Source organism: Narcine bancroftii, chromosome 4 (genome assembly GCF_036971445.1).
Source record: "Narcine bancroftii isolate sNarBan1 chromosome 4, sNarBan1.hap1, whole genome shotgun sequence".
Classification (NCBI taxonomy): Eukaryota; Metazoa; Chordata; class Chondrichthyes; order Torpediniformes; family Narcinidae; genus Narcine; species Narcine bancroftii.
The window spans coordinates 242,724,549-243,010,297 of NC_091472.1; the positions used below are offsets into that span (position 1 = coordinate 242,724,549).

General features: G+C 43.1%; 2 protein-coding genes and 1 long non-coding RNA gene across 11 annotated transcripts; 1 reads left to right on the forward strand and 2 right to left on the reverse strand.

Moving 5' to 3' along the window:
• Positions 1–18,322: 18,322 nt before the first annotated feature.
• Positions 18,323–184,073, reverse strand: LOC138761791 (SPATS2-like protein). 3 transcript variants are annotated; one of them, XM_069934526.1, is made up of 13 exons: positions 183,922–184,073; positions 155,440–155,539; positions 135,740–135,820; positions 132,796–132,904; positions 128,161–128,210; positions 127,811–128,066; positions 124,917–125,105; positions 116,457–116,592; positions 68,077–68,135; positions 46,985–47,094; positions 44,386–44,488; positions 41,575–41,771; positions 18,323–19,045 (listed from the first exon to the last, which is right to left on the reverse strand). In XM_069934526.1, the coding sequence occupies exons 3-13, from the start codon at positions 135,776–135,778 to the stop codon at positions 18,644–18,646; spliced, it is 1,650 nt and encodes a 549-aa protein (XP_069790627.1). In that variant the 5' UTR covers positions 135,779–135,820; positions 155,440–155,539; positions 183,922–184,073; the 3' UTR covers positions 18,323–18,643. The 3 variants fall into 3 exon arrangements, with proteins under 3 accessions (XP_069790627.1, XP_069790625.1, XP_069790626.1); XM_069934524.1 differs by having other exon boundaries at positions 116,457–116,595; positions 183,922–184,072; XM_069934525.1 differs by lacking the exon at positions 155,440–155,539 and having other exon boundaries at positions 116,457–116,595; positions 183,922–184,072.
• Positions 69,054–72,945, reverse strand: LOC138761793 (uncharacterized). The gene is made up of 3 exons (XR_011356513.1): positions 72,660–72,945; positions 71,608–71,739; positions 69,054–69,499 (listed from the first exon to the last, which is right to left on the reverse strand). It is a non-coding gene; the product is annotated as an uncharacterized lncRNA (long non-coding RNA).
• Positions 73,022–112,840, forward strand: LOC138761792 (uncharacterized). Of its 7 annotated transcripts, XM_069934529.1 has the most exons (6): positions 73,022–73,263; positions 79,272–79,466; positions 89,250–90,326; positions 99,465–99,866; positions 100,699–100,871; positions 112,652–112,840. In XM_069934529.1, the coding sequence occupies exons 3-4, from the start codon at positions 89,725–89,727 to the stop codon at positions 99,535–99,537; spliced, it is 675 nt and encodes a 224-aa protein (XP_069790630.1). In that variant the 5' UTR covers positions 73,022–73,263; positions 79,272–79,466; positions 89,250–89,724; the 3' UTR covers positions 99,538–99,866; positions 100,699–100,871; positions 112,652–112,840. The 7 variants fall into 7 exon arrangements, 4 of the variants coding, with proteins under 4 accessions (XP_069790630.1, XP_069790628.1, XP_069790631.1 ...); XM_069934527.1 differs by lacking the exon at positions 112,652–112,840 and having other exon boundaries at positions 100,699–102,597; XR_011356510.1 differs by lacking the exons at positions 89,250–90,326; positions 112,652–112,840 and having other exon boundaries at positions 100,699–102,597.
• Positions 184,074–285,749: the final 101,676 nt, after the last annotated feature.

The following is a 285,749-nucleotide window of genomic DNA, read 5'->3' on the forward strand; positions in this document are numbered from 1 at the left end:
GAACAACATTTGCTATCCACCAATCCATCAGCACCTCACCCATGGCTAAGGACATTTTAAATACCTCTGCTCGGGCCCCTGCAATTTCTGTACAAGCCTCCTCAAAATAAGAGGGAATATCTTCTCAGGCACTGGAAATTCATCCACCAATTTTTGTCTCAAGACAGCAAGCAACTCTTCTTAGGATCCATCACTGCTGTTTTGCCTCACTTCTATAGATTCTGTGTCCAACTCCTGAATAAGTACAGATGCTAAAAATCCATTTAAGATCTCCCCATTTATTTTGGTTCTATGCACAGATTGCAATCCCTTTGCACTTAATATATCTATAGAAACCCATGGAATTTACCTTCACCTTGTCTATCAGAGTCACCTTGTACCTTCTTTTTGCCCTCCTGATTTCCTTAAGTGTTATCTTGAATATTTTGTACTCCTGAAACACCCCTTTTATTCCTTGCTGTCTAAACCTGTCATGCACCTCCTTCTTCATAATCAGGGCTTGAATGTCTCTTGAAAACCAAAGTTCTCAAAACTTCTTGTTCTTATTTTTAATTCTGACAGGAACATCCAACCTCTGTATTCTCAAAATTTTATCTCTGAAGGCTTGCCAAGTATACCTTTGCCCAAAAGCAACCTGTCCCAATCCACACTTGCCAGATCATTTCTGATACCATCAGAATGAGCCTTTGTCTAATTTAGAATCTCAACCCAAAGACCAGAACTATCCTTTCTATAATTATCTTAAAACCAATGACATTATGGTCATTAATGTGATGTTTCTTTTATTGTAATAAAGTAATGGGTTCTTTTATAACAACTGTACTTTTATTAGCTATAGTACTCACACATAACCTCATGGAGGCATCCATTTTGAATCTGCTCCTGGATGCAACAAACTTGTCTCCAACTTCTTCTAGTGGTCAGAAGAATAACTAGCACTCTATCCTTGAGATGTTTAATCTAACAACATAATACACTAATACTGTATTTATTTCAATTTAAAGTTCAACACAAATGCAAATACAAACATCAGCAGCACAGATTTTTAAAGTGGGAAGTTCTTTTTTCTTTTAAAGATTCAATCTGTCAGGTGCTTTCATAACGCGTGTGGATCTTTTTAACACAGGTGCTTGTGTCAGCTCTGCTGATACACTACGGGCAGACTGGATCCTCTGCATGTCTGTTCCTGCAGTACCTCTTGTGTTTTCAGCAGGCTCTTTCGATCCCTTCTCTGCATTTGACCATCCTCTGTTCTGACCATGTAGATTTTTGGATTTACTTCCTTCAGAACAGAAGCCTTTTTGTCCCAGGTGTTAGAATCTCCGAGTCTCACTGTGTCATGTTGTGCCAGTGTCCTTAAGATTCTTGCTGACTTGTCATAGTTTGCTTTTTGTTTCCATTAGAGACACTTTTGTTTCCATTTGATATCTTCAACATCTCTGTTCTTGTTTGGGTCTGTAGAGTGGGGAAGTGTGGTTCATACTCTATGTCCCATCAGAAGTTCAGTGGGTGACGTGCTACGTTCAAGTGGCAAAGCTCTGCAGCTCAGTAGAGCTAGATATGAATCTGAACCATTGTCTTGAGCTTTCTTGAGAAACTGTTTAACTACGTGAACTCTTTTCTCTGCTTTACCATCTGACTATGGATGCAGAGGACAAAGTCATATATTGAAAATCATAATCTTCTGCAAAGTTCTGGAATTCTCTTCAGCTGTAGCATGGTCCATTGTCACTGTAGACAATTTGAGGAATTCCATGTTTTGAAGAGATTGACTTCATAGATTTGATCACACAAACAGCAGTGCAATCAATGCAGCAGTGCTCGGAAGCAGTGTAATCTCCAGATAGTTCAATAGATAGTCAATAATGAGCAAGTAATTCTTTCCATCCATGTGGAACAGATCAGTCCCAACTTTCGGCTGTGGATCTGCTGGTATGTCAGTTATTATCATTGATTTCTTTGCCTGCTTTGCATGATGTTTCAAACAGCTGGAAACCATCCTGTCAAAGTCAGCATTTATCTCTGGTCACTAAACAGCAGTTCTGGCCTCCTCTTGCATTTTTCCATTCCAAGGTGCCCCTCGCGCAGCCTTTTCAGCATCTCTTGTCACAGTGATTGAGGAAAGACAATTCTGCTCTGTCTGAATAGAAACCCATTGACAACACTCAGTTCAGTTCTGATGTTGTAGTATGGCTGACATTCACTTCTAAGCCATTCTACATTCAAATTCTTGACGACCTTCTGTAGAACTATAGCCTTTTTTGTTTCAGCTGCGATCTGCTTGGATTTCATGTTAGATATGGGAAGAGATTCAGTGATCAGATTCACATCTGTTTCTATGGAACTCTCATTGCATGTTTCACTCTGCATCGTTGCCCTGGATAACACATCAGCTATAATTTTCCCTGGTGTATACACCAATTCAAAGTCAAAACATTAGAACTTCATCATCAGTCTTTGGATTCTCAGTGACATTTTACTTTTTCTTGATTATCACTATTAGTGGGTTGTGGTCTGTTTCTGCCACAAATGTTGGTAGACCTTGCACATAACTGTGGAATTTATTGAGTCCATAAACTAGACCCAGACACTCTCTCTATTTGCACTTATCAACTTCAGATGTTGTCATCATCCTTGATGTGTATGCTACTGGCCTCCAATCTTCTCCCATAGCCTGAATTAGTACAGCACCTATTCCATCTTTTTTTTTAAGTGTCTGTAGATATTTTTGTCCTTTTGGATGCGTCAAATAACATCAAAAGCACTTGTTCTGTAGTAGGAATGGTTATCTGTTCATTTGACTTCACATTTGTCCTGTAACAACTTCCTTAGGTACATTGTTTTGGAAGACAGGTTTGATATGAATTTACCAATGAAATTGATCATTCCCAGCAATCTTATTATGACTTTTTTGTCAGTGGGTTTGGGCATCTCTAAAATTGCTTTCACCTTGCTCTTGTCTGGCTCCACACCTGCCTCTGACAGTTTATCTTACAGAAAGGTGATTTCCTTCACACCAAACTGACATTTTACTTTGTTTAACTTTCATCTATAATCTGAATGTGTTGTAGCACTTTGATGAGCCTCTCAATGTGTTGTTCTTGTGTGGATCCCCATAGGATCATATCATCCATGTACACACATACCCATTTATCCCTTCTATGATGTGGAAATTCCAAAAGGCATCCTCAGACAGGAGTATTGGCCAAATGGTGTATTAAATGGACAGTATTTTGATCTATATTTGTGCAGTTTTATTTGCCAGAAACCCTGGGATGCACCCAAATTAGTGAAAAACTTTGCACTTATAATTTCATCCCTGGTTGGAATCTGATAATGTTCCCTCTTTATTTTGGCATTCAAGTCACCAATTTTTTTGACTCACACCATTGAATTCACCCATTCTGTGGGCTCCTCCGCTTTCTTTATGACCCCTAGTGCCGACATTTGGTCAAGTTCCTACTTGAGCTTTTCTTTTAGTGGTGCTGGAACCCACCTTGGGGCCTAAACTACTGGCTGTGCATCCTCCTTTAACTGTATCTTATAGGTGAATGGTAGAATTCCAAACCCCTTGAAGATGTTGGGAAATTGATCCAATATTTCCTCTATGCTGTTCCATGCATTGTTGCTGTTAATGGGGTGCACCCTCAGCAGTGAACAGGAATTCACTGACTGTGTGTAGTTTAGATGGCTTGCCTATCTTTTGGCTCTTTCCCCACCTACCCCAGTATAAACCTTGGTTTTCACGCCTTACCTCAGATTCAGCTGAGAACTATTGTATATACCAACCATTAATATTAAGCTATTAAAAGCATATTTGTGCTCCTCTCAAGTCTCTGAGTGTAATCAGTAGCGTTACAATTTTAATAGCTTATTCTTTGAAGCAGGATTGAAGCCCTGTTGAATCCAGGCATGCTCCAGATCTACCCTCTGGCCCCAGAGGCACTGAAGAAATTTGCTTACTAGTTGGAGTGCTTCCAGTCTTCCCTTCAACTCTGATAGTCTCCAAAGGTCTGCACTTCTCTCTTGAGTCGGTCCCAAGGGGTTTGCTGTCATCAGGGACTGTGCAACTTATGAGGTTGCCATAGAAGGCTTGAAGGCCCGCTACAGGAGGACTCAGAACAACGTGCTGGTGAGACACCAGCTCTCTCAACGTCAGCACCGGGGAGTTGCTGGATGACTATGTCCTTGAACTGTGGACCCTGATTAGAAAGGGCCACTATGAAGTGGCCACAGCCAGGTGAGAGAGGAAGAACATATCCGGGATATCCTCGTGGCAGGAGTGAGGACGAGGCATGTGAGGCAGCAACTGCTGGAGTTGGGGAAGAAGGACTTAGCCAGCACCCTGGAGCTGGCAAAAGCACTCGAACAGACCCATCTAGGAGGTGGCGACCTCACATGTGAAAGCGACACCTTTTCAGAAGACCAGGCCTATGTGGTGCTGGCGGCCCCTGCAGCTTCAACACCGACTGCTGCGACCATGCGCAACGGGGATGCTACTTCTGTGGGGAGCCCTGTGCCTGATGTCCCATGAAAGACGTCGTGTGTTCAGGATGTAGTAAGAGGGGGCACTGGGTGAAAGTCTGCTGGGCCAAGGGGAACCCAAAGAGGGTGACCGTGTGTGTGACCCCCGAATCGGCATATGACCTGGGCCCAAGACCCGAAGTGTCAGCCCCGGCCTCTCATGTGGTTATTGTCACCATCTTGCCTTGTGGCAAGACCTGCCACCAGAAATGAAGCATCATGGGAAGCAATGGCTGCTATCTTGCTGTGCCTCGTCATTGACGCCATTTTGTCCACCCTCAGATCAAGATGAAAGGGTTGACATCAATATGGGGAGCAATGTGGTTTCTGGAGCTGGAGCTGTGGTCGTTCTTGATCAGGCAAGACCTCACCGATTGAACAACTCGACAATGGGGGTGAGGGTAAATAGACGCTTGACTGATTGTTTGGTAGGCACTGGCTCCACTGAGAGCTTTATAAACTCTGCAACTGCTCTGCAGAACAACTTAGAAGTGTATCTGATGGACTATCATATTTACCTAACATTGTACTCACACTCTGCAACTATCCAGGGGTATTGTACAGTACATCTAACTGTAAAAAGGTGGGGGGGGGGAGGAGTTCTGTATGTTCTGATTGTATGTACTGAAGGATTTGTATGCTTCTGTGTTACTGGGCCTGGACTTCTTGTGTCACCTTAAAAGCGTGACCATGGAGTACTCTGGCCCACTTCCACCAATCACGGTGCAGAACGGAAGGTCCAAAAAGCTGGACGCCACATGCAGTCTCTCCACACTAAACATTGATCTCCCCCTCCCACTGTTTCCGAACCTGACCCCCAATAGCCACAAAGAGCAGGCAATACAGTGCAGGGGACTGGGAATTTATTAGAGTCAAGATGCAATGGCTGCTCAAAGAAAATATCATTGAGCCTAGCAATAGCCCATGGAGAGCCCAGGTGGTGTTTGTGAAAGGGGGAGAAAAGTCCAGGCTAGTGATTGAGTATAGCCAAATAATAAATCTCTTCACATTCCTGGACACACACCCACTCCCTCGAATTTCGGATATGGTAAACAAAATTACGCAATATCGAGTCTATTCAACCATTGACCTGAAAGCTACATACCATCAGTTACCAATCCATTCTGAGGACAGACTCTACACAGCATTTGAGGCAGACAAACGGCTCTATCAGTTCCAGAGGGTCCCTTTTGGTATCACAAATGGGATCTTGGATCTCCAGAGACAGATGGGCAGAATGGTCAACAAATACGAGTTAAGGGCCACCTTCCTTATCTCGATACACTCTGGAAGACCACGATGCCAACTGTCTTGGGTAAACTTATACTTCTCATTTTGTTCATTTTAGATTGGTTACAGTGTTTGAGCTACCGAAAGAAAATAGACACACACCGAGAGCAGTTCAGTTTATACAAATGTTTATTACAAATTCAAAAGCTGAATTCAGACTACAATATGCAAGCCCTTCCCAACTATACTTATCAACGCTTGGACTGGACCCAACTGCCGAAGTGAGGCAACGGCGCCGGTAGCAGCTTCTCCACCTCCCCCGACCGGGACGTTGGCTGGACTCTAGAAGTTCTTCTTCTTGCTGAGAGATGTTGCCACCTCTTGGAGAGTCTCAAACTTCAGCAGTGGGACCATGGCTTATATTACCCAAAAACTGCTTACCCAAGCACCTATTCCCAGCACAGTAAGAAAGATAAGCGAGCAAGCTAGCATGCTTAGGCTTCTATCGAATAACATAATTTTCAGATTATCACTTTGAATACAATGGTTTATTTTGCATCAAGGCTAGGCCTCTGACAGTCTGTGACCAAAACAAGCAGGAAGATTAAATGTTCTTGGTACACAGATGTCCTTTCGTCAGATAACAGCATCTCTGGCTCCTCGGTGGAATTTAGCTTATGTCTGCTGATTCTAAAAACAAGCAGGTTCTCAGCCTTGCAGAAGCAAAGGCTGCAAAAGTAAAAAAAACATGGTTTGAATCTTTCATCTGAAGACTATTGTGTCTACTGACCATTGATTGTAAGCTATTAAAAGCGTGTTTGTGTTCCTCTCAAGTCTCTGGGTCCAATCAGTTGCATTACACCCTCTTCACTAGTCTTAATTTTTCACATGCTTTGTTACCAAGCAGTGATTCATGTCCATCTGGGCCAATTGTGAATGTGAGGTGGTGTTCTTTATCTTTCACCATGAGCTTACATGCACCTTTTGTGTCAATTCGCTGTCCTCTGCAGGCTTTGAGCTGTACAGGATTTGCATGGATGTATGGATTTATCTTCAATACCCTGATGTTGCGCTCACAGATCAAATTGTCCTTTGCCGTCTCCAGCTTGAAAGGAATATTTGTTCCATTTGTACGCAATGACATAGTCCACTTACTCTGCTCAACTTTGTTCATGCTTGGCTGTTCAGGGCCTTATTGTCTTCCTGCATTGCCATGCCAATGAAGAGTGCCAGCTGAGTTAACAACCCTCTGGAGATTTTCCTTCACCTGAGATTTAGTGCCGCCATACCAGACAGTGATGCAACCAGCCAGAAAGCTCTGCATGGTACCCATGTAGATGTTTTTGAGAGTCTTCAGTGACGTACCAAATCTCCCCAGTCGCCTCACAAACTCTAGCTGTTGGTGAGCCTTCTTCGTGATTATATCAACATGGAGGCATCAGGACAGATCAGGAATTTGAAGTTCTTGATCCTCTCCATGACTGAGCCCTCGATGAGGACTGGGTCGTGTTCCCCCGTCTTTCTCATGAAGTCCACAATCAGCTCCTTGGTTTTGCTAACATTGAGCGCAAGATTGTTGCTGTGACACCTCTCAACTAGCTGATCTATAATATATTAGGATATTTCTAAAAGACTGAAAAATGGGAAAAGAACTTCGGATGTTTCCATGATAATAATGGGACAAAAGTGAGAAAGGATCGCATATTTATTTATTTATTCTAAGTACAACTTTGTACATAAGCTTTCAAATCCAGAAGCTGCAAATTCGAAGATAAATGCAATATTATAGTGTGAAAAATATAGAATCTCAGCCAGTTTATTCACTAAAATCTACAAGGAAACAACTATCATTTTCTATGTTCATGAATAATTGAACATTATAATAATATAACGAGACCTGGAGAGTGAGTAAAACCATAATGTCAGTTAATTGTGCAATTAAAAAAATTGTTGCCCTAAAATATTAATACACCATTTTTCCAAAGAAAATTAATCAAATGTATACCATCCAATAATATAATTTAAACTTTTCATTGTATTCATAATCCTCTGAGAACTTGCCTCTCTCTTTGTAAACATGATGAGTCCTTTAACCCTGGTTTTCTTTTCCTGCAAATCTGCCATTTAATTAGCTAGCTGATTGGATACAAAATTGGCTTGGTGGTAGGAGATGGTGGAAAGTCAGAGGTTTGGTTCTGGAGCTCACGTGCCGATGGTTTGGACTGGACTCTGTGTGACTGCGGGGGCTGAGGCAGCAAATCTACGGACACTCGGTGACTCCGGGGGGACTCGCTTTTTGCTTCTTTCTCTCTGACTGCGGGTGACGCTTAGGTAATTCCTGCTGGTGGTGAAGTCTTCCTTGCAGCAGGCAAAAAGAAATTTCATGTAATACAACATTGTTTTATTACTAAGATAATAAATTGAATCTTGAAATGTGTGCCATTGTGATTGGATTGGATGAGAATAAGGGTGGCATGTTCAGTATGTTTGCAGGTGACACTAAATATGTGATATAGTGAATAGTGAAGAAGCTTATCTCAGACTACAATGGGATTTAGATCACCTGGGCAAACAAATTGAGGAATGACACATAGAGTTCAATTCTGATGATTTCAAGGAGTTGTATTTTCTTAGTCCAATCAAGGCAGGACATTTCACAGCAAATGGTAGGGCCCTGGAGTTTGTTAAAGAACAGAGTTTTTGGTATACAGGTACACAGTTCCTTGAAAGTGGTAACAGAGGTAGATAGAGTGGTGAAGAAGATATTTGGCTTGCTTGCCTTCTTCAGGACACTGAATATATAATTGGGTCATTGTGTTGGAGCCATTCAGTATGTTGGCGAGGCCACATTTGCAATACTCTGTATTTCTGGTTGCCTGGTTACAAGAAGGATCTTAGTGAAGCGGAAAGGGTGCAACAAAGGTTCACAAGGATGTTGCCAGGACTGGAAAGCTTGAGATAAAATGCATCATCCCTCTGACTCTCAGGAGCGATAATGATCGGGGAAATATGAACTGCTAGTACAGGTTGCTAAATAGGTTGAAACCTGGCCCACATTCATTGGAATTGGCTCTGATTGGGAGAAGCATTCCTCATGGTTATTTTTCCCTTGACATTCTTTTACTTTCAAGTATTTCTCTTCAAGTTTTCAGTAGGTCAATGTTACGTTCTAAAATAAAATAGAAAGAAAGTGGGGCGCCCTAGTGCTGTCTTTCATGTGGTTTTCGATAGTTTTAAGTCATGAATTGATTGCTTCTCTCATGTCCACATTATAAACTAGTAAATTGCATTGGTCATCTGTGCTTTTGCACTGATGTAAGGAGACCACTGTGACTGCAGAGGTGATGCGAATCATTGCTGACATTTACTGGGAAAGTGAATGATGAAAAATTCGATACAGTGTGATGTAATTAACTCAAGTTCAGTGATGCTGTTATGATGGAAGAATCAGTCTTCAGAAAAGATACAATGTCTCTTGGATTTCTATTTGTGGAGCTGCTAAATGGCCGGAACCTGATTCAGATTGAACATAATGGCTTGAGGAAGTATCTACCATCAGGAAGGAGGGACAGGAGCATAAAAATCAGGACTGCCAGCCTGGTTTCTTCCTGCAGGCTTTGAGAATGGTGAAAATTATCACAATTATATATATGTTCTTTCTTTGGCTTGGCTTCGCAGACGAAGATTTATGGAGGGGTATGTCCACGTCTGCTGCAGGCTCGTTGGTGACTGACAAGTCCGATGCGGGACAGGCAGGCACGGTTGCAAGGGAAAATTGGTGGGTTGGGGTTGGGTGTTGGGTTTTTTCCTCCTTTGTCTTTTGTCAGTGAGGTGGGCGCTGCAGTCTTCTTCAAAGGCTGCCCGCCGAACTGTGAGGCGCCAAGATGCACGGTTGAGGCGATATCAGCCCACTGGTGGTGGTCAATGTGGCAGGCACCAAGAGATTTCTTTAAGCAGTCCTTGTACCTCTTCTTTGGTGCACCTCTGTCTCGGTGGCCAGTGGAGAGCTCGCCATAGAACACGATCTTGGGAAGGCGATGGTCCTCCATTCTGGAGACGTGAGTTCTCTGAACCCTTCTCCATTGACAACGGCGTGAAGCAAGGCTGCGTCCTTGCACCATCCCTCTTTACTATCTTCTTCAGCATGATGCTGAAACAAGGCATGAAAGACCTCAACAATGAAGACGCTGTTTACATCCGGTACCGCATGGATGGCAGTCTCTTCAATCTGAGGCGCCTGCAAGCTCACACCAAGACACAAGAGCAACTTGTCCATGAACTATATATATGTATATATACAGTAAAATCCCTGTTTGGAGGGTGGGGGGGGAGGTGGGTGAGGTATGGGCCTGATGTCCTGCTCACCCAGGGAAAGTGAACGCATAATAGATCGTCTCTCCTTTCTCGGTGTAGTGATCACCACGTGGCCACTGTCTGGCTTGCCAGGCACGAGTCACTGCAAATGGCCTCTACTACAGTATTGCACTGTAGCAACACCTTCTCGAGGTGTTCCCCATTTTTACTGAGTTTTCTACGTTATGGCGCGTCCGGCTGTATAACTGAATGTGTGGGCTGGGCTCAATAGCCTTGGTTGGCAGCCAGGCTAAGAGAAGGACAACTCTGATTTCAAACCCAGGCAGATAGGGCTTGTTAGCTTCATCAGGCCATCCATCTAGAAGAAGGACACTCTGATGTAACACCTGTGACCCGAGGACATGACTGTCATGGTCCCAGCATGCTAGGCCGTGGCAGATAAACCCCAGGTGGAAAAGGTGAGGCACTGCATTCCGCCTAAAAATAACCTATTGTTCAGGCTAGAAGTACGTGCCCATATCTACGATCCTTCCTAAATCTTCATTCACAAAGTCAAGCCATAAGATGAGAAAATCCCACTGATCCGGAATTCAAGCAACTGGCAAAACACACAGAAAATAAATAGGCAAAAAAATATGAAAGTTTAAAATTGGCTCTACAAGCAACTAGCAAATTCACATATCTGGCATCCACCAATCCCTGTAGGTGCCAGATATCCCGGGCTGTATTTATTTAAAATTATATCTTTATGTACATGTGTGAATTGTGTTCTGTCTATTGTATGTGCGTGGCCTGAAGTCCAGAGAATCACTGTTTCATCGGATTGTAGATATAGAGTCAGATGATGATAATCTTCAACTTGATTGTACTGTTTTGTAGAAATGATGTAAAGAGTCTGGCTTGTGGACAGTATTTTTATCCATGGTGGAGCAAGAGAGGCTGAAAGCCCTGATAGCTCAGTCACATGCACTAGAAACCATCCAAAATCTCACAAATTTCAAAAGGCAAAGCAGAGATAAAGGGCCAAGGAGCCACTGCACTGATGAGAAATAATAGATGCAAAAGCCACAAGATGGGATGTGTTAAAGAAAATGAGTACAAATGATCATTGAGCTATGATACGATGATATTTTGGAAACAATGTTGAATAATGGGATATTTTTCTCTGGGAGTTTCAATTGATACTGTGAAATACAGACTTAAAGTGTAATCATTAGACAAGTATTGTTAAAGTAACTTGTGGAAGATTGTCAAATGTGGAGGGAATTTTCAGCTGATCTTTATCAGGCAGAGACTATCAAATTGTTACATCCAGTTTGTATTGCGGTCTGGTAGATTACATGATTACAAAACTGATCTAACATTAGCTAAATGTACACAATATGTTTGTGCTTCTTCCCATAAGTAACTGTAGAAATTTATATTGCATGTAAACTGTTAATTAATTTAAAAAATGAAATGGAGATAGTTACTGTTGTTCTGGCATTGTTATTTTATGAGGGAAAACCAAATTTGTGTTTACTGTTTGTCACCTGCTGAATGCAATGTGGTCTGATCTTCTACACATTTTTTCCATCAGGCACTGTGAGTTGTCTGAGCCATCAGTAAGGAGGGTTTGATTACACGTTCTGTCCTGTTTATTTGTTTACCGAACAGCTGCACAGAGAATTTGAAGATATTGCACAGCACCCCATCTTCTGCCCTATGAATTTTCATTCAATTACATGGAGCACAAGCAGGAACGTGAATGGCCTGATTTAGTTTTCTTCATACTTGGAAATTTACTAATGAACACTTGTTAGTTTATGAAAGATGCCTCATCATACATTTCCATTAAATATCATCCGCAAAATGCTGAAATTTAATTCCATCTCAATTCGTTCAGGATATATATTTGATGGGGCTATTTGTAGAAGTTCAGTAGCACAATCCTCTTTCCTCACAAAATCTTCCTTTGTCGTCTGAACCTTGTACTGCTTCAATGTTTAGAAATACACGGCAGTAGCTGCCACTGTCATCTTTCATTCTTTGACCTCCAGTAAGTTATTTGGCCCAGTTTTGACTCCACTGAGCTATTCCACAAGTACTTTCAGCCTATAAAACAGCAATAATTTGTTTTCTTCTTAAACCAGAAATCCCCGTCAGTTTATGAGAACAAGCAAGGAAGTGAAATTTCCTAACAATCCAGTTCTGAGGCCTGGCAGTATACGCAGGCTGTGGTCTCCCTCTGCTGTTCTGCAACTATCACTGCAAATTGGACCTTGCTCACAGAACAAGTGCTGTCATTAATCCATAAGAGAGACTGTAAGGATGTCCACATCACTTACATCATGCATGATACTGATGACAATTGTACTGACCACTGTTTAATCTCCTATATTGCCATGGTGGGGATCTCAGTTGAGAAAGATAATCTATTCAGCTCTTTAGGCTGAACATGGTTGCAAATACTTCAGCAGTTGTTTTGCTTGCAAGGCACATTCATTTTGCACTGCTCGACTGAAATGCACAAATTTGCAAATATACCCATATTACTGCTTGAAAATGATTAGTTAATTTTTAATAACAGGTAAATCCAGTCAAATTGGTGAATGGTCAGATTGCTTACAGGATTCATTGAGAAAGAGACAGAGTTCAGCTTCAGATTTACCTATTAGCTGGTTAATTTTCAACTTCCAAACCTCCAAGAGCTCAGAATATTGATTACAGAGAAAAAATGTAAATACAGTAAATCAGGAATAATACCTGATTAATGACCATCCTTTTACTTTCCTTGTAAGGTGCAGATGAACCTGCATTACATTTAAAGCATTTATTGTTTTGTTTTCATAAAATTGATGTTTCATGACAGATGGCACTAGATCAACCAAAGTCTCACCTGTGTTCAATATCACATTTAATGCACTAAATGTGTTTGTTAACTGGCAAACATTTCAGCTCCGTTGCTATATTCCAGAGCAGTGTATATTTCTTGAATGTACTAAAGGCACATGTTGGGTTGATATTGTTCCCGACTGGACTACGAGATTTTTAGAACAAGAAGCATTCAAGAACAATGAAAATATGGGCAGCCAGCAGTTGGGGTGATAGCAATGCTGTTGATGAGTTACAGCAGTGGTTTTCAAACTGTCCTCCAAAACTCTCATTCCATCTTAAGCAACCCCTATGCCATAGGTGCTCTGTGATTAGGAAGGGATTGCTTAAGGTGGGATGTGAGTGGAAAGGGAAGGTTGAGAACCATTCCTTTAGACCTAATTGTTACTGAAATATCTTGCCTGAGAAAAATCGTCATTGGCCCATTTCCTTTGGAGTTATGAATCCGTGCACATAACGAGTCAATTAGGTACGATTAAAACAGTGGTTTTCAAACTTTTTTTTCCACTCACATCCCACCTTAAGCAATCCCTTACTAATCACGGAGCACTTATGGCATAGGGATTGTTTAAGGTGGAATGTGAGTTTCGGAGGGCAGTTTGAAAACCACTGAGTTACAGCATCAATACCGGCATTAGTGATGTAAATGTTTCAGTCAACATCCAATTAATGTAGAAACTTCAACACGTGTGTTTCAAACATTAACTTAATGGATCTTCACTTTCCTAAAGCACATTATTTAGTCTAAAAACAATTCAACATCTTCAGCATCAACAAGTCAATAAAAGCAAACGCTTGCATTTGTGCTCAAATTCATTGTTACTGCAGAGTTGAAAGTATGTCATTGCCCACAAAAACTGAAGAGATTTCTTTAATCTTCTTGAAATGGGAATCAGCAATAAAAATTTTCATTATAATTCTCAAACATCTTTCTATTGGATTTTCTGGATGACTTTAAATGAATAATCTTGTTACCAAATTCAGCAAAAGGAGAATGATCTCTCTATACATTTTTGTGTTTGATGCCATGCCTCATTGTAGCATCAGTAATACATTCCCTTAAGGATGTTTAAATGTAAACATAGAGCACAGCAACAAGCCATTTTAGTCCATAACCCTGTGCTGCCCAATTACAACCAACTGACCTCCAATTATTGAATGGTGGGAAGAAAGTGGAGCACTCAGAGGAAACATGGGGAGAATGAAAAACTCCTTGCAGACTGCGTGGGGTTTAAACCCCAGTCCCGATTACTGGCTCTGTAATAGTTTTGTGCTAACCTCACGATGCTAAGCGTGCCACCCTGTTTACAATGATCAAAAATTGAACCATGAAATGGTGGAATCAATATTTACGAATGATTTTGAATTAATGATTAAATATAATTATGGATCTTGTTTGGTTCTCTGTTTAAAAAATACTTATTCAGTAGTGTGATTGAATTGCAAAATATGAGGAAGAAAAGAATGGTGTTGTAATATTCTAAGGTAACTTTGCACTTTCTTCTCCATTCTCCAAGCTTTAACATTTGCCAGCAACAACATGTATGTGGTGATATGTTTCCTCCATTGTATATAGTTATCATATATGGAGCTGGCCCGCCCACAGATGACTCATACCCTATGACTCCTCCCCTGTGGTCCTGGGCCATAAACCCCTTTCCCTTGCTGCCATTCCTATCCTGGGATCTGGGCCAGCAAGGTTCTTCTGTGTATTAATGCCTACAATGTATTATATGTTACTTACACATGGTGACACATAGACAATTGCAGATGCTGGAATCTGGAGCCAAAAAAAAATCTGCTGGAGGGACTCAGACTTGATTAAGGATTTCCTGCCCAAAATGTCAACCATCCTTTTTCTCTCAGTGGTGCTGTTTGATCTGTGAGTTCTTCCAGCAGATTGTTTTGTTTTAAATTTACACTTGGTACCTGAATGCTCCATCACAAAATTGTGCTTTTGCATGCGAAGGCAAAAGTGAGTTTAAAAAGTGGCCTGCATTGTCCAGCATAACCGTTGCCAAATTCAGGGTTCCATGTGAAGTTGGGAGCTTTGATGCTGGGTGAGTCAATGGCTTGCACCTGGCCCTTTGTGATCCACCACTGGTCTTCTCAGGGACATAGGCAACACTGGGGAGGTTCCTTACCACTTCGCTGCTGGGCTGGAGGAGGTGCAATGAGTGTTTCTCCAATCAATTAAGTGGAAGAGATTGGTGTAAAGGACCGAATTATTTAGATTTCAATAATCATTTGAAACTTTGAAGTTCATTCTGTTTTTACTTTTTATCTAACTGTAATTGTTTTTACCACTTCTGAAATGTAGACTTCGATGCTTCTAACTTATGTAGTTATCATTTATTTCTGGTGTTGCGTTTGGTCCCTCTGTGAAATCCTTGCAAGCATTCATGGACCATTACAGCATAATATAGGCCTTCAGCCCAGGATGTGCTGACCTATATAAACCTGCTGGACGATCTAAACCTTCTCCACCTCACACCTATAACCCTCTATATTTCTTACATCCTAAGAGCTTTTAAATGTCCCTGACATCTCCCCTAAACACTCCTCTCACCTTAAACAAATGTCCTCTTTACCCCAGGAAAAAGGTGCAGTCTATCCACACTATCGATGTCTTTCATTATCTTGTAGACCTCTATTAAGTCACCTCTCATTCTTTGATTAAGAAGAAAAAACCCTAACTCATAAGACAAGTTCTCAAATTCTGGCAACATCCTGGTAAACCTCCTCCGCACACTCTTCAAAGCTTCCCCATCCTTCCTGTAATGAGGCAACCAGAACTGAACCCAATATTCCAAGTGTGGTCCAACCAGTGTTTTATAGAGCTTGTGGATAAACTATCCTTACTGGGAGTCAACACCCCTCTCCGCAACTGGATTCTGGACTTCCTGAAGGAAGGACCACAGCCAGCCTGGGTTGGCAGCAAAACGTCGAGCCCCATCACACTGAGCCCTGGTGTACCTCAGGGATGTGTGTTCAGCTCACTATTGTTCATGCTGCTGACTCATGACTGAATCATCATATTTGTAGATGGTGCAACAGTCATCAGCATCAATGAGGAGTGAGGAGGTTCCAAGACTAAAAATGGTGTGAGAGGAACAAATTGGTTCTCAACATAGAGATGATTGTGGACTTCGGGATGAAAGTCGACCATTCTCCACTACACATCAACGGTTCTGTCACAGAGAAAGTGGAGAGCACGTAGTTCCTTAGGTTGTGTAGAAGGCACAACTTATCCTGAACTCAGAACACCCCTTCAATAGTCTACGCTTCCTGCCCCCATCTTGATAACCTTTTATAGAAGTACAACCGCTGCATCATTACGTGGTATGGTAACTGCAAAGAGTCAGACCAGAAGACTATGTAGAGGATCATTAAAACAGCTGAGAGGATTCTCTTTCCTTTTTGGGCAACATTTACTGGGAGTTTTGACTAAATAGAGCTCAAAGAATTATAGAAGACCTTTTCTATCCAGTGCACAGTATCTTCAACCCACTGTCATTAAGAAGGTACAAGAGCATTAAAATCTGGGAAGTTGCTTCTTAATACAGGTTGGTAAACTGATGAAGGGTTTTCTGTAATGGTAAATTATCCAAATATTTATATATATTTATTTTGATTATTTATGTGATCTTTATGTACTGTGTATTGGGTGTTTTTGAATGTGCACCATGGAGTGGGGAGACACTTCTGTTGGATTGCACATCTATAATCAGATGATAATAAACTTGAACATTACCTCAGGGTCAATGATGGCTAATGACTTCACGGCTTCCTTTTCCGGCAAGGATTTTGCCTGACTGCACACCTCTGGCCTACCTTTCCCCACAAGCAACCGAGGGGGAATGGCTGCACGAGCATGGAATTATTTCAGAACTCCATGAGAGGAGTGAGCAGCTCTGGAACGGCCATGAATTTTAACCTAATCTTTTGGCAGTAGCAGGGGGTGATATTACTCACTGCTGACTTCAAATGAAGTTGCCTGGATGCTGCAGCAATTTCCACATTCAGATCTCCTCTTAGATTGTGATGCTGAAGGAAATCTATTCACAGGAACCTCTGGCCTCCCACAATAGTGATAGTGTTAATATGGCTAATCATATGGACAAACTCTCAACTACAAGAAACTAGGATCAAAAAAGCATAATATTTTCGACATATTATGAGGTAGGAAATCAAGATTGGATGATCCACAATGTTAAAATGGAACCTGAAATATTAATCAATAAATCCTTTACAAATTAAACATATAAATTCCATTATATTTCTGTGAATTCTCAGCTGCATGGATTAATTGGTTTTTATATAATTCATAATTAAGGTTAGGTACAGAAATATAAGCACACTTAAAATTCATACCACAAAGCATAATAGTTCATAGCAAGGATAGATTACAAGTTCATCAAGTTCTCATCAGATCACTCATTTCTGGGGACTAAATTGGTAATTCAAAAAGGAGAGTTTTGTGGAGGAGCTGTGAAACATTGGCATGAACATCAACATCTCAGTGCATTTTTATACTCTAGAATTTGCTGTCAGGCTTACAGTATAAAGGCATAAAAAGAAATGGGGAACAGGAACATAAGTAAGAGATAGTTCATTCATTATTGTATTAAATGGTGTTGAAAGCTCAAAGACACAAACGGTCGACTCCTGCTCTACTTTTTCATGCTTCAATGACAGCCAGATCTGCCAGCTTCACAGTTCTTACAGCCATAAAATCTGAGCAAGAAGATTTCCCTGAAGAAATTTTCTTTTTGTATTTATCAGGCTTTGTTTCATATTGATGCTGGCCATCCATATCATAGAGCAACTTACGTTCCGATTCAATGCACATAATCTCAATACCTTCAAGTCAGTAGCTAACATTGCAGTCTTCACGATGCTATTGTAGATGTATTGTAGATGCTGTGATGTGTGGAAGTGTAAATAAAAAGGTCTGTTTATCCCTTGCCGTACCCTTTATAACAGGCATAGCGCAGAACTATTATTCTCATCTCTGAAATCTTTGCAATTACCTAAAGGATGTGCACATTATCAAACAATGTTCTCAATAGATATTTATTTGAACAACGCAATTACCAGAGTGCTTGGTCTTTGCATTTTTTATCAAGTTTCAAAGGAGAATGGGTTGATGAGATATTTTACCAACTGCTCAATGAATCAGCTTCGTTGTCCTGGTTCAAGAATGGCCTGTTAGATATTATTAAGAATAAATCTAGTGAAATGATTATTTTGTTAAAGATCCAATATTTATCAAAGGAAGATGCTTAAAACCTAATTTGTTGCTTCACAAACAGCATTATCTTCAAAAGAGATAACATAGCATCATCTATTCTTCAGGAACGGACTGGACATTAAATCATTGAGGTTTTATGATTTTATTTATTGATATACAGCCCTTTTACGCTCTAACTCACAACACATGACCCCCACTTCCATCCCCCAACAAGTCGGCCTAAAGGAAAGCCTCTTGTCAGACCATCAATGATATCAGTAAAATAGTTCACCTTCAATGTTTCAACATTATAATTTCTAGCAACGTTAAAAAGTTTGCTTTAGAAATGCAAAATGTAACTAATTTCAACAAAAAAAATGCTAATTTTCATTTCCAATTTAATGATCAAAATTGTATGAAGGCAAGTCACAAAAGAACTTGCACTAGAAAAAATGGAATTCAATTAAATTAGGCTACTACAGTCATTCCATTAGGTATGGCTAATACTTTGGTCTCAACAGATGTCTCTTGTTTTATCGGATATGACCTATACTGAGAAACTCGGTTGCTGAGGACTGCAGACACAGTGGTATTTAGTTCAGGGGGTCTCGATTGCGAGTTGATTTTAGTTGGAGAAACAGTACCATTTGAATCTGGTGTTAGCAGCTTGCCTGCATCACGAGTTGGTCCCTGATGCCCAGATTTTCTGTTCTGGGGCTGGCTTTCATGGCCTTCCCGTGGATGCCCCTTTTTGCTTCGATTCCTACCATCATCAGATTTTCCAGGAAAACTGCTTCCGCTGAGTCTTTGACCTTGTGCTCGAGGATAGAAGCCTCGTCTTTGATTAAATGGACCATTACGTTGGTTATTCTTTAAGAATGAGAGAAAAACAGGCACAGTAATCAATGCAAAATTAAAAGGCAAACAGGTTTCTTATTCAATTGGCAAAATTGGCACAAATGGTTCATAAGGGTATAAAACAAAATGAATCGTCTGGTGTGAATTTGTGAAACTATTAGGTCTGATTAGCTTTGGGTGGAAAGTGGGCATTCCTATTGGAACCTGATGAAACTGGGACCTTTTAATATGCTTGTTTTTATACAGAATAATAAGCCTGCTGAAGTGTTTTGAAAGATTGGTATTGAAGCATATCAGCTCCTGTCTGAGCGATGACAAGGATAAGTTCCTGTTTACCTATCATACCAACAGGTCGACGGTGAATGCTATCTCAGTGGCTGTACAGAAAGCCCTGGAACTCCTGGACAGTAAGGATGCATTCACCAGGATGCTCTTTATCGATTACAGTTCGGCATCAACATCATCATCCCCTCAAAACTGATCAGCAAACTGCAGTATCTGGGGCTCAACACCCCACTTCATAAGTGGATCATGGGTTGCCTCACCTCCAGACCACAATCAGTGCGGATTGGCAAGAACATCTCCTCCACAATCTCCATCAGTACCAGAGTATCACAGGGCTATGTTTGTAGCCCCCTGCTCTACTCACTGCATGGCTCAGTACAACAATAGCACAGTCTACAAATTTGATGACGATACCATGGTAGTGGATTGCATAAAGAAAGATGATGAGTCAGCATGTGAGAGATAAGTAAAACTGATATAAAAATATGAAGATGAGGAAACTAGTATAGATATATGTGTAATAAAAAAAGCCAGTATGAATAAGATAACGATAGATAATAGATAATAGAATGTAGGAGTAAAGTTAGTTTGGATAAGATAAGGGTCTTCTAGCCTTAGACAGAATTAGCAAGTTCTGCATATAAGAAGATTGTGGCCCTGAGAGTCGGGAAGGTGTGAATTAAAACAAAGGCAGGTTTGTGAATAAGGACAAAGACATGATGGGACACCGAATACCCCCTGGTCCTCCAAGTTCACAGAAACAGCAGGTAGGCAGACAGGATTGCCTAATGCCAAACTCATCCAGGAGGCAGAAGAATGTAAGGGGGAGGGTACTTCTATACTGAAATCAACTGTATAAAAGTTGGGTGAGCCCCAGTGTGTGTGTGTATTCCCAGGGTAAGGGGAAGCACCCAACTTTGCATTGTTGTACAATAAATGTTCTTTGTTCTCAATTTTTGTCTCGAGCAAATTCTGTGAAGGTACTTCTGTTTCTCACAAATGGGGGCTCGTCCGGGATCCCACTCCCTCCACTGACAGAGTGCCCGACGACGAGGGTAGGTGCACCCCAGCTGATTCAGCTGGACTCACGGACGACGGGTGACTGGTCAGTGGATGAAGCGAGTGATATCCGAGAAGAGGCATTGAGAACAAATGACGGGAGGACATTAAGGAAGCGCGCTAGGAATAGCTACTGGATCCCGGTAAGAGGAATTTTACTTACCTGTTAGTATGGGAGGTGTGAGTAGCAAGGGAAATAGTCCTAAGGAAGGACGGGACAATCAGGTAACTAAGCAAAGTCCGTTAGGATTAATGCTATCTGATTGGGTTGCGGGAAAAACCCGTGGGAAAGACGAACAGACCATGGTCAGGTATTGCTGTCTGGAATGGGTTAAAAGTCCGATAAAAGGGAGTTCGGTATATTGGCCAAAGTTCGGATCCGAGGATGACTGGATGTGTCAGGCATTGAACATCTGGCTCTATCAAAACCAAAGAGATAATATTGAGAGCAGGGAATATGCAGCCTGCTGGCTCAGTGAATCGGCTGATCAGCTGGTTTTGAATGAAAAGGAATGTAAGGACAAGAAGGATGAGGAACCTTTTGTCCCTGAAACACAGGGATGGGATGTGTTACATTCCCTTCCTCCACCTTATGCTCCTCCTATGCCGGCTCCTATCTTTACCCTCTCTCCTATGCTCTACCCTTCAGCACCTTCCCCTCCTCCCCCACAGCTAAAGAAAGGAGAAGAAAGTAGGGGTGGTATGATGACCTGTTCACAAAGTACTAGATTACCACCTCAATTGACAAGAGAGGGAGGAGACTTTGATTCAAAACAGTGTGAGACCCTCCGGGAGGGAAGGGCAGAACCTTTTGATTCATTTCCTGGAGAGTAGGAATCTAGACATTATAAAGGAGAGGATAAGCCAGAAATTAACTGGATGAGACCTTTACGGGAAGTTCCCATGGGAGGGGGTCTCGGTTTTGTAAATGTGCCCCTGACTAGTACGGAGGTGTGTAATTTTAAGAGAGAATGCCCAATAAACAGAAAGGAAAGGCTAAGATTTTGATGCAGGCAGTCAAGGAAGTCGTGGAGGGACAGCAAGGAAAGGGTAGGGGCTGTGTGCCAGCTCCTGGACATTGGGAGGAGCTCCGGGAGTGGGAGAGTAGAGACCAGAGCAGGGGCAAGGGTAGAGGGGAATTCTGGGGACGATGACTGTTCCCGGGACCTCGTGGTAATCCCGGTAGGAATTGGGAAACAGAAGCATTAGTTTGCTACCATTGTAAAAGGAGGGACATTTTAAGAGAGAATGCCCAATGCGAGCCAGGGAGACGCGATCTTACGCACTGATGTGTTGGAATATAGGGGTTAATTAATCATAGAAAATATGTAGAATATATGCTTATGTACTATTCAGTTTGTATACATGAATCCAGTACTATGTAACAATTTAATATTTACCTCATGGTGAAGGGAAAGAGTAATGTAAGTAAGGGGCAGCCACAGTATGTAGCAAAGTTGGCTGATTCCAGTAGGTTTAGAATTGCCTGCTCCCCAAATACAAAAGAGAGGATATGTATGAAACAATTTAGTAAGAAGGTTAAGGCAAAAAGAAGGTGTTGATTAGCACAAACAAAAAAGAATCTGACAGAGACTGTCAGAAACAAAGAGAATGGAATCAGTAAGAAGCTAAGACAGAAGGAGGTGTTTAGTAGAACAGAAGAATATGGCCAGATGAGAACAAAGAAATAATTAGAAATATCTGGTTATGAATTGATTTCTGATCAAAACAACAGGATATTCTGACCTTGAGGATTAAGATGGGAGCTCTACGCCCCAGATAACTGCAGAGCAGGAAATTACTTGTGATAAATCTTATGCAAAAAATCTAGCAAAGAAAGCCAACTTTTGTTCTGTATAAGGTTGAGGTATATAAACTATAGAGACTGGACAGTAGAGGTCAGTCTTGGGGAATAGCTGACTGTGCAGGTGACCTATGAACTAACGACTGAACCAGAGCTCTGTTAAGCTTTATTCTTATGCTGTGTAATAAACTGATTCTCCTATCACTTCATTTAACGAACACGCTGGACTCAGACGACACATAGACTAAATTAAGGGTAGGTGTAAGGTAAAACATCATGAGATGGGAATGTGTAAGGAGTTACCCTGTGCGGGGCTGTAACAAGATGTGAATGCATCCTTGTACTTACAAGATAAGAGAGACATTGATGGATTGAGAGGCAGGAAGCTAGCAGGGAAAGGATAGCAACAGTTTTAGTCATTGGACAAGTAATGATATGATGATGTTCTAAGCACGTATCCAAGGGTATAAAAAATCACCATTTTGCTGATAACGGCAGAATGCATTCTCCGACTAACATTGTTAGTCGCAAGTGTTACAATCCGGTAATAAAGAACAAAGAACCCTGATTTCGACTCAGTCTGGTGTTTGTCTCACTCATTCATGAACAAAGCAGACCTAACAATTTGGTGACCCCGACGTGATGGGTGAGTGAACACTGGACGACGGTTTCTGTTTTTTCTGACAATCATCTCAGCCGGCTGATAAAAAGGTCCAGAGAAGCCTGTTTTAACAAAATTCTCTTTTTTTTTTAAAATCTTTATGATTGTCAGTAAGAACTGGAGATCGGACAAATTAGACGACCACAATTGAAGGTCGCATGCCAGGATTGTAACACGTAAGTGATTACAGACAAGATAAAAGTCCTTAAGGTGTTTGAATGACATTTATTAAGTGCTTCGCAAGAAACTACTAGAGTTTAAAAGTCTTTATTGTGTCGTTGCAAAGTCCAACAGAGTGAGAAGGTGGTCTATAAACAATTGAGGACCTGAGTTTTCTGCCCTAAACTGGTTATTAAGAGGAGAAATCTCCCACGTGAAGGTTGGGCTTTGAAAGAAAACAAAGGTTCAGGCTTATTGGCCTCAATTGTATCTGAGAGACTGACTTATAAATGTCCGGTAGGTATGATAATGTCTGTACACTTGAGAAGTTAAGAATTTATTTCCCCAATTCGCCGTGGTGGAATACCACAGCAGACACTAGAGACCTTGAGACAACAAAAAAAGTACTCAGGGACGCCTGCCTGGTGAACAAGAACGACGACAGAAGGCTGCGACAGCTGTGTCCGGATCAGGTAGGAGATATTAATGAAAAAGTTGATAAACTCCTAAGAGACACCCGGTTTATTCGAAATACTTTTGATAAGTTAAATGAGGGTATTCCCAACATCACCAAGGAGATAAAGTTACGTAAATTCATAGATTGGTACAGGGAAACAGGACAAAAGTATAGCCCAAATATTTGGTTTTCTAGTTGTAATTTAACTTTCAGACCCCTTTGGGAAAACAGAGAGTGGAAAACGAGCAATCAGAGTATACAGGACAGTCTGAAGTCAATTGGAAGTCAATTGTTCCTTTAAAAGATATTAGTCATCCAGCTTGCAAGGAGACATTTTTAAAAGCAATTTTCGTTGACATAGATCCCCTAAACGGACAAAAACCTAAATTAAAACAGGCATTAGAAAGCGGTCCTGCAGCTATGGCTGTACAGTTGCCTGCTAAGACTTTTGACCAAGTTATTAAGGAAATTAATCAGGAATTAGAGGAGCGAAATACCAGTAATGCGGCATTGGAAAAACAAAAAATGCTCTGAAAATGTGTAGACCGCTGGAGGAAGAGGGGTTGGTTACCCGGGGGCACTGAGATGTTCCTGACAGGTGAGGGAAACAAAATTTTAAAACGTAGAGGCTTAGATAAGCTGGAAGAAACAAAACACAGAAGGGAAAGGAAAAGTGCCTGTTTCCAGTTTCCAGCCACGAAGTGTCCGGGTTTGCTCTCTCCCTCCCTCCTTTCACCCTCCCCCCTCTCTCTTCTCTCCCCCTCTCTCTCTTCTCCCCCCCCTCCCCAGGTTGGGCAGGGCAGAGAAATACAATTTGGTTTTAATTTTGTGCCCACAATTCCAGCTCCGCATCAAATGGGATCCTGTTTTATCCTCTCTCCCTCCCTCTTTCCCGCACCCCCACCATTGCGGGATCAGGGCAGACATTGTGGGCTGACGTGTAGCTCACTCGAGGTGGGAGGGAAGGAAGGAGTGATAGTTCCCAGTGGTGGGAGACCCAATCTGATCCAGACCAGTGATCACAGGATGAGAACCTTTTAAAACCTTTGAAACGAAAGTGTTAATCTGAAGACTTTTCTCCCAGTGGGGCCAGTGCAAGGCATTTTCTCTCTCTATCTCTTGTGCTCTGTGTATCTGCCTCTCTATCTCTTTCTCTCGCTATGCTCTCTCTCTCTCTCTCTCTCTCTCATAGTCTCTGGATGTATGTGATGTCATGTATGTACTCTGACAATAAATCATTTATAAGTGAGTCTTATACAATTATACAAACGGGACACAGAACACAAAATCTTTAATCGCGAGTCAGCAAAAAAGAGGGTGAGAGACAAGGAGATGCAGTACCGCGATGTCCTAGCTATATTCGAAGAATTTGGTCTCCCTGATAACCCACCTATTATGGCCCCTGTAGAAATAGCTTGTAGACCCCCGCCCTATGCATATGTGGAGTCACAAGGTGCCCCTGGCACCCCAGATGGGATACTGGAGTCACGTCCCTTATATCCAGATATTGAGACACTGGGGTGTGACAAGAACCTCGGGAATAGGGACACATCAGACGAGGTACAGGCCCCTTTAATAAAAATAGAAGGGGGAGTAATAGATGTGGAGACCCTTCTGGAGTCCAAGAAAATAGAAAAGGAGTTAGAGATACAGAAATGGAACATGAAAAAGGTTCAGGATAACATTAAAAACTTAAACAGAGATATTAATGTGCTGGGGCAGATCAGTGAGGATCAAAAAGAATTAATGGTAGGTGTATTGAAGGAAGTGGAAAAGATAACTACAACACTGTCAGGAGAAATTAAAGCTGAAGGAATGGTAATAGGAGTAAAGGACGAAAAGTGTAGTACAGATGAGGAAACGAGATACGATCCACCATGGGAGGAAAGTAAAAGGAAAAGACTCGGGAGGGAGAAAAATAGACATGCCTACCTGGACATAGTTAGGACAAAAGAGAAAGATGTGAAACAACTAAACTATGGCCGAAAAGATTATCTTAGAGATGAACGTGACCAATATACCTTTGACCCTGAGACATTGGAAGCTGATAGGGACAGTGACAGTGACGAAGAAGAGTCAGAACAAGGTGGGATAAATAAATGCATGCCAAGAGTAAAGAAGGAGCAGAAATCCCCAAAATTGAGATATCAATGCCCATTACTGATCACGGGACGGGGAACTCAAAAATATGTACCCTGGTCACGAATGGACTTAGAGAGTTTAATGAAAAAACTACCTCCGTTGAGTAATGGGGCTAGTCCATGGATTTCTTGATTTGAGCGAGAAACCTGCCAAGAACAATTAGCACTCGCAGATGTCAGAACTATCATGATAAAATTAAAGGCAGAAGGGGCCCTGAAGCAAATAGAGAGAATTGTAAGAAGCAGTAAATTGGGGGATGAAATAGAATTTAACCCACTTCGGAATAAATTTTGGGAAGCACTTAGAGAAACATTTCCTACACCCTATAGTTTGGATGCCTTGGTAACCCTTCAACTAAAGGAAGGAGAGACTGCACACGAGTATTTCACTCGAGCATGGGACTTATGGGAAACAGGGACTGGAGAAAGACCCGACCACAGCCCCTTAGGAAGGGCTCACTTTCGTAATGGGATAATAAACGGACTACCTGCTACGGTTCAAGCAAAATTAAGGGACATTGTGGGATTAGAGACAATGTCAGAGGATTTGTGGAAAAGACACCTGACACATGCAATCAAACGACATCGTCAATCAGAGCATGCTAAGTCAGAAAGTGCGTCCCAGAAGGAGGTGGACAAGACAACCGATAAATTGGTGAGAGCCATAGAACATATAGGGGTTAAATTAGTGGCCCAACAGATAGTCCCACAGGTCATGGGGCCAGTGATAAATCCGGGACCCCAAGTAAGAAATGGTTGGGAAAGACAGCTAGGTACAATGTATAGAGGGGAACATGCAGTATGCTGGTACTGCCAAAATCCTGGACACTACCAGCGGAACTGTCCGGAGGCTGGGAGAGCAAGGGGAAAAAGATTACCCTCTATTAGAGGCTATCGAGGAAGAGGAGGAAACTTAAGAGGACAAGCAAGGGGTAGGGGTGGACACATTGATGGGCCCCAGAGAATCGGGGGGTGGCAGAGTGATCAACAAGTCCAGGCACCTCAGTGTAATGACTATATTGAGGAAGGTGCTGAATTTGATTATTGAAGGTGCCCTGGAGAATCAAAAATCACGCCTCCCTGGGAGCCACCAAAAATTTGGGGGACGGTAAATGGAGAAAAAATTGAATTTATGGTTGACACAGGGGCAGCAGTTACGACAGTGATTAAAAAACCCCCAGGGAGCACATTTTCGGGCAAAACATTATCTACAATAGGATTCTCCGGGATAAGGGAAACACAGCCCTATACAGATAACATCGACATGACATTTGGACGACAAAGGGTTAAAACGCCTGTCCTGGTTGTGCCAAGTTGCCCCATTAATTTATTAGCAAGGGACATTCTTACCAAACTAGGAATAACCATACAATGTTCTGAGAAGGGCCTTCGGTTAACATACCCAGGGGATACAATAAGAAGGGGAGGACAGTTTATAGTAATGACCCCATCTAACGCTTCAGAAGACTCTGTGGAGGTTAGTATTTTCTGGAGTCGGCTACTGTATGATGAACCAGGCCCAGGGCTGATTAAACAGTTTTTTGAGTGGAGGGCCAGTATTCCTCGGTATGGGGATTACCATTATCCACTAGATCCTATGCATGTTACATTAAACTACACCATCCACCCGGACCAGGAATATGAGGAGAGGTGGGACTCTCTAAAAGAAGGGAAGACAGAAACGATACATTGTCCATTTATCTTTGTAGGTAAGGAGGGAATAGCTGCTATGGTTGTCATGACAGAAGAACAAATGGAGTGGTTCTGCTTAGGAGTAGAAAGTGTGCCTCATGTGACCTTGGGTATTGCCAAAGATCATCACGCTCGACAGCTGGGTCCGATGGTAAAGGAAGCGATAGGGTGTGAATACAGGCAGACAGAAATCCCGGGATATTCCACCTCGGAGGGAGGAAAATTTGTCAGACTGAATATTGAAGATGGGAATGTGTAAGGAGTTACCCTGTGCGGGGCTGTAACAAGATGTGAATGCATCCTTGTACTTACAAGATAAGAGAGACATTGATGGATTGAGAGGCAGGAAGCTAGCAGGGAAAGGATAGCAACAGTTTTAGTCATTGGACAAGTAATGATATGATGATGTTCTAAGCACATATCCAAGGGTATAAAAAATCACCATTTTGCTGATAACGGCAGAATGCATTCTCCGACTAACATTGTTAGTCGCAAGTGTTACAATCCGGTAATAAAGAACAAAGAACCCTGATTTCGACTCAGTCTGGTGTTTGTCTCACTCATTCATGAACAAAGCAGACCTAACATAGGGTAAAGCCAGAGTCCGACAGATGGAAGCAGATTATGAATAGGGGGGGTCACAGTTCTCAGTCAATACACACCGTGGGGCTGCACGGAGAACCATTGGTAAATTTAAGCATAGGACCCCACAGAGACAAGATGGTATTTTTAGTTGATTCCGGGGCAGCCGGGTCTAGTATTTTACATCAACCCAAGGGTGTTAGGATAGAAGCGACAGTGATAGTTTCGGGAGTAGGAGGAAGAGATTTTATGGTCCCTGTATTAAGGGATGTAAGAATACAAATGGGAGAAAAGATAATAACAAAGGATATTTTACTAGTTCCCCAAGCTGGAGTTTGTTTGTTAGGACGAGATTTACAGGACCAATTGGCTATCGGCACCAGACCACAGGAAAAATCGGGTATCGGGGTTCAATTGTATGTATTAAGCAAGGAAGATCGAGAACTAATAAATCCTGGAGTATGGGCAGAAAGAGGCAATAGAGGAGTGTTAGATATTCCTCCCCTGCAAGTTACTCTAAAAGATCCTGAGCAAGTAATTAGACGAAAGCAGTATCCAATTCTGATGGCTGGCCGAAAGGGGCTGCAGCCAGTAATTGACCAGTTGGTGAAAGATGGTATACTCGAACCTTGTATGTCACCTTTTAATACCCCAATTTTACCTGTCCAAAAACCAGACGGTTCCTATCGATTAGTGGAAGACTTGAGAGAGCTGAACAAAATTATTCTCATCCGTCACCCGGTTGTACCTAATCCCTATACAATAATGGGTAAAATCGATCCCCATAGTAAATGGTTTAGTGTGATTGACCTCAAAGATGCTTTCTGGACCTGTCCGTTAGCAACAGAGAGCAGAGACATGTTTGCCTTTGAATGGGAAAATCCTTTTACTGGACGCAAGAATCAATACCGGTGGACGGTCCTTCCCCAGGGCTTTACAGAATCATCAAATTTATTCGGCCAGGTCTTAGAACAAATATTAGATGAGACTCCTCGGAGAGAGAATTGTCCGTTGATACAATATGTTGATGATTTGTTAATTACGGGAAAAACGTACGAATTAGTTAAACAGTATACTGTTGAACTTTTGAATTTTCTGGAGAATAAAGGTCTCAGGGTGAGCGAATCCAAATTACAATTTGTTCAATCAGAAGTTAAATACTTAGGTCATCTGGTAAGTCAGGGAACTAGGAAAATAAATCCAGAGAGGATACGTGGTATTCTACACATCCCACCTCCCAAGAATGCCCAATAACTTAGGAAATTCCTTGGTTTAGTGGAATACTGTAGAATCTGGATTGAAAATTATTCTAGCCTGGTCAGATTTCTCTATGATAAACTAACGATTCTAGGGGGTGAAGCTGTTGTCTGGACAGAGGAAGAGATTAAAGATTTTAACTTGGTGAAACAGCGCCTTATTAGTGCCCCAGTGTTGGCTTTACCCAACCTAAATAAGCCATTTGACCTATATACCAATGCGAAAGGAGGTGTAGCCACCGGAGTACTAACACAAGAGAGGGCAGGCTGTAGACAGCCAGTTGCTTTTCTGTCAAAAGTTTTAGACCCTGTTTGTCGTGGTTGGCCAGAGTGTGTGCCATCGTAGCCACTGCTATTTTAGTTGAGGAAGGACGAAAGATTACGTTTGGTGCCCCGATGATAGTTCACACCCCTCACACAGTCCGCAATATTCTCTTCCAACGTGCTGGAAGGTGGCTCGCAGACTCTAGAATTTAAAAATATGAAGCGATCCTAATGGATAGGGATGATTTGACCCTGATTACGAATAAACACATTCCAGCAGCTTTCTTGGTTTCTCCAAATTCTGACAATACCATAAATGAGTTAGAGCATGTATGTTTAGAGGTAATAGATTTACAGACCAAAATTAGAGAGGATTTAAGCGATGAACCTTTACAGGAGGGTGAAAGGTGGTTTATTGATGGATCTTCCCGTTGCATTGATGGCACTCGCTATAGCGGGTATAGTGTGGTGGATGGGAAAGAAGGAGTGGTGATTGAAGCCAGTCGCCTTCCCGGTCATTGGTCAGCACAATCTTGTGAATTATATGCCCTCTGTAGAGCTCTCCAGGGTCTAGAGAACAAGATGGGCATGATCTACACAGACTCAAAGTACGCTTTTGGTGTAGTGCACACCTTTGGGAAGATTTGGAAAGAGCGGGGAATGATAACTGGAAAAGGACAAAAGTTGATCCATGAAAACTTAACTGTCCAATCTCTAGATGCTCTTACATTACCTGAGGAAATAGCTGTAGTTCATGTACGAAGCCATCAAAGTGGTGACAGTCCTGAAGCACAGGGGAACAGACAGGCAGATGCAGCTGCCAAACAGGCTGCGCTCACGGAGAAAATAGACGTGCAGCTGTTACTGCCCACCCCTGGAGTATCCTATTCATTCTATTAAACCTGGTGATTGGGAATATGTAAAAGCATGGCAAGATCACCAACTAAAATCTGTCTGGGATGGCCCCTATTGTGTACTTTTGATTACAGACACTGCCGTGCGAACAAAAGGGATGGAGCCACATCCAATGAATTAAACGAGCTGCTGAACCACAGACTAACGACATTGATAATCCACCCTCCACCTGGAGTGCAGTCCTTCATCCTTCTGATCTGAAAGTTACACTACGCCGGGAAAAAGTGCTGTAATGTTGTTTTTACCATTTGCTGTTTTGTTTACTTATTGGTTCCCAATTTTTGGGAAATCACCAAATTGCTCACAATGTATTAAGTCCTCCTGGAATAGGGGCAGCAGAGGTGACAATTATTTACCTTTAGAATATAGACAGGGCACAGATATAAAGTATAGTCATAGTGGGGTATGAGTTAATATAGGATCCCAACATGGACCAGGGGAACAGAACGGCTCTAGAGGAGTAGATTTGATTTGTATTTTGGCCTCTACAGGTATTAAAAAGAGGAGTTTTAAAGGGATAGCACAAAGGAGATGGTGGGACAATGACAGACAGAATGTTAGTCAGGATTGTACATGTAGCAGAAATAGAGTGAATACATATGCTAATGTTCACAGACAGGCTGCAACTCACAGGTTCAGTGATACTTATGCTAATGTTCGCAGACAAGCTGCAACACACAGGTTAAGTGACAAGAAACACCCCTCCCCAACTCGGTCTCCTGTAAATCATCCTTTGGGTCATACAGACATTCTGAATGTTAAGAACCACCACTGTAAGGGGAGTTCCAGTTGTAAACGACGTAAGCTGCTCCAGAACACCACAGCTGCTTGGCATTTAAATCGTTTAATCAGACTCCAGCCTTGGAGATCATCACCGAACAGACAGTGATGGCCCTGAATTTATGGGCTGAAGAAAGACGACAGATACGAGCCACAGTTCAACAAAACCGCCTGACTCTCGATTACTCGTTGGCTGCTGAAGGCAATGTTTGTGAAAGACAGGTTAATGACAATGCTCACAACGGTCAGGCGGTTAAAGACACTTCTTCAGGAGTTCGAAAATATTCCCATGCCCAGGTTCAGACTTGGCAACCTTGGTCCGGTGTGGGATGGACTAGACTTTTTATTGGTAACTGGAGTCTGATACCCACAGCCCTTATAGCAGCTGGACTCGCTATTCTGGCCATTATGGTGCTCCCCTGCCTAAAGACTTGTGTGCAGTATTTAATTCAACGGATCCCTCGTCAGAACACTATAACCCAAAGGATGTATGTTTCCCTAATTCTGTCTGATGATGCTGAGACTGCAGTTCGTTTACTGACCAGCTGGGAAAAAGACCAAGTTTACAAGTAAAACATTCTAGTTGAGAAGTCACGAAGCGTAGCTAAAAGAAAAGTGAGGATTGTGAGATAAGTAAAACTGATATAAAAATATGAAGATGAGGAAACTAGTGTAGATATATGTGTAATAAATAAAGCCAGTATGAATAAGATAAGGATAGATAATAGAATGTATGAGTAAGATAAGGGTCTTCTAGCCTTAGACAGAATTAGCAAGCCCTGAGATCCAGGAAGGTGTGAATTAGTACAAAGGCAGGTTTGTGAATAAGGACAATGACATGATGGGACCGACAGGATACCCCCTGGTCCTCCAAGTTCACAGAAACAGCAGGTAGGCAGACAGGATTGCCTAATGCCAAACTCATCCAGGAGGCAGAAGAATGTAAGGGGGAGGGTACTTCTATACTGAAATCAACTGTATAAAAGTTGGGTGAGCCCCAGTGTGTGTGTGTATTCCCAGGGTAAGGGGAAACACCCAACTTTGCATTGTTGTACAATAAATGTTCTTTGTTCTCAATTTTTGTCTCGAGCAAATTCTGTGAAGGTACTTCTGTTTCTCACAAGCATAAGGAGGAAGATCGAAAACTTGGCTGAATGGTGCACCAACCTTGCACTCAATGTCAACAAAGGAGCTGATTGTTGACTTCAGGAAGAGAAAGCCAGAGGTATACAATCCAGTAATCATTGGGGGATCAGAGGTGGAGAGGGTGAGAAAATTTCAGTTCTTGGGATTCACTATCTCGGAGATTCTTTCCTGGTATCGTGAAGAACGTGCATCAGTGCCTCAGGAGTTTGTGGAGGTTTGGTTTGACACCAGAAACCCTGGCAAATTTCTATAGATGTGTGATGGAAAATGTACTGACTGGCTGAATCACGGTCTGGTTTGGGAACACCAATACCCCTGAAGGTTTAGCCTTGCAAAAGGTGGTGGACACAGCCTAGGACATCACAAGCAAAACCCTACCCACTGTTGAGAACATCTACAAGGAATGCTGCTGTTGGAGAACAGTAGCAATCATCAAGGATCCATACTACCCTGCACCTGCTCTAATCTTGCTGCTGCCATCAGGATAGAGGTATAGGTGCCACAAGACTCACACCACCAGGTTCAGGAACAGTTGCTATCCCTCCACCATCAGACTCCTCAACAACAAACTCAATCAGGGAGTCAATTCAAGACTCTTACTTGTGCACTTATTTGATTTTTAAAAATTCTCTCTATTGCAGTCACTTGGTTTACATTTGTTATCCATTAACAGTGCTACAAAATAATACAATTATAGAATAAAATATATCGTAAGGGGTAAGGTTAGATTTTGGGGGGGGGGGTGGGGGTTAGGTATTAGTTTAGGTACACTTCACAAACAGACATCTCAGTAACATTTCACAAAAGACATCTCATTTGTAATGCGAGAGTTATGCCTAAGCATAGACTTCATGTCTGTCAGTGTCTTTACAGAAACCATGAAGAGTGCCTATGAAGACTTCACAAGTAGGTGTAAATGGGACTGATGTTGTCAAATTGAAATGGACTATTGTCTTTAAAGGAACGGATGACAAAGGCTCAGAAACTGATACATCTTTTGCTATTAAAACTGGTGCCAGCTTGAAGTCTGAGGTTCTAAGAGGGGTCATGTGCTTTTGCAGAGAGAGAGAGAGAGAGAGAGAGAGAGAGAGATTATGGCAGGAGTTGGAAACTGCAAGTTTTGCAGACCTGTTGCAAGACCCCATTTGAAGATGGGTTTTGAGTTCTATGTTCAGCCTATTCTAAACCCTTGTAGTCAATTACACTATTGGAAGGCTGTGATTGCATTTAAGAGGTGCAGAGGAGATTCACCAGATTGGAGCATTTAGTTCTGAGGAGAGACTGAATAGGGAATATTTGTTACCCTTGGAATAGAGGAAGTTTGGGGGGGGGGGGGGGAGGGAGAGCTGCATACAAAACTATGTCCCTATTTCAGAAACTTCTTGTGATTTTTCTTTTATTGTAATAAAGAAACCAGGGTTCTATAAAAACAGCTATTCTTTATTAGCCAAAGAACTCATGACCATGTGGTGGCATCCATCTTAAATCCAAATGAAGTTGCCACAAACTAGACTATGATTCCCTCTAGTTGTCAGGAGGATCACTAGCATTATCATTACATCCCCTTTCCTTGAGATTTTTAATCTAACAACATACACACTAATACAGTATTCATTTCAATTTAAAGTTCAACACAAATGTAAACATAACATCAGCAGCACACTTTTTAAGTAGGTAGTTCTTTTTCTTTTAGAGATTCAGTCTGTCAGATACTTTGATAATGCGTGTGGATCTTCTTAACACAGGTGCTTGTGCCGGCTCTGCTGGTCCACTACTGTCTAGCACTGGTGATGTTTCCTCTGTTGCTGTGCAGGCTGGATCTTCTGCATTTGTCTTTTCTTGCAGTGTCTCTTGCATTTTCAGCAGGCTCTTTTGATTCCTCCTCAGTATTTGACCATCCTCTGTTCTGACAGTGTAGGATCTTGGATTTACTTCCTCCAGAGCAGTGGCCTTTTTGTCCCAAGTGTTGGAATCTCTCACTCTCACTGTGCCATGTTGTGCCAGTGGTCCTAAGCATCTTGCTGACCTGTCATAATTTGATTTTTGTCTCTATTGCAGATGCATTTGTTTTCATTTGACATCTCTGTTCTTGTTTTGGTCTGCAGAGTAGGGAAATGTGGTGCCTAGTCTAAGTTCCATCAAAAGCTCAGCAGGTGACATGCCATGTTCAAGTGGTGAAGCTCTGTAACTCAATAGAGCTATGTATGGATTTGAGCCACTGTCTAGTGCTTTCTTGAGCAACTGTTTAACTATGTGAATTCCTTTCTCTGTTTTACAGTTTGACTATGGATGCAGAGGACTTGAAGTCTCATGTAAAAATCATAATCTTCTGCAAAGTTCTGGAATTCTCTACAACTGCCACATGGTCCATTGTCACTGTAGACAATTTGAGGAATTCATGTCTTGCAAATATTGATTTCATAGATTTAATCACACAAGCAGCAGACATGTTAGGAAGCAGCAAAATCTCCAGATAGTTCAATAGATAGTCAATAATTAGCAAGTAATTCTTTCCATCCATGTGGAACAGATCAGTCCCAACTTTCTGCCATGGTTCTGCTGGTACATCAGTTATTATTATTGGTTCCTTTGTCTGCTTTGCATGATGTTTCAAACAGGTCTCACAGCTTGAAACCATCCTGTCAATGTCAGCATTTATTCCTGGCCAATAAACAGCAGTTCTGGCCCCCACACCTTGCACTTTACAGCATCTCTTGTCATGGTGCTTGAGAAATGACAATTCTGCTCTGTCTGAGTAGAAGCCAATTGACAACACTCAGCTCAGCTCTAATGTTGTAGTGTGGCTGACATTCACTTCTAGGCCATCCTTCATGCAGTTTCTTGATGACCTTCTGTAGAACTGTGGCTTTTTCTGTTTCAAATGCAATCTTCTTGGATTTCATGTCAGATATGAGAAGAGATTCAGTTATCAGGTTCACGTGGACATCCATTTCTGTCTCTGTGGAACTCTCACTAACAATGCTTCACTTTGCATTGTTACCCTGGATAACGCATCAGCTAATACATTAGGTTTCCCTGGTGTGTACACCCTCTTGAATCTGCATAAGTTTTCACATACTTTGTCACCAAGCAGTGATTCATGTCCATTTGGGACTACCGCAAACCTGAGGTGGGGCTCTTTATCTTTAACTTTTTCTTTGAGTTTACTTGTACCTTTCATGTCGATGCTCTGTCCATTGTAGGGTTTGAACTGTACAGGATTTGCATGGATGTATGACTTTATCTTCATTGCCCTGATATCATGCTCACAGATCGAATTAACCTGTGTCCAGCTTGAAAGAAATATTTGTTCCATTTGTATGTAATGACACAGTCCACTTATCTTGCTCAATTCTGTTCATACTTGGCTGTACAGTGTTTATCAGTTTATAATCTTCCTGGACTACCATCACAACAAAGAGTGCATCACTGAGAGCAGTTTCTTCTACAGTGTTTTATAGTGTGCACGGTTTCACTTCCATTTTGATTCCCAATGGAAAAACATTGCTTTGCATAATGATGCTGCCCTTTGCACTTATTATAAACTTTTCCATAAGATGGGCATTGTTTTGGTGCATGTTGAGTGCCACATTGTTTGAAATTGAATGTCTCTCCATCTTTCGGTTTCCTATATCCACTTTTTGTTTGTGTGTGGACACACAGTGCGGCTACAACTATGCCTTCATTTTGATTGGCTTTTGACTGAACATTTCTGCGTGCTGCAGAACCAATTCACTGGCATGGCACATCTTCACAGCTCCAGCTAAGGTAAGCTCTGTCTTTCACATCAACCTCACTATCATTTTCTTATCAATAATCCCAAACATAAATTGATCACGGATCATTGAATCTTGCAGCAATCCAAAATTGCATGTTCTTGCTTTTAAGTCCATTAAAAAAACATCAAAGCTCTCTCCCTGCAGTTGCTTGCATGAGTGAAACAAGTACTTCTCGAATGTTTCATTTTTCTTTAGTGAACAGCGTTCATCAAACATCTCGATAACCTTGATGAATTTATCCTGGTCTCCTGCCTCAGGAAAAACAAATGTGTTTAAAACCTCTAGTGCTTGATGTACCACCATGGTAAGTAGCAGTGCAATCATCCATACATCTGGTTTGGTATAGTGTCCAATGACTTGTAGGTACAGCATGAATCTTTGTTTGAACAACCTCCAATTGTGGTTGACATTTCCAGTCCAATTTACAGTGTCAGGTCACTTTACGCTTTCCATATCTCTGCTTATAACAAACGATACACACTCCTGGTGTTTCTTCCACTCCTGCTACCGTGTGATGTTTCTTTTATTATAATAAAGAAACTTGGGCTCTTTTAAAACAACTATATTTATTAGTTAAAGAACTCATGACTGTGTGGAGACACCCATCTTGAATCGAACTAAAGCTGCCACAAACTAGTCTCTGACTCTCTCTAGTGGTCAAGGGGATCACTATTACGCTATCATTACAGTTCTAAAGGAGAGTATAGGTTTAGGATGAGGAGTGTTGGAATCTAGGGGTTAAAACATTATGAAAGAAATGATTAATTAATAATTTTATATTGACTGCATGGTTCAGGGAATGTGATGAAGTGGCAATCACAGCATGGAGCAAAGTTGGCTGAGCAAAATGGTCTGCTCCCAAATACAGGGAGAGGAAATGCATAAAACGATTTAGGAGGAATGCTCAACTGAAGGAGGTGGTGAGTAGCACAGGAGACACAGGCCAGACCAGAACAAAAAATGGCCTGCAAGAAACAAAGGGAATGGAAAACCAGTCTAGGAGGAAGATGAAGGCAGGAGGAGGTGTTAAAGAGAACAGCAGAAATTGGCCAGACAGGAACAGAATGGTGATTAGAAATATCTGGGGATGAATTAATTTCTGATCAAAACAACAGGATAGTCTGGCCTGGAGGATTAAGATGGGAGTGTTACACCCCAGATATCTGCAAAACAGGAGATGACTTGTGATAACCCTTATGCAAAAAGATCTAGCAAAGGAAGACAACTTTTGTTCTGTATGATAATGAAATCTAGCAAAGGAAGCCAACTTTTGTTCTGTATGATAAGGTTGATCTATATAAACTGAGCCAACTGGACAATAGGGGTCAGTCTTGGGGAATAGCTCACTGTGCAGGTGACCTATGAACTAACGACTGACCCAGAGCTCTGTTAAGTTTTATTCTTGTGCTGTGTAATAAACTGACTGTTGAACCGAATACCTTCTCCTATCACTTCATTCAAAGAACACGCTGGACTCAGACCACACATAGACTAAATTAAGAGTAAGGTAAAGCCAGAGTCCGACAGGAGTAAGAAGTTCAGAAAGAATCTGGGGTAGAACCGTTTCACCCAGAGAATGGCTGGAATCCAGAAGGTACTGATGGGTGGGAGTAGGCAGGTTCTCTCACAGAATTCAAGAAGATTCTATGGAAGCACAATGCATGGAAGCAATGGACCAAGCACTTGTGAATGGGATTAGCATTGGTAGGTACTTGATAGTTGACATGTGGGCCAAGGGGACTTCTTCTTTGCTGAATAACCATGATTATCTGGCCCCTTATTTCTCTCTCTGCTGTGAAATCCTGTTTGCACAATACATGGTTGTCCAATCTTTGAATAAGGGACCTAGATTTGGTACAGCCTTTGTAAAAGAATCACCAATGCCTTCAGGTCTTTCTTATCCAATGAATATAATACAGTAAAATCTTCATTATCCAGAATTCAAACAACCAGCAGCTTCAAGCAACTGGCAAAAAAAATTCCAGAAAATAAATTGGTAAAAATATGAAGGTTTTAAATTGGCGCCCCCTAGCAGTCAGTTTGCCAAAAGTAACCAGCCTTATCTGGCATCCACCAATCCCCATAAGTACCAGACACTGGAGGTTTTTACTGTAATAATTATTAAAGGCAATGGAATCTGTAGTTGTGCAATCACTGAATCTTATGTTACAAGATTGAGTTTTTATTGACATTTCCTTTATTTGGATTAATTTTAAAAACTAAATAGTGAAAAAGGTGACATTCTGGAAAGACAAGGCCAAATAAGCTAAAAGGCTCTTTTCATTTAAGTTTAGTCTTTAATTTGAGTGACTTCAAATGTATTTTGAGTTCACAAGATCACAAGACAAAGGAACACTAGGCCCATCGAGTTTGTTCTGTAAATCTACACAAAGTTACACTAGTTCCAGTTTCCAGCCTTTTCCCCATATCCCTTGATCTTTAATAGGAGATTGCTTAGAAATTTCTTGATGAAGCTGAGATTGATATCACTCTGGAATTGAAAACTGGTTGAAGGCGAATAATTTTGGGGATTTCTGGGAATCTCTGTGCCTGTCAGAGATCAAAGTCCTGGCTTTTTAAGCTGGGATTTTTGTGGCCTCTACTTCCACAAAGCTCCCAACTCCTCAGATAATGCTCACTGAATTAATCTTCGGCCATAGTTTTTAACCCTATTGAATTATAGCAGTTTTTATTTCCACTTAGATTCACTTGCCTTGATTCTCTGGAACTTTGCAATTTAAAAGGCCAACACTGAACGCCTCTCCAAAATTTGTAATCTATTGCAAATATAATTACAACCTCATGTATGTGCCTGGGCTGCCTTGCCCCTGATAGTAAGGGTCTTGGCCACCTTAGCTTCCCAGACACATGGTCCCTCCAGGCTGCTGAAGTTGATCTTGGACACATATTACAGACTGCTGCTCACTGCTCTATTAGGGAGATCAGACATACTCAAGGTGAGGACATTTCATCTATTTATCTTGCACTTCACAAGAGGATTGCAGGGTTCCCCTCGGTACATGCATTTATGGGCTGAACTCATGTTAATTTTTAGAGACTGACCGGCAGCTTTCTGCCACAGTTGATTGGTTGTGTCGATGGATGGTCTTGATGGCTCCCTTGCACAAAGAATCTCCTCAATAGCTTGCCCAAGGTATCTTTGAACTCCTGGTGTCAGTCCTCCACTACTCCCACCATCATCATTACATACAGTAAAACTCTTGGTATCCAGCATCTATGGGGATTGATTGTTTAGTTGCTTGATCGATTAGTTGCTTGAGACTGCATGCTGAGTGAATGGAGAACTAATGACAAGGAGTGCTAATTTTATACTTTACTCATTTATTTTGTGCAGTTTTTTTTGCCAGTTGCCTGAGGTTGCCGGTTGCTTGAACTCTGGGTAAGAGGGATTTTACTGAATTGTTATCATAGCATCCATTAATTTAGTAGCAACATTCACTCTAGATAGAGGGCTGCAAATGATACATCACTGTAACAGCTTGCTGCAGGGACTTCATTTGCTGAGCTAAATGCTGGAACCTGTGAGAACTTCTAAAATATCAACAGAGTTATTTTTCTTTGGCTTGGCTTCGCGGAAAAAGATTTATTGAGGAGTAATATCCACGTCAGCTGCAGGCTCATTTGTGGCTGACAAGTCCGATGCAGGATAGGCAGACATGGTTGCCGCGGTTGCAAGGTAAAATTGGTTGGTTGGGGTTGGGTTTTTCCTCCTTTGTCTTTTGTCAGTGAGGTGGGCTCTGCGGTCTTCTTCAAAGGAGGTTGCTGCCTGCCGAACTGTGAGGTGCCAAGATGCACGGTTTGAGGCGATATCAGCCCACTGGCGGTGGTCAATGTGGCAGGCACCAAGAGATTTCTTTAGGCAGTCCTTGTACCTCTTCTTTGGTGCACCTCTGTCTCGGTGGCCAGTGGAGAGCTCGCCATATAACACGATCTTGGGAAGGCGATGGTCCTTCATTCTGGAGACGTGACCTACCCAGCGCAGTTGGATCTTCAGCAGCGTGGATTTGATGCTGTCGGCATCTGCCATCTCGAGTACTTCGATGTTGGAGATGAAGTCGCTCCAATGAACGTTGAGGATGGAGCGGAGACAACGCTGGTGGAAGTGTTCTAGGAGCCGTAGGTGATGCCGGTAGAGGACCCATGATTCGGAGCCGAACAGGAGTGTGGGTATGACAACGGCTCCGTATACGCTAATCTTTGTGAGGTTTCTCAGTTGGTTGTTTTTCCAGACTCTTTTGTGTAGTCTTCCAAAGGCGCTATTTACCTTGGCGAGTCTGTTATCTATCTCGTTGTCAATCCTTGCATCCGATGAAATGGTGCAGCCGAGATAGGTAAACTGGTTGACCGTTTTGAGTTTTGTGTGCCCGATGGAGTTGTGGGAGGGCTGGTAGTCATGGTGGGAAGCTGGCTGATGGAGGACCTCAGTTTTCTTCAGGCTGACTTCCAGGCCAAACATTTTGGCAGTTTCCGCAAAACAGGACGTCAAGCACTGAAGAGCTGGCTCTGAATGGGCAGTACAGGACTGAAAATGACACAAATTCAAGGCAAATTTTATTGCCACTGAAAATAAGTGAAGATTTGAATAATTATGGAAGATTAACAAACAGCATTACAATGAACCAGAATGTCGCTTTAACACCTTCAAAAAAAACTGGAAAGAAATATCTGCTCTGGTTTTTATACTAGGTTTACTAAATTCAGACATGGAGACTGTGACCTTCACAGCAATAATGTGAAGAAAGTGATTCTGAGCAAACTGGTGGACTGTCACACTGAAAACTGAGTGGGACCTGATGTACTTCACCCTCAGGTTGTAAATAAAGTGCCTAATGGGATAGTTGATGACCTGGTTATGTTTTTTCAAAATTTACTAAAGTTATGGAAGATTTTTGTTAAATTGCAAATGAACCTCATTTATGCAAAAGGAAGAAAGAAAACTGGAAAATAAAGGTTGCCTACCTGAACATCTGCCTTTGGGAAAGTATTTGAAGCTGTTTTTGAAGGTATTACAGCAGAGCAGTTAGAAAAAAAAATCAAGGTGATCAGACAAATTGAACTCATATTCAACCAAGTTATTGGAGTTCTTTGAAATGTGTTGTAGAAACAGAGAGGACAAGATATTGCATATGCTGATATCAGGAGCCAAGAGCAATCTGCTTAGGAACTTAATAGGTCAAGCAGCATCAGTGGGGAGAGGGGGAGGAGGAATGGTGGGAAAGGAGGAGTTTTGACCTGAAACACCAACAATTCCTTTTCCCCCCACTGATACCTCTCCACCTGCTGAGTTCCCCCAGATTGTTCTTTGCTCAAAAATAATATGGCAGTACTTCAGTTAGATAGTGTGCATTCATGGGAAAACATCTGGAGTACTGTAGGCAGTATTTTTCTCTTAACAAAGTGCATTGGAAGCTTTCGGAAAAGACTTTCAGGACAGAATGCCATAAAGAGTGGCTTGCATTATGAGATTTCCTTTAGAATCACGCCTATTGATTTTCTTGCATTGACAAATAACAATAATAGTGTCAATGCGCTCTTCTTACCTGTCTGTTTGCAGGTACCTTCTGAATGTTTAAATTGTCCTTGGAATGCATCACTTTGTGGCTAATGGATGACAAGGCACTGAGGGAGCTTGGCAACGAAGGGGTGTTGATGGAATCACCTTGAGGACTTTGACGAAATGAAGTCAATGAGGAGATGCATTGTGATCTTGTGGAGTAGTTATTCTTTGGATGTGAAACTGCATTGAAAAAGATAATTTGAAGACAACATCCAGTCAGGTTTCAATTTGGAGATAGAGGCTGAAATCTCAAATCTTGCTGAGGATACACAACTGGTTTACTCCATTTACCATAATATCACAACTGTTGTAAGAGATTAGAAATAACAAATTTATTCCAGTCCACTTTTACACACAGTTTAATTATGTGTCACAGAAATACATTGACAAATCAACAACCAAGGCCACAAATGGATCTTGTTTCCTTATCAGGTATATTTTGCATATCTTCTGCATTTCCTTCCTCCTTCTACATATACTAACCTTCATAACTGACATGGTGCCAGCTTCAACATCAATCCTTGGGAATGAACTTTACAATTCAATGTAAAGAGGTTCCCCTTCCTGAACTAAACTTCATCTACTATGTCTGATTTCTTGTGACAATCCTTGGCCACTTTAAATAGCTTAGCCTGGATATTGTTCCACGATGAAAAAAGAGAATCATGTCACAGATGCATCATAGATCAACACGTTTCCTTTGAGGGACTGATGTAAAATTCTCATTCATACAGTATGAGGGTTGAGGCCTTACATCCTAAATGGATGAAAATCCTTTCCTTTGTACACTACCCCAGAGTACATAGTAGATGATAGGGAGGTCACAGATGACCAAGGATGCATGAGTGAGTGGGAGTTGGTGAGAGATTTAAGGAATTAGGACCTTAAGTTTGAGCCAGGGAATCAGTGATGATTATGGGTGGCTCATTAACATAGTTAGTAAGCTTTTATATTAAATTGGGAGGAGGATGGACAGCAGTTTACAGATATAAAAAGGAGTGAGGTGCATAAAGGATTGAAAGGTTGGATGTCAGTCGTAATGATAGTGATCATCTGTGGAATGCAACGAGCAAGGCCTTAAGAATTATAATTCCTGCTGGATTATACTTGGCTGCCAGCAGGGGGCTGGCACAGAGCAGGACTGCAGTATGAGAGATCTTTAACTGCTGCAGCCTCATGGCATGCCTCATGGGCTTCTTTCAACAACTTTAAAGTAAAGAACCTTTTCCTTCATCCATGTATTGTCTAATTGAATTCACAAATATGAATACAAGATGAAACATCAGTAGGGGGTGAGCAGGGATCATTCTTATTTTACAATGACCCTCAGTTTCTCCATTAAGTTTATCACATCAAAGTCAGAGGTGATGTATTTTGAAAAAGGAATGGATAGGCAATAAAGATTTAATGGAACATTTCCAAAGAATGTACAGGGACAGAAGGATTTAAGAAGCAGTGCGACTTCACGTGCTTTTAATATAACAGAATGCATTGGGAAAGTAGAGAGCAAAACATTGGGACCTTGTCCTTACTGACAGAGATTCTGCTTCCAAAAGCAGGTTATGAGGAGCATTTATACATTTCCAGTTACACAAAAATTAGAGCGTTGCTTCTAGTTCTGCTCAAAATATTTTGAACTGGGTTATTTTTCCCAGCAAAGGAGGTTTGAAGGGAGATTTGATGAAAGTACAGAGGTTTAGATAAGGTAGAAAAAGTAAACCTATTCCTATTAGTTGATTGTACAAGTACAAAATATTTGGACAAAAGATGGAGAGGGGATATGAGGACGAACATCTTTTCACAGTAAAGAGAGATGACCTGTTGTGTGTAGAGGAAATGTAGTTTCCCTGTCTGTCTGGAATGTGTGTATTGCTTGAGGTCATGTGCCCTGCCTGTCTGAAACTTATTCGGGAGTCACATCACCCTGTCAGTCAAGGTTGGACTCTGGCCACCCATTACTGCACACCTTCCCATTGGCTAATTCAAATTGCTTAGGGTCATTATTGGCTAGAAGCACAGATTACCACTGCATATAGTACCAGCACACCACACATTCTTTCTTTATGCCTCGTGGTCCAAGCCCTAGACACCGCACCATGCCAGGTTTCTACTGTGGAATATCGCTGGAAGGGTGACGGGTAAGATATGCACTACACTAAAACTAAGCCATAGTATTGTGATGGATTAATACTTGCAATAGAGCCGCACCCCCATTGATCAGGGAACCAGAAGCATGTGTCAGAGTCCATGTTTATAGTGTTCGAGGAGGGTCAAATTTTGATTTACCACTGTCGGAGTCCACTGATGTCCGAGGTCAATGTCTATATCGTCACTTAAGCGAAACAGGGTGTTCAGTGTGTAAGTGTGGTCGAATATAGGTTTACCATTGTCGGAATCCAACTGATGTCTGAGGTGAATGTCGGTATCGTCACTTACATGAATTAGTAATTGAGTACTGTTTAACATTCTCCATTTGTTTCATGTATGTTAATAAAAGTTATATGTGATTGTAACACTTGTGTCCAGACTCGTCTCTCTGTGAATCCACCCAACTTGATATAGTGGTCTTCTCAACACACCTGTGTACATGGGTTGTGGGATTTTTTTTTTTGCAGCCTAACCAATGCCATGCTTTTTTATGTTCTTTCAATTTGAATTCACCAAATCCCTGGTATTCCACAACAGGGGATTTAATTGGCTCATTTAGAGAAATATCTTTTGTTTGCAATAAGTTTAAATCTTTACTATATTCAAATCATCTGTTCGCTATTTATTCAACTCTGGAAATCCTCACCTTCTCCAAACAGCTGAATTTGAGATTGCAGGCTACTGATGTCACCAGTGAATCGTGCTGACTTGCCCAGATCCTCATCGTATTTACGTTCACTGACAAATTGCTATTTGAAAAAAAAATAAAAACTCGATTGAAACTCAAAATGTTGGTAGTGCACAGGATCACAAATCAAAATATCTAAAATCTGACCTTTAAAGCAATGCTACAGCTCCAATCTTAAATGCTCCCCTACAATACTTGCTGCTGCTCTACAACATTATGTTACAGCTCCACAATGATGCATCTTTCTAATCTAGACTGGCCTTTTTATATCATTCAGAAACAACCTCTCAAGTTTCTAAATTCTATCCAAGACAGGGCTATTCAAGATGGGCTATTACTTTTGGTCTCATCAGTAAACTTGCCTTGTCAAGACCTAAAAATAAATAAAAGGAGCTGTCAACAATGGAACAAAGAGTACTACATAGATGTATATTATGGTTAGTTATTGCATTGTTCCCTTCTATTACACAGGACTATATATACTGTGCTATATTTATATTGCTGCACCAATTGTTTGAAGTTTGCATAACAAACCATTACAGTGAAACCCCGATTTTACGCACTCCAATAACGCAAATTCAGATATAATGCAATGAGTTATTGGACTTGGGCTTCAGGCTCCCAGCAGGAGCAGGGACCTTGGGCTCCCAGCAGGAGCGAGGACCTTGGGCTCCCAGATTGACTTAAAATGCAAACAGAGAAACTGGGATGTTACAAGTAAAGAAGAAACGGAAATGATGTAGGGATGCAAATTAAACAATGAAACCCCGATTTAGCATGACCTCACTTCTTTCGCGATTAAATTTTATGGACCCCCAATGATTGATTTTTATATCCGGGTTTCACAATTAATCACCTGGTCCTTCATGAGAACTTTCTCACTTATTATTATTATTTTAATCATGCAGAAAAACATCTTTTGTGAATAAAGAGAGACAACTCCCACCTGGAAGTGTGCGAGCCATCTGAACCATGTACTTTCATATAGAACACAGTACATTATGGCACAGTGCAGGCCCTTCAGCCCTCAATGTTGTGCTGACATATAGATTACTACCAAAAAATATGCCAACATCTTTCAGTTTTTCCATGTAGTCTCACTTGACAGAAATATGATCCCTCAGGATAAAACAACTTCTCAAGTTCTGTGCACCAGCAAAAACTTGTCACAAGTAATGTGATGGGCCCTGAACTTCAACAGCCATTAAATAACTTGTGCAGCAATGCTTAAAAGATATACATCATGATTTAAAAGTGTAAAACACCCATTTATCACCAGGAGAGAATTTTCACCCTTTCAAAAAGGATGCAAAATGGGTGAATTTCTGTGTCATAGTTTTGGATTCAGAGCTAGAGTTCAGTAACTAAGGTGCTCCATTGAACCACACCTCTTTTTTGAAGGTATGAAATTGTCCCAATTTCGCAGGATGAAGGTGGTAGATTAGGATTGTTTGGGGATTTGTGGAGCTTTTCACATTCGCAGTTCCAATATCTTTTCTTAAAACTTCCCTTTCCCAAAGTGGCCTTCAACAACTTGGCTTTATTTTACTCAAGAGACTGGAGTGAAACATGGAAGATTACACACGCCGTAAGGAAAGATGGGGTGGGAGAGTGGGGGGCCAATGGAAGTTGGTGTTAATGCTATGCAGTTGGAGGGTACCCAGAGGCAAGATGGGGTGTTGTTCCTCCAATTTGTGAGTGGTCTCAGTCTGGCAGTGCATGACACTGTGGATAGACATGAAGGGTGGGGAATTGAAATTGAATCTTGTTCTACAAAATTTTCCATCTGTCTTTCCTGCCACCCCTCCACTCCATCATATTCTGATCTGGAAATTTTAATCCCCAGGTCTTTCTGCATCTAATGACCAAGGCAGATGGCAGACATTCCATTGATTAAACAAGTGGTTCTCAACTTTTTACTTTCCACTCACATACCATTTAAGTAATCCCTATGGCATAGGTGCTCTGTGATTACTAAGAGATTACTTAGTGGTATGTGAGTGGAAAGAAAAAGGTTGAGAACCACTGGATTAAACCTTCAGACTCTAATACAATGCAAGGTTTCTGACAAATTTTGCCATCGCATTGGATCCTGTCATGTCATCAGCATAACCTTGGGTTGGAGACACCCAAAAAAATCATATTTTCATACTTCCTTATAAAATTGGAGACCCTTCAGCCCACAGCAATCTGATCAATCCACTCCTTCACATTTTTAAGGAATGGGGAGAAGTCTGTTGAGAAGATAAAGTTAAACAAGAAAATCTGCATAATCTGGGGTCAAGTGCAATACACAAATGTGCTGGAGAAATTTATCAGGTCACGCAGCATCCATAGGAAGTAAAAGGTAACCAAAGTTTGGGGCCTGGACCCTTCATCTGGGCCCTTCCCTGACAAAAGGTCCAGGCCTGAAACATTGGTTACTATTTACTTCAGCAGGACCTGCTGAGTTTCTCCAGCACATTTGTGTATTGAACAGATAAAGTTCTCAAAGCATTTGGCTCAGCAAGGTATACGTTTGCTACTCAACTCTATGGGACCTCTTTTAAGCACTAACCTTAATCTCAGCTCTAAGTTCAGCAAGCTGGGATTCGGACATTTGGATGGCCATATCTGTCAATCTCTTAAGTTCCTCAGCCCTCCTCAGTCTTGCTTCCAGGATCTCCACTGAGAAACAAAGCATAATAATAACATGAATTAAGCAGCATCTTTGGATCTTGAGTGGTTTATAATAGTCTGAAACATTCAAAAATGTTTTCATTCTTGCATCAAGACCCTTCTACTAATTGAAAACTGATTATAATTGGAGTTTCAGATCCGGGAGATAAGGTTCACCATTGGAACAGACACTAGGCTCTGTGGTTGCAGAGGTTGCAGGAGTGCAGGAAGTGAATCACCCTCCTTCCCTCAAGTTTATTTTCCATTCTCCGAATCTGTTTGATTGAGGAGATGCTCTGCTGATTTACCTCTTGAATGGGTTGTCATACCTCGTCATCCCTCAATACGGCTGTATCAGCTCATACAAACTTTGCTTTGAACTGAACAGCTCACACTCATGTCTAACTGATGCCAGATGCCACTGGATGCCTTGTTGCCACAAAAGCATTATTTTGGTAGCTGGATTCTTGACTCAACACATTTCTTCTGTTCTACAAAATAAACTGGTGATGACAACTAGGTAGTTGAAAAAAACTTATGATGACAAGTTAGATTCCAAGAATGATTTAAATGGAGCTTGCATCTGTGGCACAGTTAGTTTAGCAGTTAGCGCAAGGTTATTACAGTGGCAGTGACCTGGGTACGAATCCCCTGCTGACAGTTAAACATGTAAGGAATTTGTATGGGTGGATTTCCTCTGGGTGCTCTGGTTTCATCTGACATTTCAAAGATGTAATGGGGTTAGAAGGTTAATTGGTCACAAGTGTATTTGGGTAGGAAGGGCCTGTTACTGCGCTGTATCTCTAATGCCGATGATGCCTTGGGTAAAGTGCCCTATACAACCTTGGAAATTGAAAACAAAACAAACTGCAGACATTGAAAATCTGAAATAAATGCAGAAATGGCTGAAAACACTCAACCTCATAGGGATCGCAAAGAAATTAATGCTTCAGCTGAAGAACAAAAGGTTATTGAGCTTGAGATAGGAAGGGGTTAAAAGCCAGTGAGAGTAAAAGCTAGATTTTGCAGCATTCTAGTAAGGCAGGCAAGTCAATTCAAAAGGACCAATTAGCACGATGACTAACTATAGGAATTTATTCTGAATCAGTCAATGGGCAGGTCTGACAAGTGGCTGTCAATCTTATGTAGCATTGGAATTTGTATTTAGTAGCAATTGCATTGGGTAAGAGTGTATTGTGTGAACTTTTGATTGGGCCAAATGTAACCCGACCCTTGTGTAAACTGAACAAAGGCAAGCTGTGAAACACGAGGTCAGTCTCTGCCAGCCTTTATAGAGAGAGCATCTTTGTGAGGCCTTGTGCAGATAACTCATAATTCTGCAGAATAAAATAGTCTGACTGGGACGAAAGTTTGGGTAACGTCATTTCGTGAAATCCACTGAAAGAACCAGAATCCACAAGCTGAAACACAATTTGATTTTTTTTTCCCCCACAAATGTCTGCTTCATGGTTCCAGTGATTCTTAATTGTTTCAGAATTATTGTGGATCTTTAACATCTATTTTACAATTTAGGTGTAAATTTCATAATTGTGGCGAACATTTCAATAAACATTGAATTTTATGTGGAGATATATCGGAATGGATAGAGTTTTGGCTTGAAACATCGGCCATTCATTTTCTTCCACTGACATTCCTCTACCTGCAGAGTTCCTCTAGCAGATTGTGTTTGACTGAGTTTTGCCTGATTGAACATCATGTTTGATATTTTATTTAATATTTAGAATTTGACATTGTATTTATTAATGGAATGTTATTATCTGAGATTTCATGGTTCAACCCACAATAACTGGGATTTCTTCCATTTTTTCAGATTTTGATTGGTAAAAATATTAATATGGAGAGAGGAAATGAAATAAAATTGCAAAATTGTAAACACGTCACCTGTGGTGTGTAGGTTCTTGTGAATAGAAACAAAAGCTTTTTTTTCAACTCTGTTTTAGAATGCATTCTGATTTCAAATTACTATAGCCGCACGCTACTCAAAATAAGACACACTCACAGTGTAGTCAGGTTAAGCTCTGAGTTTTATTAGGGTCAGGCCCAACTCTTATACTTGCTCTGTTCCCGTCGTGCCCCCCCCAACTTGGCTGATGTCACAATATGCATAACAAAAGCGGGTTTCCCACATGTGGGTACTTTCCTGCATAACAATACTCTTCTTCCCCATGCATTGTCCCTGTCTGTTGGCTGTGCCATTTTGGGGTCGTTGGGCTTTAAGCTGCCTTGCCCTTCACCCACCAGTTCAATTGTTGGGACTAATGTCGCTGTGCGGGCTGCTGGCCTTTGGTAGTGCACGCTTCCCAGAGTTCTGGTTTGATGGCCACCACGGCAGGCTACTACATGACACCCCCCCTAGAACTGGCAGTATGTCCTTGTTATCCAGAGGCAAAGTCTCTGCAGCCATCGGTGGCCTGCCTCTTCGTCGTGGTGCTAGTGTCTCGACTGAATGCACCGGGCCCAGTTGCGTTGATGCAGCTGGGCACCCCACAGGCTGGCAAGATCAGACCACAGACTGGAGGTGAACTGGGCCCCTCTGTCGGATGTGATGTGGGACAGTAACCTGAACCACGCCTTCCCTGGTGCATGAAGTTGTGGACGTGTCTGCCAATGGGACTGCTTCTGGTCAGCTGGTGAAGTGGTTGACCATCATGAACAGATAACAGAAATCCTGGGATACCAAAAAGGGTCCTATTATATCCATGTGGATGTGGTCGAACCTTTGTTCTGCGGACTCGAAGTGCTGAGGTGGGGTCTTGGTGTGCTGCTGTACCTTGGCTGTTTGGCACTGCATGCACACCTTCACCCACCCACTGACTTGTTTCTGCAATCCATGCCACATGTATTTACTGGCCACCAGCTGAACTGTGTCCTGATGGATAAGTGAGCCAATCTGTGGATGGAATTGAAAACCTGTCATCGCCAAGCCGCCGGGACAACGGGTCTGACCTGACCGGTGGCCACGTCGTACAGGAGGTGGTATTGCCTGTGCCAATTGCGATGTCTTGGAGCTGCAGTTCCGATATGGCAATCCTGTATTGGGGCATCTCCTCGTCCTTCTGCTGCATCTCCGCCAGTGCCACAAAGTCCACTCCCCTTAATAGAGCATGGATACTTTGCCTGGACAGTGTGTTGGCCACCACACTGTCCTTTCCAGAGATGTGCCTTACATCTGTGGTGTACTCCGAGATGCAAGACAGGTGTTGTTGCTGGCAGGCTGACCAAGGGTCCAAGATCTTAGCCAAGGCGAAGGTCAGGGGCTTGTGATCTGTGAATGTTGTTGAGGACCTGCCCTCTAGGAAGTACCTGAAGTGACAGATGGCTAAGTACAGTGCCAGTAGCTCTCTGTCAAAAGCGCTGTACTTCAGTTCGGAGCCTGCAGATGTTTGATGAAGAAAGCCAGTGGCTGCTAACTTCCTTCGAACTGCTGCTCCAGAACTCCGCTGATCACCATCCTTGAGGCATCCACCGTCAAGACCGCTGCAGCATCTAACCTGGGATGTGCCAAGAGAGGGGAGTCCACCAGGGCTTCCTTAGCCTTAACGAAGGCCTCCGCTAACTCCTCTTCCCAGGTGATGTCCTTCGCCTTGCCTGCCATCTCCAGGCAAACAAGGGCCACATGATCCGGGCAGCTGAGGTAGAAACCTGTAATAGAAATTGATCATCCCCACGAATTCCTGTAGTCCCTTGGTCATTTTGGATCTGGGGAACTTCCGGATGGCCTCCACTTTACTGGGTATTGGTGTGGCTTCTGCCCTGGTTATCCTGGGGCCCAGGAAGTCAATGGCCTCCAATCAGAACTGGCATTCAGCTGGGTTGATTGTCGGGTCGAACTCACTCAGTCAGGTATAGAGGTTGTGGAGGTGCACCATATGCTCCTGTTGATTCCTGCTTGCCACCAGGATGTCATCCAGGTCTTAGCCTACTGGGCCCATGAATCACTAGAAGGTCTGTGCGGCGTTCTTTAGCCCGAACGACATTAGGAGGAATTTGAAGAGGCTGAACAGGATGATGATGGCGGCCTTGGGGATATCATTGGGGAGTACCGGGATCTGATGATATCCCGCAGGAGGTCCACCTTGGAGAAGATCTTTGGCCCGCTCAGGTTAGCTGCGAAGTCCTGGATGTGCAGCAAGAGATACCAATCTGGTGTTGTGGCCTAATTGAGCCAGGGGTAGTTGCCACATTGTCCCTAGCCCTCAGTTGCTTTGGGTACCATGTGCAAGGGATAAGCCTATGGGCTGTCCGACCACCGAACGATGCCGAGCTCCTCCAGCTTCTTGAATTCCACCTTCACCAGCTGGAGCTTTTCCACAGGAAGGCATCTTGCCTTTGCATGGAGCGGCGGCCCCTGGGTCGATGTGGTGCTGTACTCCAATGTCGGGGCATCCCATGGTGAATTGGGGGGGTGAACATTGCAGGGAACTCAGCCAGGACCCTGGCATACTCATTGTCCAATCTCTGGTGGAGTGCTGGGAGCCTGGCGTTTTTGAGGGGGAAGGTTTGGAAAGTCTTTGTGTGGCCAGTGTAAACATCCATGAGAAGAGGCTGCCTCCCAACTACAGTTAGACCTTGCGGGTACCATAGGTCCAAATTGTGCTTTTGTGGCAGCCCTCAGGATGCCTATTCCTGGTGGCCTGTCCCGATGGGGGCAGGACACTGACCTCTGCTTCTGTGACCACGAGGAAGTGTCATCTGAGTGGCGGTCCTAAACATACAGGAGGATGTCTTGGAGGCAGGCTGTCATGGCCTTTAGTGACAGCTGGCCCTTGGCGTTTCCCTGAAACATGCACGGCAGCCTGCACCGGCGGGCTCCGGCACCCATCTCTGGTGGTAGAAACACCACTGTTCATCTGGATCACTTCCTCTGAGGTACTGCTGTTCTCTTGGCGGCTCTGCATGGGTTTAGCTGCTGGGTTTCGTGACGAGCCCCACGGACACCAAGCACTCTCTCTTCTGTTTCCACAGAGTGTCCACTCGTGCTATGACTTTCCAGGGTACTCTGAAATCTGCGTCAGCCAGGAGCATTTGGATGTCCTCGGACAGTTGCTCTAGGAAAGCTCCAGGTCTCATTTTTGCCCAGGAGGGGCAGCATCTAATTCATGAGGGTTAACAGGGACCTGTCCCCTAGCCCGTCCAGGTAGAGCAGACATGCCCCTCTCTCACGCCATGAAAGCTTCAAGGTCTCGGTCAGCAAGTCCTTGAAAGCGGTGTATGCGCCTTCCTATGGGTGCTCCTGGATGAAGTTAGCCACCTGGCCTGCTGAGTCCTGGTCGAGGGCACTCACCACATGGTAGTACCGGGTGGATTCTGCTGTGATCTGCCAGATCTGGAACTTTGCCTCAGCCTGGTCAAACCACACGCTTTGCTGATATATCCAGAAGGTTGGCAGTTTGAGAGCATCCGTGTTGACTGCTGCCTGTTCACTCATTGCTAGTTTAGATGCCATCTAAACTGTCGGGGTCATCAATTGTAACCATGCGCTTCTTGAAAGAAGACACACATAATGTGGTCAGGTTAAGCTCTGAGTTTTATTAGGGCTCAGGCCTGTCTTTTAATCTTGGACTGTTCCCGCCGTGGCCCCCCTTGGCTGATGTCATAACATGCATAACAAAAGTGGGTTTCCTGTGTGTGGGTACTTCCCTGTATAACAATTACCTTGTTCTTTTGGCTGCGCAGCAAGACCAACACCATTTTGGGGTCACTGGCCTTTAAGCTGCCCTTGCCATTCGGGCTGCTGGCCTTTGGTTGTGCTTGCTATCTGGAGCGCTGGCTCAATTGCTGCAACAGCGGGCCGCCACATAACGTCAATTTCTCAGCAGATATGATTATGGAAAGAGTTCAAACAGTAATAAGGCCCACATATGTCAGTAATTTATCACCACAGCTGGAATATATTGGCAGATACATGCACAAATCAGGCAATTTGGAATTCCTAAGTCAGTATGGAATGTAAAAAAAAGTGCCAAAATAAGCCACAACCTCATTCAAAGCCTCTTTAACCATAATGTTTTAAGTCTTTATTGTGATAGCTCAGTGGTTAGAGCACTGGTCTTGTAACGAGGGGTCATGAGTTCAATCCTCACTGGGGCCTCATTTCTGTGAGGGTAAAGTGGCGACTCTCTGTCTTCCTTACGTAGACAACAAAGTTAAAGAATTTTATGTATGCTACAATTTAAATGTAGTCTTACGTGACAATAATGGACCCTTTACCTAATGTGAAATTGTATTTTGAGCATTCATTGTCTTAATTTATTTTCTTGCAAATCTCCATTTGTTGAAGTAAGGACTTTTTTCCTTTCATCTACTGGTAAGTTATGTTCAACTAATTTCCATTTATTTCTTTGGGATATTTTGAAACTGAATTTATTTACAAGACCATTGTGTAGAATTACTTGATTATCAGCCAGCACGTAAATCTGTTTCCTGCCTGAAGGGAGTTCCTTGCAGAAGATAATGGGAGAGTAGAATGTTCATGGAAATCTGCAGTACTGAGGGGAAAATAAAAAAACTTTAACAGTGTCTATTAAGAATTGTGTGAACCCTTCTAAGCACATCACTATAACTAAACCCCGACGCAACTTTAAAAATTTCTAAGAACACTGCTGTGTGATGTGACTTTGCATCTCATTAGCATGATACAGTGATTTATTTAACCAGGAGCCGAATCCTCTTGGTGTTTGCAAAGTAGCAACATACAAAGTGATGCAAGAACTCAGCGGGTCAGGTAGCATCTGTGAAATTCATCTACAGTCTTCTTCTTCTTTGGCTTGGCTTCGCGGACGAAGATTTATGGAGGGGGTAAAATGTCCACGTCAGCTGCAGGCTCGTTTGTGGCTGACAAGTCCGATGCGGGACAGGCAGACACGATTGCAGCGAAAAATTGGTTGGTTGGGGTTGGGTGTTGGGTTTTTCCTTCTTTGCCTTTTGTCAGTGAGGTGGGCTCTGCGGTCTTCTTCAAAGGAGGTTGCTGCCCGCCAAACTGTGAGGTGCCAAGATGCACGGTTTGAGGCGATATCAGCCCACTGGCGGTGGTCAATGTGGCAGGCACCAAGAGATTTCTTTAGGCAGTCTTTGTACCTCTTCTTTGGTGCACCTCTGTCACGGTGGCCAGTGGAGAGCTCGCCATATAACACGATCTTGGGAAGGCGATGGTCCTCCATTCTGGAGACGTGACCCACCCAGCGCAGCTGGATCTTCAGCAGCGTGGACTCGATGCTGTCGACCTCAGCCATCTCGAGTACTTTGATGTTAGGGATGAAAGCGCTCCAATGAATGTTGAGGATGGAGCGGAGACAACGCTGGTGGAAGCGTTCTAGGAGCCGTAGGTGATGCCGGTAGAGGACCCATGATTCAGAGCCGAACAGGAGTGTGGGTATGACAATGGCTCTGTATACGCTTATCTTTGTGAGGTTTTTCAGTTGGTTGTTTTTCCAGACTCTTTTGTGTAGTCTTCCAAAGGCGTACAGTACAGTACATGTACAGTAGCCTTTGGTGAACTAGGAAAGTAATAGTGAGAATTGAAACAAACAATAAGCAATTCAGACTCTTTTTATCTCTATTGCAACTCCTAAATTTTCTCTTCGTCTATTCAACACAGACATACTCAGCGTTTGCCACAGCTGGTAAACAAGAAAATCTGCAGATGCTGGAATCCAGTGCAGTACACAAATGTGCTGGAGAAACTCAATAGGACCCCCAGCATCCAATGAAATTAAAAACAGTCCACACTTTGGACCCGAGCCCTTCCTCAGGAGTGTGGAAAATCAGAGGTCAAGTGTAACACACAAATATGCTAGAGTAACCCAGCAGACCACGCAGCATGCAGAGGAAGGAAAGGGTGAAGTCAGATACCTGACGAAGGGCCCAGGTTCAAAATGTTGGTTACTCATTTTACTTCCCATGGATCAGCTGAGTTTCTCCACCACATTGCATTGGATTTCCCAACCACATTCCGTGTTCTCTTTCCATATATACTCATCCATCCATCTGTCACCACCCAGTCTCTGCCCCACCTCCTGTTGTAAAGTTGCATACTGGAATCTTTTTCTCCCTTAGTTTCCTTTTCCAACCCTCTTTCCCATATGGTTCCATTTACCATCATCCCTCTCCCCACTGAGTTCCACCCATCGCCCACCAGCCTCTGGCCCATCCCTGCCTCTCCCACCTGGTTCCTTTTACTCATCCCCTTCCACATCTGAATAAAAAGATGAGGAGAAGGGGGTTAGTGGGAAGAACTCAAGCTGTCAGGTGGATAAAAATAGGTGGTTATTACCTTTTACCTTTTAGCCTGTGGTCCTTCCCTTCCCTTTTCATTCGTGGAACTAGATGGGAATGGGATAAAGGGCAGGTGGAAACAGGCGGGAGAGACAGTTGGAAAACTAAACAAAGGGAGAAAAAAGGAGTAGGCGAATGGGTGAGTGTGTGTGGGAAGAGAATGCAGGAAATGTAGTTGCCTGAAATTGGGAAATTCAAACCAATACACAAATGCACTGGAGAAACTGTGCTGAGGGTGGCACAGTCCAACAGTATTATAGCACCAACAACCTGAATTCAAATCCAGTGCTGTCTGTAAGAAGTTTGAATGTTCTCCCTGTGTCTGCGTGGGCTTCCTCTGGGTGCTCTGGTTTCCTCCCACCATTCAAAAATGTACCAGGGTTGTAGGCCAATTGGGAGGCACGGGCTCATGGGCCAAAAGGGCCTGTTACCGTGTTGTATGTTTAAAATAGTGGTTCTCAACATTTTTTTTTTCACTCACATACCACTTTAAGTATTCCCTATGTCATAGGTGCTAGGTAAGGGATTGCTTAATGTGGTATGTGGGTGGAAAGAAAAAGGTTGAAAACCACTGTTTTAATCATATCTAACTGACTTATGTGTTCCGTTTCATAACACCAAAGGAAATGAGCCAATGACAATTTTTCTCAAGCAAAATATTTCAGTAACAATTGGGTCTAGAGCAGTGATTCTCAACCTTCCCTTCCCACTCACATCTCACCTTAAGCAATCCCTTACTAATCACAGAGCACCAATGGCACAGGGATTACTTAAAGTGGGATGTGAGTGGAAAGAAAAAGGTTGAGAACCACTGGTCAAAAATAACAGCAGATCACGCAGCATCCATGGGAAGTACGGCTAATCAATGTTTTGGACTTGGGCCCTTCGTCAGTTATCTGACTTTCACTGGACGCTGTGTAATCTGCTGAGTTTCTTCAGCACATTTCTGTATTGCACTTGACCTCACCATCTGTAAGCTTTCTTGTTTGACTTGGGAAATTCAATCTTCATGCCAATGGGTTGCAAATAACCTAAATGCAATACAATTTGGGTCCTTCCGATTTGCATGTAGCCTCTCTGCAGCTGTGGAGAAGGACAAGTACAAAGATGTTGGTGTGGTATTGGAAAGGAGAATTAAAATGATATGCAATGGAAGCTAGAAATGGCCATTGCAGATTGTTTACTGCATCTAGCCCTCATAATGTCATCTCTTGTACAACTGTGCATAGATGAAGTGACTGTTTTGCAGAAGGCCTGTACCCTGTCCAGTTGCTTGTCTCTCCTTCCCATTGCTGCCTGTTGTAAGGTAAAACATCATGAGATGGGAATGTGTAAGGAGTTACCCTGTGCAGGGCTGTAACAAGAAGGGGAGGTGTCCTTGTACTCCTGTTAGGTAAAACATCATGAGATGGGAATGTGTAAGGAGTTACCCTGTACAGGGCTGTAACAAGATGTGAATGCATCCTTGTACTTACAAGATAAGAGAGACATTGATGGATTGAGAGGCAGGAAGCTAGCAGGGAAAGGATAGCAACAGTTTTAGTCATTGGACAAGTAATGATATGATGATGTTCTAAGCATGTATCCAAGGGTATAAAAAATCACCATTTTGCTGATAACGGCAGAATGCATTCTCCGACTAACATCGTTAGTCGCAAGTGTTACAATCCGGTAATAAAGAACAAAGAACCCTGGTTTCGACTCAGTCTGGTGTTTGTCTCACTCATTCATGAACAAAGCAGACCTAACACTGTGCACCTAGTTTTCTTTTCCTTTCCCCTCCCACACAGGTTCCGTCTGCCCATCATCCCCTCTCCATCTGGTTCCATCTGTCACCACCCAGTCTCTGCCCCACCTCCTGTTGTAAAGTTGCATACTGGAATCTTTTTTGATTCAGAGGTTTAAATGTTGATTTCTTTCGCCTCCACAGATGCTGATTGACCCTCTGAATTCTTCCCAGTATTCCATTTTTTTGTTCCAGCTTCCAACATCTGCAGGCTCTTTTGTCCAGTGACGAGTGGTGTTCCTCAGGGAATGGTGCTGGGACCATTGTTGTTTGTCATCTATATCAATGATCTGGATGATCACATCGTAAATTAGATTAGCGGTAGAGGTGTTGCGTGCAGTGAAGGAGGGTTTCAAAGCTTGCAGAGGGATCTGGACCAGCTGGGAAAAATTGGCTTAAAAGTGGCAGATGGAATTTAATGCAGACAAGTGTGAGGTGTTGCACTTTGGAAGGACAAACCAAGGAAGGACATACATGATGAATGGTAGTGTTCTGAAGAGTTCAGAAGAACAAACAGATCTGGAAATACAGACACATAATTCCCTGAAAGTGGCATTACAGGTGGATAGGGTTCTAAAGAGAGCTTTTGACATCTTGACCTTCATAAATCAAAGTATTGAGTATAGGAGTTTAGATGTTATGGTAAAGTTGTATAAGGCATTAATGAGGCCAAATTTAGAATAATGTGTGCAGTTTTGGTCAACTAACTACAGGAAAGGTATAAGAAGGCATAAAGAGTGCGGAGAACATTGATTAGGTGATGCACTTTCAATAATTCCAAAGACTAGAAGTTACCTGACTGATAGGCTTTTATTACTATAAACAGAAGACACGTCTCATGTTGCTGACCAGAGAAGCGAGCTTGTTCTGGGGGAGGGGTTATGGCATTATTACCTTTATTTGGAGAATCAAGGGGGAGGAGCCACAGGTACAATCAGTAAGGGGCAGGCCAGTCATACACAAACAAACAATATTAACAGTGGTTGCACCGCACCAGGATGTTGCCTGGACTTCAGGAACTGAGTTACAGGAAAAGATTAAACAGGTTAGGACTTTATTCCATGGAGCGTAGAAGAATGAGAGGAGATTTGATAGAGATATTTAAAATTATGAGGGAGATGCACAAAGTAAATGTAGATTGGCTTTTTGCACTGAGGGTAGGTGAGATACAAACCAGAGGACATGGGTTAAGAGTGAAAGGTGGTGGGGGGGGGGGGGGGGGGAAAGGGGAGTCATGTGATTCAGAGGTCATAGGACTTGCAATCCCGACCCTCCAGGGAAACAGAAAATAAAATAATATTTAAATGAAGCAAAACAAAGTAAAAACAGGAAGAAACATTGTAAGAATAATATACTTACCTTTTAAGATGCATCCACCTTAAAACCATCATTGGACCGTTTGGTAGCATCTTCAAGGAATTTAAAGGGAGGCCTCCATCATAGAAGGAACCTAGGACTGGAGTTGTGACAAGGTCCCAACGGAAAGCTAAGAAAGAGGAGATGCTTGTAGATGCATTCCTCCTGAAGACTGGGAAAAATGGCATTGGACAAGAAGGAAGTGTGTCACACACATGCCCGAATCAGCAGGTATGTGCAGTTCATTTGAGGAGATACTAAATTTGATAAAAGATTTAACAGAATGCAACTTCATGCAAGGAACAGAAGAAGCCAGAAGGTGAAGGTGAAGAAGAGAAACAAGAAAAGCAAGAGTAAGTTAAGTACAGAATTATACAAAAGGCTATAGGGGAGAGAAAATTTGAAGAGATTCCACTTGAGGGGGTTGTAAGAGAAATGCTGCCACATACGATGGAAATGAAGGAAGAAATACTGTATCTGAGGTCTAAAGTAAAACACATGAATACAAAGTTTATCAAGCTGACAGCTGACATGGAAAAGATGCAAGATGTGGGTAAAATAAATCATAAGGTTAAAAAAGTGGAATAAAGGTTGAAAATGTACAGGCGAGAGTGGGAAATTGGAGAACGATTATAGTGGGATCTGTTGAAAGGAAGAAATCTTTGAAAAAATTGATAATGTGGAAAACTTTAGTATAAAAAATATTAAAATTATTGGATTGAAAGAGGGAGAAGAAAAATGAGATACAATTTGATTTCTACAAAGATGGATTACAGTTCTGGGGGGGTAAATAAATTTGTACAACAGTCTTTTGAATTTTGTGCTTGCTTGATGTTACCTCAGCGCACCACACTTATTGAAATTGAAAGGGGACATAGAGCCCTTTGGTCACGACCATAACTGGATGAAAAGCCTTGGTCTATAGTGGTTAATTGTTTAAAATATCAAGATTAAGAAAAATATCTTAGCCTTGGCACCTGAAAGAGCAAGAACAAGAAAGAACCAACTTGAATACTATGGATCAAAGATGTTCTTCCACCTCATTATCTGTACACAATTGCTGACCAGAAAAAGGGAGTTCAATTCAGTTAAGAAAACCCTTTGGGGAAAAAAGCTTACAAGTTTGAACTCAGTTTCCAAGCTACATTGAATATTTCATTACCTGATGGCAACAAAATTTTTTTAAAAACCCAGATTTTAAACAAGTGGCAGAATTTGTAGAGAGATAACGCATTAATGAATTGAAGGAATGAGATATGTTTATTTCATTGGTTGATGTAATATAATTATTTAGGTTGATACATCGAGCCTCTGACCATGTGCTTTTTTGTGCCAGATGCCGCATCCTAAACAGTAGAAGGAGATGGTGCCATATATTAAACAGTGCTGGGGGGGGGGGGGGGGGGGGGAATTATTTCCTTCCTACTTACTTATTATCAATTATGTGTTGAGGATTTTTTCCTTTTATATCTGGATTTCAAGAGAAGTTGGGAGCAACTCAAATGATTTGAATTATTGGAGGATAGTTTGGGTAGATATAAAGAAAGAATATATTGATATACATTATTCAAATGAAGAGGTAGTTTATTTATAATAATTTTAATTAATTGATAAGGAACACTAAGAGATGAAGAGATTAATGTGAGACTACTTTGTAAAAGGGGTGCCTGTATTTATAAATCAAATGCTAATTCAGAGACTTCTTTTATATAAATATATATGACATTGTACTATAAAGATTACTTCTGGGCCAATCTTCACTTTTTTTGCTAAATCTATTCTAATCGTTCTAGTTCTCATCTTTTTCCCCCCTTTGGGGGTTTTTGGGGGGGGGAGGGGAATGGGGAAAAAAAATCAAACACAATGTAATGTATATTTAGAACCTTGTAGTTGACTACATTGTGGATGAAACTTTAAAATAAAGTATTCAAAAAAGAGAAAGGGGAAAAGTTTAGGGGCAATTTCTTCACACAGAGAGTGGTGGGAGTGTGGAACAAATGGTCAGCTGAAGAGGTGAATGCAGGCTCAATTTTAAAATTTAAGAGGAGTTTTGACAGGTACATGGTTGGGAGAGATGGAAGATGATGGTCTGGGTGCAGGTCAGAAGGATTAGGGAAAAAAGTGGTTCAACCCAGATAGAAGGGCCAAAGGAGCTTTCTGGGCTGCAGTGTTCTACGGCTCTTCATAATTCCCAGAGCCTGTAGGCCTCACATTGATCGCACAAATGGAGTGGAAGCAAGTCACCCGAGGCTCTGAGACACTGCCAAAGAACAAGAGTATCTATGACAGCAGCTTGCACATGGGCCAGAAACTAAAACAAACTGATCAAAAGATTGATAAGGATATGTCATGGCAGAGGGGTCAGAATATGATTAAGGTTGGAGGTAGAAGAGGGCAGAAGTTAAAGAAAGTAGGGCTCAGCATCCAAAAGAGGTGACACAATTCAGGAGACCCCACACTCTGTCTTATAAGCAACAAATGACAAATAAGGTAGGTCAGAAGGGTTTAGAAGGCAGTGGGTTGCAAAGAGACTGAGATTTATCCCATTCCCAGTATGATCTTGGGAGTGATGTGCAATTCCAGCAAGGAAATGTTAAGGACCAATGAAGCACAACATATCCAATTTTATCTTTTTCATAGATGCAGCATAATTGAATGTTTTGCTTTATTGTGCCCTGTGTTGGGAGAGTTGAAATAGCTAAATAAGCCTTGTTGGTTTAGCAGAGGTCAAGAATGTCAAAGAGGGTAGAATATTCAGAATGTTCAAAGTTGTTACACTGAAAGTTGTCTAAATTAAACATGTGTTAAACCAATTGCCACAATCCAGCAGTTGTATTTGAGTTTGTGCTATCCATTAGAATCTCATCAGAGAGTTGTAGTTTAAATAACCAGATGCACCTGAATACATTTTCATGGGAAGTTTTCATGGACTCATGGTCTTCTGGAGAGTTAAATGATGAAGCACATTCCATTGATTGAATGAAGTAAGTGTTTGGGTGAAGTGAATCATGAAAAGTCTGCACATGCCACAATTGAATTAAAAACACAATGTTGGAGAAATAGTAAAGATAAAGATGTATAACCAACGTTTTCGTCTTGAGCCCTTCATCAAGATACAAGTTTGGGTGATCCCATATCTAAATATTAGTGCAGGATCCTTCAAAGCAATATGAATTACAAGGATACTTCACCCATACAAAATAACAAAGGGAAGGTTGAATTATGATGACAAATAATCTTGAGTAAACAGGAGAAACAAAACTGAGTTATTTAATCCACATTCAAATAAACCTCTGTACTACAAAATGTTATACAGCATGTAATACTTTCCTTCGCTTGAACTGCAAATAAGATAACCTTTAAAAAGCCACAAGTAATTTGTGCATTTAATGAGAGATTAACTGAATGCCGCATGAGACAGCCAGCTGGCGACGATTATGAAAAATTTGTTTTAGGAAAACATAATGTCATGCCAGGAATACATGGAAAGTGAAGAAAAATTTGGAAAGAATTGCCAAGGAATTGAGCCGGGTCAACTAAGGATATGGTGTCATGGCGCCGGCATGTTTCTACTGAATCTGATCAGGTAACTGCATTGACTGCTTGTTCATTTGCTCAAGGAAGCATAACTTATGAAAGAGGGATTCAGCTGCACCAAATAAGCAACTCTTTCAGGCATCAGACCAACCAATGGGTATAAAATTGCTCAGGTACAAAATGTCTCAGTAATTCCATCTCTGCGTTGAATAATACATCATCACGGTGGTACAGTAGTCCTTCTTTCCCAGAATTTCAAGTCAAATAACGCATTCATTCCAAATCCACTCAGAAAAATTAAGTGGTAGGAACTGAACCCATGGTGCCTGTTTTATTTCAAGATTAAAGGCAACCTCAAATGTCTCTAAACCACTCTCAAAGGACACCCAGCATTCAATGATCTGTCAGATGGCTTTTCAGCTTAACATGGCACATTGCCTGCTCTCATCTCCTTGTGGTCAGAGCCTCTTTGGATTCTTAAATCATGACTCTTTTCAAATTCTTAAATCCTGTCTTGGCAAACACCACAATTCTTAGATACATAAGAATGGTTGCTGGGGATCCAATGAGAGAGTGTATTCTCATCTCTGAAGGATGGTGTCTGCATTCCCTATTATGGATTCATATGCATCATTCCTGGATGTATCACTGAGATACTTGCCTCCAATAACTGAACTTGAGGAATCTAAGTCAGCCTCCTCAGCCCCTGGTTCTGAACCCCCAAAGCTATTAGGAAGTTGAGCATTCAAGACCCTTTGGAAGCCCTGTTCATCATTGGCATCCTCACAAGTCCCAGAACCTGGTTTCCACAAGCTTACCGCTAGCAGCACTAGGTTTGGTGTGAGACCTTTAGTTGCTGAACCCATTGCTACGGACCGCCACCCTTTCAGGTCCTCACCCAGGCTTCTTGTTGGTGGGGTGGGAGGTTGAGTAAACACCTGAGTGGGCATTCTCATGGTGCCCCATGCCAGTCTATTGTTCTCCCAGAACCCACAACTCACAGACTGGGTTGCTGAACTGCCATTCTTGGGCATAGACTTCTGTGGGCCTTCGATGTGAATAAAATACCTTTGGCCCCATTCTACATGACGTTTCTTCTTTCTTCTTTGGCTTGGCTTCGCGGACAAAGATTTATGGAGGGGTATGTTCACGTCTGCTGTAGGCTCGTTGGTGACTGACAAGTCCGATGCAGGACAGGCAGACACGGTTGCAAGGGAAAATTGGTGGGTTGGGGTTGGGTGCTGGGTTTTTCCTCCTTTGTCTTTTGTCAGTGAGGTGGGCTCTGCGGTCTTCTTCCAAGGAGGTTGCTGCCCGCCGAACTGTGAGGCGCCAAGATGCACGGTAGGAGGCGATATCAGCCCACTGGCGATGGTCAATGTGGCAGGCACCAAGAGATTTCTTTAAGCAGTCCTTGTACCTCTTCTTTGGTGCACCTCTTGTCTCGGTGGCCAGTGGAGAGCTCGCCATAGAACACGATCTTGGGAAGGCGATGGTCCTCCATTCTGGAGACGTGACCCACCCAGCGCAGTTGGGTCTTCAGCAGCGTGGATTCGATGCTTGCGGACTCTGCCAGCTCGAGTACTTTGATGTTGGTGATGAAGTCATTCCAATGAATGTTGAGGATGGAGCGGGGACAGCGCTGATGGAAGCGTTCTAGGAGCCGTAGGTGATGCCGGTAGAGGACCCATGATTCGGAGCTGAACAGGAGCATGGGTCCGACAACGGCTCTGTACACGCTGATCTTTGTGCGTTTGTGACGTTTAATCCTGTACAGAGCCATCAGGCAGGATGGCCGAGCAGTAGGACCCTGCGGAGGAGTGCCAGAAGTCCATTTCCCTCCTCACAGTCAGCACCAATGGCAGCGTTGAAGTTACAACAGCTGCATCAGCATTGCCATTTGCATTCCTCTTGTCCTCACCTACCACCCCACCAACCTTCACATCCAACACATCCTCCTCTGCCATATCCACAACAAGTGGCATGACGTGATCTTACAACTAGTTACATATTCCCCTCTCCTCCCCTCTCTGCCTTCCACAGGAATTGCTCCCTCTGTGACTCCCTTGTCCACTCCTCCCTCTCCACCAATTGTCCTCTTGGCACTTATCCTGTATTGTATGTGGAGGAAACGTGGCCTCCCCGCCTGTTTAGTATATGTGTATTGTGGGTGCTCACTTGTTCTCCTTGTCTGAAACTTATTCAGAAGTCACATCACCTGTCAATCAAGATTGGACTCAGGCCACCCATTAGTGCACACCTTGCTGTTGGCTAATTTAAATCACCTTGGGTCATTATTGGCTGGAAGCACAGATTAGCACTGTATCTATGCACAGCACATTCTTTCTCTCTGCCTCATGGTCCAAGCCCAAGACCCTGCACCATGCCAGGTCAGTACTGTGGACATTGCTGAAAGTGTCTTGGGTAAGGTGTGCACTGCACTGAAGCTGAGCCGTAGTATTGAGATAGATCATTACTTCCAAGGAGCCAAACCCCCATTGGTTCAGGAAACTGAGTGTGTGTAAGTCCCTGTTTGTAGTGTGCATTCTCAAATGTGTAAGCATGTCAAGTAGAAGTTCACTTTTGTCAGAGTCTAACCTAGGTCCTAGGTGAATGTCTACATCATTATTTAAATGAAATAGTAATCAAGTACCATTTATCATTCTCCCCTGTTGGTCTCTTGTGTGTTAATTAAAGTTCCTTGTGATTGTAACAGTTGTGTCCAGACTCATCTGTGAGCACACCGAACCTGATACTCTTCCCAACACACCTTGTGACCACAGGAGATGCTCCAGTTGCACCCACACCTCCTCCCTCACCAGTACTCCAGGCTCCAAACAGTCCTTCCAAGTAAAACAACATTTCACTTGTGAATCTGCAAGGGTCATCTAGTGCTCCTATTGTGGTCCACTCTACATCAGAGAGCCTGGATGCAGACAGAGATTTGCTTTGTTGAGCACCTCAGCTCTGTCTGTCACAATAGCATTGATCTCCCAGTGGCCACCCATTTCAATTCCCTGCTCCAATCCCTTTCTGACATGCCTGTCCATGGTCATTGGCAGACTGAGATCACCTGCAAATTGGAGTAACAGCACCTCATCTCCTATTCTGGGCACCCTCCAATTGGCTGCGGAGAACATGCTCAACAGAGGAAAGGCACCTGAAGAGCCACAACAGACCTTCTGCCCTTGTTGGCCCTCCAGGCCTCACCTGCCAAGTATGTGGCAAGTAATGCCCATCAGGGATCGGCCTGTACAGCCACTCTCCAGGATGAGCATACCAAACACCACAAATTGACTGAAAGGAGTCATCATCATCCAGGTGTGATTGTGCCCCTGTATCTTCTGTCTATAATCTCTAACAATTCCTTCACACAGTTTGTAGGGAACAGCAGGTGGACATACTTCTCACAAATGAAGATGTTGAGGATGCCATTGGCTTCCCTAACTATCCACATTCTGCAAGAGGAGCATGTCCCTGCCCTGGCTGACATTCCCACTCTCCATGAAATAGAGACAAAGAAATAAGAAAAGTCTGCCCTTACCTGTGCCTCCTTGATGAAGTCTTTTTGTTCCTTGGTAGGGTTGTCCTTACCTCAGTTCCTGCACTACCACCTCAGCTCTTCTCACTGAAGCCTCCTGAGTTAAAGACTCAACTTCGAACTTAAACTCTGGTCCACTGTGGTGAGATACCACTAGCCTACTGCAGGGGGCGATCTCTGTACTTGCGGGAAGATCACCAGAGTACAGACCACATCTGGCCGGCAGTCAATCAGCCGACCTGAATAGACCTAACTCCACCTGGCCAGCTGTCAATCAACTACCCAGGCTATAGCCCTAAACCGTCCCATCCCGAGCCAGTCACTCAGGAGCCATCAGTACAGCTTCCACTGTAGTAGAAATTTTTAACTGAATAAAGCCTGTTGTGCAGTCTTTCTAGAGTTTTGTGTCTGCTTACTGCTACAGCAGTGCATCACACCCACACATATTTCACCCATGATGGCCGCTCCACTTTTATGTCTCATCTATTTAAACAAGCTTGTTCTCATCCTCTCCCACTCTAACCCCCCCCCGCCCTCCTTTGCTGGAAAATAACTTCTCAGTGCATTATTCACTTTTTTTTTAAACCTATTAACACGGGTCAATTTGACATATTGCCTGATTTTTGCTTCATCTATAAATTGAAATATTGTATTCTCTATCCCAGCACTCTCCAGATAATTGATTTGTAACCATTAAGTAATTGTCTTCACCCCAACTAGATTGGGGGACCCTACTAAAGAATTCCATTCAGTCAGAAATATTTCCATTCACGCCTACTCACTGCTATCTATACCTTCACCAGTTTTGTAACTGTTACTCTCTTCCCAAGTGCTTCTTTGATTCAAATGAGAAGCAAGGGAAGAAATACTTACGTTTCACCTTCAAAATTCCCTTGATTGCTTAATCAAGACACTCAATCAAACTTGATTTTCCCTGAATAAGCTCACATTGCTTATCCTTCATTTCCCAATACTTCTCCAAGTGATAATTAATTTTGTTCTTGACAATGATCTACATTAGTTTGGAAATAAAATAACTACAGATGCAAGAAATGACAGCTTTCCTACCAAGGATATCAGAGTGAAGATTACATAAAAAGCAGGTTGAATCATTTAAAATTTTAATTTGTTGAAAGTCACTCAGTTTCCTAACAAATAATGTTTAGCATGTAAATATTTCTGAAAGAAAATAACTGTAGTTATTAAGGTTCTTCCTGAACCAACACGTGTGGTAGAACCAGACTGCAATCAAGATCAGATTTGTGGACAATTGAATCTGGAGACTAAGTAAAAGAAATGCTAAACAAGAAGCATTGCCGATTTATGGGTAAAACTCCCTTTATTTTATTAGTGTTATAGCAACAGTTTTGAAATATCTAGCTTAAACAAGCAGAAAGTCAATCCTATTTTCCGTTGAACATGTTTAATTTCCTGGCTTCCTGTTAATAGGAGAGATTTATTGAAAGAGAAATAAATTAATTCTGTGTACATGAAGCAGCAACTATAATTGGAGTCAGTTGTTAAAGCTGTTGGTTGCCATTGAATTTTCAGAGAACCATTTAAAAAAATCATTAAAAGTTCATGATTGCACAGTCAATCAAATTCTGAAGCTGTGGCTGGTTTTGTTTATAAAAACGTTTGTAGTAGGCAAAATCATTGTCAGGAAGCTTTAGCCTGCTGACTAACATTGACCACAGACTGAGGGAACTCAGTGCCTATGGGTTGAGGGTGGAGGGAGCGGCTTACTTATGGAATATCCAGTTACCTGAATTCACGTGCACTTAAACAGCTGACATGTTTAAAAAAAAATTAATGATATACAAAACCTCAATATTCCTGGAAATATGTTAAAATCTATCAGCGTTTCTAATGAAAGGTTATTGACCTGAGACAAGAATTCTGCTTTTCTCTTCACAGATGCTGCCTTAATTTGCTGAGTATTTCCAGGATTTCCTCTTGTATATTTTAGATTCCAAGGGTTCATGATTTTTTGAATAGATGACCTTGTTAGTTTATGGCAGTCAGGAATGCAATGGGATCATTTGTTTCCTCTTTCTAAATTACTTCCAGTTCATTGCCTCTGGTCCTCAACTACAAGGCAGGCCACAAATTTAGATGCTTTTTTTAGTAACTGTATATCTCACTGACGTATCTGGGAAAGGATTCAATGCTGGATAATGCTTCCACATCAGTGCAATCTGAAACTTGAATTCCCACACAGATCACTCACCTGCTAAAGCTGTTGAGGATATACAGCTAGTGCGAAATCCCAGTCACATGTGGGACATTATTACTGATTTTGCTTCGATTGTACTTCTCTGACCAAGGAATACTAACAAAGTGATTGGTTTTACATGTGACCAAGACCTTTTCTTATCAATGTGTAAAGAATTGAATGTCCAATAATAGAAAAGCCTGAGAAAACCGTTTTACTGGCCATTTATCCAAACAACTGCAATGAAAGAATTCTTTTACTTACCAGCTTCCTTTTTGACTTTATCCATTTCTGTCATTAATGCAACCTCCCGATCCATGATGCTGCAACGTTAAAGACAAGGACGTCAGGTCTGTCCTCACGAAGATTTCTGATATTCATGCTGCTTGATGTAGGAATGAAACCAGCAGCCTGTGCAGTGATTTTACACTTGAAAAATCTGGTCCTGAATTGTTTCTTATGCTGACTCCTGGGCAAACAATGCACATTTTCTCTCTAGTAAATCATTTTCTTTGGCACAATTTCACCTGCTGGCCATCTCCGGTCTGCTCACCATCTGGATTTGTAGATATGCCAGCCTTTCATTGGAACAACCTTTCCATAAACATCTGAACTCCCTCCGTTATGCCAGTGCTACTGTCCTACATTTTAGCTTGAAGTTTAAAGTACTCATCTTTATTTTCAAGTCCCTCATACACCACCTACTTAAATTCTACAGTCTCTTCCAGCCCTGCAAGCTTTTAAGGTCATTGCACTCCATCAGTTCTGGTCTCGGCAATTCTTGATCTTATTCATTGGTGGCTGCAAGCTCGGGCTTTGGGAGTTCCCACCTTAGAATGCAAGATGTTTCTTCAGATCTCCTTTTGTTCAAGATTTAAATCCTTTAACCTTTTATGCCTTTCTGTGGCTTACATTGGAGGTGGTTAAATAATACTCTGATGTAAAGCATTGGGGGTTTTACTTACAGAGAGCCATTATATGCACACAATTGTAATTGCAGCTATGAATGAAAGATACCATGGAAAAACTGTATAACATTATTCATTCCAATGGAAGGATGTGAAATAAACATGCTGCCATTTAATGCATGTAGAAGACTTAGTAGCTGCAAAATGGTACAGGATCGCAAAACGTGAAAAACCTATGGCTAGTCAGGCAGCACACCAAATGTATGCTATTTTTTCATTTTAACAGTTAGAGCATTCCCTTAATGCGAAACGAGTTTTCTTTCAAGTATTTATTTTCAGGATCCAACCACCAATGACAAAGGCAACTCTTATTGTTCATCTCTCATTGCCCTTGACGGCTACAGTTCTGGCTGAAAGTATTCTGACAGCGCTGTTTATATCCAGCGGTAATGATGGACTGGTGATAAACTGCCATGTCAAAATGGAGTGCATCTTGGAGGGAAACTGGATAGTGAGGGTCTTCCCCTATGTTTTCTGCCCTTGTCCATCTTGATGGGAGAGGTCATGAATTTGACAGATGCTGTCAGAGTAAATTGGATGAATCACTGCAGTGTATTGCAACTACTGTGCACCAGTGGTGGTAGCAATAAATGTTTAGGTTGGTAAATGGATGCAAATCACATTGGTTGCATTGTTCAAGATAGTGTCAAACTGCTTGAGTGCTGTTGGCTCTGGATTAAACCAGAAGAAAGGACAGTATTCCATAGCACTCCTATCACCTGATTGAGAGAAAAAGGCCATTAATGCAAATACCCAATACCATTTGTCCAGCCTCTATATCTTAAAGGGGAAGCACATTGTGGCTGGAGTAGATGCTAGGAGGCATTTTACACGAAGAATATACTCCAAGGTTTTCAGGCAATGCTGTGGACCCCTTGGTGGAGAGGGGAAAAGGAGAAGATCATTTTTAAAAAGTGCTATACTCTTGAATGTTGGATTAACTCAGCATAGAACAATTTAGTTATTGCTTGCAAGGAATAGGCAACAAAGTACAAAACGTGACTAATTTAATATGTATACCATTACTATGTCCCAAATATTATGGTGCCCTGAAATGAAGGAATTATGCATAAAATTACTACATGGTCAAACTAAAATGTACACAAATAACCTTGAATAAAATCCAGATTGTGTTCTTTAATCACGTGTATTGTTTGAATACAAATTGAAAACTGTGGAGCACAGGGGAAATAAAGGAAAAAGTGCCTTTGTCCCAAACATTACAGAGGGCATAGTATGTACATTAGTATAATGTACAGATGGATCGGAATTCTTATTTGCTGCAGCCTAACATCACATACATTAAATTACCACAGTATGATAACACAGAAAAATAGATAATAAATATAAAAGGATAGTCTGATAAATAGTTAGTTATGGTAAAAAAGTTGCAAGAAAAAGGGATAATCAGAATAGTGCAAACAGATATTTTGGTGGTCCCCTAACTAGGTCCTAACCAGACTCTCAGACCCTCAAACTCTTTCCTTCCCCCCTCACATTCCAAACACATTCAAGGTTGAAAGTCTCATCCACATCTCTCAGCTCTCATGCACTGCAAGCTATTTAATTCCACAAGATTGACTGACACATTTCCCTTGCTCCTGTAGGACAAGATGACTGCAGAAGTAAAGAGAGGGACAAAAGAGGCAGTGGCACACCAAGTGCGGTGGCCGAGGGGGGCAAATGACGGCGTTCTCATTGCTGGCCCTACTTATCTCCCTGCACACCCACAATCTGTAAATCAAGTTAAAGTATGCATCTCCTACTTTGCTGCCTGCCTTTCTCCAATCTTACCTTAGTACCCTTCTCATTTTAAAGACCTAAATATTGCCATTTGCCCTGGACTATGAAGACTCACTATCATTTTATTTCCCACTTGAATGTACCAGCCCCTCTATAGGCAACCAGACGTTATGATGGTTTGGTAACAGAAGTTTGCTCATAGGGAATTCAAAAATCACTAGCAAATATCTAGGATATGGAATAAAATATTGCTTTTGTGAAAAGTACGTGAAATAAAGTAAATAAATAAACAATTTCTGACTCTTGATACTGGACATGCATAGATGGAGCAGTTTTGTATTCTCGAAAATCATGAATAGAATCATTTTCTAGGTACACAAGCCACCTTCCTGAACTCTCCCTTCCCTGACTCTTTACATGGGGACTATCTGAACTGAGTGCTAACAGACAGCTCAGCACTCTCAAAGCAGATGAGACCCAAACAAGGTCATGTATAATATGATGAGAATGTTATATGATACGAGAGTTTATTGCCATATATACAAGTGGACGCAGGGTCTGAGTGGATAAGGGGGGGGGGGGGGTCTGAGCGGATGCAGGGGCCTGTGTGACCTCAAGAATGTGTGGACATGGGGGTCTGAGTGAAGGGAGCTCTGTGAATGGGGGTCCGAACAGAGGCAGGAGGGTATTAGGTTTGTTGGGACTAACATCCTGATGGAGAAGCAATGGCTCCACACAGCGAGGATCTACTCTCCTCTCACCTGCCTCCTACCCCAACATTCAGCTGACATCCGTCACCCAACCATTTCAACCTGCAGCTGTCCACACTAAAGCAGTGCCATCCTTTGTGTTGGCTACTGAAGTCCATGCCAGCTTAACCTCATGCTTCAAGCCCATCTAAAAGAATAGCTATCCACTAATCCTGTGAAACTACTGTGGAGGAACTCCAGGGGAGAATAAAATCCCCACAGGACAGGCACAATATGATTTCTTGTTAATAGAAGCACCACAATTTGACTCATGAATTTAGTTTTGAATGCTTATTTTGAGCTTTCATTTATTTTTGCTTGTTAGCCAAACTCACATTATTAATCAGTAGCAGATGGTAAGCAAAGACCGAGTCATTTGGTGAAGAGGGAGTTGGGATTTCAGTCCAGGGGAATTGCACTTGATGAGTTTTCAAGGAGAACTCGACTATCCAGTTCTGTGGCCAAACCTGCAGCAAGAACACAACTAACATTTTCTGCACCAAGCAGCTGTTCGGTAAAGGAATTTCCAGAGTCAGCTTCAACCAGGCCTGTCACCCAACTGTTACCATTAAGAGCCCACTGACATCATTTCTCCTCCCATATTGCCAACAACTCCCCCACTCCAATTCCCCTGCCACCACCCTCCTACTATATGGGGCCATTTGCAACGTCCGGCTAACCCACTAACAAGTATAATTTTGACAATTGAGAAGAAACCAGACAGCCAAGTGGACACAGAGAACATACAAACTCCACACAGTCAGTACCTCAAGGTCAAGATCACACCTGGGTAACCGGACCCCTGAGGACACAGTGCTCAATGGTGCCCCACTATGCTGTCTGTTTAAACAGAATTTCAATAAATTTACAACCCCAACTTGCCACAAGGAACCAAATATTCTGAAAGGAGACAGGGCCACTTGTGTATTTGCTGAAATGTAACTATCTCCCTCCCCAAACTAGTTTTAACTATTCACAAGAATAAAATTCACAAGATAGGAACAACCTCAGCTCCAAATTCTCCAAAATGATTAATAATCAATCTTTAAAGTCACAAAAGCCATAATTTGGCTTTTTCAAATATGGAGCTAAACCCAGAGATATTTTTTTCAAATATATTTGAATTTTTAAAGCTCTATGAATTCTGTTTTTGGACACTATTTACCATGGATCATTCCACATCTTATCCTTTTAATGCGATCTTAAAAATTCTTTGGAATATTTTATTTATAATTTTTCAAACTCAGTGTCAACAATCCATAATAATCCATTATAATAAATGTATATAATTTTCCAATTATATACAAGCTTCACCGTTGAGTCCAACTCACCCCATCCCCCTCCCTTATCCCAATATATCCAGAGACAAAATTAAATAGAAAGTTACCCTAAAAAGAAAGACCACAACAATAAGTTAGTCCTCGTCCCCTTTTCCTGTAGCATTTTACAGTGTCCCTTCACCTTCCAGACATATTCGGGACACAAGGACCAAAAAGTAAAAAATTCTTACAACAAAGTAAAAACAAACTCAATGAAAGAACAGAAATCGTAGGATTCATCAGGACGCAACCGCTGGCCTCCAGGTCTTTAAATTTTCATGACTCAACCCAATTAAGATAGTTTGGCGGTGTGAGCAATGGAAGAAACACGGCCATGTTGAGGGTCATTAACAACTGTTTTTATTCAGATTCAGCACGCCCCTATAAGGGCAGCATGAGCTCAGTCTCCTGGTGCATTGTGACATCATAATCACTGGCCAGGGCGTGTGCTGGAAGGGATGCTGGAGTCAGAGAGGAACCTCTGACAATGCCATTTCCCCATGGCTGCCCCATCACGTGGTGATACAAACGGGGCCGGTTCGCCATGAGGATGTGTGCCACCACAATAGATGGATTGCACCCCCCCCCCCCACCAAGGAGTGGGTAGACAGGAATGGACAGAGCAACAAAACACAAGGAACTCCACTTTTTCTTTACCCCTGGATAATGCAGGTATGGTTGCCAAATTTTAAGATGTCATCAGATTTTCCTCTTTAATTGTAGATAATTTTCTCCAGGGGAACACAGCTTTGATTTCCACATTCCAACGTTCAATGCCCAGATGAGAGTCCAACTTTCAAGCAACCACTATGCACTTGCTGGCCTCCGCAAAGCAATCAACACAAATTGGATTTGAAATTTGGACAGCTTCCTCGTAAGCCTTGATGTTTCCTAACAGGAACAACTCTGGGTCCTGTGGAAATTCTTTACCTATGTTTTTTTTTTATTTCTAGGACTTGTCTAGCTCTACCCAAAAAAGTCTCACCTTGGAGCATAACCAGGTTGAGTGCACAAAAGTTCCCATGTTTATACTCCACCTAAAACAGCGATGTGAAATTTCTGGCTTAACCTTGTTCAATTTCTGCAGCGTATAGTACAACTGGTGTAGAAAATTATACTGTGCCAGCTTGTATTGAGTATCGATAATTGAGGTCATGCTGTTACGACATAGGTCTGACCAGCACTGTTCATCAATCATTACACCAAAATCTGACTCCCACTTTTGTCTAGACTTATGAAGATCTGGCTTTGAGCTTTCCGCTCGGAGTAAGAAATATATTGCTGTCATAAACTTAGGTGTGCTCCCCTTTCAAATCAGGGCCTTCATGACACTGCACACTGGTACGACCTTAGCTGGACCTAATTTGCCCCTTAAAAAAGACCTTAAGCAAAAGAATGTCCTGTTTGACAAATCATATTTATTTTTTAAGTTGTTCATCACAATCTTAAATTTCAATCTCTATAAATGTAGTTGAGTTTGTTATGCATAAATGTTGTACTGTAAATTATGGGGAGTGAAAATACTCATCTACTCTCAGTTAGAATAAAACAATAAAGGTTCAGCAATCATTGGGAAGATAATTGGCCTTAAATGATCTGGAATTAGATCTAAAAGTTGGAAGGCTTTAGCCCAAACTCTGATAAACTTGATTTTACAAGTGAGGGGAAAAAAAAATCAGGAAATCCCTTTGCCAATTTATGATCCGACATTTCAGCACAAAATGTTCTTGGCACTATGCACAGAATCGTCACCTTAGATTGAGGGCATGGATCCAAACAACTATGGAGCTGAGGCAGTGTAGTGAAAGGATTCAGCAGGGACTGAGACTGACAGTCAATGAGACCAGCATTAATGAGTACACTGTACTATTGAAAGAACTAACATTCATAAATGGTTGCATTTTACAAAATCTCTTTTCAATGATGAATAACTCCAGCCGTGAATCATTTCTAGAACTGCTGTAGATGATCTTTCCTTCCATTGACTGAAGTGGAATTATTTAACCACATTACTGGACCAAAGAAATATTGCAACAAGGGTGGCTCAATCAGTCCTTTGAATCTGTTCTATCCTGAGGTGTGTACCTGCTGCATATGGTTCTTCTCTATTTCTTTACAATTTAGAAGGAATTGCATTCAGCTCATTAAATTGATGCTGATTCTTAGAGCAACTCCATCAATGCCTTTTCCTCAATTATTTTCCCATAACTTATTCTCTCACCCAAGACCATTACCACTCTCCACATCAGACACTCCAACCTGCCACTTATACCAAGGACAATTTAAAGAAGCCAATCAGCCAATCAAGCAGCATACTTTTAATGTGGGAGAAGCCCGGATTGCCAGGATTATGGAGAGTCTACGGAGATTACTGCACCGTGAGCAAGAATTGAAGGCAGATTGTTGGAATCATCAAGCAGCTGCACTACCTGTTGTCACACTGTGTCACCCATCTTCATATCTTGATATACTTAACAAAAGAAAATGTGATATCATTTGTTCCTGCGGCCATAGCCTTTTGGAGGAGATTTGGGCCATAGTTCCTGATTTCACTTCTTTCTTGCCTGCAACTAGATTGGGGATTCCCAAAATAAACATTTTCACAGCTGCTGTCCAATTAGATTACATTTTATTTTAAATACATTTATTAATACAACATTGCCTTCCAAATGAAGACATGATATGCAGCGGTCCCAAAACCTTTAATTCCTTATGACATTTACTCACTGGATCAAAGTCCGAGAATCTTCAATCTTCTCCCTCACCTCGATGACTGCACACCACCACCTTCTCAAGGGCAATTAGGCATGAACAATTTCATCTGGCTCAGCCTGTGAAACTCACATCCTTGAATGAATAAAACTAAACACAATGAATTTAATCAAATGTCCCTTCATTTGCCTTCATCTCTCACCATTAAGAAATACCTTAACTTTCATTTCTCTGGATCACATTAAACACCAGCTATTTTACACTTGCTCACACACAAAGCTTGTGCATGTCCAGTGATATCTTCTTGCCTCTGGTTAAACAGCCTATGGAGCCAACCAACTCCATGTCATCCTCAAATCTGAACTTGCATCCCTTGGCTGTACCATTCAAGTCTTTAATATGTATGCAATGAAGGCTTTAGTACAAAAGATCCCCAAAGAGCACCATTGATCATTACTCTCCAATCAAAGAACTGACTGAAAAATATACACGTCAATATTTCAGGATGAAACAAACATCTTAGACACATGATCATGTGTCCAAACCAGGGACATGGAACAAATCATTTCTGAAACTACATGCAAGATTTATACTGTCAGACTGAGGGTTAGTCTGTCATTTTGAACAGAATTGAAACTTTATGACAACAGGAGGTGTTGCAGACCATCTTCTTAATTCAGTAGTATTAAAAAACTCTCTCTCTGGAACTTTTGGTAGAGTTTTTGCTTGATTTTATTTAATTGCAATATATTTCAGTTCCAGTGCTTTTTTTTTTTTAATTTAATTGCAATATATTTCAGTTCCAGTACTTTTTTTTCTGTCCTCTGGCTCATTCGGTCCTGAATGCACACGTTCCTCTGGAAACCTGGGATGCTGTCTGGTCAGCTCAAGACATTTCAGTCTTTTGTTTCTTTCTTTGGCTTGGCTTCACGGACGAAGATTTATGGATGGGTAATGTCCACGTCAGCTGCAGGCTCGTTTGTGGCTGACAAGTCCGATGCGGGACAGGCAGACACGGTTGCAGCGGTTGCAAGGGAAAATTGGTTGGGGTTGGGTTTTTCCTCCTTTGTCTTTTGTCAGTAAGGTGGGCTCTGCGGTCTTCTTCAAAGAAGGTTGCTGCCTGCCGAACTGTGAGGCGCCAAGATGCATGGTTTGAGGCGATATCAGCCCACTGGCGGTGGTCAATGTGGCAGGTACCAAGAGATTTCTTTAGGCAGTCCTTGTACCTCTTCTTTGGTGCACCTCTGACATGATGGCCAGTGAAGAGCTCGCCATATAACACGATCTTGGGAAGGCGATGGTCCTCCATTCTGGAGACGCGACCTACCTAGCGCAGTTGGATCTTCAGCAGCGTGGATTCGATGCTGTCGGCCTCTGCCATCTCGAATACTTCAATGTTAGGGATGAAGTCGCACCAATAAATGTTGAGGATGGAGCGGAGACAACGCTGGTGGAAGCGTTCTAGGAGCCGTAGGTGATGCCGGTAGAGCACCCATGATTCGGAGCCGAACAGGAGTGTGGGTATGACAACGGCTCTGTATACGCTAATCTTTGTGAGGTTTTTCAGTTGGTTGTTTTTCCAGAATCTTTTGTGTAGTCTTCCAAAGGTGCTATTTGCCTTGGCGAGTCTGTTGTCTTAATACTTCCCAAGTTATTATCCATGCTTTCTCTCCTGCAGATGGAAGAGCTTCTCACATAGAACATTCTAGCCCATAAATGTTGGTCATCAGGTCAACTTGTTCCAATCTAATTCTTGTATGAGTCATTCCCTGCCCACTTCTTTATTGAACTTCACCTTGAATATACTTACTCTGGAAACATGGGACAGAAGCACACCGTTCACCCCAACCAGCTCACATCAACACTCTGCTCCACTGCAGTCTCCTCATTTTCCCATATTGAAGTTCAATCTTCAATTGCCTCTTTCCAGAGTTCCGGTTCTCCTGAGATACAGCAATACTACTTACCTCAACAACTCCCTGTGGCAGTGGGTTCCATATTCCCATAATTCTTGGTGACAGAAATTGCTTCTGAATTCCATACGGAATTTCATGGGGACAGTAGAATATCAAAGGCCTCCAGTTCATTCTTTGTCTACTTTATCAAAACCCTTCAGAATATTAGCCATTATCCCTCAACTTTCTTTTCTGAAGACAAACAGCACCAGTTTGTTGATCCTTTCCTTATATCCATGCTCTCTGATATCATCCTTGCTGATCTCTCTCCTGGATTTCTACATCCTTTTTCTAATATAGAAGTGAATTGTGGGAGCTAAACAACTTCCAAGCATAGATTTAGCAATGAATCGCCACGTATCAATTACGTCCTCAAAAAAACCCCTTAGTGCTGTTTGTATGCTGGCTGCAAAACATTTGACTGGAAGTCGATCCAGAGGATCATCAAAACAGCCAAGAAAATCACAAGGTTCTCCCTTTCCTCTATTGATGATATCTGCTGGGGGTGTTGCTTAAATAGGTCTAGCACGCAGTACCTTTGACACACTACCATCAATAAGAAGGTATGAGAGCATCAAATCCAGTCTGGCAGGCTTGGAAGTAGCTTCTTCCTGTGGGATGTGAGATTGATGAACAGTATCATGTAAGCAAGTAATTCATCCCAAAAACATTTTATATATTTAAGTGATATATTTATGGACATATGTGTTTATTATGCGCTATATGTCTGTTTGTGCACTATGGTCCAGAGAAACATTAGTTCGCCAGGCAGTCAGATGATAACAAATGAACTTGATATTTGTTGACATTTGTGTAAATCATTTCCTAAATCCCTTCATTAGAAGGCTTAATTTGCTTGTTGCCTATGAATTCTCCTTGGCATTGGATCTCAGAGCTGAGTGGAAGTGTCACCTGGGTGGCAATTTTTAATAAATGTATCGGATTGCCTGCCTGGTGCTGGAAATATGCAGTGGAAGGATTTAAGTACCATTGTAGTGTAAGAACTCTGGGTGGTCGTCCTTGGTAAGGACGATTGCAATGTTTTTGCAAAAGGAATGAATATTTGATCACATGAATATTGTCTGGTTTATAGATGGGAATATTTAGTGTGCCTGCGCCTGGGTGTCCTCAAGTGGCAGGGACTCTGACTCACTGTGTGGTAATAGGAACTGAAGAAATAGGAGTAGATAAAGGCTGTTCTGTCCTTCAGGTCTGTTCTGCAGATCTTCAAGCTCAGACACTATATCTTGACCTACCCCCGCATCCCTTGATTTCCTCAATATCCAGAAATCAGCTGATCTCCATTTTGAATGTCATCAATGACTGAGACTCGACATTTTTCTGGAGCAGATGAATTCTAAGAGACGCAATTCTTTGAGTGAGGTTAAACAAGAAAGCTTGTGAATGCTGGGGTCAAGTGCAATACGCAAACGTGCTGGAGAAACTCAGCAGTTCATGCAGCATCTATAGAAAGTAAAGGGTAACCAATATTTTGAGCCTTGGCTTTTCATCATGTAACCCAGTTGATGGGCTCATCACTTTTATCCACTTTGCTGCTAAGTTTCACCCTAATCTCAAATTCACTTGGTCGATCTCTGGCAACATTCTCCCTTTTTTCGATCTCTCCCAAAATGGAAACAGAGAAAAACTCTCTCTAGGTATCTTCTATAACAATGGCAATATGGAGAATGTAGCGATTAGTGCAATGCTATTATAGTGGCAGTGAGGCAGATTCGAATCTGGCACTGTCTGCAAGACATTTGTGCGTTCTCCTCATGCCTCTGAGGCACCGGTTTCCTCCCACCCTTTAAAAATTAAAGGGATTGTAGTTTAATTGGATATTTGGGCTCATGGGCCTGAAAGGACGGTTATTGTGCTGTATGTTTAAATATAACTCTAGATTTCTTTTGGATGCCATGTGACCTGTTGAGTTTTTCTAGCACATTTCTGTATTACATCCTTGAGTGAAAGTTTTTCTGATTTTCAATCCTGAATGGTCTACTCCTCATTTAGAGATGTGGAACACCAGTTTTTGGCCCCCAAGTTTACCTGGCATCTTCACTGCGGATGGAGGCCAGCTCTCATTCCTCTGTACTCAACAGAGCAGAGGCAATGCCTGCCTCGTATCTCATCTTTGGCAGAATTACCAATAACCAGCCTGGTGAACCTTTGTTATACTCCCTTTATAGCTTGAATATCCAATCCGAGGTAAGCAGATCAAAATTATACACTAACATTCAGGTCCTGTAAAAATATGGTAAGATGTATTTAATCTTAAATACAAAATCCTCAGCAATAAATACCAACAAACCATATGCCTTCCCCATTACCCTCTGCACCCATTTATTAACTTGCAATAGGTTTCACACAACTCTTTAATCAGCAACAATCCAGAATCTCTCTCTGTGCAAAAATGTTCAGCATTTCCCTTTTGTTCTACCCAAGTGGATAACCTCATTTTTCTGCACTGCATTCCATTTACTGCATCATTTCCCACCCACAGAGTTTGCCAGAGTTGGTATGCCTGACACCAGACTCCGAGACATGAAACAGACATTCTGCTATCTGAAGATATTAGTAGGCCAAAAGAAAAAGCAAAAAAAAATCTTGAAGGAAGGAACCCACCACTCCCCTACCCCCCACACTGGCTCACTGACTGGGTAGATCCAGCCATGACTTTGCAAGGCAGATAAACTTTCAGGATGGCATTGAATACTTCAAAGTCATGCACAGAGAGACCACTGTTTTCATCACGTTCCAAATGGATGCCAAGTCCTCGGCCTGAGGCACAGTCTCAACCTGAAATAGCAACCATCCCTTGCCTCCACATATGTTGTTGCCTGACCCACTGAAGTCCTCCAGCAGCTCCCTTTGCTCCAAATTCCAGCATCTCCAGTCAAATGGATTTCACTTAATTTGCAATCATGGAAATATATTAAGCTTTCCCTGAGATAAATGGTTCACAAACATCTCAAACAGCTGGAACCCAAGCACCCCACAAGTTGCAATCTGACAAGAAGTCACATGTCCTCAATCTTAGCTTTCTCTTTGATAATCAACTTACAATCCACACGAATACATCAATTCCAATTCCATAAGCTCTTGCCTTGCTCACCAATTACCTATTTGGCATCTTATCAGAAACCTTCCAAAAATCCAATTGCACCATTAGGTCTTCTACCTCTTCTACATTACAAGACACATCCTCTAAAAATTCCAAAAGATTAGTTGAACATATTTCCCTTTCAAATATTCATGCTGGCTCTGCTTCGTATTATTAGTATTTTCCGAGTACCTGTACAGAATCTTTTCTTAATCGTTTATTGAAAAAATTTGACCAGACATGCAGTCAATTACAAAATTAAAAATTGCAAGTTCAAAGTAAATCCAGTATTTACTCCATGATGGATTTGCCCCAACACCCCCCCCCCCGCCCCTCACACCCAAAGATAAAGATAGAGATGGAAAGAAAAGGGAAAGGAGGAAAAGAAAGCAGAATGGATTGCTGAAAAGTGACACACACTCCACGGATTGTGAATTCATATTCCATTTTATCTTCTTTGGAGAAGTTCAGTGCAGGTCTCACACATTGGGAAGAACACAATTCAAGATTTACACCTGAAAATTCTAAATATGGGCGTCAAACGTGAAAATATGCAGTACTTATTTCAAGGGGAACACAACTATGTGTTTCTACATACCAACGTGCCATACCTAGATGGGAATCCAACTTCCATGCAACTGCTATACATTTACTGGCGACTGCCAACACAATTTTAACAAATTCTGTTTGATATTTAGTTAGTTTCATTTTGGGTTTTATCCTTGTGATATTACCCAGCAAAAATAATTCTGGGTCTTGTTGAAATTTAATTCCTGTAATCTGTTCTAAGAAATTTCCTAGATCAACCCAAAAAGGTTTCACTTTAGAATATGACCAGGTTGAATGTTTAAAAAAAAAAATTCCTATCTCTTCGCCACATCTCAAACATCAGTTCGACAGGTCAGAATTTAATTTATTTAGTTTCTGTGGTGTGAGATATAATTTTTTGCATCAATTATATTGTACTAATTTATATCTTACATTTATCGTAATAGTCATACTATCCCAAATTAATTCAGACCAGGTTTCTTCATCTATTCTCACATTTAAGTCTGATACCCATCTCTGTCTGGACTTATCAACCCCCTGTTTGGGGGTTCCCATTTAAAGAAAGAGATATATTGCTGAAGTAAATTTCTTTGTATTATAGTGGCTCATCCCCATAACAAGCAAACCGGCACCAGCAGCCGTGTCTGCAGCCAGCAGCATCCACAGAAATGCTCAGCATGTGGCAAAGCCGCAGCCCAGAAGTTGACGTCGCTTCCACCCCGCTGGCGTGCTAAGGGCTCTGGGACTGGGCAGGTCTCTTTAAGCATGTAATTTCAAACCAGTTACCCCAGAACTCTGCAAGACTCAGCATGTTCCTTTCAGTTTAGTGGCTTAGCAGCCACATTGGTTAACCCGACGGTCCAATGGCATTTGGACCCGACACAAACAACTCCAGCAGCATGGACAACGCAAATGACTCAACTTTTCAAAATGCAGTTTCGCTGAAACTTTCTAGACCACTCAGCCCCTTGTCTGGTTCCAACAGGCAGATTTCTGGGTCAGGAACCTGATATTACTTCATGGTAGCTGTGCTCAACCAAGAAACGGCAGGCCATGTAATGGACTTTCTGCAGCAGCCTCCAGAAGCACTCGTGGCCCTGTTATTTGGCACATTCAGCCTCTTACCGCAAACAGGCTGAGCAGTTGCTACGCATGGACGGCCTAGGCAACCGGGCACAGTGAGCCCTAATAAGTGACATGCTGGCACCAGCAGATGGCCATAAGCCATGTCTACTATTTTTAGAGCAGATGCCAGAGGAAACCACCTCCTACTAGCAAACGAGGATTTCTCCAACACACAAAAAGTGGCATGCCAAAAGTGACTGCAGGGCCAGCGTCGGAATTAGTGCTGCATCACCACCGAAGGCCCTACCACACTGCACCCCATCAGCTACACCTGCAACACCTGCACTGAGCAACAAAACCATTTCCGAATCTTGGTGCTTTTACCATCAAAGATGGAGATCTTGGGTCCGCCAATGCTGACCACCATGCTCGTTTCAGGGAAACAAAAAGGCCAGCTGTCACTAATGGCTATGGTGGCTTGCCATTGCAATAGCCTCCTGTATGTCAGGGACAGATACTTCGGGCAGATTCCTGGTAGACTCAGGAATCAAAATCAATTCAGTTGCAGCTGACTCATGTGAACATTCACACTGGCGCAGAGTCACAGCCATTGCTGGGGGCAGATTTTCTCTGTACGCACAGTTTGCTGGTGGACCTGAAGGGATGGAGACTGGTCAATGCCAAGACTTTCCAATCCTTTCCCCTGGGGAGGCCAAATTGCCAGCTCTGCACCTCAACTCCATCACGTGCTCAGACAACAAGTTCACCAGGGTGTTATCAGAGGTCCTGTCCTACTTCATGCCATAGATTCCCTCAGCAGCCCCAAAACTCGGTGTGATGCACCATATCCCCATGCAAGAACACCCCATGCATACCATGGCCCTCAGGCTACTGCCAGACAAGCTCCAGCTTGTGAGAGAGGAGTTTAACAAGATGGAGGACATGGATATTGTGTGGCACTTGGACAGCCCATGGGCCACCCCTCTTCATATGGTGCCAAAGTCGGTGGGAGGATGGAGGCCATGTGCATCTTTTCCAAGATAGATCTGATGGGTGGATATCACCAGGTCCCAGTCCACCCCAAATATGGCTGTCATAACCCTGTTATGCTTGTTTGAATTTCTGAGGATAGTATTTGGCCTTAAAAACATGGCACAGTCCTTCCAGCACCTCATGGACATGGTGGGTGTGTCTTGGACTTTCTGTTCATCTATCTGGATGATATCCTGGTCACCAGCCACTCCCGCCAGGAGCATCTGACCCATCTGCACTTCCTCTGTCATCACCTCAGTAACTACGGACTGGTGGTCAACCATGCCAAGTGCCCGTCTGACCTGTCGACCATCAACTTGTTGCGACACCCTGCCAGGAAAAGTGGAGGCCATTCACCAATTCGCCAGACCAAAAATTGTCAAAGGTCTGCAAGAATTTGTCAGGATGGTTAACTTCTACCACCGGTTCATTCCCTCAGTGGCCCCAATTATGCATCCACTTTTGGGTTTGATGTCCAGCAAAGCCAAAGGAGTTGCCTGGATAGAAGAGGCAACAGCGGTGTTTGATTAGGCAAGGACGCCCCAGTCAATGCTACGCTCCTGGTCTATACCCCGATCAACATCCCCACAGCCCTCACCATGAATGCCTCTGAAATAGCCGTCAGCGCTGTACTCAAACAATTAATAGAAGGACAATGGAAGCCACTCGCCTTCTTTAGCCGACACCTGTGGCTCCCGGAGTTCTAGTACAGCTCAGCCAAGTTGGTTTACAGTTCACTGCTCACACCAATTGGCGAGTTCATGGCCAAGGAGACACACCCACGAAGGTGCTGACAAGCTCCAGGAGAGACTAGGGACACTGGCTCCAGTTCCACTGTCCCTCCACAAAGCATCATCCTCCTTTGTACCTGACGACCTGTGGCAGACTAAGTGTTCATCTACAGAGGAGCACATAGCCCGCCCCTACAACGGCCGTACGAAGGATCCTTCAGGGTAGTGCGACACAATGGGACAACTTGTATTTTGACATTGGGGGCCAGGAGGAGATGTTTACCATCGACCATCTCAAACTGTCACACCTGGACATTGAACGACCAGCCATTACACCACATGCCAGGAGACGAGGCTGACCACGCAAAACAGATAGAATGCAGGTTACAGTTCCTGCGCTTCCCATCGTTGGCTCTCTGGGAGGTTCATATAGCGCTCACCTGCACAACAAACGAACTAACAGCAGCCACAAGCAAATCCGCAGCCAGCGGCATCCACAGAGATGCTCAGCATGGGGATAAGCCACAGCCCAGAAGTTGACAGCAATTCTGCCTTTCTAGGGCACTAAGGGCTCTGTGACCGGCCGGGCCTCTTTAAGCACACAATTTCAAACCAGTAAAAGATTTACTCCAGAACTCTCCAAGACTCAGCATGTTCCTTTCTGTTTTGTGTCTTAGCAGCCCTAGTATTTCCCTTTCGAATCGGTGTATACTTTACCATGGTTAGTCCTCCCAAACACCTCACACTTTCCTCATTAAATTCCATCTGCTATTTTGCAGCCCATTTTTCCAGCTGGTCCAGATTCCGCTGCAAGCTTTGAGAAGCCTCCTCATTATTCACGACACCTCCAATCAGTTAATATTCTGAAAACTTGCTGATCCAATTTACCACATTGTCATCCATATCTTTGATACAGATGACAAACAACAGTGGACCCAGTTCTGATCTCTGAAGCATGCCACCAGTCACAGGCCTCCAGTCAGAGAGTCAATCCTCTACTACCACCTTCTGGCTTGTCTCACAAAGCCAATGTCTAATCCAGTTTACTTCCTCATACCGAATGCCAAGTGACTGAACCTTCCTGATCAAGCTCCCATGCGGGACCGTGTCACGTATACAAAATTCATGGCCTTTCCTTCATCAAGTTTTCAGGTAACCACCTCAAAAAAATTTATAAGGTTGGTGAAACAATCTTATTTTGAGGTTAGCCCGTAAATCCTCACAACCCCTCTGCTTGGGTGATCTTTGCCATCACGGGCTCCTGAAAGTGGGGTAAGTATCTCAGTCCCCTTCACCGAGCTCTCTCATCATCTCCAGCTGTGCTCCTTGACAGAGGGCTGTGGCCTTGATGCCCCATGGCAAGTTTCATTGACGGCAGTATGCAGAGCAGTGCCAAATATCAGAAGGGCTTCCTTGCACCAAGCCAAGTACGCCAATGAAAAGTATTTGCCCACAATATCATCCTGAGAATGGATCCACTGATACAAACACACCCCCACTAGCAACACTTCAGAACATATTTCCATGGCTTTCTAGGCTGATGAATCTGGTCTCAGAGTGAAAATAAAATCCTTTCCCAAAACAGCTCAAGAATAATTAATACATGATTTAAAAATCTGGCAACGGAATGCAGAGTTATTTTTGCAAGCAATAATTTTTCAGAACACAGTTCAATAACTTGCCCAACAATCGTAATTTAATTTCAAAGCCAGAGGACCTCCTATCACCCCATGCTGATTCCAGACATATGGGACTGTTCAGGCATCAACTAAGACTTTAATCATTTTAACTTGGTCCTGATAGAATAAACGACCCTCCTCATAACACAAGGAGACTCAAGTACAAATGAATGTGCTTACCTTTATGGGCCTCTTCTGGCCTCAATTCCTCTTCCTATGCTGCTGAGCTGGCAAGGAAGTCATTCTGGCTTCCCTCAAGAGACATCTGGATAAGCTGGCAGTCAAGCTTCAATGATGTCACAGAAGCCTGAACTATACATTTAAAGAGGACACATACACTTGAGGGATTCAGGGTGTGAATGAGAACTGATGGGATGGCAGCGGCATCAGGGAGAGATTTCATGAAGGGACTGAAACCCTCTCAGTTTCCTTTTGGCTTATCAAACATTTCAATGGGCATGGAATGTTCTAAACCAGCCCCTTTGCATGTCAGCTGAGGTTTCTATATATCAAAAAGAGAAAATATCTTTACCCAAAACAGACTTGGTTTTGTTGGTGTTACAAAGGTCATGAGAGCCATCCTATGGCACCTCTTTGAGGAACCAAATTTTGCAACCTGAAGCCAGATAGATGTTGACGTACAACTTGTCCAGGTATGCGAATGTAGACAGAGTCTGAGCCTGTCAACATCCACTCCACCGTGGACACTTCCTCCCTCACTGGCACAATTCTAACCGTTCTATTCGTACATGGGGCTATCATTTAAAATTGGGGTAGTGCGGTATACCACTGTACACATGTTTGGCTGTGTTAGTACTTGATAATAGTTTGTCTGGACATGCCCCTTGCTTACTGTGCCTGTGGTTCCTCCCTGTAGTGCACGTTGAAAGAATCAAAGGTTTGTTGATCCAAACCAAGGCTTTTATTAACTAGAAGACTGGAGCATATCACATGTAGGTCGACAAGTCCAGAATGATCTGGGTCTGGCTAGGAGCAACCCTTTAAGACCTCCCAGTAGGCGTGGCTACACTCTCAGCCAATCACAACCATCCTATACTACAATATAAACATATACACATTGGTAATAGAATCCATACCATCACATTCACCCCTTCTTTGAGAACTGACCCCGGGGTGAATGGAGGGCTGTTTAAAAAAATGGGGGGGGGGGAAAGAGACTGGTGGGAGGTTAGGGGCTGTAACAGTTGGGGGGCCTGATCGTCCGGCGTGACCGCCGTGGTGCTGGGATTGGGGTCATTGGAGTCAAGTCACTGGCGGGCTCATTGGGTGCGACCACCGTCTCGCACAATACCCCATCGACATTGTCGACAGGCTGGGCTGAGTTGGTGGGGTGGTGCTGATCCCTCTGTTCAAGCATGTGACCTAGGGGAGAAGGATTTGGAAGAGGTTGGGTTGGGAGCAATGCCAAGTCCGATCCGGCTTGGGCTAGGTCCCTTACCGAGACTGTGTCCTCCCGCCTGTACGGATACTCAATGTATGCATAATGTGGGTTTGCATGGAGCAGCATCACTCAGTCAACCGAAGGGTCGTTCTTTGAGTAATGGACGTGGCGTCGCAGGAGGACAGGTCCAGGAACCGTGAGCCACACCGGCATGGTTGTTCCAGATTCGGATTTCCTCGGGAAAGAGAACATCCTTTCATGGGGAGTGGAATTGGTCGCGGTGCATAGAGAGAACAGATGGAGTGTAGGGCCCTAGTGAGCACGTCCTGCTAGCGAGTGGTGGGGAGGCCTTTGGACCGGAGGGAAAGCATAACCGCGTTCCAGACAGTGGCATTCTCTCTTTTGACCTACCCATTACCGCATGGATTATAGCTGGTGGTCCTGCTTGAAGCAATACCATGCTCCAGGAGGTACTGCTGCAGCTCAGTGCTCATAAACGAGGACCTCCGGTCACTGTGGATGTAACTGGGGTACCCGAAGATGGCAAAGATGCTGTGCAAGGCTCCATGATGGAGGAGGCAGTCATATCCAAGCAGGGCACAGCAAACAGGAAGCGAGAATAATCGTCAATCATCATAAGAATGTAGTTGTTACTTTTGGTCGACGGTAGGGGCCCCTTGAAGTCCACGCTTAGAAGTTCAAATGGCCAGGTGGCTTTGATGTTGTGGGTGTTCTCCAGATGGAAGAAGTGAGGCTTGCAGCTCGGGTCATGGAGCGAATCTCCTCGACCGTGTGGGGCAGGTTGTGAGCCTTGACGAAGTGTGCGAACCTAGTGACCTCCGGATGACAGAGCTCCTTGTGGAGTCTCTGCAGCCTGTCCAGTTGTATGTTGGCGCAAGTCCTCCTTGAGAGCACATCTGGCAGGTCTTTGAGCTTTCCAGGCCAGTACAGTATGTCGTAATTGAAGGTGGAGAGTTCGATTCTCCACCTAGTGATCTTGTCATTCTTGATCTTACCTCGCTGGGTGCTGCTAAACATGAACAAGACCGTGCGTTGGTCGGTCAGCAGTGTAAAGTGTCTGCCAGTGAGGTAGTGCCTTCAACAATGTACTACTTCGACTATGGCCTGGGCCTCCTTCTCGACAGAGGAGTGTCGGCTCTCAGGGCCCTGGAGGGTCCTGGAGAAGGCGGCTACCGGACGGCCGGGTTCAAAGCGGCCGCCAGTGCAAAATCGGATGCATCGATCTCTACTTGGAATGGAATGGACTCATCAATGGCGTGCAGCGGCGATGTCCAATTTGATGCAGTCGAAGGCTGCAATGGCTTTGGTTGACAGGGGGAAGGAGGTGGTCTTGATAAGTGGCTATGCCTTGTCGGCATAGTGTGGAACACATTGGGCATAGTATGACCAAGAAACCCAGGCAGCATTGGAGTGCCTTTTGGATGTGGGGGTGTGGCAAGTCCATGAGAGAACGCACGCGGTCAGGATCCGGCATTACCACCTCGTTCTCCACCACGCAACCTAGAATTGTGAGCAGAGTGGTCCGAAAGACACACTTGTTGAAATTGAAATTTCGAGGTTGGCATCATGATCCTCCTCCGTGTCATGGCCACAGATGGTGACCTTGTCCAGATACGGGAAAGAAGCTGTTAGCCCATTCTGGTCTACCATCCGGTCCATTTCCCCCTGGAAAACCACGACACCATTCGTGACCCCAAAGGGTACCCTGAGAGATTGATACAACCACTCATTCCCTTCAAAGGCCATTAAAAGTCAGTCTTCTCAGTGGATCAGGAGCTGGTGATAGGCTGAACATAAATCAATGGTGGAGAACACACAGTAATAGGCGATCTGATTGACCACATCCGTGATCCATGGGAAGGGGTATGCATCCAGAAGCATGATGCGGTTGACTGACTGGCTGTAGTCAACCACCATCCATGGCTTCTGCTCATTTTTAACAATCACCACCTGGGCTCTCCAGGGACTTGAGCTAGTTTCGATAATGCACCTCACTTGTGATGAATTTCTTGTCTTCCTAACTATATTGCCGGATTTTGGTGGCCACTGGTTTCCAGCCAGGAGTGAGGTTTGCGAAGAGTGCTGGAGGAGCGACCCGGAGGGTGGAGAGGCTACAAGTGGGGTGCCAGGGCATGGGAGTGGGTGGCTTGGGCTGTTGCTGGCAGGAGGCCTCTGGGGTGAAGTGGGGCATGGCCCCCCCCCATAGTTCATACTATCACATTCCCACAGACCCCCTGAATAAAGGCAACTGTGCCACAGTCCCTTCCTCAGTCCAGGACAGTCAACCAGCATGGAAATACCTCCATTCTGTTGTTAATAAAAGCTTACCAGTTTGTGTATAATTTCTAGTCTTTTGAAATAATTAACGGTGCATCAATTTTATTAACTTTTTTTGTTGATATGGAGCAGATTTTGAAACCAGAAAAGCTGGATCTTGACCCACAATCGACTGACACATCTAACAGCTTCGAACTCTGGCTGCGTTGCTTTGAAGCATTCCCGCAGGCCTCCTCCACTATGGTTCAACCAGAGGACGACTGACTGCAAGTACTATATTCCTGGGCCGGGCCCCTGGTATATTCGATGATCAGGGATGCCGAGTCATACCCAGAGACAATGGAACTACTGAAAAGCCAGTACCTGAGAAAGGTAAAGGAGGTTTAGTTTGGCACCTCCTGGCTACCCGAAAACAGTGACCTTTGGAGATTGAGCACCGAGAACTTGCAGCTCTCTGACAGGCCTGCAGCTGCAAGGCCATGACAGCTGCAATAAACATGGAGGGCATAAGATCCAGCTGTATCCAGCAGAGACTGTTGGAGCAGGGTGAGCTGAACTTGCAGAAGGCAGTCAAGCTAGCAGACATGCTAGAGGTGACCTTCCAAACATGGATTCCTACCCAGCTGACAACACAGCTACCTTGTGGTTACCAAGGGCGCCACCATCTTGGGATGTGGGAGGCTTGCAAGCCAGCAGAACACCGCCAACACTATGTCCCACTAGCGACTCGACCATGGCCACTGTACTCTGCAAGCACCTGAAGTACTATTTCTGCAGCCTATACAAGCAGCCTAGAAAACGTTGCCTGGTGAAAGACACAGTTTCCTCTAGCTGTGGAAAGAGAGGGCATTATGAAAAGGTGAGGAAATCCAAGTCTCCCTCTAAACCCAGCAGCATCACATGCATGCCATGGGAGTACCATCTTGGACGTCGCCATCTTCTCAACCCAGCAGCGCTACATGCGGGCCATGGGTGCTGCCATCTCAGACACCGCCATCTCAAAATCAAATACTCGAACACTCCACCGTACCTACAGAGTATGACAGTGGTTCAACACTGGCCTCCATCACGCTGGATAAAGGTAACCCTCACCAGATCGATGATGGACACGGAGGTGAACGGTCACAAGATGAGCTGCCTGTTCGATAGAGGGAGCACAGAGAGCTTCATCCACCCCAACATGGTACAGCGTTTCTCCCTCGCCATAAGGCAAGTTAGCTACAAAGACTCTATGGTCTTGAAGTCCTGTATGCAGATGTTCACGGCCACTGTGTAGTGATTCTAACTGAATGGGGCACAAACTTTAAACTCTTCGTGTGGCTGCAGCTTTGCGCTGCTGGGGTTGGACTTTCAATGCCACCTTAAGAGTGTCATGATGGAGTAAGGTGGGCCCCATCCCCCTCAATGTCTGTAACCAGCAGTTTTTAAACTGCCCATTGCCCTCCACCCACAGAAACCTCCCAGCCTTTCCTCCCAGCCTTTCCTCCCAGCCTTTCCTCCCAGCCTTTCCTCCCAGCCTTTCCTCCCAGCCTTTCCTCCCAGCCTTTCCTCCCAGCCTTTCCTCCCAGCCTTTCCTCCCAGCCTTTCCTCCCAGCCTTTCCTCCCAGCCTTTCCTCCCAGCCTTTCCTCCCAGCCTTTCCTCCCAGCCTTTCCTCCCAGCCTTTCCTCCCAGCCTTTCCTCCCAGCCTTTCCTCCCAGCCTTTCCTCCCAGCCTTTCCTCCCAGCCTTTCCTCCCAGCCTTTCCTCCCAGCCTTTCCTCCCAGCCTTTCCTCCCAGCCTTTCCTCCCAGCCTTTCCTCCCAGCCTTTCCTCCCAGCCTTTCCTCCCAGCCTTTCCTCCCAGCCTTTCCTCCCAGCCTTTCCTCCCAGCCTTTCCTCCCAGCCTTTCCTCCCAGCCTTTCCTCCCAGCCTTTCCTCCCAGCCTTTCCTCCCAGCCTTTCCTCCCAGCCTTTCCTCCCAGCCTTTCCTCCCAGCCTTTCCTCCCAGCCTTTCCTCCCAGCCTTTCCTCCCAGCCTTTCCTCCCAGCCTTTCCTCCCAGCCTTTCCTCCCAGCCTTTCCTCCCAGCCTTTCCTCCCAGCCTTTCCTCCCAGCCTTTCCTCCCAGCCTTTCCTCCCAGCCTTTCCTCCCAGCCTTTCCTCCCAGCCTTTCCTCCCAGCCTTTCCTCCCAGCCTTTCCTCCCAGCCTTTCCTCCCAGCCTTTCCTCCCAGCCTTTCCTCCCAGCCTTTCCTCCCAGCCTTTCCTCCCAGCCTTTCCTCCCAGCCTTTCCTCCCAGCCTTTCCTCCCAGCCTTTCCTCCCAGCCTTTCCTCCCAGCCTTTCCTCCCAGCCTTTCCTCCCAGCCTTTCCTCCCAGCCTTTCCTCCCAGCCTTTCCTCCCAGCCTTTCCTCCCAGCCTTTCCTCCCAGCCTTTCCTCCCAGCCTTTCCTCCCAGCCTTTCCTCCCAGCCTTTCCTCCCAGCCTTTCCTCCCAGCCTTTCCTCCCAGCCTTTCCTCCCAGCCTTTCCTCCCAGCCTTTCCTCCCAGCCTTTCCTCCCAGCCTTTCCTCCCAGCCTTTCCTCCCAGCCTTTCCTCCCAGCCTTTCCTCCCAGCCTTTCCTCCCAGCCTTTCCTCCCAGCCTTTCCTCCCAGCCTTTCCTCCCAGCCTTTCCTCCCAGCCTTTCCTCCCAGCCTTTCCTCCCAGCCTTTCCTCCCAGCCTTTCCTCCCAGCCTTTCCTCCCAGCCTTTCCTCCCAGCCTTTCCTCCCAGCCTTTCCTCCCAGCCTTTCCTCCCAGCCTTTCCTCCCAGCCTTTCCTCCCAGCCTTTCCTCCCAGCCTTTCCTCCCAGCCTTTCCTCCCAGCCTTTCCTCCCAGCCTTTCCTCCCAGCCTTTCCTCCCAGCCTTTCCTCCCAGCCTTTCCTCCCAGCCTTTCCTCCCAGCCTTTCCTCCCAGCCTTTCCTCCCAGCCTTTCCTCCCAGCCTTTCCTCCCAGCCTTTCCTCCCAGCCTTTCCTCCCAGCCTTTCCTCCCAGCCTTTCCTCCCAGCCTTTCCTCCCAGCCTTTCCTCCCAGCCTTTCCTCCCAGCCTTTCCTCCCAGCCTTTCCTCCCAGCCTTTCCTCCCAGCCTTTCCTCCCAGCCTTTCCTCCCAGCCTTTCCTCCCAGCCTTTCCTCCCAGCCTTTCCTCCCAGCCTTTCCTCCCAGCCTTTCCTCCCAGCCTTTCCTCCCAGCCTTTCCTCCCAGCCTTTCCTCCCAGCCTTTCCTCCCAGCCTTTCCTCCCAGCCTTTCCTCCCAGCCTTTCCTCCCAGCCTTTCCTCCCAGCCTTTCCTCCCAGCCTTTCCTCCCAGCCTTTCCTCCCAGCCTTTCCTCCCAGCCTTTCCTCCCAGCCTTTCCTCCCAGCCTTTCCTCCCAGCCTTTCCTCCCAGCCTTTCCTCCCAGCCTTTCCTCCCAGCCTTTCCTCCCAGCCTTTCCTCCCAGCCTTTCCTCCCAGCCTTTCCTCCCAGCCTTTCCTCCCAGCCTTTCCTCCCAGCCTTTCCTCCCAGCCTTTCCTCCCAGCCTTTCCTCCCAGCCTTTCCTCCCAGCCTTTCCTCCCAGCCTTTCCTCCCAGCCTTTCCTCCCAGCCTTTCCTCCCAGCCTTTCCTCCCAGCCTTTCCTCCCAGCCTTTCCTCCCAGCCTTTCCTCCCAGCCTTTCCTCCCAGCCTTTCCTCCCAGCCTTTCCTCCCAGCCTTTCCTCCCAGCCTTTCCTCCCAGCCTTTCCTCCCAGCCTTTCCTCCCAGCCTTTCCTCCCAGCCTTTCCTCCCAGCCTTTCCTCCCAGCCTTTCCTCCCAGCCTTTCCTCCCAGCCTTTCCTCCCAGCCTTTCCTCCCAGCCTTTCCTCCCAGCCTTTCCTCCCAGCCTTTCCTCCCAGCCTTTCCTCCCAGCCTTTCCTCCCAGCCTTTCCTCCCAGCCTTTCCTCCCAGCCTTTCCTCCCAGCCTTTCCTCCCAGCCTTTCCTCCCAGCCTTTCCTCCCAGCCTTTCCTCCCAGCCTTTCCTCCCAGCCTTTCCTCCCAGCCTTTCCTCCCAGCCTTTCCTCCCAGCCTTTCCTCCCAGCCTTTCCTCCCAGCCTTTCCTCCCAGCCTTTCCTCCCAGCCTTTCCTCCCAGCCTTTCCTCCCAGCCTTTCCTCCCAGCCTTTCCTCCCAGCCTTTCCTCCCAGCCTTTCCTCCCAGCCTTTCCTCCCAGCCTTTCCTCCCAGCCTTTCCTCCCAGCCTTTCCTCCCAGCCTTTCCTCCCAGCCTTTCCTCCCAGCCTTTCCTCCCAGCCTTTCCTCCCAGCCTTTCCTCCCAGCCTTTCCTCCCAGCCTTTCCTCCCAGCCTTTCCTCCCAGCCTTTCCTCCCAGCCTTTCCTCCCAGCCTTTCCTCCCAGCCTTTCCTCCCAGCCTTTCCTCCCAGCCTTTCCTCCCAGCCTTTCCTCCCAGCCTTTCCTCCCAGCCTTTCCTCCCAGCCTTTCCTCCCAGCCTTTCCTCCCAGCCTTTCCTCCCAGCCTTTCCTCCCAGCCTTTCCTCCCAGCCTTTCCTCCCAGCCTTTCCTCCCAGCCTTTCCTCCCAGCCTTTCCTCCCAGCCTTTCCTCCCAGCCTTTCCTCCCAGCCTTTCCTCCCAGCCTTTCCTCCCAGCCTTTCCTCCCAGCCTTTCCTCCCAGCCTTTCCTCCCAGCCTTTCCTCCCAGCCTTTCCTCCCAGCCTTTCCTCCCAGCCTTTCCTCCCAGCCTTTCCTCCCAGCCTTTCCTCCCAGCCTTTCCTCCCAGCCTTTCCTCCCAGCCTTTCCTCCCAGCCTTTCCTCCCAGCCTTTCCTCCCAGCCTTTCCTCCCAGCCTTTCCTCCCAGCCTTTCCTCCCAGCCTTTCCTCCCAGCCTTTCCTCCCAGCCTTTCCTCCCAGCCTTTCCTCCCAGCCTTTCCTCCCAGCCTTTCCTCCCAGCCTTTCCTCCCAGCCTTTCCTCCCAGCCTTTCCTCCCAGCCTTTCCTCCCAGCCTTTCCTCCCAGCCTTTCCTCCCAGCCTTTCCTCCCAGCCTTTCCTCCCAGCCTTTCCTCCCAGCCTTTCCTCCCAGCCTTTCCTCCCAGCCTTTCCTCCCAGCCTTTCCTCCCAGCCTTTCCTCCCAGCCTTTCCTCCCAGCCTTTCCTCCCAGCCTTTCCTCCCAGCCTTTCCTCCCAGCCTTTCCTCCCAGCCTTTCCTCCCAGCCTTTCCTCCCAGCCTTTCCTCCCAGCCTTTCCTCCCAGCCTTTCCTCCCAGCCTTTCCTCCCAGCCTTTCCTCCCAGCCTTTCCTCCCAGCCTTTCCTCCCAGCCTTTCCTCCCAGCCTTTCCTCCCAGCCTTTCCTCCCAGCCTTTCCTCCCAGCCTTTCCTCCCAGCCTTTCCTCCCAGCCTTTCCTCCCAGCCTTTCCTCCCAGCCTTTCCTCCCAGCCTTTCCTCCCAGCCTTTCCTCCCAGCCTTTCCTCCCAGCCTTTCCTCCCAGCCTTTCCTCCCAGCCTTTCCTCCCAGCCTTTCCTCCCAGCCTTTCCTCCCAGCCTTTCCTCCCAGCCTTTCCTCCCAGCCTTTTCTCCCAGCCTTTCCTCCCATCATTTCCTGCCAGCAACCTGCAGATTGCCCACCGCGCACGACCTGCAGCCTTTCAACACTCAAGATCACCCCTCCACCACTGTTCGTTCACCTCACCTCTGACTGTAAACCTGTTGCCACCAAAATTAGGCAATATAGTGTTGCGAACAGGGCCTTCATCAGGGTGTAGGTACAGCGGCTTCCAAATGAGGGGATCATTGAAGCCAGCACCTGCCCCTGGAGACCCTAAGTGGTGGTGGTAAAAAATGGGGAGAAACACAGAATGATTATTGACTGCAGTCAGATCATTAATAGATAGATGCAGCTGGACACGTACCTTCTTCGCTGCACATCCAACACGGTAAATCAAATCACTCATTATCAGGTATTTTCCACTATCAATTTAAATTCAGCATTTCACCAGCTCCCTATCTGCCTGAAGGACCGCCAATATACTGGTCATGAGGCAGATGGCTGCCTCTACCATTTCCTGAGTGTTCCTTTTAGTATCACCAACGGGCTCTCAGTCTTCCAGGAGGAGATGGACTGAATAGTAGACCGGTACCAGTACATATCTGGATGACATCACCATTTGCGGCCATGACCCACAGGATCATAACGCAAACCTCCAAAAATTCCTCCAGATGACCAAACTCCTTAACCTCACATACAATAAGGCTAAATGTATATTTTGTACAGCCCGCCTTGCTATTCTTGGCTGAGTCGTTGGGGATGGAGTCATTGGCCCCGATTCCGACCGCATGCACTCTCTTTTGGAACTCTCAAGGCTCTGAAGTGGTGCATGACTTTCTTCTCCAACTATTCCCAGGGGGTCCCTAATTAGGCAGACAAGGCCTGTCCCCTCATCAAATCTACCTCTTTTCCCCTGATGTCAAAGGCCTGTGAGGCCTTTACCTACCTCAGGGTGGACATTGCCAAGGCCACGATGCACGCTGTAGATGAATCCATCCCATTCCAGGTGGAAAGTGATGCATCGGACTTTGCCCTGGCTGGCACCGTTAACCAGGCAGGCAGACCCGAAGCCTTCTTTTCCCGCACCCTTCAGGACCCTGAAATTCCATACTCCTCAGTCAAGAAAGAGGCCCAGGCCATTGTCGAGGCAGACGGCACTGGAGACAGTACCTCACTGGCAAATAATTTACCTTGTTGACTGACCAAAAAGCAGTCACTTTCATGTTCAGCAGCGAGATAAAATCAAAAATGATGATATTGAGGTGGAGAATCAAACTTTCCACCTCCAATTATTATATCTTGTACCTGCCCAGTTAAATCAATGAGCCTTCAGATGCCCATGCACAAATAGACCAGTTACAAGCCCTCCACAGTGACCTCTGCACTTTGAGGTCATCAGGTTCTTCCACTTTATCAAACCCTGCAATCTGCCTTACTCCATTGAGGAGATCAGGACCATGACCAGAAACTGCCAGGTCTGTGCGGAGTGCAAACCACACTTCTATCGACCAGACGGAGTGTGTCTGATAAAGGCCACCTGCCCCTTTGAATGCCTAAGCAATGATTTCAAGGGACCTCTCCCCTCCTCTGACTACAAAGTGTATTTCCTCAACATCATTGATGAGTAGTTGCATTTCCCATTCACCATCCCCTGCCCAGACATGACCACTGCCACAGTCATCAAGGTCCTACACAATCTCTTCACCCTGTTTGGGTACCCCGCTATATTCATAGCGATCAGGGGTCCTCTTTTATGTGATGAGCTCCGCTGGTATTTGCTGGCCAGAGTCATTGCCATGAACAGAACCACCAGCTACAACCCCCGAGGGAACAGGCAGGTGGAAAGGGAGAACGCTACCATCTGGAAGGCCATCCTCCTAGCCCTGAGGTCTAGACACTTTCCAGTCTCACACCAGCAAGATGTCCTCCCTAATGCGCTCCACTCGATCAGATTGCTCTTATGTACCACCAGCAATGCCACTCCACATGAAAGAATGTTCTCCTTACCTAGGAAGTCTGCTTCAGGGACCATGCTGGCATCCTGGCTGATGTCCCCAGGGCCAGTCTTACCCCAGAAGCATGTGAGGAATCTCAAGTGTCCAACCCACTGGTCAAAAGTGTCCACCTCCTCCTTGCCAATCCCAAATACATCTACATGACACACCCTGCTGGTCACAAGGACATAGTTTCAGTTCTGGACTTGACACCCTCAGGAGTCCATGAGACCATTACCGATCACCCCACACCCCCCTCACCAATGATGGATCAGGGGTATGGCATGTTACCCCAGCCCCAATTTATGGCATGCCAGATCTGTCGCCACGCATCTACCAAGCCAATGCCGACAACCACATGCAGGTGATCCAGACCATCCAGATTATCCAACACCTGCGCCACAACTATGACGGTTGCAGCGGCAGACCAGACCACCCAAAAGACCTGCTTGGATGTTTTTGTTCTTGTTATATTTCGTCTGGACATGCCCTTTGCTGTCTGTGACTGAGGGTCCTCCCACAGACCCCTGAATAAAGGCAACTGTGCCATAGCTCCCTACTCACTTCAGGACCAGTTGACCAGCACGGATGAGTCTCCATTCTGTTGTTAATAAAAGCCTATCAGTTTCTATGCAACTTCTAGTCTTTTGAAGTAATTGATGGTGCAAAATGTAGGTAGACACTTCTTGGAAATCACTGGAATTTTCGACCCTGGAGAGTTTCGGAGGTTAGGAAATATGTAAAAGGTTAGGAAGTATGTAAAAGGTCAATTTTTGAATGACTATGGAACTTGAGGCCATGGTGAACTGGCACTGAAGAGGAGATAAGGCCAGAGGCAGTTAAGTGAAGGCAGTATTGAATAGCAGAACAGGCCAGTGGCTTTGGGACCTTCTCCTGCTCATTTTCATTTGTACTCATGTTCATTCTCCTCACCTACCCCAGTCACTCAGATCAGTGCAGCTCAGGGAGAGGATCTTCTTGATCAGAATGGTTAATCATTTTCAGGGACCATGGACAGCAGCCATGGCAACATGGATTCCAGCTGGAGCGGCATAGTGGAGCAGCTGGATGAACTGGAGGCACATAGCTCAAGCATCCTGAGTTCGATCCTGACTGCCAGCATTGTTGGCAAGGCCTTTGTGCATCCTCCTTTTTTACCATATTGCTTTCCTTCAGTTTCTTCCCACATCCCAAATATGCAGAATAATCAGTAGCTGCATTTGGAGAGTGGTAGAATTTTTCTTTTTTTTTCCCGCTGCAGCACAGTAGAAGCCAATTGCAGCTCTTGAAACCTGAGCCACCCAATTATATCAAATTAACCGACCAACCCTACACATTTTGGAATATGGGAGAAAACTGGAACACGAGGAGGTCACATACAAACACCTTACAGATTTGAATGAAGGTCGCTGTTGCTGTAATGAAAATGATCTAACTGCTACAAGGGTTGTTGATGGAAATGTGGGGAGAATAAAATTAGATCAGTATCAATTAATGTTTGATGGTTGACAGGGGTTCAGCGGCTGAGGACCAATCTATGAGCTGTAGGAGACTATTCCTCGAGAGATAATCCAACCCCACTATCCAGTCAAATATCTCTGGATAGGAGACAGAGCTCTCCACCCATGGATCAGGCAGTGTAACACTGTGGCCTGTATCCTAAAAGGAACCAATGACTTTCAACCATTTAAACTGAGATCCAAATTTCAGCGGAAGCACTGACAAATATGAAAGTTCTGGATTCGCTGAGAAACCTGTTGGTTTGCTCCCTATGGAGGCGTGTGGCAGAACCCAATCTCACTGAGATTCTGGTCATCCTGGTACACAGTTCAACATCTGGAGCAGGATCTTAATTCCCCGCCATTCACTATGAAAGCGCGAGCTAATAAAGGAGCGAAGAAACGATCTGCTGGAGGACCAGCTGCACCAATGTTGATGTTTTGCACCAAAACCCCTTCCCCAGTTTTGATGAAGAGTTCTGCCCCCCCCCCCCCCCACCCCACTGCTCAAGCTCCTCCAGCATTTTTTTGCCTCCAGCATCTGCAGTCTCTTGTGTGTCAAGAGCCAATAAAGATCAAGATGCAAAGAGGAAGGAAAGTGACCTGTGCTCAATAATATTTGACATTAATATTTTTAATAATAATTTTCTATTTAAATGGTTTTTAAATTTTAAAAGATTATTTCCTTCCATTTCAACAGTCTAAGTGTCCTTGAGGGTCAGAATAATCTAAATCCTGTTAAAAGTCTCTCATAGCTTTTCCAGCTGGTAAAGCTGGCCACACAATTCAACTGCTGCTCATTCCATGCCTCCAGACTTCAGGAGGCTTTAGATGGGGAAAACAGATTACACTCATTTCTAGTAAGTACAGACCTGGCAGCCCTGTGGATAGTGATTGCAGGAAAGAGGAAAGATTTTATTTCTTCATTTAATTTTAAAAAAATACAGCATAGTAGAAGCCCATGAAACCTTTGCCACCCAATTAATCTACTGTGCATTTTTAAGAGGGAGGGTGTAAACCCAGAGCACCTGGGGAAAACCCACACAGGGGAAGGGGAGAACGTACAAACTTCTGGAGGCAGCGCCAAATTCAAACCCACATCGCTGGTGTTGTAATCGCAATGAGCTAACCGCTACACTAGCTGCGCCTCCCCATCTGCTGAGTTGCAAGGTCCAACATTCTATTCTCAGTTCACCTTCCATGATCCATTTCTCTGATCTCAGTGAACAAAGAGAAGCTGGAGGGGCTTTGTGAGTCAGGCAGCATTGACGGAGAGATAACCAGTCTTTATTGAGACTTTGCTCCTCTTTGTTCATTCAAGATTCAGGTATTTACCTTTTTTTGTTTCTCTTGCAGAATTCTAAAGCAGGAAATTAAGCTTGCTCTGGTCTCTTCAGTTCAAACCCGAGTAAAGATTCATTTCCGATAGGAAAAAGGAAGGATATATTGAGAAAGCAGACATTAATAATCTTGGATTTTTCTGAAACAATATTTCCTGAATACCATCCAACCGCAGTCTGCCATCTTCGCTCTTGATTTTTCTTAAAGTCTGAATGAGCCCTTCTGCATTCTGCGGATGCCAGAGATTCCTGTCACATGCGTTTACAAAGAACAGCATGCAAAAGTGGTCAGCTCAATTTAAACACAGCATTAACTGAGAAACCATTTGCTTTAAGGCATCAAGGAAAATACTGGATTGAACTGCAACTACGTGCAACAGGGGAGTACAGTTACATGCAAATTGTCACATGGAAACAGGTCAATAGATCCAAGCAGTGCGTGGTGGTATTGATTCGCATGTGCAACATGAATCATGGATAAAGTCCATACACAAAGACTAAATAAAACTATTAAACCATTAACATAGACCACAAGATATAGCAGCAGAAATTGGCCATTTGGTCCATTGAGTTCTCCCATTCCATCAAGAGGTGATCCATTCTCCCACCCAGCCCCTCTCCCTATAACATTTCACATCCTGACCTTAAACAAGAAAATCATGTTAATCTAAGTTACCTGTTACTACCAATGGATGCTGCTTGACCTGCTGAGTTTCTCCAGCACATTTATGTACTTCAGTGCACAAAGATTCCCAGGAACCATAGTCTTCAGGGAAATGAAGCATTCTTGTCATTTCATTTTCTTGCTCAGTGTGGAACAAAACCATTTATATTGATAAGAACTCCTTCCAAAGGAGAAACAATACCATATGTTCTAATCAATTGTCAGCAGGACACGATAAGGAACAAATACAGAATCTCAATGACCCATGGGGCTCACATTCATGCAACTTTTCATGTCCAAACATCTATAAACTGCTTAGTCAGCCAAGCACGTGGTTGCTTCCCTGTGTCTAGAGATTATTATTTAAGAATGCAGTTCGATTGTTAGCTCTGGATATTTTTGGAATGAATGTCTTTTACAACATCCAAATAGAACCCATATGAGTTTGTGACTCCCATTTAGGTTTGGTACTTTGACCCAAAATCATCCGGCCAATCATTCAACGTTTCCTTTCTCCTCTGACAGCTTTGTACTCCTTTTATTGCTATTTTCGCTTACACTGTGATTTGCCACTTGGAATCCATAGATGAACTACGAAGTCAACAAGCTACAGATGGCCAGGTTGGAGGCGTTCAAGTCAGGATCCAGACCTTGACAAGAATTACAGGTGTGATCTTTCCAAGGCTGTCAGGGGAGCTGAGAGGCAGGACTGCACTAGGATCGAATCCCACGAGAACATCTGGATACCTGGTGACTATGGTAAGAAATGCATGCCCTCAAAGTAAAGAGCAAGGCCAGCAAAAGAGTTATACTCCACAATAAGCCAAATGTGTTCTATGCTCACTTCAAACATGGAGCCAGCCTCATCTATGCCATGCATTCCTGCACCCACAATCATTGCTGCTGAAGTCAGGGAGCCTTCTGGAGAATTAACCCACAGAAAGTGGTCGAGACAGAGTCCCCGAGTGTGTCCTGAGATTCTGCACAGTAGTATTTATTGATAGATAGCTTTAATCCCTCCCAGCAGAAGGCCATAGTTCCCACCTGTTTTGAGAACTTCACCACCATGGACTGAAGAAAGCACAATATGGGTGGAAATGACTTCCCACTGGTGGCTCTGACTCCCAGCATCATGAAGTACTTTGAAAGGCTGATCATGGCTCACATCAGCTTGAGCCTCTCAGCCAGCTTCAGTCTGACTTCTGTCCAAACAGGTCCAGGATAGATATCATCTCCCTGGTCCTGCACTTAGCCCTGGAACAACAGGTTAAGAAACTACAACTCAGCCTCAATTCCATTGTCCCCAGCAAACTCATTCCCAAACTTAAGGACTTCAGCATCAGTGTCCTCCTCTGCAACTGGACCATTGATATCCTGCCCTACAGACAGAAATCCATTCAAATTCTCCACAATTGCACTCAACAGTGATGCTCCTCAAGGAGGTGTACTCAGTCCCAAACTATACTCCCTCATCATCCACAACAGGTCAGCTAGATACCATTCCAAATCCATCTTCAAATTCACTGACGACAAGTGTCAAATAAATGATGAGGTGGAATATAGAAAGGAGATTGAGAATCTAGTGGCAAGGTGACAAGATAACAACCATTCTCACAGCAATTATTGACTCCAGGATCTGGGGTTCATGCCCATTCACCTGTCCACATTAATGGTGCTGAAATGAAGAGAGCAGAGGTTTATTCCCAGGAACTTGAAGCTAAGCTGGACCAACCATATTGATGTGACAGTCAAGAAAGCATACCAACATCTCTACTTTCTCAAAGACTAAGGAGGCTTGCCAGGTAGGCCTTGTCCCTCAACAATCCCTATCAACAATTCCTACCAGTGTATCATCAAAGTCATGCCTGTTGGATACATCAGTGCATGGTATGGGAAATGTTCAACTCAAAATATGTTGCAGGTGGTGGTGAATGCAGTTCAGAACATCAGGCAAACACCTCTCCCCTCCATGGACTCCATCTATACCTTCTGCTGCCAAGGTAGCCAACATACTGAAGGACCAATAACACTCCAGTCACACTCTTTCTCCCCCCCCCCCCCATCAGCAAGTTTCAAGACTCTGAAATCACATGCCAACAGGCTTAAAGATCATTTCTTTCCCATAGCCATCAGGATCCTGAAATGAAACCCCACCCCCATCACACAAGGGTGCTCTCATGCTGACTTTGCTATGTATGAATTGCTCTTCAGTGTAACCCAACACCCTGCAGTTGTGGTGGTCCACCACTGGTCTACTGCAGGGGGCAACCTCTTACCTGCAGAAGAGCGTGGGAACAAGACAACATTTAGTCGGCTGTCAATCAGCTGACCTGAATGGACCAAGCCCCACCTGGTCGGGTGTCAATCACCCTCCAGGATACAAGCCTGAGCCAGCCTTTTCAAAGTCACTCTTAGAGCTCAGAGCAGCACAATCTCACATCTGGCTCTGTGGAGGTTTATGTAGAATAAAGCATGTTGTACAGTCTTTTGGTTTTGTGTGTTTGCTTCTGACCGACAGCGCATCACAGCAGTTATTCTGTTGCCCTGCTCCTTTGTACAGCTATAGGAATCATAGGGCTAGTTTGCCAGACTGCTTGTGGATGAACCCTTATCACTGTCCCAGATCATAAGGTGACAATAAACTTGTTAAATTGATTTCACTTTGACAGCCTGGTGGCTTAGACGAAGATTGAGGCCTGAAGGATTTATCCTCCTGCATCATTAAAAGCAGTGTCGGATAAATCATCCTCTGAATGTGGGCCTTGTTCACAGCAGACACATACATGAAACAATTTGCAGAACTCCTTCTGCCACAGGCCACAAGCAGGCAAAAACTGTAAAGTCACAGATAAAACTAGAAAAGCTGGAGTTAAATAGAACATTTCTCATGAAAATGGACTCATATTAGCACCATTATATGCAGGAACAGGTTAGTTAACAGCAAACTAGACACATCGGAGACTGCAGATGCTGGAATCTGGAGCAACAAACAGTCTTGATCAAGGTCTCCTGTCAAAAGCATTGAGCATTCTTTTTCTCCCCCTGGTGCTGATTGACATGCTACTGTAAAAAGATCACAAGATAAATGAACAGAAGTAGGCCATTTGGCCCATAAAATCTTCTCCTGAGCTAAACTGTTCTCATACCTAGTTCCAAACTCCAGCCTTCTCCCCATATCCCTTGATACCCTGACTAATTAGAATTAGCTCCCTCAAGGATCAGGCCTCCACGTCTGTGCTTGGCAATGAATTCCACAAATCCATGACCCACTAGTGTAAGAAATTTCTCCTCATCTCTGTTTTAAATGGGTACCTTCTAATTCTAAGACTGTGCCCTCTTGTCCTGGATTAACCCACCAAGGGAAACATCTTATTCACATCTACTCTGTCCAATCCTTTCAACATTCAAAATGTTTCTATGAGATTCCCTCTCATTGTTTTATACTCCAAAGAATACAGTCTAAGAGCTGATAAATGTTCCTCAGATGTTAGCCTTTGCCTTCCAGGAATCATCCTGGTAAATCTTGTCTGTACTCTCTCCAAATTCATTACATCCCTTCTAAGATAAGGGGCTCAAAACTGCATGCAGTTCTCCAAATGAGGTCTCACCAGTGCCCCATAGAGCCTCATCAACACATCTTTACTCTTGTACACTATTCCTCTTGAAATGAATGCCAACAAACCATTTGCTTTCTTTATTGCTGATCCAATCTGGTGGTTAACCTTTAGGGTATCCTGCACGAGGATTCCCAAGACCCTTTGCACTTCCAAATTTTGAATTATCTCCCCATCCAAATAATAATCTGCCTGTTTATTTCCTCTTCCAAAATGTAAACCGCACATTTCTCAGCATTGTATCTCATCAGCCATTTCTTTGTCCTCTCTCCTAAACTGTCCAAGTCTCTATGCAACCTTTTGGTTTCTTAAACACTTCCTACTCCACCACCTCACCAGCTCCTGCCTCACCCCATTCCCTTTACACTATCCAGTCCTGATCCACGGTCTCGACCTGAGACATCGATGGACCCTTTGCCTCCAAGGATGTTGCCTCATCTGATGAGCTCCTCCAGCAACTTATTTTCAGTACTAGATTATCTTGAGTCCCTGATGTCTACATTTTCCCACTGTTAAAATGAATATTTGTGAATCTTGGCTTGATCCCAACACCCTTTTGTGAACATAAGTGCAGTATCCATCATTTTCAAGACCTCAGGCACCACCTTTGAAACTCTTGTTTTGGAAAACTATTGCCAGAGTCCCTGTTGTTTCTTCCCTTGCTTCCCTCAGTAACCTGTAATGCATTCCATCTGGACCGCGTGATTTTTAAAAAAACAAAGTAAAATGGTCTTTTCAGAAAAATACAATACCTGTGGAGCAAAGAGTTAACATTTCAAACAGTTCTGATGACGGGTCTTTGTGTAACATTACCTGCTCCTCTTTCCTTAGATGTTGCCCGACCTGCTGAGTATTTGCAGCATTTTCAGTTTTTATTTCAGATATCCAGCATCTGCATTTTTTAAAAACATTTTCTTCTCCCTCCTAGTACTTCCTCAATTCTAGTCCAACTAGAATCACCCCCTTCTCCATCCCTGTGAATAGAATCTACTTATTTATTTCCTCAGCTATGCCCTCTGCCAAACAGAATTTGAGTAAAAACTGTTGGGTTAACCTTACATATTCAGGCCTCCTATAGTGTATGGGCCAAAGGCCTGTCAAACTTTCATGGTACCTATTGAGTTTGGCTCGGTTTCATATTCATGGAGCCCAACGTCATTAGTTGCACATTGGCTGGAAACACATCACTAATTATCAGTGCTCGCTGATGCAGAATCTTCATACAGTTCAAGTAGCTCCCATCAGCAATTTGTCATTTACTTAATTATTATTTAAAGATGCAGCACAGTAACAGATCCTATGGCCCACGAGTCCGCACTGCCCAAATGCACCCATATGATGAATCAGCCGACAAACAACTGACATTTTTGGAATGTGGGAGGAAACCAGAGCACCCAGAGGAAACCCACACAAACTGTAATAGTGTTCCGCTAACAACCGCCACACTAACCTTGTGTAGTCTGCATCTGGAAAACGGGTTTAGTCCCAAGCCCCCACCCCCGATCATGAAAAACTGCATTTGAATCCCTCAAACAGGTAGAGAGCTTAATCACACCACATGGGCTGACTAGGGCAAAAGTTCCTATGGAAAGCATTGGTGTACATGGCGTGAAGTCAAATTATGTGATCGATGAATGAACAGACTTCAAAGGCACGTTTTCCAAATGAAATGACAAAAGCTGCCACCACCCACAGGTTGTTTTGTGGCCTTCTTCAGTGTAATCAAAAGAAAGGAGTGAATTGGCAAAAAACTGCAGTTATTTCTGAACTATTCTCACCATAAAATATACTATAAATGTAACAGCTACTTCAACAAAAGGCGTTTTTAATTAACAACTTGGTCAAATTTTTGCTCCGAAAAAAACACATGGTATTTGCACTATATAATTTTTCTTGATACGTATTTTAAATCAATTCATTTTAAATATTTGCTTTCATTATTTCAGAATGTGTTTATAATTCAGTTTTTTCCATCATCCTCTGTTTCTATTCCTATCTTTCTTTTGCAATCTGTAAAATATTTATGTTAAAAATCTAATCAACATCCATCTCCACAACTGCATTCTGGACTTCCTGACTGAACGACCGCAGTCAGTCCAGATGAGCAGCCTAACCTCATGTTCCTTTACGCTGAGCACTGGTGCACCTCAGGGCTGTGTGCGCTCAGCCCGCTACTGTTCATACTGCTGACTCTTGATTGCACTGCCAGATTCATCAAGTTTCCCCATGATTAGTTCTGCTAATCTGCAGCAGTCAGAATATTTTTGGTGAGAATTAAACATTATTTTAATGCTTAAAAAACATTACCTTTGCAGTGACTGGAATTCACTGTCTGTGTGTTGTTCAGATGTCTGACACCTCCCCTGGCTCCACCCTCACCTACCTCAATGATTTTCCCACCTTACCTCAGATTCACCAGAGGACTATTGTGTCTACTGGCCATTGATTGCAAGTTATTAAAAGCGTGTTTGTACTCCTCACTTGTCTCTAAGTTCAATCAGTCACATTACAATTTTTAATAGCTTAACTCTTAAGCAGGATGGAAACCCTGGTGAAGGCAGGGATGCTCCAGGTCGACCCTCTGTCCCCAGAGGAATTCACCTACTGGCTGGATGCTTACAGTTCTAACTGATGGCCACACAAGATGTCTTCAACTCCGATAATCTCTGGAGTTCGGCACTTCTCTCTCGAGTTGGCCCCAAAGGCGTTCGCTGTCATCAGAGACTAATCTACTTACGAGTCAGCCATAGAAGGCTTGAAGGTCCATGTGGTGAATGTCTGCCAAACAGTCTGTCTCCCCTCTGGCGGGCCTTGCTGTACTAACATTGGCTGTGCATTATCTCTACTGTTAAGGACACTTCCCTTGGGTATAACTGTGTATGCACCTATTGTGTTTCATTATTGTACCACTAGTTTCTGCTAATAAAAGCCATGGTTATTGTTTGACCACATCGTCTTTGTCTACTTCATCAACTGGCACTTCAATTCACTACATGAGGCCTCAGAATGATGTGCTGGTAAGGCACTGGCTCTTTCAATCTCAGCAACGTCCGGGTGAGTCGCTGGATGATGATATCCTTGAACTGTGGGACCTGATCAGAATATGCCACGACGAAATGGCCACGGTTTGGGTGAGAGAGGAGGAACAAATCCAGGACATCCTTGTGGCAGGAGTGAGGTCAAGGTATGTGAGATGGTGACTGTTAGAATTAGGGAAGAAAGACTAGGCCAGCACCCTGGAGCTGGCGAAAGCACTAGAGTAGGCCAACTGGGAGCTGACAACCTAAGGAGCGAAAGGTCATTGGGGCATCGGCAACCCCCGCAGCCCCAGCGCCGACTGCTGCAGCCACACGCGACCAGGGATGCTACTTCTGTGGACAGGTACAGACTGCCTGCATGCACTTGTTGATTGCCTCGACCACGTGCCGCCAGATCTCGAAACCACACCCGATACCCCGTGAAGACTCCGTATGCGGTAAGTGAGGGCACTGGGTGAAGGACTGCAGGGCCAAGAGGAACTCAAAGAGGGCATTCGATCCGTGCCCAAATTCCGAAGTTCTGGCCTCAGTCTCTCCATGCTACTCGCCGCCAGCATCTTGCCATGCCTCATGGTGATACCCACCACCAGAAGTTGTGGTGGTACACCACCTGCCTACTGCAGGGGGAAACATCTGTACCTGCAGGAGTGTATCGCTGACCTACTGCAGGGGGAAACACCTGTACCTGCAGGAGTGTATCGCTGACCTACTGCAGGGGGAAACACCTGTACCTGCAGGAGTGTACCGCTAACCTACTGCAGGGGGCAACACATGTACCTGCAGGAGTGTACCGCCAACCTACTGCAGGGGGAAACACCTGTACCTGCAGGAGTCAACCGCCAACCTACTGCAGGAGGCAACACCTGTACCTGCAGGAGTGTACCGCCAACCTACTGCAGGGGGCAACACCTGTACCTGCAGGAGTGTACCGCCAACCTACTGCAGGGGGAAACACCTGTACCTGCAGGAGTGTAAGGGGACAGGACAACACCTGGCCAGCTGTCAATCAGTCGGCCTGAATGGATCAAGCCCCACCTGGTTGGGTGTCAATCACCCTCTGGAATACAAGCCTGCGCCAGCCTCCCAAAGGCTCACTTAGAGTTACTGCAGCTACAGCCAGCCTGGCTCTGTGGAAGTCTTTGTGGATTAAAGCCTGTTGTACAGTCTTTACCTTGTGTGTGTCTGATTCTGGCTAACAGCGCACCACAACTTAATCCACAAAATTTTCCCACGGCTGCCATGGAAAAACTCTTGAATGCAGGGAGCCTTGAAGTTGACCCACGCCACCTGGAAGCCCAGACACGTTTCGAAATCTGGCGGCACGCAGTTGAGGCAATCATCGAGCTCACGCAGGTGGCATCCTGGACTTGGATAGGAAGAGGCTGGTCCTACTCCGGTCAAAGTTGGGTCCCCACGCCTTCCAGGCAACCAAAGGCTTCTCCACATACAAGAGTGCAATGGACACTCTCGAGAACTTGTACAAGCCCCCCATGAATGCAGTCTGTGCAAAGTAACTCCTCAATACCCGAGCCCAGCAACCCAAGGAGACGGCTGAGTCTTACCTGGGACATCTGCGAGAGTTGACCCAACCACGTATGGCTGAACCCAGGGTAGGCACAGAGGAGGTCGAGAGGCTGATCCAGGACACCTTCATCCGAGGGCTACACTTGAGGGCCATCCAGCAGAAGCTGCTGGAAGATAATATCTACACCCTGACAGTGGAAGTGGTCTGAACCCTGGAAGCTGCAGCCCTGCACATCGAAGCCTTTGATTCCAGGTTCCCCCAGGCTCCCTCATGGCCCTCTCACACTACAGCTGCAGTTCCAGACTGAGCTGGGGAGGAGAATGCTGCGGCAGGCGCCCGGCGCCCCTGTAAGTGTTGCAGGTCTTGGTGTGGGTCAGACTTAAGGATTGTGCCAAAACTGCCCGGCTAGGAACCAGTACTGTTCCCGATGCGGCAAGAAAGGCCACTTTGATAAAGTGTGCCTCTCAAAACCAACCGGCAGCTCAGCAACCCTCTATGACCTCTCCACCTCCCCCACGGACCCTTCCACATGCGTTTGCCGCATGGTGCCATTGTCCCCGCTACAACTTCCAACTTCCCCGACGGAAGGTGCAGCATCCGGCTCCACCAGCGACAATCACAGCGTGTGCCACGAGCACCTGGAATAGCCCCCGCCCTCACTGCTCACCGAGAACTACAGCGACATCACTTCCAGCTCAGGCCGTGATGTCACTTCTGGCTGACGTAATGACATCACTGCCGCCGGCCGCAACGATGTCACTTCCCCTGACGCAACATGGCTGGGGAAGGAGGCCCACTTGGGCCAGGCAGTGACCAACAAGGAGGGCCCCCGACGATGATGAGAACGACATGGTCAACATGGGCAATGACCAGGCTGCCCTAATGACACACCCCACGCCTCCAGACACCATAAATCATGGTGCACAACCGGAGTGTGATGACTCCGACCCCAAGACAGTCCTGGCTGCCACCATGCTAACCAGGGACATCCCTCATGACCTTGGGTTCTCTATGATGGATGTACAAGTCAACGGGCAGGTAACAAAGTGCCTGTTTGACAATGGCAGCACAGATAGACTCATTCACCAGAACGTGGCCCACTCACTGAGATTAAAGGTCCACCCCACCACCTGCTCGATCACCCTCGCTGCCAAGGATAAGACTGTTGGTACCCTCGGGCGCTGCTCAGCCAATATAACTGTGGGAGGGGAGACATACACAGGGTTCAGGCTCATGGTCATGCCCAAACTTTGCACCCCAGTCCTTCTGAGCCTAGATTTCCAGTGCCACCTGCAAAGTGCCTTCGGGGGACCCCAACCTCCACTCACATTACAGAGCATGCCAACCTACCAGCTCTGGCCAACCTGCGGCCTCTCCACACTATGCATCACCCCAACGGCGCTCTTCCCACATCTTACGCTAGGCTGAAAGCTGATCGCTGCCATAAGTGGGCACTATTGCACCAGAGACAGAGATATCATCAAGGCAGAGGTGCAGCTACTCCTGGCAGAAGGTGTCATAAAGCCCAGTAACAGCCCTTGGAGAGCCCAAGTCCTGGTGGTCAAAGGGGGAAGTAAGCAGATGATGGTCATGGATTACAGCCAGACCATTAACCGATACACCCAACTGGATGCCTACCCCCTGCCGAGGATCACCGACAAGGTCAACGAGATAGTCTGCTATCAAGTTTTCTCCACGATTGACCTGAAGTCGGCACCAAATCCCCATATACCCCAAGGACAAGCCATACACCGTCTTCGAGGCAGACGGGCACCTGTACCAATTCTGCAGAGTTCCCATTGGAGTCACGAACGGGGTCTCCGTCTTCCAGTGGGAGACCGGCACAAGCTAAAGGCGACATTCCCACATCTGGATAACATCACTATCTGCGGTTGTGACCAGCAGGACCATGATGCCAACCTGGAACAATTCCTCCAGATGTCCGCGGAGCTGAAACTCACTTACAACAAGAAGTGTGTGCTTAGCACCACCCGCCTCGCCATCCTGGGGTACATCGTGGCCCATGGGGTCGTCAGCCCAGATCCAGAAAGGATGCACCTATTAATGGAGCTACCTCTCCCCCCCGCCTCCCATGCTAAAGGCCCTCCACAGGTGCCTTGGCCTATTCTCTTATTACTCGCAGTGGGTCCCTTGCTTCTCAGGCAAGGTCCTCCCACTGGCCCAAGCTACAACTTTTCCCCTCCCACCCGAAGAGCAGCCAGCCTTCATCTGCATCAGGCAGGACATCGCGGACACCACAATGCAGGCCGTGGATGATGACTCTCCCTTCGTGGAGAGCGATGCCTCCGAGGTAGCCCTTGCCGCTACCCTCAACCAAGGGGGGGGGGCGCGCTCTGTCACTTTCTTCTCTAGGATCCTCCACGGCTCCGAGCTAGGGCATTTCGCCATTGAAAAGGAGGCCCAGGTGATTGTGGAAGCGTTCCGTCACTGGTGCCACAACCTGGCCGGCAGGAGATTCACCTTCCTCATGGACCAGCGGGCCGTGGCGTTCATGTTTAACACTACCCACAAGAGCAAGATCAAGAATGACAAGATCCTGCACTGGAGAGTCGAGCTGGCAACCTACAGCTATGATATCTTGTACCGCGCCGGGAAGTTTAATGACCCCCCCCCCCCCCCCCATCCCCCAATGCTCTCTCTCGGACCTGCGCGTCTATGCACAACGACAGGCTGCAGGCATTGCACGAGTCCCTCTGCCACTTGGGTGTCACCAGGTTGTACCACTTCATTAAGTCTTGGAACCTACCATATCCAATCAGGGATGACGGGGACATGACTGAGGCCTGCCGGGTCTGTGTGGAGTGTAAACCCAGTTTCTTCCGCCCGCCCCAGGCCCATGTTGTAAAGGCCACTCGGCCCTTCGGGCATCTTGGCATGGACTTCAAAGGGCCCCGACCTTCCACGAACCAAAACATCTACTTCCTCACAGTAGTGGACAAGTACTAGTGCTTCCCTTTCGCTATCCCTTGCCCGGACACCTCCACAGCCACCGTCATCAGGGCCCTGGGGCAGATCTTCACCATGTTTGGCTACCCCACTTTCATCCACAGAGACCGGGGGTCTAGTTTTGAATGACGAGCTGTACCAGTACCTGACAGCAAGGGGCATCGCGACCAGTCGCACGACGAGTTATAACCCAATAGGCAATGGGCAAGTGGAACGCGAAAACGGGGTGGTCTGGAAGGTAGTCCTCCTGCCTCTCAAGTCAAAAGGATAGGCCATTGAGTACTGGCAGGATACCCTGCCTGAGGCGCTCCATGCCATTTGGTTGCTGTTGTGTACGGCTACCAATGAGACCCCTCATGAACATCTGTTCTCATTCCCCAGGAAGTAGGCAACTGGAGTGTCCCTCCCAGCATGGCTCACATCCCCAGGACCAGTGCTCCTGCGTAAGCACGTAGGGACACACATCGCTGAAGCCCTGGTCAAGCAGGTCTTCCTCCTACATGCGAACCACATTTACGTCTACACCTTCCACCAACAGAAACATGTACTTTCTCAATCGATGAGTATTTCTATTTTTCGTTCACCAACCCCTGCCCAGAAATGACCACCACTACGGTCGTCAGGGCCTTGTACTCTATTTTCACCCTTTTCGGGTAAGCCAGCTATATCCATAGCACTGGGACTCATCATTTATGAGCTAAGAGTTACGCCAGTACCTACTTGTAAGAGGCATGACTAGCTAAAATCCCCAGGGGGGAATCTGACAAGTTGAAAAAGAGAACATGACTGTATGGAAGGCCATGAAATTGGCACTCTGGTCTAAAGGCCTTCCAGGCTCATGCTAGCAAGAAATCCTACCCATGGCACTCCACTCCAAAAGGTAATTTCTCTGCACTGAGACCAACACAACTCCTCACGAGCTAACGTTCACTTTCCGGAAGAAATCCATGTCCAGGACCACCCTCTCGGCTGATGGCACCAGGGCCGATCCTGCTGAGAAAGCACGTGAAGAGGACCAAGACAGACCTCCTGATTGAGAAGGTGCACCTGCTGCATGCCGACCCAACATATGCCTACGTGGCATACCCTGATGGCAGGGAGGACACTGTCTCGATCGGAGACCTGGCACCCACTTGAACTGAGGATCTAACACCTCACATGAGCCAGGAACCACCAAGAGCTTCATGCAGGGTCCTAGATAACATGGCTCAGGAAGTGGGTCAACCACTCAGTGACTAGAGCCAGAGTTCTCAATACCCAGGAAGACAGGAAGCCCAAAGTCCTCCAGTACTGAGGTGCTCAACCAGAATAACTAGACCCCCCCTGACAAAATCAACATGTAAATATTTGTCAAGTATTTTTTTTTAATGTATGGTCTCTGTTTTTCACCTGCAGGTTCTCTTCTGAAGGAAGGGGTGAATGCAATGAACTGGAATTCACTGTGTGTTGTTCAGATGGCTGGCACCTCCCCTGACTCCACCCTCACCAACCCCAATATAACTCTTGTTTTCCCGCCTTACCTCAGATTCACCCGAGGACTATTGTGTGTACCAGTCATTGATTGCAAGTTATTAAAAGCATGTTTGTACTCCTCACTTGTCTCTGAGTCCAATCAGTCACATTACACCCTTGTTGTTTGTTGTTGCTTAAACACTGTTACAAGTGATTTGCTGTTGCTTCTGGACTGCTTTTAAAAAATGACCAGTTCTCTGAAAAATCTGTTTGTTCAAAATAGGCCCAGTCATCCTGACCATTTCAGATAATCAGAGTTGTGCTGTCGAAGGATTGGACTTGCCACTGCTGGCTGAGACCCTCACTTTCAACATGTCCTCAACTATGTGACATCTTCACATTGGGGAAAAAAAATTCTTGACTGTCTGGCTTTCAGAATTTTATAAACATTCAGGTTTCCCCTCAGACTATTACCCTCCGTAGAAAACTAATCAAGACACCTTTATTTATCATTCATACCACCCTCACACATTAAAGACGTGATCATTTCTCCAGGATCATGTAGCATATTTACATAAATATAAATTAGAAGTGAAACACATTAAAATATTAAGACATTTAGAGTAAAAGTCCACGGTACACTATCCATGTTTGCTCTGGGAATTCAGGAGCCTGATGGCTTTTGGGGAAAAATCAGTTGTCCAATCTGAACGCCTGAGTACTATGGTACCTCCTACCAGATGGCAGAAGGGAGAACAGTTTGCATGAAGGGTGTGTGGAATCCTTCACAAGGTTTATTGCCTTTCACCTGTATCTAGTGTTGTAGATGTCCTTCATGGTAGGAAGAAAGCACACAATAATCTTTTCCACTGACTTCACTATCCTCTGCAGGGTCTTGCGGTCTGAGGAGGAACACCTTCCAAACCGGGCAGTGATGCAGTTGCACAGGATGCTCTCAATACATCCTCTATGGAATGTAATGAGGCTGAGGGGTAGGAGATTAACTTTCCTCAGCCTTTGCAGGAAGTAGAGGCGCTGTGGGGGCTTTCTTGGCTATGAAGCCAATGTTTAGGGGCCAGGTGAAATTCTCCACCAAGTGTACTCCAAGGAACTTGACACCCTTGATGACCTCAACAGTAGAGCTGCCAATGGTCAGGGAAGCATGGTTCACCCCAAGTGGTTCTCCTGAAGTTGACAACAATCACTTTTGTTTTATTAATGTTGGCTCTGCACCAGTCCATTAGCAATTGAACCTCATCTCTGTTCACTGACTTGTCAATCTTACTAACAAGGCCCACCACTGTTGCATCAGCAAACTTGATGATGTGGTTCAAGCTGTGTTTAGCTGCAATCATGGGTCAGCAGTGAACAGCAGTGGATTGAGCACACTGCCCAGGCGCTCCAGTGCTTAGTGTACTTGAGGTCTCCCTGACAGGAAGTCAAGAATCCAATTGTAGAGGGAGGTGTTTAGACCCAGCAGCTCAACTTCCTGTGGCAAGATTGTGTTGAATGTTGAACTGAAGTCAATAAATAGCATTTGAACATACAAGTCCTTATTTTCCAGGCGGCTGAGGGCTAGATGGAGGGCAGTGGCATATTAGACCAGTTGGGTCTATATGCAAACTACAGTGGGTCCTGTGATGTGCCCCATAACAAGCCTCCCGATACACTTCATGATGATAGATGCGAGTCATTGAGGCAGGGCACAGATGACTTCTTCAGCACAGGGACAATGGTGGAGGCTTTGAAGCAAATTGGGACCACAGTGCTTCTCAGGAAGATGTTAAAGACATCGGTGAGAATATCCCCCAGCTGAGCCGCACATCCCCTGAACACACTGCTGGGAATGTTTTCCAGTCCAGCAGCTTTCTGTGGATGCTGGAAAACTGGAGATACACACGAAGCGCTAGAGGAACTCAGTAAAACTCAATAGACAGTCAATGATCAAGGCCGAGACCCTTATGAAGAAGGGTTTTGGTCTGAAACGTTGATTGTCTATCGTCTTCCATGGATGTTGCCTGACGCATTGAATTCCTCCAGCATCTTGTGCGTGGCTCCTTATTTTCCCTTGTTCAGTCTTCTTCAGTAACAGCTCAAATTAGTTAGACGGTAAATGTTTAGTTTTTGCTATTTTGGAAATTCAAGAATATAAATTTAACATTGATTTTAAAAGTTAAATAATTATAGATAGGTGGCACGGTTGGCATAGAGATTAGCGCAGCGCCAGCGATCAGGACCGGGGTTCGAATCCCACACTAAGGAGTTTGTACTTTCTCCCCATGTCTGCGTGGGTTTTCTTTGGGGGCTCCGGTTTCCTTCCACGGACTCGTAGGGCCACATTGGCCTGTTCCAGTGCTGTCTATGTCAATTTAGAATGTATTGAACTGTTGTTAATTAAAACAGAACTATGAAATGGTCAAAAGAAAAAAAAGCACAACCTTTGATTAGTTCAGTGACCCCCATTTAAATGGATAGAGGCACAACAGTGCCCACTCTCCCGAAGGAGGTTGAGGAAGGAGAGGCTACTGGCCACCAACATTTTAGAGGAGCACAGTTGAGAGTGTCCTGTCCAGCAACAGCATTGTGTGGTATGGTAGCTGCGAATAATGGAAGTCAAGAGGATCCATCAATCGTCCAAGAAGATCACTGGGGTCTCCCTTTCCTCTATTGACAACATTAACCAGGAGTGTAATTAAAACGCCTCAAAGAATTATAGAAGACTTTTTCCATAAAGCACACAGTATATTTGACCCACCACAATCAAAGAGGTGTACAGGAGCATCAAAATCAGGACTGCCAGGCTGGGAGATTCATAAACAGCATACTAAGTGAGCAAATCATCCCAAAGCATTTATATACCTTTATGCATATGTGAAATGCTGTACATGATGAGTATTATCTGGCCCAAAGAACCCATCAATTAACAAGAGATGGCACATGAGAAATCAACTCAGACCCATTGTTTCCAACTCTGGCAAGGTGCCCTTTACCAAATGTGCAGACAACACTAACCTCATTAAAGGCAGGTAACCATCAATACTTCGAACTAACTTGCAGTACTTAAAACCCATCTCCATCTTCTGAAGGTACAATGTGATCAGTCAGGAGAGTACAAGTGTGGATGCAATTTTACCTATTGAATATTAAGTAAGAGAAACGCAAAATGATTGCGCTTCTTGCTGAGAATATTGTTCCTTCTCACTTGACCAGTGGCTTTGCTCATTCTAATTAGATTATATTCCAAAAAGAATATTTATTCATGCACCAGGTCTGGAAATAATAACTTACTGTACAAAACCGTCGACGTCAAGGCTGCTTTGACTTTGTCTACCCCTTTCTCCAACCCTAGAAAGCTCCAAATATTGTAGAGACAGAGCACTCGCAAGAAGAAACAATTCAACAATTAGTAAACATGTGGCTAATGAATAGCACGAAAAGGAGATCCCTGTTGTTGTCTGTGCTTAGCAGTGTGCTTCAGAGTTCATTAACCAGAGTGCTGGGATCTTAAGACGGTAACACTGCTGGCGTTGTTATCGATGTGTCAACACAACATTTCCTAGTGAGGTCCAGCCATGCACTCAGTAGCATCCTGACCAAATTAACACACATTAGGAATGATCCCACAGAGGGGCATGTGCTCATCAACACCAACAACCAAATTAATAAATGTTAGGGTTAGAGTTTGTGCTCAATGTCTTTTACAAAGCAAATTCTTGACCAGGTACTAATTAAATTTGGAATTTCTTACCAGGCCTGCAACTCTGCAAAGGTAGCTTTGATCTTCTTCACAGAAACATCCATTTCCTCCTTGATCAGGAGCTGGTATCTGGCCAATGAGACTGTGCATCGTTGCAAGTCTTTCACTGATTTTTCAATGCCCGTACCTGCTGTGAAACAAACAAATTCTGGTATCATCATGTCTTCTTTATAGAGTAAATTCAAGAAAAATTGTGTCCATTGCCTGCTTGCGTAACCATTTTGACAGAGACATAAGAGACTATAGATTTTGGAATCTGGAGCAAAAAGAAACTGCTGGAAGAACTCGGAGGGTGAAAGCAGTACCTGTTGAGGCACAACAAGAGTTGACATTTTGGGGCAACACCCTACATCAGGACTGTTTATTGACCATTTTATTATCGTCATTTTTTCTCCATGTTCTCATGACTGACATTCCAAACTAGCAAAGAGGTGTGCAGAGCAGAAGTTAATTTTGTGACCAAAGCTCTGGATATTATCTTTAAAGAACTATCTAATGCTCTAAGGCAGGCTTATATTTCGAAAGGTGACTTTTCCCCCTTTTTTCAGCCACCCTTTGCACCCTCAGAAACTTGTTTAAGTCCCCAAATGATAGCCTCCTGAAGTTAAAGTTAAAATAAAGGCACCCATTCTGCATTTAGTACTACATGTACTCATCTGCATGGCAATGATACCCATCCACAATATAACACTAAGAAATTAAATATCAAGATTCCTCTGAACCCTTTACACTGGTAGCAACTTGGGAAGTAACAATGACATAGATTCAGCCTGGAACTGCCCATGTGGTGATATTGAGTGATGCGTCTGTCTATATTATCATGCTTGGCTAGATGGAAAGGCAACAACAAGTAGAAACCACCTTTTTGGTACAATTAATGTCATTAAATGGGATCATTGAAAAAAAAATTAATTAAGAAATCAGATAGCAATGCAAAAACACTTCTCCCACAGGAAGTTAAGCTTTAAAAAGAAATAAGTCTCTACTGACCAAATGTTCACACCTTTCCATTCCTGCACCAAGCAGTATGTCTTGCAAAGAATAACAGGCTTCCCTCCCAGGGTATGAAATGCACATTACTCCATTCTACAGACTGAATACAACAGCCAAATTACAACAATTGTTTCTGAGAATATCTGCTTTGTAACTAGGCATCAATGAAATTAGAGTATAAAGAGTATTTTAATTGATCTGATATAGTTCTTATTTGTCCATCAAGTTCAAAGATGATGGACAAACAAATCTATTCAGATCTGTTGAGTAATCATGACTGGGGATTATTTATCAGATTTGCACAGGTGCCATTATTTTGTAACTCTCTCTGAATAGGTGGTGATTAACAATTTAGTTTGTGAAATCAGACATTTCTCAAGAACAGAAACGTCAAAAGGCTCACAAGGGTGTTATCCAGATTGCATGCTCCAATTGAAAGTTAGCAGCTAATCTCTAAGTTTTGTTTTCCCCTTGGTAATTTATAAAATGTCTGGCTCCATTATCTTCAGCTGTTCTTGGTATTTTGACATTGTCTAGCAACAATATTTATTTGCAGGCCTATGATTTTGAACAGCTTTGCTCAAATAGTCCTATTAAGCTGATGGCTGACAAGGCACATCTGTAGGTAGTCAACTAACTATTACATCACAAGCTGTGAAGAGTTCCTTGAGCCAATTTTCATGGTAGTTATTGATGGGTATAGACCAGACCTTGTAGGCTGGAAGATCACTGTTACTTTCCAACAAATGTGACTTCTATTCAGGAAACACGTAGGAGATGCTTGGATCTGAAGCTAAATGCAATCTGCTGAGGAGCAGCGGGTCAAGCAGCGTCAGTGGGAGAAGCAGAATGGCCCATGTTTTGGATAGGAACCCTTCATCAAGACTGGTTATTTTCCCCGAGCCAGCCCTCCTCCCTGCCCTCTTTGCATCAGCTTCTCTTATCAATATTCCCAGTCTCGGTAAAGGACTGAAACATTGACCATTCTTTTTCTCCGACTGATTCTGCTCCACACGTTGAGTTCTTCCAAATTGTGTTTAATGACTGGAATTCTGGATTCAACTTAATTTGTTCTTTTTCTGCATGTGGCATGATCAATGACCACTCGCAGACACGAAGCAAGAGTTAAAGGCTTTATTGGTCAGAAGACCCAGACGTGTCTCTACATGCTGCTCACTCAAGTCCAAGACAGGTATGGGGAGGAGACTTAGGCTCTCAGCCTTTATTAGGGGATATTATGGGGAGGAGTTACAGGGACAGAAGGTGGGCCAGCCTGCCCAGCCCAGTGAGGACCTGCCTGAGTAGCGTGTTCCACCACATTCACCCCTCCTTTTTTTTTGAATGGAGTCCGGCGGATGATGTGGGGCAATGTCCATCAGAACGGGTCTTGTAATCCATGCAGTTCAAAGGTTCAGCTTCTCCGGTGGTTTTATTCAGCACTGAGATCTCTGAAGTAATGCTGGCTGTATTGTTGGTACCAGTGGAATGGTGGCTTGTTAGAGGGCTGAACAGTGTCTGAGTCTACCAGTGGGTGGTAAATTTGTTTGTAACAGTGGAAGGGGGGGGGGGTAACACTCCAGTGGGAGGGGAAAACACTCAGGATGACATGTTGGAGGTGGGATCATTACTTCCTTTATCAAGGTGACCCCTAGGGCCGACTGGTTACTGCTAGGGGGTATCGGGTTCACCTCCCATGCCGGGGCCCCCCTTGCACCAGGTCACAGATGGACACTCTATTGTTCCGTCCGTCTGGGTACCTTACCAACGCATACTGGGGATTTGCATGTAGGAGGTGCAATTCCTCAACCAGTGGGTCCATCTTGTGAGTTCTAACATGCTTTCAGAGAAGCACTGGCCCTGGGGTTTTCAGCCAGACCAGCAGTGTGGTTCCTGATGCTGACCTCCTAGAGAAGGAGAACAATATTTCATGTGGTGATGTGTTAGTTGTCATGCAAAGTAGGGACCTGGTGGCATGCAGCATTTTGGGAAGGACCGCTTGCCACTGGGACGTGGGCATCCCTTTCAACGCGGTCCAAAAGGATTACCTTCAACATCATACCATTCTCCCTCTCCATCTGCCCATTCCCATGGGGGTTATAGCTGGTGGTTCTGCTTGTAGCTATGGCCCTGAAAGGAAGTATTGCTGCAATTCCTCACTCATTAAGGCAGATCCCCAGCTGCTATGAACATAACTGGGGTATCTGAACAGAGTGAATACGGTGCCGAGTTCTTTAATGACTGTGGATGTGGTCATGTCGGGGCTGGGGATGGTGAATGGGAAATGTGAGTACTCGTCCACAATGCTCAGGAAGATGTTCCGATTCATGGACAGGAGGGGCCCCTTGAAGTCTATGCTGAGATGTTTGAAGGGGCAAGTGGCCTTGATGAGTTGGGCTCTCTCTGGTCTGTAAAGTTGTGGCTTGCATTTTGTACAGACCAGGCAATTGTGAGTCAGCTCTTTGACTTTCCCCACTGAGTAGGGGAGGTTACAGGCCCTCACAAAATGGTAGAGCCTTGTGACCCTGGGGTGGCAGAGACTATCATTGGAGGGCAAGGAGATGATCAACGCACCCTGGCGCAGGTTCCCCTAGAAAGGGAATCAGGTGGCTCATTGAGCTTGCCCAGCTGGTACAAGATGCCATAATTGTAGGTGGACAGCTCAATTCTCCATCTCATTACATTGTCATTTTTGATTTTACCCCGCTATTTATTGTTAAACAGAAAAGTGACGGCTCTCTGGTCCGTCAGCAGGGTGAATGGTTTTTTAGTCAAGTAGTGCTTCCAATGGTGCACAGCCTCCTTCTCGATGGAGGAGTGCCTCTGTTCGGGGTCTTAGAGGGTGTGGGGAAAAAATGCCACTGGCCTGCTTGCTTGGTTCAGTGTGGTGGCCAGAGCGAAGTCAGAGGAATCACTTTCCTCTTGGAACAGGATGGATTCATCAATGGCATGCATCCCCACCTTGGTAATCCTCCCCTGACAGGGGAAAGATCATGGTTTTCACTAGGGGTTGGGCCTTGTTGGCATAGTTTGGGATCCATTGGGCAAAATATGAGAAGAGCCCCGGGCACCTTTTTAAAGCCTTGGGGTTCTGTGGCAGAGATAATTCCAGACGGGGCCACATGCACTCGGGGTCAGGGGCAATGATGCCATGCTCCACCACATGCCCTAGGATTGCCAGCCACTTGGTGCTAAACATGCACTTTTTCTTATTATATGTGAGATTGAAGGCCTTTGGGGTGGCCATGAACCTCTGCAGGTTCTCGTCGTGTTCCTTCTGGTCATGGCCGCAGATGGTGACATTGTCCAGATATCGATATGTAGCCTTTAATTCATTGTCATCCACCATGTGGTCCATTTCCCTTTGGAACATCGACACCCAACTCATGAGGCCAAATGGGACCTGTAGGAAATGACAGAGTTGGCCATTGGCCTCAAACGCTGTCCATAGCTGGTCTTTTGGGCAAATCGGTATTTGGTGATATGCTGATTTGAGGTCTATTTGAAGACCCTACACTTGGTGATCTCCTGCACCATATCAGCTATGCAGGGCAAAGGGTGGGCATCCAGTAAGGTGAACCGGTTGATGGTCTGACTGTAGTCTATCACCATCTGGTACTTCTTCCCAATCTTCACCACCGCCACTACTTGTGCCCTTCAGGGACTGATACTTGGTTCTATTATGCCCTCCCCCAGCAGCTGCTCCACCTCTGATTTAATTAATTCCTTGCCTTTAGGGCTGTATCGTCTGCTCTTAGTGGCCATAGGTCTGCAGTCCGGGGTGAGGTTTTAGAACAGCAGAGATGGGTGGCCAGCCCACAGGTTGGGAGCTTGGCCTGGTGTTCGGGCAAGTGATTGGGCCTCTTTGGGAGGAAGGGAGGAACCTCTTGGAATTGGTTATTACTGACAGTTGGGGGGGAAGGGGCTATCAAATTGCATCAGCACATGCTGAAGCTGGTACTGGAAATCCAGCCCCCAATATGATGGGTGTGCAGAGGTGGGGCATCACCATCAATCTGAGTTCTCATATTTGGTGCTCCCCATGGTTAGGGTCACGATGCATCTCCTGTGGATTTCTACAGAGAGGGATTTGGAGGCTAGTGCTACCTTACACTTGGCTGGGGACACAGTCAGGGAATAATGTTCAACTGTGCCCAGGTGCATGAAGCTCTTGGTGCTTCCCTTGTTTCTCCCATCTTAACTCTTCCCCCATCACTTCTCAGCTTTTACCTCTGCTACCTTCCCCCTGCTATCCACCTATTATCTTACTTGTCAGCCTGTGCTCCTCCCTCTCACCTTCTCATTCAGACGCCTACCTGATATTTGGCATTTCTGATGAAGGGTTCCGGCCAGAAACGTCAACTGCTTTTTATTTCTTATAGGATGCTGGGTGACCTGCTGAGTTTATCCAGCACTTTTGTGCGCTGCCCTGTTTTCTTCTACCTCAGGCAGGTCAAGGAATGTTTCATTGATGGTCACAACAGCAACATTATGCAGTAAAATGGTGGTTTTAATAAGAAAGATTGAGAGAATTGATAACAAGGCCAAAAATGTGGAAATAAAGCTGCCGTTTAAACACAAGACCTGACAGGTCAGCAGGTTCAAGGGTGAAAGGGACAAGATGATCAGTCTTGATCAACAACAGGATTATAAACACCAAAACCTGATGCAGTTGGTGCTGGGGGACACCTACAGGTGCAATTGGGAGCCTATTTTTGACCATTTTCCTATGGTGAGACAGTTGCTTAAAAATCAATCAACCTTCCCAAATTGCAACTTTTGAAAGGATCCACAAGTAAAAACCTGTTATATCTTATCTGGGTGCAAAAGGTAATTAATTAAATGACTGGAAAATAACTGTGCACATAGTTTACAATGACACATAAAGACAACACATTAATCTTCTTTTCTTTGGCTTGGCTTCGCGGACGAAGATTTATGGAGGGGGTAAATGTCCACGTCAGCTGCAGGCTCGTTTGTGGCTGACAAGTCCGATGCGGGACAGGCAGACACGGTTGCAGCGGTTGCAGGGGAAAATTGGTTGGTTGGGGTTGGGTGTTGGGTTTTTCCTCCTTTGCCTTTTGTCAGTGAGGTGGGCTCTGCGGTCTTCTTCAAAGGAGGTTGCTGCCGGCCAAACTGTGAGGCGCCAAGATGCATGGTTTGAGGCGATATCAGCCCACTGGCAGTGGTCAATGTGGCAGGCACCAAGAGATTTCTCTAGGCAGTCCTTGTACCTTTTTTTTGGTGCACCTCTGTCATGGTGGCCAGTGGAGAGCTCACCATATAACACGATCTTGGGAAGGCGATGGTCCTCCATTCTGGAGATGTGACCCACCCAGCGCAGCTGGATCTTCAGCAGCGTGGACTCGATGCTGTCGACCTCTGCCATCTCGAGTACTTCGACGTTAGGGATGAAAGCGCTCCAATGAATGTTGAGGATGGAGCGGAGACAACGCTGGTGGAAGCGTTCTAGGAGCCGTAGGTGATGCCGGTAGAGGACCCATGATTCGGAGCCGAACAGGAGTGTGGGTATGACAACGGCTCTGTATACGCTTATCTTTGTGAGGTTTTTCAGTTGGTTGTTTTTCCAGACTCTTTTGTGTAGTCTTCCAAAGGCGCTATTTGCCTTGGCGAGTCTGTTGTCTATCTCGTTGTCGATCCTTGCATCTGATGAAATGGTGCAGCCGAGATAGGTAAACTGGTTGACCGTTTTGAGTTTTGTGTGCCCGATGGAGATGTGGGGGGGCTGGTAGTCATGGTGGGGAGCTGGCTGATGGAGGACCTCAGTTTTCTTCAGGCTGACTTCCAGGCCAAACATTTTGGCAGTTTCCGCAAAACAGGACGTCAAGCGCTGAAGAGCTGGCTCTGAATGGGCAACTAAAGCGACATCATCTGCAAAGAGTAGTTCACGGACAAGTTTCTCTTGTGTCTTGGTGTGAGCTTGCAGGCGCCTCAGATTGAAGAGACTGCCATCCGTGCGGTACCGGATGTAAACAGCGTCTTCATTGTTGAGGTCTTTTATGGCTTGGTTCAGCATCATGCTGAAGAAGATTGAAAAGAGGTTTGGTGCGAGAACACAGCCTTGCTTCACGCCATTGTTAATGGAGAAGGGTTCAGAGAGCTCATTGCTGTATCTGACCCGACCTTGTTGGTTTTCGTGCAGTTGGATAATCATGTTGAGGAACTTTGGGGGGCATCCAATGCGCTCTAGTATTTGCCAAAGCCCTTTCCTGCTCACGGTGTCAAAGGCTTTGGTGAGGTCAACAAAGGTGATGTAGAGTCCTTTGTTTTGTTCTCTGCATTTTTCTTGGAGCTGTCTGAGGGCAAAGACCATGTCAGTAGTTCCTCTGTTTGCGCGAAAGCTGCACTGTGATTCTGGGAGAATATTCTCGGCGACACTAGGTATTATTCTATTTAGGAGAATCCTAGCGAAGATTTTGCCTGCAATGGAGAGCAGCGTGATTCCCCTTTAGTTTGAGCAGTCTGATTTCTCGCCTTTGTTTCATACCTGCTGTTTATTAACAGAAGGGAGATTGAATTGAACATTTCTGCAATCTGACCAGCTGTTACAAATTATGTGGTCAAAGTTTAAAATCCCCAAATTTAAAGTTTCTACCAGCTGCTGAGTTATTTATTGGTATGGGGCATCTGTCAGAAAGGAATTGCACAAGAGTTGATGCAAACTCGAAGCCCTTCAATCATCTCACGGAGTTTCTAGCTTTTACCTCCCTTAAAGGCTTTTCCTTGATACTTTCTGACCAAGAGAATAGTTACATGTTTAGGTATTAATCTATAGGTTAGCACAGCACAGTTGATAAACAAAAAGGAGCTTTTGGTTCCTGCTGGGCATTGTTTTAGGGAATAGTGTGGTTTGTCTTGAGAGTAAATGAGGAATAAAAGAACAGGCAGTTCAGTGTCAGAGATCAGTATGCTGAATGTACTTTTGGTACAATCAAAAGCAAGACTGAGTTCTGATCTATCGTCAGGGAATACGTTTGGATGATATGCCCATCATAAGGGTACTGCACATGACTTTCAGTGAGGTAAAAATCTATAAAGGGTAAAACACGGGAACAGCTCTCAATGTTCAATATGAGTTTATTGTCATAAATAATAATGCACAGATGCACCAAATTTCTCACTTGCTGAATATGAACAACTACCTAAGATGCACCAGTACAATTAAACATATGATTGTTAGATTTCCCTGGTCTGTTGCGAGGAGCACATCTCCACATCCAAGTACCATATTTCAGCCTAACATAGGACTGAATCTTGATGTAAATAGAATATTGTCATACCAAAGCTTCCCTGGACTGCTACTGACATTTTATCCTTTGGGTATCTGAAACTATTGGCAAATAAAGTTTTGAAGTGTTAAGAAAGGCTTGATTAGGTCTGATAATGGTTATTTTCAAGTTGCTCATGGTGATTGTGGTTCCAAAGATTTTACCCTCTTACCTCTTTTCTTGCTTGATACCAGATCTCCTGGGATTGATGAAGACACAGGAGCAGTGGGATGGGGCCCAGGCATTGCTTTTGGTTTGGTTTTGTTTGTTGTGGGCCTGTTGGACTGACATTTTCGAGCATCCAGAACTGGCTGGTGAATTGGCTCCAATGGCTCTTTCTCCTTTTTCTGTGTTAGATCAACTGAACAGGGATTGAAGGATAACAAATTTGATGTTTATCTCTGAGCCAAGGTAGATTATATGTCCTTTTGTATCAAGTGATACAATTTGCACCACAGTGAGAGCCAAGTAAATGTAACATCCTACATAATAATCACCCACATACACTGTTATTGTTTGACAACTGGCAACATGCACTGAATTTCTTTAATTTACTTTACTTTGTTTTGATTCATTTTAGTTTTTTTGAATATTTGTATACCTGTGGTAATGTGGGGTTTTCTGGATTCATTCACATATTTACATTATAAATTTAAATTTTAAATTAAATGTTAAATTTAGACATACAGCAAGGCAACAGGCCATTTTGACCCAAATGTCCATGCCGCCCAATTTACACTCAATTAACCTAAACCCTTCCCCCCCCCCCCCTCCCCGGCCTGGGAACATTTCAAATGGTGGGAGGAAACCAGTGTGACAGAGTATTTAGAGGTGGTTTGGGAGGAATTGTTAGAGCAGCTTGCACATACATAACCATGACCATATAACCATTTACGGGGCAGAAACAGGCCATGTTGGCCTTTCGAGTCCGCACCGATTCACTGATTTCGTGCATTCTCTTCAGGCAATGGTCCCGGTAGATCACATCGATGGGGGAGGGGGCGAAGGGAGACTCCATTGATCCTCTCTGCCACTCTTTTTGCAAACAAAGTCTTAAACTAATACCATCAGTCAACATTTTTAAAAACATTAAAACCTCTGAACTTCCAGCAAGTCACTTAATTCTGTCATGAGGACGCGAGTCTGCAGATGATGGAATCCATAGCAAAAAAAAACTCAGTAGGTCGAGCAGCATCAGATGACTTTCATTTTATCCATATTTTAAAACAGAGAATATTTGCAGAATGCATTTTGCAGAAGGCAACAAAGTATTAACAGCAGCTTGCCTGGGAGAGCATGTGACCTTTGCTCTCAGAGAGGGAGGGTGTGAAGCAGAGAGAAAGGAGACAGAAATCAGTTCCTGAAGGACAAGCTGGCAAACTTTGGAAGGCTTCCTGGTCAAAGGTGACCTGAAAGAGGATCATCTGGAGAACCCTGAAGGGGGAAAGTTTCATCAGCAAGACTGATTGAGAAGGAATCAGTTGCGAATATCCTGGAAAAAGGAATCTCTCTCTGAAAACCAGCAAGAACCCTTCTTCGTGGTAATCATTTGCCTGTTAAGCATCAAAGTCTGGTGAACTTTGTTAATGCTAAGTTCTGTGCACAGTACAAGAAATGCCTGCAACCAGTGAGACTGGATTGTGATTCAAATTACTTTTCTAATCTTAAATATACATTACACACACCTGCGCTTAGTATTAGAGGGGGATTAAGTAGTTAGGTTAAGTAATAAGTTAAAGTTTAATTCTGTTTTCTTGTTCAAATATAATTAAAAACTACTTTTGTTTAAGTAACATTGTGTGGTGGTGCATATCTATTGCTGCTGGTTTTGGGGGTCCTCTGGAATCCGTAACACCAGAGCCCCCAGGGAAAACCCACACAGACACGGGAAGAACATTCCAACTCCATACAGACAGCACTGGATTTGAACCCTGGACCCGATCACTGGTGCTGTAAAGACATTGTGCTAACTACTACAGCAACTATTGGTCAATTCCAGCAAAGTTTTATTCCCGCCTGTGTACATCAGGCACTCAAACATTTTGCAATTAATGAATTTGTCTTGTACATGAATATTTACATTCAAATCAATATCTTCAATCTACTTTTTTTTTAAGAAAGTGTTAAACCCTGAAAACACGACTGTGGCCTGTATGGTGGCAGCTTGTTTGTGACCAACAATGTAAAGTGGCTAAATCATTTTTGAAATGTCTCACTTCAATGGGATTTGTCTCATATTTGACCACTACCCATCTCCCCCGCAGGCTCCACTCCCACACAATTGCTCCACTCAAGGTATAAATTCTGAATAGAAAGAGTTCACTTTTATGACCGAGCCTCCCATGCTGTCCTGTTTGAAAGCTTTCTAGGTAAACCTCAAAAACAGTGCATTCAGAGTTCGTGGCATGCAGCTGAGATCTGGAAACTGGGTTGTCATCACCTACTTTGTAACTGGAGGGAAGAGGCAATCAAATCAGTGACTGAGAAGCAAGAAACCACAAGCAATCCAGAGTGATGGGGAACAGACTTACTCTTGGAACACAGGATCATGAGGGTGAAAGTACAGAAAATTGACCTGAATGGAACTGAATAAGAAGAAGCCTTTAAAACTGTGATGGTATAGATTCGATCACCAATGTGTATATGTACAGATGGTCATGTAGGATGACTGTGATTGGCTGAGAGTGTAGCCAAGCCCACTGGCAGGTCTTAAAGGATTGCTCCTAGCCAGACCAGGTCATTCTGGACTGGTCGACCTACTTGTGATATGCTCCAGTCTTTTCAGTTAATAAAAGCCTTGGTTTGGATCAACAAGTCTTTGGTTCTTTCGACGCACCTTACAAAAACCATTTCTCATTATAACTAATTTCGTCATCAAAGTTTTCTATTCTGAACAATATATGAACAGTAAAGAAGTAGATCCCCGTTCTGACTGAAAAATGAGCATGGAACATTTCTGCTTAAAGGTTGCCAAGTTTAAAAAAAAAAATCAGAATATTATTCTGCATTTTCTATTTTCTTTTTGAACGTTATCTACAAGAGATAAAGCAGAAGTCAGGAACTGACCTTTTTTCTCTGGGGCCATCAACAGATGTGAATGCGGGCTTGTTGCTGCTTTCTCTTCGCTTGAAAGAGTATCCATTCTTTCACTGAGAGAATCCGCCGAAGAATCATCATTTCCAGAGCTGTTGGCATGGTACCCATTCAATCTGCCTTTTGATAAGGGGAGATCTGCATTCTCCCCTAGTTGTTGGGGCCTCCCCTTCTCATCTCTCACTTGGCTATTTGCCTGTTTTGGTTTTCTTTTTCTTTTTTTATTGTGCTGAGTAAAATAATCATGAAGATTTTTTCCCATTGCTGATCACATAATACAATTTAACACCATGCTCTCAAAACATCAGGATTCTCAATCTTACCTTCTTTTTACCTGGCACATTCCATTCTTTCAAAACCTCGACTGCACTCCCTGACCAAAAACAAAAAAAACACCAATGAGGGAACTTTAGCATTACGTTGTCTAACAAAATGACTAATCTTCTGTTTTCAGGACAGATTGAATGAAATTAAAATAGACACATTCATTTCTCAGAATCATTGCCTCTTTGTTTATTTGTTCAAATTTAATGGCAAAGATTTTTCTTGGTGATGCTCTGTTCTGCGATTTTGCTGCAATTACAATGCAAATCCCATTCACAGATCTCAACCACGGTTCAGTCGCAGTTCAGAGAACGTTAAGCAATGGAATGTGAGTGGCTCGGAGGAAATTTGAACGCATTAAATTACCTCCCAGACCAGGTTTCCCCCTTTTGACACACATGCCCTTTAACAAAGATGCACCTCCCCACATAAATCTGAGAGCTATCGTGATTAAAGAATCTGGCATATAACTTTGACTCAACTATTTCCAAATCAACGCAAAAAGTACACTTCCATCGTCCTGAGTATAAAGCATAACAATGGGCAGCTGCAACCATCTTTTAGCTGGACTTTCCCAAAATGATTCTTCCTGCACATTTCTCCAGTGATTTAAATATTAGTACATAGCCTCATTCATTCTGGATCCCGAGTGGAAATCTTGCATTTCATGGAATGAGAGATTCTCGGGTACTTCTCAGCTTAGCAGGAATAAAAGGTGCATGTTTAGCAGAGGGGGACAAAAGATTGATGTTCTGGAAATCTCGTAACGTAGAGACTCCCAGAAAGGGAAAAAAAGGGACGAATGAAGGTCCTGTCATTTTTGAAGGTTGGTGTGGCAAAGTAGGTGAGCAATGAAGAGGAGCTGCATCAGGATGCAGAGATGCAGGGCCATCAGGGTGAACCTTCATTCTCACGCATCAAGGAACAGGAAATCAATGGGCACTGGGAAAAAAATCCAAATGGCATTTTGAATAACAGTGAATGCAGACACTGGCACACTGAAAGAATTTCAATTTGTGGAATGTGGAACTTGAAATGCCAACACTGAGGTTAAGATCTTGAAACTATGCAGTGGAATGAGGTTAGCCCTCTCCCCCATCACTTCTCAGCTTCTGTCTCTTCTGCCCTCCCACCTGTGTCCCTCCCCTTTTTCCTTCCTCTCTCCTTTCCTCCATTCCCTACCTTTTAATCAGGTGTCTGATGCGCTATCAATAACTTCAAAGACTAGAAGTTACCTGACTGATAGGTTTTTATGACCATAAACTGACCCGAGATTGTTCTGGAGGAAGGGGTTATGGTGTTGCCTCCTTCATTAGGGGAAACAAGGGGAAGAGCTACAGGTACAATCAGCAAGGGGCAGGCCAGCCATTCATATACAAGCAGTATTAAGAGTGGTTCCACCTCAGTGTCAACCTGTTTTTCCTGATTCCTGACAAAAGACTCAGGGCTGATATGTTGGTTACCCTTTACTTCCTTTGGATGCTACGTGACCTACTTAGTTTCTCCAGCATGTTGGTGTAATGCAGCACCATAATGGAAGTTAAGAATAGGAGTGTGGCACTCCTGATGTACTTTCAAAAACCAAAGCACAGCTTATGAACTGTTGTTATTGCGAATTCCATGACTTGAACTCTTGTTCCTTTCAATTTCCACTTTTCAGTGACAATGGAACCTAAGTGGACCCAAAATTGAAGTTTAAAAGAAAAGAATAACTGGTTTGGCTCTGTAATTAATGACAATCAAATGCCACAATTTTCTGATGTTCAAAAATCCTATTTTGTTAAATGATTATCAACCACATTGCAAAAAAGTCTCTCGTTTCAAATTAAAATGGTAACATTATTCTCATCCTGTGGCATTAGGGCAGCACAGGAGTCACGTACAGCACCTTGTTCCCAGACCAACATACTTCAATATATTCAGAAATACTTCAATGAATGAAGCAGCGAGTGTAATGGTAGGTGCAGCTTTGCTGCAAGTATACCGGAACCTATACTTATAAGTATAATTTTATAAGTATTTTGAAACTTATACGCCTGAACTAGTGCTCCCATATGTGGTGTTTCTTTTATTACAATAAATTAATGGGTTCTTTTTAAAACAATTAGATTTATTAACTAAGCACTAAGGACAGAACACACACAGGCCAGACCTCATGTGGAGGCATCCATCTTGAATCTACCCAAGATGCAAAAGCATTCCCCAGATGCTACACATTCCATCTCTGATTCCTCCTGGTGGTAGCACTCTATCACAGCATCCCTTTTCCTTGAGATGTTTAATCAAACATTAATACAGTATTCTTTCAATTTAAAATTCCACACAAACATAACATGAACATCAGCAACACAAACTTCTAAGTGTGCAGTTCTTTTTCTTTTATAGGTTCAGTCTGTCAGGTGCTTTGACAACTCATGTGGATCTTCTTTACACAGGTGCTTGTGTTGGCTCTACTGAGAGCAGTTTCTTCTATTGTGTGTACAGTTTCTTTTATAGTGTGTATAGTTTCTTCTATTCTGTGTACAGCTTCTTCTGCAGTGTGTACAGTTTCTTCTATTGAGTGCACAGTTTCTTCTATAGTGTGTACACTTTTACCTCTGTTCAATTTCCCTTTGGAAAAACATTGCTTTGCATAGCGATTCTGCCCTTTGCACTTATTACAGACTTTTCCATAGGCTGAGCATTGCTTTGGCACATGTTTAGTGCCACATCGTTTACAACTGAATGACTCCATCTTTTTGTTGTTTCCAATACCTCATGTTTTGTGTGTATGTGTCCAGACACTATGGCTACGACTATGGCTCCATTTTCCTTGGCTTTTACACTATCCCTGAACTTTTTTGTGTCCTGTAAAGCTAGTTCACTGTCATAGCATATCTTCATAGCTCCCACCAACTCCCAGCAACTTCTTTCTTAATTTCTTATCAATAATCCCAAACACAATTTGATCACAGGTCATTGAATCTTGCAGTGATCCAAAATTGCTTTTAGTTTTAAGTCTGTTAAGAAAATGTCAACGCTCTCTCACTGCAGTTGCATGCACGAGCAAAGCACATAGTTCTCAAAAGTTTCATTTTTATTTGGTGAACAGTGTTCATCAGACATCTCGATAATCCTGTTGAATTTGCTCTGGTCTTCTGCCTTGGCAAAACAAATGTGTTGGAAACCTTTAGAGCATGTGGTCCTGCCATGGTAAGTAGCAGTGCAATCTTCCGTGTATCCAGTTTGCTATCAATTCCAATGGCTTGCAGGTACAGCATAAAGCTTTGTTTAAATAGCCTCCACTCATTGTCAACTTTTCCAGTCCATTAAGCAGCATTAGGAATTTTTAAACTATCCATATTTTCTCTACTGATATCGACTGTTACTCACTGCGCACATTTTTTTTTCTTTCACGCCTGTGCACAGTTGAACTTGGCTGTTTCTTCCAGTCTTGACTGTTTCTTCATTCCTGCTACCATGTGATGATTCTTTTATTACAATAAAGAAATGTAGGTCCTTTTTAAAACAACTAGATATATTAAGTCAGCAAACAGCACTAAGAATAGAGTACACACAGGCCAGACCTCATGTGGAGGTATCCATCTTGAAGATGCAACAGCATTTCCCAGATGCTACACATTCTGTCTCCGATTTCCTCCTGGTGGTAGCACTCTATCACTATACCATGGCACAAGTTTAAATCCCACCAAGCTAGATGGAAATTTTAAAATTTGTTAAATAAATAAATCTATGTCAGCTTCCCCTAACTTTAAAAGAAAACCTTCCTAAAAGAAAATCTCCAATACAAAGAGTGCTGGAGAATCAGAACAGGTCATGAAGCATCAGAAGGATGTAAAGTGTAACCAGTGTTTCTTGCCTGAGCAAAAAGCAGGCAGGTACCTGAATAAAAAGGTGGTGGGAGGAGAGGAGGGAGGAAGGGCCGGGGAAGGAGCACAGGCCTAACAGGCAAGAGGTTATATGTGAATAATGGTGGGAGGGTAGAAGAGAAAAAAATGCTGAGAAGTGATATAGGAAGGAAAGTAAATCACAAAATTCTGTAGACACCATGGTTGAAGTTAAAAAACTATTAGTGGGAAGGGAGGGAGGGAGCAGTCCCTGCAGAAAGCAGAGAGGGAAAGATGTGTCTGGTGATAGGATCATGTTGTCGGTGGTGGAAATTGTGGAGGATAATATGTTGGATGTGGATGCTGGGGTGGTAGGTCATGACGAGCGTCTCGGGTCAGAGGCAGCCAGGGCAGATGAGCGGAAAATAAAGGAGATGTGGGTTAGTGCTGAGTTGATGGCAGTGGAGGGGAAGTCACATTTTTTTAAAGAAGGAGAACATCTCCAATGTTCTGGAATGGAAAACCTTATCCTGAGAGCAGATGCAATGGAGCTGGAAGAATTGAGCAAAAGGAATAGTATCCTTAGAGGTGAGAGGATGCGAAGAGGAAATCTGTCTTCCTTATCCTATCTGACCATATGTGCCCAGAGCTACAAAAATATAGGTACTTTGAAGAATCAAAGCAGTCCCTCTATTCACGACCAATTTGAGTTGGGCAATAAATGCCGGTCTTACCAATAAGGCTCAAATTCCATGAATTGGAGGTGGTTGTCAAATTTGTTTACAATTGGAGGACTATTTTTCTTACCATCCACAAAGGCCTGTGCTGCCTTGTCCACGTTGTTGTCAAAGTGTTGAAGCACCAGGACAATTTCATTGTTACTTCTGTTTGGAACCACAGTTCGAACAGCAATAATCTGGAATAGAAGTCAGAGGCATGAGGGAGTTAATTAGCACTCCACATTTTTGATGATGTCATGCACAGTGAGATGTGCCCCCATTGTTTTCTGATCATTTTCTTTCATTGCATTTAATACCTCTACAGATGACCTGGCCACTAAACATTGCCACTACACCTGATATTGGAGGATCCACTCAGTGCACGCTATTGTGATACTCCCATCATCTGGCCAGAGGTTTGATCACAAGGACAGACCCCAGCCCTCTTTGATTGATGAGGCTTTGCTCTGATGGGTACTGAAGGACAGTGTGACTTCAATCATGTTCCTGGTGGGGTGGGGGGGGGGGGCGGGGAATGGACATCAAGATCTACCCACAGGGAAGAAAAAGAAAAACAAATGGAGTGAACAACTTGTTATATTGAGAAGTTCAGCATTTATATGACATTTTCTGCACTGATGCTGAAGCTACACTGGCCCAGGTCCCCAGTGAGCTATGGGTGTCTCTCTTCTGCTGAGAAGCATATGAGGACACGTTATGTCCAGCTTGGTCAAACCCACCCACCCCCCCACCCCCCAGAATCCTCAACGACAGATCAGAGGGACTCCAAGGGATTGCAGGTGAGTTGAGGTGGACTTCATAGGGTCACTAGCCCACTCCATTGCTTTAACCTCTTTGAAGTTTCATTACCTTGCAAGGCACTTCAGGGGAATCTTCCTAAAAGACTATTAGTGCACAAATTGGACAGAAAGAAACGTGCTGTAATTGCAAGTCTCTGTTACTTGCTGCTCAATAGATATTTGATTTTCTCGTCTGCCCGCCTACCTGTATTCACCGATGATCTCTTATGTGTTTGCCTCTGCTCCTCCTGCTGCCCCTTCTTCCATCCTCTCCTCCCCACTCCTCCCACCCTTTTTATTCAGGTGCCTATCTGTTTTTGCTTATACCTGACAAAGGACCCAGATCCAAAACATTGGTTTCCGTTTACTTCCTATGGATGGTGCGTAACCTGCTAAGTTTGTGTATTAACTCAATCCCAGCATCTGCAGACATACTTTTTTTACAGATATTTGTTTTGCTCTTGTATAAACTGATCCTCAAGTATTATTTTTAAAACTTTGCAATATTAATTGCCGCTTAAACACTCATTAGGGAGCCTGTGCTGGAAATGATCAGCGGATGTACTTTTCAACGACTTTGTGATTGTTAATTATCTCATTGGTTAAAAAGGTGATGACCCTGCACTGTTTAAGTCTACTTTTTTAAAAAATATTTTATTTATCAGTTTTTAAGCTCAAACTCCTACAGTGATCAGCATTTGTCCCCTTCCCTCCCCCCCTCCCCCCCCCCCCCCCATCACAAAGAGATCACATAACATACAACATTTAAGATGCTCACAACAAAGGTTAAAAAAATAAATCAGGGATATGTGGATTTGTTATGCCCCAGCAGCCTGTGACCTGGTCAATATCCTATGCATGGTTTCATTTTTTCCGATTGGGATGGGATGGAGCTAGGCCAGGAAACTTAACTGTACTTCCCTCTATATCCAGCACTTTGTTCTAGTAACATTATGCCTTGATTTTTTTTAATTTACTGTAACACCACTTTGTTTTATTATTGCACTACATGATATACTTAAGTATGGCTTGACTTGCCTGGATAGCATGCAAAACAATGCTTTTCACTGTATCTTGGTACATGATACGATAAACAATTCAAATCAAAGGAAACAATGCATTGTCAATCAATCTCTGTGATCAAATGACTCTCTCTCTCTCTCTCTCTCTTCCCATCCCCACCCACCCATGCCCCCCTTAAAATTGTGACCTTTTCAATGTTTGTCTGCACCCTATCTTTCCAGCTTTCCTTCTCCCTCTCTGTCACAACATACACTAGCTCATTTTCTTATTTTGCTGGCTCTGGTGGAGTCTTTGATTTGAAAGAAAGAAGACCTTACAGGGTAGGAGACCACAGCAGTGGAGCAGCAAGGGGCTCAGCAACCAAAGGCCCCATCATGGGCTGTGGGCTACTGGCCACTGTGGCTCATGGGAGTCAGTTATTAAGACTGGGATTCATGAGGGTACCAATGCAAAGCAGGATTCCCAAAGGGGCTTGGGTTTTGACAACTCCTTAATCGTATCGGAGGTTTGGAACCAGGACCCAAGGAGGGTGATGGGGATGCCTAGAGCTTGGGTTCTCCACTGGACTGTACAGGAGGTTGTTACAGAGGTTATGGGAACATAGGAGGCAGTGGAATAGGAGCAGGTGGTGAGATCCACAGATACTCAATTTCTCTGAAGGGCCTCTCTTTTGCTTCCCTTTCCTAGGTTGGAAGGGGCACTGGACTAGTAGTGTCTCTGTGTGACTTTACTGGGCAAATAAAGGGAAAGAAATGTTGTATATTAGACTAAAAGACATAGGAACAGAAATAGGCTATTCCTCCCATCGTGTCTGTCCTGCCATTCAATCATGAGCTGATCCATTTTCCCACTCAGTCCCAAATCCAGCCTTCTCATACCCTTTGATGCCCTGGTTAATCAAGAACATCGATCTCTATCTTAAATACATCCAATGACTTGCCCTCCATAACAACCTGTGGCAATAAATTCCACAGATTCATCACCTCTGGCTAAAGAAATTTCTCTGCATCTCTGTTCCAAGTGGCACCCTTCAATCCTGAAGCTGTGCCCTCTTGTCCTGGAGTAGTTTGTGCACAGGAAAATAAAAGAACCTTGAACCTTAACCATAATATCCAAAGGCTGGATTGAAAATGTAGAATTCCTAACTTTGTAAAGAGTACATAACATTATCTTCTTACATTTCCCACTCCTCCATTTTGGAGCCCTTACCTTTTCCTTGAACTTTTCCTGGGTGTTAGTTTCAGACATTGCTACCTTTTTGGGATGATATCAAAGGCTATCTCATCAAATCTGTTGAAAATGCAAAAAAAAACCCAAAAGATTAATATTCCAAGCTTGTGTCTTAGTTAATTGGTCTTGTTGAACTGAACACTGTCACTGAAGCTAAGTAACACAACCAAGAAATTAAGATTATTAATGATTACATTTGCTGATTGCGTCACTTCACTAACTGATAAATCAAATGTTGACCATGATCATGCCTCTGGAGCAATAGTTTTCAACCTTTTTCTTTCCATTCACATAGGACTTTAAGTAAGCCCTATGCCACAGGTGCTCTGTGATTAAGTAAGGGATTGGTTAAAGTGGTATGTGAATAGAAAGAAAAAGTTTGAGAACCACTGTTTTAATCGTACCTAATTGACTAGTTATGTGCACGGTTTCATAACTGCAAAAGAAATGGGCCAATGACAATTTTTCTCAAGCAAAATATTTCAGTAACAATTGAGACCAGAGCAGTGATTCTCAATCTTCCCTTCCAACTCATGTACCACCTTAAGTAATCCCTTACTAAATCACAGAATATCTACGGCATAGGGATTACTTAAAGTGCTATGTGAGTGGAAAGAACATGTTTAAAAACCACTGCTCTAGAAGGATTATTCACTTTCTGTTGATATACACACATTTATGAAGTAATATCAGGAAAGTATGACATAGCATCAATGATTTGCTTTATCTTTGACCAGAAAACCAGTCTGGTTTAATTAGGCCCCTTCAAAGTGCTGTGTAAAATGGAGTTAATCAGGCAATTTGCCCAATTAGCACCCTAGTTACGCAGCTGTTAGAAAGGGTCTGACCCAGTCAACCTCGTCAGAATTCAACTGGGTCCCTGACCTACCTCAGAGGTATGAAGGGAACCCAGTTAAACTTACTTAGGTCATGTCCACAGGCAATTTGACAGGAAAATGGCCAACCTGCTTATTCTGGTGACGTCAGCGCTTGCGTGCGTGCATCACCAGGCAGTCAGCTCTGAACATCCAGCGGTATTTCCGGTGAGTTCATGACACATTATTACAGGGGCAGGATCCCCCTTAAATTGCCAGGTTGGTGATTTAATGGGTCAATCCTCCTGCAATTTGAAAGGTGCTTCCAACACCTTTGCCCCAGTAATCGCACACAGGTCGCAGGAAGGCTACCCAGGTGCTGCAGTTTAAAAGGGGCTATTGACATTCATTTCTAATTGGTTTGGGTAAAAATGCAAGTGATAACCCTGCCATCCTATTCATAATAATCTCCTTTGTTACCTGTACCCTACAATACTCTAGTAACCATCTCACAGAATATGCCAACATCATTTGTAATGTTTGCTGGCCACCAGGATTTCACTAAGAGTTGCAAAAAAATATAACAGTGGCAAAATCCCAGGCCAACTGATTAACAATGTTTTTTAACTCACAACTGGGGTTCTTGTTGACTTGGGATGATCAGGTCAATAAATATTTCCTTAGCCAATAATACCCACAGCCTCTTTATGAGTGAATAACACAAGGTAAGTTTCTATCTATGGTGGGTCTGGGGTGAAGTGAAGCATGAAGGGGTCGATGATCTTCGATTCTGGCTGTCTGCCAGCTCCCCAGCAGATCTCCATTGGGCCCACCTGGAACTCAGCCTGATTCACACGCTCGGTTTTCAGATGGATGAAGAAGATGCCACATTTGGCCATTGAATCAAGTGATTCTGTCCCCTGATCTGGGAGTTAACCCCGCCTATCTATGGTCACTGCATTTTCTGAGTCTGAGAAACTCTTGGTAAACCAGCATCATTAAAATATCCAACTTAACTCCAGGGATGATCAGTTGGTGCCTCTTCTAACAATCTAAAAATCCAAGAGGTGGGCAGATTCAGGGCTGACTTAGATCTATAACATTTTAATCCTCATTCCATTTCATTGTTCACCTTCGGTTTCACAATATATCAAATTGGATCTCATTTGTTTACATGAGATGAAGAGGAATTGAACCTAATTTTTCAGGTCATGTATTGAAAACAGAAAATGGCAGTGAGAACTGCAACAGGTCTCCAAGTTTTCAGTCACAAATTATTTACACTGTTTCGGTGCCATGTTTTTTTTTCCCCTGTAGAGCTCGTCGAAAGAACCAAAGACTTGTTGATCCAAACCAAGGCTTTTATTAGCAAAAGACCGGAGCTCTTCACAGGTGGCCGACCAGTCCGGAATGATCCGACCTGGCTAGGGACACAACCCTTTAAGGCCCAAACAATAGGTGTGGCTTAGCTCTCAGCCAATCGCTGTAAGCACAGTCTAGATAGTGGTGTCACCAGCGGGCTCATCGGGTGCGACTGCTCCGTCACTCAATTCCCCAGTCGTTTTGTCGGCAGGGTGGCCCAAGTCATTGGGGTGCTGTTGGTCCTTCTGTTGCGGCACGGGGCCTGGAGCATAAGGAGTTGGGGGGTTTGCTGGGTCTACCGCGTCCTGAGCTAGGTCCCGCACCGAAACAGTGTCCTCCCGCCCGTCTGGGAACTCCACGTATGCGTAATGTGGGTTCGCGTGGAGTAGAGTCACTCGGTCGACCAAGGGGTCGTTCTTTGAGTGCCGGACGTGGCGTCGCAAAAGGACGGGGCCAGGGACGGTGAGCCATGCCGGTACAGTGGTTCCCGATTCGGATTTCCTCGGGAAAAGGAACATCCTTTCGTGGGGGGTGGCATTTGTTGCAGTACATAGGAGGGAGCGGATGGAGTGTAAGGCACTAGTGAGAACCTCCTGCCAGTGAGAGGTGGGGAGACCTTTAGACCGGAGAGCCAGTGTAACCGCTCTCCATATGGTGGCATTCTCCCTCTCGACCTGGCCATTACCGCGTGGGTTATAGCTCGTGGTCCTGCTTGAAGCAATACCACACTCCAGAAGGTACTGTTGCAGCTCTGCACTCATGAATGAGGACCCCCTATCACTGTGGATGGAATTGGGGTACCCGAAGATGGTGAAAATACTGTGAAGGGCCTGTATCACTGAGGTGGCAGTGGTGTCTGGGCAGGCCACAGCGAATGGGAAGCGGGAGTATTCGTCGATGGCCGTAAGGATGTAGGTATTACGGTTGGTCGACGGTAGGGGTCCCTTAAAGTCTACGCTAAGACGCTCGAAGGGGCGGGTGGCTTTGATGACGTGGGAGTTATCCGGACGGAAGAAGTGGGGCTTGCATTCGGCGCACACCGAACAGGCTCGGGTCATGGAGCGGATCTCCTCAACTGTGTAGGGTAAGTTGCGCGCCTTGACAAAGTGAGCAAACCTAGTGACCCCTGGATGACAGAGCGCCTCATGGAGTTTCCGTAGTCTGTCCATCTGTATGCTGGCGCACGTCCCCCTGGAGAGCGCGTCAGGCGGGTCGTTGAGCTTACCAGGCCGGTACAGGATGTCATAGTTAAAGGTGGAGAGTTCGATTCTCCATCTGGCGATTTTGTCGTTTTTTATCTTACCACGCTGGGTGTTGCTGAACATGAAGGAGACCGCGCGTTGATCAGTCAACAGTGTAAAGCGCCTCCCAGCGAGGTAATGTCTCCAACGACGTACCGCTTCAACTATGGCCTGGGCCTCCTTCTCGATCGAGGAGTGTCTACTCTCCGGACCCTGGAGGGTTCTGGAGAAGAAGGCTACAGGCCGACCGGCCTGGTTCAAGGTGGCTGCCAGGGCGAAGTCGGATGCATCGCTCTCGACTTGAAACGGGACAGACTCATCGATCGCGTGCAGCGTCGCAGCAGCGATGTCAGATTTGATTCGATCGAAAGCCGCTGTGGCTTCGGTCGAGAGGGGAAAAGAGGTGGTCTTGATAAGAGGACGTGCCTTGTCGGCGTAGTTTGGAACCCATTGGGCGTAATAAGAGAAAAGGCCCAGGCAGCGTTTGAGAGCTTTCTGGGTATGTGGGGGGGGTAAGTCCATTAAGGGACGCATGCGGTCAGGATCTGGCATGACTATCCCGTTTTCCACCACACAACCTAGAATAGCGAGTCGTGTGGTCCGGAAAACACACTTGTCCAAATTGTAAGTCAGGTTTAGCTGACGGGCAGTTTGAAGAAATTTGTCTAGGTTGGCGTCATGGTCCTGCATGTCGTGGCCACAGATGGTGATATTGTCCAGATACGGGAAGGTAGCGGTTAGCCCGTTCTGGTCCACCATCCTGTCCATTTCCCGCTGGAAGACCGCGACACCATTTGTGACCCCGAATGGTACCCTGAGAAATTGATATAGCCGCCCATTCGCTTCAAAGGCCGTGAATGGTCGGTCCTCGCAGCGGATCGGGAGCTGGTGGTAGGCCGAACGTAGGTCAATAGTGGAGAAAATGCGGTACTGGGCGATCTGGTTCACCACATCCGTGATGCGTGGCAGGGGGTACGCATCCAGGAGTGTGAAGCGGTTAATGGTCTGGCTATAGTCGACCACCATCCGTAGTTTTTCCCCATTCTTGACAACCACCACCTGGGCTCTCCAGGGGCTTGAACTGGGTTCGATGATGCCCTCATCCAGCAATCTACGCACCTCACTCCTAATGAATTGCCTGTTTTCGTAACTATATTGCCGACTTTTGGTGGCCACAGGCTTCCAGCCAGGGGTGAGGTTTGCGAAGAGTGCTGGCGGGGCAATCCGGAGTGTGGAAAGGCCGCAGGATTGGCCCCGGGGCACGGGGGCGGGTTGCTCGGGTGCTTCGGGAGTGGGGCGATGGCAGACCGAGAGGGGGGCGTGGGGTCCCCCAAAGTGTAGGGACACCGTTTGGAACTGACACTGGAAGTCTAATCCCAGCAACACTGGGGCGCACAATTGGGGAAGGACGAATAATTTAAAGTGGGTGACCGTCACGCCCTGTACTTCCAGCGTGGCGATGCAATACCCCTTTATCCCAGTCGAGTGCGACCTCGTCGCTAATGAGATCCTCTGGGTAGTGGGGATAATGTCAAGTCCCCAACGGAGGGCCAGATCTGGCTGGATAAAACTGTCAGTTGACCCAGAGTCAAATAAGCAATTGGTGTAGTGTCCATGCACTTTAATCAGTTCCATTGCTCTGGTGAGGGGATGAGAGCATTGCTGGTTTAATGTTATTGAAGCAGTTGACAGGCGAGTTTTGCGCGATGACGTCACGCAACGGGATGACGTCACGCGACGGGATGACGTAGTCAACGCTCGAGGAGAAGGTTGGAGAACCTCCCGGAAGTGCTGTTGTGGCAGGTGAATGGTAAGTAGTGGGGTTTGTAGTTGCTCGTGATCGGTGGTCGGGCCCTGGCGGTCGTCAGCGATGGACGCTAGGGTGAGCACCTGGTTGGCCGCGGGGGTGGCTGCGGCGGCGGTAGCGTCGGCCCCGGGGGTGTCTGTGGCGGCAGCAGCAGCGGCAGTAGCGTCGGCCCCGGGGGTGTCCGTGGCGGCGGCAGCAGCGTCGGCCCCGGAGGTGTCCGTGGCGGCGGCAGCAGCGGCGGTAGCGTCGGCCCCGGGGGTGGCTGTGGCGGCGGCGGCAGCAGCGGCGATAGCGTCGGCCCCGGGGGTGGCTGTGGCGGCGGCAGCAGCGGCGGTAGCGTCGGCCCCGGGGGTGGCTGTGGCGGCGGCAGCAGCGGCGGTAGTGTCAAGTGTTCCGCACGGGGGCAAGAGGCAGGCCATCACCATGGTTGCGACGGTGGGTTGCCCCTTCCGGGTTCGGCGTCTCCGTGACGTCAGGCGTTGCCGTGCAGGGGAGCCCTCGCTCTCATTGGACGAGAGCTCTGGGGAAGAAGAGTTTGAATGGGATAGTGGCGGTTGAGCTTCACACGAGGCACTGTGTTTGCTGGCGGCCATTTTAGACCTACAGACTGCAGCAAAGTGGCCGTTTTTAAGGCACTTCTGGCACCTGGCTTTTCTTGCTGGGCACTGGGATCTGCTGTGCTTGTCCCTCCCGCAGAAATAACATTTCGGGTTCGCACGGGGCAGGGTAGCAGCAGCCGACAGGCCGTCAGGGGTAGGGTAGAAGGGCACTTTACTCACATCAGAACGAGGGGTCCAGTCCCTAGAGAGCTCGGTGGACTTTAAGGCTGCATCCTCCATTGTGATTGCAATCCGGGCCACGTCCTCTAGTTTTCCTACCCCTTGTTCGAGCAAGCGCAGCCTCACTTCATTCGATCGGAGCCCGGCCACATAGGCATCCCGGACGAGGTCGCTAGTGATCTCGGCAGCAGTTTTGTCCACACAGTTACAGTCCTTGCCCAATGCCTTTAGTACTTGTAAATATGCCCTGCTGGACTCGCCGGGCTGTTGTTTCCTCGACGCAAGCATGAGCCGGGCATGAACTCTGTTCACCGGTTGATCATACAGTTCCTTCAGTACCTTTATGGCTGCGGTGTAAGTGGTCTCATCCTGGATGTTCTCGTAGACTCTCAAGGACACCATAGACAGCAATGCTGTTAGACGCTGGTTATCCTCCTCTACCTGAATGAATCTCAGGAAGTTTTCAAAGTTCAGCAGCCAGAACTTAAAGGCTTTGAAGGCTGTAGCTGACTGTGGGTCGATATCAAGTTTTTCTGGCCGAGTTAAACGCTCCATCCCTTTCAAAAAAAATTCCTTTTGCTAATAAAATTGTAGAGCTCGTCGAAAGAACCAAAGACTTGTTGATCCAAACCAAGGCTTTTATTAGCAAAAGACCGGAGCTCTTCACAGGTGGCCGACCAGTCCGGAATGATCCGACCTGGCTAGGGACACAACCCTTTAAGGCCCAAACAATAGGTGTGGCTTAGCTCTCAGCCAATCGCTGTAAGCACAGTCTAGATACAGTAACTATATACACTATGTACATTGGTGATAGATCTGTACTATCACATCCCCCAAGATTAATCTATTACCCAAATATTCCTTCTGCCTCTGGACTTGCTTCTTCCTTAACAACGTGGCAGCAAAAAGAAATGGCTTCAGCAAGATCCACGATCAAACGAAACATGATAGCCCTGCCATGCCAGAATCAAGACTGAAACATTATTATTGAGAGGTGATCGCTGCATCATGCCTGGAATTTACCACTTTCACTCAAGAAATGCAGAATATGCTATATGTCACCGCCTTCATTGCATCAGGCTGTTGACGCTGCTTATCTAACAACATTATAGACATTCAAATGGAAATTTCGGTCAAATTCATTATCCTGCAGCAATGAAAGAGGTTATTTTTTTGTGAATGATCAATAATCTTAGGCATCTATCTCAACATCTCTCCATCAAGGTGTATGCGCAGAAGGAATGAAAATCACCCCTGCTCAGGAGGGATCTCAAATCTAACCTTTCCTCATCACATCCCCTTTTTCCAGAGAATGTCATAATCAACATATATCTTTGATCTATTGGGGATACCTTTCATCCATAAAACTTGAGCAGAACCGTAAAAAGGCAAAGGTAACTGATGAGAAATTGACCATTTGGGCTTTGGCCCTTCTTTTTGAGCTGGGCCATGACATTCTCTTCTCATAGATTCCCGTTAAATCTGAACAGTAAGATATTAAGCAAAATATTTTTCTTTCTTTTCAGATGTTTTATCAATCTGCAGCTCTCAAATGTCAGTCATGTTATAAAGGGAGTGAAGATCATCATCTGGAGATTGGGTCCAGAATGGGCCAATGAAGGATCCAGTAGCTTAATCCCTGTGCAACTTCAACAATGAGGTCACCCTCACCACAGGCTGTGAAACAAAGCTGGAAGTTAATCGATTAATTGCCGTACCTTGCTCAATTTTTCTGGCCATTGTGACCCAAACTTGTGACCCACACTAAGTGCAGATGGTCTTCGTTTATTGCATTATGAAGATGAACTTATTTGCCTTGATTTTTCATTGAATGTGTTACCAGGGACATTGTGGAGTTTCCAGTTAAAGGGGTTTGGCTCTCCTGGTTCCTGCAGTGGATTCCTCACTTGGTGTTTCTCTCGGCAAAAGGTGCAGGTGCAAAGTGTCTGAGAGTAACTTTCAACATCAGCAACAGGCAGAGACAGAGGGACAGGCAGCATGTAATCATGTCTACCACCCTCTCCCCAACAATGACAGCACTCCCACTGGTGCATTCCCGGGAGAGTGGAGAGCAGAGACACAGCACTGCTCTGCAGGGCCCTACTGTCCATTCCTAATTGTGACCGCCAAATACAGACTTTAAACATCGATTAAAGGAGCTGATGGTTTTTTTTTAAATCCTACAACTTCGGGGTCTATGCCCAAGGTGGTGATGTCTGTGCTGGACAGCATTCTACTTGGGGTTGTGGACACCGACAGAGCAGAGGACCAACGCAGAACACCAGAAAAGGGAGAATGCCCCCATTGAGAAACAGAACCCTAGGAGATGACACTACAGGTGGACCAGCAAAATAATCTCAGTGGCTGAAGGACCCACAGGTGTGGGCTGCTGGTGACTTGCAATCAAAGGACTCACATAGGTTTGGGGCTGCTGGAGACTGGCTCATGTGAACTGGGTACCCAATTCTAGAGGCCACTGAGTGCAAGAAGGGCTCCCAAAGGACCTCAGGCACTGAAGGCTTCTTGATATTATTAGAGATCTGGATCTGGAGTTTAGATTATCGATGCTTTGGACTGGAGTCTGTGAGACTGTGGGAGAGCTGGAGGCGAAACCACAGACACTCAGTGACTCTGAAGGGACTCTCTTTTGCTTTTCTTTCTCCTATTGTTCGGGGTACTGGGCAATGCTCATGGCAACTTGCTGTTTGCCTTATGGCCATAAATCTATAATTATGTTGCAATAAAAGAAATCTTTGAATACTATTCTTTCCAGTTGCTTCAATGGAAGTGTATTTTGTTTGCTAAAAATATACTGAAAGAGCCTCCGAAATGAAATAAGCAAAATAATCTTGGAGCTGGGAATCACTGGGCTTAACCTACTGGGAAAGATCAATCACAAGGGCCAGTGACACCAGGGGGAAGAGGCATGGGACAGGGTCTCCATAACTGGGAGTTCCCACTCCTGGCTCAGGAGTGACACAACATATAGCCAGATGCCAGAACATTAAGAAAGGGCAGGCTCATAGACTTCGAGGTTAACACATGTGGCTCCAGCTGTGAATTCAGGTGAAACAGTAACAATTTGTGGTGCTTCACTAACAACTCTTGAATCTGATTCCCTCACATGTTTGAAGAGGTCTGAAGATTGGCAGTGGGTGAAGAGGAAGTGTTGAGAGTGTTGTTATGTATGGATGTTTCCTCCTATCCCTGGCTGAGATTCGTCATTGAATCATTGCATGTTCCGGGTCTATGGCGTGTAAGTTGATGCTACAGATGTACCATGGTTGTATATCGTAAGGAAGACATACACAAGGACTGAGAAACTTGGTGATGGATGGCACATCTCCTGACATTTATACAGGAATTAATGTCTCCAAGGTTGTCATTACCAGCAAAAGACTTTACAAACAACAGATTAAGGCTGGACACCAATAAAAGATTATAATTTCTATTTCAGAAACCTCCCAAGTGGATAAAAAGAAAAATAGCTACACGACTTTGACTTTTCATTTTGGAAATTTATCTTTTGAAATTCGCAGACTGAGGTTTGATAGCACTTTCTCAAACCTCCTTAATTTACATATTTTTTAATTTACTTAAATCGATAATCGAAATTAAAAGATCATCTGCTCAATAACACGGCCTGAAGACATTTAAAAGGTGTCTTTTAAAGAGCTTACTTGTCTCAAATATAACCTTCATTCATACAACGATATAACACAGTGTGTTGTATTGCTTTTGATCACTTGAATGAACCTCAGGGTTTTTTTAAACATCCATTTTCTGTTGAGATGCATGTTCAATGTAAAATATAAAATTTATGAACATTGTTCATTGTCATTAATATTGCCCTCTGTGGCAATGGACGTTTAAAATATCCAAAAATCTATCATCCCAAAAATTGCAAAACAAATAGGCATTTAAGCCCGTTACTGGCAGCTCTGAAGTCACTGTTTTCCCAAGATCATAGTGCACCTGACAAGAATCAACATCAATGTGACTAAGCTTTACCAACAAAATGGTAAAAGTTGACAGGATGTAATTAAAGGCTCACCAGCAGCATTTTCCTATGGACTGAAATCTTGTCCAGCTGAAGAACCCAAACAAAACAAAAGCAAGAAAGAAACAGAAAAACGATCAGATACACAGAGCTGGATCCAGCAGCACTCAGAATCAGGGAAAACCTTGAAGAAACTGGTGTTATTCTGCATTATTGCTGTTAGATACCCTGTCCTTAAATAAGGGAAACTTTCTTCATAGCTTTTCATTTTTCATCATGTCTTCATTATAAGACCACAAGACCATAAGATGTAGGAGCAGGAGGAGGCCAGTCTATCAAAACCGTTCTGCCATTTCATCATGAGCTGATCCATTCTCCCACTTAGCCCCATTCCCCTGCCTCCTCCCCATAATCGTTGATATACTGACTATACACTCCACAACTTTGCCTCCACAGCAACTCATGATTTACAAATTCCAAAGGTTCACCACTCTCTGGCGAAATAAATTCCTCTGGATGTCTATTTTAAATGGAAATCTTTCAATTCTGAAGTTGTGCCCTCTTGTCCTAGACTCCCCTACCATGGGAAATAACTTTGCCACATCTCCTCTGTCCAGACCTTTCATTTTTTGAAATGTTTCTAGGAGGTTCTCCCCTCATTCCTCTGAAGTCCAATCAGTACAGTCAAAGAGCCATCAAACATTCCTCATATGCTAATCTCTTCATTCCAGGAATCATTCACTCCACTGACCAGTGACAGCTCCACTGTTGAGGTCATCGAGAGTATCAAGTTCCTTGGAGTGCACTTGGTGGAGAATTTCACCTGGTCTCTTAACACCAGCTCCATAGCCAAGAAAGCACAGCAGCAACTCTATTTCCTGCGATGGCTGAGGAACATTCATCTCTCACCCTCCATCCTCACTACATTCTACAGAGGATGCATTGAAAGCATCCTGTGCAACTGCATCACCACCTGGTTTGGTAGCTGCACCTCTTCCGACTGCAAGACCCTGCAGATGATAGTGAAGTCAGCGGAAAAGATAATCGGGGGCTCTCTTCCTACCATGAAGGCAATAAAACATTGAGAAGGACTCCACACACCCCTCACATAAACTGTTCTCCTTTCTGCCATCTGGTAGGAGATACTGCAGCTCTCGGGCCCTTACGTCCATAGTGGGCAACAGTTTTTTTCCCCCAGGCTATTAGACTCCTGAATTCCCAAAACATTGAGTACCTTGGTACTGGGGACTTTAACAGTAAACCTCTTAATATTTAATATTTCATATGTTTAACATCTATTCTAACTTATATTTATGTAAATATGTTCTGTGGTCTTGGAGAAACACTATCTCGTCTTTACCGGGCGTGCATGTTATGAAAGATAAATAAAGGTGACTTGACTTGACTTGTTCCCTTTACTATTCCAGATGGATTAAACACTTTGATCCTTAGATCTTATATCATCTCTCACTATTCCTGTGTCCATCTCCAACATCTTTCACCCTGGTTAAATTTCAAGAAAAAAGCTCATTAGTTCTCTTTCAATATCTCTGAGGTGGTTCCACCAGTAATGTCAGAGATTGGTGTTGCAGCCACATCAACCACAACATTGACTGTGACTACTGCAAGCACTGTTATACCCACAGTCACTGTTGCTAAAGTCAGGTCAGCCTTCCAGTATGTGAACCCACCGAATGTGACCAGCCCTGTTGGAGTCCTGGGATGTCTCCTGAAAACCTGTGCAGATCAACTGGTGGACACATGTACAGCTATCTGTCATCTCCTGGCCACAGTTCCCACATTTCAAAATGGACATGTAATTGAAGAAAAGTGCAATAACCTTCCTAAATGACTCCAGACTATGGGTCTGATATCCACCATCATGAGTGCTTTGAGAGGCAGGTCATAGCTCACATCAGCTCGAGCCTCCCAGCCAGCTGTGACCCAGTTCAATTTGCTTTCTGTCCAAGCAAACCCATGGTAGATTATCCAGCAAACTGTGACAGATTAATATTATATTTTATATTGTCTATAGATATGTTTTAAAGGAGATAAATAATGGCAGATTTTTTAGTGTAGGTCACATACAAACACTTCAAAACAGATCTCATTTAAAATGACAGAGCTCTGCTCAAGCCAGACAGTCCACGCACCAAGTGCCTTATAAAAAAAATTTGAAAAATGCCTATAAGGACTTCACAAGTAGGTGTTAATTGGACATGGTGTGGAGTAATGGATTATTGTTTTGGAAAGCAACAGACGAACAAATTCAGAAGATTGGGTCTGGTGCCAAAGTCTGAATGCAGTTTGATGTTCTAAGAGGGTCATGTGGTTTTTTTTCTGAGAGAGAGAGAGAGAGAGAGAGAGAGAGAGAGAGAATTCAGTTCTACAGTTCAGCAGCAATAGCTAGACTGGAGCATGACAAGCTTGTGGAAAAACCCCATTTTGAAGATGGATTGTGAGTTCTTAGTTCAGCCTATTCAAAGCCATGTGGTCCATACAAGAGGAGATGGCTGGTTGTATAATGTTTCACTTAAAATAAGGGAAACACAAAAGGAAATCTGTGGTGACCTGAAATAAAGAGGTTATCATCTGGAAAACCCTGTTGGGGCAAGTTTCTTCAGCAAGACACTGACGTAGTTGATCCGAAGGAATCAGTTTGTGTCCAATGAGCAACAAATCTCTCTCTGAAAACTGACAAGAACCTTCCTGAGTGGTAACCATTTACCTTTCAAGTACCAAAGCCTGGTGAAATTCATAAATATTAAATTCTGTGCACAGTATAAGAATTGCCTGCAACCAATGAATTGGAGGAGTTAGAAGTGAGATTGGTCTGTGAATCAAAGAACTTTTCTGAACTTGTACACACATTACATACATGTGCGTTTAGAATTAGAAGGAGGTTAAGTTAGGTTAAGTTAATAGTAATAAGTTAAAGTTTGATCCTGTTTTTATGTTTAAAGATAATTAAAAGCAACTTTTGCTTAAGAAACTATTTGTCTTGGTGAATCTCTGTTGCTGCTGGGTTTTCGGGTCCTCTGGGCTCATAACGAAACTCATTCCCAAACTTCATGATCTCAGCATCAGTGCCCTCCTCTCGAACTGGATCCTTAACTTCCTGTTTAACAGACACTATTAGTGGAGACAATTAGTGAAGGGTGGCATGGTTAGCTTAGTGTTAGTGCCACACTATTACAGTGGGTCCACATCCTGCACTGTCTGTAGGAAGTTTGTTCTTTCTCCCTGTATTTGTGTGGGTTTCCTCCAGGTGCTCTAAACATATAGGGTTTGTAGGTTGATTGGTGTATTTGGGCAGAACAGGCTTGTGGGCCAGAAGTGCCTGTTATCAGGTTGCATGACTAAATATAAAATGGAAAAGTCTAAGATGGGTAACAACAGCTCCATGGTCACACTCAACACCAGTGCTCCTCAAAGATGTGTACTCAACACCCTACTCGACTCCCCTGCACCATGACTGTACAGTTAAATACTCTTCCTACTTCATCTTCAAATTTGCCAATGAGTCCATAGTAGTGGGTCAGGTATCAGATAACACCGAGGTGGAACACAGGAAAGAGATTGACAGTCAGGTTGCATGGTGTCAACATAACAATCTCTCGCTATCTTAATGTCAGTAAGATGAAAGAGATGATCATTGATCAGTAGAGGGGATAGAGTCCACACCCCTGTCTACATTCATGGCAGCAAAGTGGAAAGAAAACATAGCTTTATTAAATGTCTCCAATGACCAGTCCTGGGACAAACATGTTGATGCCACGATCAACGAAGTGCACCAATGCTAGATTGGATTAAGAATTTAGGTGTTAAGATAGATAGTAATTAAAGTCATTTATATGAATTGAATTATTTGCCCATATTGTCTCAAATCAAATATGATTTGAATCAGTGGAAAGATTTACCTGTTCCATTATTAGGGTGAGTTAATTGTATTAAAATTAATATTTTTCCTCGAATTCAATATCTTTTTCAGTCTATGCCTTGTAAGATTCCTCAATTTTTAAAAAAAAGATTTAAATGCTTTGGTGAGGAAGTTTTCATGGAAAGATAAAATGGTAAGGATATCATTACAGAAATTAACTTGAAAGTAGGAATTAGGAGGCTTGAAACTACTTAACTTTCAAAATTATTATGAATCAGCACAATTGAAATTTATTAATAGGATGTTTGAAGTAGATAAACCTTTGACGTGGGCTAATATTGAGTTATCTCAGATTGGTGAGAAGAAGATGGATCAGTTTATTTCTAGATGGAATCCTAAATTATTAAGTAATTACAATTTACCTGTTTTGAAACATTTAATGGATTTATGGTATTAAAAAATGAAGCTATAGGTACTCAAGGTAAAACTACAGGTAAAATTCCATTGTATCAAAATAAGCTTTTTTCTTTTACACTTAATAATCAACTTTTAAAGCTATGTGATCAAAAGGGTATTAAATTGATGCAAGATTGTTATGAAGCAGGATATTTTATTTCTTTTCAAAGAATGAAAGAGAAATATGATATATCTTCGAATACTCTTTTTTCTTATTATCAAATCAAAGCCTTATTGTTGGATCATTTTGGGCGTATGGTACAGTTACCTAGATGATTGAAGATTGAAATTTTACTTACTGAAGGTTACAAGAAAGAATTTATATCTGAGATGTATGCTTTATTATAGAATAAAATTCTTAAGCTGGATATTCATAAATCTAGATTAAAATGGGGAAAAGATTTAGCTATATCTATTTCTCAGGATGATTGGATGAATTTATGTAGGGACAGTATGACTAAAATTGTAAATGTAAGATATTGATTGGTTCATTATAATTTTATTCATCAATTATATTTAACTCTGGAGAAATTAAGAAAATATAAGTTTATTTCCTCTGATTTATGTTTTAGATGTCATAAAGAAGTGAGCTCTTTCTTACATTTTACTTGGTTATGTGAGACGGTGAAACCCTTTTGGAATAGATTGAAGGAACTTTTAGAAGCAATTTTTAAATTGAAGCTTCCACTAGATCCTTTAATATTTTTGTTGGATTATATTAAAAGATTGAGTTTAGAGTTAAAATTAAATAAATTTCAAATTGATTTTTTGAGACTGGCTTGAGCTGTGGCTGGAAAATGTTTGGCAATTACTTGGAAAAATGAGACTAACTTGAGTATTCAGAGATGGCATTTGGAAATGAGATCTTGTAACCCATTGGAAAAGATAACATATAATTTACGTAATAATTAATCATTTTTTGTTAAAACTTGGAGCTCGTATTTGGATTATATGGAGTTGAATTATTCTGCACATTAGTGGTGTTCCGAACCATGGTAACTAATTGACTTATTTTATGTTATGTGATCTCCTCTTTCTTTTTTCTTTCTGGGGTAGAATAGAGGGGGGTGGTTTGGGGTGGGTGGGGGGGGTTGTAGGGGTTATTATTTACAAACAAAATATCATGTATGTATTTTGTTTTTCTAAGCTTCATCTATTATTGTATGTTTATTCATGATTTAATAAATATTTTTTTTAAGTGCACCAATGTCTTAAAAATGAAGGAGGTTCAGTATGTCTCCTTTGTCCCTCAATAACCTCTGCAGGGATGCCATTGAACACATGCTTGGCCCATGCATCACAGTGTGGTGTGGGAGCTGCTCTGCACAATCTTAAGATTGGAAGAAGCTACAGAAGGTCATGAATGCAGCTCAGAACACAGCAAAAACTTTCCTCCGCTCCATGGATTCCATGTACATCCATCTCTCACTGCCTTGGAAAGTCAGCCAACATTCTGAAGGACCCATCATACCCCAGACACTCTCTTTTCTCCCTCCTCCCATAGGAGAGAATGCTCAATAATGTGAAAGCATGAATCAACTGTACTAGATATAATGTGACAAATAAATTTAATTTGAACTTTAACCTCTGAGGAGGGAATGCTACAATTGGTCGTGGTAGACTGAGATAATGAAGAAAGAGGAAAGAATGATTCCCATTCCCTGATCATCATTCAGAATAAGAATCACAAATTATTGCCATGAACATGTCACAAAATTTATTGTTTTGTGGCAGCATTACAGTACAAATATTGCTATAAATTATGTTTCAAAAATAAATAAATAGTGCAAGGAAAATATGAGAAAATGAGGTAGTGTCTGTGATTTATTGCCCATTCAGACATCCCCTGGCAAGGGTAAAAAGCTGTCTTTTTGCCACTGGGTGTTCCTCTTCAGGTTCCTGTACCTTTATCCTGATGATAGCGGTATGAAGAGGACATGACCAAGGTGGTGACAGTCCTTGAGGATAGAGGCTTTTTTAAGTCCCCACCTCTTGTAGATGTCCTTACTGGAGTGAAAGCTGGTGCCCATGATGTTGCTGGTTGAGTTAACAACTGTCTGGAATTATATCTTGACCTGTGCATTGACACCTCCATACCAGACAGTGCAGTTGTTCTTGCTCCTCTAGTATTCAAAATCCTTGTCTCTTTGTCAAAACCTTCCATGGCCTTACCTCCATAGTTTCCTCAGTTCTGGGTTTATACTTGCTCTTCTGGCTATGGCCCACTGAGCACACCACCACCCTCACACTGGCCACTCGCATTGTCACAAAGCCTGTAGTCATCTGTGTTTCTTCCCATCTCCCATTCCAGAACTCCCAGCTCAAACCAAACATCTGATGAAATCTCCGTCCCTCTTCAGTAACCTCCTTAACATCTCTCCCTTTGATGGTATCTGCAGACCAAATAGTCTCCTCCAACAAGTCTTGGTAAAGGGTTTGGACCTGAAACGTTGACTGACCAATTCTGCCTGATCTGCTGAGCTCCTCCAGGAATGATTTGTTTGCTCAATATTCCAGAATCTGCTGCTTTTGTGTTTCACCAATATTCATACCATTGCTCACCTAGCCTCTAATTTCATGCACTCTTGGCTGCTTTATCTGTTCACTGAGTACCAGAATTTAATTTGGTGCTGTTAAGTGTTCATGAACAGGCATCATAAAGGGCAGGACAAGATTTAATTGTAATTGTGCAGCCTGGTACCTCTTTATAACTGAAGAACGACTAGATGCTTATATGAGTAGAACCAAGATTGTGCTCTGTATGTTAAAAAAATTTTAAAAACTTAATTGAGTAATAAAGAGGAAAATGGTACTGATGTTATGATTTATACTCAAAATTATTCACGACCGTCAGCATATTCAGTTGGATCAACTTTAGATATAAGAAGAGCATGGAGGAAGCTTAAAACAGATGTGAGCTTGGGGTTGGGCAGATTTGGGTTATGTTATGAAGGAGACAGATCATTAGAAGAGAAATGGATGTCAAGTCAGAATCTCAAACAGATCAGATCAATCTCCAAGGATGCAGAGGGACTGTTTCATACTTGGGTGTCAGAGATACCTAGGGAAAAGGATTTGTGGCAGGATCCTACACAACATGTAGTTGGATGAAATTCCTGCTAAAAAAAAGTTGGTTCAGGTGAGACTTCAGATGGAAGATTATTATTATTTGAGCCAACCTTTAAAAAAGTAAAACAGCAGATTAGGGACACTGCTGTGGGAGGCAGAAGAACACGAGATTCTTCTCAACATCTCAGACAACAATCAACACATGAGACAAGAACTGAAAAGTTAATTTCATTATTGATCTCATTGTGTTTGCCATCAACAGCATTAAAAAAAATCCATGCTGCATTTCCTATATTAAAGCTTCAAGTTCAAATTCATTTTCATCCTGCGATACATATGTAACCAGATGACTCAACAGTCACTACACTAAAGCATGTTTAATAGGACTGATGAGGCAAAAATAATTATCAGCAAAATCCATTCAGTTTTACAATTAATATGAACAAATATGATTCATATTTTGAAAGTATCTGCCACATGGTTGATGGTACTTTAAATCTTGTCTTAGTAACTGTGGCAAACTAATCCAACTCATTTTGCTTAACTCAGATTTTATTCACTGAAGAACCAGGACACTCCTAATCTGGAAGGAACTTTGAAAATATTCCAACCCTGCTTGTTATCTGGTGAGCCAGAGGGTCCATAGCCACTGATATGCCCTTTGACTGTTTTTTTGGAAGGGGATAGCACAGGGAGATGTCAGTGAGGGAAGCCTGCTGACTGGCACACTCCAGGTTGCAGGGATATGGACTGAGGCTTGGTGCAGCCAACGCTAAGACTTTCCAGGAAAGGGCCACAGCCTAGGGTCCGTTCTTCAATTGGTTATTGAGGGGCTAAGACTAATGGGGAAGCCTCTAAAATAATGGAGAGGGGATGAACTGCAGGGGAACATGGTGGCAACAATGCTACATAATAAAATAAACAATTAAAGTATGGCAACAAAATGATTATGAGCATGTGAAAAAAACCTTGCACTGTATTCCCTCTGTACACATTTTTATTGTGAATAATGTATATTTTTTGGGAAAAAAATGGGATGTCACCCAAGGATGCCACCTGGGAATGGTGCTACAAAGTATATAATGATTGGCTAACACTACAGTGTACAGAAATGAAATATGTTGACTAAATTACAAAATGACATTAAGATTATAAAAAGACTACTGCTTTCCCTTTGTATTTCTTTTATTGTGAATAAAATTTATTGTTGGAAGAAAATAAAGCAACCATTTGTACCAAGAGATCTTTTTGGTAATTTACCTGGGTATCTGATAATTAAATGAAAAGGTAGTGGCTCAAATGGAAGAATTTGAAATGCTCCCTGGCTTTTCTGGATCTGCTGAACCAAGGCTCTGTATCTTCTTTGGCTTGGCTTCGCGGACGAAGATTTATGGAGGGGGTAAAAAGTCCACGTCAGCTGCAGGCTCGTTTGTGGCTGACAAGTCCGATGCGGGACAGGCAGACACGATTGCAGCGGTTGCAGGGGAAAATTGGTGGGTTGGGGTTGGGTGTTGGGTTTTTCCTCCTTTGCCTTTTGTCAGTGAGGTAGGCTCTGCGGTCTTCTTCAAAGGAGGTTGCTGCCCGCCAAACTGTGAGGCGCCAAGATGCACGGTTTGAGGCGATATCAGCCCACTGGCAGTGGTCAATGTGGCAGGCACCAAGAGATTTCTTTAGGCAGTCCTTGTACCTTTTCTTTGGTGCACCTCTGTCACGGTGGCCATATAATGATTGGCTAACACTACAGTGTACAGAAATGAAATATGTTGACTAAATTACAAAATGACATTAAGATTATAAAAAGACTACTGCTTTCCCTTTGTATTTCTTTTATTGTGAATAAAATTTATTGTTGGAAGAAAATAAAGCAACCATTTGTACCAAGAGATCTTTTTGGTAATTTACCTGGGTATCTGATAATTAAATGAAAAGGTAGTGGCTCAAATGGAAGAATTTGAAATGCTCCCTGGCTTTTCTGGATCTGCTGAACCAAGGCTCTGTATCTAAATTGTATCTAAATCTCTGCAGTTCATTCACCAACTACTGGCTAGCTGTTTACTTCTGGAAATTTTCCAAATGTTTTTGGAATTTGCATTAGAAGGTTGGTTGGTTTTGAAATTCAAACTCATTCACAGACTCTTAACTCTTTTCAAATGTATTGTACAAAGCTGTGTACATCATCACTGAATATATTTATCAAGATCAGGAAAGCTTCACGACAATGTGCTCTTTTAGAAATCAGTTGCAAAGAAGCAGAGATTAAATTCACTTACTTTGTAGAAACAATGATTTCCAATAGTATTGAAATGGAGAACTGAATGCAATTAGACAACTGGAAGAGTGATGGCAGCAGTTATCAATGGTCTCTTATGCCTGTAAAGCAAAGTACATTAATTTAATTCAAATGACTACTCTCAGGTTCCTGGAAATGGAGCTCAGAGACAATGGGAATACTGGAAATAGCATCACCTCCCACAGTCGTTGTGCCCAATTGCCTTTGACCTTTAAATGGGTTTCAAATAACTAGAATTTTTTTAAAAATGTGCTTTGATATGCAATCAGAAACAGATGAAGTGAAAAGATTTTATATTTAGAGATGCAGCTTGGTCACAGGCCCTTCCAGCCCACAAGCCCACACTGCCCAATTACAGTCATGTGACTAATTAACGTGGGAAGAAACCAGAGGCCACGGGGGAAACCCGCGTGGGCACAGGGAGAATGTACAAACTCCTTCCAGACACCAAAAGATTTGAGCCCGGCCTGCTGGTGCTGTTATAGTGTTGCAGTAACCCTTGGTAGTTTGTGTGGGGGAGACAACACACAGAAAAACAACCACCTTTTTTTTCAAATGAGAAGGAATGAGGAAAAAGAATGAGTGGAAAATTATCGTGGCATTAAAGGACCATTAAAGTATTTTATTTCTTTCCAAATATTTCCTTTACACAGAAATGTCATCAAATGGACATTGCTGATGAGTAGTGTCTGGCTCCAAATGTCAAGGAGACAAAAAAAATCCCCTTCATGGATTCAGGCTATTGAGGATGGATTATCAAAGGGTTAATATTGTCCTGTTTTCTTAATTAAAAAATAAAATGTAGTTCAACATGAAAGTCTCAAATAATGAGGAAGAAAATCTGTTAGAGAGTATATTTGCTTAAAGTTATTAAAAATTCTCTCACTTTCAATGTAATTGTTTACTTGGTTTACTTGTATACATTTTTTCATGCTATCCAAGCTTTGGAATTATTTTATACATATATAGAGATTATTGAAACCTTTGTGCAGTTAAACAATTCAACAATTCTCATGCTTTGGTTGGTCTGCAACTTCAAAAAGTGATATAATGTAAAATAAATAATTTGCATTTCTAAAGCCTCTTATCACTGGCACACAGCAAATAGTAGCCTTTTGAAGATTGGAGAATTGAAGTTGGGACTGATGTGCAGAGAGCCCTGCTGATCACCATCCATAATGCAAACAAGTGTGCTTCTTGGGTGATGGGGGTTGCCCATAGACCAGGACAACTCTCTGATCAGTGTTGGGCAATTTCTTACCTTATTTCAGTGGAGATGCCGGATCTCCTGAAAAAAATCAATCTCCGGAGGAACTTGGGAGGTCGAGCAGCATCGGTGGGAGAGAAATTATCAATATTTCAGCCCGTAACCCTTCATCAAGAGCAGTAGGAACCACAGAGGGGGAGCAGTAAGCAAGGAACTCACAGAGCTCCCCTTGAAAAGAGGAGAAAAACTTCTTCAATGTCTTCGTGCCTTAAAGAGACTTTGCACTGGAGAAGTAAACTGGAGACGTAAGAGATTGTAAATGCTGGAAACTGGAGCAAAAACAACTTTGCATGATGAAGGGCTCCAGCCTAAAACATTGACCAGTCTTTTACTCCCACTGATACTGCTCGACCCACTAAATTCCTCCAGCAATTTAGCTTCAGATTCCAGCATCTGCAGAGATCTTCGTTTTGCTTCAAAACTGAAAAACATTTTCTCCAACAATGCGGATCAGGTTGCCATGTAGGTTTATCATGCCAACGGAATGCTCAGGTGAGATTTCAGAGGGAAGATTGTTAATGTTTGAGCTAAACTCTGGAAACAAGAATTTTAAAAAGTATAGAATCATTCTAATCTGTCGTTGGGGAAGATTTCTGGATTCAGATTTCAGGTTTATTGTCAGAAGTCATACATAACATTACATACAGCTCTGAAATTCTTTTTCCTGAGGGCCAGGCAGAATTACCACTTATTGGCAGTGAAAATACAACTGTACACAATGTACACATGTAAGCAAATAAACAAATGTAAACAGCTGACTGAGCAATACAGAGAGGAGGAATAAAAACCAATCAATAAAGTGCAAAAGTAAGAGTCCTTAAGTGAGTCCCTGACTGAGTTTGTTGTTCAGGAGTCTAATGGTGGAGATCTAGCAGCTGTACCTGAATGTAGTGGTGTGAGTCTTGTGACATATATATCTCTTTCCTGATGGAAGATGCTAGAACAGAGCATGTGATGGGTGGTATGGATCCTTCATGATTGCTGCTGCTCTCCGACGCTAGCACTCCTCATAGATGTTCTCAATGGTGGGGAGGGGTTTGCCTATGATGTTCTGGGCTATGTCACTATGTTTTGCAGGGCTTTATGCTCGGGAGTATTGGTGTCCCTATACTAGGCCATGATGCAGCCGGTCAGCACATTTTCCACCACACATCAATAGAAATTTGCTTGAGTTTTTGATGTCATACCAAACCTCTGAAAATTCCCAAGGAAGTAGAGGTGCTGACGTGCTTTCTTCATGATGCCATTAGTGTGTTGGCTGCAGGAAAGATCCTCTGAGGTAGTGACTCCCAAAATCTTAAATTTGCTAACCCTCTCTACCTCCAAATCCCCAATGTTCACTGGATTGTGCACATCGGATTTTCCCTTCCTGAAATCAAAATTCAGCCCCTAAGTTTTGCTGACATTGAGTGTGAGGTTGTTGTTGGTGCACCATTCAGCCAAGTTTTCAATCTCCACTCTGTATGCTGACTCATCGCCTCTTTTTATACAACCCACTACCATGGTATCATCAGTGTATTTGTAGATGATGTTATTGTCGTATTGAGCCATGCAGTCATAGGTGTAAAGCAAATGGAGACAGGAGGCTAAGAACACAGCCCTGTGGTGCTCCGATATTGATGGAGATTTATGGAGGAGATATTCTTACCAATCCTCATTGGTCTGTAGTGAACAAATCAAGGATCAAAAGCCCCAGGTCTTTTCAGAATAACAGAACAATGAGATCGGACATGATGATGTAATTACCCCAAATTATTGAATGATATCATAGTAAAGGATCATTTGGGAAAGAGTGATCATAATATTGCACTTAAAGGTTGAAAGTGAAAAACTTAGGCCTGAAACTTACATAAAGGCAATTTATGAAGTATGAAGAATGATTAAAATTAGAAAAAAAGCAAGCTGGTAGAAAGTAGTAGCAGACATTTAAGTTATTTTTCATGACCCTCCTAAGTATTCCATTAGGAAATAACAGCAATGAGTAAGATGAACCATCTGTAGCACCTAAAGAAATTTAGGATATCATCAAATTGATACAGGATTCAATATTGCAAAGATGAGTGATAGTACATAAAAAAGAGAAAATGATAAAACCAGCAGATGATGAGAAAAATTAAGGGAATATGAGATTAAACTAAGAACAAATAGTAAAATTAAGTGAACATTTTGTCTAATAAATATGGTGTGTGTGTGTGTGTGTGTGTGTGTGTGTGTGTGTGTGTGTGCGTGTGTGTGTGTGTGTCTGTGTGTGTGTGTGTGTGTGTGGGTGTGTGTGTGTGTGTGTGTGCGTATGTGTGTGTGTGTGTGTGTGTGTGTGTGGGTGTGTGTGTGTGTGTGTGTGTGTGTGTGTGCGTATGTGTGTGTGTGTGTGTCTGTGTGTGGGTGTATATATATGTAAAACAGCTAAAGTTCATGTTGGTCCCTGAGAGTATGAGACTGGGTAATCATTTGTAATGGAAAACAAAGAAATGTATTTCAGAACATAAGCTTTAAATGAGCATGGATCTGTCCTCATTATAGAAGGCAATAACAGTAGAAATTCTGGGCAGAATAGGAAACGAGAAACAAAATTGTTATTATCAGAGAAAAAGAACAAGGTTCGGCAGCATCTTTGAAGAGAAAAAGAAAGTTAACACAGAAACACAGAGACTGCAGATGCTGGAATTTGGAGCAAAGGGAATAAAACTGTGGCAGGAACCCATGAGCTAGCCCAGCATCTGTGGAGGGAGGGGAGCAGAAGAGTAGCTGTTGATGTTTTGGATGGAGACCCTGTTTCAGGACAAAGTTAACATGTTCAGATTCTCTGATAAAGCATCTCTGACCTGAAACATTAACTCCAGTTCTCTCTGTTGCAGTTTGACCTGCTTCATTTGCCCAAGATTTTTTATTTCAAAATTCCACCATTGACACTTTTTTTGCATTCCCCCTCCCTCCCCCCTCTTTCCCCCACCCAACACACTAGAGTGGAGGCCGATTGTTAGGGCTGTTGGGAAACTGGTTAACCTCCACTCCAGAACCAAGGTCACCCCAGCTTCAGTATACGAACTTCAGTACATAGGTGAAGCTTGCACACTCCAGCTCCAATCAACTTGTTCACAGAGGCAATTGAGAATGAGACACCAAAAAAAAAAGATCCTTTATTAACCTATCCCTTATTGTTGCTCGCCTTCATTTGACAGGGCATTGAGCATGAAAATAAGAAAGTTATTTTGCAGCTCTGTAAAACTTTGACTATGCTGCATTTGGACTATTTGGTTACCCCATTACAGAAAGGATGTGGGGACTTTGGGAAGAATACGGAGGAGATAAACCAGGATGTTGTCTGGATGAGAGGCAGAACTATGGGAAGAGGTTGGATTGTTTTCTCTGAGCATCCAAGGCTGAGTGGAGACGATAAAATTTTGTACAGTGATGATAAGGCAAACAATCAGAATCTTAATCCCAGGGTAAAAATGTCACATATTAGAAGACATGCATTCAAGGTGAGGGAGGGAAAGGTTAAAGGAGGCGTGGAAGGCATTTATTTTAAACACAGAGTGGTTGGTGCTTGGAACAGGTTGCCAGGGTTGTGGTGGAAGCAGAAGCATCAGTAGCATTTCAGAGGCTTTTAGATACGCACATGAATAATATTCAGTGCAGGCATTGTGAGCTAAAGGGCATCGTCTTGTGCTGTACTGCTCTATATTCCTTAACGTACAATGCTGGCCTCCAAGAAAAATAAATCCACAATGGAATGTTGGAAAATGTGAATCATTTCATCTATCAAGGATCCAAGTATGAATGAAAGCAGACATCACTACTGAAACTCACCACCACCTTCAAAGTTCCAACACAGCCTTTGATCATCTGACAAAAAGACCTTTAGACGATCGACACCTCAAATGTGGCACAAAACACGTGGTTTAATGGCAACAGTGATCCCTACACTAGTATATTTCTGAGACTGAGATTACCAACAGTACAAGGCATTGGAAAATAAAACTCCAAATCCTTTGACAAGATAAACATATACATGTCAATGTCCCCTCTCAGGCCAACATTCCTAGCAATTAGACCCGAATTACACTCACATTCTCAGAAAAGCCACATGATTCACATGCCTGATACCAAAAGCCCAAACCCAGACACACTATCTGAACTCCATTATCCCAGGAGGTTACTAAGTAGCAGAGGAGATGATTTATGGATGTCTCCAAAGGCTCCTTCACATCCCACCAACTGGAAGGAACCCCTGGCCCATGGATACTTAATATGGAGGTAAAGCATTTTCAATGGTATTGTGAACTATTCACTGGGTTCACACGCAGTCCCAACATAAATGGTGCGAAGTGTGCACCACCTCCTCAACTATCCAGGCAATCAACACAGTAGGTGTTTCCCACATCAACCTCTCCCACCACCACAGAACCTCCCATATCTGAAGTAGAACCAAGTCATCCTGAAAATTCTCCTCACAAGAAGAAGACTCCTCCACGTAACTAAGATAGACTTTGTCAATCGACCGAAGCAAAGTAAATAGACCCAGAAATCTAATTGCATAACGCTATTTACCTCAGCCAAATGCAAATGAAAATGGACTCTTCACAGAATTAATCTTGATGAAGAGCCTTTCTCACAGGCATTGCCTTGTTTCTGGTGCCATCAATCCTTGTCCACTGTTTTTGCAATCAATTGTGGGTGGAATCTTATGGAACTTACCTGAACCTCTGCTGCCCTTGGTCACTCACAAGCTAATCAGAGTATTCTTATTTTTAAAAAAGTTAACTATACAGCATAGCAGAAGGCCCTTTCAACCCATGAAATCCATGTTTCTCAATTACACCCAATTCACCGAGGTTTTTGGAGGTATTCGCATCATGGTTTACAGTGATTTAAAGGGCACTCGTATTCTCAGCAGCAGCTTGTGTACTCTGTCGTTCTAGTAATTAATCCAGATAAACATTGAGGCTTCTACTTACCTCCCACTGTTCATTCACAACCTGGATTGTCCATGTAATAGGCTCATGGCTGTTGATTCTGTTGCAGGAGGCTTTGGAACTGGAGCACATGTGTGGAGACTCCCAAAAGAGACATTCTATTCCCAGCTCGAAAGTACACTGATCAACACTGGTCTGAGCATGAGCGGTGACCTGACCACGTGAAGGGGCTCTATTTCTGTGGAGGTGCAAGTAGATCTCTGTGCTCAGTTTAATTAGGCACACACACTTTCAGCCTGCAAGCCCAATTATACCCAATCAATCTACAACCCCCAGTATATTTTGAACGATGGGAGGAAACTGGAGCCATCAGGGAAAACACATGCAGACTCGGGGAGAATGTACAAACTCCTTACAGACAGCACTGGATTTCAGTCTCCATTACTGTCAGTGTAATAGCATTCCGCTAACCGCTATACTAACTCAGCTCTTATTCTGGAAGGGCTGCATTTCAGCAGGCAGTGGCCAGACTGGGAAACCTGGCATCAAGTGCACGAGCCTCAGGTGGGAGGAGGAATCCTGAAGGAGATTAAGAGTGCCAGACTTTGCAATGCCACCAATCCTCTCACAGGATCAGGTGGACAACTGAGTGTAGCTGTGAGAGTTTTCAGACCAAAGCTCTCTTCTGATAATTAGGGCTGTGGTGAGGGGCAGTGAGTTTTCTCTCTCTTCCCACACAACAGGAAACTGCTTGTACTGGGCATCCACTTGTTGCTGACTCCCATGGACTCCATAGATGTCGAGACCTGCTCCCTCAGCTCTGTTGCCTGCGGCAGGCAGGTGTGCATGGTTCACCTCCAGAAAGGAAATGTGGCTATCCTACTGTGTACCAGCTGGTCTCCTCTGTGTCCTTAGTTATCATGTGCATTCAGTCTGCTGAATAATGGGCCATCATCTCCAGAATTTCACTGACTGCTTCCCCTGAGGATCCTCACCTGATTTCTCCAGGCACACAACTGTGTGCAGCTCCTACTGGAGAGGCAACACTATAGGTTACCTGCCTGAATGCAGCTCTTTCATTCCCTTTGTAGTCTCCAGCCCTACCCCCATAACCTGTCTCACAATCTTAAAACAGCCCATTATCCTCTTGAGCCCTCTCTAACCCCTTCCCTCTCTTGTCTCAAGAAAGGGTCTCGACCAAAAAACATTGACTGTCCATTTGTTGCCAGTCCTGGTGAGTCCCTCCAGCTTCTCACTGTATGCTCGAGATTACAGCATCTCCTGTCTCTTGACGCTACTGCCCTCATTAAATGTGCACCTCTAGCCTAGCACCACACAAGCAGGACTGAACATCAAGAAGCAGGGTGCCCCCCCACCCCCCCACCACATCAGCCACTGACTGCTTCCTTCCTCTTTGTGTCCCCCTCACACTCCACCTCCTCCCTCAAGGCATAGATCTGGAATGAGTCTCTGAACCCGGAAATGATAAGGACAGAGGTAAAATTAAAGTTACACTGCGTGCATAATCCCTTTGTGAATGTGTCAGGATGCATCTTCATCACAGGTGCAAGGGTGTGGCAGATGGAGTACAACATTGGTAAAATGTGAGGTCATCCACCATAAAAGAAACAATAGATTGGGTTTTTATTTGAACAGTGAAAGTGTGCTGTTGTGCAGAGGGAGGCAGAAGTGCTTGTGTATAAATTACAAAAGCTTCGGTAATCAGGAAGGTAAATAGGGTGCTGATCTTCACTGCTGGAGGGAGTGAAATTAAAAGCAGGAAGATTCTGCTGAAATGGTACCAGTGAGGCCACACCTGGAGTACTGCATACAGTTTGGGTCTTCTTACTTAACAAAAGATACACCAGCTTCAGAGGTGATGCAGAGGAGGTGCACCTGGTTGATTCTGGAGAGCCTGTGAGGAGAGAATGAATCACCTAGGAATATCCTCAGGGGATTTTATGGAAACATATAAAAGTATGAAAGAAATGGACATGAAGGAAGCAGGAATGTTGCTTCCACAAGTATGTGAGACTAGAACAAGGGGACATAGCCTCAAGATTCAGGGGAATAGATTTAGGATGGAGATGAGGGCAAACTGCTTTTCCCAGAGAATGCTAACTCTGTGAAATTCTCTGCTCCATGAAGCAGTAGAGGCTACCTCATTAAATGTATTTAAGACATAAATAGATAGACTTTTGCACAGTGAGAGAATTGTAGGAGAAAAGACAAATGAACGGAGCTTAATCCTCTGCCCAATCAGCCATGATCTTATGTAATGGCCAGCATGCTCGACGGGCCAGATTCTTCATCCAAGACAGAGACTGAAATTGCTGGAAGCATTGACCGAGCAGCGTTGGCGGAGAAAAACAGAATCAATGTTTCTGGTCAGGGACCTTGTATCATGACTGGAAGAAGTGAGAAGACCGCCATATTTGTATTTCCAGAGCATGGAGACGCGAGGCTAAGATGGGGAAACAGAGAAGGTCGGTGAGATGTTGCAGACCAAAGTTGCCACAATTAATTTAAAGGACGGCAATCAAAAAAGTGAAGAGAAGAAACACAGAAGCACAGAGATGCAACCAGATCTGTGAAGAAACAAAATGGATTGTTCAATTCAGGATAAAGTCTGAAGGGCTGTAATGTTCTCCAACAGAAAATGCTGAGTGAAACATGGAGACAGTAATCTTGGAATACTTGGATACACTGCGTATCCATGTATCTCACAACCCAAGATATATTTCCATGGGAAAAATACCAATTTCTTTTATATATTTTATTCCATCTCCTTTCAGTCAAACCCACTTAGGCGTATTACTCTGGATGGTATGGATTGCCAAGGATTCAGAGTGTACATCAAACGTGCCAGGAAGATATCATGAAAATTAGAAACAAATTTGTATTTTTTGCAATTCAGTATATGCTAAGAATTTGTAATGACTAAATTCAAATTTATCACATAAAATTACAGACGTAAACACAAACACTTACAATATCTCATCAATAAAAGAGACTCTGGTGCAGATAAATCAGAAGCCAACCATCCTTACAACCCCGCACACAGCATCTTTCAACTGCTCCTACCTGGAAAGAGGTACAGGGGTATCAGAACCAGCACCACAAGGCTGAGAAACAGCTTCTTCCCATGGTCAGGAAGAATGCCGAATGACCAAAGGAATTGCTCACACTAACTGTCCCAGACTCTCATATTTATAAAACAATATTAATTTAAATGTATATATGAGTACTAGTTTCTCTCGTGTCTTGGTGTGAGCCTGCAAGCTCACACCAAGACACAAGAGAAACTTGTCCGTGAACTACTCTTTGCAGACGATGCCGCTTTAGTTGCCCATTCAGAGCCAGCTCTTCAGCGCTTGACGTCCTGCTTTGCGGAAACTGCCAAAATGTTTGGCCTGGAAGTCAGCCTGAAGAAAACTGAGGTCCTCCATCAGCCAGCTCCCCACCATGATTACCAGCCCCTCCACATCTCCATCGGGCACACAAAACTCAAAACGGTCAACCAGTTTACCTATCTCGGCTGCACCATTTCATCAGATGCAAGGATCGACAATGAGATAGACAACAGACTCGCCAAGGCAAATAGCGCCTTTGGAAGACTACACAAAAGAGTCTGGAAAAACAACCAACTGAAAAACCTCACAAAGATAAGCGTATACAGAGCCGTTGTCATATCCACACTCCTGTTCGGCTCCGAATCATGGGTCCTCTACCGGCACCACCTACGGCTCCTAGAACGCTTCCACCAACGTTGTCTCCGCTCCATCCTCAACATCCATTGGAGCGCTTACATCCCTAACGTCGAAGTACTCGAGATGGCAGAGGTCGACAGCATCGAGTCCACGCTGCTGAAGATCCAGCTGCGCTGGATGGGTCACGTCTCCAGAATGGAGGACCATCGCCTTCCCAAGATCGTGTTATATGGCGAGCTCTCCACTGGCCCCCGTGACAGAGGTGCACCAAAGAAAAGGTACAAGGACTGCCTAAAGAAATCTCTTGGTGCCTGCCACATTGACCACCGCCAGTGGGCTGATATCGCCTCAAACTGTGCATCTTGGCGCCTCACAGTTTGGCGGGCAGCAACCTCCTTTGAAGAAGACCGCAGAGCCTACCTCACTGACAAAAGGCAAAGGAGGAAAAACCCAACACCCAACCCCAACCAACCAATTTTCCCCTGCAACCGCTGCAATCGTGTCTGCCTGTCCCGCATCGGACTTGTCAGCCACAAACGAGCCTGCAGCTGACGTGGACTTTTTACCCCCTCCATAAATCTTCGTCCGCGAAGCCAAGCCAAAGAAAGAAAGAATGAGTACTAGTCCTGCATATGTATTGCTCGTCTGTATGCGTGTTATGACTTGCTATGTGTCTTCTTGTTTTGCACCAAGGACCATCAAACCATAGAATGTTACAGCACAGAAAGAGTCCTTTCAGCACTTCTTGTCTGTGCCAAACTATTTTTCTGCCTTGCCCCACTAACCTGCACCCAGTCCAAAGCTCTCCATATCCCACCCATCCACGTGCCTGCCCAAATTCTTCTTAAATGTTAAAATTGTGCCAGTATTCACCACTTCAGCTGGTAGCTCATTCCACACTGCTACCACTCTCTGTGTGTCGAAGCTCCCTCTCATGTTCCCCCTAAACTTTTCCCCCTTCACCCTTAACCAATATCCTCTGATTTGTATCTCACCTACATTTACTCTCTCTATGCCCTTCAGTATTAAAATGCATCCATCAAATCTCCCCTCATTTTTCTATGCTCCAGGAAGAAAGTCCTAACTTGTTTAACCTTTTCCTGTACAATCGTTTGATAATAAACTTACTTGACACCTAAATGTCCATGTACTACATTACAGATCATGTTTGAACAGATTCTATTTGTGTTTGTTCTAATGTTACAGTGAGATATTACATCCTAAAACAGAAATAAAAATATATTAAAAAATCAGATTAACTCCAAAGATGACACAAGAGAAATTATGCCCAGTTATTGTTGCTGTGGGTAGTTAGGTAGTTGCTTTATTACCAAATGTTCACTTACACCTGGCTGAGATTACTGTTTGGATAAGTCTAATTGAGTTTTTTGAGGAGGTAACAAAAGAAATTGATGATGGTAGGGTGGTAGATGTGGTCTACATGGATTTTAGCAAGGAATTTGACAAGGTCCCTATAATGTCTCTGGAGTTACTTGGGAGGCTTCTTAAACAACTTAGAGATGCAAGATTCAAATAACAGAAGAGACTTTACTTACTTACTGATGCCTTCCAGCATCTCAGGAAACTATTCACATACTCACATACGCCCCTCAGTGGTGCACTACAATTACCACAGTGAGAAGTGTGTATTCTTACGTGGTGACAAAATAGCTCACATTATCCTGACTATATAACATCCCTCCTTCTCAAGATAAAGAAAAATTTAGTGTTCTTTATCACTTTCTTTCCAGTGCAACTTAAGTAACTGAATTTGTACACTAGTTTATTTACACAACTATTTTAAAATAGTTCTTATTGATATCACACTGGCGGCAGTAAGTTGCTTCACCATCTTGTAAATTTGGCTGCGACTATTGGGCTCTGTGTTGCTGGTACACGTGTAGCTTGTTGTGCTTTACCTGACAATTGCTGCGTTGACATTTTGGTATTAGTGGTTGTAGTCTCTTCACTTGATACCTCACTTGATATTGGTGTTGCAGGCGTTGCTGGTATTAAAGCTTTCTGCTTCACCACATCTTGTGTCAGCTGGATGAGAATTCTGTTCCTCCTCAGCTGATTGTCAGAATCTGTCTCAGCAATGCATGATCTTGGTGTCTCATCTTCTCTGATGACCTTTGCTGGGATCCATGTTTTCAATGACGACTGTTGAATATGCACGTGCTGCCCTCTGAAGAGTTTTGGCAATGTTTGTTATGATGCTGGCACCCTTCTTCTTGCCTGTCAGCGAGTCTTCTTCTGGTTTCCTCCTGGTCTTCTGGAGGGTGTATTTTGCTTGGCAGAGTTGTTCTATATCTCCTGCCATTTAGAAGTTCTGCCAGAGACTTCATGTGAGCCCTTAAAAGTGTTGCTCATAATGATAGAAGAGCTAGGTCTGGGCCGCCTTTTGTTTTGCGACACTTAACTAGTGTGCGTTTCACAGTTTGCACTTGTCTTTCAATTAACCCATGACCTTTGGGGTTGTATGGGGATGGTGTAGTGATAAAAAACCCATACTCTGCAGCCAGCTTTCTGAATTGTTGGATGTGAACTGTGTTCCATTGTCACATATTACTTGCTTGGGTATTCCTGTTCAGCAAAGAGCGCTCTCATTTCTGAGGTGATAGTTGACAAATGGAAACTTAGAGTAGTAAACTATTAAGTACCACTCTTGATTCTCAGTGAACAAGTCTGCTCCCACTGTGTGCCATGGCCTGAAAGGCACTTCTGTGGAAATCATTTCCTCTTTTGTGTTTCTGTTAATGCTTTTGGATATCTTCTTTGTCTGAATCTCATAATTGACAGACATCAAATGCAACTCCTGGCAGCTATCCAGACCTAGAATTGCTGGACCGTCTGTGTCTACCATGTAGAATGTACAGACGATGTTCTTTCCTTTATGGCAGCCATTGATCTTAGCTCTCCCTAGCTGCTTGATCATGCATCCACCATAGGCCATTAATGTGACATATGCTGTTTCCAATGCGTCGTGTTTTGGATACCTTTTTATTATGTTCTCTGGGTACATCTGGCGGTATAGTCTGAGTGGAAGGACGTTGCTTTGTGATCCAGTATCCAGCTACACGTTTATGTTAATATCATACGTTGTTCTGGATTGTCCTCTGTATTTGGATCCTTGTGTGCAACTCGCTTCCTTCTTTCATCTCATCCGACGTCTTGTGAAGATGTATGGATTCTATGTCCAGTATCTGGATGTTGAAATCCTCATTGTTGTTTCATTTTATGTTGTGGATCTTCTTCTTGTCTTTTTTCTTCACTGGTATTACTGTTTTTTTAATACCAGTCTTGCACATCTTCGCCCAGTGGTTTGCTTTACCACTGGCTCTACATTCTGAACCGTAAGTGGGGCATTTGTTTCAATCATCAAAGCAATGTTGTCTGCCGCACTTCCTGCAGGTCTTGGGGGTTTGCACTTTTCTGATTATGTTCTTTATAGCGTCAACTCTTCTTTCTCTTTGCTGTGGGTGGGTCTGCATAGAGAGGGATTTCATTTGTGTCCTCGTGGCTTTGAAGACTCTGGCTGTGTCTATAGCTTCATCCAGCTTCAAGCTTTCCTTCCCTATAAGAGTCTTTTGCACTTCAGGATGGGCACTTCCCCCATATTACTTGATCAACTAATCTTTCCTCTCTATCCTTAAATGCGCATTTTGCAACAACAATTTTTAGTAGTGAGGAAGTTATCAACCATCTCATCAGTCTCTTGCACTAAGCCTTGAAATTCATAGCATTTAATTCTATAATTAGACCTGGATTCAAGGTGAGAAGCAAACTTTTTTCTCCACCTCTGTAAGCTCCCAGCTATTAAATAAGTCAAGGCCTTGCTCCCCTGTCCAGAGAAGAATATAACTGACCTTCTCTGCTGTTGCATTTTTAAAATACCTTTTGAATGCCAAATTGAACCTGCTGAAACTTTTTAAATGATTCAACAATGTCGTCAGCCTCCCAGTCCATCACTGGGTGAATTGCTGTTGCTCCAGCCATTTTTTTTCAGTAATGTTTTTTCTCTTCTTCCCCTTCGTATTTCAGTGACTTACAATCAATTGTATGGCTTTATTCTTGTTCTCTTATACCGCTGCCACCATGTTTTGTCTCTGGAGTTACTTCAGAGGCTTCTTAAATAACTTAGGGATGCAAGATTCAAATAACAGAAGAGATTTTACTTTCTGATATCTTCCACCATCTCAGGAAATTGTTCACACATTCATATACGTAAACATGAGCCCCACAGTGATGCACTGCAGTTACTACAGTGAGAAGGAGAAGTCTGTATTCTTATGCGGTTACAAAATAGTTCATATTATCCTGATCATATAACAGTCCCCGATGAGAGACTCATCAGAAAGTCATGAGTCACGGGATCAGTGGAAAATTGGTTGTATGGATAAAAAATTGGCTTGTAGGAAGAAAGCAGAGAGTAGTAGTGGAAGGAAAGTATTCTGCCTGGAGGTCGGTGACTAGTGGCACAGGGATTTGTTCTGGAACCCCTGCTCTTTGTGATTTTTATATATGACCTGGATGAAGAAGTGGAAGGGTAAGTCAGTAAGTTTGCAGAAAACACAAACATTGGAGGAGTTGTGGATGGAACTGAAGGTTGTCGAAGGTAACAAGATGATATAGACAGGATGCAGAGTTGAGCAGAAAAGAGGCAGATGGATTTCAATCCAGATCAGTGTGAGGTGATGCATTTTGAAAGGACTAACCAGAAGGCCGAGTACAGGGTTAATGGTCAATTACTTGAGAGGATGATAGAGGGGCCTTGGGGTGCATATCCATACATCCCTCAAGGTCACTGCACAGGTAGATAGGTTAGTGAAGAAGGCCTATGGGATTGAATTCAGGACTAGTGAGGTCATGTTACAACTCGACAAAATCTTTGGTAAGACCACACTTAGAGTATTGTGTTTGGTTCTGGTCACCTCATTATAGGAAGGATGTGGAAGTTATGGAGAGGGTGCAGAGGAGATTTACCAGGATGTTGCTTGGATTGGGAAACAAGTCTTATGAGGTATGGTTAGCAGAATAGAAGGATGAGAGGATACTTGATAGAGGTCAACAAGGTTATAAGAGGCATAGATAGGGTGGACAGCCAGCACCTGTTTCCTAGGGCAGGATCAGCAAACACCAGAGGACATATGTACAAAGGGAAGGGAGGGACATTTAGGGGAGACATCAGGGGTAAGTTTTTTTTTACACAGAGGGTTGTGGGTGCCTGGAATGCCTTGCTGGGGGTGGTGGTGGATGCTGAAACAATGGGGGGATTTAAGAGACTCTTAGACAGACACATGGATGAAATAAAAATAGAGGGTTCTAGGGTAGGGAGGTTTCATACTTTTTTTATGAAGGACAACACAACATTAAGGGCTGAAGGGCCTGTACTGTGCTGCATTGTTCTATGTTCTAAGGTTAGCTGACTGTGCCAATGAAAGTAGTAACATGATAACACCACAAACTAATAATTTCCCAATTGAAGTCAGGAATTGGGTTGTAAGATTAAAAACTATTGTTCAAAATGACTGAATTTTGTGTTTTCTGAATGAACTTGGTTTTACAATGTTATTATGAGCAGTTCTGAACCCACCACTTTAACTCTAAGGCTGTGAACGTAGCTCAAGTTTGAGAACTTATCATTGATAAGTTGGTTGAGTTCTGGGATAGTCAGAAATAGTAAAGCAAATGTATGAATAAAGCTGCCAGCAATTGTTTGGACAAACGAGCAGGAGAAGACAACATGACCTGTAGTCAAAATTTTTCCCTCCATTCTGAGGAGTTTTACATTTGCATATTCTGGTTCAACTTTAAAAGACTAAAAATGAACTCTACTAATAAAACTACATGATATACTATAGTAACAATGTAAGTAAAACATTCATGCTCATGGCCATTTGTCAATGAAACTGATAGGGACTTTGGGATTCCTTTGTAGATTTCTTCACTCAAGAGGATAGAATGAGCTGCCATCTGATGTGGTAAGTGTGGACGATCTTGAGTTTTAAGAATAAATTGGAGAGATACATGGATGGGAGAGGATTGGAGGGTCATGGAATGGGAGCAGGATTGTGGGACTAGCTGAACGATGGTCAGCACAGACTAGAAGGGCAGAATGGCCTACTTCCTATGGTGTAGCATTCTATGGAATCAATGCAAATCACTAAAACTGACACAATTTGAAACCTTTGTGAACAAGCCCAACTGTAAAATAGTCTGTAAAATCATAAGAAATGAGGTTTTAGTGGCATGTAACTCACCTGCACCATTTAAGAACCAACGAAGAAAAATCCAGACTGCAAGTGAAAGCAAACTTCTCTGATGCTCTCATTCACAAACCAGGAAATGGAGACAAGGAGGATACAAGCAATAATACTGATCCAGGTAGACGCCATCATTGGTAATAAAGCAAATGCCCAATTATCACCAGCAACAAGCAACTGAGCATGATTTCTCCTTGTGGCAAATCTTTGGAGTGTATCATGAAAATTACAGCATTCAGCAACTGTCCCATACAAGCCCTAATAAAGCGAAACAGCAACTCAACATCAAGAGACTCCGACTCTTTTTTTCTCTCTGTAACTTGAGTGTTTCCAGTTACACCAATGTACTCCATTCTACTTATCCCAGTAAAAAACTGTCATTTTTAATTCTTACTCCTTTATCCCCCATTGAATAGCTTATAGTGAAGGACAATGTCTTTGGCTGAGATTTTTTTGTCCACTATTAGCCTCCTTACATTAAAATCTTAAAATAGTAAAAGGTATTTGGGCATGCGCATATTTAATATATGCATGTTAATGTCTCCAGTATTATTACCAGGTCTTTATTTTTGAAATTGGAACTCCGTTGCACTAACTATTCTATTGAGATTGTGCCTTCAGAACCCCCACTACAATATACTACTATTATCTAATCCTCTTACGATTGAATTTTATGAACTCTTCCAACACATAAGGCACAAGGAATTAGAGGCATTGACAAATTGGATCTAAAATTGGTTTCATGCTTTTCTGACTAAACATCTGTGGTGTGCCACAGAGGATGGTGCTGGGACTTTAGTTATTGTTCATTTACATGGTCTGGTTAGAATGCTTAGAGACAACATGAAAATTGGTGGAGTTAGTGAAGAAGGTTTGTGTAAGGATACAGTGGGTCATAGCTCAGCTGGAAAATTGGGTGAGGACGTGGCGGATAAATATGAGTTATCACATTTTGGGAAGTCAAATTCTGGTAGGGCATATAAAGTAAATGGCATTGACCTTTGGAGCATTGATGTTCAATGAAGGCTTGGAATGCAAGTCCATAGCTCCCTGGAAGTGGCAACTCAGGTGAGTGCAGGTAAAATTGTAAAGTGTAGAAGCCATTTAGATGGATATTTGGAGAGGAAAGAGAATTGGTATGCTTGATTTCATAGGCCAAGGAACTGAGTTGGGATCCCATCATAGAGTTGTACAAACCATTGATTGGGCCACACAATTGAGCATGTGGTCACCACTCTACAGGAAGAATGTGGTAGACATAGAGAGGATGCAGAAGAGATTCATCAGGTGTCTGGAATGGAGATCTGTAGCTCAACCCACTGGAATGGAGGAGGCCAACAAGCAACCTTATCCTGGTTTATAAAATTACATCGGAGAGAGGAGAGAAATTTAAAGGAGATCTGAAGGTGGTTTCTTGTTGGGAAGGTGACGAATATATGGAATGAGCTGCCAGAAGAGGTGGGGGAGGCAGATACAATTACAATGTTCAAAAGGCATTTGGCTAGCTACTGGGATAGAAAGAGCATGGAGCCTAATGCAAGTGTGAGATTAGGGTGGACAGGCAACAGGGTCAATGTGGATGAGATGGGCTGAAAGAGACCATTTCTGTGCTGAGCAATTCCATGATTGCACAACTTCTAAGAGGCTGACCATCTGAATCACTTACATACCAGGCTCAAAATACTCAGGAGATTTGACAGCATTCCATTGTTGGAGTTTCCAAGGAGTGCTTGCTTCCTGAAGCACCTGGACAGGATATCTGGGCCCAGAATATTAGATCTGGCTTTGATTCACTGAGGAAGAGCTTTGAGAGGGAGCAGTATGTAACAGGGGACTTTCTTCCTTTCAATTCATTGACTTAAGTTAAAATGTTGAATTGTTTTGAAGTCTCTTCTAGTGGCTGGAGCTTTACTGGTAGGAAGTGACAGATCCAGATCACCACATTCTTGGAGAATCTTCACACTTAGTAACATTTCTCTTGACCAGCTTCTTCTTCATGCATTCTCCTGGGGAATAGGTCTTTGGAAGGCAGCATGCTGACACAATGCTCAGCACTGCTGCCTCACCCCTCCACGGACCTGGATTTGAACCTGACCTTGTGCATTGTCCATATAGAGTTTGTGTTTGGCTCTGCTACCATGTAGGTTTGACCCCACATTCCCATTTAGCTGACAAGTTAATTGGGGACACAAATTTCTCCAAGCATTGATGAATTCTGGACTAGGGTGGAGCTGATGGGCATATGAGAGAGAATAAATTCCAGGGAAATATTGGGTGGAATGGCATTGCTTGGAGCTGGCATGGGCTCAATGGCCTCTATCTTTATTTTGAAAAATGTGAAACCCCTGCTAGGCCCCATTTCCTTTGACTCTTCTGCCAAAGGATTCCTGTCAGTGGGCTCATTGCCTCCTGATCATATTAGTTGCCCCAGCTGAATTTAAGCCAAAGCCTCATTTTTGAGAGAAAGGCCACTGTGGACTTCAGACATCTTACCTTCCTTTAAAACTATAATTACTGCACATCTCAAAAGAATATCCTGACCTCCTGTTCATGAGCCAACAAATGTATGAGAAACTAGAGTGAAACAAGAAAGTCTGCAGACGCTCGGATTGTAACAAATACACAAAATTGCTGGAGAAACTCAGTAAGTTCCACAGCGTTCATGAGTCAAAGATATATAACTAATGTTTTTGGGCCTGAGCCCTTCATCAAGGTATGAACAAAAAGCAGGTAGGCATCTGAATGAAAGGGAAGGGGAGGAGGAAAGAAGGGCCATGGGGAAGGCATAGACCAATAGCCAACTGGCCATAGGTGGACATGGACAGGAAAACAGGAGAGAAAAGCTGAGAATTGATCAAGGGAGGGGGGTTGCTCTGTGAATATAGATCTGGAAGATATAAGAAAGAGGGATGGGGAGGGGGAGAGAGTGAGAAAGAGAAAAGGAGAAAGAGAGAAATATAAATTGGGGAGAGGAGATGGAGGAAAGAAGACATAAGGACAGAGAACAAGAGAGATGGGGGTGAGGTGGGGTGGGGTGAGATAACAGAAACTGATGTTAATGCCACTAACTAGAAGATGGCCAGATGGAATGAGGTATTTTTCCTCCAATTTGCATGTGGTTTCAGTTTGGCACCATATGAGACCATGGAAATGAGGTGGGGAATTGAAATGGGTTGTCACTGAGAGATCCCCACTATTACAATAAAGCAATCTCCCAGTCTGCATCCAGTCTCTCCAGTGTAGAGGAGACCACAAGAGGAGCACCAGATACTGTACAGTAAATGACCTTCACAGATTCACTAGTGTTGCTTCACTTGGAAGGACTGCTTTGGGCCTGAATTGTGGTGAGGGAGGAGACATCAGTACAAGTGTAGCATTTTCTTTGGTCAGAGTGGTAGGTAACTAGAAATCCCTTCAAATGGCACAGCAGGAAAGGGTAACCAGTTATGGCCTTCAAGATCAGGTTGCTTATTTCCTATTTGATGTGCATGGATTGACCTAGTCCCATTTGAGAGTGCAAACATCGCAAGGACTGACACCACCAATTATTCTGCATGCAATTTGTCTCATCCAAATTGCACAACATATGTCTGCTTGCAATCTGCAAATGAAACTCCTACTAAAAGGCCATATTTAGCATAAAATTTTTTATGGGCCTCAAATTCAGAGATGGCAGACTTATTATTAGGCTGAACAGATTTATTGAACAGAAACTTTGAGGGACAAGCCAGTTGCCCTCTTGGAATGCAAGTTTAAAAAAATCTCATTTCAGAATCCCGTGTCCTTTCTTGTCATCTCTGATACAGTTCCTTTCTTTGTTCTTGCCTTCCTCAAGAAATGGTCTCTTGCCTTTAGCATTCACTTAACAATCATATTTGCTTCATTTTCAATGAAGTTTTATTCCTGGCCTTTCTAAAGACATATTTTGTGCAGTTACATTGTTTTGTCCCAAAATGTTAAATTATTTATTGGCAATAGATTTACATCTCTGATGTTATTCATTTTCTGTGATTTTATGGGACAGGAGAAAACTTATTGGGACCAAATACTGAAAGAACATTACTTTCTGCAAGAGCTCACGGAGACAATGAGAATGGAACTCCAACTTCGGAAATAAAAATGCTTTGGAAACAGTTTACTAATTATTAATTCAAATGGATTTCAATGGTTCTTTCTGAAAACTTCACCTATTTTCACATAACGGAAATATTTAAATAAGTTTGTCAAAAATGTAAGACAGTTAAATCCATCAGGAGTATTATCATAGCAGGTGCATGTAGTATTCTGCCTGACGTAGGCATATGTCGCTGCTACATGGAGGTCTTGTGCATACTTGAAAATGTTTATGGTTATCCTCTGTCACAGGGTTTGTTCAATCACCTATTCCTCTCATCTTATAAAACACATGTTTCCCACAGATCTAATTCTGAAGAGGGATAAAACCTACATGCTGAGCCCTGGCATAATGTAATAAACCTCACCAGAGGCTAATATTTATTGATGAAATTCTGCTTTAGGAACCTCTTTATTGCCAAATTATCCTGAGCTGTTCTTTCTTCCAGCAACATCTGATTATATTATATTTTCTAGTCAGCCAGTACAATTTACAATAAATTACTAAATTAGAAGCCTGATCCTTTACAAGAGATTGTGCCTTATTCCTTTGGGGGTAGGACTATATTTATCCCTCCTCCTTGTTGATTTTCTATATTACAAACAAAGGCCTGCACAGGTCTCAAAAATTACTCCAGAGCAGTGTCTGAATTTAATGCATTATTTCAGGATTTTCTCAAAAGGTACTGCACTAATCATAGTTAGAAAACTAGCTCTGACAAAGCATTATAAGGCAGTTTTCCACTGATGCAAAGGACTAAAAGCATCCAATTTAAATTATTTGATTAAAGTTGCCATCATTTTGAATGTGCAACTAAACTCTTGTTTCACTCATTACATCGCTCAGAGCACCAGAGGTTAAAAATGGAAAAATCCACAGTGTCTCTTATGAGTTCACATCGTGGAGTGGTAAAGGGTTACCAAGGGAATTGTGCATTCTATGTCCAGCATATCTCACCAAGACAATGAACTTTATTGAAGAAAGATAGATATTCCATTGAATGATAACAGTGTTTCATTCAGCTGTATCCCAAGTTCTGATGATCAACAAGATGGGTGTGGGGCATAATGTACACCTACTGATAAAATCCCAGTATTTACCCTTTTCACTCTTATCTCGAGGTAGTTGCTTAACATCAAGGCTACTCCGGGAGTTGGGAGTGCGAGGAAAGACACTCTGACGAGCAGTCAAAGATCTCTCTCCAAAGCTGCTGAAAAGGGTAGCCAGTGACTCTGGATGAGGAGGAAGGATTCTACTTGGGCACCCAAGTGAGTGAATAGCATCTGGCGGGGAGAGCCTGGGATGCTGGGATTCACTGCTGAACCCTCCGGAGGTGTCAAGGGTCTATCACTGAGGAAGGAGGGCACCCACTTGATAACCCAGAAGATTCCACCACTCACTTGGCTAATCCTCAGAGTCTAGGCAGCAAGTCTCAGGAGTGCAATAAGGTCCTACATAACATACATACCTTCCACATACAGATATGTGAATGCCAACTGCCCCTTGAAAAGCCTGATTCTAATTTTCAAATTTGATTAGAGCTCGACCACCAGAGATAGTTTCTCTCTCTTCATCTCATCAGGCCCCCTTAATGTCTTGAAAACTTCAATTAGTTTGTCTCTTAACTTCTAAATTTCAGGGAATATATCCAATTTTGCCAAATTTCTCCTCGGAATTTAACCCATTTAGGCCAAACATCACCATTCTGTGAGTGGTGTGCAATTCTGTGCAAGAGAATATTCTTTCTTTGATAAAGGAAACATTCTTTTTGCAGTTGGCCAAAGCAATTGAAAAAATAAAAACAATCATCAGAATGCCAGCAATCTTATGTCAGGTATTGTCCAACAAGCAAACCTGTGTTTGCAAGGTCATTTTACTTAACTCAGGTGAATCCTTCTTTAATGCTGAGTGGAGTGAAAGAAAGTATTCAGTTGCAATCCACAAATGCGCTGGAGAAACTCAGCAGGTCATGCAGCATCCCAAGGAAGTAAAGGTAAACAAGAAGGTCTGCAGAAGCTGGGGTCAAATGCAATACACAAATGTGCTGGAAAAACTCATCAGGTCACTCAGCACCCATAGGAAGTAAACAGTAACAAACGTTTTGGGCCTGGGATCTTTGTCAGCTGTAATACTGAGTTTTCCAACACATTTGTGTTGTGTTAATGCCCAGAGAAGGTTGGGGAGAATACCCCTCCCATGGGCCATCAATGAAGTGGTGTCTATGGTGCAGGAGTTGTTGCAGCAGGTTGGAAAAATTCAGACTTATTTTGCTGGCCTGGTAGTAGTTGCCTTAACCCGGAGATGGTAGGTGTGCTGAAGCCTGCAGACATGTTCGGTGCCACTGTAGCAAACACAGCTCAATACTTGTTCATAACCCTACTGTCAGATGACCGCTGGACATAAAGGGAAAAAAGCCTCCCAAATACTTGAATTTGTATTTCAAATACAAGGTTGTATCCTCTAAAGAATCCACATAGTGCTTAGTCCATGGAAGATGTGAACATCACAGATGTATGAATCCAGTAACATTACGAATTAACAGATGGAACAATGCTATGACTGTAAAAGAAATCATATATGATTTTTGTATTTCTGGTATATATTTTTTAATGGATAAAGTTCATTCTTGAAATTTTTTTTAAAATCCCATCCACCAGAAAGAAATATAGAGGTAGCTGTTGAGGTCTATCCCACACAGCTGCAGAACAGAAGAGTCACCAAACCACAGGCTATTCCTCGGGACACACACAGTGTTGGAAGATCATCAACATGGTGAAAGGCATACTTTGTTCTGCACAAAATCTTTTCCCTCTTGCAGTGCAACAAGGTAGCACAAGGGTATCCTGGTGTCTGGGTCATTCCAACTGGAGGGATATGTGGCATGGGACACACTGAATCTTGGTGTAGCCACAGCAAAGGCTTTGTGGGGAACGACTTCAGCCAGAGGCTCTGCCACCATTACTCCGCACCACCACCTCCTCCCACCCCACTTACCCATCCCAGTCCATGACCACCCAACCGCCACTTATCCCCCACCAATCCATAACCCCATCTCCCACCGCCCAGCACTCCACATGCCCACCCTCAACTCCAACCCCCTCACCCCAAACCCCAACACCCAAACCCCTAAAGCCCCAAACCCCAACACCCCCACCCCTTCACCCCAACACCCTAAAACCTCAAACCCAACCCCCTCACCCCAAACACAAATCCCAACCCCATCACCCCAAACCCCCAAACCTAAAAACCCAAGCCCTGAAACCCAACACCAACACCAAAAACCCCAACTCCAACACCCTCACCCCAAACCCATCCCCCTCACCCCCAACCCCCCCAAACACTAATCCCAACCCCATCAACCCAAACCCTAAAATCTAAAAACCCCAATGACCCAAACCCTGAAACCTCAACCCCATCACCCCCAACCCCTCACACAAAACCCCAACCCCAACACCCCTTACCCCCAATACTCCCATTCTTAATATCTCCTCTCCACTACATCCTCATCCCCAACACCATTACCTGACCCCATTCTGCTCATGACCTCTCATTGATTTGCTTCGCAGTAACTTTGCAAATAGCAAAGGTTTGGTTTTTCAGGACATGAAAAGATTACTTAATTTAGCAAGTAAGTAAACCTTCCCTCACAAAATTAATTTTAAGAATGAATTCCCTCAGTAAACAGAACTCAGTGTTAAAAATAGCGACGACAAATGTGTTCAACAAATGGACAATGGAAACAACCAATATGCAGAATTTGGGGAGGGGAGGGTGGTTGGGAGGGGAGGGGAGGGTGGTTGGGAGGGGAGGGGAGGGTGGTTGGGAGGGGAGGGGAGGGTGGTTGGGAGGGGAGGGGAAGGTGGTTGGGAGGGGAGGGGAGGGTGGTTGGGAGGGGAGGGGAGGGTGGTTGGGAGGGGAGGGGAGGGTGGTTGGGAGGGGAGGGGAGGGTGGATGGGAGGGTGGTTGGGAGGGGAGGGGAGGGGAGGGTGGTTGGGAGGGGAGGGGAGGGCAGGGGGAGAGGGGAGGTAAAACAGAATCCCAGGAGAGAGCCAGGGCATTGATGCATTCCACGGCTTCAACAAGCATCATCTCATTTTGAGCGTTCCCAGTGGAAACGCAAATCCGACCCCGTTTAGAAAACACCTCACCTTCATTTTCTGATCCACTAATGACAAGACGTGGTCATTCGGCCCATTGAGAACATGCCACCTCGCCTGCAGAGCGATTCCAACCCTTCAAGCTCTCCCGTGCACGCCCATCCCCTTTGATTGACCACTGAAGAACACTGCAAGGTCGTTTTTCTACCCGCTGGACCCCCCCCCCCACCATAAATAAGTGAAGAACTAAAGGCTAGCAAATCATTCAAAGTGGGTTGCCAACAGATGGCGGAGTTATTCTTCAAAATCAAAGTAGCATTTGACGGCGAGAACATCCTCTGTGTGTGGCATCAGCTGCCATCCTGTGCCATGAATGCAGCCTCTGTCAAGTCACTTTGAAAGGAGGATTCGGATTCCCTTCTCGGGAGCCGGTCAGTGCGCCTGGTGAAGAACAGTATTCAATAAATGGAGAGACCCCAGGGAGTTTAAGTTGGGGAACTGACAAAAACCGGCAGAGGGATCGGGATTTTCAGTCCCGTTCAGTGCAAGCCAGACAGAGCTAATTTTATCTGCCCGCTCATTCCTGGAGGCAGCCCGGACCAACCAGCCTGACGACGTGGTGTCCGATGTCTTAATCACATTGCATTAAGGTAGCCCGCGGCTCCTCTCTCTTCTGCCAACAGCTTCCTCTGTGAAGCCACTGTTCAGTCTCCCAGTCATGAAACCCAATGCACCCCCATTTGGGAGCAATCGGTTTGTGCAGAAGACACCAAGTTAGCCAAATGGGCAACTGTCTGCTCTGAACAACTTGGGCAACAACTGGAATAACAAGCGTGGAAACGATGGTTGTGGTGAGAGGAGGAAATGTAAGGTCAGAGAGTCTCATGTCATCTTTCTTTGGCTTGGCTTTGCGGACGAAGATTTATGGAGGGGGTAAAAAGTCCACGTCAGCTGCAGGCTCGTTTGTGGCTGACAAGTCCGATGCGGGACAGGCAGACACGGTTGCAGCGGTTGCAGGGGAAAATTGGTTGGTTGGGGTTGGGTGTTGGGTTTTTCCTCCTTTGCCTTTTGTCAGTGAGGTGGGCTCTGCGGTCTTCTTCAAAGGAGGTTGCTGCCCGCCAAACTGTGAGGCGCTAAGATGCACGGTTTGAGGCGTTATCAGTCCACTGGCGGTGGTCAATGTGGCAGGCACCAAGAGATTTCTTTAGGCAGTCCTTGTACCTTTTCTTTGGTGCACCTCTGTCACGGTGGCCAGTGGAGAGCTCGCAATATAACACGATCTTGGGAAGGCGATGGTCCTCCATTCTGGAGACGTGACCCATCCAGCGCAGCTGGATCTTCAGCAGCGTGGATTCGATGCTGTCGACCTCTGCCATCTCGAGTACTTCGACGTTAGGGATGAAAGCGCTCCAATGGATGTTGAGGATGGAGCGGAGACAACGCTGGTGGAAGCGTTCTAGGAGCCGTAGGTGGTGCCGGTAGAGGACCCATGATTCGGAGCCGAACAGGAGTGTGGGTATGACAACGGCTCTGTATACGCTTATCTTTGTGAGGTTTTTCAGTTGGTTGTTTTTCCAGACTCTTTTGTGTAGTCTTCCAAAGGCGCTATTTGCCTTGGCGAGTCTGTTGTCTATCTCATTGTCGATCCTTGCATCTGATGAAATGGTGCAGCCGAGATAGGTAAACTGGTTGACCGTTTTGAGTTTTGTGTGCCCGATGGAGATGTGGAGGGGCTGGTAATCATGGTGGGGAGCTGGCTGATGGAGGACCTCAGTTTTCTTCAGGCTGACTTCCAGGCCAAACATTTTGGCAGTTTCCGCAAAGCAGGACGTCAAGCGCTGAAGAGCTGGCTCTGAATGGGCAACTAAAGCGGCATCGTCTGCAAAGAGTAGTTCACGGACAAGTTGCTCTTGTGTCTTGGTGTGAGCTTGCAGGCGCCTCAGATTGAAGAGACTACCATCCGTGCGGTACCGGATGTAAACAGCGTCTTCATTGTTGGGGTCTTTCATGGCTTGGTTCAGCATCATGCTGAGAACTGGGTAGTGCGGGCTCAGGGGTCGGAAGGGTGTGGGGTAAAGAGAGAACACTGACTGGAGCACGAAGTTCCAAATGGGAACACAATCTGAAATCATGACCAGCTTGCAGGTGAATATTAAGTGGGCATGGACTTTCCCAGTGCCCCGAAGTGCCAGTGCACGAATAGATAACATTTTGGAATCTTAAAATGCTTCACAGCACCAACATTCCAATAACGCTCGACTCAAAATTCCTGCCAAGGTTATCAACGAGCCAGAGAAGGACTTGTATGAATTCGAGTAAAACTCGAGTAAAAAAGTAAAACAGGAGTAAACAAGAATAAAAAAATAAAAAGTTCTCATTCCCTCTCAAATGACACAAAATATCCCATAAGTCTTTCTTCAACATATCCCAAGAAGGACAAGAACAGGAATTTTTTTGTGGGGTGGGGGGAGAACCCATTATCTTCCATGTCGCGCACCATCCTGTCTTGGATATTCGTCAGTGTTGGGCAAAGATCTTGAAACTGCCCTGATGGCGTGAATGCTGCTATTTTAAATGCCGGGATTTCTATCTGTGGGGGAACAGCACGTTTACAGTATAGACGTATGCAATTCAACAGATGACCACTTCTCAGTTTGAAGATCCTTGAGTTCCCATGAACATGCACATGTGGCTCGTCCTTAATCTCATCCTGAGCACACGACCAGTTACCATCTTGAGAACACTACAGTAATTAACGTGGAAACAATAATAAATGTCTAATGTCATCAAGCCATGGGAAACAAAGACACTATATATTATCACTGGGGCTCAAAATTGTTTGGCATTCTTTTTGAAGCAGAATTTCAGTAATGACAGTCGCGAAGCTGCATATGTTGTTATAAATATAATCTGTGTTGGGTAATAAGGTTGGGCTAAAATCGATGTCAGCTGGACCTGTAAAAGCCAGCGTGTAAATTAAGGACGCTCAACATAATGGAATATCTGGATATAACCCAACAGTCTTAACATTTATGCAGGAACGGAATCATTTGGAAGTAATGAACATAAATTGTCGCTGGCTTTTTAGCATCCCGCGATGTTCTGAAGCATCAACCAGGAATAATAAAACGGACAATCTATTTTTTTCTAATTGCACATGCAGAATAATTTGGAAAAGACCTAGAGCACAATATAAAAAATAGCATACGCAATATTTTAAGTGTTGTACTACCCATATAGATTTTAAGAAAATCCCCAGCGTGAGGTTGGATTTGTGGAAAGTAAATGAGTGACTGAAGAGAAAGAAGGGCTTTTCTCAGCCTGGATTATGACTGTCAGTTACACAAACAGAACGAACACAGGAGAGTAAAACTTACATTTGGAAAGGGTTCATGGAAGTGTACAAACACAGCACGTTTAATATAAGCAGAACGTAACAGTAACAACAGACTGTAAATAAAACGTCTGGATTTGACTCTGCAAATGGTTGGTTGGAGATCTTTAGACTAAACACAGTTGTCTCTCCATTAACTCCTCGGGTGAAAATATTCTACTATTGTTCTCTAATCATGCACAGTGCTCTGAACAAATGGCAGCCGCACGCAGTAACGACATTTAGCTCCCTGCCAACACCAGCGGCAAAAAGATTTGTCGGAATCCGATGACTGCTCACAACCGAATTCTGCCGGAGCAATAAAACAAAAGCTGCCTGCAGCGTGCACCAAGTTGTCTGTCACTGCTACCCTGCACAAGCCCCTGCCCAAAGCTCGCAGCAAGCAAAAGCAAGGTCTGCATTTCAGCTCTGCAGAAATCAAACCTCCTTGAGGCAGGACGTCAAAAGAAATGTGACAAGAATCAGCTCCATGGAAGATGCAAAACGCTTCGGCCAACAAGAAATCCGCACTCAGTGTGTAAATTTTTTTAAAAATCCGAAAGCACATAGAATTAAATCAATAATTCTATTCCCCCCCCACCCCCCCCCCCCCCCCCAAATCTCTGAACTTGCTTGGAATACACTACAAGTCAGTTGAAAGGATATTTGTAAAAGATAACGGGAGAGTGGTTCCATGGCAATAATTAAGCTTACTTTACCTCAGGGGAAAATCTTGGTTCTGTTGCGGTAGATAATAAGGCTGATGGTGCACAGCCTAAAATGTCCAAAAGCTGTCGTGAATGAAGCTCTCAATTCAGCCAAGCAATAGAGTTGAGACGTGCGCTGGCTCTGACCTCTTGGAAGAAGTTCTCTCCATTTATCAGTGTGTGCAAACAGTGCACACAGCTGCCAAATGCAGTCCTTCCTTTGCTCTGCCAATATTCTCCTTCCTGTCTCGCTCAATCTTTCCATTCACCGCAGCACAGAGAGAAATGTTCAAAAGAAAAACACTGCCACTTAAGAGTTTGAATCACAATGGCTAATTCTGTTGAAAAGGACTTGGCACATTTTAGCACGCCGTTCTCCACCTTGCGCCGTGAAGTAGGTAGCTGTTGTGTGCTTAAAATTGAATTCTAAATCGGGGCATTCAGCTCAACACTTCGCTGATATGTTGAAGGGAAAAAAATACTTTCCTCTAATTCGAGGCTAGTTTCACCTAACTATTTTACTGGGGAGCTCTGATGTACGGCTCTGTTCGGGATGCCATGAGAGGTCATCTAATTAGTTTGGGTTTCCAGGGATACATTCCTGAGGCTTGACGGTCCCACAGACCCAGAAATGCTTGGCCCTTTTTAAGATGGAGAAGAGAGGGGAATGAATCTGCCAAAATATATTTTTCTACTTTTTTTTCAGAATCCACGTGGCACCTGGTTAATAGTGGGGATTGGTATCTCCACATGTGCAGAGCAGTGCACATTTTCAGACAAAGTGACGGTCAAAATGACATTTCCCAGGTCAGGTGGATCAACAAAGTTCAAGGTGAGAGGATGGAATTTTAAAGGCGATCTGAGGGGTTAGTATTTCACACAGAGAGTGGGTGATATCTGCAACGCATTGTCAGGGGAGATTGTGGAATCAGATTTAATGACTATATTTGATAGTAAAAAGGGAAACAGAGATGGATACAATCCCTGATTTGGGCTGAAGGGATTAGTTAGCATGGGCAGGGAAGTAGTGGGGCTGTTTCTGTATTGTACAACCAATCTCTGCCACTGGTTGATAATGCCCTTTTAAGTGATATTTTAAAAACTTCAAAGTTCAAATTTATTGTTAAGAGTTAATACACAACATCACATACAACCCTGAGATTCTTTTTCCTGTGAGCCAAACAGAACTTCTACTTGTCGGTAGCACAAAAAACTATATTCAAGATAAGATGCATATACAAAAGAGAGAAATGTAAATAAAGAAATTAAACAAACTGACTGGGCAATGTAGAGAAAAAATATTCAGTAATAAATAATGTGGAAAGTAAGAGTCCTTAAATGAGTGTTGTTGAAGAGTCTCATGGTGGAGACTCTTCCCGAACTTGGTGGTACAAGACTTGTGGCACTGATTCCTCTTTCCTGATGCCAGCAGTGAGTACTGAGCATGTCCTGTGGAAATTGATGATTGCTACTGCTCTCCAACAGCAGTGGAAATAAATATTCTCAATGGAAAGGAAAGATTTGCCTGTGATGTACAAGGCTCTGTCAACTACCTTTTGCAGTAAAGACACTGAAATGCTAGAGGAACTCAACTGGAGATTATGGAGGAGATGTTCTTGCCTATCCACACTGATAGGTCTGGAGGAGAGGAACTCCAGAATCCAATTACACAATGGGGTATTGAGACCCAGACTTGGAGTTTGCTAATGAGGTTTGAGGAGATGATGGCATTGAATGTCAAACTGTAATTGATAAATAGCATCCTGATATATGCATATTTACTGTTCAGATGTACCAGGGTTTTGTGTAGAGCTAATGAGATGGCATCTGCCGTAGACCTGTTGCTGTGGCAGGTAAATTGGAACACATCCTTGTCGCTACTCAGTCAGGAGCTGAAGTGCTTCAATACCAGCCTCTAAAAACACTATCACTGTGGATGTGAATACCACTAGTTGGTAATCATTTAATCAGGTCACCACACTCTTCTTGGGCACTAGTATGATTGATGCCTTTTTGAAATAGATGGGTACCACGTCTTGTCAGAGTGAGATGTTAAAGATGTTCTGTAATACATTGGAAAGTTGGTCACCACACGTTTGGCTGGGCACACTGTCCAAATCAGATGCGCTGCTTTGATTCACTCTCCCGAAGGCAAACCCTCACAATACCTTTGGATACTGACAGTAGAGGATCATTGGGGACATGGGGGTGTGAGTAGTTCTTCCTTGTTCTGGTGGTCAATTTGGGCATAGAAGGTATTGAGTTCATCTTTGAGTGAAGCTTTGCTGTTTCCAACTGTCCTGGGTTTGGTTTCGTAGCAAGTTACAGAGATCAGCTATCCTTCATTGTTTCCATTCTCATCTGGAATCTCCACTTCACCTGGATGATGTACCTACTCAATGCCTTAAATGCCTATGATCTGGCTCTCAGCAGGTTCCAGATTTCATTGTTCATTCAGGATTACTGGTTGGGGAAAACCCTGAATAATTTGATGGGGGTACATTTGTTCTCAGCTATTTTGATAAAGTCTGTGACAGTCCTGGGTAATCATTCAGATCTTCAGCTGAGTTTTTGAATACCACACACTCCACTGACTCGAGTCCTGTAACCGTTCTTCGGTCTCCTGCGACCACCTCTGGCTGTCCTAATCTCTGAAGACTATCTTTTTAGACTCCGTCTGTATGCAGACAGAAGGAGCATGGACAGGTGATCTGACTTACCAAATGCGGTCTTGGGAAAGGTAGGCCTTCCTCCTCTTGGTGTAGTTCTCCCCTTTACAAGGCAAAGGTAAACTTCGTAAAGAAGTAGTAAGCTGAAAGCACCAAGCTAAACCTGAGGCTCTGAACATCAGTGGAAATTCCAAGAAAACCAATGGCCACAAAATCCAGCTGTCACCATTTTACAGCACTCTCTTGACTGCATGACAAAAACTGCCGCTGGTGTTTAACGAGACCTGATTCTCAGACAAGGTGGTGGTTGGGGTAATAAGCAGTCAGTGGTGGAAGGCAACAGCAAATTGTGGCATTGAAACCTGAGGTCACAGGGACCCAGGAGGGTGGAGATTGATGCTGCAATACACAAACATGCTGGAAAAACTCAGAATATCCCACAGCATCCATAGAAAGTAGAGTAACCAATGTTCTGGACATTTGAGAAGTCTAAGAGTTTCCCCTCAAGTCTTTTTAAACCCCTCTCACCTTAAATCTATGCCCTCCAATTTTGCATCCCCCTCTCCCCCATGACTATTGACCTATCCATGTCTCATGATTTATATTCTGCTATAAGGTAAGCACTCTGCTGCAGGGAAAAAAAATGTTGTCTATCAGGCCTTTCCTTTTCAATAAGTCTTCCAATCCCACTGTGAATCTTTTATGCATTCTTTTCAATTGAATGGGATCTATTCTGTCGTTGAGTGACAAGAACTGTTTGAAATACTTAAGTGTTGTCTCGCCAATGCTTAACATAATATGCCAACTCCTGTACTCAATATCCTGACCTACGACGGCAAGAATATCAAATTCCTTCTCTACCACCTTCCCGACCCATGCAGCCACTTTCATGGAACCTGTTCTACAACACTCTCTGCGGCCCTATCATTTACTGTGTAAGCCCTGCACTGATTTTTACCTACTAAAGTGCAACATCTCATACTTATCTTTTTCAGATGTGAAGAAAGGTCTTCATTTATTTGTTGCTACCCAGAATGGTGAGTCTGTGGGGGTAATATAATGGCATTTTGAAAATGTGCATCATGCTGGTCTTTTGAAAAGCATTAAGATGGCTAAGTCCCCTGGAAATGTTCCAGGTAATAGAAGTAGGCAAGTGAGGAGATTTCTGGGGATTGAAGATCTTTGTATCCTCACTAGCAACAGCAAAGATCCCATAGAACTGGAGAGCAGCCAATTTTCTTTTCTTTTGATCAATAAGTATAAATAAGGATAATCCAGGAAATTATAGGCTGGTCACCTCATATTAGTGGTTGGAGTGGATACTTAGGGATCAGAGTGGATACTTAGGGAGAAGAATTACACACATTTGACAAGGCATGGCTTGGTTATAGACAGTCATGTATTAGGAACTTGATTGAGTTTGTTGAGTAGGTGACAAAGGTTGTAGGGCATTAGATATTGTCAAATGTCTTACTAAAGTCCCAGTAGACAAAGTCCCTCACAAAATGCTCACCCAGAAGCTAAAGGTGCAGGGGATTCACAATTAATTGATCATTTTTATACAAAATTAGCTCGCCCATAGAAGATAGAGCGTATGGCAGAAGTGTGTTATTCTGGCTGGAGGTCTACGACCAGTGATGTTCCACAGGGATTGATGTTGTTTATATAAATGACTTGGATGAAGATGCTGGTAGGTGGGTTAATAAGTTTGCAGATGAGATAACGATTGGTGGAGCTGTGGACAGTGCTGAGGGTATTGAAGAATAGAACAGAATACTGATCTGGGCAGAAACATGGGAGATGGTATTTAAACTGATCAATGTGAGGTGTTGCAATTTGGAGGTCAAATGTAAGGGGAAAGCAACCAGTTAATAGCAGGACCTTTAACAGCATTGATACAGAGAGGCATCTGGGGCACCAAGTCCATAGCTCTCTGAAAGTGGCTAGGATGATAAAGAAATGCATTATGCTTATCTGCATTGGGTCCAGGCATTTTGAGAGCAAGAGGCAGCCAATTAAAACTTTGGTCTGACTGTACTTGAAATATTGTGTGCAATCTAGTCACCTCATTACAGGAAGGATGTAGATGCCTTGAAAAGAGTACTATATTTACCAGGGTGGTGCCTGGATTGGAGGGTATGAGCAATAAGGTGGACAGACTTCAGTTTTTTCCTATGGAATTCTGAGCCCAGACCTGATAAAAGTTTATAAAATTGTGAGAAGCATCAATAAAGTTGACAGTCAATATCTTTTTCCAAGAGTGAAAATGTCAAATACTAAAGGACATGAACTGAAGGTGAAAGGGGGAGAGTTTAAAGGAGACCACCTTTCACTAAACATCAACCATGTAGTAGAGAGAGTGGAGAGCACCAAGTTCCTTGGAGTTCACTTAATGAGTGACCAATCATGAACACATATCTCCTCACTTGTCAGGAAGGTGTAACAGTAACTGCACTTCCTGAGAAGACTGAAGCGGGCAAGGCTACCAGCCACCATGATGTCAGCCTTCTGCAGGAACTCAATTGAGTGTCCTGACTGGCTGCACCTCAGTGTGGAACGGTTGGTGCAGAGAACTGGATCAGAAGTCAATCCACAAGACGATAAGAGTAGCAGAGAGGGTAAATGGAGTCTCTCTCCCATCCATCAACGTGATTTATGGGATCATTGTCTGAAGAGGGGAAGCAAAATCAGGAGGACCCCTTCTACCCTGCACAGAGCATCTTCCAGCTAGTCCCATTGGGAAAGAGTACAAGAGTATCAGAGTCAGTACCACCAGAGTGAGGAACAACTTATTCCCATGGGCAGTGAGAATGCTGAACAACCAAAGAACTCTTCGCACTAATCATCTGAGACTCTCATATTCATGAAACAATATTTATTTGTATATATGAATACTTGTTCCACAAATGCATTGTTTCTCTGAATGTGTGTTATGTCTAGTTGTGTATCTGCGAGTTTTACACTGAGGACCAGAGAACGCTGTTTCGTCAGGTTGTACTTGTGTAATCAGATGACAATAAACTTGACTTGAGATATATAACCATATAACAATTACAGTACGGAAACAGGCCATCTCGGCCTGTACCGCACCAATTTAAGTGATCTCCTCTAGTCCCACCTACCTGATCCCTGCCCATAACCCTCCAACCCCTCATATCCATGCATTTATCCAAACTTCTCTTAAATGACAAAATTGACCCTGCTGCAACCACCTCTTCCGGAAGTTCATTCCACTCAGCCACCACTCTCTGAGTGAAGAAGCTCCCTCTCATGTTACTTATAAACTTTTGCCCCCTAACCCTTAACTTATGACCCCTCGTTCGAATCTCATCTACCCTCAAGGGGAAGACCCTATTCACATTGTGATAGTACAGATTCTATCTCCAATGTGTATATGTAAATATGTACAGATGGTAGTGTAGGATGACTGTGATTGGCTGAGAGTGTAGCCACACCTACTGGCAGGTCTTAAAGGATTGTTCCTAGCCAGACCAGGTCATTTTGGACTGGTCGACCTACTTGTGATATGCTCCAGTCTTTTAATTAATAAAAGCCTTGGTTTGGATCAACAAGTCTTTGGTTTTTTCGACATGCATTACAATTTTATTAACTAAAATAAATTTTGAAGGGATGGAGCGTATGCAACGGCTAAAATGCCTCAACATTGACCCACACATCTACTCTGTCTATCCCCCTCATAATTTTAAATACCTCTCTCAAATCCCCCCTCAACCTTCTACACTCCAATGAATATGGACCCAGTCTACTCAATCTTTCTTTGTATTCTAGATATTGCAATCCAGGCAACATTTTAGAGGGTTCTCTGCACCCTCTCTACCTTATTGATATCCTTCCAATAATTTGGAGACCAGAACTGCACATAGTATTCCAATTTGGCCTCATCAGTACCTTGAATAGACTCAACATCACCTCCTAGGTCCTTTGATTTAGAAAGGCCAGCATACTGTTAAGAGCCCAAAGGACCCCAAAAGCCTTCTTCACCGCTCTATCCACATGAGAATCCACTTTCAAAGAATAATGAACCGTTATTCCAAGATCTCTCAGTTCCTCTTCATTCCTCAATGCTTTCCCCTTCACTGGATATGTCCTGTTTGATTATTCTTCCCAAAATGAAGCACTTCACACTTATCTACATTAAACTCTTATCTGCCATCTTTCAGCCCACTTCTAAGCAGTTCACATCCTCTGTAGTCCATGAAAATCATATTCACTATCCACAACTCTATTTTTTGTATCATCCGCATATTTACTGCAAATATTCGTGTATAATGCTAAAAAATTCCTCTTTGTTCCCCTCAAAAATAGTGGGGGGGGGGGTCGCATTATACACGAGTAAAATTTTTTCTGCAGGCGATTGGTTGTCGGCAGCCCGACTTGGGCGGCCGGCCAGGCGGGTGGGCAGCGTGACTCAGCTAGCCGGCCGGTAGTCCACAGCGCGATTCGGACGGCCGGACGGGCAAGCAGAGAGACTATAGTGCGACTCAGGAGGCCGGGCAGGCAGGCGGAAAGACATGAGTGTATCTCAGGAGTCCAGACAAGCAGAGAGACACGAGCTCTACTCAGGAGGCCGGGTAAGTGAGCAGGCGAGTGGAGAGACACCAGCGTGACTCAGGCGGGTGAGGGGAGGGGTCATAATATACACAGGGATAAAATGGGGGGGGAGGGTCGTATTATACATGAAATTTCAGAATATTTAACTGCAGTCAGATCCCTCCAGCAACCACGTCTTACTAATCGCCACCATGTCATACTGCCGTGTCCACATTCTGACAGCTCGTCCACATTCCTTACAATACTACTACCATTAAAGTAAATGCATTTCAGAGATTTTCCACATCATACCTTCTGCTTGTCATCATCTTTACGGACAATTCTATTATTTATTACCATCATCTTTGCTGTTCTCCTTCATATGGACCCTTTCCCCCAATTGTACTAGTTTAAAGCCTCCTTGGTAGACCTAGCAAATGTCCCTGCCAGGATCCTGGTCCCTCTGGGATTCAGATGCAACCCGTCCATTTGGTATAGGTCCCATCTCCCCCAAAAAAAGGTCCCAGTGATCCAAGAACTGAATCTCTTCCCCTTACTCCACCCCTTCAGCCACGCATTCATCCTCCACCTGATACTATTCCTGCCCTTACTATCGCATGGCACAGTAAGTAATTCAGAAATTAACCCTTTTGTGGTCCTTTTTAAGATCCCTACCTAACTCCCTATATTCATTTTTTAGGACCACTTCACTCTTCCTCCCTATGTCATTGCTACCAACATGTACCGCGACCTCTGGCTCATTACCCTCCCCACTTAGGATGTCACGGACATGAGAAGTTACATCCCAGACCCTGGCACCAAGGAGGCAAACTACCATCCAGTTTTCTTTATTGTATCCACAGAATCCCCTATCTGTCCTCCTGACCATTGAATTCCCTATAACTATTGCCCTACCCTTCTGGGCTTCAGAGGCTGACCTTGTGCCAGAGGTACAAGCCACTGATGCTTTCCCCAGCTGGACTATCCCCCCAACTCAAGGAGGAGTACCTATTCTTGAGGGCCACAGGCACAGGGGCCCTCTGTTGTCCCTGTCTCTTCCCTTTCCCTCTCCTAACTGCAATCCATTGATCTTCCTCCCGTGGCACTGGTGAGACCACCTGGCTATAACTCCTATCTATGATGGTCACACTGTCCCTGACCAGAGCGAGGTCATCGAGCTGCAGCTCCAGTTCCCTAACACAGTCCCTGAGACACTGCAGCTCAGCACACTTAGTGCAGATGTAAATGTCCGGGAGGATAGAAGACTCCAGGACCTTCCACATTTGACACCAAGAACAGCAAACTGCTCTCACACTCATCCCTTCTCTCTCCCCCTCACCGTACAAATAGAAAAAATATATAATATGTAATATACAGTCTGACATTAATCCAGAAATGCTCTACCTCAGCCTCTGCTTGCTGAAGCCCCACTCCTTCACTGGGTCACTCACTCACTGGGGTGCTCCTCGCTGGCCGCTCCTTTCCTTACCTTCCTTTTATTGGCCAATTAATCTCATCACTCTCATCTCATTCCTCCTCCTCTGAACACCACCTCCTCCAACTTGCTGCTCGAACCAACTAGGCCCGAGCCCCGATAAGGAACAGAATTTATTGCCTTACCTTCCTCTCACCTCGCTCCTCCTCCTGCAATTTTAAAAAAAAACAGAGCAGGAGGTGCCTGGAACTGGCTGTAGAGGTGAATCAGACATGACAGTAGTATTTAGAACCTTACAGATAGACACACGAGTATGTAGAGAATGGAGAGGTATGCAAGCAGCAGAGATTTGGTTTAATTTGATGTCATGTCATATGGTGCTCTGTGTTGGCAAGGCTGCATGGGCCCTGAGAATCATAGAAAACCATAGTAGAGAAGCAGGACCTTCAGCCACATAGTCTGACAAGCTATTAATTTGTCTAGTTCCATTGACCTGCACCCAGAGCAGAGCTCTCCTTATTCTTCCAATCCGTGACCTTATCCAAATTTTTCTTAAATGTTGAAATCATATTCACCTCTTCAGTTGGCAGCTCATTCCACACTCTCATCACTCTGCATGAAGTTCCTCCAAATGTTCCCTGTAAACATTGCACCATTTACTCAACCTCGATTCTTATCTCAACTAACCACAGTGGAAAAAGTCTGCTTGCATTTACTCACTCTATATCCCTCATAATTTTGTATACCGCTATCAAATCTCCCCTCGTTCTCTGAAGCACTAGGGAATAAAATGTTAACCTATTTAACTTTTCCCAAACTCAACTCCTCAAGTCCCACCAACATTCTTGTAAATCATTCTGCCACATGAAATCATTTCAATGTATTACAGCCTATCATTTTAGGCCATGTCATGCCTTTAGTTTGGATTCCTACTATGTTTTTTTTTCCTGACAATTTCATTAGGCTTTGGGCCCAGGAAGTGTCAGAGATCATGGAGCCTTGCAAAAGTTGAAGGTGGTATTGACTCATAAACCTGCACACTGACTCAGTGACACCATGCTAACTTCAGAGTCAGTCAATCAATCCCTGCTGCACAGAAGTGGAGGCATAAAACAGGGCACCAGGAAAAGGAGGGACCATCCCCTGTCAGAGAAGGAGAAACAGAGGAGATGTCCCATGGGACAGCAGCTATAGCGGAGGACCAGTGAGGGGGCTATGCGGCTGAAAGACCAATGAATGTGGTGGGCCGATGGGGACTCAAGGTGAGGAATCCATGGAGGCATTTGGGCTGCTGGAGACTGCTGTCAGGAGACTTACACCAGGCTGCGAACTGCTGACGACTGGTTCGAAACTGGCTGAAGGGGTATTAGGTATCAGATCCAGATGTGAGGGGCCACTGAAGGGTTCCTGACCATGTCAGAAGTTCAGATCTGGAGCTCGGGTTGCCAATCATTTGGACTGGACACTGTATGGCTGCGTAAGCGCTGGAGGTGAATCTACAGACACTTAGTGACTCTGGGGTAAGAGTTTCCAAAGTGGTTGATATAGACCCTTGGGCAGGGTCAATGGGACTATCCAAAGAGTCGTAAAATCCCAGCGGCTCGAAAAGGGGGTCGATAAAATGCCAGAAAATTGATTAAACTTTTTGTGGTCAAAATAATTGTAGAGCCTGAGCTCCTACCAGAGCCTGACATCTCTGTTCCAGCCCGGGAGCCTGAGGCGACTTCTTTGATGTGGACAGCACCACACCTGATGTGTGGAGAATGGAATCACCACTGTCGATGCTGAAGATTTGGACCCAGCTTCTTTTGGCATCATCCCGGCCAGAAGCAAAGGTGTTTTTTTTTTAAACTGTTATTGAATCGCTTGCTTGGTTAATTTACAGATTTGTTTCAAGGCAATTCGGGTGCTGTAACAAATTTTGGGTTGTTGCTGTCACCATGCACATGGTATGCAGTTTCACTCACTAATGCATATAGAAAAGACATGTCTACTTACTGATTATTTATTTATTGGTTTGTTTATTTTTGTACATGCCTGGGGGTCAATCAGGGATCAAGGATTCCATGAAGTGATCAATGGTCTAAAAGGTTTGGGGATCCCTGCTCTTGAGGGGACTCTCTTGCTTTTTCCCCCTCACTGTGAGAGGTGCTTCAGGCAAGTTCTGCTGGTGGTGAGTCTGTCTGCCTTCCACAGGCAAAAGCAATTCATGTCATGTGACATTGTTTTACGAGAATAACAATAAATTGAATCTTGAATCAGAGCCTTAAATTGATAATCCAGGCTGACCTGCCATGGCAATGCTCAGATAAGTAATTAATAATTAAATTGAGGACCAGATTGACCCCAAATGACCACATACCATTATTTCAAAGGAGAGCAGGGAGCTTTTAATGGCCAATATTTATCTCTTAACCAAGGTCACCATGAGAGATTATCTGGTCACTGACATATCTGTGGGATATTGCTGTGTATAATTTGGCTGCTGCATTGCTTGCAGTACATTTCAAAATATTTAATTGGCTGCAAAATATTTTGAGGTTTACCCTGAGGTCATGAAAGGCATTATACTCTTTCTTTTTGAAATTAAAATTGGCCCCTTTTTTGAAACATAGAAAATAGGTGCAGGAGTAGGTCATTCATTTTGATCATGGCTGATCGTCTGCTCAGTACCTGCCTTCTCCCCATACCCCCTGATCCCCATAGCCATGAGGGCCAAATCTAACTCAATTGTAGGTAAGGAACCAGCTTCAACCACTTCATGTGGCAAAGAAATCCACAGATTCACCATTCTCTGAGAGTAAAAAATGTTCTCATCTCAGTCCTCAAAGACTTCTCCCTTATCCTTAAACTGTGACCCCTGGTTCTGGTTTTCCCCAACATCGGGATCAACTTTCCTGCATCCAGCCTGTCCAATCCCTTAAGAATTTTATAAGATTCCCCCCCCGCCCACAATCTTCTAAATTCCAGCAAGTATAAGCCTAGTTGATCCAGCCTTTCTTCATATGCAAGTCCTGGTATCAATCCAGTGAACCTTCTTTGTACTCCCTCTATGGCATGGATGTCTTTGCTTAGGTAAGGAGACCAAAACTGTACACAAAACTCCAGATGTGGTTTCACAAAGGCCCTGTACAACTGCAGTAGAACCTCTCTGCTCCTGTACTCAAATTCTCTTGCTATGAATGCCAACAAATCATTCACTTTCCTCACTGCCTGCTGTACTTGCATGCTCACTTTCAATGAATGGTGCACAACGACACCTAGATCTCATTGCATCTTTCCTTTTCTTAATCGGACACGATTTAGGTAATAATCTTCTCTCCTGTTCATGCCTCCAAAGTGGATAACCTTACATTTATCCACATTATATTGCATCCGCGATGCACTGGCCCACTCACCTAACTTGTCCAAGTCACCCTGCATCCTCTACACAGCTATCTCTGCCACCCAGCTTCATGTCATCTGCAAACTTGGAAATGCTGCTTTCTATTCCCTCATCTAAGTCATTGATATCTATTGTAAATAACTGTTGTCCCAGCACTGAGCCTTGGGGTACCCCACTAGTCACTGCCTGCATTCTGAAAAGAACCTGTTTATTCCTACTCTTAGCTTCCTGTCTGTCAACTAATTCTCTATTCACCTCAGTACCTCCTATACCATGTACTTTAAGTTTGTACATTAATCTCCTGTGTGGGACCTTATCAAAAGCCTTCTGAAAGTCCAGATATACCACATCCGCTGGTTCTCCCTTATCCACTCTATTTATTACATCCTCAAAAGATTCTATTAGGTTCTTCAGACATGCTTTTCCCTTCATAAAACCATGCTGACTCTGTCCAATGATATCACTACTTTCCAAATGTGCTGCAATCGCATTTTTAATAACCGACTCTAGCATTTTCCCCATGACCGATTTCAGGTTAACTGGTCTATAGTTTCCTGTTTTCTCTCTCCCTCCCTTTTAAAAAAGTTGGGTTACGTTTGCCAAGAACTAATCTAAAATCTGAAGAGTTTTGATAAATTTTCACTAATGTATCTACTATTTCTTGGGCAACTTCCTTAAGCACTCTGGGATGCAGACCATTTGGCCCTGAGGATTTATCTGCCTTTAATCCCTTCAATTTATCTAACACAACCTCTCAACTTACATTTATTTCCTTCAGTCCTTCTTTCACATTAGATCCTTGGTCCCCAACTATTTCCTGAAGATTATTTATATTTTCCTTAGTGAAGAGAGAACTAAAGTAGTTATTCAATTGATTTGCCATGTCCTTGTTCCCCATGATCAATTCACCTGTTTCTGACTGTAACGGACCCACATTTGTCTTAACTAATCTTTCTCTTTACATATCTACAAAACCTTTTACTATCATTTTTTATGTTCCCTGCCAGCTTTTTCTCAATCATTTTTACCTTTCCTAATTAATCCATTTGACCTCCTCTGTTGAACTCTGAATTTCTCCCAGTCCTCAGGATACTGTTTTTTTTCTGGCTAGCTTATAGGCTGCTTCTTTGGATTTGATACTCCCCCTGATTTCCCTCGTTAGCCACGGATGCACTACCTTCCTTGATTTATTCCTTTTCCAAACTGGGATGAACAATTGTTGTACTTCATCCAAGCCATTGCATTTCCTCTGTTGGTGCTTTAAGTATCATGTCTCATATCATCAAAGTTACCCTTCTTTAAGTTCAGAACCTTTGTATTTGAATTAACTGTCACTCTTCATCTTAATGAAGACTTCCACCACATTGTGGTCACTCTTGCTCAAGGAGCTTTGCACAACAAGATTTGCTAACTAACCCTTCCTCATTATTCAATACCCAGTTTAGAATAGCCTGTACCCTCGCTGATTCCTGGACATGCTGATTTAGAAAACAATCCCGCTTATGTTCTAAGAAATCCTCTTCCTCATTACCCTTACCAATTTGGTTCACCCAATCTACATGTAGATTAAAGTCTCCCATTATAACTGCTGTACCTTCGTTGTACGCATTTCCAATTTCCTGTTTAATGTCATCCCTAACCTCACTGCTACTGTGAGGTGGCCTGTACACAACTCCCACTAGTGCCTTCTGTCCCATATCAATTCCACATCCTCCAAGGTAATATCCTTCCTTTCTGTTGCATTTACCTACTCTCTAACCAACAACACTACCCCAATTCCTTTTCCTTTCTGTCTATCCCTCCTGAATATCGAATGTCCCTGGATGTTGAACTCCCAGCCTCGTTCCCCCTGAAGACGTGATCCCAACAATATCATAGTCATTAATAGCTATCTCCACATTAAATTCATACACCTTATTACGAATGTTCCTTGCATTGAGACACAAAGCCTTCAGACTTGTTTTTTCCACACTCTTATCCCTTTTACCATTATGATGAAAAGTGCCACTTTTTAATTTTTGCCCCAGGCTTACCTGCCTGCCACTTTTGCTTTTCAACTTGCTACCTTTTGCTTCTACCCTTCTGTCTCTCTCTCCATTTGCTCCCATCCCCCTGCCACATTAGTTTAAACCTTCCCCAACAGTGCTAGCAAACAAACTTCCGAGGACATAGGTCCCGGCCTTGCCCAGATGTAGACCGTCCAGTTTGTACCAGTTCCATCTGCCCCAGAACCACTTTCCCCCCACACCACCGTTCAAGCACATATTCATTCTAACTATCCTGCTATTTCTACTCTGACTAGCTCATGGCACCAGTAATAATCCAGAGATTATTACCCTTGAGATCTTACTCCTTACTTTATTTCCTAGCTCCCTAAATTCATCTTGTAAGACCTCATCCCATTTTTTTCCGATATTATTGGTACCAATATGACAGCTGGTTGATCACCCTCCCCTTTCAGAATGTCCTGTAGCTGCTCTGAGACATCCTTGACCCTTGCACCCAGGAGACAACACATCATCCGAGAGTCCCGTTTGCGGCCACAGAAACTCCTGTCTATTCCCCTTACAATGGAATCCCCTATGACTGTTGCCCTATCATTCAATTTTCCTGCCCTCTTGCACAGCAGAGCCAATGACAGAGCCATGATCCTGGCTACTGCTGCCTTCTCCTGGTGGGCCAGCTTCCCCAACAATATCCAAAGTGGTATATCTGTTTTGGAGGGTGATGACCACAGGAGACTCCTGTACTACCTTCCTGTTACTTCACTTACTGTTGGTCACCCAGTCCCTATCTTTCTCTACCCTCTGAAACTGCAGTGTGACCAATTCACTAAAGGAGCTATTCATCACCATCTCAGCATCCCAGATGCTCCAAAGTTAGCCCATGTGCAACTCCAGTGCCATCGTGCAGTCAATCAGGACCTGCAGCTGGACACTCATCCTGCATACACAGTTCCCAGGGACACTGACAGTATCCCAAAGTTCCCATGTAGCACAGGAGTATGACACAGGTCTGAGCTCACCTGTCATGGCTGAAACAAACTCTTGTGCCTAAATAAAATTAAATGAGAAGAACGAAAACTCACCCCTTTTACTTTTGCTTCCACCTGTGTTCGCCAAAGCCTTGGAGCTCCACTCCTTCCCTGTGCCACTCACTCCCTGGCCACTCCTTTACATGACCCTCCTTTTATTGGTCCTCTACTAATCTATGCCATCACTCTCTCCTTGCTCCTCCTCTCCTGGACACCTCCAACTCCAACTTCTCACCCGAAGCACTAGGCTTGAGCCCGAGCTTTTAAAATCTGCGCATGCAGATTGTATGAGTGAGGGGAGATTGATAAAAACCACTGTGAGAGCTGGATGTCCTCAGAAAATTGAACCAAAGAACGTGCTGTTGCATCTCCAACACATGGGTAAGAACAAAATGGAGTGAGCTCAAGAAGCCATTGCAGTTAAGTTTCAGGAAGATTGAGGAGGGACTAAGAGTTAGGGTAAGGATTCCACTTCCTCTACTAGGTCAAAGGGAAATGCAAAAAAGGCCAGAACACAAGGACACATCTTGCTGAGGAATTAGATCTCACAGTGCCAGATGTTTGTGCATTGCAGAATCCAATTTGTATAGGTAGGCATGGGAAGAGGGAGTGCCAGGCTGAGTTAAATTTGCACTGTGACCGAGTTGGAGCCTCTAGAAGGACAATGTTTAAGGCCAATGAGGACTCCCAACTCTCAAGGTGGTAGTCGCCAATATGGAGAGTTTTAGCAGCAGAAGAAGTAGAAACAGAGATGGACAATGTTCCAAAGCTGTCTGTGAGGTCTTGGATGCTGCTACTATTTATTGAAGGCAATCAACTCCCAACCAGTTGCTGTTCCATTAATGTTCAAATGTCATAGCACACATTACACCCACTGATGCACCATCAATCACTCGAAAGACTATTAAAGAGAAACCAATAGGCTTTTATGCACAAGAACTTAGCATAGCCCTACTGATCGGTTGTCTTGCACTGAATAACAGAGGGCTGTGGAACAGTCACCTTTATACATGAGATTGTGGAGGGGGGGGGGGGGCACAGGTACAACTGGCCAATAAGTGTGCTTGACCAGATAATTAGACATGACAGTGGTTTAGGCAGAGACTACAGGCAATGGTTTGGAGGAATTACTGTTCACCTGAGCCTGGGTGTTGGGAAAGGACAGAGACATTGGAGAGGGGAGTGAGAAAGATGCAAGTTTTGAAGTTGATTTCATTTGGTGAATGATAGCATCAGGAAAGGAGGAAAGGTGAGAGCTTGGGAGGATGCAGAAACATCAATGTGTACAGGGGATGGTGGTGCGGAAGAAAGGAGGGAAAGGTGTCTGCTGGCACTTGGATCTATAAGATCAAAACCAAGATGGATATTTCCTGAGAGATCGGGAGTGGGGCCATTGTGGAGGGATGAATAAATTAAATTCTTTTAATTTAAATTTAGGCGTACATGTACATCGTAGTGACCTGACTTCTGGGACACGAGCCTGTGCCACCTGAGTACACCAATCAACCAACTTTGCAAGTTTTTGAAAGGTTGTAGGAATCCAGAGCACCCAGAAGAAACCCATGTAGACTTGGGGAGAGCATACAAACTCCTTACAGACAGCAATGGATTCGATATTCTAAAGGCCACAGTTCACCAGGAAGAAGAATATCCAAGGTTACAGCCACTGAGAAAACAATTTATAACACTGATTCGGGAAACAAACTACTGTATATTTTGGCGTATCAGTCTACTCCCACTTTTTCAGCCTAATTTTAAGGGTTTTATGGTACATCTAGTGCATAAGTGGACCCCTACTTTTCAGGCTGTCCAGGCCTCCCAGGAAAAACCCAATTAAAAAAAACACCTCAATCGCAAGTAAAAAAGCAGTAAATTAACTAAGTTAAAAAAAACTCAGCCTACCAGACAGCAAAAGCAATGGCCCATGGAGTAGGAGCGGTGACATCGTGCTCCAGGCAGGAGCAGAAACCTAGGCCTACAAGGTAACACCAGCGGCAGCCCACAGAGCTGGAGCACCGACATGGTGCTCCCGGTGGGAGCAGGAACCTCGGCCTACCAAGCAGGAGTGGTGACGGAGACCTCAGGTTCCCAGGTAGGGAAGGTGTCAGGGAGCGGCGATGCCAGCAGTGGGTAGGTGCTTCCAGCATCTATTTGTATACCGAATTGACATCAATCTGGTTTTATCGGGGAATTTAAGGTCTCAAAAATATATCAGGCAAACAAGTCGACACCCCTTTATGAGAAATTATTTTAAGATTTCATGACTTGAATTATACGCTGAAATAGTACTAAAAAAGAAAATTCACAATGCATTTGCCAGTTGTACTGATAGTATTCTTGCATATTAAAAACAAAGTAAAATCTCCACCACCTTTTCAAATATATATATATATTTTTTAAAACTTTATTCATTCGTTCAAAAAACAAATAATATGACATATACAGTAATTAAACAATTAAACGTGAACATGAACTTTTTTTATATATATAAAAAAGAGAAAAAAGAAAAAGAAAGAAAATGCCAACTCTCCTAAAAAAGGATATTAAAAAAAGTTAAATATAAATATTAAAATCTAATCAATATAAATTGAAATGTAAATATTCCGAGTTTCAAATATTGAAAGCATTTCAAACTAGCCCATTTTATAGTACAACAATTCCAACTTTAAGATTAAATATCACCAACTAAGGAATATAAAAAAAATGGTGGCCCTGCTGGATATCCTGTTATAGCAGTATTGCTGCTGCTGTGGACCCAGGAGAGCAGGGAGCGTAGATGCAGCGCTGTTCCACAGGGTCCTCTAATGCTGACAGCTCTGATCAGCTTGGTAAAATGTTTTCTTTTTTTTATAAATCCTGTGGGTCTGTGCCCAAAATGGCAGCACCTGTGCTGGGCAGCAGACCAGAAGGGATTGCAGACTCTGGGGAAGTAGCGGACTGGCGCAGGGCATGAGAAACAGAGAGAACACTATGACGTTGAGGAGAAGTATAGCAAATGATCCCACAGGACACTGAGCATGGCAATGGACCAGCAAAGGGTTCAGCAGCTGTAGGACCCACACAGTCTGCAGGCAGTTAGTGACTTGCAGTCAAATAACTCACATAGGCTCTGGGCTGCTGGCAACTTTCAGTTGAAGGAGCCACACAGGCTGCTGGAGATTGGCCTCGAGTGTTATGTTGCAGACAGCAGCAATAGGGGAGGGGGTGGGGGGAGGTGGATATGGGGAGAACCTGAGGATATATTTAATTTAAAAAAAAAGCAAATCAAAAAATAAATTAGCCAAGACATATATTTAAAATTATGTTTATTATTAATTGTCAATAATTTACACCTTCTCTAGTGTGTGTGTATGTGTGTGAGCGCACATGGAATGACCCCAAGTCATTACAGCTTTGGCTCAATTCTGGAACGTCAGTTGAAAGTTCAGTCTCAGAAGTCTAGTGTCAACACAAAAACACTTAAATTGATGTAAAGAAGTGGTTACAAATGAGGTGGGAGATATCAGGGTGACAGATTATTTTAAATTCACAAAATCATTGTTGAATTGCTTCCCGAGAAATGCCTTTCAGACAAGCGTTAGTCATAACTCCCCTTTTCCTTTTCTAGCAAGTGACTTTCACATTTCCAGAACCCTTTAATGGGTCAGCCAAAATGACCATCCAATAGTCTCAATGGGGTTTAAACAATTTCACTTCAAAAGTGATTTCTTCTTTGGTGACATGAAGCAACCAGCACAGTGTTCCTCAAAGAGATTCCGTGCTGCTTCCTTAAAATGGCCCCTGATCAAACAGTGTACTGTTTATTTAATATGTTGGTCACAGCGGCTCTATACTTGTGTCCTTGGCACACTTTCCCTCTCTTCAGAAGTTGTGAATTTGAGTACACACTGTCCCCAGCCTGTCAACCCACAGTCAATCTCGAAAGCTTGCAGGGCTTGCAGCTTGATTTGTTCTCTTAAATGATAGTCCCACTCAAATGAAAATGAACTGGGAGCACATAATACTTCCCGCCAACAAAGAAAAATTTGAGCTCTAAGAGCAAAATTTTAACTGCAATCTACAATGTTTGAAATAACACATTCACTATTTATGATATAATACAGACAAATATAGCATTTTCAATAATGTTGCAAACTTAACATATTGAAAGGCAGTCAGCAATTACACTATCTTTGCTTTTAATATAAGTTATCATTAAATCATATTTCTGTAGAATTAGACTCCAATTGAACAATCATCTATTTTTGTTTTCCATTTTACTCAAGAACACTAATGGATTATGGTCAATATACACAATACGTGGTCCCTGAGCTGTGCAGATGTAAACATCAAATGCTGTAAAGTCGGTAAAAGGGCCAATAATTCTTTCTCTATAGTAGAATAATTCTTTTGACGTTTATTGAATTTCTTGGAAAGGTAAGCCACTAGATGGTCAACATCATCACCATCATTCTTCTGTAAGCTTCATCACCAGCATCTACTGCTAAAGAAAATGGCTTCCTCAAGTCAGGTAACTTCAGCACAGGCTGATGACATAAAATAGGTTTCAGTTTGGCAAATGCTTCCTGACAAAGTTCTGTCCAAATAAACTTTTCACCCTTCTTCAGAAGGTTAGTTAAGGGAAGGGTGACATCACCAATTTTATATATATGTGTATATATGCATATAAATAAACACAACTTTCTGTAATACCCAACATTTCCCAAAAACCTCCTAATAGAGATCTTGTTCATTAATCCAATTCAAAATGGTGCATCGTGTTCACATGTCCAAAGATAAATTGGCGAGCATTTGTTTTAATATTAACTCTATTTGTGACAGATGCAAATCTGAAATTGCTACATTGACTCAAATGTTTTGGTCTTGTTCATCCTTAGAAAACTATTGGAAATAAATTTTTAATATCTTTTCAACTATACTCCAAGAGGAACTACAACCCAACCCAATAACTGGTCTTTTTGGGGTTATTGAACCAGACACAGGGAGTTTTTCTGTATTTGTTCAATGGGCTGTGGCCTTCTCTACATTGTTGGCTGGAAGAGCCATCTTATCCAAACAGAAAGACTCCAGACCTCCAACAGTGTCTTGTCTAAAGTTAGAAAAAAATTTATATATCTTGTATTTAATTCATTGATGAAATTTGAACATACATGGCAACCTTTTATGTCTTATTTTCATATGATGTCATTGTCTTTCCTTCATTTTTTGATTCATGGTAGGAACCAAAAAAGACAAAATATATGTAACCCTCAGGATAATCTGCTCAGCTGTTTGTTTGTTAGTTTTTTTTATTAGAGTAAGTTAGGTGGAGTGGTTTATATAATACTTTTAATTTTTTTTCACCATTGCAGTGAAGAGGGGACCAAGTTTAGACTGAAGGTTTATCTTAAAGTATATACATATGAAATATTGCATTTTGAATTTTGTTCCCGTTTCTTCATTGCATTGTATTTCATATAATAACCAATAAAAAGATTAAAAGAGAGAGATTTCTTGCCCATGGGAATGGGAAACTTAGAAATCGTCTGAATTTCACTTGAACAGGTGCCAATTTGCCTTGACCAACAACATAAACAAAATAAGTCACAGTAGCATGGGCAAATTCACTTTTAGCTAAATTAACAGCAAGGCTAGCTTTTGAAAGTTTGTCAAATAATTTCTCTAACTCAGAGATCTGTGCTTCCCAGGTGTTGTTCCCCTTAACCAAATCATCAAGATAAGCATCTGTATGCTCTAAACCTTGAACCACAGAATTAATCATTACTTGGAATGTCCCTGGAGCACTTTTCATTCCAAATAGCAAAACATTATATTCATATAATCCTGACGAGATCACAAAAGCAGAAATTTCCCTACCTTTGTCTGTTAAGGGAACATAACAGTCACCTTTTAATGTTGATCTTCATCAGAAACTTAGCCTTTCCAACCTTTTCCACATAAGCATTCACCCTAGGGATAAGATAAGCATCTGTCTTTGTTCTTGCAAGAACAGTGCAAAATCTAACTATCCTATCTGCTTTTGGCACAAGGTGAATTCCAATCTGAGGATGAACATCTAATAGTATCATTCTTAACATATATTCAATCTCTTGATCTACCAGTTTGCACTGTTCCATATTCATTCAATATGGATGTTGTTGAAAGATTTTGCATCTCTAATATCAACATCGTGAGATGTTATTAGTGTTCTCTTAGGCACAACCAGAAACAAGCTCCTAAATTTTAAAAGTAGCTGCTTCATTTGTTCCTTTTCCTGAGGTGAAACATGAGCCAACTTAGCATCCAAATTCTGCAAAACACTCAAATGAGACAGATGAACTGGGACAATATTCTGTTTGAAGCGACCCTCACAAGAGTCAGCTTATGCTGTCTCAGGGTCCACAAACGTCTCAGTTTTATCAACACTTCTAGTGAAGGATGTTCCATGATACCAGGCAAGTTCTCAAAATAAGGATTTAACATGTTGTCATGGTATTACAAACTAGCAAGCCCTTAACTAGCTCTAACATAGGAAGAGCAATGGAAAAGTCGCCAGGCATTGATTAATTGAAAAACAAGTCTTTTAATTATTCCTCACATATCTCTCAATAATTCTAAACTTAACGCTAATTTAACCGTGCGCGTGTGCATTCATTCTGACAGACTTTCTTTGTATTTTTGTTTTTCACTATCTCAGTACATGCAACAGTAAATAATTCAATTCAACTCAATGTGAGAGAGAGCATGGGATTATAAATGCATTCAGCTCGGTGCCAAATCAAGATGACAAGATTGCTAAAGGTTTACAACAGTGACCACAGAAGGGGAGCAAAATTTGTGACAGACTGTAGGCAATAGTTTGGTGGGAGTGACTGTTCATCAAAGGCATGATGTTAGCGAGCTGTTTGACATTACAATCAATGGAATGGAGAGGGAGAAGGGAAGAGTAAAGATGTTGATGATGTATACCTTGCAGTTGGATTCATTTCAATGGATGATGCATAACCCAGAACATAGTTTAGCACAAGACAGGTTGTTTGTCACCTTGAGCCACTGCAGCCAAATAGGTTGGATATAGGGTGCCCATTCAGAGCTTGTTTCTGGTTGTGCCTAAGAGAACACTAATCACATCTCACGATGTTGATATTAGAGGTGCAAAATCTTTCAACAACATCCATATTGAATGAATATGGAACAGTGCAAACTGGTAGATCAAGAGATTGAATATATGTTAAGAATGATACTATTAGATGTTCATCCTCAGATTGGAATTCACCTTGTGCCAAAAGCAGATGGGATAGTTAGATTTTGCACTCTTCATGCAAGAACAAAGACAGATGCCATTCATGGGTTCCAATGGGTGATTGGGTAGCACAGTGCCTCCAAAATGACAAAGAAAAACAAGATGTGGAAAATCTTTGCCTTCTGTAAAAACTATTTTGAACATAGCTGTTGCAGTTCATACATAGACTATTGTGCATCTAGAGAATGCTCAAAGAACTCCACAATCAACAAAATACTTTTGAAATATACCCAACAAATTCAAGATCCCAGTTCTAATGTCGAAAACAAGGCAGTCAATTTACATGTTGCAAACTTCCACAAGTTGGAAGAATGGCTAATATATATCTCTTACTAATGGGAGTTGAGCAATGAGGACTGGACAGGACACCAAATAAAAATCCCCTGTTCTTTTAAGATAGTACCATGAGAATTTATTTTCTACACCTGAAAGATTAGGCAGGGCAAAGGCAGGATTCCATCAATCTTGCACCGGAGAGTTAGACCAGGTTATTGTACCATACTCAAGTCGCTGGAAAGGATTCTTGAACCTAAAGTATTTTAAGTCAACCAATTAAGCTGCAGTAAACACTGACTTAAACAAGGTTCCAGAAAATATTTGAAGATTTTGATTTCAATTCCATTTAGATATAACAAACAAGACTATGATGAACATGGTTGGTAATATAAATTGAACTTTCATCGTAAAGTGCTTTAAATATTTCCAGTGTTATAAAGGCTCCAGTCAAACATCGTTGTGAAACAATTGTGACAGATTATGTTATATTGAATATATATGTTTTAAAAGGAGATAAATTGTGGCAGGTTTTTTTTAGTGTCGGTCATAAACAAACACTTCAAAACAGATCTCATTTAAATTGCCAGAGCTCTGCTCAAGCCAGCTGTCCAGGCTCAGAGTGCCTTTGCAAAACCTTTGAAGAATGCCTATAAGGACTTCACAAGTAGGTGTTAATTGGACATGATGTGGAGTAATGGATTTTTGTTTTGGAAAGCAACAGATGAACAAAATCAGAAGATTAGGTCCGGAGCTGCAGTCTGAGTAGAGTTGGCTGTTCTAAGAGAGTCATGTGGTTTACTTGGAGTGTGAGAGACAGAAAAAATTCAGTTCTATATTTCTACAGTTCAGCAGTAGTCATTGGGATGGGAACATGTCAAGCTGGCAAGCTTGTGGAAAAACCCCATTTTGAAGATGGGTTGTGAGTTCTTAGTTCAGCCTGTTCAAAGCCCTTGTGGTCAACACAAGAGGAGATGGCTGACTGCATAATGTTGCACTTGAAATGAGGGAAACAAAATGAAACTCTGTGGTGACCTGAAACAAAGAGGTAATCATCTGGAAAACCCTGATGGGGCAAGTTTCTTCAGCAAGACACTGAAGTGGCTGTTCAGAAGGAATCAGTTGTGGGTGTCCAACAAGCAACAAATCTCTCTCTGAAAACTGACAAGAACCTTCCTGAGCAGTAACCATTTACCTTTCAAGCACCAAAGCCTGGAAAATTCATAAATGTTAAATTCTGTGCATAGTAGAAGAATTGCCTGATACCAGTGAACTTGGAGGAGTGAAGTGAAATTGGACTGTGAATCAAAGAACTTTATCTGAACATACACACATGTGCGCTTAGAATTAGAAGGGGGTTATAAGTTAATAGTAATAAGCTAAAGGTTGATCCTGTTTTCATGTTTAAAGATAATTAAAAGCAACTTTTAAGTAACCATTTGTCTTGGTGAATTTCTATTGCTGCTGGGTTTTGGGGTCCTCTGGGCTCATAACACAATCATTAATCATTTTTGCTATCATGTTGAGTTAAATAAATTGATGTTCTTTAACACCTGGTCATTTCAAATGTCACAATCTTATTTGTTAAAGAAAATGAAAATAAAACCTTGCATTTGCAGTTTGAGAACTGTTTGCCTAACAGTTGCAATGATCAAAAAAGGCTTAAAATTAGGTCAATAGGAGATTTGGCCAACTTTTTTTTTCAGCAGTGTGGTTACAAAATAGAACTTACAGATAAAGTCATGGAATTTTACAGAACAGAAAGAGGCCCTATGGCCCCTCTTACCATGTTGTCCAAATTGCCTTTCTAAGCTAGTCCCATTTACCTGTGTTTGGTTATATCCCTCCAAATCTTTTCTATCCCTTTTAAAAGGCATTTCCTCTGGCAGCTCGCTCCATATGCCTATAACCCTCTGTGTGGAAAAGGTGACCCTAAAGGCAGATATAATTCTAGGTAATGAACCTGGTCAGGTGGTGGACCTCTCAGTAGTGGGTGAGGTCTTCAATGAGAGTGACCATAACTCCCCGAGCTTTAGCATAGCTATGGACAAGGATAAAAGCAGACAAAATAGGAAAATGTTTAATTGGTGAAATGATAATTGCGATGGCATGAGGCAAGAATTAATGAGAGTTGTGTATAAGCACGCCCTGCTGTACTTCCATTTTTTAATAACTTTATTTATTAGTTCAACAAGGTTATTACATACAGTAAAAAAAATTACATATTATGAACAAGAAATTTTATATATATATATATATATATATATATATTTATATGGAGAAAAAAAAAGAACACCCCCTCCTCCTCTCAGCCAGCTCTCTTTAGGAGAGCCAAAGAGAAAAAAAACTGAAATATATTTCCTAAAATCTAATCAAGGTAAATTTAAATGTAAATATTCTGAATATAAAGACCACTTATTAAGTAAAAAGAATAATTATCATGTAAAACAGATGTGATTTTTTCCATTACCAAACAAGTTTTCATCTCATTATGTCATCTATTAATACCAATCACATTAGCATTTTTCCATGTACTTGCTATACATTTTTTTGCTACAGATAAAGCTAAATATACAAAAGCAATCTGAAATTTGTCTAATCCCAAATCTTTCAAAGGCTTCAACTCACCCAACAAAAATATTGTCGGGTTTAGAAGTATTTTGATCTTATACAAATATGCCAAAAACAATTGAATTGCTTTCCAAAAAGATTGTATATGTACACATAACCAAACAGCATGGAAAAAAAGTTCCAACCAAATTACTACATCTAAAACAAGAGCCTGATTCACTAAAACCATTTGTTTCAAAAAAACTTTTCAGGTGTTTAATACAATTGATGTAAAAAATTGTAATTAACATTGCATAACGAACATTTATCAATCTAGTAACACTATCATGACAGATATCTAACCAGTCATCCTCGGAAAAAGTAAGGCTAATATCCTTTTCCCATTTAATCTTGGATCTATCCCATCCCTTTTTTTCCATACTTTCCTGTAATATTTGGTACATCAATGAAATATATTCCTTCTTTGGAACAATCACAAGAAAAGATTCAAATTTAGTCAATTTAAGTAAAATCATATCTCTACCAAATATTTGTTTTACTAAGGATCGAAGATGATAATAAATGAATAAAGAATTCTCATTAATACCAAAATCTTCCCTCATTTGATTAAAGGATAAAAATTTACCTTCTTTAAAATAATCCCCCAAGTTTTTTATACCTTTAGATTTCCATTGTAATAAACATTGATTATTCATTGAAAAAGGAATAAGTTGATTATTATATCATGGTGTTAAAGTCAATAATTTACCCTTAGAACCTATCGTTCTATTTTTCCTCATCCATAACTTCATTAAATGCTTTAGTATAGGCACGTTATAATTTAATACATTTAAATTCCACTGAAACAAAAATTGATGTATTTCAAATTTAAAAATATTCACCATCTCAATTTTAGCCCAACTAGGGGGGCGTTCCAAATCCATTAATGAACTAATAAATTTAAATTGAGCTGCCTCATAATAATTTTGAAAATGTGGTAAATGTAATCCCCCTAACGCATACTTCCAAATTAACTTATTCAAAGATACTCTCGGAAATTTACCCTTCCATAAAAATTCCCTAACCATTTTATTTAAATCTCTAAAAAAATTCTTATTAAGTAAACATGGAATTGACTGAAACAAATATTGTATACGTGGAAAGTTATTCATTTTTATTGTATTTATTCTTCCAATTAAATTTATTGGAAGATCCTTCCACTTAATCAAATCAGCTTTGATCTTTTTCATTAACGGTACATAATTTAATTTATATAAAGATTGATAATCAACATCCACATTTATACCCAAATATTTAATTTGATCAGTCCATTTCAAATTAATAATATTCTTATAAACTGAATAATCTCCTTCACCTATCGGTAAAATTTCACTTTTTTCCCAGTTAAGTTTATATCCAGACAAAGATCCATATTGTGTTAAACATTCTTTCAAGTGTAAAAGTAACTGAGCTGGGTTTGTTAAATACACCAAATATCATCACAAATAGATTAATTTTATACTCCTCATCTAAAACTCTCATACCTTGTATCTGTGTATTTTGTCATATCAACTGTGCTGAAGGTTCAATTACTAATACAAACAAAGCTGGAGACAAAGGACAACCTTGTCGAGTTGAACGAGTTAATTTAAAAGGTTCCGAGATCTGACCATTTGTCAATACCCTGGCTATTGGCTTACTGTATAAAGCTTTTATCCAACCAATAAAAGAAGCACCAAACTTAAATTTCTCTAAGACTTTAAATAAAAAGTTCCACTCAACTCTATCAAAAGCCTTTTCTGTATTGAGAGATATCACCATTGGATGGTCAGGGCACTGTCGATATTTATTAATCAAACTAATCACTCTAGGAATATTATCTGAAGCATATCTATTCTTTATGAAACCTGTTTGATCAACATGTATCAACTTAAGTAAAAATTTAGCCAATCGATTCGCTAATACTTAACCCTTCTCTGTTGGTTTAAGACGTTGCCAAATGTCCACTAAATTAAAATCTTTAATCAAAGCTCAAATTTGAATTGCCATTTTAGATTTTTTAACATTTTTTGGAGATTTATCTAATAAATGTTCCAAAACACAGTTAAAATCCCTCCAACCAGAACATTTTCATTAGCTTGTCCCAGAAGCAAAAATGCATCAGAAATAAATGCTTCATCATCCACATTCGGTGCATAAATGTTAAGTAAAGTCCAAAATTCATTAAAAATCTTACAATTCAATTTAAGAATACATCCTGCATTCATTTCCATTGATTGTAATTCAAAAGATAAATTTTTATGTATCAAAATTGCTACTCCCTTAGCTTTGGAGTTAAATGAAGAAGAAAAAAACATGTCCAACCCAGTCCCTCTTCAATTTCATACTTTCTTTTTCATTCAAATGTGTCTCCTGTAAAAAAGCAATATCAATCTTCATCTTTTTAATATAAGTCAAAACTCACTTAGGCTTGATCGGGTTGTTTAATCCCTGAACATTAAAGGTAGCAAATTTAAAATTTGACATATCTAATACAATTGCTAAATACCAAAAATAATCACAAAATTAATAATAACAAAGAGAAAAAAAATTATATAGGACCCTCAAATTAAAATATATAGGCCCTCCAAATAATAATATTCATTAATTAAAAAAAAACCACAAAAAAAAACTACCGGAAGGTATAACTCCCTAAAAAAAAACTGGGTGTGGGTTACCCACTAGTGACTGATGACCAACAAAAAAATCAGTGCAATCCCCTCCTCTCCACCCAGGCAATCAAAAATATTTACATATTACAAAAAAAATCAGCCTTGAGATTCCAGTCCAGATGGTGAACCCATTTCAAGAGTAGGTAAGCTCTTTCCATTCCCGTTCTTTCCACTTCTGCCATTTTACCCATTTCCAAGTCCATCACATTTTCTTTTTGGGGATAATGGTGAACTTCTTTTTTGTCCTCTGACATCTGGTAACGAATTAGCAAAAAACATTGCTTCATGCTCACTCTCAAAGACTTGAGATTGATTGTTTCCATAAAACATTTTCAACACAGCAGGATAACGAAAGGCAAATTTGTAACCTTTACGCCATTAAACATCTTTAACTGGATTAAATTCACATTGGCGTCTGATGATATCTTGACTCAAATCAGGGTAGAAGAAAACTCTACTGTTCTGAACCATCATTGGAGCTTGCCTTTGTCTTGCATTTTGAACTGCAAGTTGAAGAATTTTGTCTTTCTGTCCAAACAGTTTAAACAACAAACTATCAAAGCTCTTGGAGGTTGACCAGGTAGGGGTGTTCTTAAAGCTGGTGTGACTCGGTCAACCCTGTCAAAATCCAACCGGGTCCCTGACCTACCTTAGAGGTAGTTATAGAACCCAATTAAACTTACCTAGGCCATGTCCACAGGTGATTTGCAACCAGGTATGGTCCGACCTAGGAGGGGAGGCAGGCCCCTCCAGCCCGGGTAAGAAACCTGCATAGGAGAAGGCCACTCCGATATAAAACCTACGACCCAAGGACCTCGCTGCCACGTCCCAGCTTGCTTGGCCACGGCACACGAACCATGGGTGTAAAGGGTGGGGCCAGTACTGTGCACACTGCATTCCACCTAAAAGCTCCTTTGCTCAGGCCTGAGGACATGTCCACGTCCTCCCCCTCCATGTGCTCTTTCCAATACCAATCCATCAGGAAAAGACTCTTCCCTCAGTATCTGGGGAATCCAATTTTTTAAAAATTTGACAGGATCTTGACCTTGTCTACCTTCTGGCAAACCCACAATTTTCACATTATTTCTTCTGCTTTGATTTTCCAAATAGTCTATTTTTTTTTGTCAACTCTTTTTCCCGGGCTCCTAAATCTTTAACTGATTTTTCCACCTTCACTATTGTTTCTGTATTGGATTGTACCTGTTGTTTACATTCAGAAAAGGAAGCTTCAAATTTTTTAAAGTTTTCCCAATTTTCTTTAGCTTCTGCCTTAACCACATTTAGGTTTGAACGTATATCAGTATTCATTTGAACCAGCTGGTTCAATTGACCAGTAATAACATCTAAATAAGAAGCAATCCTTCAAACATCATATAAACAGGCTGAGGTGCAGTTTGAAATGCAGGATCCAATTCCATCAGTTGTAACTCACTTTCTTCCAGTTCTTCTTCCATTTCCTGTGCAGTGGTAGAGTAAGATAAGTCCTCTTCTTGTTGTTCTTCAAAAGGCAACATTCTAGTCATTTTGCTGCGCGTTTGGACACCCAACGACGACCCCCCGACTTCCTCAGGGGGTCGTTGCTGCCATCCCCCGTAGACCATTTTTTCCACAAACTTACGGAGTTCTCCATAATTAACGGTGCTACCAAAGCCCACAGTTGCTATAGACTGCATGTCTACCATCACAGTCCTCTTCCTCCGCGCTCCCAGCTCTTCCAACAGGGGTGTTCTTTGTAACAAGCCTCCAGGGTCGTGCCCGACTTCTCGGGGGTGCGCTCCTTCCTCCGCAGAACGGGTCGAACCAGCACCATCTTGTGAGTAGCTGTTACCTTAACTTTTGTCCCCACTTGTGATCGTTGAAGCTTGGGGAAATCACTGAAAATGGATCTGAGGCTGTTTCAACTCGTTTAGGCCCCAATTCTTCTACACTTCGAAACTGGATTTTCTTTTGTAACTGAGACTTAGTTTTTTGTACATTAGCAGCCATAATGGCTCACCAAAATATCAAATTAAAAATTAAATTTTTAAAATTAAAAATAAAGGGTTAAAAAACAGGTACTTAAAAAGTCTGACCAGAGAGGGCAGGGATTACATGTCTAGTCTCTATGCCATCTTGCCACGCCCCCCGCCCTGCTGTACTTCCTGATGTCCATGTCATGATGTCACCCCTCCATATATATCTCTGTCAGTAGCCATGTTCATCTGATGGTATTAAAGAATAAGAGTCCTAATTGTGTAAGTGCATGCAAAAGTGGTGATGAGCAACGAAACAAACCCTACGCATCCTCCATGTACCAACCGGGGGAAGGAGGCAAAAGGATAAAGGTAAAAGGTGACTACCTAATGAAGACCACTAGTTTCCACCAAAAGATCAAAACGAAAGTGCACCAAGAGGGCAGGGAGTGGAGTTTGGAGAATTGAATGAAAGTTAGGGTCATTATGTAGAATGGTTTAACCACTACTGCGTAACCCTTAATATTAATGAAGCCTGCTAAACCAAAAACATGTCCTATTCCTAAGTATAATGGGCATCAAAACATTCAGTCTCCTTACAGGAGGTGCATCCTATTGGGATCGGGGCCAATGATGTCATTCTCCACCACGTAGTCAAGGATAGCCAGCCATTTAGTCCTAAACATGCACTTGTCAGAGTTATAAGTGAGGTTCAGGGCTTTCGCCGCGTGAAGAAAACTCTGGAGATTGGTGTCATGGTCTTTTAAGCTGTGGCCACAGATGGTGACATTATTAAGGTAGGGGAAGGTAGCCTTCAATCAATACTCATCCGCCATTCTGTCCATCTGACTCAAGAAGATAGAAACCCTGTTAGCCTCAAATGCCATATATGACGGTCCTCTGAACAGATTGGCAGCTGGTGATAAGCAGCTTTCAGGTCAATGGTTGAATAGGCACGATACTGCGCAATATCATTCACCATATCTGAACTTCAAGGGAGGGGGTACGTGTCTATGAGTGGGTACTGATTAATAATTTGGCTATAGTCAATTACTAGCCTGGACTCGTTTTGCCCTTTTACTACTACCACTTGCGCTCTCCACGGGCTGGTGCTAGGTTCGATGAATCCTTCATTGAGCAGACATTGTGTCTCAAACTTTATGAAATCTCAGATTGTTGTCCTACTCCTGGTAGCAATGGGTTTGCAGTCCAAGGACAGATTCAGGAAAAGAGGTGGGAGGCTCGATATTCAGTGATGAGAGGTTGGATGTGGGTTCAGATTTTAGGGGCCCTCCATTCTGAACCTTTACAGGGGGGGAGGCGACCAGAATATTTCAAAGTCATGCTTTTAAGGTGACACAGGAAATCTAGACCCAACAACACTGGAGCACACAGTTCATCAAGAATATACAAACGTAATTTACAGAATTTCCCCTCCCCACTTCAAACAACAGATGTACCATACAATGTTGTTGAACAAGTGTAGAATGTGAATGGCATGCAAGGAATATGTGATCATTGGAAGCTTATATCTTTAGGTCAGTCCATGAGTCTATGAAGCTTTCAGTAGAGCCTGTGTCGAATGGGCATTTAGTGGAATGTCTGTTTACCTTCACTGTCACTGTGGAGTTGCTGAGCTCATGTGGTCTGTCCTGATCTAGGACCAGAGGCTACGACCCAAGAGACTCCATACTCCTCAGTCGAGTGGCCCTCACCAACCTGGGATGTTCTGTATGGGCAAGATGGCATTGACCTCGTGGTGTGGCAAGATGGCAATCCTCCTTCCTCCTCTGACGAGGATGGAGCCGTTTGATTTGGGTCGTGGCAAGATGGCTACCGAGCCTTTTTGCACGGTTTCCTCACTGTCACTCCCACCCTTTGTCAGTGTATTGTGCAGCAAATGGGCTCAGGTGAATTCGGGGCTGACGTCTTGGGGCTGGAAATGGATCCGAGAGCAGTACAAGCTGTTCCACGGGCTTCGCCTGGCGTGGTAAATCCTCACCCAATGCCCTCTCCTGCAACAGCTAGAACACAAAGTCTTTGGCCGGGCAACAAGATCGGGGATGCTGGCTCTTGCCACAGAAAAAGCACTCCCTGGCACGGGAGCACTCCCTAGCACAGGAAACGGCAGCCATTAGGGCTCGGGTAGCAGGAGCAGCTGGTCCTTGGTTAGGGTCACCTGGGCATGAAAGCTCACTGGCTTTGAGATTGTCATTCTTGAGCTTGGCCTGTTCCAGCGATTTGGCCAGTTCAACGTGGAGAGCCAGGTCATTCTTTCCCGACTCGAGCAGTCGCTGCCTCATGTACCTCGAGTGGACCGCTGTGACTAGAGTGTCCTGAATTTGTTCTTCCTCACGATTGCAGCCCATAGCCGCTTCATACCTGCACTTCTTAACAAGACTCCACAGAACCAGCAGGTAGTCGTCAATGATCTCTCCTGGCCGCTGGCGACGTAGAGCGAGTCAGTGCCTTGCTAGGTGTGGAAGTCTTCTCTGATTGCGTTCAAGTAGGCCTGGAAGCAGTCTAGCCAGTATGTGAACACCTCAGCCACTTCAGGGGACAGAGGGTCGATCAGTAGCATACCTCACTTGAGTAGCACTTCCATCATTTGGGAATATGTTAATAAAGTTGTTGCGTGAATAAAAGTTCTCATGACTGGAGCAAGAACATGCGCTTTTATTAACTTATAACTATGGGTAGGGTCTCACAGTAGTGTTTGGAAGGGTTCTGGGTTTAGGTGGAAAACCAGGTTATATGTGAGTAGAAGGAGGCGGAGCCAGCCATCAACTCAACGCACTACCAGTGAATCCCAGTTCACTGCAAGGATCTGGATCTGAGATGGTGCGCTTGTGCTTGGCAGCACCCTTCAAGGATTGTAGACTCCATAGATCAGTGGATCAATGCAGGGCACTAGGCACGGGGAGAACACCTATCCCCTCTTAGTTGAGAAGCAGAAGCAAAGGAGACAACCCTCAGGGCAAGGGGCTCGGCGGCCAGCCAGTGAGGGGCTCGGCGGCCAGCCAGTGAGGGGCTCGGCGGCCAGCCAGTGAGGGGCTCGGCGGCCAGCCAGTGAGGGGCTCGGCGGCCAGCCAGTGAGGGGCTCGGCGGCCAGCCAGTGAGGGGCTCGGCGGCCAGCCAGTGAGGGGCTCGGCGGCCAGCCAGTGAGGGGCTCGGCGGCCAGCCAGTGAGGGGCTCGGCGGCCAGCCAGTGAGGGGCTCGGCGGCCAGCCAGTGAGGGGCTCGGCGGCCAGCCAGTGAGGGGCTCGGCGGCCAGCCAGTGAGGGGCTCGGCGGCCAGCCAGTGAGGGGCTCGGCGGCCAGCCAGTGAGGGGCTCGGCGGCCAGCCAGTGAGGGGCTCGGCGGCCAGCCAGTGAGGGGCTCGGCGGCTCAGAGACCCACACAGTCTGTGGGCGACCCAAATGGGCTGTGGGCTGCTGGAAACTGCTGTGAACCAGGAATCAGAACTGGTATTCAAGTGAGTGCAGAGGGCAGGAAGAATTTCCAAAGGGCCTTATGTTAAAGGTTTGGATCTGGAGTTCGTGTTGCCGATGGATTGACCAGTAGTCAGTGCAGCTGCAGAGGCTGCAGGAGTATTGGATATGAATCCAGACACTCATCGTCTTGGAAAGGTATTTTTTGCTTCTTTTTCTTTTGTACTGTAATGGGCATCAGGTGACAGCGGCTTTTATCTGCCTTACAACAGGCAGAAAACAGAATATTATATGTTCCATTACAGTACAATAATGGAATATTTAATCTCAAATTCTGAACCTCTACAGGGCAACTGTAAATCACCAGTTGACAGACTTTTTAAATTAATGGACAGAAAATGTAAATTTGTAGGTTTCCTTGTAGACATCCAACCATCCACTTTCAATCTCCTTTTTTTTAAAATAAAAACACAAACATCGTGGGAAATAAATTTGTTTTCAGTCATGTCTAACAAACACCCAATATAGTAACAATTTGTCTACAGCTTCTAATATATCATAGCATCGAATTCACTGAACCTCCATTTATGGAATGCAATACCCACATACTACCATATCATGCATTCAACACAGATAAACATCCAATGAATTTCCTACAGAAACAGGAGAAAAATAACTCAACCTGATTACAGAGTGAATGACCAACTCTTGCAATGCTAATCAAGACAAATCTTTAGATGTTATTGTTGGCTTCCTTTCCTGTTTCTGTGATGTGAGTTTGCAAATGCCAGAATAGTCTGGTGCAACAGGCTATTTTTAAACACAAATTGCATAGAAAATCCAATAAATGAATGAAAGTGATTCAGACTGGAATGATTGCATGAACAATTCTGGGGTCTCCAAGGCTTCAAGATAAATTGTTAATGGGAAATGTTCCAGGACAGAGAAGTCTAAATCTGCTGTTTCTTCTTGTTAAAATTAAACAATCATGATCTTAAAATTAGGCAAATAAAATCAATAAAGTTTGAAATGCTTTTAGAGGATTAAGAATACAATTTTTGTCTGTTGCACTCAGGAATTTTTACAACCATTTTACCCTCTTGAGGAAAGGCATGTCCAACCCCTCCCCCATTTCCAATTACCACTTTGTCATGAAATATATTCTGGGGTAGAAACCCAGAGAATGCTGCAGCCTAGAGTTGTAGTCTGTTGCCATTGGTAACAACAGGGACAGAAAATGTTGGCTCTGTGCCATTCACAGCAAAAGCATAAACTCAGCAGATCAGTGAATCTGCAATTATTGCCAGGAACCCTGCCCTTGAGCTTCACAGTATTTCATTTTCCTTATCAATTATAAACAAAATGTTATGAGCTCAGAGGACCCCAAAACCCAGCAGCAATATGTATTCACAAAGACAAATGGTTAAACAAAAGTTGCATTTAATTATCTTTAAACATGAAAACAGAATCACATTTTAACTTATCTATCGACTTAACTAACCTAACTTAACCCTCTTCTAATTCTAAGCGCACGTGTATGTAATGTGTGTGTAAGTTCAGAAAAGTCCTTTGGTTCACAGTCCAATCTCACTTCTCATTCCTCCAAGTTCACTGGTTTCAGGCAATTCTCATACTGTGCACAGAATTTAACATTTATAAAGTTCACCAGGCTTTGGTGGTTGAAAGGTAAATAATTACCACTCAGGAAGGTTCTTCTTCATTTCAGAGATTTGTTGTATGATGGACACCCATCATACAAGAAACTTGTATGAAGAAGAAGAAACTTACCCTCTCAGGGTTCTCCAGATGATAACCTCTTGCTTTCAGGTCATCACAGAGTGCCTTTTTTGTTTCTCTTACTCCATGTGAAATATTAGACAGCAAGTCCTCTCCTCTTGCATGAATCACAAGGGTTTTGACCAGGCTGAACTAAGCTCACAACCCTTCTTCCAAATGGGGTTTTCCATAAGCTTGCCAGCTTGTCCTTTTCCAGTCCCAGCTGGTGTTGCTGGCAGTAGAAGTGATCTCTCTCTCTCTCACAAAATCTTTCATCTATTGCCTTTTTGTAAACAACAATCCGACATGTCCAGCATGGGGCAGAGCTCCAGTATTTTAAATATGACCAGTTTTAAAGTGTTTGTATGTGACCTACTCTAACAATCCTTTGCCAATTTACCTTCCAAAAACATATCTATATACTCTGTCACAAAAAGAAAACTCATCCATTTATATAATGGTGAACACCTGCTTATTGCTTCATATAAATTGGACACCTTTCGGCTGTCAAGGAAAATAGTGTCTGAAGTTCAAGACATTAAGACTGAAACACAACACTTGGTCTACTGGCCAGCAGTGATCCTTGCCAAACTCTACTCTTCGCAATCACTGTCAGTGCAAACTCCTCCAAAGCTCCTCCAAAACCACCATTAAAATAAATGAACCATTTTCCTGTCCTCTCGTCATTCAATCATTCCCAGCAATAAATTCCCTACATACTCAATTAGTTCTGTAGAGTAAGCCACAGCATTTCAATATTCATGACCCAATGCCCGAAGCAGAAACACTATTTTGAGCTTGCGATGGTGAGTACTGAGGTAACAGATTTGAAGGGTTCAAGGAGTTTCAACCCTGGACTCGTCAGCATCAAAAGGCAAATTCTATTTATAATCAGGAGCAAAGATGAAACCAGTGACAGAGCATCCACATGCAAACCGATCTCGCTAAACTACAAATACCTAGAGAAGGTATTTAGAACCACTGAGGGTTATAGCAAACAGTAACTGACACATCGACCTTAAAGTGAAACATCCCAAACAGCATGTGGGAATTCCAGAGTCATGAATCAAAATAAGGAAGGAACACTAGGAATGGCATGGAGAACCTGGAGTCCATTAGATGGGAATGTACAGAGGACAACCTCACAAATTACTCATCCACACCAAACCAAGTGGCCTCTAGCTGACCCGTGGCATAATCCATGGATTTTACTTTGGCCTCATCAGTCACCTCAGAGCCCACAGATCTGAAGTGGAAGCAGGTCCTCAACTACTGGAGACAGTTCAAGAGAGAGGTGTTCCTCAATAACAGCTATTGAAAGGGTGAACAGTGTGGACATTTTCCAATCACCATTGTTCTTTTAGGATGAATGGGCTTCCACAGAAGGAGAGGCGAGCATGTGTCAGTTGTTTCAAAAATAATTAAAGGCTTCCTAGAGCCACATTTTAAAAACAGATTCTCGAAGCAGAACTCCATTTGAGATGACAGCGCCAGGAAGGATTAATGTAAACTCTGATGAATTATTCAGAAAAATTTGAAGAGGTTCCTCAGCAAAAAAAACATATTGATTGGAGAGAGTAAGTTTGAAAACAGAGTGATTGAATTTATTGTTAATGAGTAAGAAATATGAAGTCACAGCTTGTTACCAGTGCAGGAGATTAGTAGAACGTGTGTTCCTGATGAAGGGCTTAGGCCTGTGAAATGTCGATTACCTTTTATTTCCCATGGATATTGTGTGACCTGCTGAGTTTCTCTAGTGCTTTTGTGTACTAAACTAGACCCCAGCATCTGCAGATCTTTAAAATTTCATTTAATTTATTTTAAGGATTTTACCATGAAACCTGTTCTGCCCAATTAACCTAACAATCCCATACATTTCAGAAAGTGGGAGGAAACCCTGCATGACACAGGGAGAGTGTACAAATTACTTACAGACAGCACTATGTCATCTGCGCTGTTTACTATGTTTTCCTCCATCTTGATTCCTTATTTAATTCAATCAGCAAGAGTCAATGGATCACACAGCTTTTGTGCTCTTGGACTGAAAGTTCACTCCACCACTAATCAAGTTAATGGGTTCCCTTTAGTCCATTTCCCTGGATCAGGGTCCATTGATCTCAGCACCTCCTTTCTTGTGTGAACAACAAAATCAAACAGCCTTCAGGCCATGAACCCTGGGAATAGTTCATTACATTTACCACAGCTTTAAAAATAAAGGATTTTACTATACAAACCATACGCAACAGAAAGGAAAAAAAAATAGTGAATCAATTTTACTAATCTTGATCACATTTAACACTCACATCTCCAATAAATGACAGACTGTAGTTGAATTAGCAAATTAGATGCTTGCATAAATATTATCTTCAAGAAAATGTGACATAATACCAAATGTTTTCAGCTCATATAGCAAATAAGCATTTCCACTATTTCTTTATACCCTGCTCCACTTAATCCTGAATCAAGCACACAATTACTTTGTCTTCACCTGATGGAATTGTCTGAATGCAGATTAGTATTCCTCTGCCTTGGTGCTTTTTCCATACTGACATACTTGACCAATTACAGAATGTGGTAGCTGTTTTTTTTTTTTTATTTTAAATTTTTAAAAAATTTTTCACACTATGAACTATACTGACCAAAATACACACAAACATTTACCTCTTGAATATACAGTGTCATTTTCTCCCCTTTTTCCCTCCTCCCTTCCCTCCCTCCTTCCCTCCCTCCTTCACACCCCCCCTCCCCACCCACTCAACATTCAACATATATGATACATTAAACCCATTAAACAATGTCATCATACAATGAAAATAAACAAGAAATTTTTGTCTTCTATTTTTACACACTGGGTCAGTTCATTTCGTCTTCTTCTCCTTCCGTCATTTTAGGTGGTGGAGGTCCGAGGTAGGACTTCTCTGTTGTGTTCCATGTACGGTTCCCAAATTTGTTCGAATACTGTGATGTTATTTCTTAAATTATATGTTATTTTTTCCAATGCAATACATTTATTCATTTCTATGTATGGTAGCTGTTTATTGAGGACTGGCCCCATTACATTTATCTGCAGAGTTCCTCCAGCATGCTTGAGCTTTGCATTGATCTGCAGGGTTTTATTCTGCTAATTATGTGCTCCTATTAAATATCTGGATTCAAATGTAGAGTTCTAACATCTATTTTATTATGTTCGAGTATCTGACAAATACATAATTAGTTTGCTGAAATAAACAGCACATTCTTTTGCTTGCAATGGGCTGCTACAAATATCATAATCGGTCGCCTCCCAAACTAACATTGAGTTTCTGGTCATGTTCAAAGAGATCCAGTTGGAAAGTCCCATGGTCAACACATGGTAGGAAAGCTTCATTCTGACTTCTATCATGCCAAGAGATTTCAAGAAAATGGAGGAAACTTGTCACCACTTATAGTGGTGAGGAAATAGTCAGCTAGACACTGAGCACTTCTTGGCTGTACAAAGGGAGCACACAGAGGCCATGTCTGTTCTCAGGATGAGGCTTTCCACTCCAGGACCTCTGAAATATCCTCTCCTCAGAAATATCCCCCATTTCATGCACTTCCCCTCTCATCCTGTCTCTGCCATACTGAACAGAGTTCCCTTGTTCCTTCCTTCTTTCCCCACCAACCTCCATATTCAGTGCGAAATTCATGACCATTCCACCAACTACAACGTGGTCACACTGCCATCCCCATATTCTATTTCCCACTGGTTTTTGCAGTGATTACTCTCTCTGACCACCCTTCCCACCCCTCCCATCTGTCCATTCATGCCACTTCCTGCAGCAACTGTGGGAGGTGTAAGACTTGTTGCTACATCTCACCTCCATCCAGGGCCATAAACAGACCTCCCAGGTGAGGGAGACTTTCACAAGCAATTCCTCCAACCTCATCCTATGCAGTATGCTCCCAAGTGTGGCCTCCTCTTCATCAGTGAAACCAAACGCAGAATAGATGATGATTTTGTCGAACACTTGTGTTCCCCAGTTACCAGCCATTTTAATTCTTCTTCCCATTCTGACACAGACTGTTGGTCTTCAGCCTAATCTTTGCCAGGGTGAGTCCCAATGTAAATGTGAGGAACAATATTTTACATTCTGCCTGGGTTGTCCACACTTCAGCACTGAACTTTCCAATTTTCATCAACTCCCAACCTGATCTGACTCCACAGATTCCATTTGTCCTTCACCTGTTTCCATTCTCCCAACTCATTCAAATGCTTGCTTCACTCATCCACCCCAGTAGTCTTCATCCCAGCCTCCTGTTCGTCTTCCCATTTCTCCCAACTTCATCTGCCCAGTATCTTATTATCTCTTGAACCCTTACCAGATATCTCCCCCTCCCACAATGAAGGGTCCCGACTGAAAACATAACTCTCCTTTTCTCCCCATGCATGCTGCCTGACCCATTGGGTCTCCCTAGCTTCTCATCACTTCCTCAAGGATTAGCAGTGCGGGTGCCTCAAGTTTAAAGGATAGATGACCAATATAAAACACCCTGTGTTTTACTAACAAATGTTGGTTGACTTTTTGTTTTCCACCAGGAACTATTTAAGATTTTCAGCACTGTCTATTTTCCGAGTTTAAAATTCCTGTTAACATCAATGGGATTTTCTGAGATTTTTGGCATTAGAATGCTTTAAATCACATCGCCACGCACCACAACTCCTTATAACACTGACAACAGCCCAGCAATTTAGGTTGCATGGAGAAATGACAAAGGTAATAATCATAGGAAAGTTTATGCTTATTTCAAAGGAAACAATTGACGGGGAACTTGGAAGTTTTCTTGGCATCTCTGGTTTGTTGGTAAGAGCAGCAGAGTCGATGTATACTGGACTGATGATATGTTTAGGATGTGATTATTTGGTGGAAATAGCAAGACAATCAGTGCAGATTTACTTCACTGGGATCAGCAGGTAGAGCAGCGTTGATGGTGGGCAATGAATGTGGCAGATGCTCGAAATACAATGCTGTTTTTTCAGCCATTTTATTTGTCTCTTGAATGGTTAAACTTGTTCCTGAGAGTGAATGAAATCATTAAGAATGATTATAGAATGAACCAGCATGGCTTTGTGCAAAAAGAGAAAATGATATTGCCAGACTCAGAGGTCTTAGTCCACGCTATTACAAAACTGGATATTAATCACATACGGTGTCTTTAATTTCAACCTTTCAACATGAATCAACATACTTATCCAGATTAAATTCCAGCTTCCACTTCTCCGCCCAACTCTGCATCCTGTCTATATCCTGTTGTAACCTAGGACCAACTTCTACACCATCTACAACTCTTCCAGCCTTTGCATCATCTGCAAACTTACTGATGCAAGTCATTTATAAAAAAAAATCACCAAGATTAGGAGGCTCAGAAAAATCTCTGCAGAACTCCACTCATCAGTTACCTCCTGGCATCATACTCTATATACTACCACACTCTTCTTTCTGCAAGCAAGCCAATTCCAAATCCATGCAGCCAAATTTCCTTGGATCTCATGCCTCACAACTTTCTGAATGAGTCTACCATGGGGGACCTTGTCAAATGCCTCACTAAAATCCATGTACATGACATGAGACCAGTGGCACTCACTCCACAGTGATGAAGTGTTTTGAGACACTTCTGTTGAAGCATATGAGCTCCTGTCTGAGCGGTGACAATTTGCCTACAGTAGCAACAGATCTATAGCAGAAGCCATCTCACTGGCTTTACACAAACCCATGTAACACCTAGACAGCAAAGATGCAAACACTGGGATGCTCTTTATTGACTACAGTTCAGCATTCAACACCATCATCCCCTTAAAACTAATGAGCAAACTAATTAACAAGAACATCTCCATCAACACCGCAGCACCACAGGGTTGTGTACTAGGCCCCCTGCTTTACTCGTTTTACACCTGACTGTGCGGCTCAATACAACAACACCATCATCAACAAATTTGCTGACGATACCATAGTAATGGGCTGTGACAAGAGGCAATGAGTCAGCGCACAGGAAGGAAATTGAAAAATTTGCTGAATGGTGCACCAACAACAACCTTGCACTCAAAACCCCCAAAACCAAGGAGCTGTTTGTGAACATTAGGAGGGTGGAAAAAAATCAGAGGTGTACGATACGATTCGGTGATTATTGGGGGAAATCAGAGGTGCAGAGGATGGACAAATTTAAACTCCTGGGAATCACTATCACAGAGGACCTTTTCTGGATGCATTATTCTAATGCCATTGTGAAGAAAGTATACCAGTGCTTCTACTTCCTCAGGAGTTCTAAACCTAACAGATGATCTTGCAACATTTAGCTCAAACCACTATCTTAGTGAAGGAGTTGAAGCCAGAACCAGCCTCCCAGACACTAGTTCAGCAGGTTACTGAACAATAACATGTGTTCCCTCTCTTATCAGAGAGCTAACCCCATCCCATCACTTCTCAGCAGGTTTTTTTTCCCCTCTTCTCCCCTCCTACTTGCATCTACCTATGACCTCTTGCTTGTTCTCATTCCCCCTACCCCTTCCAACCACCTTGTCATACAGGCATCTGCCTGTCTTTTGTTCATACCTTGATAAAGGACTCAAGCCCAAAACATCGGTTATCATTTACTTCCTATAAATACTGCATGACTTGCTGAGTTTCTCCAGCACTTTTGGGTATTGCATTCAACCAGAGCATCTGTAGTCTTCCCTGTTTAAAAGCATCATGTGTCTATTAGACCACATTCTGAACAGAGCTAACATATACAGAAATTCTACCAAAGCTTAGAAATTTCTTCAGGACCAAACAAAACAGCACTTCAACAAATTGCATTAAAACTTAGTTCAATTGATCAACTGACCTAGGCAGCCTATGTTCCATTGAAGGGTTGGTTGTGCGTCTTTTCTCTGGAATTGCTCTGGAGGGAAGTACACACTATTTTTATATCCAACCAATCTGCTTGATGTATGGGAATGTCTCAGGAGATATGTCTGGGACATGTATGGGAATGTCTCACTTCCTGTACTGAGGAGAAATCACAGATATTTCAATAGGTTTTTCTTGTCTTTCACGAGGAGCTGTAGAAAATGGATTGTTCATATAGCCAGTCTGTACTTCAGAGAAGCAGTAATGGTAGATCAAATAGAAATTTCTATTTGTTGTCCTGAGCAGAAAGTATGCAGAGTATAAAGGAAACTGAAAGAAAGGGGTCTCTCTGCTGTTCCCATGGATTATTGGGGTGAGAATTAATCATTTGGCTGTTTTCAGACTCCAGGTTTTCAGACTGCAGTGATAGAGTGCTAGTGATCCTCCTGACCACAAGAGGGAGTTGGAGACTAGTTTGTTGCAGCTTGGGGATTCAAGATGGATGTCTCCAAGTGGTCATGAATTCTATAGCTAATAAAGTATGGTTGTTTTAGGGCCAAGTTTCTTTTTAAAAAAAAAACAATAAAGGAAAGATCACACAGTACCAGGAGTGGGGTCTGATGAACACCGGCATTGGGCACCTTAACCCATTCGGTTCATCCCGCAGCACCAGTTCTGCTGACCAAAATGACACTCACATTCCACGCCCGGCACCATCCCAGCAAGCTGGGATTCTTACCCATTTAAAGTTTGAGAATAGGTGGTCCCCAAGACCTCTCATCATTTACTTTATCAGATAAAACTGCAGTGAGTGCCAGCTTTCCGGAGGGAAACTTTGGAGAAATCAGCTCCTCGATAGTTTGATAAGTCTTTTGCCCCTATCCCACATCAGATGACCAATTTGCATGTCAGGACCACTTCGGGCCTCCATCAAAGTTCCCTCCGACTTTGCCCTGCCTGGGCATAGTTCACTATTTTTCAGGTCCTAACACATGATGTTTCTTTTATTGCAACAAAGAAACTTGGGTGGTTTTCAAACAACCATACTTTATTAGCTATAGAATTCATGACCACGTGGAGGCATCCATCTTGTATCCCCGAGCTGCAACAAACTAGTCTCCGACTCCCTCTAGTAGTTAGGACAATCATTAGCACTGTATCTACATCCCCTTTCCTTGAGATGTTTAACCTAATACAGTATTAATTGCAATTTAAAGTTCAACACAAATGTAAACATAATATCAGCAGCACAAATTTTTAAGTGTGCAGTTCTTTTTCTTTTAGAGATTAAGACTCTCCGGTGCTTTGATAAATGTGTGGATCTTCTTAATACAGCTACTTGTGCCGGCTCTGCAGATCCACTACTGTCTAGCACTGGTGCTGTTTCCCTTGTTCCTCTGCAGGCTGGATCTTCTGCATTTGTCTGTTCCTGCAGTGTCTCTCAAGTTTTCAGCAGGCTCTTTTAATTCCTCCTCAGTATTTGACCATCCTCTGTTCTGACAGTGAAGGATCTTGGATTTACTTCCTCCAGAACAATGGCCTTTTTGTCCAAGTTGTTGGAATCTCTGAGTCTCCCTGTGTCATTTTGTGCCAATAGCCCTTCGCTTCTTGCTGACTTGTCATAGTTTGATTTTTGTCTGCGTTGCACACATTTTTTTTCTATTTGACATCTTCGACATCTCTGCTCTTGTTTGAGTTTGCAGAGTAGGGAAGTGTGATGCATAGTCTATGTCCCATCAGAAGCTCAGTGGGTGACATGCCATGTTCAAATAGCGAAGCTCTGTAACTCAATAGATAAGGATCTGAGCCAATGTCTCAAGCAACTGGTGAACTCCTTTCTCTGCTTTACCATTTGACTATGGATACAGAGGACTTGAAGTCACATTGAAAATCATATTTTAGCAAAGTTCTGGAATTCTTTATTGTCACTGTAGACAATTTGATGAATTCTATGTCTTGCAAAGATCAATTTCATATATTTGATCATACAAGCAGCAGACATATTAGGAAGCAACACAATCTTAATCATTTTGCTGTTTCCACACTCCAAGTTATAATTCCCCAACTATTTCAATGTTTTAGAACATGTATTACATTGTGAAAAGAAAATAGTAAAACAGCATTTAACAACATTGAGTTCTTGGTACCATTTCTCAGTTATTATTTCGGAACTCCATCCTCAACCGACGGTCAGAACACTTCCAATCTCTTTTCAGTGCCAACCGCTCAGTCCAAGATTCCGCCCTGATCCAGCTCCCTCAACAGCCCTTAAGGCTAGAGCTGGATGAGGTTCTCACCCTGGATGAGACATATAAGGCAATCGAACAACTGAAAAGTGGCAAAGCAGCAGGTATGGATGGAATCCCCCCAGAGGTCTGGAAGGCTGGCGGCAAAACTCTGCATGCCAAACTGCATGAATTTTTCAAGCTTTGTTGGGACCAAGGAAAACTGCCTCAGGATCTTCGTGATGCCACCATCATCACCCTGTACAAAAAAAAAACGAGAAACAGACTGCTCAAACTACAGGGGAATCACGTTGCTCTCCATTGCAGGCAAAATCTTCGCTAGGATTCAACTAAATAGAATAATACCTAGTGTCGCCGAAAATATTCTCCCAGAATCACAGTGCGGCTTTCGCGCAAACAGAGGAACTACTGACATGGTCTTTGCCCTCAGACAGCTCCAAGAAAAGTGCAGAGAACAAAACAAAGGACTCTACATCACCTTTGTTGACCTCACCAAAGCCTTCGACACCGTGAGCAGGAAAGGGCTTTGGCAAATACTAGAGCGCATCGGATGTCCCCCAAAGTTCCTCAACATGATTATCCAACTGCACGAAAACCAACAAGGTCGGGTTAGATACAGCAATGAGCTCTCTGAACCCTTCTCCATTAACAATGGCGTGAAGCAAGGCTGTGTTCTCGCACCAACCCTCTTTTCAATCTTCTTCAGCGTGATGCTGAACCAAGCCATGAAAGACCCCAACAATGAAGACGCTGTTTACATCCGGTACCGCACGGATGGCAGTCTCTTCAATCTGAGGCGCCTGCAAGCTCACACCAAGACACAAGAGAAACTTGTCCGTGAACTACTCTTTGCAGACAATGCCGCTTTAGTTGCCCATTCAGAGCCAGCTCTTCAGCGCTTGACGTCCTGCTTTGCGGAAACTGCCAAAATGTTTGGCCTGGAAGTCAGCCTGAAGAAAACTGAGATCCTCCATCAGCCAGCTCCCCACCATGACTACCAGCCCCCCACATCTCCATCGGGCACACAAAACTCAAAACGGTCAACCAGTTTACCTATCTCGGCTGCACCATTTCATCAGATGCAAGGATCGACAATGAGATAGACAACAGACTCGCCAAGGCAAATAGCACCTTTGGAAGACTACACAAAAGAGTCTGGAAAAACAACCAACTGAAAAACCTCACAAAGATAAGCGTATACAGAGCCGTTGTCATACCCACACTCCTGTTCGGCTCCGAATCATGGGTCCTCTACGGGCACCACCTACGGCTCCTAGAACGCTTCCACCAGCGTTGTCTCCGCTCCATCCTCAACATCCATTGGAGCGCTTTCATCCCTAACGTCGAAGTACTCGAGATGGCAGAGGTCGACAGCATCGAGTCCACGCTGCTGAAGATCCAGCTGCGCTGGATGGGTCACGTCTCCAGAATGGAGGACCATCGCCTTCCCAAGATCGTGTTATATTGCGAGCTCTCCACTGGCCACCGTGACAGAGGTGCACCAAAGAAAAGGTACAAGGACTGCCTAAAGAAATCTCTTGGTGCCTGCCACATTGACCACCGCCAGTGGGCTGATAACGCCTCAAACCGTGCATCTTGGCACCTCACAGTTTGGCGGGCAGCAACCTCCTTTGAAGAAGACCGCAGAGCCCACCTCACTGACAAAAGGCAAAGGAGGAAAAACCCAACACCCAACCCCAACCAACCAATTTTCCCCTGCAACCGCTGCAACCATGTCTGCCTGTCCCGCATCGGACTTGTCAGCCACAAACGAGCCTTCAGCTGACGTGGACTTTTTACCCCCTCCATAAATCTTCGTCCGCGAAGCCAAGCCAAAGAAAGAAGATTTTGGAACTGAAATAAAGGTCAGCTTGTAGCAGGTCAGTAAAGCAGAGGTAAGACACTGCGGCAATGTTAAAGTGAGTTGCAAATTTTAATTTTCTCCTCTCCCCTCAAAATTACTGACTGGAAAAATAATTGCAATGCATGAGGGCTAGAAAAGCTGGTATCTTTAATTGACTTTGAGAACAACATTCTTCCAAATTTTTGCAGTCTGTGGAATGAAAGTATTCCCTCAGAGATGGGAGGTAGGGAGTTCCATCATTTGAACATTGATATATTCTTGGGAAAAATTAAGGGGACACTGATTTATTTTCAAGCTGGGATGCTGTGAGGCTTTGATGGGAAGTACTAATCCTTCTGTACACCTCCATCCCTTATATTTCTCAGTGGGGTATCTAACAAGATAATGTTGAGCAATGTTATTGTGGTACACACTATTCCCACACGGAAGAGTGTAGATCAATAACAATTAATCTGAATTGCTTTGTCTTGAAGGTGTTTGAGCTTCTTGAGTTGTTAGATCTGACAAAGATTAGTGAAGAGTAGTCCATCACACCCTTGAATTGTGGGTGGCAGAGATTCTTTGGAAACGAGGAATTTTGAGCCCAAAATTGTTGAAAATTTAATACAGACTGGGATCTGCAAAAGCAAGCTCGGTGAACATCATGCCTGTGGTTGAAGAAAGAGCCTTGACAATAAGTGAAGTGGTGCTGGCTGCAGTGAAATTTCCTTCCATATTCACCAGAATTTTCAATTGTTCTCGTTCTCATATTTGAGGAACCTTACATCAGAAATCCAAGCTAACATCTTTGGTCTGCCATAATTATCAAAACAGTCTCATGGAATGGATATTAAAACACAAACAGAACATTCTTGAAATGCACAGAACAGGTTGGTGAGAAGGAAATAACAGGGTCATTCTTCAGATTGAACTTTGAGTTTGCAATCTGACACATTGATCCTGGATCCAATTACCTTTAGTGAGTTCTGGTACTCTTTTCCAAAAAAAGTTCTAACAATAGATCATCCAACTCTTGGAGCTTCACAGGAACTTCACAGTCTCTGGTAATTCACTCATGTTATTCTTCATATTTGGGCAAAGCCATAAATGTGGGTAAGCAATACAACCAGTGCTGGACCTCAGCCATGCCTGATCTGGCTTTGAACGTTCACAGTTCAGCGCTTACCTAGAAGAAGTAACCTGAGAAACCCAGGCTTCTTATTTTCTCCCTGTCCAGAAGTTGTTGAAGTTACTTTTAATGCCCTGACATCACTTCAGAGTTTTGTTTTTATTACCACTCATTCCATCATGGAATGAGTTTTGTTGATGAACAAAACAGCTCTGTTAAGCAGCATGACACTCATGAAGAAACCATGGCTAGATATACGGATATGGTATGTTGAGAGGGATATAGGCCAAAAGCAGGCAAGTGAGACCAATGTGGATGGGACATTTTGGTCAGCATGAGGATGTTCGACTGAAGGGCCTGTTTCCATGCTGTATGACTGGAAATGGACTTAAAATCTCAGCAATAAAAATGTAACAAAAAGCAGTACACAGTGGTAAAAGAAAATGAAAAGTTCTTTGCTGGTATTTATTATCAACTTTTGAACCAATACTCGCATTCACTCATCAGATTGAGAACTTTATTACGTCTGCTTAAGGTACTGCATTACAATTGAAATATCACAAGAAAATTCCCCTTTGCCGGTGCAATGATGTTGTCAGTTATATTTTGTAATGTAAGGAAGTAGTTCCCCACTAGAGGAATAGGATGCCTCCCTCTGATCTGACAACATTGAGACCATCCACGTACAAAATGATTTTTGTATCAGATGCCCTGCAGCATATCCTGTTCTAGGTGAACAAGATTTACAAATCACTGTTCAAGTTAACAGGAATTACTGTATTCTTAGAGAAGTAGTGATGAGAATATGTGCTGACTTTCCAGTTCAAGCACATTTTCCAGACAAACAATTTCTTTGAGGTAACAAACACCAAAAGTAATGCACCAAATGCTGGAGGAACTCAGTGGGTCAGGCAGCATCCATAGAAGGCAACAGGGAGTCAACGTTTTGGGCTGAACTCCTTCATCAAGAAATGGGCAGAAACCTCAATAAAAGTGTGAGGTGGAGGGATGGGGAGGAACACGGGCTGGTAGGTGATTGGTGAATGCAGATAGGAGTGGGAAGAAATGGGGAAAAAAGGTAAGAGGCAAGTAGATGATAGGAGGAAAAGGCTGAATAAGATGCTCTTATCTGTTATGTGCTTAACATTCCAACATCAGCACTTCTTATGTTTCTGTATTTATTTCCCATGGATTTGATCCCATGCAAATAATCAACTCTTAATTAGCCATGAGCTAGGAGCCAGTTTAGAATTCAAAACAATTATCACAAAGGGGAAATAAGTTGATTCTCCATCGTTTTGACTGAGAGGAGATCCAGTCTCACACAAACGAATTCCCAGGCACAAGATCACAAAATGCTGAAATAGAAAGTGGCTTTACAATTCTTCTTCTACTTTACACTGAATATCTGTCTCCACCCTTGTTCCTGAGGTCTGTGACCGATATGTACAGTGTGCTGCAGACTATCACTAATCTTGATGCTCACTCAACTCAGTCCCACTGATCTCCCTCCGAAGCAGCCAGGGAGCAAGAATGGTTGAGGAGGCTGACGGCATGCTCTGTAAGACCTGACCTTAAACAGGGTAAGCAGATCTCAAAGGGATCCACAATGATGTGCCACATATGTCTGAGTGAAATGTAGGGACATGGTTCAAAATTGGAGAGGGATTGCTGTTTATTCAGATGACAAAAGTCTGGTAAGCATTAAAAGGATCGCTGGTTTTATCAACAAATGCAAGCAGTCTGCAGAGCAGTTTACAAACCAATGGCTGTTGAGTTCGTAAAAATGTGAGCTAAATTTTACAGCATGAGACATTTTCAAAGATTAATAATTCTGCTGAATATAATTGTGATTTTGATCAGCTTTTAAGCTTCAGCCAGATAATTGTTCCTGCTAGTATTTTAATCTGTGGTCAGATAAGAAGTCTTGGAATTGAATTTATTTTCTCCTGATTGCAATTTATTTAGCTTGTAATGAGCTACAATAACCTGCCCTGGGATTTCCATTCCTGACCACATTGGCTGATTTTATTTAAATTCAAGGTAATGTTATCACATTTAAAAGATGGCAATTTTTTGGCTTTTTTTTTTAAACTACTCAGGGAATCATTTATAGTTGAAAAAGACAAAGTTAACATTTCTTTTCCAAATTAATACAAAACAACCAATAATGCCCAAAAATCTGAAGACGCCAATTCCAACTTCCTTAAAGATCTCTGGCTGATATGTCAGAACTGTGGAATTCTTGGTTTGAATCTAGAATTACTTGAATTCATAGTTCAGAAACAGTCATTGAATCTAGTTTGCCAACACCAGTGTTTATATTCCCCATCAGCTGCAACCACACTATCAGCTCCCAATACTCTCCTTCCTGTACAAATTTGGCCTCTCTTTAAATGCATCAATTCATCCACCCAAAGTATTTCATATGTCAAAACTGAATGGTCTCACCACTCTCTGAAGGAAGAATTTTGTTTTAAATTCCTTGTTTAATCAGTTGGACACACACTATTTACACACCATTTTTCAGGGCACACTATAAATCTTCATATTTACCCTTTGGAATCTTTTCATCACCTTAAACATCTCTCCTAATGCTTCACTACATATAAAGAAAGCTAAGTTACTTTAAGTAAAAATGTGTTCAAAAGGAAGAGTAAATGAAGAGGGACTAAAGGTATTGAATTTGTTAATAATATAAAGTAAGAAAGTAAATCAAGAGGACACAAAGAATCTGCTGAATGACAGATAGGTTGAAGTAAGGGGAGTTAAATGTGAGGAAATATAATTTTTAAAATTTAAATTAAAATTATTCATACAGTTTGGTAATAGGCCCTTCTGGCCCACAGGCTTTTGCTGCCCAATTACGCCCAAAGTAACAAGAAGCCCCTGTACATTTTGTAAGAGTGGGAGGAGACTGGAGTGCCAAGAGCAAACACACACAGACCCAGGGAGAACATAAATTCCCTACAGAGAGCACTTGATTCGAACCAGAGTTGCTGACGCTGTAATAGCTATCTACTTTGATCTGAAGATCAGAAAAGCCGAATGCTATTTAAATGATGTGACATGGACAATACTGAGGTTGAGGGATCCAGGTGTCACTGTATATGAAGCACAGAAAATTAACATGCAAGTCCTTTAGAGGAGAAATGGAAGATTGGGGTTTTATTGCAAAGGAATAGAGTATAACAGTAAGGGAATCTGGCTACATCATGAGGGACGTTGGTGAGACCAAAACTAGTAGATTAACTGGTAAGGTGGCACAGTTGGTGTGGCAGTTAGAACAACACCCTTGCAGCACTGCAAGGACTGGATTGGGACTGGACTGAGTTGCGAATCCTGCGTTGACTGTAATGAGTTTGTACGTTCTCCCCAAGGGAATTAATAATGTGTAATGAGAAAAAGAAGCTATTTTGTGTCGCTCTTCATGTGGAAGATATGGGTAATGGGTCAAAGATTGAAGTTGAGGAGATGAAGGGTGGTGAGGACCTCAATACAATCACTATAACTAAAGAGGTAGTGCTCTGCAAACGAGTGCGCCAACAGTTAGATAAATCCCCTGGTCCTGATGGATGCCTTCCAGGGTGCTGAATGAAATGTTAATTTAGATATATAGCATGGTAACATGCCCTTCCGGCCCACGAGCCTGTTCTGTCCAAATACAGTACCCTTGTGATCAATTAGCCTACTGTCTAAATGTCTTTAGAATATAGGAGGAAACTGGAGCACCCAGAGGAATCCCATGTGTACACAGGGAGAAAGTACAAACTCCTGACAGACAGCAGTGTATTCAAATCTGGGTTGCTGGTGCTGTGCTAGCCATTATGCCAACTCCCTGCTCAGCTATCAATTTGATCCATTTTCCACAGCTTGGCACTTACAGACTAATAGTCTCCTTACTGAATGAACAATTTACTTGCATTGGAGATCAAAGGGTGAAGGAATATGGAAGGGGTGAGTAAACTTGAGCATCACTGTTCGAGGTTCAGAAAACTGTAGTGATCTCGTCAAAGCATCATAGATTCTAAGGGGGCATATTAGGGTAAACATGAGGATGTTTCTCCTGGTGGAAGAACCTCAAACATTGGCTTTGGATAAATGGAATATCCCTGTCAGTCTGAGGAAGAGAAGAATATCTTCTCTCAGAACAAATCTCTACTCCAGAGACTGATGGAGGTTGAATCAATGAATATTTCTCAGCTACAACAAATGGGGAAAAATGAGAAACGGGGAGGGGGGGTTAATGCTTGTCCATTCCCATTCAGGCTAAAGGATCCACCTGATTTCCAACCTTGCTGCAGAATTCCCCACTTCTAATTCTGATATTCTCATATTTTTCCTGGACAAATTTCATTTGATATCAAACAGCAAGAGCACAAAGTATCTAATGTGAAATCCTTATCTTTTTTTGTCACTTTTTGTGCCTCCCCACCTTTAGCAAGTCTTGAGAACACTGGCATGGCTCAGATGTAGCCCAGTGTGCCAGCTGATTTTGCCAGCCTCACTTCTGCACAGCTGCTCAGAGCGGTTCTTCAAGTGGAAGTCTTTGCCAGATGAAAGCCACTGTGAGGCCAAGCACAGCAACTCTCTAAAAATAGCAGGAAAGGCCAACAATGCTTTTTCATCTGGTGTAGTTGCCCTCAGTGGGCAGACTATCAAAATGAAGAAGGGTATTGGACTCCAAGCATGAACAATTTCACTTTTAAACCAGGAAGACTCCAGAAGCTGGGGTTGAGTGCAATACACAAATGTGCTGGAGAAACTCAGCAGGCCATCTGAGTGATACCTGAAGGGTCCAGTCCCGAAATGCTGGTTAACCTTACTTCTATGGATGCTGAGTGACCTGCTGAGTTTCTCCGGCATGTTTCTTTATGGGAACTATTCCACTTTCCACAGATGCGCCCTGACCTTCTGAGATTTTCCAGCATCTTCTGTTTTATTTCAGGTTTCCAGCATCTGTTGCTTTCATGATTATGACCCAGGCTTTCAAGCCAGCAATAAATATTTGAGAAGGTGTCTAATATTGTTCAGATGTTAAAAATCTGAAATAAAAACATAAAACCTTGGATAACACTTAATTGCATATAGACTAATTTAATTATATCAACAAATAATTGAATTACTGTTTATCCAGAGCTTTACTTTGTCAAAATAGTTGGTTCTCTGTTATTCAGCTTGCTCTAAAATGGCATAAGGTGAGTGGGCAGAGTTTTTTGTATGGCGGGTGGGAAATCTGCAGAAATTTCTGTTCCCTATCCAGAGTCCATCAGGAATCCTACAGCAGGGCAGAGGGATGTTGTCTTTAGCTGAGGTCAAATTCAAGACTCCATGTCACCCCAGAATTCTTGGACATCCACACGGTGGTCTACATAAAATAGGTGCCACTGTGTGGACTTGCTTGCTTTACAGAAGGAAAATTAGGCTATTTTATCTTGAGAAGAACTTTTGGTTGGTGGAATGGGCTAACATCATAAGGATCACCACCATCAGGGCCGTGATCACTTCTCACTGTCACCTTCATACAGAAGCTACAAAAGTCTGACGCCCGGCATCTATAGGTTCACAAAGAGTTATCAGGCTCTTGAACCTCGTTGAACATATCCCAACATTACTCCAGGACTACCAAAAGAACTGCCTGCATTATTGAAACATAATTTTTGCTCTAATTGCTGCTAAATATTTATTGACTTCTGCTTCATGATGCATTATGTCAATTTAATATATTTTTGTTGTTGGTATATCTTAATGTACTTGTGTGGCTGCAGCAAGTAAGAATTCTGGTGCATCTCTACATTGTACTTGCATATGACAATAAACTCCCATATCATGTGGATCTTACTTATGGAAAACCAAATTCTAATAGGAGGATCAAACATAATTTCCACAATACCATTACCTGCTCAGTCACCGAAGGGCAGAATGATGGATTCTGAATACAGTCTGGTCACTGAGAATTGACCTTGATGGGATGTTTATTTCTCTCCGTTATTAATTATTTGGACTGTACATTGCGACTGATGGCAGTCAGAGACAAGTGAGAAGTACAAAAACACTTTCAATAGCTTACAATCCATGGCCAATAGACACAATAGTCTGAGGTAAGGCGGGAAAACTAGGGTTTATATTGGGGTAGGTGAGGGTGGAGCCAAGGGAGGAGCCAGCCATCTGACAGTGAATTCCAGTTCACTACAGACTGTGTTAATTTTTATACAGATGCAACAACTGTGTTAATTTTCATATTCTTGATGATTAGCAGAGCTAAGGATAAATAAGGGTGAAAAAAATTGCTAAGCTCTCAGCCAGAAGCCACTAATGAAAAGGAGACTGCAGTGGGTGATCACGTGATGAAAAGGGAGAAGTTGGATGTGTCCCCGAGAGCTCCTGAACCAGGACGAAAGAAAAACACCTAAAAATTGAATGTAGGAGATATTAAAAGAATAAAACAAAAGAATTAAGCCCCGACCAGAAGAAGACTAGAAGAAATAACTCCAATCAACAGAAAAAGGCATCCAGAACAGTGTTGAGCTGAGAGGGTAAAAACAGCCCGCCTCGCCAACAGCAAGATAATACAGGAAGTGCTGAAGGTAGTGGGCCCAGAGCTCTGATGGCAACGACAGTGACCTGATGTGGGGGGGGGGGGGGGGGGGGAGCCCCCAGGACTCGGCCAGCAGAGTGGCAGCAGGAGAAGTCAGCAACTGCAAGAAAACCAGAAGTGCAGTCAGGGACCAGTTGCATGGATGTGTCAGGCCAGTGGAGGGGCTGATACAGTCAGCTGCCTTGAGAAGAATGGCAGGAGGTGGGAGTGTGGGCTCAGAGCCCCGCAACGAATAAGGGGATGGCAAGGGGAGGCGCAGGAGACCTCAGCCCCGTGAGGGAGGTGCAGATGAGCACCTCTGCAAGTTGTCTAGTGATGAGGACAGTAGTACCCACCCCCCCGCCCAAGAACAACGAGCTCCAACTGGCAGCAGAAGAGGACAGTGGGAGAACGCAGGAAGCAGCGACCCCGAGACAGAGAATGTAACAGGCTTACCTGGGGAAGTCAGGAGTGATGTGGAGGCTGCTGCCATCGAAAGGAGGATGGTGTTGGGCTGCATGAGGTAGCCAAGATGGTGGCATCAGGAAGGAGAGCGAGTTCAGAGCCTTCACTATGGACAATTTTGGAGATGACGGAGAAGATGGAAAAGAGACTCTCATTGGACTTGGGCATGAAAACGAGCCAGTTAAATGTTAAGTTGGACAAATGTCATTTGGTATTAAATGCTTTGCAAGGGAGGGCAGCAGAATTGGAAGAAAGAACAGGAAATACTGAGAACTAAACAGGGCAATTGGAAAATGAAGATACAGCGTTGGGGGCAGATTGGGGGCATTTATGGCAAAGAATTATTATAGTTGTCAGAACATGCTTAAAGTAGTGGAATTAAAGGAAGGAATGGAGTGGAGAAACCCCATAGCCTTCTTTCACTGCTGGCTTCTGGAGACATTGGGGAAGGAAAGCTTGGGGGATTCTGTGGAGATCAAAAGGGCCCATCAGACTTTCTTTGCCCAAGACAAAGGCAATGCTCATTACTGATTACGCCACCAGTACTAAGAATTTTTTTTAAATATAAAGAGTAGTGGACTCTGGGGCAAAAGCAAGGGGAGGGCCCTTGGAGCTGGAGGGCAATAATGTGTTTCTTTATCCTGATATCAGTGGAACCCTCCTGCATCAAAGGAAGGAATTGGAACTACTGAAAAAAGGGAGGCAAAGCAAAATGGTTATGACTGTCTAATCAGATACCCAACAAACCTGAAAATAATAATGCCAGGAGGAGAGAGGAAATACTTCTCAGACCCAAAAGAAGCTCAAAACTTCAAACAATATGTAATAATCAGCAATAGGAATAATGCTCATGAAATAATGACAGTAACGAATGTAAATAAATGGGTGTATAAGTGGAAAGGGGAAGAAATGTAATGAGGAAAATGGTCCTGAAGACACAGGGAAGTTGGGTGGAGAGGAGAGGGAGGTAGATGGGTGCGAAAGGCACAAACTTTAATATAGAGGGTGGTGGTGATGATGTGGGGGATTCAGTCACCAGTGGAAGGAGAAGGGAAGATCTGTGAAGGGATGGAGAGGGGGAATGTATGGGGGTGTTAACCAGTTTTAATGGTGGATGTTGTATGGGGTTGGAGTATCTTGTGTGACTTTTGATTTTTTTTCCCCATTTTTCTTTTTTTATTGAAATTTGTTCTTTTATTTGTCCTTTTTGGGTTTGTGATCTTTGTTCTTGTTTCATCTTCCTTGGGTTTGTCATGGGCCTGGTGGGCTGGAGCAGACGGCTGAAGGAGAAAGGTTGGATGAATGATGGATGCGGGTGGTGGTGATATGGGGGAAAACACAAGTCTGAGGCAATAGCTAAAAGTATAAAGCACATAAGTTTTAATGTTAATGGCTTGAATGGGAGTGTGAAAATAAAGTTGAAAACACATAAAAAAGGGAGCGGATCTGGCCTTCCTCCAAGAAACATTTAATAGAGTGGGATCACTGAAAACTGAAAAGGGGATGGGTGGGCCAGGTAATAACCTTCTCATTCAGGTCAAATGCAGGGGGTTGGGGGGGAGAGGTAGCAATTTTGATAGGGAAGAGTGTTCTAGTGAGGGTGCAGAATGTGATCACAAACAGAACAGGAAGATTTGTAATGGTGCACTGCCAGATATATTCAGAATCCTGAAACTTAGTAAATGTGAATGCCCTAACTTTGATGATGAAAAGTTCATACAGGACATTTTCCTGGGATTGGCAGAAAGAAAGGAAAACATTCTGGTTGCTGGAGATTTTAATTTTTTTTCTAGATCCTGTCTTAGATATGCCAACAAAAAAAAAAACAAATGCGTAAATGGTATGAGGGAGCTGAACTTGATTGATGTGTGGAGGTGGAAGCATCCGAGGGAGAGGGATTATTCCTTCTACTCAAAGCAACATGACTCCTGCATTAGAATAGATTTTTTTCAGGCTTCAGCCCATGTAGAGGGTAGGATCATGGAGGGTGAGTACTCACTCAGATCATTCATCCCTGACATTAACAATAGAATTGTCAGATAAGCAGGATACAACATACAGATGGCATCTTAATATTTTGCTGTTAAAGAAGCCAGAGTTTTGTAGTTTCATAAGAGTGCAGATAGACAAGTTCTGTGAGGCCAACTGTACTTCTGCCCCAGATAAATTCCTCCTACAAGATACCCTCAAAGCATATTTGAGAGGTAAAATAATGGGATACACCAAAAAAAATGAGGGAGGTGGACGAATTAGAATAGAAAATTACTTGTCTAGAAAAGGATTTCCAAAATTCACGTTCAGAGGACCATTACAGGGATCTAACAAATAAAAAAATTGAAATACAATATTCTCCAAACAGATTATATGAAAAGGGCCATAATACGGTCAAAACAAAAATACTATGAATTGGGAGACAGAGCCCACAAAGTTCTTCCTTGGCAGTTGAGTACAAAACAGCCCTCAAGGTCAATCAATGCAGTACAAAGTGGGAATGGCAGGATCACTCAAACCAAAATAGATTAATGAGACCTTCGGGAAATTCTATGAGGGTTTATATAAATCAGAATTGACAGAGAGTTCCAATAAAGCCAGTGAGCTCCTGTCTAAATTAGAGTTACCAACTTTTGACCCAGAAAAACAGGAAGACTTAGATCTTCCCTTTATAGAAGAAGAGATAGGGAAAGCATTGAATTCACTGCAGACTAACAAGTCTCCCAGGGAGCATGGCCATCCACCTGAATTTGATAAGGAATTTAACGATTTATTGATGCCTCTCTACATGGAGCTGGTAGACCAGGCAATGGAAACCCATTCCATCAGAATATTTTTTGATAGCAATCATTACCACAATCCTTAAAAAAGACAAAGATCTGCTAATGACATCTTCTTATAGACCCATTTCACTGCTAAACATGGACAATACAATAATGGCCAAAGCCCAGGCAAATAGATTGGCAAAACATCTGCCAAAACTAATAAATAAAAACCAAGCAGACTTTGCGCAAAAAAGACAGGCAGCAGATAACATTGGCAGACTGTTGAGTATAATGCATCTGGTGCAAACTAGTAATGAGAGAGGTTTATTTGTGTCCCTGAATGCAGAAAAGGCATTTAACAGATTGGAGTGGAATTTTTTTTTAAAATTCCAAGTACTGGAAAAGTTGGAGTTAGGGCCAACTTTTATAAATTGGATAAGGGTGCTGTACCAAGGCTAAACTTGTGACCAATAGACAAATTTCTCCAGCTTTCCCACTGACAAGGTCATGTAGACAAGGGTGCCAGCTATCTTCAGCCCAGTTCGTACTAGATATTGAGCCACAAGCCAAAGCTATTCACCAGGATCCAGACATCAAGGGTTTTAGAGTCGGTCAGGAAGAACATAAAATAAATTTTCAATGACATACTGATATATCTGAGACTCAGCAAACTCATGTCTAAGTTGTACTCTATTCTGGAGAACCATGGAGAGATCTCCAGCTATAAGGTAAAATGGGACAAGAGCAAAATTATGCTACTTACTTTCTCTTTTCTTTGGCTTGGCTTCGCGGACGAAGATTTATGGAGGGGGTAAAAGTCCACGTCAGCTGCAGGCTCGCTTGTGGCTGACAAGTCCGATGTGGGACAGGCAGACACGGTTGCAGCGGCTGCAGGGGAAAATTGGTTGGTTGGGGTTGGGTGTTGGGTTTTTCCTCCTTTGCCTTTTGTCAGTGAGGTGGGCTCTGCGGTCTTCTTCAAAGGAGGTTGCTGCCCGCCAAACTGTGAGGCGCTAAGATGCACGGTTTGAGGCGTTATCAGCCCACTGGCGGTGGTCAATGTGGCAGGCACCAAGAGATTTCTTTAGGCAGTCCTTGTACCTTTTCTTTGGTGCACCTCTGTCACGGTGGCCAGTGGAGAGCTCGCCATATAACACGATCTTGGGAAGGCGATGGTCCTCCATTCTGGAGACGTGACCCATCCAGCGCAGCTGGATCTTCAGCAGCGTGGACTCGATGCTGTCGACCTCTGCCATCTCGAGTACTTTGACGTTAGGGATGAAAGCGCTCCAATGGATGTTGAGGATGGAGCGGAGACAACGCTGGTGGAAGCGTTCTAGGAGCCGTAGGTGATGCCGGTAGAGGACCCATGATTCGGAGCCGAACAGGAGTGTGGGTATGACAACGGCTCTGTATACGCTTATCTTTGTGAGGTTTTTCAGTTGGTTGTTTTTCCAGACTCTTTTGTGTAGTCTTCCAAAGGCGCTATTTGCCTTGGCGAGTCTGTTGTCTATCTCATTGTCGATCCTTGCATCTGATGAAATGGTGCAGCCGAGATAGGTAAACTGGTTGACCGTTTTGAGTTTTGTGTGCCCGATGGAGATGTGGGGGGGCTGGTAGTCATGGTGGGGAGCTGGCTGATGGAGGACCTCAGTTTTCTTCAGGCTGACTTCCAGGCCAAACATTTTGGCAGTTTCCGCAAAGCAGGACGTCAAGCGCTGAAGAGCTGGCTCTGAATGGGCAACTAAAGTGGCATCGTCTGCAAAGAGTAGTTCACGGACAAGTTTCTCTTGTGTCTTGGTGTGAGCTTGCAGGCGCCTCAGATTGAAGAGACTGCCATCCGTGCGGTACCGGATGTAAACAGCGTCTTCATTGTTGGAATAGAATAATACCTAGAGTCGCCGAGAATATTCTCCCAGAATCACAGTGCGGCTTTCGCGCAAACAGAGGAACTACTGACATGGTCTTTGCCCTCAGACAGCTCCAAGAAAAGTGCAGAGAACAAAACAAAGGACTCTACATCACCTTTGTTGACCTCACCAAAGCCTTCGACACCGTGAGCAGGAAAGGGCTTTGGCAAATACTAGAGCGCATCGGATGTCCCCCAAAGTTCCTCAACGTGATTATCCAACTGCACGAAAACCAACAAGGTCGGGTCAGATACAGCAATGAGCTCTCTGAACCCTTCTCCATTAACAATGGCGTGAAGCAAGGCTGTGTTCTCACACCAACCCTCTTTTCAATCTTCTTCAGCATGATGCTGAACCAAGCCATGAAAGACCCCAACAAAAATGCTACTTACTAAGAGGGGATTAAATATCTAGGAGTCAGAATAGACAATAACTTGATAAATTTATACAAACTAAATTATACCCCCTTGCTTGGGAGAATTGACGAAGACATAAATAGATGGATGTCCCTATCCACAACTTCAGAGGACTGGGTCAACTGTGTTAAAATGTATGTCATGCCAAGACTGCAGTAACTCTTCCAGACACTGCCCATGGCATTGCCCTGGGGATTCTTCCAAAATTTATTTTCACGATTAAGAACATTTTTATGGAATGGAAAGATAGCTAGTGTCTCTATGGAAAAATTGACCTTAGATAACAGTCAGGGCAGATTACGAATGCCATACATCAGCTCACTTTTTAAAGGGGGAGGTGTACCATCCTGGGCACAAATTGATCTGCACGGGGTGGGTGAGAAGGTAACAGTGGACTTTATTTATAAATGGAATGCTAAATTGTTATCTGGGGAAAATGGGAACTCTATACTAAAACAAATGATCTTCATTTGAATAAAATTAACCAATATTTAGGAACTAAAGTGGGGCTGTCCCCAAAAACACCCCAACTTCAAACAGATTAACACCATTGACAGTAGGTAACAAGATCCTGGACACCTGGTGTCATAATGGCATCAGGTGCATAGAGGACTGTTACAAGCTGAGGCAATTAATGTCATTTGAACAACTCAGGCATAAGTATGATTTATCAAATAAGACGTTCCACTGCTTCCTTCAAAGATCTTTTCTGCAGGACAAATTAGGTCCAACCAGCCTGCAGTGACATTGAGATCCTCATTCAAAGGGGGAACACGTGGAAGTTCATTTTGGCAATATATTTCTTGCTCCAAATGGAAGGACCTAAACCAGGCCTTCACAAATCAAGGCAGAGGTGGGAGTTGGATGTAGGAATAAGAATTGATGAGTGGTGCTGGTCAGATCAGCATGACTGTAATCATTAATGCGCGGTACAGGCTGGTACAATACAACTTTCTACACCAGCTGTACCTGACACCACAAAAAATTGAACAGATCTAAACCAGAATTGTTAGACCAATGCTTTAGATGTGGCATTGAGATAGGAACATTTGTATACACAAACTGGATAGTGAGACCCTTCTGGGTGTAACTAGGCCAAGTCCTAGAAAAAAAATTATAGGTAAAGAATTTCCACAGGATCCAGAGCTGTTCCTATTGGGAAACATAATGGACTTAACCCAATTAACCTGTCCAAATTTCAAATCCAATTTGTAATGATCGCATTGACAGTGGCCAGGAAGTGCACAGTGGTTACCTGAAAGTCCGAGTCCTGCCTGAGCATTACTCACTGGAATACAGAAATGCAAAGTGATGTTCCCCCAGAGAAAATTACTTATAATTTAAGAAAAAAAGTATAACACTTTTTTGAAAATTTGGCAACCATACTTAAATTCCATAGGAGCACAATTATAATGTGGACTATTTGTGCCTCACCGCCCGACAATCGGTTTCCTAACCAGGAAAAGTCAAGAGAAGAAAGCAGCCTAAGCTCTAGCCACCTTTGTGGTGAGTGTCTTGAATGTTGTGTGTAATTGTGGTTGGTTGGTAAAGTGTTAAATGTGGGGTTTGGGGAGGGAGGGAGGGAGATGAAAAGAGCTTGAAGTGAAGAAAACTGTATAAAATGGATAATTGTCAACTGTAGTCAATACTGATACTATTAAGATTGACACTGAGAATGTTGATAACTGAGTTTAAATTTGGAAAATCATAAATAAAATACTTTAAAAAGGGAAATGAAATGGCAGATGTTTGAATGAATCAGTAGCTCAATTTTGTTTTAAACCACAGATGCTCGGTTTATGAAAACAAACCTCTGGCACAAATGACAAAGTGGCAGTTAATTGCCGAGCCCAACTATACCCAAGTTGTTTCATGCGAATTTTCACTTTCACCCAGCAAGCCAAGAGCACAATGCACCCACTTTAAAAAAGCCAAAAACCCCTCCAGCTGCAAAAATTTTGAAATAATAATAGTAGATCCTAAAAATACTCAGCAGGCCAGGCAGCGCACGTGGAGCCTGAATAAAGAAAAAGTAGAGAAATGTTAACAATGTTTCTTTCTTTCTAGATGTTGTGTGACCTTTCTGTTAGAGATCCCTTCTTCTTTGATTAAGTACATATTTGGCCTGATTACATGTATGTGGATTTTGATATTAATTTACAAGCATTGCTTAAATGTAAGCTATTGTTGAGGGAAGTGAAGTTAAGAGAAAATGCAAGTTATGGGGAAATAGGTGTAGAGAGGGGGAGACAGTGGAGGAGATGGGATGGAAGAGAGGGGTGTGATGAGGTAGAGGAGAAGATGGTGGAGAAATGGATGGAAAAGAGGAAGGAGATGAGGTGTCAGATGAAGGAGAGAGTGGAAACAGGGTAGAGATGGTGGTGGAGAGGGAGGAAACGGGGTGGAGATGGAGTGGAGAAGATGGTGGAGGATGGGAGAAAGAGAGATTGAAGATGGGTGAAGATGCTGGAGGAGAGGGGAATGTGGTGTAGAGGGGTAATGGAGAGAGTGGAGACGGAATTGAGGAGAGGGTGAAATGTGCGAGGAATGTGGGAGGAGTAACATGTTGCATGATTGCACTTATGGAGTGTGTTTTCATGGACATGCTCCCTTCTCCCACAACCACCAATGCACAGATCATCTTTCCTGATATACATCTTCACGACCAGTGCTTCAATATCCTTTGGACGTGCAGTACTCCCTTGCCCTTCCATGACATGTTGCTGCTGTGGGGTACGTGTGATGTATACCTCTCCAGAGTGCCCTTTATGACTGCTGCTCAACAAATGGCATTAGCGGTGTTCCATTCAACAAAGCTCTACTGGAAATACTGCTGAAACACTTAATGCTCGTTTCTGTTTGCAAACCATCTTCAGGCCGTTTCCAACTGATGTTGGTTAATTTCTCGATTTTTGTGAGGGACCTAATTGGGAGTCAACTCTAAACATGCATGATTAGTGCACCAGAAATAGGTGCAATTCACTCTCAAACACAAACAATCATTTTTGCTCCTGGCCAGTTTTGTCCTAACTCATGTAAACAACCTTTAAGAACATCTCTTGGAGCTTACAGATCCCATGGGCACCAACAGTACTACCTTCAACTTGGAGGCCCCTATGAGTCATCAACTTCCTGTGTCCAAATCAACCTCTTACCAAAATACAACATTGAGGCTTCTTCCCAACTACAGTGAGAGCTCAAAAAGCAGTGCATAGTATAACAAATCAAGTGTGAAACAGCCAATAAAAGGAAGAAACTGAAATTCAAGGGGTGTGGAGGTAAAAGTGGCATTATCCAAACTCACAATGATTCATTTATTGATTATTCTGCTGGAACCACCAGATGTTTCCAGTCAACTGAATGAAATGAATGCATGGATTAACGATGGCTCACTTCATAGCTTTATCCCCTCCATCATACAGTGAGATGCTGCTTTTTTTTCTTCTGCTGACCAGCTTTAGGAAAACCATTGGGCTTAATTTTTTTTTCACTACACAATTTAGGAGGTGTTGCCAAATGTAATATGTTAAATTTCTGTCCTTTTCCCTTTGAAATAGTGATGACTTATTCAATATTAGCAGGCTAACCACTGAGCTTATGTGGGACTGATAGGATTGTATTGCAACGCACATTGTGGCATGCTAGAACTAGGCCAGTCAGGAAATTAAGGAAGTGGTTAGGTGAGGGAAAGCAAAATATATAAAAATAATAGCCAGCACAGTTGTATCATTGGTTATCACGTGAGGAGAGAAACTGAAGACCTTGTTGTTTGTGGTACATTTGCATTGTCAAAAGAATGAAGAATTTAAAGTAAAACAATCTCATGTGTACTGATTATCAATACTGAAATAAAACAATTTAAAATGCATATACAATTGAGCTATGACTCAGTTTTATATAATTACATCTGAAAGTCAGAAACAATTTTACAAAGACATTATTAATTGCAACTGCTCATTTTGCTGTCCAGAGATTTCTTGGCAGACATAAGTTTTAATCTGCAAATTACATATTGTGCCAGCAATATCATTTCCCTCCCAACTCGACTGCAATTTTTCCACACAATTCCTAGTTTAAATTTAAGGAAACTTAATGAAGCTTTAATGGATATTTTTTGAATTACAATGAATACACCGCAGAGGAACAGACAATTGCACTACTATATGCTGTATTTGACCTTTAATGTGTTCATGTTATTCCATTCTTTAAAAATCCCATAAAATTCAAGGGAAGAACTTTGTAAACCACTACAAATATATGAAAATTAAAATGCAATCTCAATCACTTAATGTTGATTGCACCATTTGTTGTAATACTGAGCATACAAAAAACAGAAAAGACCCGTGCTTTATCACCGGTGTGTACTGACTTAATTCCTCACACAGTCAAAGGTAGGACTGGAGACACAGGCTTCAATGATCCCTCATTGGAGAACTGGACGTAGACTGGGAGATAACTTCGTTGAGCGTCTCGGCTCTGTCCGCTGCAATAGCGTGGATCTCCCAGTGGCCACCCATTTTAATTCCCCATCCCATTCCCTTGATGACATATCTGTCCATGGTCTCACATACTGCCAGACTGAGACTACCCGCAAATTGGAGGAATAACACATTATCTTTGGTCTGGGCACCCTCAACCAAATGGCATTAACATTGACTTCTCTGGTTTCCATAAAACTGCATCCCCCTCACCCCGAGGCATCTTCTACCCCCTCTCTCCTTTATTTTAGCTCTGTCTCTCTCTCTTTCTTTCCCCCGTCTCCTTTCAAAGAGCCAAAATCAATTTTCACCTTTCCTCTTATCATATCCAATTAACCTCTTTTGTCTGTTGGTCTGTACCTTTCCCATTTCCATTCTTCCCCCCTTTTTTTCCCCCAAATTTTAACTCAAATATTTGTCTTTTTCCACACATACCTTGAGGAAGGGCCCAGGCCCAAAACATTGGTAATATATCTTTATCTCCTATGGATTCTGTGAGACCAGCTGAGTTCCTGCAGCATATCTGTTTTCATTGGGCTAGAATTTACTTGGGTCAAACTTGGATGTCTTCAACAAAGAGCCTCACTATCCAGAAACACAAAGAAGGAATAACTAATTTATTTAACTTGTCAGAGTCTATGAGCTACTATTGAAGTGTGCTCTTGCTTGAGTCAGCACCTTCAAGAAAGAAATTGGGAAGGGAATACATATACCATAAAATATCAGTGCATTGCTATAATCACTGCTGAACTAGAGAAAGAGAGCACTCACTGAGAATAACTATTGCTTGTTGCCAATTTTAGTGCTGTGGTTCACTGGTTTGTTTTCTGACTTACTAAATCTGTAGGGATCATTTACTACATCTGGTGCTCCCGACGTGACTTCCTCCACATCACGGAGACTTGGCGCAGATTTGGAGATAACTTCATTAAGCAAACCATTGTGATCTCAGGGAGAATGTGCAAGGTCTGCGTGGGTATCGCCTGAGAAGTTTGAATTGGGGGTTTCAGGAGCAGGGTGCCAGCCATGCCACTCTGTGGTTCATCATGAAGAAACGTGCAACTCCTCTTGTTTCTCCATCTGCAGTTGGCCTTTGATATGAAGTGGAACGTACCAATAGTGCTATACAAGTGAGCTGAGGTGGGCTTTCCCCTCATCTGTGAAAGCTGCCAGTAGGATTGAAATCAGCTGCAGAAAATACATCCACAAACTGACTATCAGCAGAATGTTTGAACCAATTGCCAATGTACGATAAGCACTTTCTGCAAAGAATAATCTTAATAAAGGGTTCTAACCTGAAATGTCGACCATTCTTTTTCTCCCACTGATGCAGAGTTCCTCCGACGGATTGTGTTTTGCTCCAGGTTCCAGCACCTGCTGAGTGTCTATCATTAAACAGGTCACCTGTGCACTTCCACTTTATTATGAACAAAATTGTATTTGACTCTTTACAAAAGTGTCAGTCACTACTTTATTGCAGTGTCAGATACTTAGAATGCAAGAATTTCTTTTACAGTCCCCCCAAAATTAACCCAAACAAGATTGCTCTCAACAATTATTGCTAATATTTGAATTGAGAAAAAAAAAAAGAAATGTCAGGTTCATTTGCTTGTCATTTAAGACAAGCTTCTCATTTAAGAAAGGCTGTGCTGATGATGGAGAAGGTTCAGAGGAGATTCACAAGGATGATTCTGGGAATGAAAGGGTTTTCATACGAGAATGTTTGACAGCTCCTGGCCTGTACTCTTTGGAATTTTGGAGAATGTTGGGGAACCTCACTGAAACATTTCACAAGTTGAAAGGCGTGGACAGAGTAGACATAAAAACATTGTTTTCTATTGTTTGTAAAGAGTCAAATACAATTTTGTTCATAATAAAGTGGAAGTGCACAGGTGACCTGTTTAATGATAGACACTCAGCAGGTGCTGGAACCTGGAGCAAAACACAATCCGTCGGAGGAACTCTGCATCAGTGGGAGAAAAAGAATGGTCGACATTTCAGGTTAGAACCCTTTATTAAGATTATTCTTTGCAGAAAGTGCTTATCGTACATTGGCAATTGGTTCTAAAGGACAAGAGCGCACAAGAGTGACGTGGAGGAATTCCTTCAGCCAGAGGTAAATCTGGAATTTGTTGTGGAGGCCAAGTCATTGAGTGTATTTAAGGCAGAGATCAATAGGTTCTTGATTAGCTAGAGCATAAAAGGTTATGGGGAGAAGGCTAAGCAGTGGGGGTGAGTGAGAAAATGGATCAGCTCATGATTAAATGGTGGAACAGACTCAATGGGCTGAATAGTCTATTTCTGCCCCAATGTTTTATGGTCTCACTGCAAATACTTAGTCCAATGGTTTGTTTTATGAGTATATATAACCCCACAAAAAGTGGTATTTCAATGATTTTTGCCACCTGTGTCACAGGTCTCATCTTCACAACCATGGTTGTCAGTTTGGAGTCGGTACATTCTCCCTGTGGCTTCTTCTGGCATCTCCAATTTCCTCTTGCATCCCAAAGACATCCTTGTTTGGTTGGGCATTAATCGGCTACTGCAAATTTCTCCTCATATGTAGGTGGAGGTAACATGCATGGAGGTGTTGATGATGTACATGGAAAGAACACATCACAAGGAAATAATTGGGGGAATAGAACTGATGAGAATGCTCGGAGAGCCATTAGAAACCTGATGGTCTGAATGTGACCATTTGATAGATCGAGGAATTGATAGTCATGGAGAACTGATGCAGCAGACTTGAGGCTAGAATAGTTAAGATGACATTGATTGGTGGGGCAGGTTCAAGGGGTCTGGTTTTGTGTTTCAGTCTGCCTGTCTCCTGTCTACAGGAAAATAAGAGAAACAAAATGAACAACTTCTCCACTGTGGAAATTACTTATTTTTTGGAACAAGAGAGCACTCTACACTTAGTATTCAATACATTGTGGCGGCACACAGAGATGCAGGTGAATTGGCTCCACGTGTGACGGCCGTGGTAGCAGAGTAGCAGCGTTAAGATGGTGCCGTTGGGTTCGGGGATTCCTCGTGGCCTCGACCATCGAGCATGCCTTTCGGTTGCATCGTGATGACTCAGTCGACGCGGTCACATGGTTCAGCTCACCTCATAAAGAGCAGCTCGCAAGCTTTCAAATAAACAGTTGAAACTGAAACTTACCTCAGCTTGTGGTTTCTTTTGATTTCGCTCCTTGTAGCTACCGCTACAACATACTCGTTTGTTGACTAATTGGTGAAAAGGTCAGATTCTTCCTCCTCCAGATACTCTCTTCAGCATTGCTGAAAGAAAAACAATTTATTCACAAACATTTCAATGGGGAAAGTTGATACTATCAACCCTTGACATTCGTTGCTTAGCGACGCGATTCACATAGAGGGTAGTAATGGTTAGTGTAGTGGTTATTGTGACACTATGACAGTGAGAGCGACCTGGATTCCAATCAGGCATTGTCTGTAAGCAATATGTATGATCTCCCCAGGTCTGCGTTGATTTCCTCCAAGTGTTTCGGTTTCCTCCCACCCTTCAAAACATACTGAGGTCAAAGGTTAATTGGGATATTTGGAGAGCATAGGCCCGTGGGCTGGCAGGGCCTATTACCAGCTGATTATCTAAATTAAATATTACTATGGGTCCAAAAACCTAACAAGAGTTCCTCCATCTTCTGTAAAAAGCTGCTGCGACTTTTTTCATTTGAGAACATTACTGAATACAGACCATGAGTAAATGGTAGAAACCAAAATAAAATGCCATCTATGACATTGGCATAAAGACATTTTTTTTTCCCCCTGTGCTGCACAGTTTTACATTTGTAATCGAACAGTTCATGTGTGATTGAAGTGCATATTCCAGATTTTATTCAAGGTTTTTTGTATACATTTGACCATGTAGAAAGTTACAGCCCTCTATACATAGTTCCCCCATTTCAGAGCGCCATAATGTTTGGGACCTTTAACTTCACAGGTTATTTGTGATTACTGACGTATGTTGAATTGCGTCATTGGTGCAGGAAGAAGAGAACGAAATTTGCTTAAAACTTTTGATAACCTTTGGAGTCTGTAGTTGCCGTTTTTCAACACGAGAACTAGAGTGTGCCATTATGAAGCTGAAAAACAAGAATAAAATCCTAAGACACATCATCCAAATCGTGCAATTACCAAAATCAACTGTTTGGAACATCATTAAGAAGAAACTGTGCAATTGGAAAGGGACTGGTAGGCCAAGGAAGACCTTCATTGCCGATGACAGAAGAATTCTCATCATGAGGAAGAAAAATCCCCAAATGCCTGTCCGACAGATCAGAAACACTTCAGGGGGCAGATGTGGATGTGTTAATGACTACTGTCTGCAGAAAACTTCATGAATGGAAATACAGAGGCTGCAAGATGCAAACCACTAGTTAGCCTCAGAAACAGGATGGGCAGATAATAGTTTGCCAAGAAGCATTTAAAAGAGCCTGCAGAATTCTAAAAGGTCTTATGGACATATGAGATCAAGATTAACCTGTATCAGAGTGATGGCAAGAGCCAAGTGTGAAGGCATAAAGAAACTGCCTAAGATCCAAAGCATACCACCTCATCTGTGAAACATAGTGGTGGGAGTGTCATGGCCTGTGCATGATTGGCTGCCACAGATACAGGCGCAATTAACTTCATTGATGATGGAATTGCTGATGACAGTAGCAAAATGAATTCTGGGGGGTATAGAAACATCTTATCTGTTCAAGTTCAAGGAAATGCCTCCAAACTCATTGGACGATGTTTCATCCTACAGCAAATCAATGATCCCAGAAGCAACAAAGGAGTTTTTCCCAAAGCTAAAAATTGGAAAATTCTTGAATTGCCAAGTCTGTCACCCAATATAAATCCAATTGAGCATGCCTTCCAAATGCTGAAGAGAAAACTTAAGGGGGTAAGCAGGAGATGAAGATGGTTGCAGTAGAGGCCTAGCAGAGCATCACTAGAGAAGATGCTCAGGACCTGGTGAGTCTTTGAATCTCAGTCTTTAAACAGTTATTGCATGCAAGGGATATGCAACAAAGTACTAAACATGACTACTTTAATATACATAATATTGCTATGTTCCAAATATTATGGTGCCCTGAAATGTGGGGACTAAGTATATTAAAAAAAAGTTGGTCAAACCAAAATGTTCACAAATATCTTTTAATAAAATCTGGAATGTGCATTTTCATCACGTGTGTATTGTTTGATTACAAATTTAAAACTGTGGAGCACAGGGGAAAGTAAAGGAAAAAATTATCCTAAATATTACAGAGGGCACTGTATACGAGTACCAGCATCTACATTTTCTTCAATGTCCCTTTCCCACCTCTAATCTCTGAGACTGCCGACAAGGAATCTACTAATGCTGCCCTTCAGCAAAGAGTGGCCAAAAAGCGGCCTGCAACCAACTCATTCCCCAGCCCAGAGGGAATAAGCACCACCTCCACCTGTTGTACACAGAAATACTCCTGTTGCAGTCATAGAGGAGGCCTCAGCCTAGCTTTGCATGGTAAGCCAATCAGAGCTTCAACACATTTTAATCGCTCAATTACAGCGTGACATGAGAAATCTGCTTTTCATGAAGATAAAATAACAAAAGCAAGTGCATGAACCCCACTTGGTCTGCAATGAAAACACATGGCATGAAACTGTCCTCCCAGCACAAAGTTATGCATCATCTCTTGTTTTCTTTTCTCATGGTTCACAAAGATAGCATCACCAACCTAAATACACTCTCCCAGAAAGAAATTCCTCAAAGTTTTGAATGAATGAGGCTTTTGTCCTACTAAAGAAAAACTTTGTGCAGCTTTTAATGAATGAAGTGTATAGAGATGTATTGAACTACGGCTTAACTGTGACAATGAGAAGCAAAATCTGCTTTTAGTTTCTCACAATACTTTTAAAATCCCATAAGCCAGTCAAGCAGCAGTGGTGGAAGGAGAAATCAGTTAAAGTTTTGGATAAAAGACCAGAACTGGGTAGAAAGTGCAGGAATGCAAAAGGAACTAGCCAGAAAGGCAACTTAGCCATCAAGGATGAGTTGGGCCAAAAGGCTTGTTCTGAGCTCAATGCCTCCTTGATTCTGAGTAACATGGAAGATGGGGTAGGCCAATATGTGATAGGGTGAAATGATGGACAGCCAGTGAGTGGACAGTTAATCTGTGACACGTGTTGCTAAAATTGTGAAGTCTGGCTGATGTTGTCCTGTTGTCCCTTCTGAGATGTGCTGAGCAGGACAGGATTTACAAATGAAAAGAGGTAGGAGGAATGTCATGTAATAAAACAGGTGTAATGTTACACAATATTTGCTTTATAGTGCCATTGACAGATTCACTATCAGCAGAAATTTCCAGGTGTCCCTTACAATGAGAGAAAGAGAAGCAAAAAGAGTATCCACCCAGAGTCACCAAGTGTCTGTGGATTTTCCTCCAGTGCACCCCCAGCAGTCTTTGCAGCCACACAGACTCCAGTCCAAACCATCAGCTATCTGAGCTATGGATCAGGAAGCCTTCCATGCCCTCGGCACCCTTTCACATCCTGGTTCTAATACAAAGTGCCCCTTCAGCCAATCTCCAGCAGTCTGCAGCCTGGTGTCAATCCTTTGACCACAATCACCTGCAGCATGCGTGGATTCCTCACCTCAAATCACCAACAACTCTCTACCTGTCTGTTCTACAGCCGTGAAGTCTCTCAATGGTCTGCCACTGTGGTCACCAAGAGTGAGTTATCTGAAATTGGAGAATTCAGCACTGAGTCCTGCAGGCTGCAATGTGTCCAGAAGCAAAATATGCAGTGTTTTTCCTCAAGTATACATTGGTTCTCATTGTAACAGTGCCAACAGCCAAAGCCAGGGAGGTCAGAAAGGCCATGAAATAGTCAATTAAAATGGCAGGCTACCAGAAGCTCTGAATCACTCCTCAGAATGAGCGCTGGAAATCCACAGAATGATTACCCGATCTGCCTTTGGGTTCTCCATTGCAGAGGAGGCCACATTGTGAATGTTACACACCACGGACTAAATTGGAAGAACTGCAAATGAATGATTGCTTGACCTAAAATGATTGGCTGGGCTCCGGGATGATAGGAAAGGAAGAGGTGAATAGACAGGTGTTGCATGAGGTGGCTCCATGGAATGGGGACTGGTGGATGGAGAAGGAAGAGTGAACCAGAGTGATCCCAGCAAGATACAGCAAAGGGAATAAAGGTCAAATATGAGTGGTGGTGGGATCATGTTGGAGCTGGTAGAAATTGTGAGGGATAATATGTTGATTGTAAAGTCTGTTGGAGCTGAAGGTGGGCACCAGGAACTCTCATCTTTGTTCAAAAACCTAGTCTTTTTCACAGAGCATCTTATTGTTAGGTATTTGTTGCAACAGCTAAGATTTACAAACTAATGTTTAGCATTCAGCTTCAAAGCCACCATTTGTTGCCCATTGTTAATTGTGTTCAGGAAGGTTGCTACTCCCACATGGATGCAGCCTTTGAGCTAAGGAAGATGCTTTCTTTACATCTTACCTTCCTTACCACTGCTATCTTTCATTACAGTTATATTAAAATAAGCAAAGGGAACTTTTTGCTCACACATCTCCAATGTGAGATTCCTGTCAGTAATGTTATCATTGGGAGCCAGCAGAACCTGAACAAACATGAAGACAAAATCATTTCATTTGCATTGAAGCATATCCCAATTTACCAAGTACAATAACTGAAGAGAACAACATTCTACTTGTCAACCAAATGTACAGAAAATCTTCACATTTAAACTCCCTTTGTTGCTCAATAACAAGTAGCTGAACATTTGCACTGAAGTTAAAGCAAACTAGACCTTACATTAATAAAGTGCAAGCTCAATACTCCTGCTGGATTTGAAATTACTGTTCGTTCCAATTCAGTTGCAGCAAACAGGTCATCTTCAGTCAGCAAGTAGTACATTTACATCATTTCAACCCAGAAAACTCTTCAGAACTTTTCCATTGAACAGCAATGAGAAACTGAGTAATGGATCTGACAGAAGGCAGGATAAATATTGACTTATTGGTTTGCTGTATGAATCCCTCAAAAGCAAAAGAACCTTATTAACCCTTTACAACAAAAGGGGAAATCAACTCTACCCTGGAACACAAACATTTTGTTTAACAATAAACTGAAATTCAGACATAGACCAATGCAGACAGTTCACCACAGGAACAAGCCCTTTGACCAATGATGCCAAATTAAACTAAATCTCTCCTTCCTGCCTATAGTCCAGTAGCTCTATATTCACATGTCTGTCTGAAAACTTCTATTGCGCCTGCTTCCACACTACCCCTCTGCAGTGAACTGGGATTCATTGGTGGTGCTGATGGCTGGCTCTGCCCCCAACTGCTCACATATAACCCTGGTTTCCCACTGAAACCCAGAACCCTTCTGAAGACTACTGTGAAACCCTACACATAGTAAAAAGCTAATAAAAGCATATGCTCTCCCTCCAGTCATGAGAGCTTTTATTCATGCTACAATTTTGTTAGCTTATTCCCTAAACAATAGAAGCACTGCTCAAGCCTGGTATACTGCTGATAGACCCTCTGACCCCCGACGTGGCTGAGGAGTTCACATACTGGCTAGACTGCTTCCAGGCCTACCTGAACGCGACCAGAGACATTTTCCACACCGATGTACACAGGTCCACACTCATTTCGAGGGTAGGAACGAAAGGGTATGCGGTCATCAGGAACTGGCTCTACGTATGATGGTGCCATCAAGGTGTTGAAGGCTAAGTACCTTAAGTCGCAAAATGAGGTTCTAGCGAGGCACCAACTCACTCTTCGTCACCAACGGCCAGGAGTGACCATCGATGACTACCTGCTGGATCTGTGGACATTTGCCAAGAAGTCCAGGTATGAAGTGGCTACGGGCTGTGTTCATGACACCTTAGTCGCAGGGGTCGACTAGAGGTACTTGAGGCAGAAATTGCTCAAGTCGGGAAAGAAGGACTTGGCTAGTCATGTCAAACTGGCTAAATTGCTGGTACAGGCCACACTCGAGAACGACGACCTCAAAGCCAGCAAGCTCGCTCATCCAGGTGTCCCCTTCCAAGGACCAGCTGCTCAAGCTACCCCAGCCCTAATGGCTGCTGCTTCCCATGCTAGGGAGTGCTTTTTCTGCGGCAAGAGCCAGTATCCCTGAACTCGTTACCCAGCTAAAGACTCAGTGTGTTCCAGCTGTGGCAAGAGAGGGTTTTCCATGCAAGGGGAAGCACATGGAAGATCGCAGCCTGCACCATTCCTGGATCTGATTCCAGCCCCAAGCCATCTGCCCTGAATTCGCCCAAGCCCACTTTCTGTGCTACATGCTGATGGAGAGGAAATGGCACAAAAGGTTCGGTGGCCATCTTTATCCGCCATAAGGTCAATGCCATCTTATCTACGCAGGACAACCCAGGACGGTGGGGACCACTCGAGTGAGGAGTATGGAGTCTCCGGGATCCTAGCCTCAATTGCCCTAGATCAGGACAGACCTCACCAGCTCAGCAACTCCTTAGTGACTGTGAAGGTAAATGGACATTCCATTAAATACCTAATCGTCACAGGCTCTACTGAAAGCTTCATAGAATCATGGACTGTTCAAGAATACAACCTAAAGATATATCCTTCCAATTGTCACATATTCCTTGTGTCCCATTCGTATTTTACACATATTCAACAACATTGTATAGTATATCTGTTGTTTGAAGGGGGTGGGGGAAATTCTGTAAATTTCGCCTGTATATACTTGATGAATTGGGTGTTCCAATGTTGCTGGGTCTGGACTTCCTGTATCACCTTAAAAGTGTGACCTTGGAGTATTCTGGTCCCCTCCCCCCCGTAACAGTTTGGAATTGTGGGCCCCTAAAGTCAAAACCCTCATGCAGCCTCTCCACACTGAATATTGGCACCCCCCCCCACCCCTTCCTGAATCTGTCCTCTGACTGCAAACCATTGCTAGCAAGAGCAGGAGGTACAGCACAGCAGACTGAGATTTCGTAAAATCTGAGATACAACATCTGCTCAACAAAGGTAACATCGAACCCAGCACCAGCCCGTGCAGAGTGCAAGTGGAAGTGGTAAAAGGGGAAAACTAGTCCAGGCTAGTAATTGACTATAGCCAAACTATTAATTGGTACACGCTCCTGGACGCTTAACCCCACCCTCGAATTTTGGACATGGTGAATGATATTGCATAGTATCGGGTCTATTCGACCGTCGACCTGAAAGATGCTCATCACCAGCTGCCAATCCATTCTGAGGATTATCATCTCTATCAATTCCGGCGGATCCCTTTCTGTATCACTAATGGGGTTTCTATCTTCCAGAGACAGATGGACAGAATGGTGGACAAGTATGGGTTGAAGGCTACTTTCCCCTACCTTGGTAATGTCACCATCTGTGGCCACACCTTGGAAGACCATGATGCCAGCCTCTAGAGTTTCTCTATGCAGCAAAAGCCATGAACCTCACATAACTCAGAAAAGTGTGTGCTCAGGACTAAACGTCTGGCTATCCTTGGCTACGTGGTGGAGAATGACATCATTGGCCCAAATCCCAATAGGATGCCTCTCCTGTTGGAGCTCCCCATTCTCAGGACCACAAAGGCTTTGAGGAGATGCCTGGGTTTTTCTCATATTATGCCCAGTGGATCCCTCAGTATGCTGATAAGGTTCGCCCTTTCTTAAAAGCCATTAATTTCCCCCTCTCAGCTGAAGCCCAAACTGCTTTAAATTACTTCCAGAATCACATTGTGAAAGCTGCCGTGTATGCAGTGGACGAGAATGTGCCTTTCCAAGTGGAAAGCAACACTTTGCACGTAGCCCTGGTTGCTATCTTCAAAATGCAGGCCGGTTGCATTTTTTCCCCCCTCGGACATTACAAGGCCACGAGCTCCAGAACCTATTGGTGGAAAAGGAGGTTCAAGCCATTTCAGAAGCTGTGAGGCACTGGAGACAATACCTGGCTGGTAGAAGATTTACGCTCCTCATTGACCAGCGCTCGGTCACATTCATGTTTAATAAAGTCAAGAGGGGTAAAATCAAAAATGATAAGATTGCTAGGTGGAGGATCGAGCTCTCCACCTACAATTATGACATTGCCTATCGGCCAGGAGCTCTTAATGACCCTCCAGATGCCTTATCGAGAGGAAGCTGTGCCTCTGCACACATCAGCCAACTGCGGTCTATGCATAATAAGTTCTGCCATCTAGGGGTTATCCGCATGGCTCATTTTGTCAAGGCGCATAATCTGCCCTACTCCATGGAAGTTGAGAGGGAAATAACCAGGTCTTGCCAGGTCTGCGTTGAGTGCAAGCCGCACTTCTACCGCCCCGAAAAGCTGCACCTAATCAAGTCATCCAGACCCTTCAAATGGCTCAGTGTTGATTTTAAGGGCCCTTTCCCCTCCCTCTCTATCATTGATGAATACTCCCATTTCCCATTCACCATTCCATTCCATCCAGTCGCTACTATGTATTGTGACCAATGCTACTCCACATGAGCTCCCATTCAATTTTGAAAGGTCGGCATCGGGAACTACACTCACAACCTGGCTCATCATTCCTGATCCAGTCCTTTTCAGGAAGAACATGAGGAGAAGCAAGATTGACCCCTGGTGGAAAGGCTGAAACTGGTCCATGTCAATCCCACATACGCCTATGTGGAGTACCTGGATGGCAGAGAGGACACAGTCTCCATCAGGGACCTGGCAGCTGTTGGAACAGAAGATCCGTTACCTGAAGTGCCCTGTGAGCTGAGGAGCTCATTTTCGACACCTCCAGTTGGGACCTCAGAGGATTTGGTTCAGGACGAAAGAACATCCCCCTCTACCGTTGAGCTGGAGACCCAGCCCGCCTCTCCTAAAGGGGACCAGGATACCCAAGAAGTTCAAGGTCCCCCGTGCTAAGGTGCTCCACCAGGATCTCCAGACCGCCCGACCACTTCAATCTGTGAATTTGTAAATAACTTTTTTTTTTTTAAATTTTTCCTGAACCCATATCCTGTCTTCATTCATAGACCCTAAATTCTACAAGAATGGGTGAATCCAGTGAACTGGGATTCACTGGTAGTGTGTTGTGCTAATGGCTGGCCCCGCCCCCATCTGCTCACATATGACCCTGGTTTCCCACCTAAACCCAGAACCCTTCTGAAGACTACTGTGAAATCTTAGCCATAGTTATAAACTAATAAAAGCATTTGTTCTCCCTCCAGTTGAGAGAGCTTTTATTCGCGCTACACCCTGACAACATGTTCCAGGCACCCACCAAGTGCAGTGCACTTCGCGTATCATCTTAAAGGGCAGCACAATGGTGAAGTAGGACCAGCAACCAGAGTTCAAATCCAGGGTTATCTGTAAGGAATGTGTTTGCTCTCTCCATGATCTGTGTGCCTTTCCTCTGGGTGTTCTTGTTTCCTCCCACTCTCCAAAAATGTACAAGCTTAGTGGATTAATTGAATGTAATTAGACGGTAAGGGTTCCATATGCCAGAAGGGTATTCTACTGTTTCATCATGAAAACAAAACAAAGAATAAAAAAATTAAATGCATGTCCTCTGGTGTGTGACATTTTTACCTGGGATAAGGATTCTGACTGTCTATCCATGCATTTGTGATCCAGAACTCTTCCAATCTGGGCACAAGATCATCACTCAGTCAGTGCTCACTGCCTTCAGACACAAATATCAGACTGATTGTGTCCATGGTTACAACTTAGAGATCATTGGTTGTTACACACCATGTCTGGCCTGCTGCTTTGCCTTGACTCCTACCTGCACTTTTCCAGATGTGGTGGTCAGGATTTGCTGCCTCTGTACACTAGTCAGGCATCACGCAATGCAATCTGTGAGTGACAAGCAGGATATAACAGCAAATCAGGACAACTCACCAGTCGTCAAAGGCCTTCTATCAATGTTTAAACATCTCTGACGGTCAGCAAGGTTTAGGTCCCTGTTCGGTAGAAAACATCAATCAGTAAAACCATTCTCAGTGAGATGCAGAAAGAGGAGTTACAAATCCATCTGCATCAATAAAAACAAAAGTATAATAGCCAAAAGAATAAGAGCATTCAAAGGCTCAAATGTGTGCTTCAAGTAAGATAAATATACTAATTTCAGGCTTGTGGGTTATAATGTTATTTGAATCCCCAATTGTTTTTATTGTTTTGCATCACCCTTCTGTGTGTTATTTTAACCTACATTTTAGATTTATTTTTATTTTCCTGTTTGTCATGTCCAGGGGTAAAATAATTTAAGATTTCACTGTCCTTCACTCAAAAGAGCAGAACGAGCTGAGTGACAACCATCACTCAGATTATTGACAATATTGCAAGTCAGCCAACACAACAGATATTTTGCCTGTGAGGGTTCACTGCTCCACACGATTTTCCACAGCTGGGTTGGTCGAGGCAAGTCTGCACAAAGTGAGATTCTGGTCTCCATTTGCCTCATCAAGAGGTTGCTGGATACACTCCAAACTTTTCCAGCCACTTCACCATCAAGAACATCTACTGAGCCATCCCAGGCCTGCACTTCACCAAGTCTGATTACCTGGCTGAACTTCTACTCTCTGTGTACAAGCCGAGACGAAGGACTGCAGCATCAGAGGTGAGGATGATGACAGTATGATCGAAAGTGGCAGAGGAGCACCTGCAGGACTGCATTGAATCAGTGAACTGGACCATATTCAAGGACCAATCTTCCAACTTGAATGAATATGTCATGGCTACCGCCAACTTCAAGACCTGCTTGGATGAGTGTTTGCTTATGCGCACATACCGGAGGCACTTTAACCAAAAGCCGTGGATGAATCAAAGGATTCGAAACCTGCTGAGGTCTAGGTCAATAGCTTTCAAGACCTGTGATCCTGATCTCTATGGGTATGACTGATGGATGACTAACTCAGCAGCAGAGACAATTCCAAGCAAAACTTGAGACAGTTACCCATCAGCTCTGGCAGGTAATTCAAGCCATGACATCGAAGAAGAACATCATTAATGGCTGTGATCCTTCACTCCCCAATGAGTTGAACACCTTTTATGCTCGCTTTGAACAGGAGAATTTAACAACATCATTGAGAATCCCTGCAGAAGCTGGTGACCTTGTGGTATCTGTCAGGATGTCCTTCAAAAGGGTGAACCCTCACAAAGTGTCAGGCCCCAGTGGCATACCTTGCAGGGTATTGAAAATCTGTGCCAACCAACTAGCTGGATATTTAAAAGACATTTTCAAACTCTCACTGCTGTAGATGGAGGTTCCCAGCTGCTTCAAAAAGGCATCAATCAGATCAGTGCCTAACAAGAGCAGAATGAGCTGTCTCAATTATTATTTTCTTGTAGTGTTCACATCTATTGTGGTGAAATGTTTTGAGAGGTTGGTCTTGACCAGAATTAACTCATACCCAAGTAAAGATCTGGACCCACTACAATTTGCCTATCGTCACAATCGCTCCACGGCAGAAGCAATCTCATCGTTTCTCCACTCAGCCCTGGATCACCTAGATCAGCAACATGCACATGAGGCTGCTTTTCATCGTCTACAGCTCAGCTTTCAACATTCAGCACCATCATCCCCTCAGTACTGGTCAGTAGGCTTCAAAAACAGGGCCTCTGCACCTCCCTCTGAAACTGGATCATTGACTTGCTCATTGGAAGACAACAGTCAGTACAAATCAGAAATCTCCTCCTCACTGACAATCAATGCAGATGCACCTCAAATGTGTGTGTTAGCCCAATGCGCTATTCATACTACACCCATTACTGTGTAGCTAAGCACAATTCAAATTCCATTTACAAATTTGACGAAGACACCACAGTCATTGGGAGAATCACAGACGACAATGAGGACATGTACAAGAGTGAGATAGATCAACAACATTGCACTCAACATTAGCAAAACTAAGGATTTTGGACTTCGGGAGGGGGAAATCCGGAGAAAAGAAACCAGTTCTCATTGAGGGGTCAGCAATGAAAAGAGTTAAGAACTTCAAATTTCTGGGTGTCAACATCTCCGAGGATCTATCCTAGCCCCCCCCCCCCCCACCCCAGGTTGATGCAACCAAGAAGACACCTCACCAGCAGCTATACTTCATGAGGAGTTTGAGGACATTTGGTATGTCACCGGAGTCTACAGTTGTATCTTGGAGAGCATTCTGACTGGTTGCATCACTGCCTGGTATGGAGGTGCAGGACAGGAAGAGACTACAGAGAGTTGTGAACTTCGCCAGCGCCATCATGGGCATCAGTTTTCATTCTATTATGGACAGCTACAAGATGTTTTAAGAAAACAGCCTCTATCCTCAAAGACCATCACCACCCAGGCCATGACCTCTTCAATATCAGGAAGGACTTACAGGAGCAAGAATACAAAAACCCAAGGGAACAGAAATACTCTGCCATCATATGTCTGAATAGACAATGAAACACAGACAATACACACTTTCTCTTATTTTGCACTAATTTATTTATTTAAAAATGTAATTTCTTGCAATTTTGCACCTGTAAGGTTCCTGAAAAACAATGAATTTCGGCACATGTTCATGACAATACATTTTGATTCTCCCTTCAATTTCCATTGAAACCTACAGCCAGAACAAATGTTAGCATGTAAATAGTACATCTGGCCTTTTTGAGAAAGCACAGTGGTTCAGCAATAAATCACAAATGATGGTGACATGGACTTGGCACATATGATTGGTACTTTTGGCATTTTCTTGCAGAAAATCTACATTTTGTATAGGGTTTAAATCAAAGCACACATGGAAAATTGGCTTGCCTGATTCAGATTCGACTTTAATTATTAGCCTCTTATCCCCAACACAAATATGCATTTCAAATTGCAACATTGAAGTTTTATTCAAAGTAAAGGCATCAACCAACTTACCTTGTTTTACCATAATTTTTGGAGTAAGTATTTTACTCAGATATATTGTCAACTTAAACAAGGTCACATCAAGACTGTCCAACTCCAACTTTGTATTAAGGAATTACGTTGAAACTGCATGGCAATATTTTCACTCCGTAATATACAATTTCCTATCTGGATAAATATTAGAACACCGGGACTCAGCGTAAAATGGATCCCAGGAGAGAGGTACAGTGTTCGGATGCAGAGCTCTATGTTACATCGGTAGAGCCCCCTAAAGAGGGCGCCAAACAGCCTTTAGAACAAAGAGTTACTCAGGTTCGCACATGCGCAGTAGCATCTGACGGCAATGTTATGAATGAACCGCTTGTAGAATCATCAGCTGAAGTATTACCAGCTGAAACACCAGCTGGGGAAAGGCATCTGTCAACTGTAGCGGTGGCGCTGCAAACTGCACCTCTTGAGATAGAAGAACCTATACAACTTGATGTACTGGGAGAACTTAATACATTATGGACTGGGGAAAACCCCGGCCAGTGTCCTCCAGTCACTGCTGGAGAGGCTGTGGCTGGGGTTTCCACATGCAGTCATACTACAAGGAAGGCAACCAGAATGAAGGAAGGAACAGAAGATCCTTTGGTTATGCAGAAGAAGCAGGAATCTGTTGAGCCAGAATCTCTTCCAATTGAAAAGATTCTTGTGAATCTTGAATCTAAATTATCTTATACAATGTAGGGATTATCAAAGATTATGACTGAACTTGGTACTAGGTTTAATACCCTGGTGAAAATACATTCTCAACAGATGGCTGAATTTGGAGCTTTTAAGCTTGAAGTGAGAGATAAATTTAATTCGTGTGAAGAAGATATAGACGAAATACGGGATCAAGTTCTTGATGTGACAAAAATGGTTGAAGACTTACAAACTCAAAATAAAAATTTGGTGAAAAAGATTGATTATTTGGAAAACCAATCCAGACGGAACAATATAAAGATTATTGGTTTGCCGGAAGGTATGGAGGGACCAGACCCAAGAAAATTTTTTACTGAATGGATTCCGCAGGTGCTGGGTCAAGAACATTTCCCGGAAGGTATAATACTGGAACGTGCTCACAGAGCTTTGCGTAGAAGACTTATTTCAGGTCAAAGTCCAAGATCTGTTTTGGTTCGTTGCTTGAATTATTATGACAGAGAAATAATTTTACGAGTGGCTATTAGAAATGCACAACAGAGAAAATCACCCTTGATGATTCAAAATAATCGAGTTTTTTTCTATGCGGATTTGAGTCAAGAGGTTATGTTCCAACGATGGGAATTCAACCCTGCTAAAGAGTTGTTGTGGAAGAAAGGTTATAAGGCAACCTTTAGATATCTAGCTGTTTTGAAGGTTTTTCAAGATGGTTACCAATCAAAGTTCTTTGATTCTCTAAAGGAAGCTATAGCATTTGCTCAAGAGCTGCCAATCACTCAGTTTCAACAGAGATATAGTCCGCCGCAATCTTCAAGGAGACAAGAGATGGAAGAAAAGAGCCGTGCTACAAGAAGGAATGGTCATAATGGTGACTCGGCAGTTGGAGCTGATTAAAAGAAGAGTTGTCCTTTTTTTTTCTAATGCTTTTTTTCAAAACAAAAGGGATATTAAATAATGATGATGTTAGTTTAAGATGAAGTGAGAGTTGGGGGAGAGAACTGGTTAGGCACTATTTTCTGAAAGTCATCTGCTACGTGTGCGTTATCTCACACCCATTTTTTTTGGGAGTTACCGCATTGCGTGGTTTAGACGGGAGGGGGTATTTTTAACCTCCTACCCATTTTTTTTCTTTTTTTTTGTATTATTAGATTAAAGAGTGAAGGGGTTTTTTTTTTGTTTAAATAATTTAAAAAAATTTTTTTTTCCTTTTTTTCTCTTTTTTCTTGTTTTTTGATCGTATTAAGAGAGGGTAGGGGGTAAGAGTTGGGTTTTTTTTTCTTACTGTTGTAAGACATGTCGAAATTTAAATTTGCTTCTCTTAATGTTCAGGGTTTGAATAATCCTATAAAGCGTAAGAAAGTACTTGCTTATTTTAAAAAAATTAAAGTAGATGTGGCCTTTTTACAGGAAACTCATTTGACAGATAAAGAACATTTGAAACTTAAGTGGGACTGGGTTGGACAAGTCTTCTATTCTTCATTTAATTCAAAGGCAAAAGGAGTTGCGGTTTTGGTACATAAGAATTTACCGTTTCAATTGCAAGACGAGGAGAAAAATGGAGGAAGACTACTTAAGTTGAATTGTATGATCTCTAATGAAGCCTGGACTTTGATTGATATTTATGCTCCAAATGTTGAAGACACTGCTTTTATTACAGAAATATCTTTATTATTGGGACAAGCTAATTCCAATGTGATGATTGGGGGGGATTTAAATATGGTATTAGAACCGTTATTGGATAAGTATCCAAAGGTAATTAAGAAATCTAAGATGGCGATACATATGGCTAATATGATGAAAGATTTGAATTTAGTTGATATTTGGCATAGATTTAATCCTACACAGAAAGACTTATTTTTATTCTTCTCGACATAATTCTTTTTCAAGACTTGATTATTTTTTAATTTCGGCACATTTACAGGATAAGGTTATATCTGTGGATTATAAGGCAAGGTTAGTCTCAGACCATTCATTGTTATTACTGGAATATCAAAGTTCTCAAGTTACACAACATACTTTAAGATGGAGATTTAATACTATGTTACTACAAAAGCCAGAATTTATTGTTTATTTGAGAAAACAAATTGAGGATTTCATTGCTAATAATGTTCACTCTGTTTCTGATCAGTTTGTTTTGTGGGACGCAATGAAAGCTTTTTTACGAGGTCAAATTATCAGTTATGCATCCAAACTGAAGAAAGAGAGAGTTAGAGAAACTGAAGATTTGGAGAAGAAAATAACAATCTGTGAAAAAGAATTTCAAAAGAAAGCTACTGAATTCCAAAAGATCCAATTAACTAATTTAAAGTTGAAGTATAATAAGTTACAGTCATATCGATTTGAATGTCTGTTGAATCGTTCAAAAAATAAATTTTATGAATGGGGTGAGAAAGCTCATAAAGTATTAGCTTGGCAATTAAAAAAAAGAACAGTTATCTAGGATTATACCAGCTATTAGAAATAAATCGGGTATTACTTTTAGTCAAAAAGAAATTAACGATGAATTTGTAATTTTTACAAAAAACTTTATTTACTGAATGTAAAGAGATAAAAGAAGATGCAATAGACTCTTTTTTGAAAAATATTAATTTACCACAGTTATCTCAAGAAGACAGACAAGAGTTAGATAAACCTTTTATGGATAGTGAAATTGAAATGGCTATGGATAAATATTAGAAGATTTTTAAAAATTAAATTGCAAACACAAAGCAAAAATCCCTTTTTTCTTAGAGCTCACAAATACAATGGATATGTAAAATGTTAGCCAAAAAAGAATGTACATCAAGTATGATGTGCTTAGCCCACTGCTCTATTTTCTCTATACCCATGATTGTGGGGCTAGGCACAATTCATATGCCATCTCCAAATTTGCTGATGACACCTCAGATGTTGCCACAATCACAGACACCAATGAGGAAGTGTACAGGAATGAGATAGATCAGCTAGTTGAGTGGTGTCACAACTTCCCCTCAACATTAGCAATCTAAGGAACTGATTGTGAAAGGGGAAACCAGGAGAGCGCAAACCAGTCCTCATTGAGGTGTCAGCATTCGAAAGGGCAAAGAAGTTCAAGTTCCTGGATGTGAACAGCTCTGAAGATCTATACTAGGGCCTTCATGTTGATGTAATCATGAAGAAGATTCACTGGTGTCAACATTTTGATATGAGCTTGAAGAGATTTGGTATGTCACCAAAGACACTTTGAAATTTCTACAGGTGCACCAAGGAGAGCTTTTTTGAATGGTTGGATCACAGTCTGGTATGAGCGTGCCAATGCACAGGACAGGAAAAAAAAACTCCGGAGAGTTGTTAATTCGCCTAGCACCATCATGGGCATGTCTTCACTATTTAAGAATATCTACAAGAGGTGGTCTCAAGAAAGGAGGCTCCAACATCAAGGACCCTCACCACCCAGGCCATATCCTCTCCTTAATGCCATCATAAGAAGGAGGTACAGGAGCCTGAAGATGAACACCCAATGTCATAAAAACAGCTTCTTCTTCTCTGCCATCAGATTTCTATAGGTGCCACAGACATCACCTATATTTTTTCCTTCTTTTGTACTAATTTATTTATTTTTAAATTATGTATTTATGGAAATATAATTTATCACAATTTTTGTATCTATAATACACAATACTGTTGCCACATAACAACAAATTTCATGACACATGTTCATGACAATGTCCCTGATTCTGAGATGAAAACATATTCTGGTCTCAACCTCAAAAATAAACACCCAACAATATTTCCACTTAAACTATTTATTTTCAAAAGTTATAAACTTTCTTTGAATGCTTTCAAATTTATTGGGTTAACATAGATATTTTAAAATTAATAATAATTAATTTTAAAAAATCGTACACCCTGTACAGACGACACTTTCCTTCTTCCAATATATCCTAATTTCAGAGCATAATCTTCCAAAGTGTGAGCTGTAATATCCTAAACTTCGATCTCTTTAATCTAACAAATCAAACTCTGTGGCTGTTATTTTATGTAGTTTTAATCAGTTGATGGAATGGATAAACATTTTGCATAGCTTCGCATTAAAACTTTCATAACGATGAATAATGATACAAAGATATATAGAGAAACAAAATCTTGAAGAGAAACAAAATCTTGAAGAGAAATAAAATCTTGAAGAGAAACAAAATCTTGAAGAGAAACAAAATCTTGAAGAGAAACAAAATCTTGAAGAGAAACAAAATCTTGAAGAGAAACAAAATCTTGAAGAGATACACAATTCAAAGAAAAAATTCTTGTGCTCACACTTCCTTCACATCTTGAAGAATGAAAGAGCAAGCTGTAAGCCTGGGTGGACATTATGATATATTACATCATAGTCACTATGGTAACACTTTCTCCGAAAGAGACAGGCACAAAATTAACTAAGAATTTAAAACACAAGGTTTTAACCTTTACACCTTGTATAATTAATAGATGTAAATTGTTGATGCAAGATGGCTTGAATTTTTAGAACAGCTCACTCCTTAAAAGCCTTGGGTAGCACTGATTTATTTCAATGAATTTTACATTCATCTTTTAATCCAAATGTAGCTTTGTTTCTATAAATGTGGCTAATTTTTTTCACTCAAGCGAAAGATATAAAATGTTGGGAACATTCTGCAGGGTTATGGAAAGAAAATAAAAGCTGTCAAAGATCTTTCAACACATCTGCAAAGCAGAAATAAAAAAGTTTTTGAACTATCTAGAAAGTTTTCTAAATCAATAAATAGAGAAAGAGAGAGAGAAAACACGAGCGAGCACACCACACTAGATCTCTTAAAGGGGAATGAGACAAAACAGGTGACAGAAATATGTGTTGGGGAACATTGTGGGTTCTGTAATCATAATGCCTTTAACTTTAAGTTAATTTTGGAGAATAATAGGTCTGAGCCTCAAGTTAAGATTCTAAATTGGAGAAAGGCCAATTTTGAGGAAATGAGAAAGGATCTGGAATGCGTGAATTTTGGTAAGAATGTGCTTAGTAAATGGAAGACCATCAAAGGTGAAATTTTGAGAGTACCTGTAGAGTTTGTATGTTCCTGTCAGGATTAAAGTCAAAGTTAACAGGCATAGGGAACTTTGGTTTGTGAGAGATATTGGGGATTTGGTTCAGAATAAGTGAGGTGAGTAACAGATAAAGGCACACAGAGCAAATGAGGTAACTGAGGAGTACAAAAATCCAAGAAAAAAACTCAAGAAATAAGGAAATCTAAAAGAAGACATGAGATTGCTTTGGCAGACAATGTGAAGGAAACACCTAGTGCCAGCTATGTACAGAGCTAGAAGAGATGGAGGAAATTTTAAATAATTTTTTTTGCATCAGTATTTATTCATTAAACTGGCAGAGTCTGGAGAAGTAAGGAAAATAAGTCGCGAGATATACAGATTAAAGAGGAGGAGGTGCTTGCTGTCTCAAAGCAATTGACAGTAGAGAAATCCCAGGGCCTGACAAAATATTCCCTCAGACCTTGAGGGAGGCTAGTGTAAAAAAAAAAGGTAGGGGCTCTGGCTGAAATACTGAAAATGTCCTTTGCCACAGGTGTGATGCCAGAAGACTGGAGGGTCGCTCATGTTGTTCTGTTGTTTTTAAAATGGCTCCATAAGTAAACCTGGAAACTATTGGCTGGTGAGTCTAAGATCAGTTATAGGTAAATTATTGGAAGGTGTTCTTAGAGATCAGATATATAAGTATTTGCATAGCCAGGGACTGATGAGGGATGGTCAACATGGCTTTGTGCATGGTCGATCATTTAAGAATATTTCAAGGAGGTTACCAGGAAAGTTGATGAAGGAAAGGTTGTGGATGTGTCCATATGAACTTTAGTAAGGCTTTTCACAAGGTCCCACATGGGAGACAAGTCAGAAAGGTTCAAATGCTTGGTATTCAATTGGAATCAATATTGACCATACGAGAGAAGCCAAAGTAATGGTGGATGATTGCTTCTCAGACTGGAAGCCTGTGACTAGTGGTGTGCCTCAGGAATCGGTGCTGGGACCATTATTGTTTGTCATCTATTGCAAAGATCTTGATGATGATGTAATAAATTGGATCTGCAAGTTTGCAGATGACACAAAGTTTGGAGGTGTTGTGGACAGCAAGGAAGGCTTTCAAAGATTGCAAAGGGATCTGGATTAGTTGGAAAAAAATGGGATAAAAAATGACTGATGCAATTTAATGCAGACAAGTGTGAGGTGTTGCATTTTTGAAGGACAAACCAAGCAAGGACAAACATGGTAAATGATAAGGCAATGAGGACTGCGGTAGAACAGAGGGGTCTGAGAATGCAGATACACAATTCCCAGTAGGTGGCATCACAGGTGGATAGGGTTGTAAAGAGAACTTTTGGCATACTGGCCTTCATAAATTAAAGTACAGTACAACTCCGATTATCTGAAATGGTCAGGACTGGGCTTATTTCAGATGAACAATTTTTCAGAAAACTGGTCATTTTTAAAAAAACTGTCCAGTAGCAACAGCAAATCATTTGTAACAGTGTTTAAACAACAACAAACAACAAGGGAAGGTTTTTAAAGCATTAAAATAATGTTGAATTCTCACCAAAAAAAATGCTGGCCACCACCGATCACTGACATTTCCCTACCAAGGCCCCAATCGTGCTGGGAGCCAGAGGTCTGCCGTCGGGAGCCAATGACCCCGGTCAGTTTGGCTCCACAAAATTTCGGATAAATGAGAATTTCTGATTGTCTAGTAGATCTCTCTAATAAAAAAAATGATGATACTTGGCCTTTTGTCACCACCCTGGCAGAAGGATTTTTATATCAAGATTCAATCCAACTAATAAACATTGGTCCAAACCTAAACATTTCCAATACTTAAAAAAAACTCCACTTTAATCTATCAAGTGTCTTTTCAGCATCTAATGATAAGACCATTGGCAAGTTGGATTTCTTCTGAGAAATATGAAACAAACTAATTAATTTTACAATATTATCTACAGAATGATAATTTTTAATAAATCCAGCCTAGTCTAAATGAATTAAATTTGGTAAATACTTCGCCAATCTATTTGCTAAAATCTTAGCTACAATTTTATAATCAACATTTAATAAAGAAATAGGACTATAAGATCCATTATCTCATGGATCTGCATCTTTCTTGAGAATAACTGTTATAATCGCCTTAGGAAAAAAAAATGTCTGGTAAGGAATGAACCTTCATTGCTTGCTTCAACATGTCCATTAATAAAGGCATTAATAAATCTTGAAACTTTTTATAAAATTCTGATCTAAATCCATCTTCACTAACTTAAGTGCATCTATAATTTCTTTGAAAGTAAAAGGAGAGTCCAGCTCATCGCATTCTCAAGTATTTAAAAAATGGTAACTGAAGTTCAGCTAAAAAGTGATTAATTTTAACATCATCATTTTCAGATTCAGATATATAGTTTTTTTTATAAAATTCCTTAAAAGCATCATTTATATCTTGAGGTTTGTATGTAATGTTTGAATCTTTTCTAATAGCATTAATTGTTCTAATAACCTGTTCTGTCTTTAATTGCCAAGCCAATACTTTATGGACTCTCTCCCCCAATTCATAATATTTTTGTTTGGTTAATTTTAATACTTTCTCCATTTTATAATTCTTAATTAATTATAGAGCAAGTTTTTATTTATTAATTGTATCTTTTTAATCTCTTGAATCCTTTTGTATATCTTTCTTTAAATTCTATCCTTCTTTAATTTATCAATTTTACTAGAAAACTGTTTAATTTTAGTTGAATAAACTAATAATCTGTCCTCTAAAATATGCTTTTAATGCATTCCACAAAATAAATTTACTATCAACTGAATCTGTATTTATTTTCAAATATTGCTGTATTTGATCTTATAAAATGACAAAACTCAACATTTCTTAACAATGAAGAATTAAATCATCTATAAGTAATATCCATTTTTTGAGAACCTACACATGATATTAACAAAAGGGAATGATCTGACAATGTGTTTAAGCCCTTCTCATAATCTACTAGCTTTCTGGTTGCTGGTCCCATGAGGGGAAGGATCACCGATTTTTGGTCAGGTCGCACTGTGGTGACTATGTGGGGCATCAGTAACCCTTGTTCTCAGAGAAATAGCAGTCACTGCTCCTTCATATATACCCACAATTAAAGTCCATTCCCTTGCTAATCGTGTTCCACTGTGGCCGGTAGTATAGGGCCCATTCTTGTGTATCAGGCTTGTTATGCCATCACCACCTGATCCCACAGGGAGGTGCCATTGCCTCTCTCTTCAGGCAGCATATGCAGGGCAACATTCACTGCTGATCCAATAAGCTAACCAAGGCACTCACTTCTTGATGGGAGAGGTTCACATTGGGTGCCCCCTCATTCCAGAGGAGCCACACAGCCAGGTGTTCCCCTGCACACTGGCAATAGCTGTCTCCCAGCGTGGCCAGCTCTTTCGCTGCATATTCCTGTATCATTGTGGTTTCACACGGTCCAATCAAAGATGCCCTATTCTCTGATGCTTCCCTGTTCTGTAGGGTCAGTGGGGTGCCGTCGTTATAGGTCTGTGAAAGTGTGGTCACAGATCTAGCCTGCAGAGGTTCAGATGCGAAGTGGGGAGGACGCGTGGGGCAGGGTTCCTCTTCATCACACTTGCCATTGCTCATCCACCCCCTCCCCCAACTATGCGTTGAGGCCATTCCCTTGGTGGACAATGGCCCGGTCCTAATCCGGGTCCATCTCCCATCTGGAGCAGTGAGCTGCATGCAGCTGCTACATTTTAAGCAACCTGCAAGCTACCTCTGTCCCTCTCACCTTGAGATCGGTGGCTCGGGCAACCTGTGTTGCCTCCTACAGTGCACAGCAACATTGCTGGAGCAGATCCATCTCCTTATTTTCATGGGCACTCTCCAAATCTTTCCTTTTTATGATCTCACACTGCTTTCTCAGGAGAGATGCTAGCAGCCAAAAGGCACCCCTCTGACTCCCCTTAATTTTTGAGAACCCCAATTTCTTGAGGAGGGACATCATGTGGCGATACATTTTCTCACTACATGGGTCCAGGTGCTTGGACCAGTCTACTCATTTGTCGTGGTCCACCAGCATGCTTGCCAAGCTCCCAAACCCTGCACCCGGTGATCCTATCCTCGGTGCCTGCATCAGCTCTCCTACCCCGATTCCAAAACATCTTCTGTGCAGCTGTGTTCAGTCAAAACTATAATAGCCCTTTTCACAGCACCAATTGTTGTGTGTGTGAAACTAGTTCAAAGGTATTGAGTCTGAATGCAGCTGATTGAGGTTTTATTTACACATATAGCCAAGTAGCAACAGGGGCAAAAGACACACTCTTGCTGGAGTGAATGATATACTCATGTCCACTCATGGGTAGAAGGCTTTACCATTATGTTAAAACATATGATACCCGCTACACCTTGATATCCTTGGCAAGCATAGCTCTTGTCTAACTAAACTAGGGGCACAAGGCACACAATACTACAGCTCCCAACCCATTGTCTGCGCACACCTTACCAATGATTCTCCAATGTGGCCCACAGTTCCTAACCTGGATCAGCTCAGGTTCATCCCAGAAAAGAGAAAGATGCGTCACATGCAGTGGACTTTATAGTGTCATCAGCTGGCAAGTCTGGCCCAAATATCTATGAGGCAATTAAAGGGAGTCAATGATCTGGTGTGTGCTGATCTGTGGACAAGTCTTGACCTTGATTGGCAGGTTCTAGGTGGCGAAGTCACATGCCCCTCCGCAATCCACCTTTCCACCAGATTCCAGACAATGATCCTCCATAATCCATACTATATTAGGGAAAATTATATTGTTGGCATTTTTTGATCTTTGGCGCCGTATAGGTAGTATCATTTGGAACCTATAGTATTTGGACAAGGGCAGCAAGAACATAGGACACCACTGGTAAATTTCCCTTCACATTACACACCATCCTAAACTTTTGACGTGTCATTGTTAGAGTCATCGAGTTTTAAAGCATGTAAATACACCCTTCACATAACCTTCCCATTTAAAACCATCATCTACCTAAGCTTGTACCATTTACTTGTGTTCGCCTGTATGCCTCTGAATCTTTCCTATCCATATACTAGTTCAAACATATTTTTAATGTTGCAATTGTACCTCTCTTCCACTTCCTCTGTTTGTGCATTCCACATACGTACCACCATTTGAATGGAAAGGATGCCCTTTTGTCTCCCCCCCATCCCCCTCCCTCTAGGCTTCAATCCCCTGCCTTGGGGAAAAAAAACTATGATGATTCATCTTATCTATACCATTCTACCCCTAAGATTATGCCTCAGCCTTAAACACTCCAGGGAGAGACACACCATCCTATTCAGTCTTTCATGGTAACTCAAGCCTTCCAACCTCAGCAACATCCTCATGAACTTTTCTTGCTCTTTTCCTACTGAATGCCATCCTTCCAGTAACTGGGCAAACAGAATTACCCATAATACTCCAAATGTGTCTCACTAGCATTTGGCAGTTGTAACATAATGCCCTCACCTCCATTCTCATTGTCCTTAAGGATGAAGGCAAGCATGCCAAACACTCTGCAAACCCGTGAAACCACTTTCAGGGAAGTGTGCTCCTGCACCCTGAGGTCTCTCTGTTCTACAACATTCTCCAGGGGCCTAACATTTACAGTGAATATCCTGCCCTGGTTTGACAGATCAAACTGCATCACCTCTCACTTACTTGAGCCAATTCCTTTTGGCATTCCTTGATCTCTATTCTGTTGTCTACTTTGATAACCTTTCTCATACCACCATAATCATTTATCATCAGTAAGAAGATGCTCCATGCTATCAGCCATGGCAGAGTAGTTTTACCACACACAAATTCCAAGGGCAAATTTAGAGGGTGAGTAAATTTAAGTTCTTGGGGATCACTATCTCAGAGGATTTGTCCTGGAGCCAATACACTGATGGAATTGTGAAGAAAGCATGTCAGCACCTCTACTTCCTCATGAGTATGACATCAGAAACTCTGGCAAATTTCTACAGATGTGTGGTGGAAAGTGTAATGACCAGCTGCATCACAGTATGGTATGAGGACATCCAATCCCCTGAACACAAAGCCCTGTAAAAGGTCGTGGACACAGCCAAGCACATCACAGACAAACCCCTTCTCACCATTGAAAATATCTACAGGACATGCTGCCATCAGAGAGCAGCAGCAACCATCATCAAGGATCCACACCACTCAGCACCATCACCCTGTTCTCATTGCTACCTTCAGGAAAGAGGTACAAATATAACCAGACTCACACCACCAGGTTCAGAAATAGCTGCTACCCCTCCTCAAACTCCTCAACAACAAACCCAATCAGAGACTCAATGAAAAAATCTTCCTTTTGCACTTTTGTTTTATTTCTCCTCTCTATTGCAGTTGTTTACATGTGTACATTTGAGGGGGATGACGTGGACCTCTCCTCGGGCCTGCGCAAAGGAGCTATTAGTTGGAGTGCAGTGTGCGCAGTACTGGCCCCACCCTTTACACCCATGGTTCGTGTGCTGTGGCCAAGCAAGCTGGGACATGGCAGCGAGGTCCTTGGGTCGTAGGTTTTATATTGGAGTGACTTTCTCCTATGCAGGTTGCCTAACCGGGCTGAAGAGGCCTGCCTCCCCTTTTAGATCGAACCATTTCTGGAGATCTACGACCAACCCTCTTTACTATCTTCTTCAGCATGATGCTGAAACAAGCCAATAAAGACCTCAACAATGAAGACGATGTTTACATCCGGTACCGCATGGATGGCAGTCTCTTCAATCTGAGGCGCCTGCAAGCTCACACCAAGACACAAGAGCAACTTGTCCGTGAACTACTCTTTGCAGATGATGCCGCTTTAGTTGCCCATTCAGAGCCAGCTCTCCAGCGCATGACATCCTGTTTTGCGAAAACTGCCAAAATGTTTGGCCTGGAAGTCAGCCTGAAGAAAACTGAGGTCCTCCATCAGTCATCTCCCCACCATGACCACCAGCCCCCCCACATCTCCATCGGGCACACTGAACTCAAAACGGTCAACCAGTTTACCTACCTCGGCTGCACCATTTCATCTGATGCAAGGATCGACAAAGAGATAGACAACAGACTCGCCAAGGCAAATAGCGCCTTTGAAAGACTATACAAAAGAGTCTGGAAAAACAACCACCTGAAGAAACACACAAAGATCAACATATACAGAGCCATTGTCATACCCATGCTCCTGTTCGGCTCCGAATCATGGATCCTCTACCGGCATCACCTACAGCTCCTAGAACGCTTCCATCAGCGCTGTCTCCGCTCCATCCTCGACATTCATTGGAATGACTTCATCACCAACATCGAAGTACTCAAGCTGGCAGAGTCCGCAAGCATCGAATCCATGCTGCTGAAGACCCAACTGCACTGGGTGGGTCACGTCTCCAGAATGGAGGACCATCGCCTTCCCAAGATAGTGTTCTATGGCGAGCTCTCCACTGGCCACCGAGACAGAGGTGCACCAAAGAAGAGGTACAAGGACTGCTTAAAGAAATCTCTTGGTGCCTGCCACATTGACCACCGCCAGTGGGCTGATCTCGCCTCCAACTGTGCATCTTGGCGCCTCACAGTTCGGTGGGCAGCAACCTCCTTTGAAGAAGACCGCAGAGCCCACCTCACTGACAAAAGACAAAGGAGGAAAAACCCAACACCCAATTCCAACCAACCAATTTTCCCTTGCATCCGCTGCAACCGTGCCTGCCTGCCCTGCATTGGACTTGTCAGTCACCAACGAGCCTGCAGCAGACGTGGACATACCCCTCCATAAATCTTCGTCCGCGAAGCCAAGCCAAAGAAGAAGAAAGAAACATGTGTATATAGTGTAATTTTTTTAAAAAATAACTGGTAATGCTGCCTGGCCTGCAGGAAAAAAGATTCTCACTGTTGTATGTGATGTCATGTTTGACATTCAATCTGAATCTAGAAGATCAGTAAATGCTAGCCATATCCCATGCTTGAGTATAAAATGGTATCACTTCAAGCATTAACCAGGATAATGGCTGAATATTGACCCTTTATTTCAGTCACACACTGCCTCTTGTGGCATAATTTTGGCAGAGCTCATCAAATCGGAGTTGGACACATTAAAGTAACAGCAAGATCAACAGTGAATAATTAATATTATGCAGGATGGAAAAAGGCCATTTGGCTCAACCCCTCCAATGTGCCTTCTTGAGCTAGTGGGCAATTAACAGTGGGGTAAAAAAAAAATCAACAAAATCTAGGCTGCACGGTACTGAACGAGTGACTTAAAAATTTTTTTTAAGATACAGCATGGTATCAGGCCCTTTGGCCAAATACACCTATGTGACCAATTAACCTACTAATCCTTACGGCTTTAGATTGTGGGAGGAAACAAGAGCACCTGAAGGAAACCCTCATGGTCACAGAAAGAATGTTCAAACTCCTCACAGGCAGCGCCATATTCAAAACCGAATCGCTGGTGCTGTACGAGGATTAGGCTAACCGTGCTGCCCTCAAACATCCCACTAAATAAACAATCTCCCACAATGTAATGAGATGCAGGTATTTTATCCTGTAATGTTTTTGGAAGAACAAATAGTGATCTGCAATTGGTAATTTCCATCTGTTAGGCTAGATGTCTTCCATTAAATATTTGTCTTGAGAAACAGTAGCTTCCATAGTTCAGGACTTCAGTGTGAGCCCTTGAGTTTTACATTCTTCTTGTGATAGTTCAAGAAAAGCTTCTCTATCATTGAGGCAGAAGTTCTGCAAATGAGCTGTGGCTAAATTCTGTGGTCAGACTTTGGATGAGACCATGAGAAAATTCAGGATCTCACAGCAGGGTCAAGGGTAAGAAAATTTCTTTTCTGTGACAATTTAATAACAGCAGAAGATGCTGGAAAAACACAGCAGGTAAAGCAACTGCAGAAAGAGATACCATCAACATTTCAAAGGCCCCTCATCCTAACTGAGAGAGAATGTAAATTGGTTCAAGTAGCAGTCAAGGTGGAGGTGGAAATGGGTGCAACAAAGAGACTGTCTGTAATAGGGTGAAATGAGGGTGCTATTAAATGGACAAAACTAAGAAATAGATGTGAAAATACTTCTTATGGACCATTTAGATTATGTACTTACAATTGTTGCAGATCTTTATGATGTAAAGTTCCAGGGTTTTAATTGATTTTTAAAAAAAACCAAATTCCTTTTGAACAATTGAGGAGGGGCTCATGCTATCTGTCACTTGCTCACTATGTGCAGAATCCTCAGAAGAACTTTAGGGATGGAAATTGGGAGCAGCTGGTGGACAGGTACATGGATCAGAAATGTTCAGTGTGATATGGAGCTCTGTCTCATAGCTTGAACGATCTGGTTTCAATCCTGACTCTTCGTGCTGTTTGTGTGGAGTTTCCACTCTCCAAGTCCCTGAGTTTCTTCTGGTTTCCTTCCTCATCTTAAAGGTGTATGGGTTGGCAGGTTAATTGACAACTGTAAATTGGCACAGGTAGGAGTAGTCTGGAGGGAATTAAAGTGAAAGTGAGAAAAATGAACATGTGATTATTGTACGAAAGCTGCTTGACGATCAGCATCGACTTGGTAGAGCAAAAAGCCTTGCAAAGGACCTGGTCCCACGATGTAACCCATTATACTCATCAAAATTATTATAGATATAGGTTTCTCCAGAGAGGTGTGAGTAGCAAAAGGGGAGGGAAGATCACAGTAAACAAAGATCTAATGAATTATGCTGATCTTTTATCATTAACCATGGATGATAAATAAAACCTCAATTAAGTTTGGAACCAAAACAAAGCTCATGAAGAGGCAACATGTTGAACAAAACATACAGAGCCAGTGAAATACAAGACAGAACCAGCATTGTGCTAACTGTGCCACACATTTTTTCCATATTTATCTTTTTTCATATTCTCTTATTCTTTAGCATAGATGTAGAATCTGTTATACAATTTGTTTTATAGAATTGATCCATTATCTTCATAACATTTTTAATTACATATTATTGCTTCCTAAAACTTTCCCAATCCTCTCTTCCTCACAAAATCACTTTCTCCTTATCCTCCTTATTTAGCCTGTGAACTTTTTTTTCTCCCCTTCAATGGACCGAGCATTCAATGAAAATTTGGATTTTTTTTTTTGTAAATGCATGCCACTGTTCTATCAGCCAGCAAAATTTTCAGTGCAATTTGCCAATCTACCTGTGCTAATGAACCTGGTAGATTGACATACTTTCATAAAAGGTCAAGCCTCCAGTTTTTGAATGATGGATCCCTTCAGAACTGCATACAAACTTGTACTGTCTTTGAATAATTTTTTCCCAGGATAATCATCACGGTGAGTTAATGAATTTGCCTCGTCTCATGAAACAAATTGTCCCCAAGATAATCCCATGACACATTATTCTTGAAAATTTGAACTCATCTTCCTGTATTTGCCCAACATGCATCTGGTGGAGGAACTGTGGGTGAGCATCATCACTGGGAGGAAAGGAATGGTTAATGTTAATAAGGCATCAGGCCCTTACAGCTCATCTGGCAGGGTACTGAAAATATGTGCCAATTGACTAGACGGAGTGTTCACTGACTGCAGGAATGAGAGGTTGAAAATATCTGAGGTTCCCATCTGCTTCTAAAGGGCATCAATTATCCTGATACCCAAGAAGAGTAGAGGGAGCTGCCTCAACAACCATCTCCCAGTAGCACTAACATCTTCTGTGAAGAAATGCTTTGAGAGGTTGGTCCTGGCCAGAATTAACATGTATCTAAGTAAAGATCTGGACCTCACAATCGCTCCATGGCAGATGCAATATCCCTGGCTTTCCACTCAGCTCTGGATCACCTCGAAAACAGCAACTCAAACGCATGACTGCTCTTCATAGGTTCAGCTTTAAACACCTTGATTCCCTCAGTGCTGGTCAAGAAGCTTCAAACCCTGGGCCTCTGCAACTGGATCTTTGACTTCCTCATCGGAAGACCAGAGTCAATATGAATTGGAAACATCTCCTCCTTATCATCAACGCGGGAACACTTCAAGGGTGTATGCTTAACCACTGCTCTAATAACTATACACCCATGAATGCATGAGTAGGCACAATTCCAATGCTATCTACAAATTTTCTGATTATACCCTAGATGTGTGTGCAATATCACAAATGGCAATGAGGAAGCCTACAGGAGGGAGATAGATCAACTTGTTGAGTGGTGTCACACCAACAATCTTGTGCTCAATGTTAGAAAAATCAAGATGATGGTGGGCTTCAGAGGAAGTCAGGAGAACAGGCTTCAGTCCTCAATGAGGGCTCAGAAGAGGAGAGGGTCAAGGAATTCAAATTCCTGGGTTTCAACATCTTCAATGATCTGTCCTGGAGCACCCACATCGATGCAATCGCAAAAAAGGCTTGCCATCAGTTATACTTTGTGAGGTGTCTGAGGAGATACAGTATGTCACTGAAGACTTTCATAAACTTCTACAAGTGTACCATAAAAAGCATTCTGTCCGGTTGCATCACTGCCTAGTACGGAGGTGCCAAGGCTCAAGACAAGGAAAACAACTCCAGAAGGTGACATCACGGGCACAAGACTTTATTCCATAGAGGATGTCTACAAGAGGCAGTGTCTTAAGAAAGGTAAATGTTCCATTATTGTCACACAATACTACATTTATAATGTAACATACATGAAATTTTTTAACTTTTGTTTACTGTAAGGCAGAGTCGCCACTTTGTCCAGCGCCCCTCACAGAAACCTACAGCACCTGATGTTCCTTGATGGTCACCCCTCCAAGTACTGACAAGTCTTGTGCCTGTTTAGCTTCTGAGATGAAACAATCCCAGGCATATTCAGGCTGTTAGGTGTTGTTATTCAGACTATTAGGTACTGTTAAGCAGCCTCTATCCTCAAAAGACCCGCACCACCCAGGCCATGACCTCTTCTCTCTGCTATCATCGGAAAAAAGCTCCAGGACAGATCCTTGGAGATGTTGAAACCCAGGCATTTGAAAACGAGCACAAGGACAGCTTTTTCCCTGCTGCCATCAAATTCCTGAATGATTAATGAACCTAAGACACTGCATTTCTTTGATTTTTTTTGTGCACTATTTTTATTTATCGTTGTAAGGTGGTTTATATGAATGTTTGGACTGTGATGCTGCCACAAAATGCATTTTGTTACTTGTTCATGACAAATCCTGATTTGGATGTTTCAGCTTGGATCCCTTTAAGACTGAGAGTGTCTCTCCCTTTCTCTTCCCTTTTCTGGTGCCTGTCAATTATCTTCCTACATTGGTACATTTTGTCATCCTTTCCAAATGTCTTATTGGCTCCTGGCCACGCTCCTCCCACCCTTCCTTCTTTTCCCCACCATTCTGTTCATTTATATGTTGGTTATTTCCCCTCTGCACTCCCTCACTTTTGATGAAGGATTCAAGCCCAAAATGTTTTCCATTCTTTTTCTCCCACTGGTGCTCCCGAGTTCCGATAGCAGATTGGTCTTTTGCTAAGCATTCCAGCATCAAAGTTCAAATTTATTGTCAGATTCTTTTTCCTGTGGGCCAGGCAGAATTTTATGCGCAGACTCTTGTTTTGTTTCCCCATGCTGGCCCATTTTACTCTCCCAGTCTGTATGAACATTAAAGCAAAAACAGACAGCTTTGGCAAGTTCAGGCCACATCTGTGGGGAAGGACAGAAGAGTTAACATTTCAGGTTGAAGACCCTTCATCTAAATTATGGAGACAAAACAAGCTTGTTGACCTGCAGGGAGAGGAGGGCAAAATTTGGGCTAAGTTGTGAACAAGGTTTAAATGAGAGCAGTTAAGAGAGTGAAAACATTGACAAAAAAACAGAGGAAAATGTGTGGGGATTGCAAAATGCAGAGCAGAAGACAGAACCAGTAGGTCAGGCTGGACATTGTCCTTCACTTCCAGAGAGAAAAAAAATGAAAAAAAAAAAACTATTTGCTGAGCTGATATCACAGATGGACGGCTGGTATTGACATAGAAATCAAGTTATCTGAAGTTGTTGAGCTCAATGTCGAGTCCAGAGCTGCAACATGCTCAGAAAGAAGGTGAGGTGCTGTTACACAAGCTTATGTTGGGCTTGCGACTGTACAAGAGGCCATAGGCTGATAGAGCAGAGTGGGATGGAGAATTGAAGTCATAGGCTCTAAGTTTAGGACTGAACACAGGTGTGCCACAAAGAAATCCCCAATCTGTGTTTGATTTCCCTGCCACACACTTTTGCCTGTGTTCTTTTGTCTAACAGCTCCCATTCACTTCTTCATCAGATTATGCTGCTTACAATTTATCTTCATAATTTGACCTGATCAGAGGAATTCCCCCTCCCACCCTTTTTATCTCCTTCCCAGTTTTGACATGGTTTTCAAAATGAAACAAGGCTTTTTCAGGTGCATTCTCCACTAAGAATGTGCCTGAAGAAGCAGAAGCAGAAGCGTCCCTTTAAATTGCAGTTCAGGTGGCAGCATTGAAAGCACAGCGCTGGCCACTTGAAGGACATCTGCGCCGGGATGTGCATCTGAGCATTCTTAAAAACATTAAGATTGATGTCCCAGGGGCCTGACACGATACACCCAGATTGCTGTGGGAAGTGATAGTTGAGGCAGTGGCTATGATCTTCGAGTCTTATTTGGCCACAGGGGAGGTGTCAGAGTATTGGAGAATGGCAAATGTGGTCTCTTTGTTTAAAAAAAAGAAATAGGAGCATCCTGGGAATTATAGACCAATGAGTCTTACATCAGTTAGGCCTTTGTCTTGTGATATGTCCTCTAGTGTTTGCTATTCCTGCCCTTGGAAACAGGCGCAGGCTGTCCACCCTATCTATACCTCTCATAATCTTGTAGACCTCCATGAAGCCTCTTTCATCCTTCTATGCTCCAAAGAGAAAAGTCCCAGCTCTGCGAACCATATCTCATAAGACAGTTTTTTCACTACCAATTTCACCTGGTCATTAACTTTTAGTTTTCCCTGCACAAAGACTCCCAGGTCCCTTTGCACATCCGAAGTCTGAATTTTCACCCCATCCAAATAGTATTCTGTCTGTTTATTTCCACTGCCAAAATGCACAAGTGTACATTTCTCTATGTTAGATCTCATCCGTCATAATTTTGTCCAGTCTCTTAATCTGTCTATATCCTTCAGAACAATGTGAGGAGAGGGAAGTTTAGGGAAGACATCAGTGGTCTTTTTCTTTTTAAAAACACTGAGTTGTGGGTGCCTGGAATGCCTTCCCAGGGATGGTGGTGGAGGCTGAAACATTAGGATATTTAGGAGACTTTTAGACAGGCACATGGATGGAAGAAAAATAGATTACGACTACCACACCGAGCAAGGGCCCCCCTCAAGGCTATGTGCTTAGTCCACTGCTGTTTACTTTGCTGGCCCTTGATTGTGCAGCCAAACGCACATTTGCTGATGACATGACAGCCTTATCAGTAAGAATGAGGAGGCAGCATACAGAGACAAAGTGCAGACACTAACAAACTGGTGCAGAGCAGACAACCTGTATCTGAATGTTAAAAAAAGAGATGGTTGTTGACTTTAGGAGGGCCCGGGGAGATCATGCTCCCCAACCATTGACAGCTCTACCATTGAGGTCATCAAAAGTATCAAGTTCCTCAGAGTGCACCTGGCAGAGAACCTCACCTGGTCCCTTAACACCAGCTCCATAGCCAAGAAAACCCAGGCCTGCAAAGGCGGAGGAAAGTTCATCTCCCATCCTCCATCCTCACTACATTCGACAGAGGATGTATTGAGAGCATCCTGTGCAACTGCATCACTACCTGGTTTGGAAGCTGTACCACCTCAGACTGCAAAACCCTGCATAGGATAGTGAAGTCAGTGGAAAAGATCATTGGGGAACCTCTTCCTAGCATAATTGATCACAAGACAACCTTGCAAGTTAAGGATAACGCCTCCCTTCCAGATGGACTGAACATCTATGCACAGTCGATGAGGAATAGACCGACATTAAAGAAAGCTCTTTTCTCTTCCCCCCCCCCCCCAAACCCAATGAACGGGTTCATAGCCGCAGCTGAGGTGATGAGGTCATGAGGTGAACCAACATGAAGCAGCGGATCCAAACAATATATAGAACCTGGTTGGGTACTGAAGGACTGCTCAGACCAATTAGGAGATCTTCACAGACAGCGGTTGCAATTTGAGAAGACTGAGGCAGACAAGAGAAAACCAAAAAATGAGGGAGATGATTCAAACAAGGGCAAAGAGTGAGGGTGGGGTGTTGCAGTATCAACCAGCACCAAAGCCGCCACACAGTCCCCCGTCGCTGGGCACTCCACGAAGACTCCTGCAGACTGCCAAGGCCTCACGGAAGTGACCGCCATTCTATGTAACCACTGTTGGGACTAACTGCCCCGGGGCATTGGCAAGTGAACCAGCGTGGACTTGAAGGGCCGACATGGCCTGTTTACACACCGTAAACAGTTATATGGTTATATGGAAGTAGGGAGGGTTTTTTTAAAAAAAAGTAATATATGGGTCATCACAACATTGAGGGCCAAAGAGCTTGACTGTCCTGTAGTATTCTATATACTGTAATACCATAAAATGTTACAGCAAACAGGCCATTCGAACCTTCCGGTCTGTGCTGACCAATAAAACCAGCTAGCTCCACTGACCTGCTCTCATTGCATAACCCTCCAGACCTCTCCTATCCATGTATTTATCAAATTTATTTTTAAAACTCAAGATTGAATCTGCATTTAAGAAATCAGATGACAGCTTATTCCACACTCCCACCACTCTCTGAGTGAAAGACTTTCCCTTTATACCTCTCCCCTTTCAGCCTAAAGCTATGATCTCCCAGATTTATCTCCCTCAACCCAAGTGGAAACATTCTACTCACATCTACTCTATGTCTATACCCCTCATAATCTTATAAACCTCTATCAAGCCTCCCCTTATCATTTTTCGTTCCAAGTACTGTACTAACCTGTTTATAATCTTTCCCGGTACTCAACTCGCTCATTGTTTCTGTCTCTTCAATCTGAGGCGCCTTCAAGCTCACACCAAGACACAAGAGAAACTTGTCCGTGAACTACTCTTTGCAGATGATGCCGCTTTAGTTGCCCATTCAGAGCCAGCTCTTCAGCGCTTGACGTCCTGCTTTGCGGAAACTGCCAAAATGTTTGGCCTGGAAGTCAGCCTGAAGAAAACTGAGGTCCTCCATCAGCCAGCTCCCCACCATGACTACCAGCCCCCCCACATCTCCATCGGGCACACAAAACTCAAAACGGTCAACCAGTTTACCTATCTCGGCTGCACCATTTCATCAGATGCAAGGATCGACAATGAGATAGACAACAGACTCGCCAAGGCAAATAGCGCCTTTGGAAGACTACACAAAAGAGTCTGGAAAAACAACCAACTGAAAAACCTCACAAAGATAAGCGTATACAGAGCCGTTGTCATACCCACACTCCTGTTCGGCTCCGAATCATGGGTCCTCTACCGGCACCACCTACGGCTCCTAGAACGCTTCCACCAGCGTTGTCTCCGCTCCATCCTCAACATCCATTGGAGCGCTCACACCCCTAACGTCGAGGT

Excerpts from the sequence above, each read along its gene's own strand:
- LOC138761792 (XM_069934529.1), top strand. The coding sequence starts at position 89,725 with ATGGATTCCTACCCAGCTGACAACACAGCTACCTTGTGGTTACCAAGG. Across the intron at positions 90,327-99,464 it reads CGTTTCTCCCTCGCCATAAG|AATTCTAAAGCAGGAAATTA; the intron begins GCAAGTTAGCTA and ends TTTCTCTTGCAG.
- LOC138761791 (XM_069934525.1), bottom strand. The coding sequence starts at position 135,778 with ATGTCTGAAACTAACACCCAGGAAAAGTTCAAGGAAAAG. Across the intron at positions 125,106-127,810 it reads GATGGCCCCAGAGAAAAAAG|TTGATCTAACACAGAAAAAG; the intron begins GTCAGTTCCTGA and ends ATCCCTGTTCAG. Across the intron at positions 19,046-41,574 it reads AGGTACCTGCAAACAGACAG|AATAACCAACGTAATGGTCC; the intron begins GTAAGAAGAGCG and ends TCATTCTTAAAG.